Here is a 224841-nt window from a genome sequence, read left to right as displayed (position 1 = left end):
CAAAATTGTTTATGCCGAATCTTTGATGATAAGAAAAGACCTCGCTGCACAAGCAAATTGATACTCTCACGCTTTGAGGTCGTGTATGACAATTTCATACTTCTGAGACAATTACCAAAAATTGTTTGCTAAGGTGGTCTCGAAAGGAAGATTGGTAGGGCAACGTAGATCAGAAGGGTAAATGTGTGATTCAATATACATATCCCTGTTCATCTCTTTGAGGACAGTTTGCAAATCTTTTGATAATTATCTCAGAAGTGTGAAAATGTCATATATGACTTTTAGGGGTTACGTCCGAAGTACTTATTAGTGAAAGTCAAAACCTCAGGCATGTTTTTTTTCTCTGATCTCCTATTTAATATATACCCTTTAGAATTTCCAGATTCTAAGGACTGTAGGTTCTTTGGGGACTGTATTCTAAGGTCAGCTAATAGGAAGCAGATTGATGCCCTGGTCAGGCTATAGTCAGATTCGTTGGTAAAATCAAAACTGTACGACTACAGCGCCAATTATGGGTTCCATCCGTAATTTCTTGAATTGAACGATGTCCAACTTTCAAGTATAAAATTTGTGATGAGCAATCGGATTTATGATTTAAGGCATAATTCTTAGGAAATAAAAAAGATGGCAACCTTACTTTTCTGTCTGTCTGTTGTATGAATCTAGCAAGAGATGCAAAGGCAATATTAGTAGGCAATAGTTGGCAACAAATTAGTACCAATTAGTACCTTCTGAAACCAATCTCTAGTCATTTCAACATTTTGCTTCTGCATTACAAATTTGACATTTAAATCACCAAAAACACGTGTCATTCATGTATCATTCAGTCATTCAAGTGTGGCACGAGCATGAGGCCTCTGTCACGAACGTAAGCTAAATTTGAGGTAATAATAGGCAAAATATAGCGATAAATACAAGACAAAGAACAATAATGGTGTATAGGCAAAATGAATACGGATGAACAGGAAAAGAAATAGACTTTATGTCTATGGCCTATATATTTTTCTAAAATAGTATTTTGTTAGTGTTGCGGAACATCAGGTTAATAATGACTTGAAAAGAATTTGGATAAGATTCTGAACAAAACACCTTTTCGCAATACTGTTCAAAAGATGAGATTCTGATAAAATCTTCGTTTTTAAGCAATTTCTTTTAAAGGGGGTCTATCAGAAGCTCTGAAGTCCAGATTTTTCTTGGGATGACCTGAGGGGAAAGACCTATCGGAAGTGGCGAATTAATTAGAGGATGAATGGCATCACTGAACCTAAACCAAAAATTAATTCAGATTGCTCTTTCAAAAAGCCAAATTTTATATTCGCAACATTTTAGAAAAGCTTGCAAGATCTTATCTTAATTTAGTTTATTAGCTATCTTTAAAACAATTGTACACGGTCTACTTTTTGTATAGCTGTAGGGGGGGGAGAGTAGCAGGGAGCACAGCATGAAGATGCTGGTCGCTCCCAGTAGCAAATCTAGGGGTAAATCCCTTTGAATTGGTTGCAGTTTTTGTTTATATTTATACAAATATATTGACCAAAAAAAGAGTAATCAAATAGTAGCCTACAAAATCTAGGCAAATAAAAAACGAAAATCTATTCGTTAGATATTCTATTAATTCTTTTTTTTCTTCTATTTTCTTATTTTGACTTATTAAAAAAAAACTGAAGCCTCGGCCTCTTTTAAGAAAAATTTCCACCCCCCCCCCCAGTTTCTCTTGCCAGGGGTGGTTTTACGGGGAAAACAGAAGGGGCTCTTATCCCGGATGCACAGATTTTAGGGGGGGGCGGGAATTTCAAACAAATAATTTAACGTTTATAATCATTTAGTGATTTTTGGAATTTTATTAATGTTAAAATGAAGGAGAGGGCGCAGTTGGAAAATTGAATCCGAAATTTTCGTTTTTCTTATATCTTCATCCCCATTCCTTGAAAATAAAAGTAAGTAGACTGAATTTAGTTAATTTTCATTTTATTAAGAGTTAATTATGCAATACGAAGATGAAGGGGTTTTCGCAAACGTAAAAACTGGCTATCACATATTATTACCGATTGCAGTGTCGTTTGGTAGTAATGAGCGGTCGTTTCGGAAACTAAAATTAGCATTAGTGTACCTCAGATCGACTGTGGACCAGGAGTGACTAAATGATTTAGCGTTAATGATCGTAGAACGCGAAGAATTAGAAGCAATCTATTGGGACGAGGTAATTAATAATTTTGCAGAGGCTAATTATGTCATTATTTAGGAGCGACCAGAGATGGTCCTTCCACAGCTCAAAACAGGAACCTTCGTCAGATAGAAGTATCCCATCCCTGGATAGGACAGGTCCCAAAGGGGGAGTTTTATATTCTGTTAGTTCTCGGAGATGTTTGAACAGGCTACCCATATCTTTTTTGCAGCTAGTTCAATTTCATCAGCTTTCCTTGCAACGAACTGAGTTCGGTCCCTGTGAATGAGTCTGTTCCACACTCCATTAAGACTTCAGTAAGTGGCCATATCCCCAAGGAGTCTTTCCCTTCATCTTTGCTCTATGACCTGCAGTGTTTCATTAGTTAGCCACAATTTCTTTGGAAAACATCTCTTGCCAAGCACCAGTTGTGCTACTTCGCTCGTCTGCGATTTAAAATACCTCCAGGCACCTTCGCTGGTACAAAGGGTGCTAATGAGTTCGAAGTGATTCGACACCTCGATAATATACTTCAGAAGGGTATCTGGCTCCTTAAGTTTCCAAATATCTGCAGCGACTGGCCTTTTTTCTGTTCGTTGTGCTTGGAGGCAAAGCTGAACTTCCGCACACATAAGCCTGTGATCTGCGCTCCCGAGCTCTGCTGATCTATTAGCCCTGCAGTTTTTCAAAGATGATTTCCAGCGTTTGGAAATAATGAAATGGTCGATCATCTTCCTTGTGCAACCGTCATTACTATACCATGTGTACTGGTGGATAGTTTTGCATTGAAAGTATTTGCAATAACAAGGTCGTGAGAACGGTATGGTTCAAGTAGGCGAGGCCATTTTCATATAGTGGGTCGGGGGATACAGGACCAATTGTGCCAGGCAAAACACCTGTATCATCACGCACTTTGGCGTTGAAGTCAACGAGAAGAACAGTTATATCGTGGGAAGGCATATCGTGAGACATCTGGTCAAAGCTGAGTAGAACTCTTCCTTGGTTGTGTCGTCAGAATCGTTGGTTGGGGCATAGCATACGATGATGGTCATCTTACCATGCTTGTTTCCAAAGCGAGCCTTCATTAGTCTGTCTGTTACGGCTTCGTGCAAGAGTAATGCCTTTCTTGCAAGGCTTTTTAGCGCGAGACCAACGCCGTTCCTTCTCATGCTCCCTCCAGACCAGAGAAACAAGTGATTATTGCCGCTTCTGGTTAGACGGGTTTTTGTGAGACCGGTAATTGCCACTTTATTCTTGGAAAACTCTTCAGAAAGTAGGCTCTTTAATGTAGGTACGTTCAAAGTCAAAAAAATTCAGGTGCCTATTTGGAACCTCCTTTGGTTCAGAAGATTTAATTTGTCAGTCTTTCTGACGTCGTTAGCAGAATGTCCGTTGACGCGCGATGGTCGAGATCTTAAAAGGCAGTCCGGATCCGAGGCTGTTTTGTCACTATTATAATTTTCTAAATAGAAAAGTTAGTCAATAAATGTAAGTTTTATTAACAAATGAAAATTCGTTAAAATGTTGCCTGGAAATTTTTGGAAGACAGGAGGGGGGGGGGCCAATCAAGATTTTCCCCAGGGCGCAAGAGAAGCCAGAATTGTCACTGTATCTTGCCCAATCTTAATCCATTTTAAAGTTAATCATAAAGAGGATGCGATTATGAGTCTACAATGGGAAAGGGGGCTAAGAAGATATAACATTTACTCCTTTGCCTTAGATGTTTAATATGTTGGATTATAATATTCATGAAGGACATAATGCTGTTTTGGTAAAAAAGAAAAAAAATCATGCCTTTGCCCTTTACCCCCTATTCTACGTGGAAAAGGCTTGTCGGAGGGGGGGGGGGGTAAAGCACTCCCCTTGAGTATAATGTCACTTATCTAAAGATCTTATTTTTTATTTCACTGCACTTTTCGTATGTTTAAAATAATTATTTATACTTTGAACTTTTTTTTCTCCAGCCTATAAAGAATGCTAGATACAAACGTTTCAATTCTGTCAATAAAAGATTTTTTTCTTATAAGATTAGAGATGTATAAAGTTGATCAAATAAATATCTCCAGGAGGAATTTCATATCTGACTACCGCAGTGCAACTGAGTATTATCAGCTTTAGGGTTGCTTTTGTCATAGTTTTTTCTAAGCGTACTATCAATAAACCTACCAAAAGTATAGCAAATTAACAGTCCTTTTGGAATAAATGATGCTAAACAAAACAATACAAACAGGGAAGATTTTATTTTTACTGTTTCTGATATGAAAAACCAGCGAGCTCCAGTTAAGCGGTGTTTACTAAACACTAAAATACACATTAAAAATTTGAAAACTGAAAACAAAAATTTCCTAGCTGTTGTGTTTCACCTTCAGTCATAGCCAATCATTGTATAGGCTATAAACTCCACGAATCTGGTACACTTGGCAGAGGAACAGCTGAAATAGTCACTCCTTATACTATAAAAACAATCTTCGATAATGGGGCTCCAAATTAACTGAGTGTAACCAACAAAATAGATCTTTGACTACTGATTATCTTTTGGATAAGGATGGAGGGAGGCAAAGACAAAAATGTAAATTTTGCATAAAAAAAGACTGTTTCGCAATCATTTTCTTGAGGTTACAGTTGCCCAAGTAAAAGCAGCAAAACATTCAATTTACTTTTTATCGAGACTCAAGCGACAAATGCATTAAAAAAAATGAAAAGAAAAAGATTATGTAAAGTATATTTAATAGAAATTTGCAAATTAAGAATGAGTTTACCCCACTCGAACCTAGTAATGATCTGAATATGTAATATTAAGGATTGGCATTCAAATTTGTCAGTACCCCATTGAAACGTTCATTGTTGAATTTTTGATATAATTCTCGTTAGAATTTTTCAGGAGATTTCTTATTAATAACTTCTTTCCCAAAATATTTCGCTCAAAACATTATCGCCCATCCGAAGTGAGTTTCGCCTACTCGAAGTTAGTTAATGAACAGAATTTTGAAAATCAAGAATTATCATTCACAATAAAAAAAAACTTTTTTCCATACCCGATTGAAATGTTCATCGTTGAATTATTGAGATAATTCTCGTTATTTTCTCATGGGGTTTTCATTAACATTGTCTCCTCCAAAATATACCCCTTTCCCTCTGAATACTACTCTCGTATTTATCATAGGATCCAGACAAATACCACATAGTTAAGATTTGCACCCTTTTCACTTTAAATCGCTAGTTCAGCAGGGTACACCACTCGTACTGACTCTGCAATGGAACCAATAAAATCGCAGATCAACCACTTCGTGTGTAGTGTTTTCCTCCCACGGCAAAAAGAACCTCAAATTATTCAGTGAATTGTCAGTCCTAGAAGCTAGCCCTTCGCTCCAAAAGCCCCTTGGAGTGAAACCCCTCCAAAAGTACTGAAAGGACGTTACCGTATTCCTCTAGCTAAGCTATAATACATTTTCGACCCACCCACTGGTTGATATAACGAAGAAAAAGAAAATTATTAAGGTGGTGTTCAGATGTAGAACCTTGTCCTCAATTGAGTCTGGAATTTTCTTTCAGAGGGTGGTTCGATATACTGTTAGGAACAAGTTCTACCTTATTGAATTATTGACCAATCAGAACCATAAGAATTAGCGTCGAATTTTTGAAATATGACTTGTAGGAAGTTATGAAAATTTATAGTCATGAATCTAGATCTAAATTCACTTCTTTCTGTTTTAGATATAACTAGTACTTGCTTAGCTTTGCAAACAAGCCTGCTTCTTAAAAAGAAGCTGTCTACGAGATGTTAGATTCAGTGTTTTAGTTTTTGTAGTTCTGACTGACTATTATCATAAAGAGCTGGCATGCTCAAATTTATTGTTCAGTTCTTCCATAAATCTGCTATGAATACATTCTGTTCCTTTACTTGTTTATTGCATCGATTCATATTTCTTAAACTTTAAATTTTGAAGTATTTTAGTAAACTCAATCTTTGACGGAATTTAAAATTTGAAGAAGAGTCTGAACCCAGTTTGAAATTCAGTACCACGTCTGAATTGTGCCTAAGTAGTGTCAACTACAAGCCCTTAGAACTGAAGAATATAAGTATTTGGTAGCCTCTAAGTTGAGATTCCATGTTCATTCTATATCTAACAAATAACTTTTGTCGCAAAAGCACAATACTAATTTTGGCTAATGCAAGGAATACAAACAAACTGACCTGCGCAACCTATTCAGGCTGAAAACCCGACACGGTAAAATTAAGACGCCAAGTAACCATTTTCAGGCAAAAGTATTCACATTATTACATAAAGTGGCTTGGCAAAAACAACTGAGAGTATAATTATAAATCTGGATAATAGACCAAATTCTACTGATTGTTGAGCCTTTTTTTTAACTTTTTGCTTTTCAATGGGAGCCCCTTTAGTTTTGCAAATATTTTCAAATCCATCTACCTAGTATATTCATTGCAAAAAGGGGAAAAATTAATGCATTCGACTGAACCGCAAACGTTATGTTAGCATGATGAAGATTCTTTTTTAATCAGGCAATAGAAAATCATCCCATCCCCCTATGTAAAAATATAAGATGATATGCTGTCTGTCTTGTGTCCTGGTAACTAAGATTTAAATATTTCGTTTTATCCACATGATTGCAATAATGCTGTTTTTATTAGATACAAGGCAGTTTCCAATTCCAACCGATGATCATTTATGGTTGTCTGTTTATTTTTTTTTACACAATTCTTGGCTTACTGGTGCTCACTTAAACACAGTCCACACCTTTCAAAAGTTCTGGGATCCTTTGGGTAACATGTTTCTTGATATCGTTTTATTAAGCCTTTCGGTTAAGACTATGAGACAAATGTGAGACTACAAATTACAATGTGGTTTCGAATGGAAAAGCTGACGGACAGCAAATACGACAAGCATGACCAAAATCTAGATTCAAACCCAACTAGAATTGGAAAATTTCAATGTTCAATCCCTTATCTTTCAAAATTGTCTTTCCTAGCAATGACAATTTTTACATTTGTAATAAGTTGTCTAATTTTGTTTCTTTTAGCTTGCAAAATCTTTTTTTTTTTTTTTTTTTTTTTTTTTTTTTTTTTTTTTTTTTTTTAATAGTCGAAACTGATAGTAAAACTGACAATAGTCAAAACTGATTGGAGGGAACCCCCCCCCCACGCCCATCATTTCTCCAGATACATCAAATACAGATTTTGAGATAGCTATTTTGTTCAGTGTAGTTTAAAGGTCCGGTAAATTATATCTTTGAAAATTACACCCCTCCCCCCACACACCTATCAGAGCAAGGGTTGTAAAGTATGCCCCGGGGGTATATAAGGTTTTTATGGAAAGGGTGGTTGTATAAACTTCAGAGGAGGGCTCAATGAATTGAAAATCAGAAGTGTTAGTGCCTTTTTTAATAGTCGAAAGTGATTGGAGGGAAACCAGCCACCTCCTTCCCCCACGTCCATCACAGGCACATAATTGGAGCCGAAATTTAGTGATAGGGTTTGTTTTTTCAGTCATCGACCCACATTTTAAAAGATCTCAAAAATTTGATATTTTTTACAGCAAAACCTCTCACCAGCCAATTTTCAACGGATTTCTAAAATAGCTCAAATTTCTTTCCGTCTCGACTTTTTATGGCTAGGACTCGTTTATCAGAAAAGTTTGTAAAATTACAATTCAAAAAATTTCAAAGTTTCAGACGTTTTCGTCCTAGATCCCGTTCTGGTCCGACCACTGAGAACCTATCTTCTAAAGTTCTTACACCAGAAGAAACCCATGTCTTTTTTAAGGAATCAAAATTTTGCTTACCTCAAACACGAGTAAATTTCTCAGAGACAGTCTCCAGTGTGGAGGCGAATATATTTGGTTCAAGAGGCATTGTAAAACCCAGATTTACTTCAAGGGGAGGTTGTTAAGTATCTTCTTGACTTTACTCTGTATTCCTCTAACTAAAAAGATCGGGAAACACAAATTCAAAAATATTTAACAAAAGACACATTATCACCAGGGCTGACAAAGGGAACAAAATTGTTATCCTTGATAAAATTTCATATAACAACAAAGTCACGGATATTTTATCCGACACTCACAATTATAAATCTATAGATTCAGACCCCACCGACAAGTTCAGCCGTGAAGTACGAAAAGAGCTGGGAATTTTACAAACTGAAAGACTCATTACTCCACAAACGTAAAAAATATTTACAGGGCACTTCGTAATGAATGAATTGTCGTAGAAACTTCAAAAGGGGCTCGTTCGATTGAAAATTGCAAGTTCTAGTGCCCTTTTTAATAGTCGAAACTGATTGGAGGGCAACCTCCCCCCCTCCAACGCCCATCATTTCTCCAAATATATCAAATAAAAATTTTGAGATAGCCATTTTGTTCAAGTTCATCCATGAAGAACAAAAAGAGCTGGGAACTTTACAAACTGAAAGACTCATTACTCCACAACTGTTAAAAATATTTTATCGTAAAGGGTGCTCCACACTTAAATACTATGGCCTTCCGAAAATCCACAAAGATGGAGCTCCTCTGCACCCAATTGTGGCGTCTTATAGTTCTCCAGCTTCCAGACTGGGAAAATGGTTATCCACAAATTTTCGTCCTCTTATGTCAACGCAAACTTCTTACGTTAAAAATTCAGGTCACCTTGTTGAAAAATTAAAAGACCTTGAAATAAAAAAAAAAAAATTTTGGCCAGTTTAGATGCCATTTCTATCTATACTTCATGTGATATTAGAGAATGTTAATTTGCTCTTCAAAATAAACTAGAAGATAATATTGACCGGATGGACTGTAAAAGATTAGATATTGAAACTATTATGCGTCTTGTTCGCCTTTGCAATAGATCTTCCTTATATTTTCGGTACAATAATGAATTCTTTACCCAATTATGGATCTTCCAATGGGTACAAGCCTTTCATCTTTTTTGGCCACTTTTTATATGGAATTTATTGAAATATCCGCTTTGAATACTTTTCCTCTGAAACACCGTTTCTGGGGCCGGTTTGTCGATTATGTTATTTCTGTGTGGGATCATGGAGAATTAGCACTTAACAGTTTTTTGACTCATCTTAAGACTTTGGATTCTAACCTTCAGTTCACCTTAGAACTAGAATATAGTCATAAACTGCCTTTTCTGGACAACTTAATCTTCAATAAATCTCTCAGCCTTGATTTTTCGATTTGTAGAATACCTACACAATAATGATAGGTATTTGCATCTCTCTTTAAACCACCCTCCTTGTGTAAAAAGAAGAATAGTTATATCTTCGGTCGATCGTGTAATAAGAATATGCTCAAAAGCTTATATAGGCCCAGAACTGAATTATCTGAAGGACATTTTGTTTTGCAACGGATATCCCAAAAAGTTGCTGGAATCCATCATAGAAAAAAAGGCAGAAAAAGAAGGCATCAGCTCCCCAACCCCCAACAGATATCACCCCTTTGGTGATGACAAGAACGTCTTCGCTGTTTTACCCTATTTTCCTAAATTAAGCGACAAACTGCAGAGAATTCTAATAAAAACATGACCTAAATGTCACCTTTAAAAATTCTAATAAAATGAAGAGCTTTTTTTAACTGTGGCAAAGACAAAATCAGCCCCATTTTGGGCAGTGGTTTTCATAGGGTTCCCATAAAGAAAGAAAAACGAGCAAAAATGGGGTTTTTATAGGCCAAATGACGATACTGAAAAAACAAAGTGAATATTTCGAGAGGACAAACGCCTCTCTCTGTTGCTCGCTAGTATTCCGTCGATGGCAGTTCATGTTTTTTTGGATTTTGTGCAAATCGCGGATATTGGCGAATAACTCGCTTTTATGGTTGTTAGGTAGTTGGTTTTAATTCTTTTAATTTTTGGCTTTTATTGATACATCGTTTCGTTTCGCCCTGAGGAAGAGAGGCGTTTGTCCTCTCGAAATATTCGCTTTGTTTTTTCAGTATCGTTATTTGGCCTATAAAAACCCCATTTTTGCTCGTTTTTCTTTCTTTATGTGATGTCAGGCCAATGTGGTTTAAGAAATTATATAGGGTTCCCTGTTCTTGCGGTTGTTTCTATATTCGAGGAGCCCGCCAGGAGCTGGGGGAGAGGTTGTCGGAACACAGGTCCTTCATTGACAAAGCAATGGAGCTACACCAAAGGCCTGAGACCTTTTATTGCGCCTTGGCTCAACATGTCTATGACAATCTACACCATTTCATTTTATTGCACAACACACCCATTATTGTCCCCGTTAAAACTCCCATGCAAGTTTTGAGGGAGGCAATTGAGATAAAAAAAAAAGCACATTCACCGAAAGGTAGCTCTCAATAGAGACACGAAAAACCTATATTCTGATCATTTTTATATAAATCAACAAAATCATATTTTGCAACCTAACAGAATTTGTGATAATATCTTATCTGAAAAGTGACTGGCTTTTAATAAAATGCTCTGCATAAATTGAAAAATTGAATTCCCATTCAGTAGTATATTTTTATTCATTTACCCTTGTACCGTTACTTTGAAAGGGTCTTCATATTTTAGTTTTTGTGTTTATTTTAAGGTTTGGTCTTTTATATTATCTTTAGATTTTTATCAGTAATTTTTTTTTTACTTTTAGTATTGTGCACTGAGGACGGTCAAGCGGAGGTCTTAACAGAAATATTTGCACTGTAATCTATGCTTTTCACTGGCTTGTATTATCCATGTTTCTCTCTTCTTTACGGTTTTGTTTTCGTTTTGTTAATAAGAAACCTCAGCAATATATCGAGAACGACTGGGGATATTGAATTGAAACTTTCGGGGCTACTACTACTGCTACTTCTGCTCTTACAATTTAAATGAATCAAAAGAGTCTAAGTGTGTCCAGGTTGTCAAAGAGCATTGACAGATTTTTGTAGGAATGACATTAAGTATTATTTTTCAGGTCAACTTGAGGAGGTATAAAATCAAATTAAACAATACTATTTGTGTCAGGATTAAAAATTGCTGAAAAAGATTCTCCAATATACAAATAGCAACCCACACTACAGATTCTTAAAGGAAAAAAGAAACAAAAAAGATGAATTTTTATGTTTTTCAGTAAAATTCAGTACATTTTTTCATTTTTAAAATTATGCACTGAGATTATGTTTTTTTGATTTTTAACTTGAAAAAAAAACATAATCTCTCTGTTTCTTTCAAAACTGAACAAAATCTTGAACATTTTTTCAACTCGAAAAAGGATAAAACTGATTCTATACTGGCTACTAGGGGAACGATTGCATGAACACAAAATTTCAATAGATAAGTCCCTGAGATTTTAAAATAAAATGACAACTTCGATTCAGCTTTGGCCCTGCATATTTTCGAAAATCCTAGACATTTAGTTCTTTTTGAAGAGGCAACTTTAATGTGTGGCCTACCGCAATCTTTTAAAGAGGCAATTGAGATCAAAATATATAAACAGCGATTTGTCTATAAAATAGAGACACAGGAGATATTTGCTTAAGCCTAATTTTAATAAATTAATATTAAAAGACTCGATTAATATTTTCGACCGGTCTAATTTACGACAGCCTGCCCACATATCTAATAAAAATCGAAATTGCAGACAGGCAAAATCTATTGCAGGGCATAGAATACTTGTTCAATCAAATTGGTGAATTCTCTTTCATTGATTTCTGGCTGTTTTTTCTTCTTTTTTTTTATTCAATATATTTTCTCCTCTTGTCAACTTCACTTCGAAAGGTTAGATTTTTTTGTTTGTTTTTTTTTAGCACTGAAGACAACTTGGCGGAGATTTTCCTTATCGAAATATTTGCTTGTCCTTCGTCTTCATATTTTGCCACTCGCTGACAAAATCTTCGTTTTCTTGTCCTTCCTTCTCTTGGTTTCATACGTCAAGTTTTTCAAAGAAAAATAAAGAGCTCTATTAAACCAAAAATGAGCAGAAATAAAGTCAAATAATCTTCCAAGCGTAAAACTACCACTAATCACCATTAATAAATAAATGGAACTCAAAAATAACTGAAATCACAATAAATGACAGAGTCAAACTCAAAACGAGCAAAAATTAACATGAGTAGATCAAACGAACCCGATGGCTTCTCAAGACCAGAACATAATTTTCACTTCACTGAGAACAAAGTAAATTTTAAACTTTTCTCTTTTTTTCTATAATAAATAAAAAATTATTAAAACTTCAAGAAATAAATGTCAGTATATGTATAATGAACTGACAATCCACGGTAATTTTTTTTATAAAGAGCAAATTTTACTCTTGTCTTTAGAAGACATGGGGTTTGTCAGGCCTATTCACATTAGTTTTTGCTCGTTTTGAGTTTGATTCGGTCATTTATTTTAATTTCTGTCTTTTTTTTAGTTTCATTTATTTATTAATGGTAATGTTTGGTAATTTCACGTTTGGAAGATTATTTGATTTATTCTGCTCATTTTTGTCTTAATGGATCTCTTTACGTTTTTTGAGTTTTTTTGTGGAAAAAGCTTTTAAACTAATTATATAAATTAACTAGTCACTCAAAAAATGGGTAGATGTCTTCACAGGTCTTCCATATTACAAAGTTCAAGAGGTGTATAAAATCGTCAGTAATGACAAACCCACGTAACCAATCTGAAACAAAATCATTCAACTGAAAATATCCCCCTCCCAATAAAACAGCTAAACAGTTTTTTTTTAAATCAGCTAAATACATATACCACAAAAATCTTATTTCCGAAAACTAAAACGGAAAATTTACTAAAGCTTGCTAAAAGACTTAGGGGATCTTTTATTTGGCCTTCATAGCGAAATTCACCCAAAAGACGCGAATTGGATTACCAATTAGGTGCACCTGAACAGGATAGGGTTGACGAAACAAGTCTGCAAAATCACGCAATTTCATTTTGACTGTTATCCTTACAAAAAAATTTGTCCTAGACCTGGTCAACTTCTAAAAAAATAGGTAACAACAAAAATTGGTTAAATAATCCAAATGAAATATTTTTCCATAGTCTAGGGATTGATATCTATATTTTTAACCACCTTATTGAATTTTTGTTAACCCACCAGCGCTAGTTTAAGATTTCATCGTCTTCCTTTGAAGGCGGGGTTGGTTCTGTCGCACTAAAGAAAGTGTAATTTGGCTTTTCGGCCTCTTCGAAAAATCATTTTGTTAAGGAAATTCTATACACTGAAAACCATGGAAGTCTTGTCCGTTTTCTTTTCTTTTCACTTCTCTGATAAATTTTCAGAGCTTCATAATGGCTAATAAAATTGTGAAATTTAACCATGGACTTTTAAGGCACTTAGCAAAATCTGAAAAGGTTGGTTCTGCTATTTGTTTACATATATGATTATTAGATGTTGCAACTATCAATAAGTCAGTAGCCCGCAAGAATTCAGATTGTAAAATAGGCCTATGGGCTGTGCTGTCAATTGGGGAAGGTGGGGGTATACAACCCCATATATTTTGAAAAACCTAAGGTAAAATTCCACTTTAGCTACTTTTGGTGGTAAATTTTTTGTTATTCATATAATTGACTTAGCCTATGAATAAAGTAAGCATATCACTTGATGCCTTTTTTGGTAAAATTCTAGTTTAGCTACTTTTGACTATCCTGGAAAGGGGTTGGGTGGTAAAGTTCTACGAAATCATATTATTGAGTTAGGACAAAAGTGAATACACCATTAAATGCCCTTTTTTTATGCTGATTATGAATATAATAATCATTTCTATCAGAAATGAATTTCAGCCCCCCCCCTATATATGCCAATTCAGGTTTAGGTTAGGTTAGGTATAGCCTATATAGGGGGGGGGGGGCTGAAATTCATTTTGGTCAATATATACAAAATCATATTATTGAGTGAGGACTAAAGTGAATACACCATTTGATGCCTTTTTTATGCTGATTACGAATATAATAAGCATTTATATCGGAAATGAATTTCAGCCCCCCCCCCTATATATGCCAATTCGGGGTTAGGTTAGGTTAGGTATATATAGGGGGAGGGGCTGAAATTCATTTCCGATAGAAATGCTTATTATATTTGTAATCAGCATAAAAAAAGGCATCGAATGGTGTATTCACTTTAGTCCTAACTCAATAATATGATTTCGTATGTATTGACCTTCATTTCCGATAGAAATGCTTATTATATTTGTAATCAGCATAAAAAAAGGCATCAAATGGTGTATTCACTTTATTCCTAACTCAATAATATGATTTTGTAGAACTTTACCCATTGGGTTAGGAAAATAAAACTTTCATAGATGGGTTTACAGGCTAAAGTATGGGTCAATATTTACCAAATCATAGGCTATTATAGAGTTTCAAATAAAGTGAATACACCATTTGATGCCTTTTTTTATGCTGATTATGAATATAACAATCATTTCTATCGGAAATGAATTTTAGCCCCCCTTCTATATATGCCAATTCAGGGTATATATGTCTACATTAGGGGGGCGGGGCAAATTTTATTTCTGATGTAAATGGGAGGTAAGTTTAAACTTTACCCCCCCCCCCTAATGTAGAAATATATACCCTAAATTGGCATATATAGGGGGGGCTAAAATTCATTTCTGATAGAAATGATTGTTATATTTGTAATCAGCATAAAAAAAGGCATCGAATGGTGTATTCTCTTTATTCCTTACTCAATAATATGATTTGGTAAATATTGACCAAAGTATGTCCCAGGAAGGTATTTTGAAGTACTTATCTCAACTCCTCCCTCTAGAGGGTCCTGACCTTTAAAAATCTGTGTGTTATAAAAGTGAAACCTTGCAAAATAAATCTTCAAAATAGAAACCTTGCTTAGATTAAGTGCAACAAAATTGTTTTCAGGTTCACAGCTTTGCTCAGTCCAAATTTACAAGGTTTTAATGATATGCAAATACATTTCCCAAATTTTGAAAAAAAAACCTTGATATGGCTTAAATTCTACTCAAATAACAAGAATTGCACTGTCAGAACTAAAGCCAAAGAAAAAAAAACAGGTAACTGAAAATTAAAATAAATATTGTTTGGTCCAAATTTCAATAGGCTAGGTCAAGTAGGCAAATTTCAGGACCAACTAGAGAGAGAAGGAGTGGGGGTAGGTACTTCAAAATACCTTTCTGGGACATACGTTAGCCTGTAGACCCATCCCTGAAAGTTTCATTTGCCTAACCTAACTCCTTTCCAAGATAGCCAAAAGTAGCTAAAGTAGAATTTTACCCCTTTTTCAATGCTCTTTCCAAATATAATAGCCTAAACATTATTCTAGGAAATTAATGTTACCACCAGCCCTATAAATACCAATTCAAGGTATACGTTTGCAAATTAGGGGAGTGGGGGAGGTTTAAACTTACTGCTCATTTACATCAGAAATAAAATTTACCCCACCCCCCTAATGTGCAAATATATACTCTGAATTGGTATATATAGGGGTGGAGGTAAAATTTATTTCCAACAAAAATTATTATTATATTTGGGAGGAGCATAAAAAAAGGGATTGAGTGGTATGTTCACTTTATTTGTAAGTCAATATGAATAATTAAAAATTTACTGAAATATCAAGGTAACATTCCAGATTAGGTGCTTGTCAAAAGAAATGTTGGTAAATTTCTAGTGGGCCACAGAGTTTAGCTAAGATGAAAGTGAAAATGTCATTTGATGCCTTTTTTATGTTCTTTCATAATTCAATAATTGCTTCTGGGGCTTGCATCTTGAGCCCAAAAAGGGGCCCCTAAGGTATTTCATTTTATAAATTTTTTTCAGTTCATATTATAGACTAACAAATAAAGTGATCTTACCACTTGATGCCTTTTTTATGCTCTTTACAGATATAATGATCATTTTTGTTGCAAATGAATTTTACCCCCATCCCATATATACCAATTCAGGGTATATATGCACATTAAGGGGGGGATGGGCAGTTTAAACTTACCTCTTGTTTGCATAAAAAATAAACTTTACCCCTCCCGCCCCCTAATATACAAATTATTTATAGAATTGGTATATATAGGGGTGGGTTTAAAATTTATTTGCAACAAAAATGATTATTATATTTAGAAAGAGCATAAAAAAATGCATTGAGTGGTATGTTTACTTTATTTGTAAGTCAATAATATGAACTGTGAAATATTTACCTTTCATTTTTGTAACCACACAAAGGAGTTATCAACACTAGTTAAGTTATTGAAAAGGGGTTAAAAACATATCACTAGTTTATAAATAGCCATGTTGCTCAAGAGTAATATATTCCAAACATACTTATTTATAACAATTCAAACCTTATTTATGAGGCAACTTAAATACTAACCATTTTCCTACTGTTTCAAGTTTTTCAAATGTTGTTGACAAAAATAGCACTGAATTTTGTAATTTGAAACTTTGCTCTTGGCAATTCAGGGTATATATTTGTACATAAGGGGAATAGGGTGGGTAAATTTCATGGTAAATTTGCAATGGGCTTTATAAATAGCTAGGATGAAAGTGAAAACATCATTTGATGCTTTTTTGTGCTCTTTCATTATTCATGTATAATACCTTTGGTGCCTCTTTAAGGGCTCAATATACAATTAGCCCCAGGAAAGACCACTTTACTTTGGCATTCTGGAAAAATAGCAATGGTTTTTTGGGCCACCTCTATGTTACTACAGCATGATGCAATGCAAAGGCAGTAGCAAGAACTCTGCCTTCTTGGTTAAATTTTCACCAATAATTTGTCAGCATAAATTAAAAATGTGGTCTCTGTTTTGACAAGCAATTGAAAAGAAAAAATAATATCTGATATTTGTGTTTATTGAATAAATATCAAACAATAAAAGTTACATTTTTAGAATCAGAAGAAACTTGCCTTTCTGTAAATATGTGAATAAAACTGAAACACTAAAAGTATATATACATCAAAATACTATAATTGGTATTTCCAGAAAGAGGTCCTTGTAGGTAAGTCAATAAACTAATAATTTAAAGCGTTTGATCTTAAACACTTTTAATAGTAACCATATTGACATATAGCTTAGATTTTTAGTTTTTCTCTGATATAGACAATTCTTCCCAATTACTCTTTGGTAACAAGATGTGAGGGTTTTTGTTTTATGTAATTTTCCTCAATTGGATACTGGTTTTTTACCCTATGAAAGAGCATAAGAAAAGGCATCAAATGATGTTTTCACTTTTTTCTTAGCTAAATTATCTGACCCACTGGAAACTTACTGAAATGTCTTGATAAAATATAGTCTAAGTAATACCATTAGATCTCTTGTAGGCCTATTATGTTCTTTTCAAATATTATGTTCATGTTTCTGACAATTCACCCCACTTTCTCCCCCTGATGGTTCCTTAAATAGCCCTAATAATATATTTCTTTGTTATTGTAGCCTAGGCTAAGCCTATAATGGGTATATCTAGTTTTACTGATAAATTCAATTTTGGCTTAGTGACTACTCAAATTGTGTGTAAATACCATCAGGAGAGGGTTCATATTGTCAGAATTACAAATGTAATATTCAGAAAGAGTTTAAATTAGTCTATGGAATTTAATGGTGCTATTTTTATGTTATTAAGATTCTGGTAACATTCTTGATTAGGGTCTTCTTTGAAAGAAAACTGGGTAAACCTTTATATTAATAGAATATCCAGATAGTCAAGAAACAAATATAATTCTGTAATCAGAATTTCATCCTAAGTCCAAATATGGCATTCATTTCCATCACAAATCCTATCTAACTATACCTAAATACATAGCCCATATTATATATTTTCCATGTATACATTGATTCTTGGTTTGGTCACCAGTGATTCAATTTATGGGTGAACCAGTTTTGACAACATAAATGCTAACATAGATATAAGCTGTATCTAAAGTAAGAGAAAAAGTTATCATTTCTTAGGGACCATTAAGTCCTTAAAATTGAATTTGTAATGGAAACAAATGTTGTATTTGGATTCAGAAAAAAATCTGATTTCAGAGCTAAGTTTGTTTCCTGGCTATCTGAATATTCTGTTAATATAAAGGTTTACTAAAAACTCTTAATCACAACGAAGTTAGTACCACTAGATTCATTTGTTATGCTTTTTTTGAAAATCAGGGCATAAGTCTAGAATTAGGGCTGTTGAGAAGAAAATATGTTAAGAAAATAGTTCTTACTTCATAATGTGCAGAATAGTCCTAATTACAGTTAATAAATTATGGCCACAGCACTACTATATTTTGCCCCCAATCCTCCCTAAATGTGCAAATATAGAGCCCAGATTATATATTTCCCATGTGTTTTCTGATTCTTAATTTTCTCACAGTTACCTTAATTTGCACTTAAGAGCAAATTAAGATCCATTGTAATCTGTTACTTGCTCCATACTTGATCATGTGAATGATTAAACATCAAACACATCCCACTAGTACTTCTAGGGAGCACCATTCCATTCAACATCCAATAATTTTGTGAACACTTCATTATTGGGTACTGAGACTGTTTTATTTCACAGACTATTCTAGTGGTTACTGCATGGCAGAAGAAAAACTGTTTTCAGTGTTGAGTTTTGACAGATGGTTTGAACAGCTTCTTTGGATGTCCCCTCCTGTCAGTGCCAATATTTTGCGAAATTGGCAAATGAATTGGGGGAGTTTCTTGTGAAGTAACCCTGTGTCATAAGCATGTTAGCTCTTTGTCATTGGTAAACCAGTGTAGATAATTTCAGCTCCTTTAAATATTCATCATAAGGCTTGTCTCTCATCTTAGATACTGCCTTTGTGGCTCTTATTTGTGCTCCTTCCAGAAGCTGTACATCACCCCTGTATCCTGGTGATGCTATGCACATTCTAAAATCAAGTACTGGTCTGACAAGGGCCTTGTACAACCTCACAAAAAGACAGGGAGACCTACTGGATATAGTTTTCTTTAAGAGTGTTAGGACAGAGTTTGCATGAGACACAGTTTTTTTTGCAGTTTGAATAAAATTTACACTGGTTGTCAACAATGATTCCAAGGTCCCTTTCTTCATCCACACTTTGCAGCTCTTAAATGTTATTTGCAGCTGGATTGATCATTGTATACTTGAAACCTGGGTCGGACTTGCCAAAATGATAACACTACATTTGTCAAGATTAAAGCTCATTTGGCATGTTGTTGCCCATTTTTGAATATGGTCAAGATCTGCTTATAGTAACTCATGATTGACTACACCAAACAATTTTGAAATTTGAAGTTGATTCAGTTTATTGGTACATGGGTTGAAACAAGAGTGACCCATGGTTAAATGCACAGGAAATATATAATTTGGGCTCTAAATTTGCACACTAGGGAGTGGGATAAAGTATAGTGGAGCTGCAATCAAAATGTGTTGAATACAATTATTTTGTATATCATGAAGCAAGAGTTGTTTTTCTTGGAATGTTTCCTTGTCAGCAGCCTAATTCTAGATTAGAGCTGATAGATAGACCTCCTCCCCTTGATAGTCCCAGGTATAACCTATGATATATGTAAAACTAAAAGGAAAGGTGAAATCCTAGATGAGGGGCTTTTGTCTATCTTGGTAAGTAGCTGTTAGGTGAAGGAAACTAGGATAGATCCAGAACCTCAAAGATTGCCCCAGAAAGGTATTTATAAGTACATACCACCACCCCTTCTGAAGGTCACTAACATTTCATAATCTGTGGGTTTATAAATGTGAAACCTCAAGTAGTAGATCTTACGCTCAAATGAGGCACAAGCAAAGTGTCCTGAGCCTTGCACTTTTGCTCAAGATTTTTAAATCTATTACTTAAGTTAAGGGAAAAGAGGCTTTAGAGAGGCCATAACTTACACTCTGAGCCCATTACTGAAAGTTTTATATGCCAAACTCAAACAACTTCCCTAAGCCTAAGCCTCCTAATACCTAAGCCTCTTCTGTAGAAGTTTATGATATTTTAAAAAGTCTTTTTTTTTGCCATAACAAAAAAAAAGAAGATAATAATAATGAAGTTAAAGTAAATGCATAAGTGTTGACCTATGAAACATTGACATGTTTTCTATTTATTTTTTATTCACACTTTGTTTGGAATGAATCTCCCAAAAATTTAATGAGTGGCCTATTTTTTAGGAAATTGTAAATCATAGTGCTCCTCTGAGCATCTAAAGTCATCAAAGCTGACTAGGCCCCCCTTCCTTGACCTTTTTCCCCTGAACATCCTTATAGTCTCCAGTAACATCAGATCAAAATTTGTGATAGCTCTCACTAGGAATCGTCAAAAGGTCCAAAAAATGTCCTTCCAATGTGGATTTGACCCATGCCATCCTAGGGGCAATGGCTGCAAATTTGGCATTACTCTATTCATCAAAGATACATCTCAGGGCTGAGTTTACATACCATTTGATTCTACTATTGAATGTTTTTTCCAAATTTGATTATTACTGCTGTTGCAAGTGCATCACTGCCTCTTAATGTGGCTTGATTTTTCCCTTTGGCTTTTTTGGTGTTATGAGTCAACCATAGATTGATAGATAAATAGATAAACTTTTATTTTCACTAAAATTTTCATGGTACTGCCAAATTTCTTCAGTATAATCACATTGAAAACCAAATACATAGAAGACACTAATTAATCCTCCTGATTTTTGTTATACATTTTTACAAAACTAGGTATAAAACTTTTAGCCAACCTCTGATGGCCACAGAGTACTGGTTGAAGCTTCTCAACAGGCACTGCAACCCTGCACAGGAGTTGTTTTGTTGTGGATTGAGGGGAGGGGGAAGGGTTTTGTGGATTGGGTGGATCAGAGATTTTCTTCCAAAATCCATACAGTGTGTGCATTTTCAACTTTGTCAGCAGCTGTCCATACAACATTTCTGCCTGCTTTGATACTATCATTAGAGCTCTGCTGTCAGTCCAAAATGCCATACAGGAGTTGCATATTCCAGAATTGGGCTAATAAAAGATGTTAATATTTGGAGGGGGTGATCTGGAGGGGTGCCATGTTTCAACATAAGCTTGAGCATCTGCAGCGCAGCATTGCCCCTTTTACTAGACTATATGTGTTTGCTTCCCATTTTAAATCATGGGTAATAATAACTCCCAAGAGTTTAATCTTCCTGACTTTAAAAGAATCAGAGATAGTTGGTAGAAAATTTGGTCGGGAAGAATTTAAAAATGAAATAGTTTAAATTGAAATTTACTGTCATATTTGAACTGGAAGCTTTAGTATTCTTGCTATCAATTAAAATTTGAGCTTTGCTATATTCATTTGCTTCATAAATTTCTCCAGGGGTAAGGTCATCAACATATTTCCAGCAGTCTTCACAACCATTATCAATATCATGGATCATAACTAGAAAAAGAATAGGATCCATTGTTATTAAGTTTAGCCATTTACCAGGCTCATCAACATGCTTAAAAATAAAATGTAAAAAACTGACTAGATAATGAGATGTTGATGTATGCTTTCTGTTACTGTACTGATGAGGATCAATAAGACGTTCAACTTCAGCTTTTAGCCAATTTGCTACAAAAATTTTGTACATTTTGCTGAACAAGGGGGTCAAAGTGGTTGGCCTAACACCATCGAAATTAAGTTCAGTATCTTTTTTAGAGATTGGAGTAACATACCCTGTTTTCCATATCTGTGGGTAAACTGAAGAAGTTGAAATGCAACTAAAAATTTGTGTTAGTGGCTTAGTCAATTTGTCAGGAAATGCTTTTATAAGTTTAATTGGAATATCTATGGGAGCTATAGTAGTTCGTTTAAGTTTCTTTATTTTACTAAAAACTCAATCCTCAGAAATAGTAGGTAAAGGTATGTGGGGAATGGCAAAGGCATGGTGGGGAAAATCCCACCATTTGGAATTTTCTGATACTCTTGGTTTGTTTTTTTTACATCAAGAGGCAGCAAAGACTGGATTATTCTGACCATTTAACTGGTTAGCAACTGTTTCATCATTAGAATCCAAACAAAAAACAACACCACTAGAGAATTTTCACAAATTTGTTTTATTTATTTCCTTATACCACATGCTAGGCTTTGATTCAAAAAGGTTATAAATTTTTTTGTGGTAATACTCAGCTGCAGCTTTTTTTGTCATTTTACATACTTTGTTTTGGAGCATATTAGCATTTCCTATTTTCCCTTCTTCTTCTTCTATTTAACAGCAGGCGGGCTTTTAAGTAAAACTATTTAGCCCTTTTCCTTTTGCTTCACTCTGTGGGCTACAGAGCTACTGGCTTGATTGCCTCATATTTATTAGATATATTCAGATATCTTTCAGCAGATCTTTTGACTCTAGGAGTTCAAATATAAGATGATAGATGTCGATTTCTATGCTCTGTGTGCAGGTATAGTTGGCTAGGCTCTTGGCTGATAGTGGGATTTTGTGGTGTTTGAAGTATTTTAACAGTTTACAAAGCAAGGTATGTTGTGCAGACGTCAGCATATTACATTCAAATAGACAATGGTCAATTGTTTCATTATTCATATTACAATGCCTGCAAAGAGGGGACAGGGGAATTGAGCCACTTGAATTAGAAAGCTTATATGAGAATGCAAGGAAATTTAGTCCATTTGTTCCAGAACGAATTCTATGATAAATTTTAGAGAGATGCTTATTGGGAAAGGGGGAAAGGATAGGATTAATCTTATTAAAATTAATATCTGATAGCCTCCATCGGTAAATATCTCTAATTGGGATTGGTCTCCCACTTGGCTGGTCAATATTTATAGCATTTTTTGATATTTCATCAACCTGATGATTACCACTTATGCCAGAGTGGCTAGGAATGTACTGAAAGTAAGTTTTTATGCCATTTGAAGCAACATTATCAATAATACTGAGACAATGATAAGTGTCAATGTCCAATTTACATTGAGGAGCTGAGGCCAGTAACTCAAGGCTTGATAAAGAGTCGGAATAGATGATAATATTATTCGAATTTTCAATCAAAGGTTGCTTTTGCTTAAGGTGTTCTAATGCCATGATTATGGCATTTAACTCAGCAGACATTATAGATAAATTATTAAATAATCTCTCGCCCATTGCAATTTTCAGGTGAGGAAGGAAAACACCACTTGCAACCTTCTCATCCATTTTTGACCCATCAACAAATATTTGGAAGTGATTTTTATAGGTAATTGTATTAAGTTCTGCAAATTTTTTCTGGACAAAAGCAATGGGGGTTAAATCTTTATTCCATTTTGAAAATTCAGTATTTATTGTGGGAAATGACCAATTTCAAGGAGGGGATTGGGGGAAAGTAGGTGCAATAGACTTTGCTGGTACAGGGAACTTCTTTTGAATATTGGTATACTCATCTGCAATACCTCTATACATGGCTGGATTTCTTAACCAATTATGTAATGTGTGTGAGCTATTTTATTAAATTTTTGAAAGATGTTTTATCAAGAGAAGGCTACGTCTCTCCCTTATTGTTGTTAATCCACTCTCCATAAGCAGAAACTTGGTGCTTGTGGGTTTCCTAAGACCAAATATGAGACGTATTATATCATTTTGTGTTGTTTCAATTTTTTGCATCTGGGTCTTTGCACATGCACCATAGACAATGAGCCCATAGTCAATATGGGGTCTTATATGTGATTTATAAAACTGGAGTAAGGTTTTCTCCTTACAACCCCAGGGTGTGGAAAGAAGTCTTTTTAGAGTTAGTTTTGCATTAACATGGTTTCGCTTCCGGTGAAATTGGATTATTTTTGACTTGGTGGGTGCAATGGGTAAATCTGAATGTTGAGAGAATTTTTCAAACTGGAAAAGTGACTTTTGCAGATTTGACTGTGCTATCTGAAAGGTGTTGCCAGATGACCATAGCACCAGATCATCAGCATATTGTAGATTCGTGTGGGGTAGGTTGATGTCCCAGAGATATAGGGCAAAAAGGAGGCAACTGAGGACTGCTCCCTGAGGTAAGCCTTTGGATATTGTCTTTTGAGGTGAAGAGGCTGAACCAACAACAAACCATGAAACTTTGCACTTCTATGAAGGATTTAATAAAGGATACTAGCTTAGGAGGTACTCCAAGGTTTGCAAGTTTATTTAAAAGGATTTGGTGGTTCACATTGTCATAAGCTCCTTCAAAATCTAGGAAAGCTGCCACTAGGATATTATTTTTTGAGAAATATTCATTTATTGCATTTGTTAGCAAAATGAAAGCATCTGTTGAGGAGTGGTATTTCCTGAATCCAGTTTGAGTGTGTGGGATCATGTTATTTCTCTCAACAAACCAGAGGAGTCTGTGATAAATCATTTTCTCCATTATTTTCCCCATCAGAGGCGTAATCATTATGGACCTATAAGACTTAGGGTTATCTTTTGGTTTATATTTCTTTAGGATTGGTAGGAGGGATGAACATTTCCATATATTGGGGAACCTAGACGATGCCCAAGCGTAATTATAATAATTTAGCCGTTCTTGTTTTTATGATGGTGTGAGATTCTTTATCCATGTAGGGTGTATATTTTCATAGCTACTGCTAGTTTTGGACCTAATATGATGTATTGCATTATTCAATTCCTGGATTGAAAATAGATTAGTTATGTACTCGGATCCTGGGCGTGGTTGGTAACTAGGGTTCATAGGAATTGTGGACAGTTTGCTTTGATTATTGGATGTTAGCTTATTAACAAAAAGAGTTGCAAATAGGTTAGCCTTTTCAGTATCATTGTCATAATGGGTATTATTATGTATAAGCTCATAAAGGAGTGGGTTGGGAGATGTCTTTTTCCCACATATGTGGCTTATGACTTTATGTATAATTGGCTCATTCGTTTCTCTGGAGATATTATTTGCAAAATTATTACAGTATTTATATTTATCATATATTATATTAATTTTTAGATTATATTCTGCTTGTAATTTTTTTAAATATTTATTAGTTGTTGGTTTTTTTATGAATTCTGTCCTAGCTGCCTTTTTTATCCTTCATTTATTTAGGCACTCATTTGTCCACCATGCTTTATGAATTTGTTTAGGGAATGTTTTCTTAGGTGTTGTCCTGGGGATAGCATGATTAGCTGTATTGATTAGTAAAGATGTCAATGCTTCAGCATGTGTATCAACTGTTGTCTTAGAAATGCATGAACTTTGGGTGAAACTTGTAATTTCATCATTTAGCTTATTTTGGAAAATAGACCAATTTGCTTTAGTGTTGATATATTTGGATGTATGAGATAAAGTTTCAGCAGGTTCATTTAGGGAGCAAACTATAGCAAAGTGGTCTGTACATAGACTATCAATTTTATTTATGTAAATTTTGTTCAAAAAATTTAAAGACACAATTTGTAGGTCAATTGTGGAGAAATTGCCAGTTTTGGGGTTGAAATAAGTATTCAGGTTTGGAGGGGTAGCAACAACTAATTCATTATTATTTGAAGTCATATGCTCAATAAATTTACCAGCTTTATTTGCTGGTTTATTCCCCCACAAAAGGCTGTGGGCATTGAAATCTCCACAAATAATGATATTTTTTAACATATTAGAATTATTTATATAATTAAAGAAATCCTTGGCATCTGTAGTTTGGCCATTAGGGTTATAAAAGCTTATTATGTAGGTTTTTAAATTATTCAGCCAAACACTTATACCAATTACATCAACATCATTTTCAAAATCTGGAAATTTGATGCCACAAAATTTTATATTATTATTAACTAATAAAGCTACACCACCTCCTTTTCTCTCTGAAGATCTATCCTGTCTCAGGATAGTGTATCCCAGAGACTTAATTTGTTGATTTTGGGTTAAATGAGTTTCCTGGAGGCAAGCAATATTAATTGAATTATTATTCATAAATGATGTTAGTTCATTTAGCTTATTTTCTTTGAGTGATCTTACATTCCATTGGAGTATTGATAAATGTTGTGTTGTTGATTTATTCTTCATATGGATGTGTATCAATGTTCAGCTTTGTTAAGAGTAAAGCAAGATATTTTTTTGCTTGAATGAGCATATCATCTGGGATGTAATTTTTGCCAATTCTGCAATAATATTTGTTTTCTGTAGTTGATGTATGTTCATGGCCTGAACTGCATTACAGTTCAGAATGAATAAGCATATATTTGGGGATTGCATTTTTGGTAGTGCATCCTGTTTGTTGGTTAATGGATTGATTCCTGGTAGTGTTTCTGGTTTGTTTCTTCTTGGGAGGGAGGGCCAGGCTGGCCTCATCTCACCGGACAAGGAGGCTTGTTGGCTTGGTGATTGCTTCTGATAGGGCTTTGCGCTAGGGGGCTTAGAAGATGGTGTTTTATATGGGGTGCTTGATGCATTGGGGGCATTTGACTTGGGGGTGTTGGTTGGTTTCATTACAGGTTTTATTTGGTATTGTTGGGCAGCATTTGCTTCCATTGCTGCAAAGGGGTATGGGATTGCCTTCTCTGTTGATATTTGGAGTGTTAGAGCTCTTTTCTTGTATGCAGGGCATAATGATTTATTTGTAGATTCATGTGGGCCTTTGCAATTGATGCATGTAGGCTGAGTGTTGTTGCAAGTTGTCAGCTCTTTAGGATGGAAAGATTTACAATTACTACACTCTTGGAGAATTTCATTGCATTTGTTTGTTGTGTGTTGTGTGAATAGGCTTAGGTTTGTATTCCTTGTGTGGTTTGATTTGCCCAAATAGGAATAATTTTTCTGGGATATCAATTTTATCCTTCAGTGTGAATAAGAAGGATCTACTAGTTTTTAGGCCATTAGAGTTGGGTTTTCCAAGTTGGGTAACATCCTCAACTGGGATTGTGTTTCCAGCCCTATCTGAAAGGCCTTCTTTTAACTCCTGAGTAGATATCTCTGGGGGAACATTATAAACTACTATTTTTGTTGGTGATTGTTTTGGGTTCCAATTAGATGCAATAATTGGGGTATTCAGAAGGGATTTAAGGTTAATTATTGTATCTGCTGATTTCTGATCTTCTACAGCTATTAGCAGAGATCCATCACGGTTAATGTTAAGAGAGAACATTGATTTTAGCAGTTTAAAAATTGCAACTCTTATTGCAGTCATCATTTTTATTTCAAAGGGGGTAGTAGGAGTAATTTTAAGGTAAATTCCTAAGTTTTTGGAGGGAGGATCTTGGGCAGGGAGAGGGGAAATGCTTTTAATTGGGGAGATTTTTTTCCTTTTTTTGGAACTTCTAGAGAGGACCTCTTGAAACCCATTATCATCATTTATGGTTACATTAGCCCCTACACTTATCATTGTCCTATTCTCCGAATTGGAGCTATCATTTGAACTTTAAGAAAGTGTGCTTGACCAGCCAAGATGGGTATCTTTCACTATGGCACATTGACTGGAATTTGATTTGGGATCTGGGGGACATTTTTTTTTGGAGGACTTCTAAACATTGCCTATTGGAAAAAGCTTTAAACAGAGAAAAACAAAACTAAAGCAAGAAGGGAAAATGTAATGATATCAAACCGTCTGCACTATACTATGGGGAGGAGAACACCACAGTATAGCCCTGAGGATGAGTTGAGCAGGATTGGTTTGGTATAACTGCTGATTAGAAGCGATAATAATTCACAAGAAAATTTGTTTTAATTTTCTTATAGAGTTGCTGTTGTATATGCTTCTTTTCTTAGTTGCATTTTATACTGAGTCAAATTTTTAATTTCTTGGGTTATGTAAGGATGATCTGTGTTGCACCACTTGAAAGTTTTCTCAGGGAAGCATTCTTCATATTTATTTCTTAATTTATCTTGCAAAAATTTAGCTTTTTCAACAGAGAACTCTAAAATTGCTACCTCATCCCAGGACTCAGATGTAATCCAATTCCCAACTTTGGAGAGATCCCTGTCCAAAAGAGGTCAGTAGGAAACTTTCTCAATGACGTATTTTATTTTATACAAAGGCAGCAGAGCCCACTTTATGATGTATTGGTAGCTACCACCAAGGGGAGGTAGGTCTTGAGGTTCATTATAATGTTCTGACAAATTTGTGCAAATTATGTCAAGTTTAGTATTACCTCTAGCAGTCGGAAACTTTACTGTTTGCTTGAGTCCTTGACTTCTGAGGAAAATTTCAATTCTTAGATCGTTCTTATCACCAGTGACGCAAATTCCAACATTCGGATACTTAGAAGTAATAAAATCAACACACAAATCTAGCTTTTCAGCAAAGACCTTTTTTTGGAAAGATGCCATACTAGGTGAGCAATAAAACACTCCGATAACAATACCAGTTACAGATCTCGGAAGCTTTTTTGGTCAAATCGTAATCCAAATCATTTTGTCATCATCATCAATATGGGGAGTCTGCAGAAGCCACTTGCTAACTGCTCCCATACAAAACACGCTATATTGCCACCTTTCTTACCTAACAGATGATTCTGATGTCTTAGTTTAATAAATTGTTTGTAACCTTGTATTGTAAGATGTTCAGGACTTTGTTTATGTACTTCTGTGACTGTAATAATATCAGCTCCAGTTACTTGAACATAACCCTCAAGTTCCCCCATTTTACCAATGTTGAGACTTTCCACATTTAAAGTTAAAAAAGAAGGAAAATATAATGTGATTGAGAGACTTCTTTTTCAACAACTTTACATTTGTTTACTTTTGTCTGTTTAGTTGGGAGCGAAACTTCAGGTTCATCTAACTCAATAACTAGGTTATCCGATTCATCATGAATGGCTGCAAAACAGTGACTAAGCAGCAGAAAATATATTTGCGTTTGTTCTCACTATTTGAAGTTTTAGAAACTATGCATGGAGCTATTATGTGTTGATTATTCTGCCTACTATCTGAAAAATTCGAAAATGGTTATGCCAGGGCATTGTGGGAAGGGGTGGGGGAGAAGTGCATATGGGAGGGGGAGGTAAACTGAAAGGGGATACTAAATTAGGGGTATTCAGGGAGGGGGCTTCTAGGATTGAAAGCTTGGCAGAGATTTGAAACTACTGTCACTGACACTGGTAAGTGCGACCATCAGGGAGCGATAATGGTGTGCTTGTTGGTGCACGCCCTTCTATTTTCCAAAAGTCAGGAGTGACATGAGCAAAAACGCATTCTCTGTCAGTACAAGTTAAAACACTACACAAATCTATGTTGTCAAACTACAATCATTTTTTATGCAAAAGTTTGATCCAAAATTTAAGTATATATGTAAAAACCAACACTTTTTCTTCCATCTACAAAACCCTTGTTCAAAGAACCAGCAAAGCGTGTTGTATTTACGAGTGGCACTGTCTGTTTTACCATTGTACATTCTTACATCACTCTTCTCTGCAAGAGTCAGAATGGGTGCACTTGCACTAGCTGATGACGTATCACTAGGATTCATTTTGTCAAATAAGATCACACTGTTGTGGGTTACACTTGGGCTATGTTATGTTATGTTTTTGACTTCATTATCAGGGGGTGAATTTTGGTTAGCAACAGCAATATCATTGTCCTTTTTGTATTGACATGGTAACTTTGTCCCAGGAAGTTTGCAAAGGGTCACAAGGACAGGTTTTGATTGCCACCAAGATTTCTTGTTTCAACTGGGCTGTAAGAAAGTCTTTAACCTCCAAATGACCTGTCAACACTTTAATTTGACTGTTCTTCTCCTCAATTTCCAACAGAAACGTTGAACCTTGTCTGGATTTCTAGATTTTCTGCTTGGAATGCTGATAAACTGGCTTCCAGGGTCTTAATTTGCTCACTTAGACGGATTGTTTCAGATTCATAGTTAAGAATGTCTACACTTACTGCAAGTGGTTTTGTTGCTTTTGGTAGCTCGGAGTAGGTTTTAGGTCCTGTAGTAATTTGTGGTGAAGAGGTGCTGAATCTGCTTCCTCTTACAGGTCTCTTTGCACTAGGCTTTTGTGGGGGTTGAGATGCTTGCAATTTTGGAGTCATGGACGGAATTTGTGGTTACCAGCAGTCGGGACAATAATTTTTTGGTTTCGACATATCACAAGAGTGGGTGCAGAGCGAACTTATATCATAGACGAAAGAAAGGTTTGTAAAACGAGAAACAGTGAGTGGAAAAGTGAAAGGATCTTCAACCCAATTGGTGAAATTTTTATTTACGCTTATTTAACGGCAACTGTGGTCATGCAATTAGTATTTGTTATAAAATATAGTTCTATTGATCCAAAATTCCAAACAAACTTGATCCAACATTCAAAATATAAATTTAATTTCTGAAAATAGGTCTGTAGACCACAATACTTTTAATCTGTATCAAAAAGTCTTTAAATAATCTCTTCATTAACTCCAGTCACTGAATGAATTCAGGAGCATACAGGACTTCAAATTTAATAAATCCTATCTAATTAGATGTTTTCACCTTGAACTTAAAATAGCCAGCAAAATGGTAATCCACTCATAATAATAAATCCAAAATGAAAGTCCACAGTGAAATTAAACAGGTTGAGCAAGGTTATATCTGAAAAAAAAAACTAAGGTGTTAACACAACGAAGTCTGAATCAATACTGATGAGAAACAAGCACAAAAAATAATGGCAAATTAGCAAAATTACTGAACTAGTGTATAGAGTTGAAGACTAAAGCTGGCTGTAGTAGGGGACACTGGGATACAATTACAATAACAGTGATCATTATTATATTTGGAAAGAATGTTGAATAGAGAATCTAATAGTTTATTTGTTTGTTTTGTAGATTATTTCCATCTTATAAGTAACCTTAGCTGATATTAGTAGAAAATGTCAAGTCTAAATTGCACAATCTTGGTGACACAGTACAAAAACAAGCTAAATCCTAACATAATAAAAATCAAGAGGCCATGCTGATGGCAGATCCCATGCCAAAAACAAGATAGGTCTTGACTAGGTTCAGAAATCAGTCAATTCTTTGTCTGGGGAAAAAAGCCAAGCCTTGACTCAGTGCAAAATGTGCTAAATTTTGAGCTGTCAAAGATACAAAATTTTGGTGACTCAGAGAATTCTTGACATAATGCAAAAAAGAGATTAGTCTATTATTTGAGCAGAACTTAACTAATTTTTTACCTGGTGTAAACCAGGCTGCAATATCTGGGTTAAGTGGTGTAACACAAATTTACTCCAAACTCAGAATAAGCAGTGTCCTGACTTGGTGTAAAAATGAGCCAAGTCCTGACTTGGTACAATAACATGGAAAGTCCTTACTGAGCATAAAACAAACTATGTCCATGCTGCATGTGGCCCACTCCTACTACCAGCAATTTTTTAGCTGAAAGGTTGGCATATTGTTCCTTGTTTAAGTGAAAAACACGCTCTGATTTTCAATCTGTATGTTTAGAATCACAGAGTGGGACCACAGCCACCCCCTGCCCCTTCCTCTTACCAATACATTTTAGCAGATAGATAGACATTGCACCTTTTGAAGTGGAATGCTGCAAGAACTTTCAATCTGTGTGATTATAGAGCCAAAGTGGGTCAGTGATCCTGCAAACACTCCCTTTCACAGGAAATTTCTATTATAAAAAAGGACATATTCCACTTTCTTTGTACATGGAATTATGTTAAGATTTCCTATCTATATGAATGGAGGATTAAAGTTGGAATATGGTCTGTTTAACACTACCAATGTCTCAGCAGACATATAGGCATGGTGCTCTTTGTTTTAACCAAAATTGTGCAATAATTTTTAATCTGTGTAATAAAGAAGGGGAGGGGGGGGGGGTGGAAGTTGACTCTTGGCCTCTTTGTTCTAAACACATCCCTCTGTGTAGGTATTTAAATGTCTTTGCGTTAACATTGCTGGTCAGGAGGGATATGTCTCTTTCCAATGAACTTGAGCAGATTGTTGATTTTTACATATACATGGACCCTAATGGATCATTTTGTCTTTATCTTTTGTTCACTGACCCTCCTGGGTCAGCTGAATGATCTGGATTTTACAACAAACATGTGGTTGTTATAGCTCAAAGTTTGCCTTAACACGGATCAAGCATGGGTGGGTAATTTGACAATACAAAAAAGAGGGATAGGAATGGTTTTTGGAGTGTCCCTGCTGCCCAGCATTGGGAAGTCTCTCAAGGAAGGCTCTAAAAAGGTTACAGACGTACATAATCAGGTTATGTTGTATTATGAAAATCACATCATCTTAGAGTAATAGAGGATACCAATATCAAGAAAAATGAACACTGTTTCAACATCAACTGGAAGAAGGTCATTAGAGCCATAGAAAAAAAGCACCACTGACAAAAACAGCACAAGCTTATTTATACCATAATGTTGATGCAAGTTGATCAAAGTCACTGCTCTTTGGAGAGGGAGAAGGTAGAGGTATATGCTTTAAAATATCTTCCAAGGGTAGTGACTTTAGATCAAATTTAAGAAACTCTTGATATTAAAGTGAAACTTCGAAAAATTGATTCACTGCAAAAATGAGGCCCGAAGAAAATGTTTGAGCCTCATAATCTTGCTAAATCCTGACTAATAGTGTTTTAAGGAATTTAAAAAAACATGCATTGAACTTTAAAACTATTCTAATATGGCTTACAATCTTTCTCAGATCATTGGAACTATTTTCAAAGCCTAGCAGGCCCAAATAAAATAAGGAGAAAAAGCTCCAACAGATTTTTACTCTTAAAAAGGGCATTTGAACTTTGAATTTCTCATTTGGACATTACATTTCTGTTCCCAGGATATTGTAGATACTGTATTCTGATAACCTGGATGCACAATACCATAGTGCCTTTTGGTTTGACTCTACCCTTTCCTTCAAGAATAATTCAATGTCCACTCACCCCCTCTAAATACTCTGAAAGTTTCAATATAATACCCTAAGCTGTTCCTGAGATATTCTTATTATGTAATTTTGACAAACTGGCAATAAGTAGTGTGAGTTTTTGTGTAACTATACCTTGTATGAATTATATGTCTCATAGGAGCTTCCTAGGCAAAAATGTTATTGTTGTCTGAATTGGACACATAAACTGCTTAGCTCCCTCCCCCTCCTCCAGCACTAAGTTTGAATTTCCTTGCTTCTCTCTCCTTTTGACAACAATACTTGAAAGTTGCAACTCTGTCCTCGACCTATCCCCAAGAATTTGCAGACATGCTGTTTCAATGACCTAGATATGCATAGTGTCTTTTGATTTACCTCTGTCCCCCCTTTTAAATTAAAAACTTTTTTGGATGCAGTCTGTGCTATTTTATTGATCTCCTGATTCCCTGCCTTCAGCTGGAAGTACTGTGTATGGCTGAGAACAAATCTTCCAACACTCCTTGTTTTCCCCCAGGCACCCATTTGCAGCTGGGTCAACTCTGGCTGAGCTGACAAAGTCACACTATGACCTCACTCAAAACCAATTAGTCAGAAACACCAGGACTCAAACCCCTGCCATTACAGACGCATGATTGTAAGTCCAGAATGCCAATCACTTGGCTCCGCCCCCCCCCCCTCCAAGTCAAAACTTACCATTTAGTTGACTGCTCTTCTAATACTCTTCAAAGTTTCATTTTAATTCCTAATGTTGCTAATTTACATCATCAAGATGTTGCAGATATGGAATTTTGGTAACCTGGATACATATTGTGTCTTTTGACTAAGCTTAACATCCACTGAAAGTTTCAAGGTAATTGTGACTTTTGATTTATTTGGCTACATAACCATGAACAAATTATAAAAGTCTCATAGAGACTTGATGCAAAGTTGTTTCTTTTTTCTGGATTGCAGACATATCTTTTAGCCCTCTTCCCCTTCCCCCTAATGCTAAATTTGAGTTTCCATTCCCCACCCTTCCCCTTCCTTTGGTAAAAAGTACCTGAAAGTCTCATCTCCATTTTCCAAGATATGGCAGATATAGTATTTCATAGAGCTGGATATGTATAGTTTCTTTCAGTTTACCTCTGCCCCCTCTTAAGTCAAAACTGAAAGTCTACTCGACCCCCCTTCACCGTCTCCAATACTCCTTTAAATCTTTAGCTTGAACCCATTCTTAAGATGCAGTAATGTAACTAATTTGAAAAACCAGGTGCACATACATAGTATCTTTTGATTTACTTGAGTACGCATGTTTTTAGAGAGTATACTCTTAAGAAACACTGGGAATCTTGGCATATCAAATGAGCCATATGAGCTTGGTCGACAAGGAACAATACGAGTTTGGTCATCAGGAACAAAATTATTTATGCTATTTCTGGGCGCCCCACCCTCCCCCTCCATACCTTCAACAATGTGTATGATTGAATGGATTTTTTTCGATTCATAATTCATGAATTGGTTAATTAACCTGTGAGATTTAATTTGTGATTATGGGCCTGGGGTTAGGTGACTTTTTTTGTTTGCTCAAGTAAATGTAGTCTTAGCTTTTGATAGATTCCGATTTATGCACTAATTGTAAGAGGAGAGTGACACATATCACTATAGACATTCGCTTTTGCTTTCTATGTTAAAACGCCAGTGCTGGAAGTTTTGTTTAATATGTGAGTTTGTTTCTTACTTATTCATTTATTTATATATTTTTTTCCCTCTTCCTGTGTTTATTTGTTGTATTTTTTATGTGTGTTATTTAAAAAAAAATTTTTTGGTGTTTTTTGGTGTTTTTTTTTATTGAGAAAGGCTCCCGGACGTGGGGCCAAATATTAGGAACATTTTTCAATTAGAGTGTTTATGTGTTTTTATTTATTTCACTGCTTTATTAAATAGTTAAAACCCATTTTTTTCTTGCTTAATTTTTAGCTAAAAAATTAGTATACACCAGCTGTAATGTAAATAGCCCATATAAGTCTGGGAATCAGGAAATGAGTTGCATAAAAAAGCATCGGTGTTAAAGAGGAAATTGCTGTTGACCAGTGTTATCAAGGTGAAATAATTGTAGATTTTAAATATGATAAAAGTCATACAAGACATTTAATATTTACTATAATTTAAATTTAGTTTTTTTGCAACTTTTATGCAATTGCTGTTTTCCTATTTTAGCTTTCTACAAGATGGAAGTCATCAACACCATCTCTCAAAGAAGTTTTAGTGAATGTTCCACCAACACGAGTGACAATGCTTGATAATGGCATTCGAGTTGCCACTGAGGATAGTGGTGCAGCTACTGCCACAGTTGGCTTATGGATTGACACTGGGTCACGATATGAAACACCTGAAACGAATGGTGTAGCACATTTTCTTGAACACATGGCTTTCAAGGTGTGTATTTTTTTTTACATCTATGCCCCTTGGGTCGTCACCCAAACATAGGAGGAGCGTTGGATTACCTCTTAAAATAAATTACTGTATTTGTGCCCAACTTTAAATATGTCTATTATTTTGTATATCCTGTATTTATAAGAAAATAGTTACTACTTTATTTAGATGCATAATTATTTTACAAATAAATGGTGGTCGGGAACTTTAAAAAATGCCAGAAAGATGTTAGTTAGTTGACTCTCATATAAAATTGCATTTCCATAAAAATATATTATCAACATGTATATAAAAAAATACCATATTTAGGCTTAAAACAATCCTTTCAAATATGTCGCCCCATCAAAAACGCTGGATTGGGCCTCTCCCCTCCTAAATAAAAATACAGTAAAAATGTGGATAATAAGACATAAAATGAAGCACAGAAAAATTCTGACAACCTGCATGAATACAGCTTGCAAAATGGATCCAGTAAAGTGAGGCTAAATACAGATAGGAGGCTCCCACTATATCATTTTCAGCATATGGTTGGGAAATTTTTTATATTTTTCATTGAATTAAAGTTCTAATTAACCAATTTTTGGCTAAAATTTGTTGATAAAAAAATCTAAAGCAAAATTAGCCTACCATAACAAACCCAAAGAAGTAAATGAAGCAACAGGTCTATGAACATTAGAAAAAAAAGACGAAAGTAGACAGTCAAACAAATATCTTGTCCTATATAACAAAGAGAAAGAATTTTAAAAATAACATTGAAACAAAAAGGATTGAATTGAAATCAAAAGAGAATAAAAAAGAAATAAAACCAATACATACAATAACTAGTTCATGTAAAAACCACAGAAGTAGAATGTAAATAATGAGTGAGCCTCTCCTCTCAACAACAAAGAAGTAACTGAAAAAAGGTAATAAAAACAATTGAAGAAGAACCTACCATTCTGTTGAGAAACAGACTTTTATTGACAGCCAATGCAGTTATTTCTTTTGGTTTTATTTAATTTAAATAAAACCAATATTTAATATTAAATATTAATATTTAATGTGGTTTAAATAAAACCATATTTAATTTTTATTTAATTTAATTTCTTTAATTTAATCATTTGGTGGTTTGCATGACTGGGTTACAATTTTAACAGTAAGTTAATTTAAGTAGAAGAAAAGTATAATTTTTCATAAATTTGAATTAATATTCAAATTATCTGTATGTCTTTTTGTTGCTAAATCTGCAAAGATGTGTTTTCTATTTCTGTGGCTTCCCTAGCCCGTTTTTTCAAATTTGTATTGTTAGAAATAGCTTTCATTTCCTCCAATTCTATAAAACGGTCAGTGTGAAAGAAAAAAAAACTGTCAAAGCCTAAAAAAATTTTGTTAGAGGTTGTCTAAATCAAGATTTTTTCTCTGGAATTGCAGTGCTCAATAAATTGTTCCAAAAATTACTGGTAAATTTCACCAATGTAGAACTTACCACAAGAGCTAAGAATGCTGTACACTCCACTCCCTAGATTGCCACAAGCTTTGTCTTTCCCAGAATTTAAAAAGTTACTCACAGGTATGACCAATTTGAAACAGGTTTCAGTAATTTAAATTTTTTCAGCAAAACCTGGTACATAGGATACAGAGATATTGCTATTTGAAATTTCAGATTCTGGAAATTGAGGCTCTTCATTTTTTCATGCTTGCTTTGTCTACTTTATAATTTCATCTATGAATTTAATTGGATAGGAATTGTAGAATTAAATATCTTTCAAATAGCCAGTTCATAATCAAGATACTCTGGAGAGCAAATTCTAATAATTTGTTCAAAATTTTATATATCTTGGACATATTTCGCTTTTGAAAAAGAGAGCAACTCATAATTTGGCTAGAAATTATGTAAAAGTACGTAAAAAGAAAGTAAACCATATCTGAATCAGAAACAATTGTTTTGTTAACAATTATTCTAAAGACATTTATTTCATATTTAATGACATGGCAATTATTTCCTTAAAAAGAAGATTGTCAAGAGTGATATATTCTTGATTTCTACCTTTTAGACTTAATAGACATCAGTTAACTGGATTCCTTAATAGAAGGCTATATTTTTCGGGGGAAATGAAAAACATAATTTCTGAAACCACATTGGCCTGCCATAATATAAGGAAGAAACCATCAAAAATGTGTTTTTTTTTTATGCCAAACGAAAATACTGAAAAAAAAAAGACAAAAGAATATTCTGAAAGTACAACTGCCTTTCTTTTTCAGCGCGAATAAAAAATGTTTAGGAGAAATGCCAAAAAGGGGAAAGAAAAAACAAAACTAGCGCGGGAAGTTAATGTGAAAAAAACAAAGCAATAAAAACCAAAATTAAGAGTTGAATAAAATTCAATAAAAGTCAAAACTAGAAGAACTAAAAATCAAATAACTAACAACAAAAAGAGCACGATTCGCACAAAGTCCAAAAACTCTTGAACTGCCATTTAGTGGTACCTTCGAAATATCCGTTTTTCTTCAGTATTTTCGTTTGGCCTTAAAATACCCCATTTTTGATCGTTTCTTCTTTATAGAAATGAAAAAATTATAAAGAAATGAAAAATGATTCATAAAATAGTACTAACCAGAAGTGTACATGGCATATGGTGTAGATGAAGAAGGGTCCAGACCTGTAAATTGTTTCTAATTTTTCCTGGGGTAGGAATGGAGTAAAAGGCAAAAGAAGTCCATTTTAATAAAACTGTGGATTATGGGGAGAGGGGGGCTATTGCTTATAAATCATCCTAAAGTTTATTTGGTAAAAAAGAATTGATAGTTTTCTTAGCTAATTCAGTTTTAATGACATTGAGTTACTTTATTGAGTTTTATTTTTCTTTAATGGATTAATCCATCTATGCTGTTTTTGGCTATAAATCTATCTTGGCGACTTGTTTGTTTATTTGCCAAAAATAATGGACTACAAATTATAAAATATTGCTTTATTGATAGTAGTCAATTGGCCGCTGGGCTGGTTGCTGCTTCCGAATTTCTGAAATATTATTTGTATCTTTCATTCAGCCTAGTTTTATGGGTTTTTCTTTCAATAGACCTAGTCATGTATTTATGTAGTGGAATAACAAGGGATAAAACCTGAACCAAAAGTTAAAGTTTCTTGAGATCAGCTTTTTATGCTAGAAGGACAGTATTAACCTTCTGAATGTCCAATTGCTAATATTACTGTTGTAATTTTCTAGGGAACAAATAAAAGAACCCAAACTGGTTTAGAATTGGAAATTGAGAATATGGGAGCACATTTAAATGCTTACACTTCAAGAGAGCAAACTGTTTTTTATGCTAAATGTTTGTCAGGAGACGTCCCAAAGGCTCTTGAAATTTTGTCTGATATCACTCAAAACTCAAAATTAGGAGAAGCTGAAATCGAACGTGAACGAGGGGTCATCTTACGAGAAATGCAAGAAGTTGAAACCAACCTTCAAGAAGTTGTTTTTGATCATTTGCATGCTGTAGCTTTTCAAGGAACCCCCCTAGGATGGACTATTCTTGGACCAACTAAGAATATTCAGTAAGATTTTTAGAATTTTATTTTCCCTTTTTAATAAAAGTGGCTTTCATTTGCTTCTTTTTATGCTGCAATGAATGGTGTTGGGTCCTACTGTAACCCCTTTTTTTATTTGGACACCTTTTTTGGAGGTTCAGATGGATCATTGCCGCCTTCTAACTCGAACATTGTCTTGAAAAAATTATGTTCTGCTATTAAAAAAAAAATTAACAAGCAGCAGCCTTGAACCCCCTTCTAAAAACCAAAATGTCATGTCTGATCTTAAACCCTTATTAATGTTTGTTGGCATTCCCTTGGAAAAAAAAATATTTGGAACAATCTCTTGGAACACGCATTTTATATCTACAAAGGAGATAGGAGTCTTGGGGTCATATTCTTTTTATCAAGATCAATACTTTTGATCTATGGAATTGCATTTTCTCTCTGATTCAAAACATAAGCAGATTGGAACATGGATAATAACTAGATTTGTACAAGATTAGTTTGTGGCGTTATCTAGTTTCAAGTCCCCAGTTTTTGTTTTTAGTAGTCTCAATTGGTGAACCTAGTACAAAAATAGTGTGAAATCAACCAATAGGTATAGTAAAGTTCATGCCCTTATATGCTATAATGTAGCTATACCCAAACCCACCATTTCTAGGATACTAGATCGTTCACAGAAGATGATAAGGGGGTCAATCCTTCTCCCTTGATGTCGGCACAAAGGAACACATTAATTTTAAAAAATGCAAAACAAGCAAGCATGTCTTTTCAGGTTTTGAAAATCCCCCATCCCTCAATAAAACTTAGTCGTTAGTGACACCCGAGCTCACGATCTCCAATGATAGATCCTACACATTAGGTGGCACCCAAATCCATTTGACAATTATCTTGCTACTAAGGTTCTGAGAACTGGACACAGGCTGGATTAAACTAATCAGTTCAGTTTGGTTATTGGTCAGCTTTGGTTATAGTATATCACATTTACTATCTGTATATTCAACTTTCTTGTAAGGATCGTATTCAAATAACGTGATTTGTAATTTTTTTTTCCTTTTCGCTATCGTTGGACAAAACTTTTAATCGGCTTGGGCAGCTTAAAATATTCAAATTCAATTTCCAAATTCAATTTCCAAATTCAATAGAGGTTTAATTGAAAGCATTTGTGATAACACACTTACCTTAATTCCTTGTGCATTGGTGCACGTTTTGTTCTCAAAATGATAACTAACTCTAAGTCGATCCAGCCTCCTCTGTTTTCCAGCCTTCGCTTCGAGGAATCATTTAATAATAATAAGTTTAACACAACGCCTCTTCCTCAAGTCACTTCTAATCCAAATGTTAGAATAAATAAATCTTTTTAGTTAGAACTTCACAATTATTCCACTTGTTTAAATCTTATTTAACATATACTAGAACCATATACTGTAACATATACATAAATAACTGTAACATATACTAGAACCTGTCAACGGCAGTTCCCTGTCATAGTTTTACTAACAGTTTTTTTTTTTAGAGAAAATGTTGTTTTGAATATACTGTAATATAATACCGAAATCTGGGAAGATTGATTGCAGTGAAGGAAACTCAATTTTAGTATCATTTTTCTTTTAGATAAAAGAAACGTTCTCATGGTTTATTTTTAGTATTTAAATATACCCATTGCTTTGTCTTACATCAAGCCTCTGATGATAGTGAAAAACCCTTGCTTTGCTGTTTTGTTTTTAGTGTGAATTACTGTTTCGAAAACGGTAAAACGATACCGTTTCGAAAACCTGCAAAACGACTGATTTCTTTTTGTTAAGGTAAAACTTATCACATTACTTTGGGGACAAAATACTAACGAATTTAGAATACTGCTTAATTATGTCTGTCTATCTTCCTTTTCTTTAGTTCTTCGAAAATAGATGTTGAAGTTCATTTTCATAGAAGGCTATGACATATAAAAACTATAATAATAATAATAAGAACATGATATAAATACTCATATTGATTACTACGTATGTCGTAACTATAAACAGTTTGAATGGCCTCTACTCTAAGCCATACCTGTAAACACGAGTATGGGTTTCAGACCATCAGGTTTAAAATGACAGCCTAGTTAAACTTCGGTTTTTATGAAAAATATAGTCAGAATACGGATATGTCTGTGGGCTGGAGTCTCTTATCCCTCCTTCATCTATTGCTTTCATGCCTGACTAAAATTAAAGTTTTCATGTTTATATCCTGTAAAGCTCAGCTTAGGATAGCAATGGGAGGTTGTTAATTTAAACCTCCCGTTAATATTCAAATTGTTAGTTTAAACTTGTAGTATCACTTATGGAAGAAATCCAATGGTTTGGCTTATTTTAATTTTCAAAAAGCGGATTGTAGGATGGTGATATTCCATGAATGTATTATGTGAAATGTTGGCTGAAAAATCACAATATATAATAATAATATATATTGAAAACCCGTCGTATACAATAAATGTACAATGACAGAGTATACAAAAATGCGAAAAGAGGAAACAAAACGATAATATACTAAAGAAAAAAAAATAATAACAACAAAAGCAACAACTACTTAAATAGTATACAAAATATTACGAAAACTGGAAACAGAAATATAACATACTCAAAGATTACATCAGAAACAACAACTTCTTCGAAAATAGCAACAAAGAAAACAACTTTTGAAAGGAGAAAAAAAAATAAAAAAAAAATAAAAAAGGAAACAAGAGGGGAAATTAAACAAGTAAACTTTCCCACTTATGCTTTGGAATTGCTGGTTTTGTTTTTTACCGGCTAATAAGTGTTTCAACAGCTAGGTTTGGGTCCGCTAGGTTGTAGCGGCAATTCAGAAAACTATTTTTTGTCCAAGGTGGCAATTTTAGTAGGTACTTTGCAAAACGGAAAAATAAAGAGCGGATTTTAGACTTTTCACGGTTTGCCAATAAATTCCAGAAAGGGGTCACATATAATATATGTGGCAGAGCGGTAGCGTTGTAAATACTTGCCAGTAGTGGACGGTTAAATCTCAGAGTGGATTTAACGATCAAAGCATAGGAGCTGGATATTCGCCGTTCAAGATGTGAAATCAGGAGGGAACGGGTATGCTGTAATGAGGAACCTATTGGCAGCCCCAGATATACTATTTTATCAACTGGTTTTACTATGCAAACGACAAAAAGTCTTAGTCAAGACAACTTCAGAACTAGCATTATCAAATTTCTCAGTTTTCTGTTTTTCCAGGTCAATTAGTCGAAATGACTTAGTTAACTACATTAAAACCCACTACAAAGGAGCTCGAATGGTCCTGGCTGGTGCTGGAGGTGTTAAACATGAAGACCTGGTGAAATTGGCTGAAGAACACCTTGGAAAAATCGAAAATAAGTACGAGGGATCAGTTCCACAGGTGACGGCTTGTCGTTATACTGGTTCTGAAATCCGAGTTCGAGATGACGATATGCCATATGCCCATATTGCTATTGCTGTTGAGGGTAAGATTTTCGATTTCTGGTTCTAGTGTTGGGCAGATTGTGTACACCGTGTTTCTAATATAGTTGCCGGAAATTATTTTAACAGGGCTGTTCAAATTTTTTTTTTAATTTGAAGATGTCAAATATGAAAAATGAAGGATAATGAATGGCCAAAAACCGTGCAATTTATTCATCCGTCTGCGACCACACGGAAAGCAGGTCGTCCCTGATTGGAATGAGAAGAGGTCATAAGAAAGAATTTAAAGGAATTTGGAGCTTCATGGGACGGGGTAAAGAGGGAATCTTCGAACAGATTGGGAGATTGCTTTGGAGAAGGAGCGTACGCAGTTGTGTCTGAGGCGGCAAGAGCTGTAATGAGTTGTTAGTAGTAGTAGCAGTGGGAAAAAGAAAAAAAACTAACGTTTTGAAGGTGCATCAAAAGTACCGTTTAATTGGGAATCAGTGCACTTTTGTTGGCATACATTTTGATTGGAAAAAGTACAGAATCGCGAATGTTGTTTAGCTATACTCAGTTTGGGTATCAGAAGATTGTTCTCTAAGAACGAAAGAACTCGAATTCCAAAACTCAAGTCAGTCTGTGGTAGATTTTTCTAATCGGGTATCAGAAAACTATTTTCTGAAGACGTAAGTACTAATTGTTGCTAGAACTAAACCCCCTCTTGTGGCAAAGATTTTTGGGATTTCTACCAATGTTGATTAGTTGAGTTTTTGATTGTTTTTGTTGAGTTTTTGTTTATATGAGTTTTCATTGTTGATTGATGCTAGGACTAAACCTCACTTGTGGTAAAGATTTTGGGATCTATACCATTGTTGATTAGTTCAGTTTTTGATTGTTTTTGTTGAGTTTTTGTTTAGTGAGTTTTCATTGTTGATTGATGCTAGAACTAAACCTCACTTGTGGTAAAGATTTTTGGGATTTCTACCATTGTTGATTAGTTGAGGTTTTGATTGTTTTTGTTGGGTTTTTGTTTAGTTGAGTTTTCATTGTTGATTGATGCTAGAACTAAACCCCACTTGAGTAAAGATTTTTGGGATTTCTACCATTGTTAATTAGTTGAGGTTTTGATTGTTTTTGTTGAGTTTTTGATTAGTTAGTTTTCATTGTTGATTGATACTGTAACTAAACCCCACTTATGGTAAAGATTTTTGGGATTTCTACCATTATTGATCAGTTGAGTTTTTGATTGTTTTCTTTTCTTGTATATTTGTTCATTGTATAGTTTCAAAGATTCGATTTAGCAGGGCAAAATAGGTCGGTTGGGAGGGCAGTAAGATGAACTGTATGGGTCTTTGGTATGATCCCAGGTTTCATCAACCTCTTACAAATATGCATTGAATAATAGTTTGTTGTATGACGATACGGAGAGCTGCGTGCAAGTCAATGGAAGACGCAGTCTCACATTCTTGGTGAAGACTGGCGTCTGGTAAGGTTGCGCCGCCGCTTCCGAGCTGTTCAACTGCGTCATAGACCATGTTATGACCAGCACAACGAATCGCCTTCAGTTTGGTCTTCAGTTCGGAGATCGGCTACTCTCTGATGCTGACTTCGCCGACGACATGGCGCTAGTTGCGGACACCGTCGAAAAGGTCACCAAAGCTCTCCAGGTGCTCTCAGAAGAAGCCTCAAAAGTTTGACGGAAGATCAACTGGCAAAAAATCAAAGTTATGCTCGTTGAGCCCCCCACGTTCCATTCTACCGTAAAGGAAGTCAACATCGGAACCAACCGAGTAGATGTGGTTGAAGACTTCACTTACCTGGGATCTAATCTGTCGAGGGATGGCTTGATCACAAAAGAGCTTACATCTTGAATAGGCAGTGTCGGCACTTGTTGGGAGGCTGAGCAGCATCTGGCGAAAGCCAAACATAAGCCGCTTTACCAAAATGTGAATTTGCAATGCTTCAGTTAGTACAGTGCTGCTGTATGGAGCGGAGACGTGGCCAGCTGCATAATCTATCCTCGGCACCGTCGATGTCACACAGACGAAACATCTCCGAGGAATTGAGGGACTTCACTGGACTGTCTTCTTTAGCAACCAGACCCTCCTGTCACGTACGGCACAAACTTCTTTCTCGACGCAGCTCGCCCAGCGTACTGTTCGGTGGTACGGTCACCTCCTTTGCATATCACGCGACTCCCCAGTTTCGGTCGCATTTGACTTCGACCCCACAATACACGGATGGAAGTGACCCAGAGGAGGCCCCCCCACTAGTAGAACAGCTAAGGCTGCTAAATACCTCGCGCAGGCCAACATCTTTATAGCAGAAGCTATGAATCGGACAATCGTTCGGTGAACCTAGAGGTGCCAGGTCTATCCGTTCTCTATGTCAAAACCTCGGCAGGAGCCTTAAGTCAAGTCAAGTCAAGATAATTTTTGCATCAGTTAGAAATACAGTATATTTAAAAAAGACGGGAAAAGTATATGTCTATATCTAGAATTTCTCGAATATATGTAGTATTTCTAGCAAAAATTGTAAATGTCACCTGTGCTTTTTCCAAAGATGCAGAAAAGTATCGATTATTAGAAAATTACTTCGTGAAGACAAAACTACTGATGGGCTAACTGATGCCCATGGGCTAACTAAAGCCCATCTGTGGTATTTAATTGCAGGAACTTTTGCAGCCACTGATTGGTTGATTGCTTTGCTTGTCAGATTTTTTTTTTACTAAGTTTACTTTCAAACGTACAGTTAAGCAAGTTAAAATAGCCTGATATAAGAGCAGTACAATAAACTGCATGGGTCTTAGGTTAGACCTTGATTTCGTTGAACTTTCTACAAACTTGTTCTAATCTGTTTTTTCATTAAGGTTTTTTTCTCTCTAGAGATACAGCATTTCTAGAAAACCGATCGAGTAGTGTATATAAGAAAGACTATAAGAAACATGTAAGAATGGAAAAATAGGAAAATTCTGATGTAATCTTGTAACTCTCGTTCCAGGTGGTATCTTTACTCATATTTTCCAAAATATGTTGAGAAGAAATAACTATTTTCTTAAAATTCCCGAAGAAAAAAAGCGCCAAATTTTTTTAAAATTAAACATTACGCATAATAAGTTTTTCTTGGGATCAATTATTTGTCTGGGCTCTTTAATTTCTTTTGATAAACTTGTGTTAACGGTTTTTTACACGTTTTCTACTTTTATTATTTCTATTATTATTTTTCCTCCGATAGGTGCCGGCTGGACAAATCCTGATAACATACCTTTGATGGTGGCCAACACAATTATTGGAGCATGGGACAGATCTATGGGAGCAGGAAACAACATGGCCTCTAAATTGGCAGAGTATTCGGCCAAAATCGGCCTCTGTCATTCATTCCAGTCCTTCAACACATGCTACAAGGATACAGGACTCTGGGGGATTTACTTTGTTTGTGATAAGCTGAAATGTGAGGTATGTCTGCTCATTTTGTGTTTAAAAATCTGTTGTTGCAGCAACAACGTCTCTAAATTTGCAGAGTATTCTGCAAAAGTTTGTCTCTATTCATTCATTTTAGTTCCTGAACGCCAGCTTAACACACGTCACAACATGACCTCAAAATTGGACGTGTCTCCACTAAAGTTGGCCGCTGTCATTTTTTACAGTCCTTCAAAGCGTGTTCTACAGATGCACCAATATGCCCTCTAAATTTATAGCCTCCACAAAAAGCTGACTTCTGTTATTTATTCCAGTCCTGCTACGTATTTTAAACACATTTAACTTCCCCTGAATTATTCAATTAATTCAATTATTCTTCCAGTCCTTCCAGGCTTCAATTATTTTTTCCAGTCCTTCATCATATGTGACAGCTCGAGAAAAACACTATTTCAAACAATAGGCTATACGAAAAATGTGATTCAATACTGCTCTCTAGGGCTATAATGAAAGAAAAGTTGAGGTGGCTAGGGCACGTTTTGCGGATGAAGGATCGTAGATTGCCGGAGATTCTTCTTTTTGGCCAACCGTGTAGGGTTAAAGGGAAAGTGAGTGGTCGTTGCCTAAGGTGGTAAAACCCCATAATGACATATTTGGAGGTAACAGATCATTTGTTGGCTAGCGCAAAAAAGGTGGTTTTGAATAGATTGGGGTGGAGGAGGAGCGTGCGTAGCTGTGTTGGCCTCAGGTGGCTTGGTCCTGCGGTGAGTTGTTAGTAGCAGTAGTAGCAGCTTGATAGGTTTGAAGTGGGTCTTGAATTCTTCATTTTCTCGCGTTAAATGCTACGCATTCCGGCAGAAAAATTACAATAACAATTTGCATGCCAGGGGACTAAACACACATCTCGTTTAACACGCTCGTTTAGTAAGATTTTTCATGATAAGATAATTGTTGGTTTTGCCGTATGAAAAAAAACCAGCTAGATACGTCAAGACTTCGAAAAAAAGTGTTTATGGTCTTAATTTTGGATAAAAAAAAACTTTGTTCATATGAATGCCGTCACAACCGCCCAGACGTCCAATACCGAAATTAAAGCTGTTTTGTAAAAAAGATTAAAAATTGTCCTTTTCGCCAAGCGAAGCTCAGTCCCCTGGATTTCAAATTAAAGCCCAATTCTGAAACGTCATTGATGAGAATATTCCATCCAGAAACCCAGAATCCAGGATGTGTTCCAAATCCAGAAAAACTCAGGTTTGCTGACAGGTTGTATCAAACAAATTTTTCTTAATAACATGTCCTTTAAAGTGGAAACCTAAAATTGCTTCCAAAATAGATTCCGTTGTAAAAATAGAATCCTGTTCAAATATAGGATACAAAATAAATTCCCTTCTTAAAACATAAACTCTTCCAAAATAGAATCCTATCGAAAATCGTGACTTTCAACGCTAAGACAAAACTTTAGTGCGCCTTAAGACTAAGGTTGCGATTCAGGTGTAAAATATCATCATTGAGAAATGATTAGTTTCTAATTTTCCCCCCAAGCTCGGTTTGTTGAGAGTTTTCTCATCTAACAGCTAAGCTCTTCTTACAGCTAAAATTCTCTGTTAAAAAAAAAAAAATCTCAGTTGCAGTTACCTATACTCATTTAATACTTTTGATTTGATTCACTAGGCCAGCCAAAATCAAAACACATTGTCTGAATAAGTCCACATTAATAATGGAAAGAAAGAGGAATAGGGTTTGACCATGATTTGCAGATGAAGGATAATAGGCGCTCAAACTCTCTGCTTTTTGGTAACTCAACTTGGATGTAGCGACAGTAGGACGCCCTTCAAAGATGCGTTAAGATGCTATAGGAAAAGATATAGCGTAAGGGGTTATTTAGTGAAAGGGAGCATAGTGAATAATTGAAAATACGGTGCTGGACGGTGCTGGAGCCTATCCAGCTGTGTTAGCCTTGGGTGCTCTTTGTTTCTCGTGGCCTCTATGGCTTTTTAACTCTGCTATTGTTAGAGAGCTCCTGAATAGTTTTATATTTAACTATTGTTTCTCTATTTGGTACTTGTTAATTAAACAAGACACACCCAAGAAGTGAAGTTAGGTTAATCCTAATGAAATATAACCCTCATATAACCTTTACTTTATATAATAATGTAATTTTGGCTATATATTTGCACATTAGGAGGGGTGGGGTAAATTATTTTGACAGTGCCCTTAATGTACCCATAGCCCCCCCCCCCCCTTAATGTGCAAATATATAGCCCACATTATACAAGTCCAATGCATTCTATCACCCGTCACTTGTCTTTTTGGCTATGAAAATTGCTTTCCGGGAACTAACCTAAGTGGAATTTTTGAATATTTTTCGTTTAATTAACAAGTACCCTCTAATCCTTCTATTTACTGAAGTTTATGCTATGTCTGAATAATATACTGCAAAACGATTTGGATCATTCTCTTCAAGAATGCCCGGTACTTTATCTACAGCTTTCTGAAAGTAGAAACTAAACGACAATAACTCGAGTATAGATTAATATATACTCGAGTATATTATAATATATAATAATAAATACTATAATAATATTGATAAATACTTGGAAAGAAGAAAAAGCTTATGCGATTAAGTTATTTTGTCGCTAGATTAGCTATTTTTGCTTTGTATTTTGTCTTCGTAATTTGTTGGTGATTTCCCTGTTTTGTATATAGTTGTTTGTGTGTATGGCCCCAAGGCCTTTGGAATGGACTGATCTATATATATTGCTGTGCTAAGATGCATCTCAAGAGACCTAACCTTTAGTAATGAATGATTTTTGTGAATTCGTACATCTTATCCAACTATTGATACAAGTTCAGTCTATTACATCTTAAAGGTTCAAAAATCCTTGCTTACAATTTCAATTTCTTTCTTTTTTTTAAATGTGTCTTATTTTTAGCTAAAAATTTTCGAGCATTATTAGACGTGACATGGCCTCTCGTTGTTAACTTATCAGTATAACTGAGGTGACCCCCTCCAACTTTAACTGAAGGTTTTTTCCCTTGAAGGGTACTAAGGATTGTTGGTTAGAGCTCCTTAGACAATTACCCCCGTCGCTGTAGACTTTCTTTATATTTCAGCAACGAAGTTAATTTTTCATAACAAAGAGTAATAAATAATATTTAGAACTTTAGAATAGAATTTATATTTTGAACGATAATTTTATTTGATATTTGCGTACTTTTAAATAATAAAAAATTCCTCGCTATTGCAAACATTATGTCTTGTATATGTCTTCTTTTTTTTTCTGGTACCCCATTTTAGTTGCATTATTAAAAAAAAAAGTAGTACTTTTTTTTGTCAAACATGTGGTTCTAGAATAGTTCTATTTTTTATAGGACATGCTTTACAATTTACAAGGAGAATGGATGCGCCTCTGCACTTCCGTAACCGACTTTGAAGTTGAGCGTGCTAAGAACCTTTTGAAAACCTCTATGCTCTTGCAGCTAGACGGTACCACTCCAATTTGTGAAGATATTGGGCGACAAATGCTCTGCTATGGAAGAAGAATCCCAGTCCATGAGCTAGAAGCTAGGATCTCCGTAAGTATCTCTATATTGTCTGTTTTCCATTATAGAATCTTAGATGTTATAGATGTTGCGGCTGCCATCTGTGTCTTCAGGATCTCTTATAATTAGAAGAAGAAGGAAGTTTTCGTGCAGAAAAACAAGGGGGGGGGGGTAATTCCTTTATTATTTTAATTATTAAAATACTTGTTGTTTTCAAGAATTTTACAGGAATAGTTTTTTTTAATTTTTTAAAATAAGAAAATCTTATAGAAGTGCTTCGCGTAGCTGAATAATGTCGCATAATTAACTTAGTTTTGAAGCTTAATCTATCTTTAAGATGTTAAGGATACTGCTTTTGCTGATACAAATGCGCAAAGTCTGTTGATAAGATTGTGCAAAAATCTAGTGAAGCGTTGAGAAGGCTGGAAGTTTTTATGGACTTTATTTTACTCTGCATCAACGTGAATAAGACTTCTCATGACCTTGTGCAGAGTAGAAACACCTATTGATGCTAGTGGTCTGGTTATGCCTGCTCATCAGGTGATTTGCCTGTGATTCTTAGGGTTTTCATTGGTTCTAATCTGTCATGAAGGCATCATAGCGATGCTATTCCTTCCATAATCGCCTGAAGGAGCTGGGATGATACGAAGACTGCAGTAATTTTTGGCCAAAGCAAATTTTACAAATGATATACTATTAAATTATTCACTCATATGTCACTCACGGCTTTTTCATCTGGAAAAGCAATTTTTAGGTTAATTTCAAGAGAGTATAAATTCTGCCAAACAAAGCAGTAAGAATAAAATATTTATTTCAAAAAATTTCTGTCAAAGGCCCCGAAGGGCAGAAAACGGATTTTGTGGTCAATAAATGAAAACAAAAAAAAAAAAAAAACAGGACAAACAAAAAAGTTTTTTTTTCGTTTTTATGATTTTAATTTTAGCGTTCTTTTGCCGATTTATTTTCGTCGCCGTTGCATGAAAACTAAAAAACTGGCAAAAGAATGTCAAATTTAAAATTATCCAATCCGATCACTGGTCAATCCGATCACAGCTAAAATTATCCAATCCGATCACAGTTAAAATTATCTAATCCGATCACAGTTAAAATTATCCAATCCGATCACTAGTCAATCCGATCACAGTTAAAATTACCCAATCCGATCAAAAATCCTATCACTAGTCATTAAACTGAGAAAAGCATAAAATAAATATAAATATAAAAGTTAAAAGGGACATAAAAAAAAGAAGAAAGAGTACAAAGACAAAACATGAGCAGCGCCTTTACCAATTGATAAGAAGAGTAAAACTAGTAGGAAGTTTTATTTTTTCCGTAATGTTGGAGACAAAGTTTTTTTTTCATATCTGGATGTACAGATGTGAACGACAGACAAGGAAGTACAGCATTTGAAAAAAAGTGATGGTTACGTATGCTTGTTTTCAATCTTTGAGTTTGCTCAACGTTGGTGAACTTCATGATTATCAAGCGTCGGTTTTCATTTTTTCAGCGTACAAGTCATCTACCTCCAATTTTTTTTTACCTTGCTAATGGTGACATCCATGGTTGAGTGATAATCTGGTGGTTGAGAATAGGAGCAGTACAGGGTCTAGATTTGGGTTGTAGTTTTTAGAAGCTTCTGTGAGGAATTCGTTACCGATGAGCATTAGGGCGACTGAACATTTTTAAATTTTAAGGGAAAAGTAAAAGAGCATTTATTAAATGTTAGAAAATTTGATTTTTTTTTTTTTTTTTTGTTGGAAGGGGGGAAGAGGGCTATTCTGAATGCTGATTTTATGGTTGGATGTGATATATGAAACAAAGAAGAGAAAATATAATAAATGAAAAACAAAATAAAAAGGCAAAGAAAAACGAGGGTAGTGTCAGCCGGTGGAACAACCTGAAGAGAAAACAAGCAAATATTTCGACAAGTATCTTCTCCAAATCCTCAGTACCAAAAGAAGAAAGTCTCTCGTGTTCAAAAGGTTTTTTTTTTTTTTTTGTTTTTTTTTTTGTTTTTTTTTGTACTGAGGACGACTTAGCGGAGTTCCTTGTCGAAATATTTACTTATTTTCTCTTCAGGTTGTTCCACTGGCTGACACTACCCTCGTTTTTCTCTGCTTTTTTTTTTTTTTTTTTTTCATTTGTTATTTTTTATATTATTTGTTTCATAGGTCATGTATTGCCAGTGTCGTCTTAGAATGTATTTACGTCAAGCTTATAGATATGATAGGGGGTAGTAGGGAATTGGAATGATGAGGTGGGGGATAGGGGGGCTGTGGTATGGGTGTTTTAAGGAAAGGATATTGTTGAAAGAGTCTTGTTTGTTGTTTGACTGTTTTGTTCCTCTTTCTATTCTTTTTTTATGAATTATTATTGTATTACAGTTGAAAAAATTGGCTAATATTTTATGCTACTTAATTGCAGAAACGTCAGTTTTTCAAAAAAAAAAAAAATAATAAAGCGTTCATAAAAAGCCACAATTGTTTTTCCGTTTGTGAATAAAGAAACATAGCAATGATTCAGAGCATGAATCTCGTTTTTTTTTATATTTAGCGCTGAAGACGCTTTGTTTTATACTGGCGAAATATCCGTGTCGTTTTAATTTATCTTTTTCTTCTACTGGCCGTAGTTCCGTTTGTTTTTTTATTAATCTTGAGATATTTTTTATCTCTTTGTTTTTTTGTATTTTATTAATTAAAGTAATAACTTTTTTATGAGATAGTACATATTACACCATTGTCATGTAAGTCTGACCTTTACTAGTAACTTTATTCTCGACTTTACTCGTATTCTGCTTGCTTTTCTTGGGAAATGAGAAAAGACGGAACCTTGAAAACTTTTGCAAAATTGTGTACAGATGAAAACCTAAAACAAGCCATAATAAGAGGAGCAAATGAAAGAAGGGGCCTACCAGAAAATTAATAAAGTAAAAAATTACCCATCTTCGAGGGTTTTGTTATGATAATCCCCCATGAGATATTAATTTCAAGTGATACCAAAGAATGCTGAGAAAAGGAAATGCATTCGTAAGCCTTTGTTGGTTTCTGTTTTTTATGAATATAAAAAACTCCTTTAGCTAGAGTCAGAGAATATGGAACTCTATATTTTTTACTAAATACTTTTTGTTTGTTTGTTTCTTATTGGTTGATACCGTTGGACGTATTTCCTAGACGACACCTTGTTGGGCGAGTTTCACCTCAGATGAGGTGTTATGACCTGTGGTGTATCTAAAAACTGGGTCCTTAAGCAAGGATGAGCATACCCTGAAACAATAGCTAAGGCCAGTTCTCTATGTTTTATCCCTTCTTCAATGATCTAATCTTACCTTAAATCATCTCTTCATCTCTAGAGTGCAGCCATTTTCAGCCGGAAATAATCTTGGTTTATAATAATAATAAACTTTTTACTTTTTTTGTCTAACCAAATAATTACCTCTAACACATTATAGTAATATATCATACTTGGCATATTAGCTCACTGTGAATAGTATTTGTGTAGATGAATCCATTATAATAATAATCAAAGTTTATAATAGTGAATTTTAATTTAACTATTGTCTTTTTAGGCTGTCACAACTCAGCAAGTAAGAGATATATGCAACCAGTATATCTATGATAAATGTCCCGCTATTGCAGCTGTTGGCCCTGTGGAAAATCTGCCCGATTACAACAGAATCAGATCATCTATGTACTGGCTTCGATTCTAGACCCTAAAATTCACTTCAACAATTTATATTGTTTAGACCAGTACTAAGTTATAATACCTTATCGCTGGAATAAATAAAAATCCACGTTTTACTGCTATTTTTATTTCTCGGATATTTTACGATGGTTTATAAAGTGTCTCCTCCCCAACCAGATAGCTATGTGATTTGTATATTTGCTGAAAACTCCATTTAACCCTTTAGTGGGTGTTGGTAATGAATATGAGTCCTATAATAATTACAATTTTATGGCAGAAGTGGATTGTTTCGATTTGAGAAAAGAAAAACAAATCTATAAGCAGAATAATGTAAAACTGTTATTATAAAAGAAGAATTAAAAATGTGACTGATTTTTTTTATTCATAATGAAGTACCAAGGACGTTAAAATAAAATCATCCCCCCCTGGATTCATCTTGGTCTATTCATATGTGAAAACCGCGATTTCGTAATGTTTTTCTGCTGATCGTTTCAAAATTATGAAGTTTGTTGGGCATTACCACATTTTCGTCTGTGTTACCACGTTGAACCATGAAAATAAATAAAAATACTTCGCTTTTAGTCCCTAAAAACTCATGCATTAATAACTTATGGACTCCCAAAGACAACTACACCTTAAAGAGAAAGCTACACCCTCTTTAGCTATTTGGTGTCATATGTTTATAGCTTATCTTTTTGCTCATTTTTCGACCACGTTTCTGATTTTTAATTTGGCGCCCGCTGCGACCAAATACTGCATATAGAGGCATTTTTCATTAAAAATTAGGTTTCTGTCACTTCCTAATTTTTAAGATTCATATGGCTGTGTAAGTTTTCACTTACCCAGTTCAAATAATCAGATTTTGTTTACACTGTCCCTCTTTAAACCAAAAGTTTAGTTGAATGACGGTGTATCCATAAATGATTTTATAGCACCTGGCAAAGCCGAAAAATTATCCTCAGATCAGCTGGGGAGGGGAGAGTAGGATATTCTGATTGAGAAGAGCAAATTTTTTACAAAATAAATCCATAGTATATATACAGTAAAGATATACCAATAATAAAGAGTACAAAAGGACACAATGCTGGCAACCAGGACTGCAGAGAGATAGCAGAACTGCAGAGAGATACCAGAACTGCAAAGGTGGGCTGCACAATGTCTGTGTATGCAAAAAATTTTTTGGTACAAGAAAGTTTTATTCTGCCTGTAATTCAATCTTTTAGGAGGAATCTGAAAAATAAGTCAGACTTTTTCCACAGTCCAAAACTGTTCGTAATTTGTTTTTAATTTGCTCGTTTTGTCAGCATTGCATTTGATTTTTCAAAATACAACTGTTTAGAAAGGATTTGCTAATACAACCTTTTATAAGTTGCTCTCACGGTTTGAAACAGCAGCAACTCAAATAAAAGACCGTAAAAGCTATTGCGTAGAAGCTGTAAAAGTACGAAATAGAAATATCATGACCGTATCGAATTTGGCATAGATGTTTATATTGAAATTTATGTTTTAAATAATATATGGAAAACAAGGACAATAAATTGTGAGTGATGGAAAAAATTGTCATCAAAGATTTTCGGGTTTAGCTTAGTTTTTTATAGCCTTGGACAAATTAAATAAAAAGCAACAAAATCTTACATGTATTCCAAGTACTTAAACAGATCTACCGATTTTGATTTAGGAGGTGCATAAATATTTATCGACCTCTTTATATTTTTTAACCAGGATTCAAAATTCATTGTTGCAAGAAGTTACAGTTAACAGGGTTTGATTTTTGATGGTCTGCTGTTTCTCTCCGCTGTTTGGTTTTTCTTACCAGATTTTAGAAAGACATTTAGTTCATGCTAATTCTTTTTTGATTTTTATTTTATATATGTCAAGAGTAACACAGGTATAATAAAGAATAAAAGCTACTTTGTAAATTCTTAGATCTAGGCACGTAGGCAGGGTGGCTCCCTATTCCAACCAGGCCCAACCCTTCAAAATACATTAAAGGAGGGGGGAGGTTTGACTGAATCGTTTTGTTTCTAAAGTAAGTTGAGTTTTATTAACATAAATAGTTGCAATTAAGTTTCAGTTCTGGCGAACGGAGAGCAGAGCTCGATGTATTTAATTTAATAAACACATAACTAAACAGAAACACAAAGTAAAACGAATTTGTTCAGACAAGGCAAGGCGAATCAACAAAGCAAGCACTAAATGCCAAAAGAAAACAGTAGAAGCCATCCCAGCTTCAGAATAAATCAAACCAATATTAAGTCCTTACATCCCGACAAGGAATAACGTCCAAAATACATTTTGCATCCACGAAAAATCGGAATTATTTCAGGCAGATTGGATTGCGCTGCCTAAGTAAGGAACGATGTTGGTTAAATGTATTATTTTTTTTTCTCCATACCCGGACTTCGTATCGAAGGAGTTGTCGTAGAAACTTCGGAAAGGGCTCATTCGATTGGAAATGTGATTGGCTAGTACCCTATTTAATAGTAGAAAGTGATTGGAGGGCAACCAGTGTTGCCAGGTTTTTAGCATAACGTATAGCCCAAGCAGGAGCAATCAGTAGCCCAGAAATAGCGAACGCTATTATAACCCTATTATAACGCTGTTATGGGTAAAACGCGGAAGAAATACAATCGGTGTATCAGATAACTTACACATAAGTATAGGCCAAAAGCAAAAAAGAGGTCTATGAACAAAAAAAAATAACAACCCCTCCACGTATGCCGTCGTAAAATTGACAAGTGCTTCATTGAAAAAAAAAATATATAAAACTAATTAGACAAATTGTTCTTTACACGCTCGGTTTATTGCATGTATACCACGATCAAACAGATCGTGGTAATGAACTGTAAGTAAGGAGTGACCCGGCTCAATAGTAACCGAAACTCTAAAAAACGGAATTTTGATACCAATAGGTACATTAAAAGGTTTAGATTTTCATGCTAATTTCAAATATATAAGTTTTATCAAGTCTAGTCCTACCCATCAAAAGGTACGCGCCTGAGAAAATTTTCAGTATTTTCGAGAAAAGGGAGAAATAACCCCTAAAAGTCATAGAACCTTAATAAAAATCACACCGTCAGATTCAGCGTATCAGAGAACCCTACTATAGAAGTTTCAAGCTTCTATCTGCAAAAAAGTGGAATTTCCAAGGGAGGGGCTGCAGCTATGAACATTGCCCATTGCTTACGTAGAGTATTGGTTATTGGGAACTATACAGACGTTCTCAGGAGGGGGAGTGTCAGAGAAGGGCGCTACGGGGGAGGATCTTTCCATGGAGGATGTTTCCTTGGGGGAAGGGACATTTCTATGAAGGGGGCGCCAGATTTCCCAGCATTATTTCAAAAACGATCAGAAATTAAATAAAAAAACAAGTTTTTTCAGCTGAAAGTAAGGAGCAACATTAAAACTTAAAACGAACAGAAATTATTACAAATATAAGGGAGTTCGCCCCATAGTCAATACCTCACTCTTTACGCCAAAGTTTTTTTAGTACTTTGAAAAGAGTTATCTATTCTAATTAAACGGACTTTGTGATTCAGAGTTAGTGATTCGAATAAAATTCGAACTTTAGAATAAAGAGCGAGGTACTGACGAGGGGGCGAACTACCTAATATACGTAATAAAAACATACGAATATAGAAGTTCATTATCTAAGTTAATTCATAAGTTACGTCGGAACAAAATTTCGAGAAAGCCATTTAGCCAAAAAAAGTAAAATTAATATGCATTTTTTTTTATTATTCATGTACGGTGACCCAAAATCAAAGCTGCATTAATTCAAAAACATTCAGAAATTAAATAAAAAAAAGTTTTTTTTTAACTGAAAGTAAGGAGCGACATTATAACTTAAAAGGAACATAAATTATTCCATATATGAAATTACTAATGTTTACACCATTCTTTACACGTTCTGATGCTCACTATCTCACATTTGCAGATAATTCTCATTGCCGCTTATTCTTGAACCGCATACTCTCTTATTCTAGCTGTGGCATATCTTTCAGCCGCATATTTCTTTGATTTTTCCTTTTGTTTTTGAGTAGTTTTAATTCTTCCTGCAGTTTATCTTCGAACCATATGTTTCTTTGCTTCTTACTTTTGTTTTTGACTCATTGTAAGTGTTGCTGACGGAAGTATTCTGACTGTATATACTTGTACTTCATTCTCGTTTGTTATTACCTTTAAACATTTTTTATTTTCCTAGGACACCAACAGACCTTTGCACAGTTTTGTGTGCAGCTAAATATAAGCAAAATTACCTTTTCCTAGTTTCTGTCTGACTCTAAGAAACTCCTCTCCATGATTAGGTATCTCAAACTAACAAAATTCACCCTGTCAAACTAACAAAATTCACCCTGTCTGCTTGGCTAATTTCGTTGTGATTCCGAAACATTCAGAATGCGAACTTTCATTACATTTTTCGATAACTTTTCACTCTGATTTCTTACGTCTAGCATTCAGAAGCCGGAAGCAGATGTTCAGAAAAAAGGTGTCAGAGTATTATGCGTATATATTATGTTTATTGGGACGGCAGAGCAGATGTTCTGCATACTTTTATTTTCAAAGAATGTTGATGAAGATATGAGGTGGGGTACCAACTAATTAGAAGGGGATAGCAAAAGTCAAGACATATTATGTTGTGGGATAACCACAGTCAAGACACATTATGTTGTGGGATAACCACAGTCAAGACATATTTATGTTGTGGTTCAAATCTACAAAGAAGGTAAATGACCAAATAGGTAAAATTTTCAAACATGATTTTTTTTGGGTTTCAAGCAAATTCAATTTCTAGCCCAAAAGTAACGAGATTTAAAACATTATAGCCCAAAAACCCGCCTCGCGGGGTTTTAGTAACTTGTCCCGCGAAGCTGAAAATTTTATAGCCCAATTGGCGGGAAATAGCCCAACCTGGCAACACTGAGAGCAACTAGCCCTCTCCCCCCACCCCACGCCCAACATTCCCCCAAACACATCCAATCAAAATTTTAAGATAGCCATTTTGTTCAGTGTAGTTGATTTCCAGATAGAAAATATTTGAGGAGCACACTCCCCCACAACCCTCGAGGCAAGGGTTTTAAGTTATGCCCTGAGGGCATACAATAACGACGTTGGATCCATGTATTATTTTTTTTTTCCTTTAGAGCAGGGCACTTCGTATCGAAGAAGTTGTTATGAAAAAATCGAAAAGGGCTCATTCAGTTGGAAATTGGAGTGGCTTCTGGATGTTTTTGAGGAGGACACTCCCCCACAACCTTCAGGGCAAGGGTTGTAAGTTATACCCTGGGGGCATGTAAAGTTTAATAGAATGTATTGTCGTAGAAACTTCAAAAAAGGCTCATTCGATTGGAAATTCAAAGGGCTAGTGCCCTTTTTAATAGTCGAAAGTGATTATCCAATCAAAATTTTGAGATGGCCATTTTGTTCAGTGTAGTTGATATCCAGATAGAAAATATGTTTTTGAGGAGGACACTCCCTCACAACCCTCGGGGCAAGAGTTATAAGTTATGCCCTGGGGGCATATAAGGTTTTTATAGATCGCGTTGTCGTAGAAACTTCAAAAGGGCTTATTTAATTGGAGATTTAAAGGGCTAGTTCCCTTGATAATAGTCAAAAATTATTGAGGGCAACTAACACCCTTCCACGACCACCATTTCCCCAAACACATCCAATAAAAGTTTTGAGATTGCCAATTTGCCCCACGACGTTCAAAGTTCAGGAAATTATACCTTTGAGCAGGACACTCCCCCCACAGTCTTCAGGGAAAGGGTTATAACTTATGCTTTCGGGGGTAAATAAGGTTTTTATTGAAATCTTTTTCGTAGAAACTTGAAAAAGGGCTCATTCGATTTGAAATTCAAAGGGCTAGTACCCTTTTAATGGTCGAAAGTCATTTGAGGGCAACTAATCCTCCTCTCACGCCCACCTTTCCTTCAACAACACATCCAATCAAAATTTTTAGATAGCAATTTTATTCAACATAGTTGAAAGTTTTGGAAATTAGGTCTTTAAGGATGACAACCCCTCCCCCCACAGTCCTCAAGGCAAGGGTTGTAAGTTATGTCCAGGGGCTATATGAAGTTTTTATTGAAAGCGTTGTCGTAGAAACTTCAAAAGGGCTCATTCAATTTGAAATTGAAACGGCTTGTGCTGTTTTTAATAGTTGAAAGTGATTGGATAGCGACTAACCTCCCTCTCACGCCCACCATTTTCCCAAACACATGCAATCAAAATTTTGAGATATCTACTTTGTTCAACGCAGTTGAAAGTTTTGGAAATTAGGTCTTTTAGGATGATAACCCCTCCCCCCACAGCCCTCAGTGCAAGGGTTGTAAGTTTTGCCCTAGGGGCATATAAAGTTTTTATTGAAAGCGTTGTCGTAGAAACTTCAAAAGGGCTCATTCAATTGGAAATTCAAAGGGCTAGTGCCTTTTTTAATAGTTGAAAGTGATTGGATAGCGGCTAACACCCCTAAGTATAGTGGCTACCCTTTTTAATAGTCGAAAGTGATTTGAGGGCAACTAACCCCCCTCTCACGCCCATTTTATTCAACGTAATCGAAAGTTTTAATAGAAACTTTACGATTACGTAATCGTAATCGTAATAGAAACTTTAGAAGGGCTCATTCAATTAGAAATTGAAAGAGTTAGTGCCTTTTTTAATAGTTGAAAGTGATTGGATAGTGACTAACACCCCTCTCACGCCCACCATTCTCCCAAACACATCCAATCAAAATTTTGAGATATCAATTTTGTTCAACGTAGTTGAAAATTCTGGAAATTAGGTCTTTTAGGATGATAACCCCCTCAGAGCCCTTAGTGCAAGGGTTGTAAGTTATGCCCTGGGAGCATATAAGGTTTATTCATAAAGTTGTTGTATAAATCATAGGCAGCGCGTTCGCGCTGCCTAAGTAAAGAACGATGTTGGCACAACTTTAAAAAGGGCTCATTCGATTTGAAATTCAAAGGTCTAATACCCTTTTTAATAATCGAAAGTGATTTGAGGGCAACTAACCCCCCTCTCACGCCCACCTCTTCCCCAAACGCATCTAATCAAAATTTTTAGATAGCCATTTTATTCAACGTAGTTGAAAGTTTCGGACGTTGGGTCTTTAAGGATGACAACCCCTCCCCCCACAGCCCTCAGAGATAGGGTCGTAAGTTATCCCCTTGGGGGCATATAAAGTTTTTATCGAAAGCGTTGTCGTAGAAACTTCAAAAGAGGTCACTCTATTCGAAATTGAAAGGGCTAGTGCCGTTTTGAATAGTTGAAAGTGATTGGATAGCGACTAACCCCCCTCTCGCGTCCACCATTTTCCCAAACACATCCAATCAAATTTTGAGATATCCGATTTGTTCAACGTAGTTGAATGTTCTGGAAATTAGGTCTTTTAGAAGATAACCCCCTCAGAGCCCTCAGTGCAAGGGTTGTAAGTTATGCCTGGGGGCATATAAAGTTTGTATTGAAAGCGTCGTCGTAGAAACTTCAAAAGGGCTCATTCAATTGGAAATTGAAAGGGTTATTGCCTTTTTTAATAGTTGAAAGTGATTGGAGAGCGACTAACGCCCCTCTCACGCCCACTATTTTCCCAAACACATCCAATAAAATTTTGAGATATCCATTTTGTTCAGCGTAGTTGAAAGTTCTTAGAATTAGGTCTTTTAGGCTGATAACCCCATCAGTGCAAGGGTTGAAAGTTATGTCCTGGGGGCATATACAGTTTATATAGAAGGTTTTTATAGAAATTTAAAAAGGGCTCATTTGATTGGAGATTGAAATTGCCCTTTTTAATAGTCGAAAGTGAGTGGAGAGTAATTAATCCCCCTCTTACGCACACCATTTCCCCAAAAGCATTCAATCAAAGTTTAGAAATAGCCATTTTGTTCAACGTAGTTGAAAAGTCTGGAAATTATGTATTTAAGGATGACAAACCCCCCAGACCCCCAAGGGCAAAGGTTATAAGTTCTGCCCTGGGGGCATATAATGTTTTTTATAGATAGAGTTGTCGTAAAACTTCAAAAGGGGCTCATTCAATTGGAAATTGAGAGGGCGAGTTCCCTTTCTAATAGTCGAAAGTGATTTGAGGGTAAGTAACCCCCCTCTCACGCCCACAATTTCTCCAAACCCATCAAATCAAAATTTTCAGATAGCCATTTTGTTCAAAGTAGTAAATAGTTCTGAAAATTAGGTCTTTGGGAATAACACCCCCCCCCAGCACTCTGGGCAAGTATTGTTAGTTATGCCCTGGGGGCATATAAGATTTTTATTGAAAGTTTTGTAGTAGAAACTTCAAAAGGGCTCATTTTATTTGAAATTGAAATGGTTTGTGCCATATTTAATAGTTGAAAGTGATTGGAAAGTGACTACCGCCCCTCTCACGCCCACCATTTCCCCAAACACATCCAATCAAAATTTTGAGATAGCCATTTTGTTTACCGTAGTTGAAATTTCCGGCAATTTGGTCTTAGAGGATGACAACCACCCTAACAGACCTTAGGGTAAGGGTTATAATTTATGCCCTGGGGGCATATAAGGTGTTTATAGAAAGCGTTGTCGTTTCAAAAAGGGATCATTCGATTGGAAATCAAAAGGCCTAGTGCCCTTTTTAATAGTCAAAAGTGATTGGAAGGCTTGACATTTTTATAGTAAAGAGCTATGTGGGTATAATGTATTATTTTTTGCTGTTGTTGTTGTTTAGACCAGGGCACTTCGTATCGAAGGAGTTGTCGTGGGAACTTCGAAAAAGGCTCATTCAATTGAAAATAGAAAGGTCTGATGCCCTTTTTGATAGTCGAAAGTGATTGGAGGGCAACTAATTTGGCCATTTGCCCATTATTTTTAAAAACTAAATGTTGCCTTAAGATTAAATCAATGTGTTAATGCTAATTCCTGATAAGGCATCTCAGCAGTATCCCAAGAACGATTTAGGGTGTTATGTTCAAGCTTTCGGGGCTATTTCTGCTCTTAAAATTTAACCAAATCAAAATAGCGTAAGTGTATCCAAGCTATCAAAGAAAGTAAACAGACTTTTTGGCGAATGGTATCAAGTTTTCCGTTTCAGGTCAACTAGAGGTGGTATGAAACTAAATTAAACAGTACTATTTATGTCCAGATTTTTAAAAGGATGTATGATGTTAAAATTGCTGAAAATTTTTCTCTAGCATACAAATAACAGGCCAAACTATAAAGTCTTGAGAAACGAAAAGATTTAAAGTATTATTTTCTTTTACCCTGAAAAGACTATGTCAATACAAAACGAATAGAAATTAATTAAAAAAACTTATTCCTCAAAATAAGTTTTTCAAAGAAAAGTAAAGAACTCCATTAAACAAAAAATGAGCAAAATTAAAATCAAATAATCTACCAAGTGTGAAACTACCACAAATCAACATCGAACGAAATTTGCCCTTTACTAAAAAAATACAAATGAATGTGCATTGTCAGTTTAATATAAATATACTGATATTTAGTAATCAAAATGTTGATATTATTTGATTTATTAAAGTTATAAAAGTAAAAACATTTATATTTTTTTCAGTAAAGTGGAAATTTTGTTTTGGTCTTAGGAAAGCATAGGAGTTTTGCGCCCAACTTATGTAAATTTCTGCTCGTTTTGAATTTGACTCGGTTATTTATTGTAATTTCTGTTCGTTTTGGGCTTCATCTATTCATCGATTATGATTTGTGGTAGTTTCACGCTTGGTCGATTATTTGATTTTATTTTCGCTCATTTTTTGTTTAATGGAGTTCTTTAATTTTCTTTGAAAAACTTATTTTTTGGAAAAAGTTTTTTAAATTAATTTGCTATATAGAGGACATGGTACTTTAATGGAAATCTAGCCTTTTCTGATTTAATTAGAAGAAGATTTAAGCTTTTTAGAGCGAATATGGACAGAAAAAAGGGAACCCCAACAATAACCTTTTCATAGAAATATTTTTTTGGAGATAGAATATGATATTATCACCAAATGGCTATTAGTTGTTTGAGATTAAGAAAGAAAAACAGTGTTTGGGTTTCCGATAAATAAACCCCCCAGAGCCCCAAGGGCAAAGGTTGTAAGTTCTACCCTGGGGGCATATAATGTTTTTTATAGATAGAGTTGTCACAAAACTTCAAAAGGGGCTCATTCAATTGGAAATTGAGAGGGCTAGTGCCCTTTCTAATAGTTGAAAGTGATTGGAGGGTAACTAACCCCCCTCTCACGCCCACAATTCCTCCAAACACATCCAATCAAAATGTTCAGATAGCCATTTTGTTTAAAGTAGTAGAAAGTTCTGAAAATGAGGTCTTTGGGAATGACACCCCCCCCTCAGCACTCTGGGCAAGTATTGTTAGTTATGCCCTGGGGGCATATAAGATTTTTATTGAAAGTTTTGTAGTAGAAACTTCAAAAGGGCTCATTTGATTGGAAATTGAAAGGGATAGGGTCATTGTTATTTGTTGAAAGGGATTGAAAAGTGGCTAACACCCCTCTCACACCCACCATTTCCCCAAACACATCCAATCAAAAGTTTTAGATAGTCATTTTGTTTAACGTAGTTGAATGTTCTGGAAATTAGGTCTTAAAGGATGACAACCACCCCTACAGACTTTAGGGTAAGAGTTGTAATTTATGCCCTGGTTGCATATATAAGGTGTCTATAAGAAGTGTTACCATTTCCAGAAGGACTCATTCGATTGGAGATCGAGAGGCATAGTGCCGTTTTTAAAAGTCAACAGTGATTGTAGGGCTTGATATTTTTAAAGAGGGATGTGGGTATAATGCATTATTTTTGTTGTTGTTGTTGTTGTTTAGACCAGGGCACTTCGTATCGAAGGAGTTGTCGTGGGAACTTCGAAAAAGGCTCATTCGATTGAAAATAGAAAGGTCTGATGCCCTTTTTAATTGTCGAATGTGATTGGAGGGCAATATAGAGGACATGGTACTTTAATGAAAATCTAGCCGTTTCTGATTTAATTACAAGAAGAGTTAAGCTTTTTAGAGCGAATATGGACAGAAAAAAGGGAACCCCAACAATAACCTTGTCATAGAAATATTTTTTTGGAGATAGAATATGATATTATCACCAAATGGCTATTAGTTGTTTGAGATTAAGAAAGAAAAAGAGTGTTTGGGTTTCCGATAAATATTGATTTATTTTTCGGAGATGAATAAAGGATCCAATTATGAATCATAAGAAAAATAGTGTTTTAGTTTTCGACAGATTTCGAACCTTTCTTTGGTAAGGGATAAAGAATCCAAGCATAAATCATAGGACAACATTTAAGATAAGACTCAACGAGGGAACGATATAAGATTTCAGGAATAGAAAAGAAAACAAACGTTTTAGTCGATAAAGCCAGCCCGAATTATGAGCAAGTTCCAAACAGAGCTTATATGGCTTACAAATTTTAAGTGAATCAATTTGGAAAGCCTCCTTGGCAAATGTGAAACCGGCATAACACCTTTAGTAGTTGTACTAACAAATGAGGTTTCTTATACTTTTTTGCATGATTTAATAAAGTGACTCATTATTATGCCCTCAATGAATTGAAAAGTCTTATTCTTGCTTCTCTGCAGAAAATATAAAATCTTGTTTTGGTTAAGCGTCAGTAATATAAACCGGAAAAATGAGAGCAACGTGAGATGTTGCAGGAACTTTGTTTAAGAGGCACTGGCCAGAATGGTTAAGACCATGATTGTGAAGAATTTAGTATGTCAATATCCAGTGAATGATTTCTTTTGTTATTATAATAAGTTGCTAAAGGAGAAGGAGAAAGAAGTTTTTGGTCAAAGGTCCAGAACCATATCCTTGATCTGAATGATTATGGTACCCCACCTCCTGATCTATGCCACCCAGTCAGACACCTGGCTATCAGTATATTCAGGCTCAGAACAAGCCATGTTCGAACCAAGAGTGTTTTATTTAAATGGAAGTTAGTAGATTCTCCATTATGTCAAGTCTGCAGTGTAAAAGAGGATGTTAGGCATAATTTAATGTATTGTAAAAAGTATAAGAGACAGAGATTGCCACTGAAAAAAGCTTGCCTAAAGTATTTTATTGCATTCACGCTCAGAAGTATCCTAGGCTATGCACATGGCTAGGAAAAAATCTGTCGAAGTATTAAGCCGTTTTATTGTAGATACTAAGCTGCACTTAGTGCTGTAATATGTATTAATAATTGTATTTATTAATATCATTGCACAATATTTCAATATTGTGCATGTAAATTAGTGGTATGTATATTTATGAGTATGTGTATATATTGCAAGCCAAGCTCATCAGTTTAAATTGCCATATCAGCCAGTTGCGTTTGAATTGTAAATATGGAGGCTCAGATGTGACATCATTAGACGGAGTTGAATATAGCTTGCCATTAATTTAATAGTTTTTGCCTTGAGACTCTTCAAAACCCCTCTCTACCTGCAGTGAAAAAAGCGAGATGGCTATTTAATTATTTGACCCTTGGTCATGACACAGCAACAGCTGGACAGCTGAATTTTGACGTGGAACACCTTTCACCCCTAAAGGCTCTGATGAAATCGTGGAGACGTGCACATTGGGCAGCATGCCCAGGAGTTAAAAAAAAAAACCAAACGACCATGATTGTGGCTACTCGGTCTTTGTTTACTTAATTCATCCAACGGTAAAAATTCAATTATAAAATTTAGTCTGATTCTGCATTAACAGTAAAATCCCACAGTTTTATAACAAATATTATCCTAGGGGTTGGTCGGCACCAAAGATCTATGGTCTACCTAAGATTCATAAGACTGGAGCCCCCCTCCGTCCCATTGTGTCAAATTTTCCGTCACCTGTTTCAAAATTAGGAGAATGGCTGTCGGTAGCATTGCGTCCACTTTTGGGAACACAAAAATCATATTTAAAAAATTCGACTGATCTTACTAATAAATTGCAAAATTTCACACTGGAGGGTAGTTCAATTCTTTGCAGTTTTGATGTTGTGTCCATGTATTCAAATTATGATTTAAAAAGGTGCGAGGACATTTTAAAAAGTAAATTAGAAAAACACTTTGATTTAATACAAGATGTGACTTTAGCCAGGTTGGATATTGAAGTCATTATGAGACTAATTATTCTAGTAAATGAATTTTCTTTTTATTTTGGTTTTCGAGGGGAGTTTTATAAGCAAATTTTTGGGTTACCTATGGGGGCTTCTCTTTCTCCTTTATTGGCAAATCTATTCATAGATGCCATTGAAACCTCCGCTATAAACAGTTTTAGAATCTCACATTGCTTCTGTGGTAGGTTCATGGATGATGTGGTGTGCGTTTGGAAACATGGTTTGTAATCCTTAGACATATTTTGTAAGCATTTAAATAGTTTTGATAATTATATTAAATTTACAGTTGAGTTTGAGGACACTAATAAATTACCTTTTCTGGATATTTAATTAATTATAAGGGATCTTCATTTACTTTTGTCGATTTACAGAAAACCAACGCACAATGATAGGTATTTAAATTTTCATTCTTGCCACCCTATGTCGGTGAAAAGGGGGGTTGTAATTTCACTAGTGGATAGAGCCTTTAGTATTTGTTCCCAGGAATTTCTGGATTCGGAATTGTTATACTTGAGGGATATTTTGTTTTGTAATAGTTACCCAATTAAGTTCATTGACAAAATAATTGAAAATAGACGGTTTAAACATGATAGTAGGGTTATTGGGGTTTCTCAGTCTTTAGATTTAGATGCATCAAAAAGTTTCATATCATTAACATATGTACCTGGTTTGGGTGAGAAACTTTCACGGGTTTTACGTAAATTTGGTATTGATACATGTTTCCAATCGTTGAGGCCAATGGGTAGTTTTTTTAGTTCTGGTAAGGATTTAACTTGAGGAAATTTAGTAAGTGGGGTGTATAAAATTCCGTGTTCTTGTGGGAAGTTCTATATTGGTAGGACTCACCAACAATTTGTTGAAAGGTTTATTGAACACCGAAACTCAATAGAAAAAAACCTACAATTAAGCAAGCCTCCAGAAACTTTCGTTTCAGCTTTAGCAGAGTATATTTGGCTTCAACCAGATCATTTTGTTAAATTTGATGAAGCCTTAGCTATATCAAATGATAAGAGTTACACTCAATGGGCGAGGGAAGCCATAGAAATTAAAAAACATGTGTTTGCTAACCTTTCCATAAATAGGGACACAGGTAATTCAAATATTGACCCAATTTATGATAACCTTCTAAAGAGTGAATCAACAGTCAATAAGGGAGTTAAGATTATAATAATCACCAGGGGACTATTTTACCTGCTAGACCAAAACGATTTGCTTCATTATTAGCTAACAAAACGATTATTTCGCAACTGAATAATTAAAGTAATTTACAGTTTTTTTTTATTTTTCCTTCGTTAATCTGTTGTCCTCACTGAAGTAACTCTATATTAGCATCTTTTTCCTACGTGGATCAGTTTGCGCCAATTGTACAGTTTTGTTTGTTTTTTTTAGTGGTGGTTTTATTGGTTTTTAGTTTTATCTTGTTTTTTTTTATCCTGTTCTTCTTGTGTTTCTTTCGTGCTGAAGACGCTTTGTTTGGATACAGGCGAAATATCTGCGTTGTTTTGCATTTGTTGGTTTTTTTTCTCTCCACTGGCCATAGTCTCGTTTTTTTTTTTTTTTTTTTTTTTTTTTTTTTTTTTAAGATTTTTCTCTTTGTTGGTTTCAGTAAAATCTTTCAGAATTTTTCTGCTATTGTTTTTCATGCCTATATGGTTAATACTTCCTCAGATAAATTACAGTTATTTTTTTTACAAGTGTATGGCAACTAGGGGAGTGACCACTTCTTCAACTAGTATGAAATAGTGTTTTTGGCAGGATTTTACAACTTTCGAGCAGGATTTTTCGGAAAACAGGAATTCTGGCGGGATTTCTTTGGAACTATAGTTAAAACACGGTTGGAAACACTGGTTGGAATTCGCAAAAACTTAAATTTGAAAAACCTGTTTTAGAGATGGAACTCTATGAGCTCATTCCTTTTGTTTGTGAAAATGGATTTGAAGTAGAAATTAAAACTCTTTCTTCTATCAAGAGGCATTTTTTCAATGATGAAGATTCAAAGTTGCTACTTGTGTTTTTGTTTCTAGAGAAAATCCTTGATATTCAGTTGGTTGAAAGGAGCCTTACAGGTAGATCTAGAACTTATACTATGCTTGTTAAAAAAAAAAAACCTAAAAGTTATGGTAAAATTCTAAACAAGCTACTTTTTGATATCTTGGAAAAGGGTTAAATTAGGAAAATGAAACTTTCAGTAATGAATCCAGGGCCAAAACATTCTCTTCTCCAGGAAGATAGGCTAGCCTATTGTTAAATTATTATGTTAACCCTCTTCTGATTTATAAATCTTAGAAATTTGTAAGTAAAATTCTAGTTTAGCTACTTTTTGCTATCTTGGAAAGGGGTTAGGTTAGGAAATGAAACTTTTAGTAGCCTAATGAATCCAGGACCAAAAAATACTCTGGGATAGTATTCCCAAGATTCCATGTTAACCCTCTTCTGATTTCTAAGAGTTAGGAATTTATCTGCTTGACAGGCCTATACCTAGGGTAAAAGACCTCTTTTTGGGAAAGACCACTTTTCTTTGGCATTCTGGAAAAATAGCAATGGGTTTTTGGACAGCCCCTTTTTTACTACAGTATGACACAATGCAAATGCAGACCCAATTACTTTCACCCAGTTGGAGCAATTTGTCATCATAAATTCAATGTGTGGTCTCTGTTTTGACAAGCAATTGAAATAAAAAACATAAGTATTTATGATTTATAGATTAAATATTAAGAAATAAAAGTTAAATTTTTAGAATCAGAGGACAATCAGCTTTCTGTTAGTATATGAGTAAAACTGAATAACTAAAATGATCCATACATCAAAATAGTATAATTGCTATTTCCAAAATGAGGTCCTTCTAGGTAAGTCAATAAACTAATAATTTCAAGTATCTAATCTTTAATAATTTTAATAATAACCATATAGTTGTATAGCTTGGATTTTTAGCTATACATTGGCCTGTACAAATCTTCTCAATTCTTATTTGATAACAAGATGTGAAGTTTTGAGTTTTACATAATTTTGCTCAGTGGGATACTGATTTTTACCCTATTGAAATTTTAACGAAACAACATTTGGTACTTAAGTAATAAATGTACTCTTTTATATACTGCCAGGATAGATACCTGCCAGACTGGTTATTAAGACACCACTATTATGAATTGGAATGCAAAGAGTAGTTTTCATTGTGTTTACAATATTTAAACTGTTGTTTTTTGGGGTTTAGGGGGAGGGAGAAGGAACCTAGGTTAGGTTACATATTTAATCTATGGTATGCTTTACCCCCCCCCCCCCCTTAGAGTTAGAATTTTTACATGTTCAACCTTGTTGGAATTGTTTGCTTTTTAAAGTGTTGATATCAATGACTGTCAAGATGATTAATAAAAAAAGCTCTATTTTGTTGTCATAAAAACAAAGAAAATTGGACATCATAAACTCTTCAAACCAGATTTATTTCTCCTTTTTTATGTCTGTTAATGGGGGTTCCCTTTGCCCTGTCACTTTCTACATCTAACTGTTTACTCCCCTCCCCCCACAGAAAATACCAAACACCCACCCACCCACAGAAAGGGCTCTCCCTGGAAAATACCCTCTCACAAAAATTACAGTTTCAAAATTTGAAAATCCTATTTTAGTTGGGTTATTTTTTAGTTTAATTGAGAAGTGCAAAGGAAAGTAGAAAAGAGGAATTTATGTGTAAGTCTTGATCCCCTCCCCCTTTTTTCAAAAGCTTTCTTCTCATGGAAAATTTCCATATGTTTCCCAATGACATATACTATCTGTAAGCAATAGACAAATTACAAAACTTGAAAAGGAACTGAAACATCTGCAAAGTGGTTTTCTGATTGTTTTGTAGCTATGGAGTGAGGAAGATACCTCAAAGGGTGCATTTTGATGCCAAAACACCTCAGCTCTCATTGAACCTTCAGACAAATTAAGAATTAGCTCTAAGGGAGAGACAAGAGGAGGATTGCAGTAAAAATTGTTTGATAATCCACAGGCATTTCTAGTCTGTTTTTTATGAGCTGAAAGTGATTGGAGACTAACCAACTGCAAGGGTATTTTTTGGGGGGAGATTTTCCACAGGTATTTTCCAGGAGGAGGGAGGGTATTTTCTGCAGGGTAGTTTCCCCAGGGGATGTGTTTCATGGGGGGGGTGAATGTCAGCTCCCACTGTCTACATACTGTAATGTTTTTTACCACTTTGCTTCTTTTGTTGTTTTCATTTTGTGATATTTTCTATGCTCATAGCTGGTTATCATTTGATTTGAAAAAGGCTATTTACATGCATTGGTGGAGCTGACATAAAAGCTATTTTTTCTTTGGGTTTGAAAACTTTTGATTTGAATTTTTTTTTAGATGAATCAGACCTTTCCTGAACATTGAGTAATAAATATCTGTGTTGAAAATATTGGAACTTTGAGAATTTAGATAACAAAAGAGTCACTTTATGTTGTGCTTTCTTTAAATTAATTAAACAGATCCTTTCAAAAAACAACTTTTCAATGAAAAGTAAAGAGCCATATTAAACCGAAGACTAGCATAAATAAATTCATATAATAATTCAAACCCAATATGATCAGTATTAATAGCAGTAGTAGCAGAAACATGCCCCATAAGTGTCATCTTGTTATGCTAAGCCGTTCCAAAAAAAATTGCTGATGCACCTGTATCAGCAATCTGAATGTTATTGCAAGTTTCCCATTGTTAAAATTTAAGGTTTTTATAGAAGGGTTGGTTTTAAAAACTTTGAAGGTGGCTCATTCAATTGGAAATTGAAAGTTAAATTTTGAACAATCAAAGGTAATCAGAGGACAATCAGCCTCTCCCTCTTAACAAAGGTTTTCCCCCCAAATGCATCCAATCAAAATTAAAAAAAATATTTCATTCAAAATAATCTATAGGTCAAATAACCATGCCTCTGGGGTTAACAACCAAACCAGCAGCTCCTGGGGCAAGGTCTGTAAGCTAAACTAGTTGCTCATTGTTAACACATAAGGTTTTTATGGAAAAGATGTTTGTATGAACTTGGGGGGGGGGGCTCATTTGATTGGAAATCAAAAGTTCCAGTGCACTTTTTCAGAGCTAAAAGTGATTGGCACCCTCTTTTCCCCCAAAAATACATCCAATGTAAATTTGAAGATGGCCATTTTATTTAAAACATTTCAAAGGTTAAATAACAATGCCATAGTTAAATCACTACTGGTACAACAAATCAGCATCAATAAATAAATGAAACCCAAAATGAACTGAAATTACAATAAATAACCGAGTCAAACTCAAAATGAGCAGAAACTAACATAAGTTGGGCTCAAAACCCATATGCCTTCTCAAGGTCAGAACAAAATCTGCACTTTACTGAAAAAATATAAATGTTTTTACTTTCAAAACTTTAATAAATCAAATAATATTAACATTTTGATTACTAAATATCAGTATATGTTTATTAAACTGACAATGCACATTCATGTGTATTTTTTTCAGTAAAGTGCAAATTTTGGTATAACTTACAAACCTTGCCCTGAGGTCTGTATGGGAGTGTCCTCCTCAAAAACATAATTTATATCTGGAAATCAACAACGCTGAACAAAATGGCTATCCAAATATTTTGATTAGATGTGTTTGGGGAAAAGGTAGGCGAGAGAGGGGGGTTAGTTGCCCTCAAATCACTTTCGACTATTAAAAAGGGCACTAGACCTTCGAATTTCCAATCAAATGAACCCTTTTTCAAGTTTCTATGACAAAGATTTGGGTAAAAAACTTATATGCCCCCAGGGCATAACTTATAATCTTTGCCCCGAAGACTGTGGTGGGAGTGTCCAGCTCAAAGGTATAATTTCCAGAATTTTAAGCTGCCTGAAAAAGAATGGATGTCTCAAAATTTTGATTGGATGTGTTTTTTTTTGTTTTTTTTGTCTATTTAATATATATTAATACAACTAGTACAAACAAACCAAATAATTATGTTTCCCATCCTTGGATTGGATGTGTTTGGGGAAATGGTGGGCGTGGAAGGGGTGTTTGTTGCCTTCCAATTACTTTCGACTATTGAAAAGGGCACTAGCCATTTCAATTTTTAATCGAATGAGCCTTTTTTGAAGTTTCTACAACAACACTTTCTATAAAAACCTTATATGCCCCCAGGGCATGACTAACAATCCTTGCCCTGAGGGCTGTGAGGGGGTTGTCATCCTCAAAGACCTAATTTACAGAACTTAAAACTATGTTGAATAAAATAGCTATCTCAAAATTTTTAGTAGATGTATTAGGGGATATGGTTGGCGAGAGAGGGGGTTAGCTTCCCTCCAATAACTTTCGGCTATTGAAAATGGTACTAGCTCTTTGATTTTTCAATTGAAAGAGTACATTTTGAAGTTTCTATGACAACGCTTTCTATAAAAACCTTATATGCCCCCAGGGCATAACTACAACCCTTGCCCTGAAGGTTTGTGGGGGAGTGTCCTCCTTAAAAGGATAATTTCTATCTGGAAATCAACTATGCTGAACAAAATGGCTATCTCAAAATTTTGATTAGATGTGGTTCGGGAAATGGTGGACGTGGAAGGGGTGTTAGTTACCTTCCAATCACTTTTGACTATTAAAAAGGGCAGAAGCCACTCCAATTTCCAATTTAATGTGTCCTTTTCGAAGTTTCTACGACAACTTCTTTGATACGAAGTGCTCTGCTCTAAAGGAAAGAAATAATAAATATTACATTGTGCCAACATTGTTCTTATATGCCCTCAGGGCATAACCTAAAACCCTTGCCCCGAGGGTTGTGGGGGAGTGTCATCTTCAAAAACATATTTTCTATTTGGAAATCAACTACGCTTAACAAAATGGCTATCCCAAAATTTTGATTGGATGTGTTTGGGGAAATGATGGGCGTGGGGCGAGGGGGGGGGGATAGTTGCCCTCCAATCATTTTTGAAGATTAAAAAGGGCATTAGCCACTCCAATTTCCAATCGAATTAGTCCTTTTCGAAGTTTCTACGACAACTCCTTCGATACGAAGTGCCCGGGTATGAAAAAAAAAATACATTGTGCCAACATAGGCAGAGCTATTGTGCTGCCTATGATATTTGATTATTGAAGAAAGTCCGATTTCTAACACTGATTGTCTACTAAGCTTCAAACTTTTGGTTTTCATTTTTAATGTTTTTGAATTGTTGGTATCCCTTGTTAAAATATATAAAAATATTTTTGCAATTGCCAGTTTTTTGCTGTTTAAGCAATTTAATGTCTTCATACTGTAGTATTTTCAAAGACATTTGATTATTGAAGCAAGTTCGATTTCTAACACTGATTGTCTACTAAGCTTCAAACTTTTGGTTTTCATTTTTAATGTTTTTGAATATTTGGTATCCCTTGTTAAAATATATAAAAATATTTTTGCAATTGCCAGTTTTTTGCTGTTTAAGCAATTTAATGTCTTTTCAAACTGCAGTTTTTTCAAAGACATTTGATTATTGAAGCAAGTTCGATTTCTAACACTGATTGTCTACTAAGCTTCAAACTTTTCTTTTTTAAGGTTTTGGAACTGTTGTAATCCCTTGTTAAAAATATATTTGCATATGCATTGAAATATTTAAATCTATGCTTTTTGAGTAAAATATTTGAATATGCTATTTTTCCCGAGCTAGACAATGGACGTTTTGGAGATAACGAGCTTGGATTCCAAAAAGGTGTTGGTTGCCCAGAAGCACATAGATTACTAGCAAAGGTGCTAATAGATTCGGACAGTAAAAAGTCAGCTCTTTATGTGTGCACCGTCGATTTATCGAAAGCGTTCGATAGTATTAATCACATGCAATCTCTTGACGCTCTATTGCACAGCGGCGTAAGTGTGAGTATCGTCAAAATTATAAAATTTTGGTACGCAAATTCGACAGTATCTGCCAGATGGAGAGACACAGTTTCAGAACCAATTAAAGTCAAAGAGGCGTGAGGCAAGGCAGTGTTCTTAGTCCTGCCATTTTCAAACATGCAATTTGTAAGATTCCGAACCATATCTCTTCATCTCTTCTACTTCACGGTACAGACTTATCTCATATAGCTTACGCCAATGATGTTCTTCTTCTCAACAGATCGAAGACAAACTTACAAGATAACTTAAATAGACTGCAAAACGGATTTCAGTCAATCGGATTTTTTATTAACATTGAAAAGTGCGAGTTTCTAGCTTTTAACACAGCTAAGAAAGATAGTGTTTCCCTTGTAAATAATTCTGTCCGTGCTGTGCCAGAGTTGAAATACCTCGGGTTAATGATTTCTGAATCGCCCCTCAAAACCAGGAAACCCATTGTGAAGCACACAACCACCGCCATTAAACGTGCTTATGGAATTGTTGTTCCAAATCGGGGACGATACTCCAGGAAATCACTTGCTTTTACTTATCATTTAGTGTGCCAACCTCACATTATTTACCTCGCCGGTGCAGCTCTTCTACTTGCCAAGAGTGACATAGGTAAAATTAATAAGTGCTATTTTAGATACGCAAAGTTTCTGTTGTTTATTCATAAGCGGCACCGAAATTCCCGTCTTGAAAAATTTGGAATTAAGAATTCAGTTAAAGGATGGTCAAGAATCTCTGAGAACTCTGTAATAAAAGTGATACTGAATAGATGACGTTTTTTCTCCAATAATAACTAAAGTGTTTCTTTTTTATTGGTGTATTTAGTTTTTTCCTTTTATTTTTCCTTGCTCCACTATAATCTTTTGTAGATGGTGGGTAAAGAAATCGCTATTATTATTATTATTAAAAATATTTTTGCAATTGACAGTTTTTTGCTCTTTAAGCAATTTAATGTGAATTGCTTATCTATCAACAAGTGAAATGACTTAATTTTTATACCATCCTAAAGGGGGCTTATGCCAGATTTGTCTCTCACTCACTTGGACTATTTGTCTTGGCTTTTACAAAAATGACGTCACTGACATCAATCTTTTTTTCAAAAATTAAGGCCCTTAACGAATTTTCTCAAACTTCTGGCCTGTCCAGGTCGTTTTTTTAGGCCAGAATGTCCCGTATACCAATTCCCCCCCCCCCAAAAAAAAATATGGAGCCGTTTTCAAGAAAAAATAAAAACATGGTAATATATATTACATTTTTTTATTGATCCTTTAACTTTTGCCTCGGCTTGTCTTTTGTCATTATGAAAGACATATCTCCGAGCCTTTGTTTCTTTCAATTGTTCAAGTGGTGGGACAAAAACTTCTTTTTCTTCCAACAATTTATCTTGACCAGGTTTTTGATTTTCAAAAGTATGGAAGGCATTGACGACCATCTTTGTTTCTTTTAATTAGTCAGGTGGGGGGACAGAAACTTCTTCTTTTGCCTTGTCTTTTCTTTTGTCATTATGAAAGATGTATCACCGAATCTTTTGATTTCTTTTAATTGTTTAGGTGGTGTGACAAAAACTAATTTTCTTCCAACGATTTATCCAGTCCATATTTTTGATTAGTAGGTGTTGATGACCTTATCCATGTCAAAATCCAAAACCCAATGATTTTCACTATCATTTTCAATTTGTTTAGTTGGTTGCACCTTGGCTTATATTTCGTCATTATGAAATACGTATCGCGGAACCTTTTTTTTTTTTTTTACAAAGGTATGGGGCACGCGGCAGGCTTCTATATATATATTCTCACCGTCGCTTGTCTTCTAAACTCAGACCATTTGAGTCTTTTCTTGATGTCATGACGTCCAAATGGACCTTAAATTAGAAGTGGTGCCTTTGTAAAATTACATTTTTTTATTGGACCTTTACCTCTTGCAGCGGCTTGTCTTTTCTCATTATGAATGACATATTGCCGAACTTTTGTTTCTTTTGATTGTTCAGATGGTGGGACAAAAACTTTTTCTTCTTCCACCGATTTATCGAGTCCAGGTTTTTGATCTTAAATGGTATAGAAGGCATTAGTAGAGGAGGGGGGGGGGTCGACTTCCAACCGGGAATGACATCACAGCCACAAGCTCATTGAATACTGCCAGTACAAAATTACACGCCTCTTTCTAGACCAATCAGGGAGTTAGATTACTGCCGGGTGTGACACAACTAATATAAGAAAGGAAACAGAGTGAGACCTTGTGACTTGACCTAGCTTTACTTCTCGACTGTGTTCTGTATAATACGCAAGTACCATTTAACCAGTGTTGTCAATATAAAATATGCTTTAGCATTCTAGTATACTAAAAAGTTGATAATAATAAAGATGTAGATTCCAAAAAAACAATTTTAATAAAGAAATTCAGAACAATCCTTAGAAATCCTTAGAAATCAACTAGTTAATTTCTTAGACCACACTGCTTCTCCATTTACGAAAAATTAAGCAAGAAAAACGGGTTTTAATTTTTATAAAGCTGTGAATACAATAAAATATACACTTAATTAAACAAAAATACTCCGAATATTTCGGCCCCACGTCCGGGAGCCTTTCTCAACGGAAAAAAAAGAAAAGAAAAAAAATGAAACAAAATATGTTCTTTTTAAAACGTGGTAAATTTTATGTGGGAAGAACCCAACAGATTTTAGAAAATAGGCTACAGCAACACAAAAATGCCATAGATTGCTCTCTAAAACATAATAAAACACCGGAAACGTTTTAGTCAGCTGTTGCAGAACATGTTTATAATTTTCCTCATCACAGTATTTTATTTGATCAAACAAAAATAGTAGATACGTTTGTAGGACTTTTACAGAGCTTCAGGGAAATTATAGAAATAAAAAGATAATATATGGGGGTATTAGTATCAATAGAGATGAAGGGGAATTTAGGATCAATTCAATTTATTATAGTTTAATTAAAAAGCTGGTAAGATATTCAACCATTACTGATTTTAATACTAGTTCTGAAACGAAAGATGACCTTGCGAACCAAGGTCAGAATGGGTTAAATGCTGGGAAAAGTAAATGAGCTGCAGCTAAGCTTGCAAGCAAACGCATCCATTCAATTTAGAATTCAAACATTGGTTTATGAACTTGTGAGATTTAGTTAGGGGTTCTGGGCCGGGGGTTAGCTGACCTTTATTGTTTTGGTTTAAGTATAAATATATTCTTCATTTTCTGATAGATTTCCATTTATATGCTGTGAGGAGGCGTGTTTGAATCAATATAGACATTCGATTTTGTTTATACGCCAGTGAATGGAAGTGTTTATTTAATATGTGAGTTTTGTTTCCTATTTATTTATATTTTTTCTTTTGTTGTTTTTTTGTGTGTTTTTTTGTTTATTTTGATGTAAGTTAAGGTTTTTAAAAAGAACATTTTTTGTTTCATTTTTCTCTTTTCTTTTTTTTCCGTTGAGAAAGGCTCCCGGACGTGGGGCCGAAATAATCGGAGTATTTTTGTTTAATTAAGTGTTTATTTTATTGTATTCACTGCTTTATAAAAATTAAAACCCGTTTTTCTTGCTTAATTTTTCGTAAATCAACTAGTTAGACGATTATGGGTATGAACTATCAAGGATCGTAAGCACCAATGACCCTTACCATCAAGGATCTCAACCTCCAAGTGACACCTCTCCCCAGCCACCAAGGGATCCCCTCCCTCCAAATTTTTTTGAGGACACTCCCCAATTTTCAATATAGAGGCTCCATTAAGAGTCATAAATATGTAAGAAAAAAGTTATCAGAACGTCATATCAGACCTGGTCTTTCGGGACTTAGACAAGCGAATGCTTTGAACATTAAATTCTGACACTTTTTTGCTTAACACTATGAAATATATAATTCAGAATGATGTCTTTTAAAAGTCCCCCATGGCCTAAAATGTTTCCTCATTATGACTTTTCTATTTACTAACCTTAGTTTATTAACCTTTGTTTTAGATTCTTTAATTCGGTTATAATTTTATTCGCAAACTTATAATAATTTTATTCTCAAAATGACATGAAATATGATTGCGGCAGTACCAATCATACGCTATGCTTCCTCATAGACACGACGCGGTTTTCCCTGTGGTACTCTATGGCCGATTATAGACACAACACGACTGTACCAATTGAGAACTGAAATTACATGAAACAAAAACATTGCAGATTATAACATGGATCAAAATGTTGAATTCGAAATATATTTGTATTGTGATTGTCCTATTTGTAATGACCACTATATTGACATCGGTAATGGACATAAGAGTAATGGGGACAATTTTAATATCGTGGGAAATGCAATAATAGTGGAGAGCCCATAAAATATGGGAAAAACAATCTCTGAGGGAATAATGAGAAAAAGAACAAGCTCATCAGTTACTGTAGTGGAAAAAGGTGACCAAGACAAAATACAGACATTGGACATCCTCTCCATTACAAGGAAGATCAGGAGAACAAGGGAGCTCTCACAAAAGGAGTTTTGATATAGCAGAAAAGAAAGATAAAAAGAAGAGACAAAAACAAAATGGGTATATCTAAAAAGAGAACTATCAAGAAAGAACTCGATGAATTATGTTATGACGTAGATTAAGAATGTTTAAAGTCGTCCAACAATGTAGAGACTTTATAATGATGTATGAAACATATTTTTATATTAATATTCAAAATGTCTCTACTTCATTAAAAATATACTATACATTACTTTGTTATATTTCCATTATTTTTACGGTAACACCACAAACGCTTAGAATATTTATTAAAAAGTTGAAGATGTATAATATTAACAAACATGTAATGTTTTACAAGCTAAGTTACGTAACAATTTGTATGTTTGATTTGCATGCAATAGACACCGAGAATTTAATGACTCCTTCCCACACTGAATTCTATGGGTTTTACGACTCCTCCACACAATGAATTCAGATGGTTTTAGGACTCTTCCTGCTAGTCATACGTCTTTCTAATCTTGAGCAAAGATATAAAAGTTTGATGAAGTACTTCTCTACTCACATATTACATTAATAGCTTCCAGAATGATAGGACTATATGACACAGAATTTCTTGGTTTGAAAAAATTATCTTGTGGCGTTATATTTGAATCTGCATTTTCATTATTGTCTATGGAACTCGAAGAAATTGACTGTTATCATTGGGTACTCAACTGTAATATGTTTGAGTATGATAAAAGCTTATGGAGTACTACATTACGCCGTATGAATAGACTGGGATTTTACGATAGAGTGATTATACCACATAATAAAAGTGGTCAAGAACTGAGAAATGTTCAGGAAGAATTCAGTGAAATTTGCAGCTTTTTCGGGGTTGAAGCACTATATGTAAAGGGTAATGTGCCTACAGATAAAATTTTAATTTGAAACTGTGACCCTAGGATTCTACTGTTGAATTTAGAAGAATTTAAGTGTCCTAAATTTGAAGGGGCTTATCCCCTTCCTGGAAGAGGAGGTTAGGTTGTTCGCTCAGTGGTTACCTAGGGACATACCTGATCGTGATAAGTGCATAAGACACTGTAAAAAGTATTCTATATCATGGGATCCTCGTTTGTGGGTGTTTAACAGTGAACTTTAAGTATTATTTTTATGTAAATGTGTTTTTTTTCACGAAATCTTTTTAAATATGTTTAAGCAAAAACTATCTTTAAGCTTAACCCGTCTTTATTCTTTAAAATAGTTTTTTTTATTCAAGAAATTATGAAAAAAATTGAAGACCAATAACAAACTCTTTTTTGAAATTACCCCTTCGAAACACGACACGGAAGTTTCATCCAGGAAATTATGAGAGAATCGTAACTAAGCAATAAGCCCTTTGTTGTATTCACCACTTGAATACACCGTACCAAAATTTCATTCAAGAAATTATGAAAACAATTGTAAGTAACTAACAAACTCTTTCCTGAAATTGCCTCTTGGATATACAATACAGAAATTTCTTTCAAGAAATTATAAGAAAATTGTAAGTAAGTAACCAAGTCTTTCTTGAATTCACCTCATGGATACACAATACAGACATTTCATTCGAGAAATTAGGAAAAAATTGTAAGTAAGTAACAAACTATTTCTTGAATTCACCTCTTTGATACACAATACAGAAATTTCATTCAAGAAACTATGAAAAAATTGTAAGTAACTAACCCTTTCTTGAATTCACCTCTTGGATACACATTACAGAAATATCATTCGAGAAATTATGAAAAATTATAAGTAAGTAACAAACTCTTTCTTGACTTTGCCTCTTGAACACACAATACAGACATTTCATTCGAGAAATTATGAAAAAATTGTAAGTAAGTAACAAACTCTCTCTTGTATTCACCTCATATATGCACAACACGGAAATGTCATTCATGAAATTATGAAAAAAATTGTAAGTAACAAACTTTCTTGAATTCACCACTTGGATACACAATACCGAAAAATCATTTTTTTTCTGAATCTTAAAATGACATGAAATATGCTTGCGGCTGTACCAATCGTAATTTAGGCTTGCTCGTAGATACGATGCGGCATTCCCAGTGGTAATCTATGGCACATTATCGACACTACCTAGTTTATTGCCTGTTTATAGGTCATTAATCATTGTACAGTGGAAGGGTAAACACATAAGTCGCATCTTTAAAAAAGTAAAGATGGAGCATTTTAAAAAAGTGTGTTCACATGATAATTTTATTGTAGCATTGAATGCTGACAGGGAGAAGTATTTGAACTATGAAACAATCACTAGTGGTAGCACTATTGGAAATGTATGCGTGCATTGTCATGACAGTGAGGAATTAAATTTCTTTGGAATACCAAAAAATTCAACTCTTATGATGGTGAATATGCGAGATTGAGATCTCCTGAGATGATTGCACTGAAAGAGAATGCCAGCATAAAAATAATAGTTTATGAAGAGGGAGATCTTATTGCTATTGCTTGTGGTAACATGTTACCCAGTGTTAAACCCAATCGCCGGCTTTCGGGTATTAGCATTCAACACATGGTGAAAAGAAGACAGGTATACTCCTCAACTAATGTCATAAGCCATATCTTGTCTACGTGCAGGAGCTGTTACCTGTTTAAAAATAATGTGGTAATAGACAGTGAAATTGCTGGAAAAATAAAAAGTGCATTGGCAGAAAATATCACTAAGGAATACAAAGATGAATTCGATGAAAAACAAAGTGCCAACAAACGTTATTACTACTACTATTGATCATATAGTCAATGAACCTAATAATAGCAAAGAAAAATTGTATATTGAACATTTAGGTGACACCCCAGTAAAAATAGTATATGACACAAAATGGAATAATGATTATTGTACTGATTACGAACTAAGAGAAGACAATAGCTACAGCATCAAGAGAGAACAGGCTCATAGCGGATATATATTGGAAAATGAGATAGGTTAAAAGAACTTTTACCAAAGTCTGAGAGAGAGATGAGCTAAATTTTTTAACTCGAAAATCTCCACCGACAAGCAAATACCCCGTCCAGACGCACATACAGAGTTTTCTGTTTTAAGTAACAGGAACATCCACTTTTAAAATACACCTGATTTTATTAATAGTATTTGATTTTTAATAGTCATAAAAAAATCTTTCTTGAATTCACCTCTTGGATACACAATACAGAAATTTCATTCAAAAAATTATGAAAAAATTGTAAGTAACAAACTTTCTTGAATTCACCTCTTGAATACACAATACAGAAATTTCATTCAAGAAATTATGAAAAAATTGTAAGTAACAAACTCTTTCTTGAATTCACCTCTTGAATACACAATACGGAAATTTCATTCAAGAAATTATGAAAAAATTGTTAGAACATCAAACGCTAGAACGTCAAACGTTTAGAATATCTATTAAAGAGTTGGAGGTGTAAGAAAAGGAATTTTCAGAAATATAGATACTACTAGTACTACTAACAGGCTCATAGCGGACATATTAGAAAATGAGATAGGTTAAAAGAACTTTTACCAAGGTTTGAGAGAGAGAGAGAGAGAGAGAGAGAGAGAGAGAGAGAGAGAGAGAGAGAGAGAGAGAGATGAGATGAGATGAATTTTTTAACTCTAAAATCTCCACCGACAAGCAAACACCCCATTCAGACGCACAGACAGAGAGAGTTTTCAGTTTTCAGAAACAGGAAGATCCGCGTTTAAAATACACCTGATTTTACTAATAGTATTTGATTTTTAATAGTCATAAAAAACTCTTTCTTGAATTCACCTCTTGGATACACAATACAGAAATTTCATTCAAAAAATTATGAACAAATTGTAAGTAACAAACTCTTTCTTAGAAAACAGATGAGGTGAATTTTTTAACTCGAAAATCTCCACCGACAAACAAACACCCCGTCCAGACGCACAGACAGAGAGAGTTTTCAGTTTTCAGAAACAGGAAGATCCGCGTTTAAAATACATCTGGTTTTATTAATAGTATTTGATTTTTAATAAATTGATAACAAACTCTTTCTTGAATTCACCTCTTGGATACACAATACAGAAATTTCATTCAAGAAATTATGAAAAAATTGTAAGTAACAAACTCTTTCTTGAATTCACCTCTTGATTACACCATACCGAAACTTCATTCAAGAAATTATGAAAACATTGTAAGTAACTAACAAACTCTTTCCTGAACTTGCCTCTTGAATATACAATACAAAAATTTCATTCAAAAAATTATGAAAAAATTGTAAATAACTAACAAACTCTTTCTTGAATTCGCCTCTTGGATACACAATACAGACATTTCATTCAAGAAATTATGAAAAAATTGTAGTAAGTAACAAACTCTTTCTTGAATTGACCTCTTGGATTCACAATACAGAAATTTCATTCAATAAATTATGAAAAAATTGTAAATAACTAACAAACTCTCTTTAATTCGCCTCTTGGATACACAATGCAGAAATTTCATTCAAGAATTTATGAAAAATTGTAAGTAAGTAACAACTCTTTCTGGAATTCGCCTCTTGGATACACAATACAGAAACTTCATTCAAGAAATTATGAGAAAATTGTAAGTAAGTAACAAACTCTGTCTTGAATTCACCTCTTGGATACACAACACGGAAATTTCATTCATGAAATTATGAAAAGTTGTAAGTAAGTAACAAACCCTTTCTTCAGCTCACCACTTGGATACACATTACCGAAATTTCATTCGAGAAATTATGAAAAACTGTAAGTAAGTATCAAACTCTTTTTTGACTTTGCCTTTTGTATTTACAATACAGAAATTTCAATCAAGAAACTATGAAACAAATGCAAGTAATTAACAAATCTTGAATTCACCTCATGGATACACAATACAGAAATTTCATTCTAAAAATTATGAAAAAGTTGTAAGTAAGTATCAAACTCTATCTTGAATTCGCCTCTTGGACACACTATACAGACATTTCATTCAAGAAATTATAAAAAAATTGTAAGTAAGTAACAAATCTTGAATTCACCTTTAGGATTCACAATACAGAAATTTTGTTCAAGAAATTATGAAAAAATTGTAAGTAACTAACAAACTGTTTCTTGAATTCGTCTATTGGATACACAATACAGAAATTTCATTCAAGAAATAACGAAAAATTGCAAGTAAGTAACAAACTCTTTCTTGAATTCGCCTCTTGGGCACACAACACGGAAATTTCATCCAGGAAATAATGAGAAAATTGTAAGTAAGTAGCCACCTCCTTCTTGAATTCACCTCTTGGATACATAATACAGAGATTTCATTCAAGAAATAACGAAAAGATTGTAAGTAAGTAACCAGCTGTTTCTCTAATTCACCTCTTGGATACATAATACAGAAATTTCATTCAAGAAATTACTTGGACTATCTGTCTTGGCTTTTCTCTGTCTACAATTAGCCATGTCTTGATGCAACCTATGCAACCCACTGCAAAATCCTTGATAACTTCAACAAAATCAATATCAATCAATTCAACAAACTCTAAAAATTGTAAGTAACAAACTCTTTCTTGAATTCACCTCTTGGATACACAATACAGAAATTTCTTCTCCAACATGCTGAATCAGAAAGTGTAATTTTCATGTAGATTCTTTGACCTTTTAGGGTTAATTTAAACTAGGCTACGTGTACATGTTACTTACAGTAAGAGTTTGTTAGTTACTTTCAATTTTTCCATAATTTCTTGAATGAAATTTCGGTATTGTGTATTCAAGAGGTGAATTCAAAAGAGTTTGTTACTTACAATTTTTTCATAATTTCTTGAATGAAATTTCGGTATTGTGTATTCAAGAGGTGAATTCAAGAAAAAGTTTGTTACTTACAATTTTTTCATTATTTCTTGAATGAAATTTCTTTATTGTTTATCCAAGAGGTGAATTCAAGAAAGAGTTTGTTATGACTGTTAAAAATCAAATACTATTAATAAAATCAGGTGTATTTTAAACGTGGATGTTCCTGTTTCTGAAAACTGAAAACTCTGTCTGTGTGTCTGGACGGGGTATTTGCTTGTCGGTGGAGATTTTCGAGTTAAAAAATTTAGCTCATCTCTCTCTCAGACTTTGGTGAAAGTTCTTTTAACCTATCTCATTTTCTAATATATCCGCTATGAGCCTGTTATTAGTAGTAGTATCTATATTTCTGAAAATTCCTTTTCTTACATCTCCAACTTTTTAATAGATATTCTAAACGTTTGACCTTCTAGCATACCCAAAAAAAATAATGGGAATATGTCAAAGTAATGCCTAAAATATTTTTATTGATATAATGACATGTAGAATATTAACATTAAAAATATCTTGCATATATTATTATACATTATTCATGTCATTGAGAAACTTTGGACTTTTAAATATGTTCCATGGAATACCTCAGTATGTTCTCTCTTGATAGTTTAGCTATCGTCTTTTTGCTATTCGTTATATATAGAATAATCCTTATTTTATTGTTTGTCCTGAATTATTGTTACTGGGTTGTTATCTAAATGATCAAAGTACATGTCGGCTTTTGTATTTTTAGTCTCATTGGGTGCTATTATTAGGTTATATGATCAATAGTAGTACTAATAACGTTTGTTGGCACTTTGTTTTTCATCGATTCATCTTTATATTCCTTAGTGATATTTTCTGCCAATGCCCTGTTAATTTTTCCAGCAATTTCACTGTCTATTACCACATTATTTTACACAGGTAACAGTTCCTGCACATAGACAAGATATGGTTTATGATATCAGTAGAAGAGTATGTCGGTCTTCTTTTGATCTTTCGTTGAATTATTATACCCGAAAGCTGACGATGGGGTGTAATACTGAGTAACATGTTACCACAAGCACTAGCAATAAGATGCCCCTCTTCATCAACTATTATTTTTATGTTCGCATTCTCTTTGAGTGTAATCATCTCCGGAGATCTCAGTCTCGCATATCCACCATCATAAGAGTTGATTTTTTTTGGCACTCCAAAGAAATTTAATTCCTTACTGTCATGACAATGCACGCATACATTTCCAATAGTGCTGCCACTTGTTCTTGTTTCATAGCTGAAATACTTCTCCCAGTCAGCTACCATTCTAAAATAGCACTAACATGTGAATACACTTTCTTAAAGTGCTTCATCTTCACTTTTTTAAAGATACGACTTATGTGTTTATCCTTCCACTGTACAATGATTAATGACCTATAAACATGCAATAAACTAGGTAGTGTCGATAACCTGCAATAGAGTACCACTGGGAAAGCTGGTACAGCCGAGAACGATTGGTACAGCCACAAGCATATTTCTTGTTATTTTAAGGTTCATAAAAAAGTGAAATTTTTTTATTCTGCATCCAAGTGGTGAATTCAAGAAAGTTTGTTGCTTACTTACAATTTTTTTCATAATTTCATGAATGAAATTTCCGTGTGGTGCATACAAGAGGTGAATATAAGAAAGAGTTTGTTACTTACTTACAATTTTTTCATAATTTCTCGAATGAAATGTCTTTATTGTGTGTCCAAGAAGTGAATTCAAGAAAGAGTTTGTTACTTACTTACAATTTTTCATAATTTCTCGAATGAAATTTCTGTATTGTGTATCCAAGAGGCAAATTCAGGAAAGAGTTGGTTAGTTACTTAATATTTTTCATAATTTCTTGAATGAAATTTCGGTATTGTGTATCCAAGTGGTTAATTCGAGAAAGAGTTTGTTCTCTTACTTACATTTTTTTTCATAATTTCATGAATGAAATTTCCGTGTTGTGCATACAAGAGGTGTATACAAGAAAGAGTTTGTTACTTACTTACAAGTTTTTCATAATTTCTCGAATGAAATTTCTGTATTGTGTATCCAAGAGGTGAATTCAATAAAGAGTTAGTCACTTACAATTTTTTCATAGTTTCTTTATTAAAATTTCTGTATTGTGTATCCAAGAGGTGAATTCAAGAAAGAGTTAGTTACTTACAATTTTTTCATAATTTCTTGAATAAAATTTCTGTATTGTGTATCCAAGGGGTGAATTCAAGAATGAGTTTGATACTTACTTACAATTTTTTCATGATTTCTCGGATGAAATGTCTGTATTGCGTGTCCATGAGGTGAATTCAAGAAAGAGTTTGTTACTTACATACAATTTTTCATGATTTTTTGAATGAAATTCCTGTATTGTATATCCAAGAGACAAATTGAGGAAAGAATTTGTTATTTACTTAATATTTTTCATAATTTCTTAAATGAAATTTTGGTATTGTGTATCCAAGTGGTGAATACAAGAAAGAGTTTGTTACTTACTTACAATTTCTTCACAATTTCCTGGATGAAATTTCCGTGTTGTGTGTCCAAAAGGTGAATTCAAAAAGGAGTTTGTTACTTACTTACAAATGCTTTCATAATTTCTTGAATGAATAGAATTATTCTATAGAATAAAGACGGGTTAAGCTTAAAGATATTTATTGCTTAAACATATTACAAAAGATTTCTTGAAAAAAAAACATTTCATAAAAGTTATACTTAAAATTCACTGTTAAACATCCACAAACGAGGCTCCCATGATATAGAATAATTTTTACCGTGTCTTATGCACTTATCACGATCAGGTATGTCCCTAGGTAACCACTGCGCAAAGAACCTAACCTCCTCTTCAGGACGGTGATAAGCCCCTTCAAATTTAGGACACTTAAATTCTTCTAAATTGAGTAGTGGAATCCTAGGGTCACAGTTTCGAATTAAAACTTTATCTGTAGTTACGTTACCCTTTACGTATAGTGCTTCAACCCCGAAAAAGCTACAAATTTCACTGACTTCTTTCTGAACATTTCTCAGATCTTGACCACTTTTTTTTATGTGATGTAATCACTCTGTCGTAGAATCTCAGTCTGTTCATACGGCGTAATGTAGTACTCCATAAGCTTTATCATACTCAAACATATTATAGTTCACTATCCAATGATAACAGCCAATTTCTTCGAGTTCCATAGACAATATTAAAAATGCACATTCAAATATAACACCAAATGATGAGTTTTTCAAACCAATAAATTCTGTATCATAGAGTACTATCATTCTGGAAGCTATTAATGTAATATTTGAGCAGAGAAGTACTTCATCAAACTTTTATATCTTTGCTCAAGGTTAGACAGAATTATGACTAGGGGGAGAAGTCCTAAAACCATCTGAATTCAGTGTTTGGAGGAGTAATTAAACTCATAGAATTCATTGTGGGGAGGAGTCATAAAACTCTCGGTGTCAATTGCATGCAAATCAAACATAGAAATTGTCACGTAACTTGGCTTGTAAAATATTACATGTTTGTTAATATCATACATCTCCAACTTTTTAATTGATATTCTAAGCGTTTGTTGTGCTAGCTTGCTCTATAAATAATGGAAATATAACAAAGTAATGTATAGTATATTCTTAATTAAGTAATGCCATGTAGAATATTAATATTAAAATATGTTTCATACATTATTATACATTATTTACATTGTTGAACAACTTTAGACATTCTGAATCTGCATCATAAAATAATTCATAGTGTTCTCTCTTGATAGTGCCCTCTTTAGAGATATCCATCTTGTCTTTGTTTCTTCGTTATATTTTTCTTTTCTGCTTTATCCACCCCCCTTTTGTGAGAACTTTCTTCCTCTCCTGATCTTCCTTGTAATGAAGAGAATGTCCAATCTTTGTATTGTTTCTTGTGATACTGGTCACTCTCTTCCACTGCAGAAACTGATGAGCTTACCCTTTTTCTCACCATTTCATCAAAGATTCTTCTTCTCATTTCACGCAGATTGTCCTCTTCTGTTTCATTTTCCATGATTTCTAAATTTGCTGCCTTACTCTCATACGAATTACTGAACTCATGATAGCGGCCATTACAAATAGCACACTCGCAATAAAAAGATATTTCTAACTCTACACTTTGATCCATGTTATAATCTGCTATGTTGTTTTTTTATGTAACTTTAGTTCTCAAATGGTACCATCGTGTGGCGACGATAATCAGCCATAGAATACCACAGGGAAAACCACGTTTTGTCTAAGAGGAAGCATAGCGTATTATTGGTGCAACCACAAGCATATTTCATGTCATTTTGATAAAAAGGTTGGAGGGAGGGGGTAACCTAAAAAGCAATGTTACTTTTCCAAGGATTGCTAAAGCCAATTCAATAACCCATTAGTACCCATACTCAGTTCAAACATCACATTAACCCATTCGAACAACAAATTTTATTTTCACTGTCCTCTGTGTTTAAACAGTAAACAATAAGTCAGTGTGGGAGGAACTTACTCCAAATCAACCCCCGAATCTTACTATGAAGTGGTAGGCTACTAGAAAATTTATATTAAACTGAAATCATCGACAAAGCAAAAAAAAACAAGACAAAAATCAAAGTGTTGCCCCGCAACCAAATTACCCTATTTGTGTGGGAGGGTCTTTATTAAGGACAAAAACAAAATCAAAACATAAAAAACAAAAACTTGAATCTAAGGAAATCCAAACTCTTGAAAAAGGTCCAAAATTCTCTTTTCCATCAAAACAAGTTCCTGTGGCACATATAGTTTCCTCCTTAGAATGTTCTTTGCATAAACACTACACATCCATTTTTAACCCAGATGAAGTGAGGTCTTGTTTTATTGATACACTTTCCGACAGCCAAAAAAGGTTACCTCTCATACTAATTTGACGCCAGAAATTTCGCACGACATTAAAATTCGTCTAATCTTCGCAAAGGCCATTCAATCATAATAACAAAAGCTGGCGAGGGAAATTCAATTGTAGTCATGAACACATTTTATTATGATAATGCAATTTGTTCACATCGAAAACACAATATACGTATATTATCTGGGTACATAGCCATACTGAGAAGTTTGCGAATAAAACTATAACAAAAATAAAGAATCGAGAAAATCTTAGTTAATTTGGCTCTCAGTTGTATAATAAATTTCTTACCCGAGGTAGCTTTTGCCCAAAGTTTTACGGTTTACCGAAACTACATAAGCAAGGTATTCCCTTAAGGCCAATTGTAGCATGTACGAAAGCCCCGTGCTTCCAATATTGGAAAGTGGTTATGTACAACCTTCAAACCTTTGCTTTATTCCCAAAAATCGTACATATGTAATTCGGTAGATTTAGTGGAAAAACTTAAAATGCAAGCATTTCAGAAAATACAATAGGACCATCCCCCACCCCCCTAAAAATATTACTTATCATAAGTCGCCTATACTGTTTAATATTTCCACCAGCTAATTTGAAAAAATGTCCTTCTGAACTTGTCTGAAATTCGCACATTACTTAGGGACAAAGAACAATTCGACGTTTCGTAAACGACTTTCAAACTGTAACTATCTGCTTTTAAATTAGTCGATCAGAAAATGTTTCGAAGTGTTTTAATTTTTAAGTGGTAGTAATTTATTTTTTAATATTGTTTTTATTGCTGGATGTTTGCATGAATAGCTGAAGTGCCTAAGGTTAGTAAATAGAAAAGTCATAATGAGGAAACATTTTAGGCCATGGGGGACTTTTAAAAGATATCATTCTAAATGATATATTTCATAATGCTAAGCATAAAAGTGTCAGAATTGAATGTTCAAAGCATTCGCTTGTCTAAGTCCAGAAAGATGAGGTCTGATATGACGTTTTGATAAGTTTTTTCTTACATATTTATAACTCTTAATGGAGCCTCTATTGAAAATTGAGGGGTGTCCTAAAAAAATTGGAGGGAGGGGAACCCTTGGTGTTTTGGGAGAGGGGTTCCTTGGAGGTTGAGGTCCTTGATGGTTAGGGTCATTGGTGCTTACGATCCTTGATGGTTCATCCTCATAATCGTCTCACTAGTTGATTTCTAAGGATTGTACTGAATTTCTTTATTAAAATTCTTTTCTTGGCATCTACATCTTTATTAGTATCGCCTTTTTAGTATACTAGAATGCTAAAGCATATTTTATATTGACAACACTGCTTAAATGGTACTTGTGTATTATACAGAACACAGTCGAGAAGTAAATCTAGGTCAAGTCACAAGGTATCACTCTGTTTCCTTCCTTATATTAGTTGCATCACTCCCGGCAGTAATCTAGCTCCCTGATTGGTCTAGAAAGAGGCTTGTAATCTTGTACTGGCAGTATACAATGAGCGTGTGGCTGTGATGTCACTCCCGGTTGGAAGCCGACCCCCCCTCTACTCTTCGGGAAAGAATTCGTTCGAATGAGCATTATCACGATATTCTAGGACCACTGGATCCATACGATCACCTCTGGGGGGAAAACAAATAAACATGCATCCATGATCTTTCCTCTGGCAAAAAATACATTTTTGCAGACAGGAGCTTGAAACCTTCTCTTCAGGGTTTTCTATTACGCTGAGTATTATGGTTGGATTCACCACATGACTCTGCGACTTTTAGGGGGTGTATCCCCCTTTTTTTGAAAATAAGCTAATCCTTCTCAGGTTCCAAACTTTTGATTGGCTAGACTAAATTTGAAGAAATCTATATATTTAAAATCATCATCAAAGATATGGTGGATGTATCGAGTGTTGAATGTGGAGGAAATTCTTTTTTCATTAATGATGTAGTAAGCTAACTTGTATTAGGTGTTTAAGACTGCTAATGTGTACCCTTCTCACGGCATCCTCATTCTTATCTACAGGATTGCACTCAACACAGTAAATCTCACAATTGAAAATTTATGAGAAATATATTCATTAATGGTAGCTGTTTTAGGGATGGAGCAGTTTACATCAAGGAGGCACACTTGTGCCTCTATAAAGAGGCGACCCACCACAATGTTAAGCGATTTCCGGTCCTAGCGGTCGCAGAGAGACAGCGGTGATCGTATTTTGTAGCCCAAGCTCCAACTAAGAAACGTGCAAAATTTCACCCCCCCTCCGACTTTATCTTCATGGGTAAAAGTGAGCCGGAAGTTTCGACCCTCCGACCACAGCCCCCCTTTAACGTTGTCCGATTGGGCTGAAATTTAGAGGTTAAGCTTTTCTAGGGCCCGGGAGCTTACCCTCGAAATTTTAGCTCAATCCGATTACTCCTTCCTGAGGAGGGCTGTGCCCTCCTCAACGCCTCGCTCTTTATGCTAAAGTTTGACTTTCTCAGAACTCTTTTTTTTAAACAATAAAAACTTTAGCATAAAGAGCGAGACGTTGAGGAGGGTAAAGCCCCTTTCATATGCGGAAGCGGGAATTTGGGGAGTGGCAGCCCCCCCACAGTACCGCCTAATACCTGTACTTTTTAAGGGTCGAACTTGCGTCTCAGCCGCTTTAACTCTTTAGAAAACGTAGTTTTTTTCAAATAATAGATTAATACATTGTAGTAACTTCAGCTCACAACTCGTAAGAAACTAAAAATTCAGCTGTGTAGAAACTTGCCAATACCAGATATGCCACCCAGGGATAACTTAGTATATACCATACTGGATTGCATATTGATTTTTACCAAGACTGGGCATGGATTTATTCTTTTTTTTTTATTGCTTTGATTTGTACCATTTATCCCACTTTGTTAGACAGCTGAATAATATTTGCACCACAAATTCCAATAGGCATTTAAATTCATTTGAGTAAACGTATCTAATAACTCTCTAAAATGGTATAGAATCCCTTGATAAAGAGGGGCTAGGGCTGAAAAAATTAATATGGTATCTACCAAGGCCGTATCCAGGGAGGGGGGTTACCCGGTTTGACCCCCCCCCCCCCGGAATTTTTGACCGAGTCGAAAATTAGTTGAAAATTAGTAAAACCTTAGTAAAAATTAGTGAAATTAGTCGAAAACCGAGTCGAAAATTAGTAACCCCCCCCCTCCGGACAAAGATCCTGGATCCGATCTTGGTATCTACCCATGAGTAGAAAGGCCTTATTGACTCCGACCCCTCACCCCTGCTGCCACCTACAACTTTTTTTTTACATAATTTATGTCTGTTTTTATGGTTTTTGTCAGTGAAAATGAAAGAACAGGAATCTTCTCACTTTGATGGATGTTTTTTTGGATGTTCTCACTTTGATGGATGTTTCTTGGATGTTCTCACTTTGATGGATGTTTCTTGGATGTTCTCACTTTGATGGATGTTTTCTGGATGTTATCACTTTGATGGATGTTTTATGGATCTTCTGACTTTGATGGATGTTTTCTGGATTTTCACACATTGATGGATGTTTTCTGGATGTTCACACATTGATGTATGTTTCATGGATGTTCTCACTTTGATGGATGTTTCTTGGATGTTCTCACTTTGATGGATGTTTCTTGGATGTTCTCACTTTTGATGGATGTTTTCTTGGATGTTCTTACTTTGATGGATGTTTCTTGGATGGTCTCACTTTGATGGATGTTTTCTGGATGTTCACACTTTGATGGATGTTTTCTTGGATGTTCTCACTTTGATGGATGTTTCTTGGATGTTCTCACTTTGATGGATGTTTTCTTGGATGTTCTCACTTTGATGGATGTTTTCTGGATGTTCTTACTTTGATGGATGTTTCTTGGATGTTCTCACTTTGATGGATGCTTCTTGGATGTTCTCACTTTTGATGGATGTTTTCTTGGATGTTATTACTTTGATGGATGTTTAATGGATGTTATCACTTTGATGGATGTTTTCTTGGATGTTCTCACTTTGATGGATGTTTGTTGGATTTTCTCACTTTGATGGATGTTTCTTGGATGTTCTCACTTTGATGAATGTTTTCTTGGATTTTCTCACTTTGATGGATGTTTTCTGGATGTTCTTACTTTGATGGATGCTTCTTGGATGTTCTCACTTTGATGGATGTTTCTTTGATGTTCTTACTTTGATGGATGTTTCTTGGATGTTCTCACTTTGATGGATGTTTCATGGATGTTCTCACTTTGATGGATGTTTCTTGGATGTTCTCACTTTGATGGATGTTTCATGGATGTTCTCACTTTGATTGATGTTTCTTGGATGTTCTCACTTTGATGGATATTTCATGGATGTTCTCACTTTGATGGATGTTTCTTGGATGTTTTCACTTTGATGGATGTTTCTTGGATGTTCTCATTTTGATGGATGTTTTCTTGGATGTTCTCACTTTGATGGATGTTTCTTGGATGTTCTCACTTTTGATGGATGTTTCTTGGATGTTCTTACTTTTATGGATGTTTTCTTGGATGTTCTCACTTTTATGGATGTTTCTTGGATGTTCTCACTTTGATGGATGTTTTCTTGGATGTTCTCACTTTGATGGATGTTTCTTGGATGGTTATGAGTAACACAGGACACATGACACATGAGACATGACACATGACACGTGTCATGACAATATTTGTTGCTTAGAGTTGCTTAGTCAAACAGTGCTCACCTAAGTAATTTGTATATCTAATATAAAAAAACATAAAAAGTATATGCTACTATTATGTAATAACTGTGAGATAGATTTATATCTAAATATTCAAGCATATCACAAAGCCTACTAGGTGTCTTACCTTAGCTTACATAAGGTAGGCTATCATTGGAAGTCATCAGGTCTGTAAAACTACCAATAGGGTAGCCTATATATTGATACTTTCTTTTAGAATCATTAATGTTTACCTTTAAACTGCTTCATGGTTAAAAGATCCTGGTATGCCAAAAATCCTAGTAACATCAAAGCCAGGCCTAGTCTATCCAAGCTCTTTTCAAGAAGCATTCCTTAAAAGTATTTTTCAAAGAAAAGAGCTTTGCTGAACTTGGTTCTGATTTCTGTTTTGCTCGAATATACAAGGAAACAACTCTTTCTAAGGCCATATGCTGATTTATTTATTTCTTGGTCATTTTCTGCTCTTTAACAGCACACGTTCTTTATTTTTGAAATTGGCCACGAACTTTCCTATTGGAATACATTATGTAAACTGGCGATCTTTCTCCTTAAAAAAAGAATTATCGGTTTTTCATACTAATTTAAGACGTATATGGCTGTGTAAGTTTGCACTTGGCCAATTTAATGAATTAGAATTTAGTTAAGAGTTTAGTTTTTAGCTTAGAGTCTTAGCTTAGAGTTTTTGTTGAAGTTCTAGTTTAGTTAAGAGTTTAGAGTTTTACCTTAGAGTCTTAGCTTTGAGTTTAGTTAGAGTTCTAGTTTAGTTTAGCTATAGTTAAGAGTTTTGAGTTTTAGCTTTGAGTCTTAGCTTAGAGCTTTAGTTAGAGTTTTATTTTAGTTTAGTTTTAGTTAAGAGTTTAGAGTTTTTTAGCTTAGAGTCTTAGCTTAGAGTTTTAGTTAAAAGTTCTAGTTTAGTTTAGTTATAGTTAAGGGTTTAGAGTTTTAGCTTAAAGTCTTAGCTTAGAGTTTTTATCAGAGTTCTAGTTTAATTTTTTTTTATTTAATAAATTAGTGTTTTATCTTAAAGTCTTAGCTTAGAGTTTTTGTTATAGGTGAAGTTTAGTTTAGTTATATTTAAGAAGTTAGAGTCTATCTTAGAGTCACAGCTTAGAGTTTTAGTTAAAGTTATAGTTTAGTTAATTTGTAGTTAATAGTTTAGAGTTATAGCTTAGAGTCATAGCTTAGAATTTATGTTAGAGTTATAGTTTAGTTTAGTTTTAGTTAAGAGTTTGGTGTTTTACCTTGGAGTCTTAGATTAAAGTTTTTGTTATACTTCTAGTTTAGTTTAGTTTTAGTTAAGAGTTTATTGTTTTAGCATAGAGTCAGCTGAGAGTTTTAGTTAGAGTTCTAGTTTAGTTTTAGTTAAGAGTTTAGAATTTTAGCTTAGAGTCTTAGCTTATAGTTTTTGTTAGAGTTATAGTTTAGTTTATTTTTAGTTAAGAGTTTAGAGTTTTTTGCGTAGTCTTAGATTAGAGTTTTTTTGTTGAATTTCTACTTTTGTTTAGTTAATAGTTTATAGTTTTAGATTAGAGTCTTAGCTGGGAGTTTTTGTTAGAGTTGTAGTTTAGTTTAGTAATAGTTAAGAGTTTAGAGTTTTAGCATAGAGTCAGCTTAGAGTTTTAGTTAGAGTTCTAGTTTAGTTTTAGTTAAGAGTTTAGAATTTTAGCTTAGAGTCTTAGCTTAGAGTTTTAGCTTAGTTTAGTTTTAGTTAAGAGTTTAGAGGTTTTAGCGTAGTCTTAGCTTTGAGTTTTTTTGTTGAAGTCCGAGTTTAGTTTAGTTAATAGTTTAGAGTTTTAGCTTAGAGTCTCAGCTTAAAGTTTTAGTTAGAGTTGAAGTTTAGTTTAGTAATAGTTAAGAGTTTAGAGTTTTACCTTAGAGTCTTAGCTTAGAGTTTTTGTTAGAGTTCTAGTTTAGTTTAGATATAGTTAAGCTTTTGGAGTTTTACCTTCGAGACTTAGCTTAGAGTTTTAGTTTAGTTTAGTTTTAGTTAAGAGTTTAGAGTTTTTTTTAGCTTAGAGTCTTAGCTTAGAGTTTTTGTTAGAGTTCTAGTTTAGTTTAGTTTTAGTTAAGAGCTTTATCTTAGAGTCATAGCTTAGTTTTTGTTCAAAATCTAGTTTAGTTTAGTTTAGAGTTTAGAGTTCCAACATAGAGTTTTAGCTTAGAGTTTTTTGTTATAGTTCTTCTTTAGTTTAGTTTTAGTTAAGAGTTTAGAGTTTTTAGCTTAGATTCTTAGCTTAGAGTTTTTGTGAAGTTGAAGTTTAGTTTATTCACAGTTAAGAATTTAGATTTTTTAGCTTAGAGTCTTAGCTTAGTTTTAATTAGAGTTCTAGTTTAGTTTAGTTATAGTTAAGAGATTTGAGTTTTATGTTTTAGTCTTGGCTTAGAGTTTTTGTTTAAATTCTAGTTTAGTTCATTTAAGAGTTTATAGTTCTACCTTAGATTCTTAGATTAGGGTTTTTGTTAAACTTATAGTTTATCTTAGTTTTAGTTAAGAGTTTAGTGTTTTAGGATAGAGTCTTAGCTTATAGATTTCGTCAGAGTTCTATTTTAGTTTTAGTTAATATTTTGTAGTTGTAACTTAGAACCATAGCGTAGATTTTAAGTTAGAGTTATAGTTTAGTTTAGTTTTAGTTAATAGTTTATAATTTTTTATTAGAGTATTAGACTATTGTGTTTTTTAGAGTACTAGTTTTACATTAGAGTTTATAGTTCTAGATTGGAGCCTTAGATTAGAGTTTTTGTTAGACTTTTATTTTAGTTTAGTTTTAGTTAAGAGTTTAGTGTTTTTAGCTTAGAGTCTTAGCTTAGTTTTATTTAGAGTTCTAGTTAAAAACTCTAAATTCTTAACTATAACTAAACTAAACTTCAACTCTAACTAAAACTCTAAAACTCTAGAGTTTTTGTTAGAGTTCTAGTTTAGTTTAGTTTTAGTTAAGAGTTTAGTGTTTTTAGCTTAGAGTCTTAGTTTAGTTTTATTTAGAGTTCTAGTTAAAACTCTAAAATCTTAACTATAACTAAACTAAACTTCAACTCTAACTAAAACTCTAAGCTAAGACTCTAAGCTAAAACTCTAAACTTTTAACTAAAACTAAACTAAACAAAAACTCTAACAAAAACTCTAAGCTAGGACTCTAAGCTAAAACTATAAACTCTTAACTAAAGCTAAACTAAACTAGAGCTTCAACAAAAACTCTAAGCTATAACTATAATCTAAAAACTCTAAACTCTTAACTAAAACTAAACTAAACTAGAACCCTAACAAAAACTATAAGCTAAGACTCTAAGCTAAAACTCTAAACTCTTAACTAAAACTAAACTAAACTAGAACTCCAACTAAAACTCTAAGATAAGACTCTAAGCTAAAACACAAAACTCTTAACTATAGCTAAACTAAACTAGAACTCTAACATAATCTTTAATCTATCAAAATGGGCTAAAACTCTATGCTCCTAACAAAAACTAAACTAAACTAGAACTCTGACTAAAAACAGTAAGTTAATTATCTAATGAAAAACTCCAAAACCTAAACTAAGGGTAACAAAAGCAAAAACTCCGTAAGGTAACAATCGGGTAAAACACCAAACACTAAACTAAAACTAAACCAAACTAGAAATCTAAGCTAAGTCTCTAAGGTAAAACTCCAAACTCTTAACTTTATCTAAACTAAACTAGAACTCTAACAAAAACTCTAAGCTAAGATTCTAAGCTAAAACTCTAAACTCTTAACTATTACTAAATTAAACGTCAACTCTAACTAAAACTCTAAGCTAAGACTCTAAGCTATTAACTAAACTAAACTAGAACTTCAACAAAAACTCTAAGCTAAGACTCTAAGCTAAAAAACTCTAAACTCTTAACTAAAACTAAAATAAACTAGAACTCTAACAAAAAATCTAAGCTAAGACTCTAAGCTAAAACTCTAAACTCATAAAAAAAACTAAACTAAACAAGAACTCTAACAAAAACTCTAAGCTAATACTCTAATCTAAAACAATAAACTCTTAAATAAAAGTAAACTAAACTAGAACTCTAACTCAAACTCAAAGGTAAAAAATCAAATTCTTAAATAAAACTAAACTAAACGAGAACTGTAACTAAAACTCTAAGCTAATACTCTAAGGTAAAACTCTAAACTCTTAACTATGACTAAACTAAACTAGAACTCTAACAAACACTCTAAGCTAAGACTCAGCTAAAAATCTAAACTCTTAACTAAAACTTAACCAAACTAGAACTATAACAAAAAACTAAGCTATGACTCTAAGCTAAAAATCTAAATTCATAACTGTAACTAAACTAAACTTTAACTCTAACTAAAACTCTAAGCTAAGACTCTATGGTAAAACTCTAAACTCTTAACTAAAACTAAATTAAACTAGAACTCTAAATAAAACTAAGCTAAGACTCTAAGCTAAAAACTCTAAACTCTTAACTAAAACTAAACCAAACTAGAACTATAATTTAAACTCTAAGTCTAAGCTAAAACTCTAAACTAAAACTAAACTAAACTAGAACTTCAACAAAAACTCTAAACTAAGACTAAGCTAAAAACACTAAACTCTTAACTAAAACTAAACTAAACTAGATTTCTAACAAAAACTCTAAGCTGAGACTCTGAGCTAAAATTCTAAACTCTTAAGTAAAACTAAACTACACTAAAATTCTAAGCTAAGTCTCTAAGATAAAACTCTAAACTCTTAACTAAAACTAAACTAAACTAGAACTCTAACAAAAACTCTAAGCTAAGACTCTAAGCTAAAACTTTAAACTCTTAACTAAAACTAAACTGAACTAAAACTCTAAGCTAAGTCTCGAAGGTAAAACTCCAAACGCTATTAACTAAACTATTTAACTCCAAACTATTAACTAAACTAAACTAGAACTTCAAAAAAACTCTAAGCTAAGACTCTAAGCTAAAAGCTCTAAACTCTTAACTAAAACTAAAATAAACTAGAACTCTAACAAAAACTCTAAGCTAAGACTCTAAGCTAAAATTCTAAACTCTTAACTAAAACTAAACTAGAACTCTAACTAAAACTCCAATCTAAGACTCTAAGGTAAAACACCAAACTCATAACTAAAATTAAACTAAACTATAACTCTAACTGAAACTCAAAGGTAAAACATCAAACTCTTAACTATAACTAAACTAGAATTCTAACAAAAAACTCTAAGATAAGACTCTAAGGTAAAACTCTAAACTCTTAACTAAAACTAAACTAAACTAGATGTCTAACAAAAACTCTAAGCTAAGACTCAGCTAAAACTCGAAACTCTTAACTAAAACTTAACCAAACTATAACTTTAAGTAAAACTCTAAGCTATGACTCTAAGCTAAAACTCTAAATTCTTAACTGTAACTAAACTAAACTTCAGCTGTAACTGAACGTTTAAGCTATGACTTTATGTTAAAACTATAAACTCTTAACTAAAACTAAACTAAACTAGAACTCTAAATAAAAATAAACTATGACTCTAAGCTAAAAACTCTAAACTCTTAACTAAAACTAAACTAGAACTCTAATTAAAACTCTAAGTCTAATCTAAAACTCTAAACTAAAGCTAATATAAACTAAAACTTCAACAAAAGCTCTAAGCTAAGACTATAATCTAAAAACACTAAACTCTTAACTAAAACTAAACTAAACTGTAACTATAAAAAAAATTCTAAGCTAAGACTCTAAGATAAAACTCTAAACTCTTAAGTAAAACTAGAAATCTAACAAAAACTATAAGGTAAGAATAGATGATAAAACATTAAACTCTTAAATAAAACTAAACTAAACTAGAACTATAAAAAAAACTCTAAGCTAAGACTCTAAGGTAAAACACCAAACTCTTAACTAAAACTAAACTAAACTAGAACTCAAACAAAAACTCTAATCTAAGACTCTAAGCTAAAACACTAAACTCTTAACTAAACTATAACTTCAACAAAAACTCTAAGCTAAGAATATAAGATAAAACTTCTAAACTCTTAACTAAAAATAAACTAAAATAAAACTCTACGTAAAACTCTAAGCTAAAAACTCTAAATTCTTAACTATTAATAAACTAAACTTCAACTTCACAAAAACTCTAAGCTAAGACTCTAAGGTAGAAACTCTAAACTCTTAACTAAAACTAAACTAGAACTATAACAAAAAACTCTAAGCTAAGACTCTAAGGTATAACGTTAAACTCTTAACTAAACTAAACTATATTTTCAAAAAAAACTATGCTATGAATATAATATAAAACTATTAACTAAAACTAAACTAAACTAGAACTCTAACAAAAACTCTAAGCTAAGAATCTAAGCTAAAAAAAACTCCAAACTCTTAACTAAAACTAAACTAAACTAGAACTCTAACTAAAACTCTAAGCTAAGACTCTATGGTAAAACTCTAAACTTTTAACTATTACTAAACTAAACTTCAACTCTAACAAAAACTCTATGCTAAGATTCTAAGCTAAAACTACAAACTCTCAACTAAACTAAGATAGAACTTCAACAAAAAAAACTCTAAGCTAGGACTACGCTAAAAACTCTAAACTCTTAACTAAAACTAAACTAAACTAGAACTCTAAGCTAATACTCTAAGCTAAAATTATAAACTCTTAACTAAAAATAAACTAGAACTATAAATAAAACTCTAAGCTGACTCTATGCTAAAACACTAAACTCTTAACTATTACTAAACTAAACTAGAACTCTAACAAAAACTCTAAGCTAAGACTCTAAGCTAAAACTCTAAACTATTAACTAAACTAAACTAGAACTTCAACAAAAAAAACTCTAAGCTAAGACTACGCTAAAAACTCTAAACTCTTAACTAAAACTAAAATAAACTATAACTCTAACAAAAACTTTAAGCTAAGACTCTAAGCTAAAATTCTAAACTCTTAACTAAAACTAAACTAGAACTCTAACTAAAACTATAAGCTGACTCTATGCTAAAACACTAAACTCTTAACTAAAACTAAACTAAACTAGAACTCTAACAAAAACTCTAAGCTAAGACTCTATGGTAAAACTCTAAACTCTTAACTAAAACTAAACTAAACTAGAAATCTAACCTATGACTCTAAGTTAAAACTCTAAACTATTAACTTAACTTAACTAAACTATAACTTTAACTGAAACTCTAAGCTAAGACTCTAAGCTAAACTCTAAATTCTTAACTATGACTAAAGTAAACTACAAATATACCAAATACTATACGATAAGACCGTAAGCTAAAACTCTAAATTATTAACTAAAACTACACGAAACTAGAACTCTGATAAAATATCAAAACTAAGACTCTACGCTAAAACTCTAAATTCTTAACTATTACCAAACGAAACTAGAACTCTGATAAAAACTCTAAGCTAAGACTATAAGCTAAAAGTATAAACTAATAAATATAACTAAACTAAATTATAACTCTTAACTAAAACTTTAATCTAAGACTATAATCTAAAAAACTATAAACAATTAACTAAAACTAAACTAAAAATCTAACAAAAGCTAAAAGATAAAACTCTAAACCAAAACTCTAAACTCTTAACTATAGCTAAACTAAACTATAACTCTAACTTAACTCTAAGCTAAGACTCTAAGGTAAAACTCTAAACTCTTAACTAAAACTAAACTATAACTTCAACAAAAACTATAAGCTAAGACTCTAAGCTAAAAACTAAACTCTTAAATAAATTCTAATTCATTAAATTGGCCAAGTGCAAACTTACACAGCCATATACGTCTTAAATTAGTATAAAAAACCGGTAATTCTTTTTTTTAAGGAGAAAGATCGCCAGTTTACATAATGTATTCCAATAGGAAAGTTCGAGGCCAATTTCAAAAATAAAGAACGTGTGCTGTTAAAGAGCAGAAAATGACCAAAAATAAATAAATCAGCATATAGCCTTAGAAAGAGTTGTTTCCTTGTATATTCGAGCAAAACAGAAATAAGAACCAAGTTCAGCAAAGCTCTTTTCTTTGAAAAATACTTTTAAGGAATGCTTCTTGAAAAGAGCTTTGCTAGACTAGGCCTAGCCTTGATGTTACTAGGATTTTTGGCCTTCCAGGATCTTTTAACCATGAAACAGTTTAAAGGTAAACATTAATGATTCTAAAAGAAAGTATCAATATATAGGCTACCCTATTGGTAGTTTTGCAGACCTGATGACTTCCATTGATAGCCTACCTTATGTAAGCTAAGGTAAGACACCTAGTAGGCTGTGTGATTTCCTTGAATATTTAGATATAAATCTATCTCATAGTAATTACATAATAGTAGCATATACCTTTTATGCTTCTTTTATATTAGATATACAAATTACTTAGGTGAGCATTGTTTGACTAAGCAACTCTAAGCAACAAATATTGTCATGACACGTGTCATGTGTCATGTCTCATGTGTCATGTATCATGTCTCATTTGTCATGTGTCATGTGTTACTCATAACCATCCAAGAAACATCCATCAAAGTGAGAACATCCAAGAAAACATCCATCAAAGTGAGAACATCCAAGAAACATCCATCAAAGTGAGAACATCCAAGAAAACATCCATCAAAGTAAGAACATAAAAGAAACATCCATAAAAAGTGATGACAACCAAGAAACATACAAAAGAGTGAGAACATCCAATAAAAAAACAAACAAAGTTATAACATCCAATAAACAACCATCAAAGTGAAAACATCCAATAAACAGCCAACAAAGTGAGAACATCCATTAAAAATCCATCAAAGTGAGAACATCAAAGAAAAATCCATCAAAGTGAGAAAATCCATTAAACATCCATCAAAGTGAGAACATCCAAGAAACATCCATCAAAGTGATAACATCCATGAAACATCCATAAAACTGAGAACATCCAAGAAAACATCCATCAAAGTTAGAACATCAAACAAACATCCATCAAAGTGAGAACATCCAACAAACATCCATCAAAGTTAGAACATCCAGAAAACATCCATCAAAGTGATAACATCCAAGAAAACATCCATCAAAGTGAGAACATCCAAGAAACATCCATCAAAGTGAGAACATCCTCGAAACATCCATCAAAGTGAGAACATCCAAGAAAACATCCATCAAAGTGAGAACATCCATGAAACATCCATCAAAGTAAGAACATCCAAGAAAACATCCATCAAAAGTGAGAACATCCAAGAATCATCCATCAAAGTGAGAACATCCAAGAAACATCCATCAAAGTAAGAACATCCAGAAAACATCCATCAAAGTGATAACATCCAAGAAAACATCCATCAAAGTGAGAACATCCAAGAAACATCCATCAAAGTTAGAACATCCAAGAAAACATCCATCAAAGTGTGAACATCCAGAAAACATCCATCAAAGTGAGACCATCCAAGAAACATCCATCAAAGTAAGAACATCCAAGAAAACATCCATCAAAAGTGAAAACATCCATCACAGTTAGAACATCCACTAACTACCAAACAAAGTGTGAACATTCAAAAAATACCACTCAAATGTTGAAGATTCAGTAAATATCATTAAAAGTGATAACATTCAGATAATACACATCACCGTCAGAAGATCCATACCACATAATTCAAATAGAGAAATTAAAAAAAATATACATCAAAGTGAGAACAACCAAGAAACATCCATCAAAGTGAGAACATCCAAGAAACATCCATCAAAGTGAGAACATCCAAAAAAACATCCATAAAAGTGAGAAAATTCCTGTTTTTTCATTCTCACTGACAAAAACCATAAAAACAGACATAAATTATGTAAAAAAAAGTTGTAGGTGGCAGCAGGGGCGAGGGGTCGGAGTCAATAAGGCCTTTCTACTCATGGGTAGATACCAAGATCGGATCCAGGATCTTTGTTCGGAGGGGGGGGTTACTAATTTTCGACTCGGTTTTTGACTAATTTTACTAATTTTTACTAAGGTTTTACTAATTTTCAACTAATTTTCGACTCGGTCAAAAATTCCGGGGGGGGTCAAACCGGGTAACCCCCCTCCCTGGATACGGCCTTGGTAGATACCATATTAATTTTTTCAGCCCTAGCCCCTCTTTATCAAGGGATTCTATACCATTTTAGAGTGTTATTAGATACGTTTACTCAAATGAATTTAAATGCCTATTGGAATTTGTGGTGCAAATATTATTCAGCTGTCTAACAAAGTGGGATAAATGGTACAAATCAAATAAATAAAAAAAAAAAGAATAAATCCATGCCCAGTCCTGGTAAAAATCAATATGCAATCCAGTATGGTTTATACTAAGTTATCCCTGGGTGGCATATCTGGTATTGGCAAGTTTCTACACAGCTGAATTTTTAGTTTCTTACGAGTTGTGAGCTGAAGTTACTACAATGTATTAATCTATTATTTGAAAAAAAACTACGTTTTCTAAAGAGTTAAAGAGACTGAGTCACAAGTTCGAACCTTAAAACGTTGAGGGATTAGAAGGAGCAGTTGGGGGGGCTGCCGCCCCCCAAACCCCCGCTTCCGTATATGAAAGGGACTGTGCCCTCCTCAACGCCTCACTCTTTACGTTAAAGTTTTTATTGTTTAAAAAAAGAGTTCTGAGAAAGTCAAACTTTAGCATAAAGAGCGAGGCGTTGAGGAGGGCACAGCCCTCCTGAAATTTCGAGGATAAGCTCCCGGGCCCTAGGAAAGCTTAACCTCTAAATTTCAGCCCAATCGGACAACGTTAAAGGGGGGCTGTGGTCAAAGGGTCGAAACTTCCGGCCCACTTTTACCCATGAAGATAAAGTCGGAGGGGGGGGGTGAAATTTTGCACGTGTCATAATTGGAGCTTGGGCTACAAATTGCAATCACCGCTGTCTCTTTGCGATCGCTAGGACCGGAAATCGCTTAACATTGTGGTGGGTTGCCTCTTTATAGAGGCACAAGTGTGCCTCCTTGATGTAAACTGCTCCATCCCTAAAACAGCTACCATTAATGAATATATTTCTCATAAATTTTCAATTGTGAGATTTACTGTGTTGAGTGCAATCCTGTAGATAAAAACAGACATAAATTATGTAAAAAAAAGTTGTAGGTGGCAGCAGGGGTGAGGGGTCGGAGTCAATAAGGCCTTTCTACTCATGGGTAGATACCAAGATCGGATCCAGGATCTTTGTTCGGAGGGGGGGGTTACTAATTTTCGACTCGGTTTTCGACTAATTTTACTAATTTTTACTAAGGTTTTACTAATTTTTTTTAAGGTTTTACTCCCATGATTCTCTAGAAACTCCTCCATTGAACAGCACTACAAAACTGCAGAAGCTTTTCCTTTCACATCATATTTCTGCTTGCAGATGCTGTTGGTATATTGGAAGATTGTGGAGTCACTCGCGGATACAACCCTAGAAAGATACTTATGGTGGGTATTTCAGATATTGCTTAAACATTATTTTGACTTTACCTCTTAGTGGACTTGGTAGTTTTGTCCGCCATGTGCCAACAGTAGGGTTTTGCGAGGCTACACTAAAACTTGCCTATTTAGTTGACAGTGGCACACCAATAGAAAGAGTTTAATATAATCAGAGTACCTATCCTCCCCTATGACATCCACTCGACATACGCCATTGTTCTACACCAACAAATTACTCTGCATCAAATTACTTCGTGCCCACCGTATGCCAACAGTAGAGGATCTTACAATGTATTTGGGTAATTGGGCTAAAAGAATAAATATATAAGTAAATTTTCCTACTGCATTCTTGTATTCGAAATTCATAAATGTAATCATATTTTTTCTCTATCACTTGTATTCCTGTATTTCAGATCTTCTCGAGCATGGGTATTGAATTCCTTTTAAATAACTACGATCTGTTTTCTATGGAATAGCATCCCCACAGGCCAAAAACGATGCTCTAAGCAAACGCGTAGATTTCACAAATCTTTCTGTCTTATCTCATAATTGACTAAATGCATCCCATAGACATGTTAATTTGAAATAGACTAGAGAGAGCATGTTTCTTGGCTCATATATTTTGTTTGGTAAGCAAACAAATATGTTTTCTTTGCTTGCATATGAACAACATATGTATGTATGTATGTATAAGTTTAGTGCCCATCATAAATGTAAAATACAACACTGATGAAGCATAAAGAACGACAAGGGAAAGAAACAAATAAATTCTGACAGATACAACAAAACCAAAACAAAGAAGAACTGACAGGAAAAAAATAAAAACAACAAATACAAATAAGGGCAATTATATGTAAGGACAAACACATTATCAACGAAGTACAATTTCAGAGGTGCTTTCTCCAATAATTTACCTCCGATATCTCTCATTTCTTTTCTGCACCGCGGACACTGGACTAGTAACTCCATACACCGATGATAGTGAGCTGTTGTTAGTCCAGAGAGGCAACCGTAGGAGATATTTCGCATACTTGTGGAAACACTTCCGTATATCCTTAATATCTGAAGGAGTAAGAAGAGACCAAAGTAGTACGAGGGCAAGTAGATGTGGAACAGGAAATGTATTATAAACGCTAGCTAAGATACGGCTGTTAAATTTAAACTTTAACGCAATTAGTAAACCATACACATTCCTAGATTTTCTGACAAAAAAAAAACTTTCTAAAGTTGACGCGTGACGCGGAGATTTGACTCAATCGGTACACCAAGATACGTCACTGTATCTTGTGCTTTAATAACATGTTCACCTAACTGAACATTTTTCGGGCAATCTGAACGGTGATTGAACACTAGGAACTCAGTCTTACTCTCATTAAGTCGAAGACCAATACGTTTGTACTCCCTACCGAGAATTTGGAAATTTTTCCTCAATTCAAAGGCTGTTCTACTAATATTAAAGAAGTCATCAGCATAGTTAGCTAGCGAAACATCAGTACCTTTAAATGTACATGTGGTTAGAATGTTCTGTTGTGGCACAATGATAGTAATATTAAACATGGGCGGAGAAGTAACAGCGTCCTGTCTAAAGTCCTTTTTTACTGGAATTGAAGGAGTGAGTTCCACTGTACCAAGTGAGCTGGTGACCTTAACTCTGGCATTTAGCTTTTTATACATATCACGTATCGATTTGATGACAGAAATGTTAACTCCACGCTTATGAGCAGTCAATAAGATATGCGGATGTATACCCGTATCGAATGCAGTAGATAAGTCTAACCCAGCAGAATATAATACCTTATTATTTTCAAGAGCATGTAGAAGTAAACTAGCAATCAAATCGTGAGCATAGTCGCGGCCTACTCCTTTCTTGAAGCCAAATTGGTTATCCTGTGTATTATAACACTTATCAGATATCTCGTCAATAATTAGTAATCCAAAAACTTTGTACAAAACCGGTGACACCCTAATTGGCCTAAAAGAAGAACATTGGTCCGAAGGTTTTCCTCTTTTTAATACCTGGGTTATTACTCCAGTACTGAACCAATCAGGAACTATACCACAACAGAATATCATCTGAAAGAGTAAGGTCAGATGCTCAATCAGGAGAGGGGACCCACATCTTAGATGCTTTGCACAGAGGCCATCAACACCACGAAAAGTTTTCTTTTTTAGCTTAGAAATGCATTCAGTACCAATCAGGAGAGGGGACCAACATCTTAAATGCTTTGCACAGAGGTCATCAACACCACGAAAAGTTTTCTTTCGTAGCTTAGAAATGAACTCAGTAGCCGCAGATCGAGTAACAATAAAACTGATCTCATCAATATTGTTTGGCCTAAGCAACCATCAAGCTCCCTGTCGTATTGATTTGACAATGATGGATCAGGCTTGGAAAATTTATTTTTAAAGTAACCTTTCCATACTAAATTAGGTTCACTTGTGGCTTTACTTGATAGTTCAGCTACTTATTTAGCCTGATGTTGCCTAAGTACTTTCACAAAATGTCGCTAAGCTTTTAGACGAATTTCATTTACCAAACCTTGCTGTGGCATACCACACTCCTTCAAGACACGAAGCCAGAATTTCGATTTAGCACAAGAATCAACCAGGTGAGGGCTACCTGACCAACCATGCTTCTCAGTTCCAAGACGTACTCTTCGTATGGGTAAACTAGCACGCTCGGCAGAGCTTATAGCGTAAACGATCTCTTCACAGTAAATATTCAGCAAGGTTTGCTTCTCTAGAAAAGTTAATAGTTCTTTTTGGGAAAGTAGATGAATCGGCACTTTGATCTGTTTCAAAATGAAATAAAAACAACTAGTCTTTTTCAACTGAAAGTAAGGAGGAACATTAAAACGAACAGAAATTATTACGTATATGAGGGGTTAGCCCCCTAATCAATACCTCGCTCTTTACGCTAAAGCCTAAATTTTGTTCGAATCAAAAATCCCTGAGTCACAAAGGCCGTTATAGCTCTTTTGAAACCACTAATTTCTTAGAGACACCTCCATTAATATTCCATGATGTAACGCGTAGATAACAGCTCATTTTGGGGGATTCATAAGTTTCTGTGCGACAAGACATTTGTAGCTGTAACAAGGCTGGTCAGCCTGGTTGCCCAGTGCACACTGCATTTCATTTTGACAGGGGGTTTCCAGCTTGTTCGAATGCCCTGTCTCCGCACAGCGTGAACAGCGAGTAAGAGCTTTACAGTGTTGGGAGATATGTCCGTAAGCTTGGCAGTTGTAGCAGTGAAGAGGGAGAGGAAGAAATTTCTCGATGCGGTTCGCTCATACTCGATTATCACTGACGAGGAAATGGCTGCTAATAAGTCTTCTCGACGAGAAAATCGCAGCTGGTAGGATCTAGTTTTGCCGATACGGGAGACTTCGGTATAGTTAGCTATCAAGTTCTGCAACTGACCGTCAGTAACACTGTCAGGAACGAAACGGGCAATTCCCTAATGCACTGGTACTTTTAGCTCTAGTCTTAGCGGTTGGTCCTTTGATTTGATAGCATCAGCTACAATAGTAGCTTCATTTTTATCACTTACTAGTAGAGGGGACCCTAAAGCCCCCATTGCTCACCCCTGCTGCCACCTACAACTTTTTTTTGCACCCCATATAAGGGCATAGCCCCCCTAGGGAGAACACGTGGTTAATGGGGTCAATGACCTCTTTTTCCAAGGTCGATTTATTTGATGTTTATATGTGTAATAACTCCGGGACGAAGGTTGCACATGGGTATTGAGTTCTAACGGGAGCAGTGTTATTGATCTAGGAATCGAAGGGGAAGTGAATGTACGAGAAATTGAGTTTGTAATCGAGGAGAAGTGAAGGTCCGAGAACTTGATTGCATAATCGAGGGGGAAATGAATTTCTGAGAAATTGATTGCGTAATCGAGGGGGAAGTGGTTAGGGCTAACGAATCGGGGTCAGTATAGAGTCAGCAGTCAGAGTGAAAGGATTGAAAAATGAATAAATTTGAGAAAGAGAGAATTAGATCAAATCTAGTGTTTATAGAAAAACATTTGATTTTGGATGATGATTTTCTCGACTTATCTCTTAAACGCAGGATAATCTCTTGTCGGGGAACACTCGACAATATAATGAGGAGTGATTCTCCTCCATTGGACTATTGTATGAAGCTTTTAAAATGTGACTCAAATGCTTATACCTAATTTATTGATGTATTAATTGAAACAAAGAAGAATCGTATTGTGTGCATACTTTGAAAACAGTGCCAATCGATTCAATGTATATGGCTCCCCCCCATCAACTGGTAGAAGTACTGTTACATAGCTACTCCTGTCCCCCCCCATTTCCATCTCGTTGAATTTATCAAGCGAAGAGGATCAGTTTCGTTTTAGCTGTGAGTGAGTTGACATCGGAAACCGAAAAATGTTATATATATGTCCATTGTGCATGTACACTCTTGGCAGTTGGACTCAATGTGAGAATTTTACAATTATTGATGACTATAGTTAAAAGTGTAAATTATGTAATCCTTGTAAATTACATAGAGGCTATGCAGTACAAATTAAAGGATGTAATTCAAGTCTTGAGGAGGTGTGTGACTCTCATCCTAGAGGGCACCTGTGCTCCAATTGTCACTATGATAAATGTGATCAGTGGGAGAATACTTACCCCGCCATGATTGGAAAGAACCCCAAACGGGATTTTAGTTTATTTCTACGAGATTGGTATCATCGTGGATTTAAATTATTCTGGGAAGAGGAATCTGGCTACAATTCAACTGTTGGGGTAACAAGACAATTTGGTTTCTACGTCATCGTTGTGATGACACCACCTACTATGACTATAAACCAAGTGATTTTTATTTGGCAGTGACGGAATGTGATTCACCTCTTGAAAACACTGTATGTGATATTGCTTCAAATAGACAGATTGAAACTCGTGAATTTCATAATATGAATGCAAATAGTATCATTGACTATACAAAGAGATATGACAAGAGTGAAGTTACATTGTACTGTAGAAAATGTGACCCTGATTTTGTAGTCAATCAAGATCAATATACAGTGAATCCAAATGATTTACCAGCATTTGTGGTTCACGATAGTTGTCTATACATCGAAGATGAAGAAATCTAAAGTGAAGATTTAAAGACATTGTTGTATATATATACATTTTATCAATAAACAAATTCACATACATTTTTTAAGCACTTTACTCTTAGGGCACTGAAATCAATACTGTATAGGTCTGAGAGGATATTTTCCACTAGAAAGTCATTCAGACGGGGATTGTCACCATAAATGTGGAGAAACTGCTTGTAAGTATAGCCACGGCATCGGAACACAAAATATAGTAGTGCATGGAAGCCACAGCTCTTAGTTGTTAGATCCTGCACCCTCTTTCGATTTTGAATAATAGTTTACATAGGCTCTCAGTTTTTCCACGGCCAAAGCAACAGAACTCATAACCTGTTGTTTACGTACATGAAGTATTGCCGAGGTGAGGGAGAGACTTACATCAGGATTGCCAGCAAGTTCTTTTCTCAATATGAAATTAGAGGGTGCAAGCGTTAGTTTTATATCCACTTTAACATTGGGCGGCAGCCATTGGGGTATATTAAATATTTCATGATATATTTTTCCGACTAGATGTAATTCACTAGTTGTAGCATTTTTAAGTACATCTGTACTATCAGTATTAGTAATATATTCATATCCATTGGAGGCGCCTCTCAATTCCTTGTATGACTTGGGTGTCATCAGCATGAATTGCATATAGTTTGTATAATTTGAGAGATTGTTGCTTGTGTTCACCAGCATGCCATTAATGTAGACACTAATTTGAAGAAATAAATTATGTAGTATACAATTTTCATAGGATATCCCTTCACTCCGAATTGGCGTTGTATTATCGGATTTCCGGACTTTCATTTGCAAATCTATAAATGTTGAAGACAAGTCCATAATGTAGTCTTTATTGGAATAAATTTGAAAGTGGATATTATCGGAGAGGGGTTGTTGTGGATAAAATTGTTCATAGTATCCATGCTTGACACTCACATCAACATTTTCGGCATTGAATAGATTCAACGAGGCGGTGATTGAAGGTTGAGAATCCTTATGCGGTAGGTAGGACATTTTAGGAGAAGAAATCTAGTTTCGATCTGACAATTTTCGTCCTGTGACTTCTGGTTACACTAAGTGTCGGATTTTTCCTTCTTTTCTTTGACAAGAGGGATGTCTTACGTTTCCGTCCTGAGTAGAGACTGATGAGGGGTGCATTGTTTCTTGGCATTTTTAAACCTTTACCATTCTGTTTTAATTTCTCGCCAAGGGTTCGCGCACTGGACCTAAAATTTTCCGAAGCACTTTTTTTAAAATCCTTGCCAGAGCCCCAATCGTATAGTGTAGAGGATGCAAAATCTGTCGCAGCCGGTACAAGATATTTTCTAGCCAATGGTAGTAAAGAGCGAAACAGCTTAGCAAACCAACTGCCCAGACCATAGCCAGACATTGACGAGTGACCTTTATAATAGTCCTTTCCATTGCCCTGTTGTCTGGGACCAAGAGTATTAACATAGCAGTCAATATCAGGACAAGTGAATACCAGTTTTTTATTAGACATCTTGCTGTTGAAAGATGGGTCGAAAATGGCATGTAATCACAGCCAACCCTTTTGAAATTGCTATTGGATCGCCCAATTTGGTTCTTAGCGTTAACTGACAGAGTTCCAAATAGGAAGTGTTTACGGGGATATACTGAAGATGCTTTATAGTGTAGTCATGAATATGTTCTTGATTGGTTTTTTGTTCAAGAACTCGTAGGAGGGGAACATTTGAATTACCGACCCGAGACGTTTCCACAAATGAAGCGTAGAGAAATATACAGGTGTCTGTGGAGAAGGCAGGCGGGTAGTCAGCGAAAATAAAATAAGTGTTTCCGGCACTTTTACCATTGATTATATTGAGCTTAAAGCCAAGAACGTCCTTTAGATTATCATTGAGAATAACCTTTTCACTGGCAATAGGTGAACTAATGTAGATCTTGCCCTCCTCCTTTGAATAGTTGAAATGAAAAGCTTCCTTTTTACGAGCGGAAATTCTTTTATTAATAGAACGACATAAATCATTCATACAGGTGAGTTCCTCGTAGGGTAATTCAATATATGGATAATCCATCCAATTGATTTTTTTAATTTGTTCTTGATCACCTGTTGGTGGCGGCCAATCATATGGTCTAATTCTTATTTCATATTTACAATCCTTTCTCAGGATGTCATATGTATTTTTGAGAATACAGTCAACAAGGGCCACTTCATAATTTCCGTCAAATTTGATGGTGGTGGAGAGTTTTTTCCGAAAATAATTCGTTTTTTTCAGATCATTGTAGGGAGGATCAGAGACATTGGAAATGAATGTCATATAGAAATCTTTGGGCATTGTCAATATCTTCAGCACTGACCCAAGAATCAAAATCTGAGTTGTATCCTAGCCAGCGAACAAGCAACTGTTTCTTACCATGGCGTGTACGACTCTTTAATATCTTTTCAATTTGATAAATTTCACCAGTGTTTCTAACTTTTTGCAGTTCATATTCATAAAAACCGCCGAGAATCTCATCATCTTTGGTGTCTCGCAGTCGATAAGTTATGGGTATGGTGTCCAGGATTTTGGACACTTTAAAAAGTTCAGTGCTCCATAAATAATTCCCCTTTTCAAAAATATTGGTGGTTCTATTAATTCGAACAGTATCACCAACATTGAATTTCTTCTTCTTTTTCTCTTTGTCACCCTGGGAGTATTGATTTAGAAAAGCATCAAATGTATTTTCACTGTAATGAACATCCCGAGGGCTAGAGTTGGAAAGGGATCGATGTGGTCGTTGATTATAAATCAAAAAGATTTTATCAAAATAGTGAATAAAAGCAAATGTATTTTTAAGTGTACAATATCTTGAAATTAATATAAGAATCTTTCTTACCAATCGTTAGGCCAATGCAGCCTTTATAGGGCTGTGACTATGATAAAGTGTTGTATTATATTTCAAAAGAACCTTTTCCATGTGGGGATTAACAAATTCACTACAACTATCCGATTCAATTTTTCTATAGGAATCCTGTTCTAGAATACTTTCAATGGCCCGAGCAACTTCAACACCTCTCTTTGACCGCAGTGGAATGGCATATGCATAGCGACTAAAGACACTGATTGCCACCAGAATATATTTGTATGGCGCATTGTGACGCCGTTGAACTGCGTCTAGAGTTAAAAGATCCATTTGCATTATATGCAGAGGGAAAAAGGCTTTAGTTTGTCGATATTGTTTACTGCGAAGCCTGTGATTTCGACGTAGTGTGTAACTCGGTTCATTTTCTAGATACTCTTTTGCTTTTTTCAATGTGGTGGTGCCGGAGACAGCTTTAGAAAGTGTTTTAGGAGAACTTAAATTTCCCACCTTGCCAAAATTTTCATAGACACCTTTCAGAACTTCATCCATTTTGAGCGTAAACACGTAGTGTAATGTCCACTCCCCTTTTGCACACTGGCGGGCGAATCAATTCGTCTTCGCTTTTGACTAGCAGCCACAGGTGTTGTAAAATCAGTGGTGCTGCTAGTATCTTCTTCTTCTTCTTCTTTTTTAAATGATGTTATTGGATGTTCGTTTAATTTCTTTAGAATTTTCTTATTGCCAATAAGACTTTTGGGAAAGTTTGATACATACAGAAAGGTGTATAGATTATCTTCAAAGGATAAGAGTCCTTTACGATTCGTCACCATATCACAAATTGAATCAACTAGATTATTACTTTTTCCATGAATTATAATTCGTTTCCCTGTGCTCTCGACTTGAACTTGATCATCAGTTTCCAACAATAGATATGATAATACTCTTTTACTCTGTTCTCGATAGGACAGAGGCAATAGGTTTCCAATTTTCAATACAATTGAATTCAATTCCTTCTCCTTTGATGCTGTTGCAGAATCTTGAGGAGATGTCTCTTGTTTAGAACGATCAGTGAAGGGCCTCTCAAAATAAGTCTTATGTTTGTCCACACGTCACAATGCATCTCGAAGTAAAAGCAGTTTTTTGTCATCTGCAATATTCTTATTGTTAATAAATTTGCTTAGATTGTCTACAAAATGTTCGATGGGGGAGAGGACAAGTTCAAATGGTGTCAATTTATATGGTTTAGCCATTCTCTAGAGAAAACTGTTTACAAGTCCTGCAATTATTTGTATTAAAAGTGTGAAAAGGCTACCGCCCGCTAGAAGGAGCCGAGTTCTTTTAAAATTGTTTACCTTTTTTTTAAAAGCCAACGCCCGTACACTGGAACGATGTTGCGTTGTCTGTTGTCTAACACCTTCTGGCAGTTGAACATTGCCCTCAGTTAAATTTAAACAAAGTTCAGATATTAGATTAATGAAATCATTGTCAACCCCATGTTTGAGTATAGCCTTCCTAAGCCATGGTTTTGAAGTGCTTAAAACGGAAAACAGATGCCGTTGTTCGTGTAGTTTCTTCAGTGTCATAATGGCGACTAATAGTCTTTTCTACTGTTCTCCGGAAGATATACTGTAATTTCATTGTTGAAAATGTCGGTGACTACACGTAGATCCTCGGGGGTGATCTTATTAATAACAAGAAAAAGTTACCGGTAGGGCTGGATAGGTGCGTTTTGTTCCGAGGCAACCATAATGGGTGGGGCACGGGTTTTTTTCGGATTTGGTATATTTAGGCCGTCGATCGACTCCCCCACGACTCGATAGATAATATGGACAGTGCAATTTAAGGCAAGGGTTCGCATACATTTGCTCTGATGAAACAGATTGTGTAGAACTAGAGTAACGGAAATGTGTTCATGATGGGAGCGAACGGTGAACAGTTGTAGCATTTCCTGTGAGAACTGTTCAACGGATTCAGCCAAATCATCAATGATTAGCCACGAGTTCGGTTCAATACAATTGAAAACATCAAGTCCTCGTATGAATTGTATTGGTATGGCTGTAGCACTAGCTTTTATTTTATCATAGGACTCCTGCCAAATACTATAGCAATAGTAGATTTTTTTCGGTTTTTCCAAAAACATTTTATCGCAATTTTGAATTATTTTAGTTAAGAGTGTTGTTTTCCCTGACATTGAGGGACCACACAGAAACGATCTGAAGGGTGTTTTAAATTGATATATGCTGTTGCTGACAACAGTCGGACTATAACTAACTGTAAGTCATATGTGGTCAATGAATAAATAGTAATTTTCCCCATGGATCTATCTATTCAAGAACAACAAAAAACAATATTTCATGGCAGCATTTATTTCGACACTGCATGAAAATATTTGCAGTCAACATGAACAACGATAAAAATAACAACACAAGAACAAAATTTCATGGTCAACATGAAAACTCTATTTGTTCAACATGAACTGCAACGATAACACTTTTTGTACAACACTTATTGTCTTTAAACACTTTTTGTACAACACCTATGTCCATCTACAGCACTTTTCTGTACAACACCTTTTGTCCATCTACAGCACTTTTGTACAACACTTTTCTATACAACACTTTTCTATACAATAAAATACACTTGGAACTAGCACAGTTGAACATGATGAATTTAAAGGTGGGATCCCCCCCCCCAGGGCCGCGGGGCCGAAGGCTGGCCGGCCGCGGGCGGGACCCTCCCCCCTGGGTGGCCGCGGGAAGGGACCCCCCCCTCCCCCCGGGAGCCGCGGGGGTGAAAAAGAATAGTTGTCGTCACTGCTATGGGTTAGTTGAGGTTGGGCGGTTAGTTAATTTATGAAAGGTTGAGTGGTGGTGGTTAGTTTAATTTATCCAGACCAAGTTGATTGCGATAGTCAATGCATTCAACTCGGTCTGAAATACGTTAGTGGCCGTGGGGTAGGACACTCACACCATTCTCGAGCACATAGACCTTGTTGGATATACATGACATTGCATTCTTCTCCACTCTCACAGTATAATTTCTATACTGTAGAGAGCGAATTGTAAGCACTTGTGCTCTTGGCACTAGGTTACTTTCTACACAGTCTCTGTACACACTCATGTTGAAATTGCTTTTTACAAAGTGTGTAGGCACCCCTTTACACGCCTTCTTTTCTTCCCCACTATGAGTTTCCACGCAATAAACTTTGGGGCCCGGGAACACCCCCCGGGATATCAAATCACTCCCCGTCTCTGATTTTAATTTTAATACTTGATTGGGGGCTTGACGTTTCACCAGCTCGGGGTAGAGGGATGGATTCCAGTTGGTGAAATCCATCCGCGAGCTGATGTGTTCCCCCTTTTGCAAATCACCCAATAAATCCAATTCAGGCCCATTTACCTTTAACAGCAGAGAGTCTGTATCACCATAGTAAACTTGAACCTCCCCCTCCCGTGACCATTGCACCTTGCACACATTGTAAAAGAACGACAACATGAGCTTTTTTGAAATTTCTAGTACTGAACTGCCACCTGCAATATTCTTGTTCAGTACTACATTTCGCTTTTTCCTGTGTAGAAGAACCATGCCGGCCTCTATGCTCGTGAATGATGTAAAATTGGGGTCGGCAATAATTCGTGCACACTCTAGAGGGTCAGTCACGACGTCACAGCGAGATCTATTCCGTACGCTTTCACACATTTTGCCAAACGCTGAATTTAGAATGAGCTTATACATTTCCTTCTCCACCTTTGAATTTGCCTTAGAGCGTTTATCGACAAAAGTGTCGATAAACGATTTCAAGTAGGGTTTCTGATTGAACTGCAGGACACTATGTATTTTGGTGATCTTGAAACCATTGCTAACCATCCAATGCAAAATCACATAGTGAACAACGATAGTCTCCTTAGGGTCCAAATCAACAATCAGTTTCTGTTTACAGGGGGTCCAATGCATCCCCATTTCCTCAACCAATGATAGATTCTAGGGGCTCAACGAGTCCCTGCTCACCGGTCGATTGATACAGGGAAAAACAAAATCTTTGACTGAGTCGTGAAGCGCCATCGGAATATCACCATCAACTTCAAAGAACCATCCTTGTGGCCCGTTGTCCTCGACGGTGGTAATATCGGTGAAATCGCAAGGATTCTTCAAGCCATTTATAATTGCCACATGTCAAAGAGTGGGTGGACCTTGTCAAGGGGTATTATGAGTTCGTGTCAAAGAACACTGCATTTGACTTTACACCAGTGTTTTTTCCGCTAAGATCGGTTGACAAGACGCGGTCCCCGTGAAAAACATACCCTCCCCGCATTGAACGCTCTACAAAAAGGTGTTGGTCTACATCCGTGATTAGGCCTATTTCCTTCCTGCTAATTTTTAAAATTAAATCCATTACTAAATGTGGTGTAGAAAAATAATATCCTATATCTAGTCCAAACTCTGAATAGATCTGGTCTGTATTCTTACAGACTATATCCAACAGAGTTAGAACGTCACTAGCCAAGTACAGTCTACAATAATCCCACCCATTTTTACAATCCCCCTTAGCCCACACCTTCTTGGCAAACTCGTACTCCTCAAGTTTGCATTCACTGTTAGTCATCGAATTGTGAAAAGCTTCAATTGGAGGTAGTTTCTCCTCGCTTAAGCGAGCGCCAGAACAGTAATAATCGTATGCATATACACCTTTGCAGGTTAATATGTCATACATTTCACTGTCTGGAAAGTGCTGTTTAAGCAAAGGAAAGCTATCAAAATTGTCGCTTTTCTGCACTTGAATTAGTTGACTAAGGGATTTGGGGAAAAAACTAAAAGAATCTAAAAACCTAATTTTATTCCAGCACGTACGCTCATTATACACTACCTGCCATTTCAGTTCGAGAAGCAACAACTTCTCGGCTGATTTGGGACTGATGTTGTAGGTAAATGAATTATTCACCCATGGACTATCTACTCCCCCTCCCTCCCTCTGCATACGTGCCAGTGCCGGTAAAATAAATTTTAAGTCATAATTAGAGTTATGAATAAAAACAGGAATACAAAACTGTTTGCTAACGTTTAAATTACACGATTGATGCGCTATCCCCCTAAAATTACTACCCCCCGATGATATTTCCTGCCACAGATGGTCGTGGTCTCTGACTTTCCCCCGCCCCCCGCGGGTGCTGGTAGTCCCCTTATCCTCCTCGACACACTCCCCCGTACAGACCCAACATATTTTTTGATTTTTAATCGCGAGACGATCCTCTGCAGACAGCACTATTGGATAATGCGTATTTCTCAAACGAGAAATAGCACCATTAGCCGTACCGATCAGTTTAGTCAGCGCCTTGTCCATGCACTCCCCCTCATCCAATGTTTCAACTACTTCTAACACTTACATGATGTTTGAATTGTCTCGGTGTGCATGGGCGTAGGAGACCGCACTAGGCAGATCTTCTTTGACTCGATTTGCAAATTTTGTATCGTTCATTTCCACCAACTGATCCTCACAATCCATAGATATTTTGTTGCATTGGAGGAGAGTGTTTTTGAAAATTTTGAAACGTAGAATTGACCTATCCCCTGAAACCGTTTCCACTGTCTGATAGCCATGGCGTCTACAATGCCTCATATGATTTTGTAACTTTAGTTCAGTCCAAAATCTGGAGAGGCATGTTGGACAGTAGAAACGAGTCCCCCTTTTCTTACCCTCCCTCAGAACTCTACTAATGTCAGTGATAGGGTTAAAATGACCGATTGTGTTCGGTTGACTAGGTGGTGTGTAAAGCAACCAAACCCAGTGTTTAACCAAATCAACTGACGGACCCCTTACGGGGAAGACCACCCCCTTCTTTTTAAAACGAGCCCCATCTTCAAATTCTGTTTCGTATTGTACCACAGTAACGCCAATCTTTAAATGGGCATTAGCCCTTTCAAAATTGTCAATAGATTTTAGCGTTACTGGGTATTTCCCCTCTAAGCAAGAAAAATCTACAACTGGAAAAACGGAGCTGTCCGTCGCATGTATACCAGAGATGTCTAAATTCGTCTTAGTTGCGTCATGAACTAGATGCTCGTATGATGAGATGAGGAAAGAATACTTGAAACACTTTTGACCTGTTTCAAAACAAATCTTCTGGACCCCATGACAACCTACTAGATCAGGATTATAATTTAAAACTGTATCCCTTTCATACCCAGCCCCCCCTCTTAAAATAAAATCTTTCTTAAATTTTCAAATATTTACACCTAAATTTTCAATAAATAAAACTACTGAGCCACTCCCATTTTCGTTATAGTTCTCGAGATGCGTTATAATTTGTCCTACCCACTCACTAAAAACACCCTCAAAATTTTCTAAATTTGTATAAATTATACGCATCTCGGAATGTATAAAATGATAGTAAACCTCGCTTTTCCCCTCATTCAAATAAAAAACCTTTAAAACAATGGAAACCTTAATTGAATCCCTACCCCCCCCACACGTGAATTTGTTTGTCCACTAGTGCACGAATTTTTTCTACATAGGCATGCACAATTTCTACAGGGTCATAAACAAAATTACCACACAAAAGAGAATTAAAAGGGTCCCCAAACATTGCAGTGAAAACAACTATATTATTTAAAATTGTGTTGGACAGCTGAAAGTCTGGGAGAGTTGTACCCCCCTCCCCCTCTTGTATATTACCCCCTCCCCCAAGTTGTTCAATAATAGGGCTATGGGAAGCCGCTTCAGTCGATTGAAGTGGGGAAATGTTCATGTAATCTGAGTGGGAAGAGTTTCCTCTCAATCCACCTACAAACTCATTCACAAGCTGCATTGTATTTGGACTCAGCAATGCTAAGTCTGAATCTGACTTATCTACATCACCCAGCTCAACTGTGCTATTATCTACATTTATAAAATCATCTAGAAACTCATCAATATTATCAAATGATTGATGTAAATCATCCCATAGTGAATTGTTGGGGAGCTCCACGTGTGCCTCCTCTCCTTCTCCAACTGACGAGCAGGGGGGAGATGGAGAGTATGGAACCAGGACAACCTGTAAATAAAAAAATAGCTTATTTTCAGAGTGTTCAAATCAGCCCTACTGTTTTTAAAATTTGGATTATTATTGCTTAATAAAATTTGGATAATTCAACTGAAAGTTCCAACTTAAGATATGAAATAGAAGGTAACAAGTTGTTCGTTTATTTTCAAAGTGTTCAAAATTTTTTTTTTTTGGCGCTCCCCCCCACCCCCCCCCCAAACCTTACCCCACACCGCTTCCCGGACCACCCGTGGCGCGTTTCGGAGCCCCAGCCCCCCCCTGTGGCGCGTCTCGGGGCCCGCATCGCTTCCCGCGCTGCTTCTCGAGCCCGTGGCGCGTCCCAGACCCGGGGCCCATCCCCCAACGCATCCCGGACTCGTGGCGCACACCTGTGACGCTTTCCCTGACCCGTGACGCTTTTCGGAGCCACAACGCATCCCTGTGGCGCTTCTGGGGCCCCGTATCGCTTCCCGCGCTGCTTTTCGGGCCCGTGGCGCATCCCTGTGGCACTTCCCTGACCCGTGGCGCATCCCCCCCCCCCGGCGCTTCCCTAACCTTGCCCTCACAGCACTCCCCGGACCCATCGGCTCCGCGGCTCCCGGCCGTTTAAAAAATGTCCCAAAAAAAATATTTTCTTAGACTGCATAAGTCCAAGTTTCTCTCTAATACCGTTCTATAAGTTCGGTGAACTCTTAATTAGCTCGCAATTATTGTAATCCACAGCGCGAGTGTTCCAGGATTGAACCGTTAAGTCGGTTTCCCCTTCGCTAAAATCTTTGTCACGATTGAAATAGTCAGTGTAAATTAGAAAGTCAATATGTGACAGATTGGATAATCTCTCTCTCAAATTACGTGAAAAAGAGCAGTCGGTGTTTCGAAGGTATCTAAAATATATGTGATAGTACCAGAGAACATAGTAAAGATTAGAAAAAATTGGGGATTTTGAGTTTCAAATGCAGCGATTATTAATAGAAATTACCTAAAAATATTCGCTTATGAGATAGCGGCGATGAGATAGGGGGGAATGCATAGAAAATAGCAAAGATTAGAAAAGAGTGGTTTCTCTGCAAAAAATTACATTTAGATATATCCCGCTGAGATAAGTTTATATTGGGATTGAAAAGGACTGAAAAATGAATAAATAGATAGTTTGAAGAAAAAATGCTTACATTTGCATATCCCGTCTGGGCTTGGGTGCCCGAAGGACCAGATAGTGCATGCTGGAGGGTCACTTCCTGACCTTGTGTAGGTGGGGCATCCCCAGAAGGCCCAGGCAACGCATGAATAAGGGCGGACGACTCGGCGTCACTATGTTCGTGCGCCGCTGGGTCAGCTCTGGAAGGTCCAGGTCGTTCATGGTGGAGGGCGTCGAGACTGGGGACAGTAATTTCAAGTACAGCTGGGACAGGGCATGGTCCAGGCGGCTGCACTTGGCCATGCAGTGTGGAGCTGTAGGGTTTCGACCGACGAGTATATAGTATAACTGAGGCTCGATTAAGAGTGGCTTGTGTAGGTGGCTGCACTTGGGCAGGCAGTGTGGAGCTGGGGGGCTTTGGCCAGCGATCATATTGCATGGCAGGGGGCGCATTATTGGCCCTCGTTTTCTTAGCAGGAGGGGGCACGCATTCTTCGCTATTTGCGTAAGACATAGGTCTCATCAAAGCAGTGTCCGCAAATTCTTCATAATTTGCCTTAAAGAAGAGAAGAAAAATCAAATCAAAATAATTTCTCCCTTTTTAAAGAAAGAAAATTATTAACCATAATTTTGTTTAGAAAAGTATCTTTTCAGTAAAGCAAAAAGTAAAAATTTCGCGAGAAATATAGTTGGCTTAGAAATCAAACATTTTTATTAGACAATCAGTAGTCTATAGCCATAGGATAGAAATCAATGTTCATATTTTTACCATTTAAATATTCCAGCCTATAGGCTATAAATTAGATCGTTAACCCATCGACCTGTAGGCCTATATTTTGCGATAATAGGTAAAAATGTATAAATAATATTAGCTTCATGCAACTCTCAAAGACTTTTCTAGCCCTGCACTGTTTGTTTTCATTTTATATTGATGGCGGTAGAATTGAAGGTATTGCCCTCCCCCTTCACATAAGACACTTTACAACGAAGCTGTTAGAAGTGATGTATTGCCCCCTTTCACATAATGTTCTAAATATAATGTTAAACTTGATTTGAAAATAATCTCTTTCTCTCCTTCCATATAGGTTACGAAACTACAATCTAATTATTCCCACAAAGTGTTTTAATTTTGACGGAGAAACCCTTTGACTTGACCGCGTTTGTAAACCGGAAAAAGGGTGACTGCTAATTTTAACTACGCACTGGAGTCTTGTGTCAAAACAGAACGGCATTTTCACTAAAAATTGACGGAAGTCAATGGTCACTTTAGCTGGAAATATAGAAGGAAGGAATTTATTGAAATGGTATGTCTTTTTGCGAGAATTTGGTTGTAAAACATTGGTGGAGGGAGGGGGGGATTTAGCTGGAAATATATTGGGAAGGAATTTATCGAAATGGTATTTCTTTTTGCGAGAATTTAGTTGTAAAACAATGGTGGAGGGAGGGGGGGATTTAGCTGGAAATATAGAGGGAAGGATAATTATTTCATTTTGCGATATTTTGGTTGTAAAACAATGGGGGCGGGAGTGGGGATGGAGCTGGAAATATATAGGGAAGGACTTTATCGAATTGCTATTTCTTTTTGCGAGAAGTTTGTATTGTAAAACAATGGTGGAGGGAGGGGGATTTAGCTGGAAATATAGAGGGAAGGAATTTATCGAAATGCTATTTCTTTTTGCGAGAATTTGGGATTGTAAAACAATGGTGGAGGGAGGGGGATTTAGCTGGAAATATAGAGGGAAGGATAATTATTTCTTTTTGCGAGAATTTGGGATTGTAAAACAATGGTGGAGGGAGGGGGATTTAGCTGGAAATATAGAGGGAAGGATAATTATTTCTTTTTGCGAGAATTTGGGATTGTAAAACAATGGTGGAGGGAGGGGGGATTTAGCTGGAAATATAGAGGGAAGGATGTCCATTGAAATGATATTTCTTTTCGCGATAATTGGGGATTGGAAAACAATGGGAGCGGGAGGGGGGATGTAGATGGAAATATATAGGGCAGGCTGTCCATGGAAATGATATTTCTTTATGCGAGAATTTGGGATTGTAAAACAATGGTAGAGGGAGGGGGGATTTAGCTGGAAATATAGAGGGAAGGAATTGATTGAACTGCTATTTCTTTTTGCGAGAATTTGGGATTGTAAAACAATGGTGGAGGGAGGGGGATTTAGCTGGAAATATAGAGGGAAGGATGTCCATGGAAAATTCGTTTGAAAATAAAAAATGTACTTACATGGTAAATTGAAGTTGCCAAGGCTTCAAGTTCATCAAATTTATCCATTGTTGTTTACACAGCGTCAAAATACTTTCTGATAATTGAATCACATTGCATGTCCGTTATATACGAAATCTCAAGGGTGAATTGTTATGTAACGGGGAAAATCATATGTAAGCAGGTCTCTGATTGGCTGAGAAGGAGGATGTATCCGACTCGCTGATTGGCTGAGAAGGAAACACGTGATCTAACTGTTTCCGGGAAAGTCATAATATTTGGCTTGAAGAACAACATCAAATACTATTTCTGGATCATAACATTCACGAAGGATTACGCAATCAATTTCTCGGAAATTCACTTCCCCTTCGAGTCCTAGATCAATAACATTGTTCCCGTTAGAATTCAATGCGCATGTGCAACCTTTGCCCCGGAGTTATTACACATAGAAACATCAAATAAATCGACCTTGGAAAAAGAGGTCATTGACCCCATTAACCACGTGTTCTCCCTAGGGAGGCTATGCCCTTATATGGGGTGCAAAAAAAGTTATAGGTGGCAGCAGGGGTGAGCAATGGGGGCTTTAGGGTCCCCTCTACTCTTACTACGAGGCGCCAAGTATCTTTTCCCGGTCTAAGCTAAATTATCGCCGACTCCGAGTCACCACACAAGTTACCAATAAAAGTTTTGCCGTCCTTGGGGTCGTTTAGCTTTTTAGGTGGATTCTTTAACATAATGACAAAAGAGGGTTTGGAAGACTGTGTGGGGGCTTGAGACAAAGAAGGCAACGGGATGCACTTCGACGGGACGTAATTATCGAATTTGACACATAGTTCGTTAACTTTACGATTAAGCGTAGCACTTGATTCCCCTGCGGTAAGTTTTACTTCGTCAGGCTCGTAAAGCACGAAACGTGGTAGTGGTATTTGCTTTTCATCACACTTTTCAAGAGTTTTAAGCATGTCCAGACAATGTCGAGAATACATTTCGGCTGGTCATTTCTGCTTTTTCTTCCAAGCCACCTGGAACAGTTTCCAAGATTTTTGAAGAGATAGAGAGAGAGAGAGGGAAAATTCATTTTTATTAAATATCAATATTCACAAAAAAACATATCAAACAGACCTACCACGTGAAAATCTATACAGATTTGTTTGTGGCAGGACTCTCTATTTTACTCACTCATATATATATATTGAAAAAAAACTTACTCACATATATAATGGAAAAAAATAATAATAATAATGCAATCATATAAATAAATAAGAAATAAACCTCATGGGAACCGCAAACCAATCCTTACACAAGACAAAAGATAGAATACAGCCCCCCCCCTCAGCCATCCCTATTCATTAAGAAATTCTTTAACCTATTTTTAAAAGAGGACACACTCTCAGCCATCCTAGTGTTTTCCGGAAGACTGTTCCATACCGCAACATCCACATGCCTAAATACAAAACTAAACCTAGCAGCGTGTTGTCTCTCATGTACTAGGTCCGAGGATCCTAGTATCATAGGAATGGTATGCAGAACTCAATGACAAAGCATTAACAAAATAATTATGTACTAAATTCTTTAAACACTGATGCACACAAATACCTCTCTGATATTTCCTTAATTGCTCGACATTTAAAATCTTAAAATGGTGACAACATTTCATAGTACTTTCACAGCTTTCAAAATCACCGAGCAGCCGCAGTGCTTTACTCTGCACAATTTGTATCCGTTTAAAATTTACAACAAAATTACTAGCCCACACAAAACAACCGTATACAATGTAAGGATGAATAAGTGAATTATATAAAATATAAAAACGGAAACAGGAAAAACATGTTTAAATCTACGGATCAGGCCTAAGCCCCGCGCAACTTTCACCGATATAATTTCACTATGTTTTTCCAATTTAAATTACAATAAATCTAAAAACCAAGATACCTTGTATCAAATATCTGCTTAATCTCTGTACCATTAAAATTAACCAAACCGAAAACATTATCAATAACTCCAGTACGACTAAAAATCATGTAATTAGTTTTACTCACATTCACTGCTAAGCAACTAAGACTAGTAAAAATATGCAGGTCAAGTAGCACTTTATTTGCTTTTGGAAAAAGATCACTCAAAACCTTTCCAGCAATCGTTATAGCTGTGTCATCCGCAAAGGATGTTATGGCGGCACCAGGAATGTAGAACCGTAATGAGTCGACGTAGATTAAATATAAAAGCGGACCTAACACAGAACCTTGGTGTTCTTCACATAGTACGGGAAGAGGTGGACTTACAACATCCCCCCCGACTAGACGCATTGATCTACCATACAGATACGAACGAAAACACTCAATTAAATTTCCCTTAATGCTTAAATGTGACATCCTATCTAACAACAGCTCAAAATTAACAGTATCAAAAGCTTTCTTAAAATCAATAAAAATAATTAAAAGAGTAGAGCCGCTCTCGAATACATTGTTTAAAACATCAAGAAGGTGGTGCACTGCATGACTAGTAGAATGATATTTTCGGAATCCAAATTGCGTGTCACATAAAAACCCAAGAGGATTAAGGTAGGAATATAGTTTCTTATGAACAACCTTTTCAAATATTTTTGAGAATAGTGGCAGAATCGATATAGGTCTCCAGTTTGAAATTTCTCTTTTGTCAACACCTTTATGTAAAGGTATAATGTTTGCTTGTTTTAAAGCATCTGGGAACTGACCTTTTTCCATAGATAGGTTCACCAAGTACAGAAGACAAGGCAAAAGGTAAGCGGCAACAGCCTTAAATGCCTTAAGGCTAAGACTGTCAATTCAAACTGAATACGACTTTATTGTTTTCAGTGCGTCCTCGAGATCAGACTGAGTGCACTCTACGAATTTCATGGAACGACCTTCCCCACGGTCATCAATAAACAGCTCATTTTTATACCCATTGTCGGCAACATCATTTTTAACATCAATTCCAACATTTGAAAAATATTTACAAAACTCATCACTAACACCTTTCTTAACTTTAACTTGTTTTTCACTGACTACAAGTTCATCCACCGGGTCTATAGAGTTATTACCACGTATTGCCTCATTTATCACTTGCCAAGTTCCCTTAACATTACCGTTTTTATCACGAAACTTCTCTGAAATTGATGACCTTCTGAGGGAATTCACATTGTTTCAAATTTTTCTAGATTCTTCAATGTTTCGTTGCATTGGAGAATAAAGGTACAACCGATAAGGTCTGTTCCTTTCACTAGTTTTCATCAAAATTTTATTTGTCACCTACAGATTCCTTGGGATATTTTTCTTTTTATGAACAACCTTCACAGGGCAACACTTATCATAAATAGGTGACAATATTTTTAAAAAAGTGTCAAACGCCGCCGATGCGTTTTCATTTTCATTCCTAACTTCCTCCCAAGAAACTATACTTATCTCTTCTTGAAACTGTTTTAAGATTTTCCGGCTTAAGATCCCTAACTGTTGTTTTCTCCATCTTAAAAACCTTTTTTCCAGTGTCCCGAATTACGCACGCCAAAGGAAGATGGTCAGAACCTGGACATATGATCACGCCGCAATAACTTTTTGGTATAAGGTTCGTCGATAAATAAATATTATCAATAAGGGTAGCCGACTGACTAGTAGAACTAGTTATGTTTTTAAGGCATTTTCTAAGCCTTAGAAATAGGGGAGAACAAAAATGGGAAATACAAAATACCTCCCTGGGGTATCATTTAAGTAATCTTGATACAAGATTCGTCGTTTAATTTAGCCAAAAAAAATGTATAATTTATCATATTAACCTAACTCCCTGTGAAAGTGCTATGAAAGCCTTCAGAAATCTGACTTCGTCAAAATAGGTTTCAAGGTTCTTTTTTTCTTTTTTTCATTCGTTTTCAACATACCTAGATTTTAAAACGGTCAGGAAGATAAATTTTCCGTCGGTGTTTCAATAAAATGTGGGAGAAATGAATTGAAGAATGTGAAAATTCTAAAAGATTAGCAAAAAACACCAAAACTTAGATTAAATTAAAGATACATATAAAAGAACATTAAATAAAATTATATGACCTTTGTTTTTATTGATCTTACGGACTCAAATATTGCCCAGTGAAGAATGACATGCGCGTTAACGCTGAGAATATGCACCTTGGTGTCTATCCAACACTTTTCTAATATCTTCTAATAGTTCAAAACTAAAACAGTCTATACCTATTACCTATAGTCTACAGTTTTTAGTTAACATTCACCATCAAGACAGAATTTGGGAGAGGGGTAGGTTTGAAACGTCTTTCCCCAATATCTTGGTTAAGCGCTGTGTACCTTGAGGAGCCAGCCCCCCCCCCATAATAAAAATAGTACCCTTTTTCCGTATAGAACAAATAACCACAATGCATTGTTTGGTGAAATCCAGTACTAGTAGGCATTCCGTCTCTTATTTTGATATGTGACAAATTTAAACTCAGTAGGCTATATCAATTACTTTTATTCCTTAGTTACTGGTGCATTATACGGGCACTTCTAAAAAGTCAAGTTAGGTTAATGCTAATGAAATAGAATAAAATAGGACGAGTATATAATAGTTTAAAAACAAGTTGGTGCGCTGGATTTAAGATTCTTTGTCCGAGAGGGATAGGGTTCGAATCCTAGTGTATCCAACTATTTGGTTTCGGACGGGTGTCAGTGGTGTGACTCTGTAAGCTCAATCAGAGTTGATCCAGCTCTAAATGGGTACCTGGAGAAATCTGGGGAATGTAAACAGGAAAAGTGTGCGAAAGCACAGGATGGTTGGCCCTCAACCCCCCCCCCCCCCCATTGCACTTCCTGGCTGAAGGGCCAAGAAAAGGAGATCAGCACCGCTGGTAGGGACTGTAAAGTCCAATGCCGTATATATTTGTTTCTTTATAAAACAAATTTGGGCTATATATTTGCACATTAGGGGGGAGGGGGTAAAGCATACCATATATTAAATACCTATCCTAACCTAGGTACCTTCCCCCCCTAAACTCCAAAAAACAACAGTTTAAATATCGTAAACGCAATAAAAACTACTCTTTGCATTCCATTTCTACATAGCGGTCTCTTGAAAATAATCAATAGAACAGATTCGAGTATCGATAACGTACATTAGTTGTATGAAAAACACTGTGTTCTCATAATTAATAAGATTTTTTTTTATCTGAGCATGAAGCTTTAAAGCGCACAGAAACAGTCATAAAGTTTTAGGCCCAAGACACACTTGGTGTTTTTTTTTACCTTTTAAACCAGTAGAACCCGTCGGTAGAAATTTCCTTACTGTACATGAATTCAAATTGTGTTAAAAAATATTTAGTTAAGGACAAATAAATTGGATTAGTTCTCTTTTTTATTTATGGTAAATTGGCTTTGATTTGTTTAGGGTCGAAGACAGGGGGTAATTTAGGCCCAACCCCCTGATGCTTCAAAATTCCTTGAATTTCTGGGCACTTCCTAATCATATTATCCAGGATTATTTTTTATACAATTGCCCTCTCCCATCCCAGATAAAAAAACACTCTCTCATCAGCAGTAAAAAACGCAAACTGTTTAAGAATATATTTAGTTCCATAGGCCACCGTCTCAGCGTAGGCGTTTAAATAAACGCCTACGGTGCATTCCTGCCGTCGGCGTCTGTTTTGCCAAGCGCTTTTTTTACCGACCGATCTGTAAGCCGCAATATTATTTTGTACACCTCTAAGAAACCCTCGGTAAAAAAAAAAGCGCTCGGCAAAGGGGCTTAGAGACTTACCTTCAAACAAACCCATTACGATCAAAAACTGCTAAGATTAGGTTTTACCATTAAATTGTCAGAACCATGATCTCTGCTACTACAATTAAATATACCATTTTTCAGCGGGCATATCCTATAAGCCAAAACACTGAAAATTTTACTGCGTCTGCTTGAACTTCTTAAATTATAGTGCTGCCATTTTTATTACTTGGTTTGTTTATTCAGGACAGTAATAATATTGTAATTCATAGGTTTTAAGTCATAAACATAAAATAATCACACTAGAACTGGCTGCAAGACATACACGTAAATTAAATTATTAACTTCACATTTACTAGAGGAAGTCGATTAATCAAACCATACCCAGAAATACCAAAAGAATAAAATTAGTCGTTTATCTTTTCTAATGATGGAAAATTCTTCTTCATCTGTATCTTTCATTTTTTTGTCCGTCGTTTTTTGTTCATTTTTTATGGATAGAATCTGCTCATCTCCTTTCTTAAAAATAGTCCTTGAATCGATGAAGACTTACGGCATATACTCGGTAAGTAACACATGAAACACCCCCTCATCAGGAGAGTCACATATACGACAAGTACACCTCTGGCACCTTCACTTTTCGTGTCCAATGATATTTCTCAAATATTTATAGGCATTGGTCTCATACCTTTCACAAGAAGTGCATATAAACAGAGAATCTTAAATTAAAAAAGGAAATCCGCAAGATTAGGTGCTTCGCTTAACTAATTTTTTTATATTGAAACGGGCTGGTGAGACAAGTGACCCTTCAAAGGTTTATTGATTTACAATCTACACAAAAACAGGACCATTTCTTTCGTTCGAGAGATAAGGTAAACCCAGTTCATCCAAAATACGTTCGAGTATCTGTAGTCAGGGTGTTGTCCCACGCGTGTGGAGTATTTCTCTCTAGCCCTGTATTTCGAACCGTTTATCTTTATTTGTAAAATTTTTAGCCAGTGACTTAACGTTTGCAGCACTTTCATGTAACCTTTAACGTTTGCAGCACCTTACTTGCATATAAAGAAAATGGTCCTTTGTACCTTTTATGATTATAGAAGGAGTTTTCGTGTAAAGACGATTTTTTTTAAAGAAGAAGGGTCTATGGTCGTTATTTGTGCCACTGCTAGTAAATATGACAATGTACTGTCTGTATTAAAAGAACTGTAGTAGCTCTCTGCAGCATCTTCTCCAAAATTAATAACAATGCCTCTGAGTGATTAATGTAGCTGTCACTAATCAAAAGTGTAAAAACTGAAAGGATCTAGCACAACTAGGAAAAAACACTAGCACAACACCTGTTGAAAGAGGAGCTTATTTAATTGTAGGAACAGAGGCGGAAGGTATGACAACTTACATTGGAAAATCTAAACAGAACAGAGTTTAACAGCCGGGGATCAATGTCAGCAGTCTCCTGAAGCCTCATGTACTTTATATGTGTTTGAAATCGGCCCTTAAGTAAAGTATCCTTTAAAGAATGAAGCTTTATATATAGTTATGTTTAATGGGGATTCCAGTTACTACATCGAGTTCCTACACAGCAATGCCTTATTATTGTATCTAGGGAAAAAAGGGGGGTCAGTGTTCTTTCTCAATGCTCAAGGGTTATGTCAATCAAATCTTGTTTTTTTTTCTTTCTTGGAGGAGTGAGGAAGGTCAAAAGGGAGGACATGAATTCTTGAAGAATGAACTTCAAGGAAGAGAGTACAGTTTGAAGCTTTGAACGGATTGGGGTAGAGGATTAGTGAGTAGCTGTGTTGGATACAGATAGCTTGGTGCTGTGATGAGTTGTTACTGGTAGTAATAGGTACTGTATCTGATTTTACTGTACTGCTTAGCTTACTGTTGTACTCTTCTAGTTTCTCTAGCTTTGCGCTGCAGTCTCCAAATTTAAAATGTTCTTTTTTTGCTACAGGAAAGTCCATCTGAAAGTGAGGAGGATGAATATGTAAAATTTTGGAAAACACTTTATCGTGCTGTTAAACCCGTGGAATGTCCTTTGAAGCTCGACCTTTGTCATTCAATGTATCTCAGCCTTGCAGGGAAAGATCAGGTATAGTGAAACTTTTATCTTTAATTGAAAAAGTTTGTGATAATCATTTATTTTAAAAAACTGTCGTACCCAAAACAGAGGGACCATTTGTAAAATATTTTATGACTTAAACACTTTTTGTTCTTTAAACTGGCTTATATTTTCAGAGAGGATAACGAATCACATGAAATTTAATCTCTCTCTCTCCTTCTATAAAAAAGGCATGAATCTTCCGGAATAAATTTGTTTTTTGTTTAAAAGGGCTCCATTTAGGGAAAAAATTTGGCCACTTGTCGAACGTTGTTTTTCGAAGAACCAGTATTTTTTCTTTCTGCATCGGGGTTCGCTTGAGGCTCTGGAATTAAGGATTTAATCATCAAGACAATCGAGAAAAAAGGTTTTTGACCCTTTCTCGGGTATCTGTGCCCGTAACATTTTTTACACGTTGATTTCACCTCGCTTGGCTGAACAACGTACGGTTGTGAGCTTCAAACTGATCAGGGGAAAGTGATTTTTGGTCTATTTCCAGGCAACTTCAGCAGCTTGATTTTGGAAGCCTATAATTTAATAGTCGGTTCTGTCTGAGCTAATCCACTTCAGTTGTGAATTATTCTAAATGAATTATTATTGGGGGTCTACCTTTTCTTTTTTGAATTTACATGAAAAAAAAACTTGATTTCTTGAATGCGAGTGTCCAAGTTCATTGGAAAGTAGGGGTCACCTCTTTTCGACTTAATAACCCAAGTTACAAATTTCGAGGATATCCAAGTACATTTTTAGAAGAAGTTCTTTAAGTTCTCCTATTGAATACAACCTGTCATAGAGTACTGCCATTGAAACTCATCTTCTTCCTTTAAAGTTTTAGGCTATTTTGTGGCTATAAAAGACTCTTAAAGTCTTGGTCTCGACTCCCGGTTTATTTGTTAAATTTTTCCTGCGCTTCTACGCAACAACTCCTCTTTTATTTTTGTTTCTTTCCCATGTTTTAGAAATCGTTTAATCATTTGACATAACCGAGCTGCTTGCATTGTATATTTAAATATTCGTCATTGATGCCAATTAAGACAGGTTGAAACACTGACCTTTATATATTTTAAAGATTATTTTACCCGCATTTAGGACTCGCCTTTTGAAGCTAAATATTGAAATCTTCAGAAGCTTCTAATTTCAAACTGATAGTGATAAACTGTAGTAAAAACAGAAGCCTCTTTATTGGAGTAAAATAAAACAAAAATAAATCATCAAGCTAAATCGTTCGTAGCAGAACCTTTAACAAGGCTATGTCAGGCCCTTGTAGCCTCTGCGTACGGTTTTCTCAAGCCAATCGAAATAAAATATTCAAGGAAAAGATTTTTTTTAAAAGCCCCGTAAAAAGTAAAGAAAGAAATAGTACTTAATCTCCCCAATAAACAGAAACCCATACTTATCCCCTAATAGGTCAGTTGTCGTCGAGTGAACTGAAAATAATTAACGTGGAAGAGATAATCCGATGTCTTGCTAATCTGTTTCCCTTAACTTTCTGGTAATAGAAACACGTGTCCACTGATTGAAAAATTTATGTTTGTCTTCTCAAGGGAAAATAAGATTTGCATCAATCTAATTCAATAATTCAGTAGAATGGGTATGCCTGCCGTTGTCATATAAGAAAGGGGTGTACAGCTGAAAGTGTAGAAGAGTTTTTTTTTATTTGAAAAGCCGTTGGGCTTGGTGAGTGAAACTTTCGGAGAGAGGAGGCCCCTTTTAATGAACAGCCTCTCATTTACATTTTACGGTCTATTTAAACAGAGTCAATACGGTGCCAAGGTGTGACTTTTTTTTAGAAAACCTTCGAGTAACATGCTATTCTTGTTTTATACATTAGGGTGGATGCTCCAATTAAAAATCTGTAAATATTTGAATTTGAGAAATATAATTTTTTCCCTTTAATATTTGAGCCCTGATATGTATCCGAATCTGAAAGTTCGCCTAGTTATCCATTCATCGTCCAATGCGAATGGGCCTCAAGTGTAATGCATACCTTCTACCCATGCATTTCCTTCTGAAATTTGTACTGGGGTTAAGGTACCCATTAAGTGGATCTCTCTTCCCTATCCCTGTTCAGCAGCGGAACTATTGATGCACAATCCGCTGATCCCTCATCTTTCATCATTGCCGGTCGTGATTTTTCGCTAGTCTTTTTTGCAGACGATATTCTGAACTCAAGTTGCAACATCTATAAACGAGGTTTTTGCATTGTTAAAATCCGTGTATGCGAGGCTTGGATTTGAACTAAATACCAAAAATCCTCTTGGGCTTTTTTAGATAGATAAAATTCCTCTCGGGATCAGCAAGATCAAGCCAGTTGATTTCCTAACATACATTGGTCTTCCCAGAGGCTCCTCAATAAAGCATATACGACAACTTTATACAGAAAACTTTTTTTTTATTAGCTTGTCAGTTTACTTGAAATGAGTTTCAAACTTTCTTGAAATAGAATTTAGATTACTGCTGGCTTTTCAGAATTGTTTCTGAAACATTGGTGTCCTTTTTTACAAAATGGTAAAATAAGTTATAATGCTAACATATTTCGGGAAAACAAAAAGGAAACAAATAAAGTTGGCAGAATTTTTTTTTGTATTTCCATATGCACTAGCAGAACATGGAGTCTTTCAAAGTTTTAAGCGACTGAGGGATCTTACAGCTCTTAAACTTTAGTGTGAGATAGCCAACAAAATGGGAAAATAGTACACGTTTTGTTGAAGTCACACAGTTGTTAAATACATTTATTTACTTACTTGTACTTGTTATTACGTTGCAAGCTCTTGCATCATCGTGGCGTTCGAGATCCGGAACTATATTAGGTTCTAGGAAGGTCTATGTGTAGTTGATCGGTCGACCATAGATAACCACTATCGGTTCCAGTGTCTTCCATATTTCCTGAACCCACGAAGCGGCTCCAGGTCGGGCTTGATGGCTGATAGGTGGGTTTTCTTTTGACCACAGGCTCACTTTCTCCACGACGGCAACAGGAAGCATTTCAGGCATTGCTTCGATCTCATGTCTTCAGGGTGTCGTAATACGTGGGCGAACGACTGAAGGCGTCTATATTTGATGACATGCGTGTAGGTCTATTACTTACATGGAAGGGCTTCTCGTGACTCATCTATATCAATTGCTTTTAGGATCCAGTCTATTACAAAGTTAAACAAAGTCAGGGACAGTAAGGACTATATAAAAAAGTAAGGACATGCTTCCATCAGCGTTAACTTGAGCCTTTGTACCTGTATTGTACGCCTGGATTAGGTGGATCAGCTTATTAGGTACGCCGTCTTCCATCATGGTGGCCTATATGGTGTCGCGTATCACTGAGCAGTAATGAAGTAAATGAGCACCTGGATAGTCTGTTGCTGATGTCTGAATATATGCTCTAGACTCTGTCTTAAGCTGAATATCTGGTTAGGGTGGCCAATCCCAGACCTCAAGCGTCCCTGGTTAGTTCTCCCATCACGAGCATTATGGATCCTGTTTAGCAATATAGTGGCAAATATTCCCTAAGGCCTCTTTGTCTGTAGATTCATTGTTTTTTTTTTTTTTTTTTTTTTTTTTTTTTTTGTCGCATTGGACGGCAGTTCATCGTCATTGAGATCGGCTAAGGCAGACAAATAGTTTGTTAGGGCCAAGGTAAAAGATCTGAGAACATCATAAAACGCAAGCTTTAAGATGTCAATTCGGAAGGAATGCTTCGACAGGGTTGTAACCTTGTGGCGGGGTTTTATGGTAGTTTTAAGGATATAGTTGTCGGAGCCGTATAGCCCCTGTTCGCACCCCTGGAAACGCGTGAGTCTGAAACCATTGATATCCAACGTTCTGATATCAGGAGGTAGTATAGCTGGACTTTCGCTCGTCCATCTCTTGAAATCCATGTGATAGTATGGATTGATTTGTGTCGGAAGTTAATGTTTGCTAATATAATGGCATTCTGCGTTGCAAAATCAAGCAGCGCTGCTCCACTAGGGCTTTGTTCACCATACCCACAGGCTCAAATAGAGACATTGGAGCTATCCAACTTCTGACTAATTCAGGCGTTGAAGTCTATGATAAGAACATCTTTCCGGGGTATTCTCTGTTTGACGATCTGTAACGGAGCGTAAAAACCCGCTTCGACTTCCTCTGGCACTTCCCTTGTTTGGGCGTAGAATGACACAACAGTGACAGCTAACTGGCCTCTAAACCTGGCACGAACAATATGCTCAGATATGGGGTCATAATCAATGATTTATTCAGCCGCTTTGAGTGATAGGACGAATTCGACATTCGCAACGGCAGAGCCGTCTGTAGAACCACAATTATACAGTGAAGACTTTTTGCCATCAAAGGGTTTCAACCTGCAGAGTCCCTCGGCAGTTTAGTCGTGTTTCAGAGACACACAGATATTTACAAATATCCAAATCATATGTGTAAACCTCTTCAGCAGCGTAAGCTTGCGTTAATGGACATTTTATTGAACAAAAATTCCAGCATTCGATATTTAAGACTTATCTTCGCGGTAAGATGTTGGCTTGCTCATTTTGTGAATAGTTCGCCATCAAGCTCTACGCATCGCTTGCTGGGAATACCGTAACTGAACTTGCAATAGTAATATTTGATGTCACCATGACAGTTGAACGTTTCGTAGAAATTTAGCTGACCGCAGGGACCCTAATCCTATGACACCCTCTACGTGTTTTGGCCTAGCAGATTCTAGGCTATTATGGTGCCCTCTAGACCTGTGGTTTTCAAACAATTTTGAGCCATGCTCTACTTAGACATTTCTAAAATCCTCATGCCCCCCTTGTGATTCTTAAATTTTGTTATTGAAATTTTACTTGTATTCAGCTGAAGGAAGCTTAAAAGACCGCAGTGGGGCCAATTAGGAGGGGGGGTGGAGACAAGGGACACGCCCCATAGATTGGGGAAAAGACCTTGTTACTTCTATTTAACAATGCTTTTGTATTTTGGCTATGTGCTATATTGAACTAGCGAGACACAATGACCGGTCGCTTGTATTGTTCACCCCTGTGATTTTGTTTTTTTCAGAGCCATGAAATAGCACTGTTACTTTTCTTAATGTTACTTAATGTTAGTGTTACTTTTCAATGACTTTGTTTTGAAATATTACCTCTGTCCTCATCCTGGAGAATCCTAAATATACCGATAACAGACAAGTTTGTTTTGAAATGTGTAAAACTATTCCTCTCTGCTGTTTTGCCCGCTGTCATAATCTCTAACTAGAGTCCAGTCAAAAACTAGGCGTCAGCTCGTCAGTTTTTTTGTTGTTGTCGTGAATCCCTAATCAAACAATGAGTAAAAAGTGACAGCAAACTTTGGACTTTTTCGTGGTATAAATTCGAAAGAAAAATAAAGAAACTTCTGTGCAAGAATCTGGCAATAATCTCATGAGTAGAAAGGGGGGTACCAGTCGTGACACTCACCCCTGCTGCCACCTACAACTTTTTTTAACACCTAATATGGGCATAGAGTCATTAGGGAGAACACGTGGTTAATGGGGTCAATGACCTCTTTTTTCCAAGGTCGATGTTGTTGTTGTTGTTGTTTCGGCCATGTGCATAGAGTCATTAGGGAGAACACGTGGTTAATGGGGTCAATGACCTCTTTTTTCCAAGGTTGTTGTTGTTGTTTTGGCCATGTGTATAGAGTCATTAGGGAGAACACGTGGTTAATTAAAGCGATTGGGAATTTGGAACACCTGTGCTGTCAGTCATTAATCAAATTGTTTCCGGGCAAAGTTTAATAATGTCTGACAGGTACTGTCAATCATTAATCAAATTGTTTCCAGGTGAAGTTTAATAATGTCTGACAGGTGATGTCAAGATTGATTGATATGTCACGAAATGGGAATTAATTTGTTGTTTCTAAGGGGAATTATTAATTCAAGAAAGGGGAATTAATTTATTGTTTCTAAGGGGAATTATTGATTCACGAAAGGGGAATTAATTTGATGTTTCTAAGGGGAAGGTGGGGAAGAGATATATTGATTGCGTAATCGAAGGGAGAGAATTCCCGAGAAATTGATTACATAATCGGTAGAACCCTATAAGGAGCTCGTGACGGGAATCCATTTATGGGCATAGAATGACGTAATCAACTATGACAAATGGATTACTGAGAAATTGATTACATAATAGGTAGAACCCTATCAGAAGGTCATGACGGGAATCCATTTATGGGCATAGAATGACGTAATCAAATTGGACAAATGGATTTCTGAGAAATTGATTACATAATCGGTAGAACCATATCAGAAGATCATGGCAGAAATTCATTTATGAGCATAGAATGACGTAATCGACTAAGACAATTGGATTTCTGAGAAATTGATTACATAATCGGTAGAACCCTATCAGGAGGTCCTGACGGGAATACATTTATGGGCATAGAATGACGTAATCAACTAGGACAAATGGATTCCTTAGAAATTGATTACATAATAGGTACAACCCTATCAGAAGATCATGACGGGAATCCATTTATGGGCATAGAATCACGTAATCAACTAAGACAAATGGATTTCTGAGAAATTGATTACATAATCGGTACAACACTATCAGAAGATCATGACGGGAATTCATTTATGGACATAGAATGACGTAATCGACTAAGACAAGCAAGTTACTTTCTTAATGTCCCTCCTAAACCCATTTTCAAACTTGAAGTACTTATCTTGTTCACTCACAACTATACTTTACAGCTTTTTCGATACCTCAACACCAAGAAATACTTTTCAAAGACCTTTTCAGAGCAAGTTACTTTCTTAATGTCCCTCCTAAACCCATTTTGCAACTTGAAGTACTTATCTTTTTCACCCACAACTATACTTTACAGCTTTTTGGGTGGCCCAACACCAAGAAATACTTTTCAAAGACCATTTCAGAGCAAGTTACTTTCTTAATGTTCCTTCTAAACCCATTTTGCATCTTGAAGTACTTATCTTTTTCACCCACAAGTATACTTTACAGCTTTTGGATACCTCAACACCAAGAAATACTTTTCAAAGACCATTTCAGAGCAAGTTACTTTCTTAATGTCCCTCCTAAACCCATTTTCCAACTTGAAGTACTTATCTTTTTCACCCGCAACTATACTTTACAGCTTTTTGGATACCTCAACACCAAGAAATACCTTTCAAAGACCGTTTCAGAGCAAGTTACTTTCTTAATGTCCCTCCTAAACCCATTTTGCAACTTGAAGTACTTATCTTTTTCACCCACAACTATACTTTACAGCTTTTTGTGTTTCCCAACACAAAGAAATACTTTTCAAAGACCATTTCATAGCAAGTTAGTTTCTTAATGTTCCTCCTAAACCAATTTTGCAACTGGAAGTACTTATCTTTTTCACCCACAACTATACTTTACAGCTTTTGAATACCACAACACCAAGAAATTCCTTTCAAAGACCATTTCAGAGCAAGTTCCTTTCTCAATGTCCCTCCTAAACCCATTTTTCAACATGAAGTACTTATCTTTTTCACCCACAACTATACTTTGCAGCTTTTTGAGTGTCCCAACACCAAGAAATACTTTTCAAAGACCATTTCAGAGCAAGTTACTTTCTTAATGTTCCTTTTAAACCTATTTTTCAACTTGAAGTACTTATTTTTTCACCCACAACTATACTTTACAGCTTTTTGGATACCTCAACACCAAGAAATACTTTTCAAAGACCATTTAAAAGAAAGTTACTTTCTTAATGTCCATCCTAAACCCATTTTGCAACTTGAAGTACTTATCTCTTTCACCCACAACTGTACTTTACAGCTTTTGGATACCTCAACACCAAGAAATACTTTTCAAAGACCATTTCAGAGCAAGTTACTTTCTTAATGTCCCTCCTAACCCCATTTTCCAACTTGAAGTAATTATCTTTTTCATACACAAATATACTTTACATCTTCTTGGATACCTCAACACCAAGAAATACTTTTCAAAGACCTTTTCAGAGCAATTTACTTTCTTAATGTCACTCCTAAACCCATTTTCCAACTTGAAGTACTTATCTTTTTCACTCACAACTATACTTTACAGATTTTTGGATACCTCAACACCAAGAAATACCTTTCAAAGACCATTTCAGAGCAAGTTACTTTCTTAATGTTCCTCCTAGACCCATTTTCCAACTTGAAGTACTTATCTTTTTCACCCACAACTTTACTTTACAGCTTTTTGGATACCTCAACACCAAGAAATACCTTTCAAAGACCATTTCAGAGCAAGTTACTTTCTGAATGTCCCTCTTAAACCCATTTTCCAACTTGAAGTACTTATGTTTTTCACCCACAACTATACTTTACAGCTTTTTGGATACCTCAACACCAAGAAATACCTTTCAAAATCCATTTCAGAGCAAGTTACTTTCTTAATGTCCCTCCTAAACCCATTTTCCAACTTGAAGTACTTATCTTTTTCACCCACAACTATACTTTACAGCTTTTTGAGTGTCCCAACACAAAGAAATACTTTTCAAAGACCATTTCAGAGCAAGTTACTTTCTTAATGTCCCTCCTAAACCCATTTTCCAACTTGAAGTTCTTCTCTTTTTCACACACAACTATACTTCACAACTTTTTGGATACCTCAACACCAATAAATACCTTTCAAAGACCATTTCAGAGCAAGTTACTTTCTTAATGTCCCTCCTAAACCCATTTTCCAACTTGAAGTACTTATCTCTTTCACCCACAACTAGACTTTACAGCTTTTTGAGTGTCACAACAACAAAAAATATCTTTCAAAGATCATTTCAGAGCAAGTTAATTTCTTAATGTTACTTCTAATCCCATTTTCCAACTTGAAGTAATTATCTTTTTCACTCAAAACTATACTTTACAGCATTTTGAGTGTCACAACACCAAGAAATACATTTCGAAGACCATTTCAGAGCAAGTTACTTTCTTAATTTTCCTTCTAAACCCATTTTCCGACTTGAAGTACTTATCTTTTTCACCCACAACTATACTTTACAGCTTTTTGGATACCTCAACACCAATAAATACTTTTCAAAGACCATTTCAGAGCAAGTTACATTCTTAATGTCCCTCCTAAACCAATTTTCCAACTTGAAGTACATATCTTTTTCACTCAAAACTATACTTTACAGCTTTTTGAGAGTGTCCCAACACCAAAAAATACCTTTCAATTACCATTTCAGAGCACGTTACTTTCTTAATGTCCCTCCTAACCTCATTCATCAACTTGATTGAATTATATTTTTCACCCAAAAAAATCATTTAGATATTTACGGAGAACAACTAACCAATAAACACTTTTAAATGACCATTTCTGAGATCGATCCTGAATTATTGTAAATAATCAACCATTATTCCAACTTGAATTCCTTATCTTTTTCACCCACAACTATACTTTACAGCTTTTTGAGTGTCCCAACACCAAGAAATACTTTTCAAAGACCATTTCAGAACAAGTTGTTTTCTTAATATGCTTCTTAAACCAATTTTACAAATTCTAAATTTTTCAATAGTAGATAGAAAAAGCTATATCATAGCTGTGAATATTTTCTCGGAAGATAAGCAGTTCTATTTCAATTTTAAATTTTCTCAATGAAGTGAAGAAAAGTTCAAGTTCTCTTCTGAATTTTCTCAATGAAAAAGAAATTAGTTTCTATTCAATTCTATTTTTCCAAATAATATAAAAATTTTCCACTTTAGTTCAGATTTTTCTCAAAGTGATGAAAAATTTAAAATACTGTTCCAAATTTTTTCAACGAAGTGAAGAAAAGTTCAAGTTTTCTTCTAAACAGTACCAAAGAACACACTTCAATTCTAATTTCTCCAGAAAAAACAAAACTCTTCCACTTCTGTTCTTTATTTCAAAAGACATGAAGAAATTTAAAGTTCAAGTCTAATTTTTCGGTGGAAGATAGAAAAAGTAATCCCCAACCCGAAGGAACCCCCCGGTCCTCAAAGGCTCAAGGACCCCCGGTCCCCACAATGCCCACCAAAGGACACTGACCCCAAAGGCCCCCACAGGCCCCCCGACAAACCCAAAAGACCAACAAACAAAAATTTCTCTTAGAAATAATATTTTTCATCACTGATAAAACTTTTCCGTTCGAACTAGCAAGTTTTCTACCTAAGATACCAAATATTTTCATAGAAGTAACATTTGTTGATTGTGATAACAACTTTTCTGTCAGAAGTAGCATGTTTTGCTTAACACTAACAAACCCACTCATCAAAGTAATGATATTTTACTTTAATACTAACATACTTTTACTGAACACACGTAAATTTCTCTTAGAAATAATATTTTTCGTCAATGATAACACTTTTTCTTTTCGAACTAGCAATTTTTCTATAAAATATACCAATTTGTTTCTTTGAAGTGACATTTTTGATTGTGATAACAACTTTTCTGTCAGAATTAGCAAGTTTTGCTTAACACAAACAAACCTCATCAAAGTAATGATATTTTACGTTAATACTAACATACTTTTACTGAACAAACAACAATTTTTCTTAGAAATAATATTTTTCATCAATGATAACACTTTTTTGTTCGAACTAGCAAGTTTTCTACCAAAGATACCAAATATTTTCATAGTAGTAAAATTTTTTGATTGTGATAACAACTTTTCTGTCAGAAGTAGCAAGTTTTGCTTAACACTAACAAACATTCTCATCAAAGTAATGATATTTTACCTTAATACTAACATACTTTTACTGAACACACAGAAATATCGCTTAGAAATAATATTTTTCGTCAGTGATAACACTTTTTCTGTTCGAACTAACATGTTTTCTACCAAAGATACCAAATTTTTTCGTAGACGTACCATTTTTTTTATTATGATAACAACTTTTCTGTCAGAAGTAACAAGTTTTGCTTAACACTAACAAACATTCTCATCAAAGTAATGATATTTTACCCTTAATACTAACATACTTTTACTGAACAGACACAAATTTTTCTTAGAAATAATATTTTTCCCAAAGATACCAAATTTTTTCGTAGACGTACCATTTTTTTATTATGATAACAACTTTTCTGTCAGAAGTAGCAAGTTTTGCATAACACTAACAAACATTCTCATCAAAGTAATGATATTTTACTCTTAATACTAACATACTTTTACTGAACACACAAATTTCTCTTAGAAATAATATTTTTCGTCAGTGATAACACTTTTTCTGTTCGAACTAGCAAGTTTTCTAGTAAAGATACCAAATTTTTTCTTAGAAGTAACATTTTTTGATTGTGATAACAACTTTTCTGTCAGAAGTAGCAAGTTTTGCTTAACACTAACAAACCTTCTCATCAAAGTTATGGTATTTTACCTTAATACTAACATACTTTTACTGAACAAACAAAAATTTTTTTTTTAACACAACCTCTAGGCAGGCATGCCTTTCCAAAAACTAACCTGACAAGTATGTGTCCAATAAGAGAGTCAGTCATTCATACTCCTGCCATTTACCCGTGCCCCAGCCATTTAAACATTTGCCTCTCAATTACTTGGACTATCTGTCTTGGCTTTTCTCTGTCTACAATTACCCAGCCCAGTCTTGTTGGCACCGATTTCCCAAAAACTTGATAAATTCAATTCAAAATCAACGGACTCGGTATGATTAGGTTAGGTTAGATTAAGTTAGGTTAAGTTAGGTTAGGCTAGGTTAGCCTACGTACGCGCGTGTACGTAGGCTAACCTAGCCTAACCTAACTTAACCTAACCTAACTTAATCTAACCTAACCTAACCTAATCATACACCTAACTTTTTGCCTGTCTTTCACCTAACCTAGGCTAACCTAAGTGAAGCATACGTGGGCTAACCTAACTTAACCTAACCTAATCTAACCTAACTTAATCTAGCCTAACCTAACCTAACCTAACCATACTCACCAGAAAAGGTTAGGTTAACTTATCATGAGTGCTCATGATAAGTTAACCTAACATAACCTACCTTAAACATGTAGAAATGTTTCTATTTATTTATTAATATTTATTTATATCTAACCTAACCTATTGTTTTGGAGTTTAGATGAACGAGTTTGAACGATTGTCTTTAATAATAGAACGAGTCCCTCATTTTGTAATTAAAAAATTTGAGGGGTAAATCCATAATACAAAGGAGCTAAAATTTAATTTAAAATTAGAATAGAACTTTAAATTTTTCATCTCTGAGAAAAAAACAGAACTGAAGTGGAACCTTTCTATTTTCTTAGAAGAATTAGAAAAGAACTTTGAATGTTTTATGTCTTTGAGAAATTATGAACTGAAGTGGGAGTTTTTTTCATTTTCATTCACATAACCTCTTCTAAATTAACCTTAAAAAAATGAAATAAAGCTATGTCAACTGTGCATATTTTATTCAACATATCCGAGAAAGCGCTGGAGGGGGGCATTCCTGTCGACTTTTGGAGGGTTTCCCCATTTTTCGATAATCATGGCGATTTTCTCAAGCTCTTTTCTCAAGGTCATAGCTTTTGACTGACAACACTAACATCAAAACTTAAACGGTCAGAAATAGTGGCTGTTTCCAAAGATTTAGAATAAGAAAAAAATTGTCAGGTGTGGGACTCGAACCCACGACCCCATATGGGGACCAGATCTTAAGTCTAGCGCCTTAACCACTCGGCCAACCTGACTTGTAAACAATTCTTGATCATATTCATATTGTAATTCAGTTTCAATGGTAAAGTTCGGAATTGAGCTAACTTTTTTCTCTTCTTTCAGAAAATTAAGAACCTCGTCTAAATTAACCTTAAAAAAATAAAATAAAGCTGAGTCGACTTTGCATATTTTATTAAACATATCCGACAAATCGCTAGAGGGGTGCATTCCTGTCAACTTTTGGAGGATGTTTCCCCATTTTTCGATAATCAGGCAATTTTCTCAAGCTCTTTTCTCAAGGTCATAGCTTTTGACTGGCAACACTAACATCAAAACTTAAACGGTCAGAAATAGAGGCTGTTTCCAAAGAATTAGAATAAGAAAAAAATTGTCAGGTGTGGGACTCGAACCCACGACCCCATATGGGGACCAGATCCTAAGTCTAGCGCCTTAACCACTCGGCCAACCTGACTTGTAAACAGTTCTTGATCATATTAATGTTGTAATTCAGTTTCATTGGTAAAGTTCAGAATTAAGCTAACTTTTTTTCTCTTCTTTAAGGAAATTCAGAAGAGAATTTGAACATTCTGCACTTTTCTAGTTTTTTTTATTTAATCTATTAAAGGCCCTAACAATTTAGGTTCTGAATAAATCCTTTTACAGAAGTTATTTAGTGGATCACAAGACATGATGAAAGAAAAAAGTACATAAGAAAAAAATTGTCTAGTGTGGGGTTCGAACCCACGACCCCGTATGGGGACCAGATCTTGAGTCTAGCGCCTTAACCACTCGGCCAACCTGACTTGTAAACAATTCCTGATCATATTCCTATTGTAATTCAGTTTCATTCTGTGTGTGTCATCTCTTTGTGTGTGTTGTCCCTGTGTGTTTGTCGTCTCTCTCTGTGTGTGTGTGCGCATGTAACCTCGTCTAATGTGAATTTCAACCATTCAGGCTGGTGGACTAAGACCCCAATTCTGAGCTAGTGAATTTCCACCATTCAGGCTGGTGGACTAAGACCCTAATTCTGAGCTAGTGTCAACCTTCAATCACCGCCTCATTGAATCTATTCAATGCTGAAAATGTTGATGTGAGTATCAAGAATGGATACTATGAACAATTTTATGCTCAACAACCCCTCCGATAATATCCACTTTCAAATTTATTCCAATGAATACTACTTTATGGACATGTCTTCAACATTTATAGATTTACAAATGAAAGTCCGGAAATCCGATAATACAATGCCAATTCGAGCTGATGGAATATCCTATGAAAATTGTATATTACATAATTTAGAAAAATTTGTGTGTGTTCAGTAAAAGTATGTTAGTATTAAAGTAAAATATCGTTACTTTGATGAGAATGTTTGTTAGTGTTATGCAAAACTTGCTACTTCTGACAGAAAAGTTATCACAATCAAAAAATGTTACTTCTATGAAAAAATTTGGTATCTGCTTGAAAACTTGGTAGTTCGAACAGAAAAAGTGTTATCATTGATGAAAAATATTAATTCTAAGAGAAATTTTTGTTTGTTCAGTAAAAGTATGTTAGTATTAGGGTAAAATGTTGTTACTTTGATGAGAAGGTTTGTTAGTGTTAAGCAAAACTTGCTACTTCCGACAGAAAAGTTGTTAACACAATCAAAAAATTTTACTTCTATGAAAAAATTTGGAATCTTTGGTAGAAAACTTGCTAGTTCGAACAGAAAAAGTTTGATCACTGATGAAAAACACTATTTCTAAGGGACATTTGTGTCTGTTCAGTTAAAGTATATTAGTAATAAGGATGAAATATTATTACTTTGATGAGAATGTTTGTTAGTGTTAAGCAAAACTTGCTACTTCTGACAGAAAAGTTGTTATCATAATAAAAAAATGGTACGTCTACGAAAAAATTTGGTATCTTTGGGAAAAATATTATTTCTAAGAAAAATTTGTGTCTGTTCAGTAAAAGTATGTTAGTATTAAGGGTAAAATATCATTACTTTGATGAGAATGTTTGTTAGTGTTAAGCAAAACTTGCTACTTCTGAAAGAAAAGTTGTTATCATAATAAAAAAATGGTACGTCTACGAAAAAATTTGGGTATCTTTGGTAGAAAACATGTTAGTTCGAACAGAAAAAGTGTTATCACTGACGAAAAATATTATTTCAAAGAGAAATTTCTGTGTGTTCAGTAAAATTATGTTAGTATTAAGGTAAAATATCATTACTTTGATGAGAATGTTTGTTAGTGTTAAGCAAAACTTGCTACTTCTGACAGAAAAGTTGTTATCACAATCAAAAAATGTTACTTCTATGAAAATATTTGGTATCTTTGGTAGAAAACCTGCTAGTTCGAACAGAAAAGTGTTATCATTGATGAAAAATATTATCTCTAAGAGAAATTGGTGTTTGTTCAGTAAAAGTATGTTAGTATTAAGGTAAAATATCATAACTTTGATGAGGTTTGTTAGTGTTAAGCAAAACTTGCTACTTCTGACAGAAAAGTTGTTATCACAATCAAAAATGTTACTTCTAAGAAAAAATTTGGTATCTTTGGTAGAAAACTTGCTAGTTCAAACAGAAAAAATTTTATCATTGATGAAAAATATTATTTCTAAGAGAAATTTGCGTGTGTTCAGTAAAAGTATGTTAGTATTAAAGTAAAATATCATTACTTTGATGAGTGGGTTTGTTATTGTTAAGCAAAACTTGCTACTTCTGACAGAAAAGTTGTTATCACAATCAACAAATGTTACTTCTATGAAAATATTTGGTATCTTTGGTAGAAAACTTGCTAGTTCGAACGGAAAAGTGTTATCAGTGATGAAAAATATTATTTCTAGGAGAAATTTTTGTTTATTGGTCTTTTGGGTGTGTCGGGGGGCCTTTGGGTTCGGTGTCCTTTGGTGGGCATTGTGGGGACCGGGGGGCCTGGGGCCTTTGGGGGCCGAGGGGTTCCTTCGGGTTGGGGATTACTTTTTCTATCTTCCACCGAAAAATTAGAATTGAACTTTAAATTTCTTTGTCTTTTCAAATAAAGAACTGAAGTGGAAGATTTTTGTTTTCTCTGGAGAAATTAGAATTGAAGTGTGTTCTTTGGTAAAGTTCAGAAGAGAACTAGAACTTTTCTTCACTTCGTTGAGAAAATTTGGAACAGTATTTTAAATTTTTCATCCCTTTGAGAAAAATCTGAACTAAAGTGGAAAATTTTTATATTATTGGGAAAAATAGAATTGAATAAAAACTAATTTCTTTTTCATTGAGAAAATTGAAATAGAACTGCTTATCTTCCGAGAAAATATTCACAGCTATGATATAGATTTTTCTATCTACTATTGAAAAATTTAGAATTTGTAAAATTGGTTTAAGAAGCATATTAAGAAAAGAACTTGTTCTGAAATAGTCTTTGAAAAGTATTTCTTAGTGTTGGGACACTCAAAAAGCGTTAATGTTTAGTTGATGAATAAAAATATATTTAGTAATTTTTTTTTTATATGGGGTGTAGGTTGATTAATTTTGTATCTTGATTTGAATTTGTCTTTGAAAATTTTTTATTTGTGTTAAGTTATCGAAAAAGCTATAAAATAGAATTGTGGTTGAAAAAGTTAAGTACTTCAAGTTGGAAAATGGGCTTCGGAGTGATAGTTAGACAGCATCTTGCTCTGATATGTTCTATGAAAAGTATTTTTTTGTGTGGATGTATACCTACAGCTGTAAAGTATCGTTGTGGGTGAAAAACATGAGTACTTCAATTTTGAAATTTTGTTTACGAGAAAGAGTAAGAAAGGAACTTGCTCTTAAATGTTAATCGAAATGTATTTCTTGGTGCTGGGAAACTCAAAAAGCTGTAAAGTATAGTTGTGATGAAAAATATAAGTACTTAAAGTTGGAACATGGGTTTAGAAGGGACATTAAGAAAGTAACTTGCTCTGAAATGGTCTTTGAAAGGTATTTCTTGGTGTTGGGAAACTCAAAAAGATGTAAAGTATAGTTGTGGGTGAAAAAGATAAGAATTTAAAACTTGATTTTTGGTATATGATGGTCTATAATTATGTTTCGTTCTCCTTAACGTGCTTTGAATGGATTCTCTATGCTTTGATGTTACGATAAGGCAGTAATATAGGTAATAGTGAGAAAAAGTTATGATCTTCAAGCTGGAAAATTGTCGTAAGAGAGTCCTTGATTATGTACCTTTATCTTAAATGGTCTTTGAAAAGTATTTCTTGGTGTTGAGACACTCAAAAAGCTGTAAAGTATAGTTGTGAGTGAAAAAGATAAGTACTTCAAGTTGGAAAATGGGTTTAGGAGGAACATTAAGAAAGTAACTTGCTCTGAAATGATCTTTGAAAAATATTTCTTGGTGTTGGGACACTCAAAAAGCTGTAAAGTATAGTTGTGGGTGAAATAGATAAGTACTTCAAGTTGGAAAATGGGTTTAGGAGGGACATTAATAAAGTAACTTGCTCTGAAATGGTCTTTGAAATGTATTTCTTGGTGTTGCGTTATACAAAAAGTTATGAAGTATAGTTGTGTGTGAAAGAAATAAGTAATTCAAGTTGGAAAATGGGTTTAAGAGGGACATTCAGAAAGTAACTTGCTCTGAAATGATCTTTAAAAAGTATTTCTTTGTGTTGGGACACTCAAAAAGCTGTAAAGTGTAGTTGTGGGTGAAAGAGATAAGTACTTCAAGTTTGAAATTGGGTTTATGAGGTACACTAATAATGCAATTTGATTTAACACGGTTTTTGTAAAGTATACCTTTCTGTTGAGTAACCCAAATAATTGTAAAGTATGCTTGTGAGTGAAAAAGAGAAGTACTTCAAGTTGGAAAATGGGTTTAAGAGGTACATTAAGACAGTAAATTGATCTGAAATGGGCTTTGAAAAGTATTTCTTGGTGTTGAGGTATCCAAAAAGCTGTAAAGTATAGTTGTGGGTGAAAAGATAAGTACTTCAAGTTGCAAAATGGGTTTAGGAGGAACATTAAGAAAGTAACTTGCTCTGAAACGGTCTTTGAAAGGTATTTCTTGGTGTTGATGTATCCAAAAAGCTGTAAAGTATAGTTGTGAGTGAAAAAGATAAGTACTTCAAGTTGCAAAATGGGTTTAGGAGTGACATTAAGAAAGTAAATTGCTCTGAAACGGTCTTTGAAAAGTATTTCTTGGTGTTGAGGTAACCAAGAAGCTGTAAAGTATAGTTGTGTGGGAAAAAGATAAGTACTTCAAGTTGGAAAATGGGTTTAGGAGGGACATTAAGAAAGTAACTTGCTCTGAAATCGTCTTTGAAAAGTATTTCTTGGTGTTGAGGTATCCAAAAGCTGTAAAGTACAGTTGTGGGTGAAAAAGATAAGTACTTCAAGTTTCAAAATGGGTTTAGGAGGGACATTAAGAATGTAACTTTTTCTTACAGGTTCGATCACGGTTATTTGTTGGTATTGAGTTATTCTAAATGCTGCAATGTATATGTTTGGGTTAAAAAGATAAGTACTTCAACTTGTAAAAGGGTTACGATTGGGTATTCTGAAAGTAAGTATCTATTTCCATGTATTTGAAAAGTATTTCTTGGTGTTGTGACAATCAAAAAGCTGTAAAGTATAGTTGTGGGTGAAAAAGATAAGTACTTCAGGTTGCAAAATGGGTTTAGGAGGGACATTAAGAAAGTAACTTGCTCTGAAATAGTCTTTAAAATCTATTTCTAGGTGTTGAGGTAACCGAAATGATTTAAAGTATAGTTGTAGTTGAAAAAGATAAGTACTTCAAGTTCGAAAAAGGGTTTAGGAGGAACATTAAGAAAGTAACTTGCTCTGAAATGGTCTTTGAAATGTATTTCTTGGTGTTGAGGTATCCAAAAGCTGTAAAGTATAGTTGTAGGTGTAAAAGATAAGTACTTCAAGTTGCAAAATGGGTTTAGGAGGAATATTAAGAAAGTAACTTGCTCTGAAATGGTCTTTGAAAAGTATTTCTTGGTGTTGGGATACCCAAAAAGCTGTAAAGTATAGTTGTGGGTGAAAAAGATAAGTACTTCAAGTTGCAAAATGGGTTTAGGAGGAACATTAAGAAAGTAACTTGCTCTGAAACGGTGTTTGAAAAGTATGTCTTGGTGTTGAGGTATCCAAAAAGCTGTAAAGTATAGTTGTGAGTGAAAAAGATAAGTACTTCAAGTTGGAAAATGGGTTTAGGAGGGACATTAAGAAAGTATCTTGCTTGTCTTAGTCGATTACGTCATTCTATGCCCAAAAATGAATTCCCGTCATGACCTTCTGATAGGGTTCTACCGATTATGTAATCAATTTCTAAGAAATCCATTTGTCCTAGTTGATTACGTCATTCTATGCCCATAAATGGATTCCCGTCAGGACCTCCTGATAGAGTTCTACCGATTATGTAATCAATTTCTCAGAAATCCAATTGTCTTAGTCGATTACGTCATTCTATGCCCATAAATGAATTCCCGTCATGATCTTCTGATAGGGTTCTACCGATTATGTAATCAATTTCTCAGAAATCCATTTGTCCAATTTGATTACGTCATTCTATGCCCATAAATGGATTCCCGTCATGACCTTCTGATAGGGTTCTACCGATTATGTAATCAATTTCTCAGAAATCCATTTGTCATAGTTGATTACGTCATTCTATGCCCATAAATGGATTCCCGTCACGAGCTCCTTATAGGGTTCTACCGATTATGTAATCAATTTCTCGGGAATTCTCTCCCTTCGATTACGCAATCAATATATCTCTTCCCCACCTTCCCCTTAGAAACATCAAATTAATTCCCATTTCGTGAATCAATAATTCCCCTTAGAAACAACAAATTAATTCCCCTTTCTTGAATTAATAATTCCCCTTAGAAACAACAAATTAATTCCCATTTCGTGACTTATCAATCAATCTTGACATCACCTGTCAGACATTATTAAACTTCACCTGGAAACAATTTGATTAATGATTGACAGTACCTGTCAGACATTATTAAACTTTGCTGGGAAACAATTTGATTAATGACTGACAGCACAGGTGTTCCAAATTCCCAATCGCTTTAATTAACCACGTGTTCTCCCTCATGACTCTATACACATGGCCAAAACAACAACAACAACCTTGGAAAAAAGAGGTCATTGACCCCATTAACCACGTGTTCTCCCTAATGACTCTATGCACATGGCCAAAACAACAACAACAACACCATTGAACTTGGAAAAAAGAGGTCATTGACCCCATTAACCACGTGTTCTCCCTAATGACTCTATGCCCAAATTAGGTGTTAAAAAAAGTTGTAGGTGGCAGCAGGGGTGAGTGTCACGACTGGTACCCCCCTTTCTACTCTCATGCTCAAAGTGCCAGGCTACTGGACATGATTTCCCCTACCTGTGACAATCTTTGAGAAAGTGGAAAAGTAAATGATCCTAATCAACATGAAAGATTGGTCTGTATTCCCAAACCCGTTGCAGGTTCCAGTAGCAGTAGAGACTCTCTCCCAGGTATCTCTACGACGTGCCCCAACCAACCAGCTCAACCGATTGTTGAGAGATATCCGGCTTCCACTTCTAACGGAAGGAAAACCAGTGCGTATTACTTTAAGACTTACGAATGGATTGAATACTCATAAAATTTAGATTCTGTGTTTGTTTTTTTTTTAATAATAATTTAGAAACTAGTTTAACAAATTCTGTTCTAAAATGTAACCAATTTTCCTTCCGAATTTCCTCTGCGATTCATCTGCTGGATTATGAACAACAATCCATCATATTTTTTTTGGCTTGCTGCCATTTATCTAGTGGGGCTCTAAGGGCTGGGGACACTGCTGGAAAAAGAGATTTCATCGAGACAGAATTTTGTAACTGGACACAGTTCTGGTCTATTGAAGCAACATGATGGTAGTAAAAGACACATGAATTGTGTGTCAGAATGGGTGTAATATAAGAAAATTAATACTGATACTTCGAGATGTGTAGCGAGTGGTTTAAGCCGGTCCAGATCTCAAGAGGTTCAAGAAAATAGAGATCATGTGAAGTACATTTTTCACGCTTTTTGCTTTCTTGGCCGCCAGCGTCTTCCTTCGATGGGTTCTGACAAGTCAGAAACATCTGCAAACCGGGGTAATTTCGTCGAACTGATGGAGGAAATATCTAAAGGCGGCGAAAAGCTGAAGACCAAGTTATAGCGCCGATTTGGTCAGTCTTGTATTGATCAATACTAAAATGATGCAGTTACACTGAGAGGAAATGCCTTGTGGCAAGACATTATTTCAGAAGTCAAATAAGCTAATTACTTCGCTATTCTTGTTGACGAGACAAAAGATGTTTCTAGAAAAGAACCATTAGCGATCCTACCCAGGTACACATCAAATGGAAAAGTAGTGGAGCGACTAATCGGCTGCTATCACATGCAAATGTTAGACGCCGACAGCCTATCCACCTTGATTTGTGAAACTATAGAAAAGTGTTTTGTAGATTTGATGTTGTGTGTTGCCCAATGTTATGACGGCGCATTTGTTATGAGTGGGGAATCTAAGAGAGTTTAACCAAAGCTTAAGGAGAAGGTGCTTCATGCAGTTTTTTTTTTTTTTTTTTTTTACACTATCACGCCCAAAAATTACACTTGGTTATGACTGATTGCCTTAAAAACATAAGCGAAATTTTGAAATTTTTCTCGGTGGTTTAAGGACTTCACGTATTTATGTCATACAGCAACACTTGACATGAACTATTTGTAGAATCCCAGTGTATTAGCGGACAAAAAGTCTTGGAGCTTGAGAGGACCGTTCAAACTCGCTATTTTTATGCATGCTGCTCCATTTCCAAGGTGAAGGTCAGATTTGATTGTATTGCTGCTGTTAGCTGCAGTTTCTGATAGTTTTGACGGTGCGGTAGAGTGTGAAGCAAAACAACTACTGTAAAAAATCAACTCGGTCTCTTTGGTCTCAACTTTGGAAAAAGTGTGTGTCATTGTAAATTGCTTTTGGAACAACTTCAAACAGAAATTTTTCTGATTTATAAGGCACTTGCACTGATTTCTAGGACACACGAGACACTCAAAAAGCTGAGAAATAATAACAAATAAAAACTTGAGCAAAAACATAACCGAATTCTTGGCTTTACACAATATCCAGGAATCAAAGTCTTCAAAATCCAACACCAGTGCTCGAAACAAGAGAAATCACGCCATTAGTAGAGAGGGGTCAGGAGGTACAAACAGGGCTCCTTATATGGGCATAGAATACTGACAGGGCTCCTAATATGGGCATAGAGTCATTAGGGAGAATACGTGGCTAATGGGGTCAATGACCTCTTTTTCCAAGGTCGATTTATTTGATGTTTCTATGTGTAATAACTCCGTGGCGAAGGTTGCACATGCGCATTGAATTCTAACGGGAACAATGTTATTGATCTAGGACTCGAGGGGGAAGTGAATTTCTGAGAAATTGATTGTGTAATCGAAGGGGAAGTGGATTTCCGAGAAATTGATTGTGTAATCGATTGGGAATTTTATTGATCCGATAACGGGAAACAGGATCACGTGTATCCTAATGAATCAGGGTCAGTCTAGAGTCACCAGTCAGAGTGAAAGGATTAAAAAATGAATAAATTTGAGAAAGAGAGAATTAGATCAAATCTAGTGTTTATTGAAAAACATTTGATTTTGGATGATGTTTTTCTTGAGTTATCTCTTAAACGCAGGATATTCTCTTGTCAGGGAACACTTGACAATATAATGAGGAGTGATTCTCCCCCATTGGACTATTGTATGAAACTTTTAAAATGTGATTCAAATGCTTATACTCAATTTATTGATATATTAATTGGAACAAGACAGAATCATATTGTGGATATACTTTTGAAAACATTGCCAATGGATTCAATGTAGATGGCTCCCTCATCATTCGAAAGAGGTAACGTCACAGAGCTACTTCTCTCTCCCCCATTTCCCTCTCATTAAATTTATCGAACGAAGAGTATCAGTTTCGTTTTATCTGTGAGTTAGTTGAAATTGGAAACCGAAAAATGTTCTATATATGTCCATTGTGTATGTACACTCTTTGTAGTTATAATAAATGTTAGAATTGCAAAAGTATTGATGGCTATAGTGAAAAGTGTAAATTATGTAATCCTTGTAAATTACAAAGAGACTATGCAGTACAAATTAAAGGATGTAATTCATTTCTTGAGGAGGTGTGTGACTCGCATCCTAGAGGGCACCTATGCTCCAATTATCACTATGATAAATGTGATCAGTGGGAGAATACTTACCCCGCTATGATTGGGAAGAACCCTAACCTTATTTTTAGTTTATTTCTACGCGATTGGTCTCGTCGTGAATTTAAATTATTCTGGGATGAGGACTCTGGTATACGATTCAACTGCTGGGGTAACAAGACACTCTGGTTTATAAGTCATCGTTGTGACGTCACCACCTGCTATGACTATAAACCAAGTGATTTTTATTTGGCAGTTACCGAATGTGATTCACCATTTGAAAACACTGTATGTGATATTGCTTCAAATAGACAGATTGAAACTCTTGAATTTCATAATATGAATGCAAATAGTATCATTGACTATACAAAGAGATATGACAAGAGTGAAGTTACATTGTACTGTAGAAAATGTGACCCTGACTTTTTAGTCAATCAAGATGAATATATAGTGAATACAAATGATTTACCAGCATTAGTTTTTCGCGATAGTTGCCTATACATCAAAGATGAAGTAATCTAAAATGTATATTTAAAGACATTTTTGTATATATATGCATTTTATTAATAAACAAATTCACATAATTTTTTTAAGCAATTTACTCTTAGGGCACTAAAATCAATACTATATAGGTCTGAGAGGATATTTTCCACTAGAAAGTCGTTCAGATGGGGATTGTCAACATAACTGTGGAGAAACTGCTTGTAAGTATATCCACGACATCGGAACACAAAATATAGTAGTGCATGGAAGCCACAGCTCTTAGTCCTTAGATCCTGCACCCTCTTCCGATTTTGAATAATAGTTTTCCCACTGCTCTCAATATAGTTGCTGATGTGAGGTGTGTAGAATGTATAGGGTATACGAAGAGGATCAAAAAATTCAATCGTCTTCATTGTTTGAAAGATGCACAGCCAATGACCCGTCAGCACAGTCGACGGACTGCTATTAACAATAATCAAGGTATTGTTGACACTTTGAATTTTTCCAAGATAGTCCGAGGGTAGACAATTGGATTTGTACTGGGACATGTAGGGGTCCATATTAAATACACTGATTATCCACTGATTATGACTGGTGTTCATGGCGCCAAGTCTAGTAGAACACTGCCGTCGGGAGTGATTTCCCAATAGGTTTCATATTGGTTTAGTGAGATTAGGGCAAAACTCACTGACAATGGGTTGGCAAATATACACTCTAAACGCATACTCATATCCTGCGTATCCGACAAATCCAGTACAATGATACCATGTGTTTTAGTAAACATATCTTCGGTTATACCATTTTCAAATAGTTGCGAATCATGATCTAGGGTTTGCATTGTCAACTCGTACAATGTTCTATAGGATTTATCAAAAGATAGAGTGTAGAGTGGAATGCCGTTTACTTTGCACACAAGAGATGAAAGTCGAAACATCTCGAATTTATGTGGAAATTCAGTCCAGGATCCCAGTGCACTAGTGCTCTTCACCCATGCTGACGAAAATGCTGAAGGAAGTTTACCAGCTAAAAGGGTTGAATTGGTGAAACTGCGTCGCCCCATAGCGCTATGTCGCTGAGTGGTGATTGTGTAGGTGCCAGGAAGTTTAAGATAGGTAACAATATCTGTCAGTTTTCAACAGACAAAGCAATAGAACTCATGACCTGCTGTTTGCGTACATGTAGTATCGCTGAGGTGAGGGAGAGACTTACATCAGGATTACCAGCAAGTTCTTTTCTCAATATGAAATTAGAGGGTGCAAGCGTCAATTTTAGATCCACTTTAACATTGGGCGGCAGCCATTGGGGGATATTAAATATTTTCTGATATATTTTTCCAACTAGATGTAATTCCCTAGTTGTAGCATTTTTAAATGCATCTGTACTATCAGTATTAGTAATATATTCATATCCATTGGAGGCGCCTCTCAATTCCTTGTATGACTTGGGCGTCATCAGCATGAATTGCATATAGATTGCATAGTTTGAGAGATTGTTGCTTGTGCTCACCAGCGTGCCATTAATGTATACATTAATTTGACGAAATAAATTGTGTAGAATACAATTTTCATAGGATATCCCATCGGCCTGAATTGGCATTGAATTATCGGATTTCCGGACTTTAATTTGTAAATCTATAAATATGGAAGATAAGTCTATGAAGTAGTATTCATTGTAATAAAATTGCTAGTGAATACTATCGGAGAGGGTTTGTAGGGGATAGTATTGTTCTTAATATCCATGCTTACATTTACCTCGACATTTCCAGCAGTGAGTAGATTCAACGAGGCAGTAATTGAGGTCCGGAAATCATTTAATAGTAGGTAGGGCATCTTAGGAGAAGAAATCTATTTTCTATTAAACAATTTTTGTTGTGGGACTTTAGTTTACAGCATGTGTCGACCTTTTCCTTCTTTTCTTTGACAAAAGGGATGTCGTACGTTTCCGACCTGAGTGGAGTCTGATGAGTGATGTATTGTTTCTTGACCTTTTTAAACCATTACCATTCTGTTTTAATTTCTCGCCAAGGGTTCACGCACTAGACCTAAGATTTTCCGAAGCACTTCGTTAAAAATCCTTGCCAGAGCCCCAATCGTATAGTGTAGAGGATGCAAAATCTGTCGCAGCCGGTACAAGATATTTTCTAGCCAGTGGTAGTGAAGAGCGAAACAGCTTAGCAAACCAACTGCCAAGACCGTAGCCAGACATTGTAGTACGCCCCTTGTAGTAGTCCATTCCATTGCCCTTTTGTCTCGGGCCAAGAGTATTAACATAGCAGTCAATATCATGACAAGTGAAGACCACTTTTTTATTAGACATCTTGCTGTTGAACGATGGGTCGAAAATGGCATGTAATCACAGCCAAACCTCTTGAAATTGCTCTGGGATCACCCAATTCGGTTCTTAGTGTTAACTGACAGAGTTCCAAATAGGAAGTGTTTACGGGAATGTACTGAAGATGCTTTATATTGTAGTGATGAATATGTTCCTGATTGGTTTTTCGTTCAAGAACTCGTAGGAGGGGAACATTTGAATTACCAACCCGAGATGTTTCCACAAATGAGGCGTAGAGAAATATACAAGTGTCTGTGGAGAAGGCAGGCGGGTAGTCAGCACAAATGAAATTAGTGTGTCCGGCACTTTTACCATTGATTATATTGAGCTTAAAGCCAAGAACATCCTTTAGATTATCGTTGAGAATAACCTTTTCACTGGCAATAGGTGAACTAATGTAGATCTTGCCCTCCTCCTTTGAATAGTTGAAATGAAAAGCTCCTTTTTTACGAGCGGGAATTCTTTTATTGATAGTACGACATAAATCATTCATACAGGTGAGTTCCTCGTAGGGTAATTCAATATATGGATACTCCATCCAATTGATTTTTTGAATTTGTTCTTGATCACCTGGTGGCGGCGGCCAATCATAGGGTCTAATTTTTATTTCATATTTACGATCCTTTCTCAGGATTTCATAGGTATTTTTGAGAATACAGTCGACAAGAGCAACTTCATAGTTTCCCTAGTCGAATTTGATGGCGGGGGAGAGTTTCGTCCAAAAATCACTTGTTCTATTCAGATCATTGTAGAGAGGATCAGAAACATTGGACATGAAAGTCACATAGAAATCATTGGGCATTGTTAATATCTTCAGCACTGACCCAAGAATAAAAATCCGAGTTGTATCCTAGCCAGAGAACAAGCAACTGTCTCTTACCAGGGTATGTACTACTATTTAATCTCTTTTCAAATTTAAACCGTTCGCAAGAGTGTATAACTTTTCACAGTTCATCGTCATAAGAACCAACCTGACTCTAATCATACTTGGTTTCTAATCGTCGCGAATTTAAGGGTATAGTTTTCAGAATTTTTGACAGTTTGAAAAGTTCAATGCTCCATAAATAATTCATTTTTTAAAAAATATTTGTGGTTCTATTAATTAGAACAGTATCACCAACATTGAATTTCTTCTTCTTTTTCTCTTTTTCACCCTTGGAGTATTGCTTTAGAAAAGCATCAAATGTATTTTCACTATAGTGAACATCCGTTGGTGTAGAGTTGGACAGAGATCGATGGGGTCGTTGATTATAAATCAACATGATTTTATCTTAATCATGAATAAAAGCCGGTGTATTTTTCAATGTGCAATATCTTGAAATTAATAGACGAATCGTTCTTATTAATCGTTCAGCCAATGCAGCCTTTATCGGACTGTGACTATGATAAAGTGTTGTATTATATTTCAAAAGAACGTTTTGCACATGGGGATTAACAAATTCGCTGCCACGATCCGATTGAATTTTCCTATATGAATCCTGTTCTAGAATACTTTCAATGGCCCGAGCAACTTCAACACCTCTCTTTGATCGTAGTGGAGTGTCATAAGCATAGCGACGAAAGATACTGATTGCCACTAGAATATATTTGTAGCGGGCATTGTGACGCTGTTGTAGCGTGTCCAAAGTTAAAAGATCCATTTCTATTATAGGCAGAGGGAAAAAGGCTTTAGTTTGTCGATATCGGTTACTGCGAAGCCTGTGATTATGATGTAGTGTGTAACTCGGCTCATTTTCTAGATACTCTTTTACATTTTTCAGTGTGGTGGGGCCGGAGACAGCTTTGGAAAGTGTTTGGGGAGAACTTAAACTTCCCGCTTCGCCAATATTTTCATAGACACCTTTCAAAACTTCATCCATTTTGAGCGTAAACACGTAGTGTAATGTCCACTCCCCTTTTGCACACTGGTGGGCGAATCAATTCGTCCTCGCTTTTGACTAGCAGCCACAGGTGTTGTAAAATAATTGCTGATGCTGATATTATCTTCAAATATTGAATCTTCTTCTTTTTTAAATCGTGTTGTAGGTGGACTATATTCTCTTAGTTTCTTTAGAATTTGCTTATTGCCAATAAGACTTTTGTGGAAGTTTGATACATACAGAAAGGTGTATAGATTATCATCAAACGATAAGAGTCCTTTACGATTCGTCACCATATCACAAATTAAATCAACTAGATTATAACTTTTTCCCTGAATTATAAATCGTTTCCCTGTGCTATCGACTTGCACCTGAACACTAGTTCCAAACATGATATATGATAATACTCTTTTACTCTGTCCTCGATAGGTCAGTGGCAATAGACTTCCAATTTTCAATACAATGGAATTCAATTCCTTTTCCACTGGTGGCACTGCTACTGCAACAGACTTTCGAAGAGATATTTCCTGTTTAAGAAGATCAGCGGCGAGTCTTTCACGATAAGGTTTATGTTTGTCCACACGTCGCAATACATCTTGAAGTAAAAGCAGTTTTTTGTCATCGGCAATATTCTCATCGTTAATAAATATGCTTAGATTGTCTTCAAAATGTTCGATGGGTGAGAGGAGAAGTTCAAATGGTGTCAATTTATATGGTTTTGCCATTCTCTAGAGAAAACTGTTTACAAGTCCTGCAATTATTGGCAGTAAAAGTGTGAAAAAGCTACCGCCCGCCTGAAGGAGTCGTGTTGTTTTTAATATTTTTTCCCTTTTTTTTAAAAGCCCAGGCGCGGAAACTGGTACGATGTTGGGTTTTGTGTTGTATAACACCATCTTGCAGTTGAACATTGCCCTCAGTTAAATTTAAACAAAGTTCAGATATTAGATTAATGAAATCATTGTCAACCCCATGTTTGAGTATAGCCTTCCTAAGCAATGGTTTTGAAGTGCTTAAAACGGAAAACAGATGCCGTTGTTTGTGTGGTTTCTTCAGCGTCATAATGGCGACTAATAGTCTTTTATACTGTTCACCGGTAGATATACTGTAATTTCAGTGTTGAAAATGTCGGTGACTACACGTAGATCCTCGGGCGTGCTCTGATTAAGATCCAGCAAAATGTAACCGTAGGGCTTGCTTGTCGCGTGTGTGTACGCTTAAAATAGAAATTTCGGGGCGCGGGGGTATATCTGCTTATTGCGTGTTTTGAGCGAGCTAGATACACGAACAACTCGATAGATAATATAGACGGTGCAATTCAAAGCAAGGGTTCGCATACATTTGCTCTGATGAAACAGATTGGGTAAAACTAGGGTTATGGAAATATGTTCATGATGAGATCGGACAGTGAACAATTGCAGCATTTCCTGTGAGAACTGTTCAATGGATTCAGTTAAATCATCAATAATCAGCCAAGAGTTCGATTCAATACTATTGAAAACATCAAGTCCTCGTATGAATTGTATTGGTGAGGTTGTGGCAATAGCTTTTATTTTATCATAGGACTCTTGCCTGATACTAGATCAATAGCAGATTTTTTTTTATTTCTCCAAAAACTTTTTATTACAATTTTGAATTATTTTCTCTGAGAGCCTTGTTTTCCCCGAACGTGACGTCCCGTAAAGACCCAATCTGAAGGGTCCTTTAAATACAAAATTGTTGCTGGGGACAACAGTCGGACTATGACTAACTGTAAACCTTATGTGTCCCATGAGTAGGTAGTAATTCTCCAATAGATCTATCTATTCAAGAACAAAAACAATATTTCATGGCAACATTTATTACAGCAATATGAACACTTATTCAACGTGAACAACGATAAAAATAATAACACTTGTTCAACGTGACAAAATTTCATGGTGGTCAAAATGAAAACTCTATTTGTTCCACAAGAACAATTGACAAAATTTCACGGTCAAAATGAAAACTCTATTTGTTCAATATGAACTGCAACGATAACACTTTATAAATAAACACTTTTTGTCTTTAAACACTTTTCTGTACAATACTTTATGTACAATAAAAAACACTGTTTGTACAACAGTTTTCTGTGCATCACTTTTTGTCAACTTAAACACTTTTCTATACCTAACACTTTCTGTACAACAGAAAATACACACACACACTTGGAAATTGCTAGTAGCACAGTTGAACATTATGAATTTAAAGGTGGGTTCCCCCCTCCCCCCGGGGACCGAAGGCCGGCCGGCCGCGGGCGGGACCCCCCGATAAATGTGAATAATCTCACTCAGTTCCTTCTCTTGAAACTTTGTGATATTCAATTGTGAAAAATAGGGGATTTTGAGTTTCAAATGGTGAGCATTAATTGAAATTACCCATGAAAAATATTCGCTTATGAGATAGCGGCGAAGAAATAGGGGTGAATGCAGATAAAATAGTAAATATTAGAAAAAACAGCATTTTGAGTTTCAAATGCAGTGATTATTAATAGAAATTACCTAAAAATATTCGCTTATGAGATATCGAAGCGATAGCAAAGATTAGAAAAGAGTGGTTTCTTTGTAAAAAATTACATTTAGATATCTCCAAGGGAGGGGGAACAGAGATAAGTTTATATTGGGATTGAAAAGGACTGATAAAAGAATAACTAGAATGGTAGGAAAAAATGCATACATTTTTATATCCCGGCTGCACTTGGGTGCCAGATGGCCCAGGTAGTGCGTGTGGGTGGGTGGACGGGGCGACATTACTATGTTCTTGCGCGACTGGGCCGGCTATTTCACGATCTTGCGTAGCTTCGGCATTATAAGAAGCCGCCCTCTCTCTCTTTAACTTAAACCCAGGCTGCATTGGGGCTGGCACTGATGGGGCTTTCTCGTCATCTCTGGCTTTCTTGGAAGGAGGGGGCACGCATTCTTCATAATTGGCCTTAAAAAGAAGAGAAAAAATTAGTTTCAAAATAATATGCCCCTTTTTATAGAAAGAAAGTTAGTATCATCATCCATATAATTTTTTCTAGAAATGCATTTATCACTAAGAAGCCCCCTCCCCCTAAACCCAAAAGCACAGCAATAGGTAAAATTTGCAAGAAATGCCCCTATTTTTACCATGCTGAGAAAATTTTTTAAATGTTTCCCGTCGATAGGTCTTTAAAATAGAAAAAATATTGTTAGCCTAGCAGCTTATAGGCCTAAATTACAATCTTTGATGTAAATGTACACATAATAAAGCTATCTTTTTTTCTTAGAAACCCTCGGTTCTCTTACTGCCCAAACGCGAAGAAACAGTTTTGTTTTTCATTTTAAAATGATGGTCCCCTCCCCCTTTCGCCAATGTCCTAAATATATTGTTAGATCTTAATTTGAAAATAACGAGATTTCATCGGTTCTCCAAAAAGAGATTATATATGCCTGCGCTTAATAAATTGCAAGTGTCTGCATGAAACTGCTTTAATTTGACAGGAGAAAAACACCCCTTTTTGATCTAAGAAACCTTTTACGAGAAGTGCGTTAATAAGGTTGACAGCTAATTTTAGCCACGCACTGGAGTCTTGTGTCAAAACAGAACGGCATTTTCACTAAAAATTGACAGAAGTCAGCGGTCACTTTAGCTGGAAATATAGAAGGAAGGATTATTATTTCTTTTTGCGAGAATTTGATTGTAAAACAATGGTGGGAGGGGGGGATTTAGCTGGAAATATTGAAGGAAGGAATTTATCAAAAAATTATTTCTTTTTGCGAGAATTGGGGGTGGAAACACACGGGGGGCGGGCGGCGGATATTGTTAGACCCTAATTCGAAAATAACTTGTTTCTCTACTTCCACACAGGTTGTGTAGGTCTTAGCTTAATTATTGCATCATTGTGTTTTAATTTGACGGAAGAATAGTTCCGTTGACCACGTTTGTAAGCCGGAAAGGGTGATAGCTAATTATATGCCTCACATTGGAGTCTTGTGTCAAAACCAGAGCAAGCTAATAACAACAGTGACGAAAGTCAGTATACACTTTAAATCACAATAGAGAAAGGCTATAATTTAACGAATAGAGAATTATTTCTTTTTGCGAGAATTTGGGATTGTAAAACAAAGGGGGATGGGGTTAGGTTTTGAGGGTAAAAGAATATATTTTATGTTTTCCATTGATTATAATGATGTTTGTATGGTTTGGGGAGGGGGGGATTTGGGGTAAAGGAATATATTTACGTTTTAGCTGAATATACTGGAGGATGTCCAAGGAAAATTCGTTTGAAAATAAAAAATATATTTACATTGCAAATTGAAGTTGACATGGCTTCTAATTCATCAAATTTATCCATTGTTGTTTACACAGCGTCAAAATACTTTCTGATAATTTAATCACATTGCATGCCCGTTATATACGAAATCTCAAGGGCGAATTGTTATGTAACGGGGAAATCATATGTAACAAGCCCTCTGATTGGCTGAGAAGGAGGATGTATCCGACTCACTGATTGGCTGAGAAGGAAACACGTGATCTAACTGTTTCCGGGGAACTCATAACATTGGCGAGAGCAACAACAACAAATACTATTTCTGGACACCATGACATTCGCCTCGTGCATGTACATGACCAAAACAACAACAAATACTATTTCTGGATCATAAAATTCGCTGAGAGCGTGCACTTACAACAACAACAACAAATAAATCGACCTTGACATTCATTGAGAGCGTGCACTTACAACAACAACAACATCGACCTTGGAAAAAGAGGTCATTGACCCCATTAACCACGTGTTCTCCCTAATGACTCTATGCCCTTATTTGGAGTCCCGTCAGTATTCTATGCCCATATAAGGAGTCCCGTTCGGAGTCGGACCCCCTCCTCTACTGCCATTTCCGCTGGTCTCAAAGACTTTCAAATTCAATAACCAGTAAACGCAACATCAGTCAGCCATTTCAATCAAACTCCAGTGAATTTCTGTACTTCGAGGTGATAGACAGGCTTACGAGCCAGATGGACCGACGTTTCATGCAAAATATACCTCTACTCGACACTTTGTCAGTCTTCTACCCTTCAAGTGCTTATTTTCTCGAATTTTCAAAAATTGAATGGGTAATGTGTCATTATCAGGTGATGCTCGATGTTGATGACTATGCCTAGAATCCCAGCTTTCTCTTGCAAAGTCGCAGCTTTCGAAGTGTGACACTTTTAAAATGTATCTACTCCGACCTATTAAAATTTTATCCGACCTCCCAGTGGCCTATTCTGTAGTGCTAAAACTGATGACGCTACTTTACCTCTAACCACTACCAGTAATGAAGAATTCTTCTTGGCATTAGGGTATTTGAAGGATTATCTGCGATCGATAATGGGAAATGACAGACTCAGTAATCGCATGATCATGACCGTTGAAAAAGAGGAGACGCTGGATTTGGACAGATTCGTCGACGATTAATCGAAACACCGAAGTTGCCGCTACCCCCTGTTTTAACTATGTTTGCTCATTCTTGTTCTGTTGTTCTTATCTTCATTAAAAAATGGAAAAAAAATCCTCGCCCCCGCCCCTACATTTTCATGAATTGACGCCACTGAACGGCCACAAACTTGATTTTTTTTTTGGGGGGGGGGGCTACCACTGGGCATATTTTAAACTAATGAAAAACATTGACTGAATACAACACCTTTGTACAGTGTATAACGTCATTGCAATACTGTCATATGTCTTTTCTGCTCTTTAAATGCATTTGAATTTGACGTCATTCATAGGAAAATATTCTCTTCAAAATTTAGGCTCTAAAGTATAGTCAGCTGAAGGGTGCATGTCCTCCCCATGACCTAACAAAATATCACCGTGCCTGAACGTAGGGGAATACACCCTACGTTTCAAATCACAGGTCTAGACCTTTCGGTCTAGTTGATCGAAGGTTAAAGGATGCTAGAAAAACATAGCTCAATCTGAGAGTTGGTATGTTTTTTGTCATCTACCTTTTTTTTATGTTAGGCTCATACGTTGTAGCAACCATTCGAATGCAGTTGTCCAAATGTTTGTCAGCCGACAGTCTCCTGTACTTGTTTTTAACGAACATCAAAATAAGTTAAAACAGTAAGGTCTTATTTCTCTAATATGTGGACTGTTCAAATAATTAACTTAATTTCTATAGCTGGATTTTTGGGTACGGTCTGGAACCTTTATACTTAAATACCTGCTTTAAAACTGGTATGTTTATTTTTAATTAATATTCACCATAAATAAAATGTAATTCTTTTTAATTTCAGGCTCAAATTTTTTCAAACACACCGTTGTTATCGTCTGGTGTAATTAGAGACATAGAAAAAAGGCAATGCTACAGAAGAGAAACGATTGAAAAGGAAATTCGCGAATATGTTCCAGAAGAATTAACCAGTGATGAAAGAGTAGGAGAAGAAACCGGACCCAGTTTTTTGGATATCCATTCTAACTTAGCAACCCTGGTTCCCGTATTAAAAGCCAATCATGTTCCGGAAGTCGAATTGAAGCCTGAAGTAAATTTCACTGGTTTTAATGGAATAGTTGATAAATTGCACGAGGTAATATTTTTAGCAAGATATCGTCATACCTGCATGAAAGGATAAGATTTTTTGCAAGATATCATCGTACCTGCATTAGGGGAAGTCCTATAAAGAAATTTTTGAAACATTCGTCTCAGAAAAATTTACTCCTAAAGACGTAATCTTTTTCTTCTTTTTTTTGTTCCAAATTACAGAAAAAATTTCTTCTGATACCCCTATCCCAAGGACATTTGAGATGGGTTCCCTCAGTACCCTTCAGAACCGTCATTTTTAGGCAGGGAAGGGGTAAGCAAACCAAAATTTTCTCCCCGGAGAGAATGATTAGGTTAGAAGAAACATTTTTGCCCAAAATCTGTTTTTAGAATCTTTCAGAATTTTGCATTTATTTTACTCTTCTTGAAAAGTGGGGACGAGATAAGACTAAAGTAAAAAAAAATAAAAAATTGGTGTGTTAGGTATGCATCTGATATTTTGAACGGATCATTCAAACTAAAAAAACGGAGGGCTTTTAGCTGTGAATTGGAATTCAGGAATGGAAAAACGAATAATAACAGTAATAGTATCACCTAGTGGCGCTCTGCGCTGTATTATATATTTAAATATTCGAACTTTTTTTTTTTAATAGTTATTCAGTTATTTAAGATTTTTATCAATCGCAGGAAACTTTTTCCACACAAACTACAAAGATAGTTCCCGAATAATCAACGTTTAGACCAGATTAGGTTCAAACCCTTCAGGTTCTGACATCAGATTCAGATCCTAAATTCTGAATTGTGGATTTTCAATTCGTCTCTTTTTCAGAGAAACGACCAACGATAGAAACTATACAACATCAGCTATGATGTTGAATTAAATGATACAGTTAATTATTCAAAAACACTCTTATGTGCAAAGAACAAATATTAGAATTCCCGAAAAAAAGTGCAATAGCCCTTTCCTAAGGATTTTCGTAAAAAAAAATTTCAGAGAGGGGGGGGGGGTTCGGTAAACGCACAGAAATGTGAAAATAAACAATAAAATTCATAATATTATAATAAATCTTGATATGAACGGGAAGAGACAGTGGATAAGGACTGTGGAGCCAAGAGTCATTCAAAATTTTGAAAATGCCTCGATTTTGGGATAGTAGATATTATATACTGATTAATTTAATATTATCTTTGGCAGAAATTGTATATATAAACCATAAAATGTTAAATATATTACTCTAGAAAAATTGATCTTGTTCAGTCCATCGGCGATTCCTACAATTATTCATTGGAAACCACTTATATTAATATAGTTTCGTAGTTTTTGTTTTCAGAAGTATTTTCAATCCCAGTACGCTAATCAGATTTGTCAGTACTTTACCTGAATTAATTATTTGTGGTTTAGTGCCTAAATGGTTTCAAATATTTCAAAATCGCTTATATATTTTCATTCAACACACAACAATTTTTTCCAGATTTGTTTCATTCAATGCCACTTTTTTTATACATACAACAGTTTTTTTCATTCAACACCAACAATTGTTCCAGGGTACAACTATTCTGTCCTAGGGTGTATTCATTAGATTCACGTGTGCTTGGGCGCTGGGTAGGAAAAATTTTGCTGATTTTTAAATATTTTAGACATAAGGATAACTTGTTGATTTTTTTTGGGGGGGGTAGGGGGGTGGGAGACAGTTTTGCACTGATGGTGTAAAGTACCTTGTTGTTGTTGTTTTTTTCAGTATAGTCACTGTAATTTAAGATTTGAACTGTGGTCAAGAACTGAAATTTTTCATTCAAAAATTTTAATTCTACCTAAAACATTGTGCAGGAACTCTACGTCTCTTTGGCTATGATATACAGTTTATCATGGGACGGGGATCATTTAAAAATAGACAATACAGGCATTTTTGTAATGCTTGGATTTTTTTTTTAGAAGTGAAGGTGGGGGGGGTGGGGTTTAAAAGCTAAACCTGGGCAAGACTGGTTTTATTTCTGTTTGGTCCTTTAAGTATATTTCTGCTGTTTTTCATCTGATAATAGTTGTAATGACACCGCTTCACTGCTCCGCACTAAACTGTAGCCTATATTTGAATACTAATTTTTTTTCAATGTGTTTTAACAGAGGATATTTAAGATTGCCGTCAATTGTAGGTGTCTTTAGGATAGAAACTGCAGCGATGTATTTCAGATACTAAAAGTTCAGGCCAGACGATATTATGAACCCTTCAAATTCTGATGTCAGATTCTGATTCGTCATTTGTGGCTTTTATAGAGAAGTTTCCAAACGGACAAATTTATTCCAGCTCAGGTGCAAAGCTGAATTAATGGTGCAGTCAAATATCAAGTGTCAAAAATTCTCTCGCGTGTGAAAAGACCAAATATTATATAAGATAAAGTAAGACATAATTTTTGATGAGATGGCAAGACTCAAAGTTTTAACTGGACAAAATTCAAACCTTTCAGATCCTGATATCAAATTCAGATCCAAAATTCTGATTTGTGGCTTTTTTGAAGAAATTTATAAATGGATAAAATTATGTCATCTCAGCTACAATGGGGAAATGGGTGAAAAAAAAACAACATAATAATAGATAAAATCGGAAGGCACGACCCTTGAAATGCTTATAAATCAGAGGCTGGTAACAGGGATCTTCTTCTTCTTCTTCTTGGAATGGAAAGTGCTCGTCATTGCATTAAATGCGTACAAAAACTCTTGACAGTTGAGAAATCATTTCGTGATGGATGATGTGCACAACGCATCCAACCCACTTGAAATTTGATTATTTTTTTTTAATCTTTGATAGTTTCTTTTTAATCAGTGTCAGGGATTTTAATTTCTCCCAAGCAGTAGAGTTTTGTTTCGGTAAACCCCCAAAGGGTTAGATCAAATCACTAATTTTAAGGCACAGCTAATTATTGATTAAATGGCGTTTTTAATTAATAGTAAGTGTCTGAAGGTATATTTTAATCAGTAATGGCAAATTTAATTAATGAAGAGAGTGAAAAGCGCTCTATACAAAAACGGAGATGGGATATCTTAAGTGATTTCAAAGCCAAAGCTAGCTATACTGGGGGACTTGAACATCATTTGATTGTTACTAATTGTAACTGTTTCATTAGTTAAGATAATTAAGGCTATTCATAGCCCACAATTAAGCCGTGCCAGGATTACAAGCGAATTTCAAGGTCCTTCAAAGGTGAATTTGTCTTTTAAAACCAAGATTATACTAGCCAAAATCATCCCATTACAATGCGGGTTTACTTATCTGTAAATCAGCTAATTTTGCCCAAAGCAAGAGGTGCGATTTTAGCGTTATCCGCTAAGAGTTGCTATCTATTGACTGTTTCTGTTGTCTGAAACATGGGAATCGCTGTGCACATAGATCACAGGTCTGAACTCTTGAGGAAGAAGTGCATCAGATCATATTTTCAGGAGTAGGGGGGTTGAAAACGTGAAAAATTGCATTTTTAGTGGGCAATTGATTGACATTTTTGATAAGAGGGGTTTCTTGGACGAATTTTTGGTGGAAAAAGAAAAAATATTCTTTTTCAGTCATACGTATATTTCTGATAATGGGGACATGATTCAGCTTGTTCATTAACCAGCTGTCAACCCTGATGCTATTGTTATCCCCAGTTGATCTTTAAAAATAGATTTAAAACTTCATTATAATGTTAAATTCAACTAAATTGACACTGAAACCGAAATGTTAGATACAATGTCAATGAGCTTCTACTGTTGCAGCGACTGAGGAAATCCATTTATTTCCTCCCATTTATTTTCTCTAAATTCTTTTTTTCTTCAGTATCATTTAAAGTTCTTTTACCCGCCCTATTAATGATTTCATTGTATTACTGCGTATATCCTAGGTTTGTGTAATATCAGTATTTCCAAGGTGTACAAAGATTCCTTGATTCTGGTGGAGATCCATAGAAGGGGTATCGGATAAAATCATGCCACCAGTTCATTAGCAATGGGAATTCTGCAGAGGGAGTAAAGAGTGAAAATGTGAAGGGAATGGAAAAGAAGATCTGAAGTTGTGTTGACCTCATGTGGCTTAATGCTGCGATGGGTTTTCAGCGGCAGTAGTAGTATTTACTAAGTATTATTCTACAATTAATAATCTTCAGTGCGTATAGATTTTCATTCAACTTGCTATGTTTTGGCATTCAGTTACACCATATCTTCTACATTTGTCTGGGTATTCTTATCTTGTCCATTTTATGCCCCAGACAGGGGTCTTTTCAAGTTGTTCTTTTGACACTTCATGCCATTGATATCTTGTTGAGATGTGTGTATTTTTGTCTTTCTATTATTTTTGTCTGAATTTAAAATTTGAAACACATAACCTAGTCCTTCCCCAACAGCTGCTCCTAGGAACGCCACCAACTTATTGTTGCTTTCATTTTTCAGGGGGTTAAATCTTATATAGATGGCACTAATCACTTATTACTTTTGAACGAAGCTTCAAGTGGACATCGATGATCAGAAAATGAAAAATGAAGAAAAGTCAAAATTCCAGATAAGAAGAGAAAAGTTTGATGTTTGAGTGGTAAAAAAAAACTATTACGAATAAAGTGAATTTTTAGGGAAGGGGGCAAATTCGTCAAAGCTACATAGTGAAAGATACATTACATGAAAATCATAGAAGATTATGAGATCAAAAAATTTCACTCTGATGAAATGCTTGAGGCCTGACCATAAATTTATTTCATGGGGGAAAATAAAATACTTTCAAGTAGGACTAAGTTTGAAAAAAAAAACTGTTTCTTATAAAATGTGTCATATTCTTTCAGGGTGTTACAATATTATTTGTATATTATGGGTCCTCTAGAATGGATGAGAGGGGGATGAAGCCGTCCTCTGGTCTCTCCAATGGGTGTCCTTCTATATTCCTGTAGTGAATAAATAAACTTTGCAGAATCAAAGTGTTTTATATAAATTGACATAGGCAATTCAATAAGCGTGCAGTGAAGTTTCTAGTAAAACTAAACTTTATGTTTCATTCCTCTAAACCTAAGAACGCTGATTATTTCCAACAGGGTTATTTCTCCTTTACTTACCTGCAGAAATGGTAGGAAACCCAAAAAAACAGAAATTAAAATAAACAAACATAGCAAACCTAGAGATAACCATGGGTGTAGGGAGGGGGGTGGTGGCAGCTGCCCCCCCCCCTAGACCTTCAAATTTACATTAGATATGGCTGAAAAAGCAGATGGTTGGAAAAGCAGTGATAAAAGGCCCTCCATCACACTATCGACTGCCCACCCCCTAGACAATATGCTTCCTACGCCCATGGAGATAACAGGTTCTAATATAGATGTATAAATAAATCTTAACAGAAACAACACTTAAATTGAATACTCAAGTCAAACTTAAAAAGAACAAAAATTGCTACAAGCACTAGTTTCGCTACAGCCCTTTTCCCCCTTACCTAAACGTGAAAGTCTAAAGCATGTTGCCTGATTTGCGCTTTACTGAAAATAAAATATATTACAAATACTTTTTTTTATACTTACAACATCGAAAAGTAAAAATAGAAATTGCAGTGAAATAAAATATTGAATTGCTGAGTTTCCTGGGATTAATATCATTATATATTAAATATTCGGTTTATTTTCATTAGTTCTTTTTAATCATCTTGATTATTTCTGTGATTCTCTATTTATTCGTCGTCGATGTTTTGAAAAACAAAAGCATAGAATTCAAGATACATATAGTTTTCAATAAACGCAAATGACGTAACAGGCTTTATACTTTTCCGGTTAAGCAGGCGGAAAAGGGTAGTAGCCAAACTAGAATTTAGTAATTTTTGTTCTTTTGCAGTTTAACTTAAATATTCAGTTTTATTTTTACCCATTTTAAGATTTATTTATTTATCTGTAATATCATCAGTATTGGAGTAGAGTAGAGTAGAATATTTTTATTTATAACACGTACATAAATAAATGTTACAAAACAGCGCACATGCCTGGTGGCATACTTTAGCGCTGAAAATATTGCCAACGAAAATACACAGCCATTTTCTAACTAAATTTTACAACAACGAAAAAGAAAATCCTAATGAACAAAATGCTTAGCATGTCATAAGATATTTCTTCACCAGTCTTAGAAAATGTCGCTTGTTGCTACATTCTCGAACTGATGCAGGAATTGAGTTCCAGACTTTTGGGCCAATGTGACGGATGCTGAATACCGCTCTCGATGTCGGGCGAATTTCGCACGAAAAGTCTGAACGATGCGTAGTATGATAATTATGAAATTGAGAATTAGTTGAGAAAATGCCGGAGAAATTTACAGGTAAATTACTATATTGATAATCATGACAAATACTAGAGATAGAAATTAAATGAAATTGGTCCAAAGAGAAAATTCCTGAAGTCCCATATAGGTGTCTAACTGAAGTTCTGCAATCAATATTAAAAAGAATCCTCATTGCTTTATTCTGAAGTATTTGAAGAGATTTGAAAACAGACGGAAAGGTAGATGCCCAAACCGAAATGCAATAGAGAAAATATGGGTGGACAAAAGAATAATAAATAGATTTTAGAATAGCTTTAGTAAAAAATTGACAAAGACGAGTTAGCATGCAAATATTTCGGTAATTTTTTAACGACAGTGTTTTTACATAATTATGAAACGACAAATTTTCATCCAAAATAATCCCAAGATATTTGAACTGATCCACCCGTCTTAATTCAAGACCATTCAAAAAAAGAGAGAAGGTATCTGACACTACTGATCTAGTTCGCGAAAATAACATATACTGGCATTTTTTTCATTAAGAGCTTGTAAATTCCTTGAATACCAATCAGATACAGTTAGTAACGTGCTTCCAAGGTTCTGGAAAAGAACTGATAGGTCCCGGTGAGAAGCAAAAATTACTACATCATCAGCAAACATTATAATTTTACAAAGAGGCAAAACTTCTGGCAAATCATTTATAAAAAGAATAAATAGAATAGGCCCAAGAACAGAGCCCTGAGGCACTCCGTAATTAATTGGAAAAGTTTCGGAACGGAGATCACGAGGTTTATCAACACAATCTAGTCGTCTCCCAGAAAGGTAAGATGAAAAAAAATTAACAGCTTGTGTTGAAAACCCATATGACTTTAGTTTAAAAAGAAGCAACGAATGATTTACGGTGTCAAACGCCTTTGCGACATCAAGAAAAATCGCCAACGCGTGTTGACCATCACCTAGTGAATCATTAACATTTAGTAAAAGCTCATGAATTGCCAGTTCAGTTGACTTTCTTCTTATAAAACCATATTGAGACGTGTGTAAAATCTTACTATCAAATAAATATTTTTGTAATTGACTATTTGCAAGTTTTTGCCAAAATTTTGCTGAAAATCGAAAGTAGAGAAATGCCTCTATAATCTGAAGGGTCAGTTGAACTCCCAGCTTTAGGTAATGCTATAACATTTGCTTTTTTTAAAAGTTCAGGAAAAACCCCATGCATAAGTGATAAATTAAAAATATGTGCCAGCAAAGGTGAAATGCTTGGCGCTATTTGCTTTACGGTTTGAGCCGAAAATCCAAATTCGTCCTTAGAAAAACTCCGTTTAAGCTTCAGAATAACTTTTTCAATCTCACGAGGCTTAATCTCAGAAAAAGAAAACGAATTTTCCGCATGTTGCTCATTAACTGGAACAGAAGGGGAATTCAGTTGCATATTCATAGTCAATGCAAGTCTAGAACCAATATTACTGAAAAAATCTACAAAAGCATTTAAAATTTCATTGGGCTCTGTAACATTTTCCCCATTTAAAACAAGGCAATTAACACTAGTATTCTTACGACTATGAGGACGTATCTTTTCATTTATCAATTGCCTTTTTTTTCTAATATCCTATTAATACTCAAAAAATTTCTCTTTATAATTTTTTATCTTCTATTTTCTGATAATTGAATTTAGATTTTACCTATAAACTCTGATTTCTAAAAACGACTCAGGTGTCTGTAATTTTAAATAATTCTTAAATTTTCTATTTTTATGTTTCAGCCGTCCCTGAGACATTGCTGATGCGCCTTTTTGATAAACAGCATGCACATAGTTTTTTTTTAAATTTTGTTCAACGTCCCCCTCAACATTCTATGACAGTAATCACAAGTAGATGTAGTACCAGTTAAAAGCAGTTGAAGTGACAGTCGGAAGTAGTTGCAGTCGCCACCAGTCTCATTTGCAGCCACAATAGACGTAGTAGTAGTGGCCCTGAAAGTTTCAAGTTAATATCCTTACCCGTTCCTAAGATATTGCAGACAGGACTTTGATGAAGATAGTGTCTTTTGATTTAGCTCATCAAACGCCTCACCATTCCCTGAATTTTTACCTCGATACCCTTTGTCTTTTCAGACACATCCAGGATCAAACATTCTCCTTCTTTCCCAATGATAAATCCTGCATGTTAAGAATGGACAAATTGAATAATTTACAATTCTTGCCCCAGGGACTGTTAGGGCATGGGATACCTGGAGGCTTAGCTATTAGGCCTTATAGCTATTTTGAATAAAAAGGCTATTAAAATTTCTATCAGTGTAAAGAGGGGAACCTGAAAGGGTAAGGGAAGGGACGTAGCTGGTTAGATAAGATAAGATATTTATTTCAAAAAATGGCTATCACAAGCCCCGAAGGGCCGTATTCGCATTTCGGGGTCATATAATAAAAAAAGACACAACTAGCACAACAACTAAAAAACTGGCTAAACAATGCCAAAAACAACAACATACGAAAGGCAAAGCCATTCATTAGTCTAACAAAAATTGTCAAATGTAAGAAGGTTAAAAAGGCAAAAATTAAAAAAAAAAAAAAAAAAAAATTGAGATAAAAATAATGTTAAAAAGGTTTAAAAAATAAAACTAGTGGTTTATTTGATCAGTAATGAAGGGGACAAAGGTTTTTTCATATCTGGAGGTTAAACAACGGATGGGGGACAAGATAGGGATGGGTTCAGAAACAGCACGTGGCAAGCGGTTTCTGGATTGGGAGTGTCTTTTGGGAGAAATTCAGTCCATTTACGTGTTTGGTCTTTCATTTTTCGAGAAACAGTTATATAACGGTCATATTCTGTACCAAAAAGTATACAGCTGGGTCTTTTTTAAAAGGAGTTAATACTGTAGCGCAGTTTCTTCAGATATTATTTATGTGGACATTTTCCAAAAAGGTTTGACATTGTTGTACTAATTATGGGAAGTGACAGGATGCCAAACTGGACAAACATATTCAAGATGCGGGCGGACAAAGGAAGTATAAATCCTTGAAGAATGGGATGGGGGGATGTTAAATTTATTCAAGAGCTTAAGGAGAGACATGGACGCATTAGCTCTACGGACAATATCTTTCACGTGGATATCCCACTTTAAATTAGAGGAAATTGTAACCCCAAGTAATTTAAAGGAAGACAAAGAAATATCTGGGAGTATAGGGTCAAGGAAGGCGGGAATCGATTTCAAGAAATTTATCGTAATTATATTTGATTTAGTGGAATTTACTTTCATATTTAGGTTCTTAGCTTCATCAAAAATGTGGGAAAGAATTTCAAGAGGGTTACTTTTTATATTCCTGCGACATGCTTCGAGGATTGTCAAGTCATCCACGTGTATCCACCGAAGGGGGAAGCCTTCACTAATATCGTTAATCATGACGAAAAATAAAAATGATTCAAATAAGTTTCCTTGAGGACTTCCATACTCTCTAGGGAGGGGGTTCGAGACCATGTTTTTGTATTTTACAGATTAGGATCTATTTGAAGAAATGATATAACAATATTTAATTACAAAGGATAAAGTTTAAAGTTAACCAGTAGCGATCGAATTAGGGTTGTGCGGTCAACCAGGTCAAAAGCTTTTTGAAGATCAACCACTACATGGTTCAGCCATCCATTGGGTTTATCAAGGGAACTTACGATGGTATGCATTAAGTGCACAAGGTAATGTGTGGTGGAAGTTTTCTTTAAGTTACCAAACTGCCGGGTGTCAATACGCGGACAAATTTTATCCTTAAGCCAGTCACAAAGGAAACCTTCATAAAGTTTGGAAAAAACAGAAGTGAGCGTAATGGGGCGAATGTTGGCGAAAGTCAGACTGGCGAATTTTTAGGGACACGTGTTATAAAACCTTGTTTCCAGCAACTTGGGAATTTACCAAATTTTGTGATGTGGTTGAAAATATTTGATAAAGGCTCAGCAATTTTGTCCGAAAAGGCTTTAATTAAGTCAACTGAGATGTCCAAGGGACAAATACTTGATTTTCTAAGCTTAAGAATTTTATTTATAACATCAGAGGGAGAAATAAAGGGGAAGGAAGTATTGGAAGGAATAGTTAAACTTGAGCCAGTGAAAGGGGGAGACTTTGCACGATGGAAGCAAGGTACAAGTTCAGATCGTTGGCAGTCTTATTAGGGGGTTCGGGGAGATGAAAATCAATTTCGGAAGGACTTTTTCCGCATATTTCTTTAATTTTTCTGTACCATTGCTTGGGATTGTTAGAATATAGATCTTTGACTTTATTATTATAGTAATTAGAAGCTGCTTTTCTTAATTTTTTCTTTAGGAACTTCCTTAGACTATTAGCCTCAGTAATGCGACCTGCTTTGAAAAAATTGATTTTTTTTCTTATAAGTTTTTTAAAAGACTCAGTAACGTAAGGCTTATCTGTAGAACACGTTTTAAATTTTTTTAGTGGACCAATTTTCAGTAGTAATCCAGGAGCCAAAATTGAAAAGTCCTGAGTCAGTGAGAGGTCTATAAGCGGTTTCAGTTATAGAAAACGACTGTTTAACTTTAGCCAGCGGAGATAGGAAAAGGCTAAAGTGGTAACCACCCCCTAGAGGGGGTAGAGTGGAGACGGGTTTGTAAAACTTTGAAAGATTAGTGCAAATTAAATCAAGAGTAGTATTGCCTTTTGTAGTAGGGACATTAACGACCTGTTTTAAATTAAAAGCGTTACATGTAGAATCAAGTTTTAAATCATTTGCGTCAACCATCAGGCAAATTCCTGCATTTGGGTATTTTGATAGTACAAAGTCAGCACTTGCATGTAATTTTTCGATAAAATTTATTTTGTCAGCGGATCTCTGATTAGGGGAGTAATAAAAACAACAAAGGACAATTAAATTAAAAGGACGCGGCAAGACTTTAGGTCGAACACATACCCACATAACTTCATCAAAGGGATTAAGACACGGAATTGGGATTTCACTTGGATATAAATCATTAAGGATAAAGAACAGAATTCCGCCACCTTTCTTACCCAGAGGGTGGTTTCCTGGTCTGAGTTTAATAAATTGAGAAAAATTTTTAATCTTTAACATGTGCAAATTTTGATCTTGAACTTAAGTAATAGCGATTACATCTAATCTATATATTTTAGAAAGGGTGTCTAATTCATTAAGCTTTTCAAAGTTAATGCTTTCAGCGTTGCTCAACAAAAGTTTGGGGAATCGGAAGCGACTTGTGAAGGTACCGTTTTTACACTTTACTTTTTTTATATCACAGATGCGGTCAGGGGTTCTAGTGGAATTCTTGACGGGGGCTAAACTTGGATAGTGAGAACAAGGGACAGGGGGATCAAATCTGCATGGAGGTGTTAAAAGAGGATCATTCTGCCTGCTTACTTTTAAACCAGTCATACTGGTAGGGTAGCCAGGGGGGATAAAGTGCAAGGGAAGGGAGAAGGGTTTCATGGTGACCTGGGAATAAGTCAAGTTGGGCGTGTTCTTTAAATGGGGGGGTCGGGGGGCAAGATGAAGCTGAGGGAGGGAAGTACGGTGGAGGGTCTCTGAGAGGGGAGGGGTTGGGTTTGTTTCGGCAAATAACGGGTGGAGTCCAGAACCGGCTGGTAACTTTTTGGACGTACGGAGTCCAAAGGAAGTGAATTTTTGCGAGGAATATGTGTGAGGGAGGTTTTGGGGAGGGTTTAAATCGAGTAACGTAGGTGTGGGGATTGGACTGACTTGGCACGCGTAATAACTTGGGGAAGAGAATTGTTTCTAGGGATGGCTTCTTATTGTATAGTGCTCTGTATCGGGTATGCAGGGGGGTAAGACTGAAAGTCGAATGAACGGTTGCTATCCGTTGATTTTTTAACTTCCCTCTCAACATGCTTTTGAAGTTTCAACTTAATACCCTTGGACATTCCTTAGATTGCCCCCTTTTGACGGTCCTCCTGCATATGATGTGTTTTAATTTTGTTTGACACCCTCTCAACATTTTCTAAAAGCTTTACCTCAATGCCCTTAGCCCTTTTGGAGACTCAGGATCAAACATGTCCCCTTTTCCCAATAATAAACCTACGTTATATATAAGCAATGGGCAACTTATATACCGTACAACTCTTGTCCCATGAGTTGTGGGGGTTTTGTCATCCTTGGAGGCATAGTTATTTGACTTTTCGACTATTTTGAACAAGATGGCTATTCCAAAAATTCTGATCAGATGTCCTTGGGGGGATAGCACCTAAAATGGGCCTGGGAAGGGACTTGTTGTCCTCCAACCACTTTTAGACACCCCTCTTAACATGCTCAGAAAGTTTTAACATAATAACCTCAGCTGTTCTCGAAATGTTGCAGATACACCTTTTTGATTAACTGGATGCAAATAGTGTTTTTCCATTTAAACATTCCCCCTTCCCCTAACGATAAATTCTGTATTTAAAAAAGGGTAAATTACACAATTTACAGTCTATGGGGGGGGGGTATTGCATCACTGGAAGCTTAGTTACTAGACTTTTTGATTATTTTGAAGAAAATTTGTTTTTTTCGTAATTTTGATAGTGTTGAGAGGAGGGGACATATGAAAAGGGCAAGGCGGCTGATTGCCCTCCGATATTTCTCCAAAATCCCCCTCAACATCACCTGTAATTTTCAACTTAATACCATCAGTCGCTCCTAAGTTATTGATGATGCGCCCTTCTGACAACCAGCAAACACACAGTGTGTTTCATTGTGTTCAGTATCCCTCTCCAAAGCTGTGGGGGGGGGGGGCTATTTCATCCCCATAGGCATAGTTATTTAAGTCTTAGATTATGTTGAACGAGATGTATATTTCAAAATTTTGATTGAACCTTTTTGGAGGGAGTGAAACTAAAAAGGGCATGGGAGGAGTCTGGCAGTTCTCCAACATCCCCCTTAACATGTCCTGAAAGTTCTAACTTAATACCCTTAGCCGTTCTTAAAATATTGCAGATCCTCCTTTTGGATAAACTGGATGCACATAGTACCTTTTTATTTAGTATAACATATCCCTCAACATTCTCCAATGTTTCACCTTAATCTTGTCGGTATACAGCCAGAATCAAACATTTACCCTTTTCCTAATGATAAAACCTGTACGTAAACAATGGGCAAATTGTGTAATTTAGAATACCTGCCCCAGAGCTGTGGGGGCATGGCCTCCCTTGAGGTCTTTTTTCAGGGTTTTAGAGCTCCTTAGCGTAAATTCATGCTTCACTTGTAAATATAAACTTAACCTATTTTGACTTTAGATTTAAGTACCTAACCATAAACTTAGAGTCTGACTTTAAAACTTAACGTATTTTGACTTACCGCAGCTAAAATACCATAGGTTTTTATGTTTGTCTGTACTTTTATGCCTACTTACCTTTAATACAGGGTAAGTAATGCTTACATACTATATACATATTTTATTACATACTTTATGTTTACAGTCACGGATCAAGGGAGCTGGGGCGCAATGACGTGCTGGCGATTGTTATATTTTGAAAGTGTTGGGTGGTGAATTGAATGGTATGTTTATCTTTCAGCTACCGAATTAATTGAGCGTTCGATAAACCAACCGCCTAAACCTTAAAGAGCTTGATTTCACTCAAATCTTAAACACTGAAAAATGATTCAAACATCAGGTCTCACCTTAAGTTTAGGCCATTTTAGTATTAGTTGGAAACGGCGAGCGAAGCGAGAAGCAAATTTTGAGTTTTTAATCAGCGCTAGTTCAAACTTAATCATAGGCGAGTGGTTGAGTTGAGTCAAATAGGAGTTGAGTTAAAGGGGGGTTTATCTAGTTAGAATTATTATTAATGTTAAGGGAGGCAGGGAAGATGTTAAAAGTAGAATGGCATAGATATAAACGGTATCAAAAATTAGTCGCATACGACTTATTGAGGACATCCAAATTCTAATAGCTATCTTATGATGGCAAATTTACTTATTTGGAAATTAATCTAGGAAGTAACGTATTAGCCAAAAACTTTTCTTTTCTAAACTTGTCACTTATTTTGCTTTATTTCTTTCAACATGGCTTGAAATTATACTTTAAACCATTTTTCGGTTGGCGTTTTGACTGGCTGGGAGATATGTTTATCAGTATTTCTGAGCTAGCCCTGATGAAGATATCAAACATACAACACATTCTGAACAACAAATAGTAACCTTCTAAAAAGTGTTTTTGTTTCTTAAAAGTGTTTCTGCATCAGCTGTTACTGAGTTTCTATATTATTTTTATAGTGACATTAAATAATAAAATGCAACATTACTAACAATCTAATTAACTAATTCTTTTAGGCATTTTTCATTTCTTCCAACTCAGTTCCCCTGGAGCATATTTCTATGACAATACCCTTCCGAGCTTTTTTACCTTAGGAGGTAGAAATCAAAATATTAGTATAAAAACTAAATAAATTTTTCCAACGCCGTTTATAAAGGCTGGAGGATGGCTTTCCTCTGAGGGAATTTGTCATCAGGGTAAAAAAAAAAACAGGAAGTGTATAGATTAGAGTCAAGTTATATTGGACAATTTGAAATACAAGGTACTTTTACTCGTTAAAGTACCTTCTTTCCTTAATTTACTTTTCAAAAAAATATTGGAGAATTATAAATAAATTATAATTTCTAGCAATTTGTATTGCTGGGACTTGAAAGTTATTATGTCACCAAGCTTCTCTAGATCCGTAGCTTTTGCAATTTCGGGAAGGGGCTATGTGTGACTTCAGCAGCTTCAGGAGATGAACTTTTGCATCTTGAGAATATGTCAGAGTACAATAGAAACTTTGAGAAGTTAACCACAATTTACTTAAGAAGGCAGAAGCAAATTAATCCATAGAACCCAAAAACATGTATGAAGATGAGTGTCAAGATCCCTTTTGCTTAGGATGAATGAAACAGCCAGGGGTAATTCTTAATGAACAAAAGAAATTCGATCAGGAATCTAAGGTGCGAAATTAGAATTTTTCAAAGATTTCATTTTAATATTTGAATTAAACAGAGGAAAGTTTTAATCAATTTGGAACAAGTACTTTGATTGATTTGTACATGCAATTTACTAAATATCTGATCTGAATCCAGGCAAGCATGTAGGATTTTTTTTTCTCTGGGGGTGGGGAATAATACAGTGGATTTCTGGGGAGGGGGCCAATAGTAAAAATATGGACGATTTGAATAAGTGGTGCCCCGAAATGCCAGAATTCTTAGAATTTGGGGAGAGGTAGGCGTGTAAAAATTTTGATGAATTATTTTTTCCTACTTCTAATTTCATTGAGTGCTTTCTGTGTCATAACTAAAAATAAAATTCACTAATCTTTCTGTTTTATAGTTAAATCTTGCAATTTAACTTTGCGGGCCCTTAATCCGTAACAATTCTTTTTTTCCGTCAAATTCTATAGTGTATCTTGTAAATTTGCTATTTCGTTTAATTGCCAACCAGGGCTAAAGTCTACTCATCCTTTTTGCAAATACAACCCTTATTCACTCACACTAGCAAATACTGAATTTATGTTTCCCATGAAAAAGAAAAATGTTACATAAAAAGTGTTGACGTGTCTGCACAGAGTAAGGAGGGAAAGGTTATATGAATCCACGGGGCGTAAGGGTGGGAGATCAGTGGAAATTTATGAGACATTTTACGTCACAAGTTTTTTTTTTTTTTTTATTCAAAGCACGACCAAAACCTCTTTAGACCAGGCTTTTTATGATCACTTTTTCTTCTTAATAGAAAATTTAGTGATATTGCATGTAGAGATAAAAAATACGGACTACTCTTAAGGGGTCCGTGAACCATACGGTGAAGCTGAAATGTGCTACTAAGGACATAATGTCATATTGATATAGTTAGTAACTGCTGGCCTAAGCCATACATTTATATATCAAACGTGATCTACGGCAACAAAAGAAAAAAAGGGAAGTAGAAATCAAGAAAATGAACAAAATTCATATTTAGAGTTAGGATCCTTTTGTTTGAGTCCTATCCCCTTCTTAAAAACGAAAAAAGTGGTTTCAGAGAAATTAGATTAAGAGTCGGATCTGCTAAAAAAAAATTATTGGAGTAAATTTAGACCTTAGTAAGCGGTCAGGACTCCCCACGTAATGGCTTTGAAGAATTCTTTACACTCTTAATGATACTAAATAACACGTTTGGTGTCTCAAAACTCATTTTTGGACGCAAATATCTTAATTTTTTTGAAATAATTGGACCCGTTGAAAACATCTGTTGACCGTCTGAACAGTGTTATAACATCAATGTAAACATTTATTTATTTCAAAAATACTTAATTTACAAGCAAAATTACATAGATATGGAATTTACAACTTTTGATGTATTTTGCATGGCCCAAGTCTGTTGCGTAGATTTTTATTCTCTTCCTGAAGGGCAACAAGGGTTGCATGGAGCTTTGTCAGCACAGTCCTTGGATCATGCTCCTCTCTCTCAGTCAATTGATCCTGTAAAACTTTCACTTTTTCTCTCATTTCTAATATTCGCTCAATCAAAGTTTCTCTAGGCAACTGAAGAGCTCGCGATTCTCTTTCATTTTGATAAACATTCTGAAAATCCTGATCAAAAAATTCTTGATCCCTTACAGAACTAGAAACGGAATAATCACGTGGCAACTCGTTCATTTTATTAAAATCTATAAACAGGTCACAATCATCATGCTCATCCATGATGAATTGGGTGAAATTGCGAGGAGCTTTGGGAACATCTTTGGGTCTGAGTGATGGCATATCAGCTTCATAGTCGTAATCTTCGATATTGTCTTCCGAAAAGGTGCCTTCTGTTTCTTCACATAAAAATTCGCTTTCGGTTGTATCACAAATTTCCTCAACTACCTCCTCCTCATCTTTTGTCTCACTTTTAAGGTCAGTTTGACCAATATTAGTGTCTAAACCATTTTTAGAATCCATCAGTGTGGTAGCTGAGCTATCCTCTGTTACCGAGGAGCTCACGAGTGGCTGTTCATTTTCTCTGCCAGGAGTGTTTTCATCTATACTTTCTTGTGGCATTTTATCATCCTTTTCCTCCACAATTTCTTGTTTTTCACTAGTATCCATATCTTCTTACCTAAAAAAGTCATTAAGATTTAGATTCCTGCTACTAAACCCTAAATAAATTCTTTCTAGATGGAAATTGTACATCTTGATGATAAAATCTAGTTAAACGCTAACCTTCGCAACCAAAAGAGAAGACAAAAAGTAAAGAAAAGGAAGGAAGAAAAAATAGACAATGAAAAGACGAGAAAACAGTAAACGCAAAAATAATAGGGGGAATTCACATGATTAGTACCAACAAGGCATCTTCTTGGCCTTTTTTTTCTTATGCGGCTGTTCTATTTTGGGATTTCAGTCAGTCCTGTAAATTTCATATTTGATTAGCAAAATAATAAGGGGAATGCAGGCAGCAATGAGGCGAATAAGGTTCGGTTTAGGCATCAGGTTACATCCACAACGCCATGCGGTATCCTTTCAAAAATAACCAATTTAATCAGGTTAATAAAAATGTAAGAAGATCGACAAAAGTGGATTCAGAGGGAAGAGCAAAATGAAAAGTGCAGACCCAGAGGTGAGCAACCCAAACTATGCAAATACCTTATATAAAACAAAGGCTGCATTAGACACATTTTAGTAGAAAGGGGAGTAGAGAGTAGAATAGAGTAGAATATTTTTATTTATAACACGTACATAAATAAATGTCACAAAACAGCGCACATGCCTGGTGGCATACTTTAGCGCTGAAAATATTGCCAACGAAAATACACAGCCATTTTCTAACTAAATTTTACAACAACGAAAAAGAAAATCCTAATGAAAAAAATGCTTAGCATGTCATAAGATATTTCTTCACCAGTCTTAGAAAATGTCGCTTGTTGCTACATTCTCGAACTGATGCAGGAATTGAGTTCCAGATTTTTGGGCCAATGTGACGGATGCTGAATCCCGCTCTCGATGTCGGGCGAATTTCGCACGAAAAGTCTGAACGATGCGTAGTATGATAATTATGAAATTGAGAATTAGTTGAGAAAATGCCGGAGAAATTTACAGGTAAATTACTATATTGATAATCATGACAAATAATAGAGATAGAAATTAAATGAAGTTGGTACAAAGAGAAAATTCCTGAAGTCCCATATAGGTGTCTAACTGAAGTTCTGCAATCAACATTAAAAAGAATCCTCATTGCTTTATTCTGAAGTATTTGAAGAGATTTGAAAACAGACGGAAAGGTAGATGCCCAAACCGAAATGCAATAGAGAAAATATGGGTGGACGAAATAATAATAAATAGATTTTATAATAGCTTTAGGAAAAAAGTGACAACGACGAGTTAGCATGCCAATATTTCGGGAAATTTTTAACGACAGTGTTTTTACATAATTATGAAACGACAAATTTTCATCTAAAATAATCCCAAGATATTTGAACTGATCCACCCGTCTTAATTCAAAACCATTCAAAAAAAGAGAGAAGGTATCTGACACTACTGATCCAGTTCGCGAAAATAACATATACTGTAATTTTTTTTAATTAAGAGCTAGTAAATTCCTTGAATACCAATCAGATACAGTTAGTAACGTACTTCCAAGGTTCTGGAAAAGAACTGATAGGTCCCGGTGAGAAGCAAAAATTACTACATCATCAGCAAACATTATAATTTTACAAAGAGGCAAAACTTCTGGCAAATCATTTAAAAAAAGAATAAATAGAATAGGCCCAAGAACAGAGCCCTGAGGCACTCCGTAATTAACTGGAAAAGTTTCGGAACGGAGATCACGAGATTTATCAACGCAATCTAGTCGTCTCCCAGAAAGGTAAGATAAAAAAAATTTAACAGCTTGTGTTGAAAACCCATAAGACTTTAGTTTAAAAAGAAGCAACGAATGATTTACGGTGTCAAACGCCTTTGCGACATCAAGAAAAATCGCCAACGCGTGTTGACCATCATCTAGTGAATCATTAATATTTAGTAAAAGCTCACGAATTGCCAGTTCAGTTGACTTTCATTTTATAAAACCATATTGAGACGTGTGTAAAATTTTACTATCAAATGAATATTTTTGTAATTGACTATTTGCAAGTTTTCCCAAAATTTTGATGAAAATCAAAGGTAGAAAAATGCCTCTAAAATCTGAAAGGTCAGTTGAACTCCCAGCTTTAGGTAATGCTATAACATTTGCTTTTTTTAAAAGCTCAGGAAAAACCCCATGCATAAGTGATAAATTAAAAATATGTGCCAGCAAAGGTGAAATGCTTGACGCTATTTGCTTTACGGTTTGAGCCGAAAATCCAAAATCGTCCTTAGAAAAACTCCGTTTAAGCTTCAGAATAACTTTTTCAATCTCATGAGGCTTAATCTCAGAAAAAGAAAACGAATTTTCCGCATATTGATCATTAACTGGAACAGAAGGGGAATTCAGTTGCATATTCATAGTCAATTCAAGTCTAGAACCAATATTACTGAAATAATCTCCAAAAGCATTTAAAATTTCATTGGGCTCTGTAACATTTTCTCCATTTAAAACAAGGCAATTAACACTAGTATTCTTACGACTATGAGGACGTATCTTTTCATTTATAAATTGCAATTTTTTTCTCATATCCGATTTATACTCAAAAATTTTCTCTTTATAATATTTTCTCTTCTCATGTCTGATAATTGATTTTAACTTATTCCTATAAACTCTGATTTATTCAAACGACTCAGGTGTCTGTAATTTTAAATAATTCTTAAATTTTCTATTTTTATGTTTTAACGATGCCAAAATACCTTCAGTAATCCATGGGTCAAATTTCTGCGCAAACTTTCCATGCGAAACTCGTGTTGAAGAAGCCCGATCCCGCAGTCGCATCATTTGATCAATAAAATCTGAAAACGTAGCATTTGCGTCATCTGAGCCATAAACCAAACTTCAATCATGGTCACCAATTAACTGACGTAGAACTTTACAATCAATCCATGTATATCGCTTTTTTGAATTATCAATTGTTGAATCTCGATGTTGTTTATTGCTATTCTTTAAATTTAAAATAACACTCACCGGAAAATGATCTGACATATCAGACAAAATTACTGACGATTTTTCAGCATCAAATAAAACAGGAGAAAAAAATATATTATCTAATAATGTAGCTGTGTTAGCTGTAACTCTTGTCCGCAGAGAAATACTTGGAAGAAAATTAGAACACAACATCATAGTTAAAAACTCCTTATTATTTCCAACATCGAGATTCAAAAGATCAAAATTAAAATCACCCGAAATAATAACGGGTTTTTTCAACGCTTCCAGATTTTTCAACAGCGGTTCAAAAACTTCAAAAAATATTTTTGGGTTACCCGACGGAGATCGATAAAGAGACCCGAAAATAAATGGATTACAGCCCAAAGGTACAACTTCAACAAAAATAATCTCACATAACCCTTCATCAAATACAGACAAATCACTGAGAATACTAAAAGACCAGTCATCGCGAATATACAGCATCTGACCTCCTCTCGCATTCTGACACCTTGTACGAGAAATACACTTCATCCCGGGCAGATCTAACATTGTAAGGGGTTTATTAGCAGACAGAAAAGTTTCGCAAACTCCAACAATGTCTATAGGACTAGATGCAAGCAAAAGCTTCAGTTCATTGAATGCACTTTGTATCCCCTGGGCATTTACATGTAACGATCTGATCGGAAAATCACAACTTTTTGTTTTATCCGATAGAAACTCGCCTGAAGAATAATCACATTCAGGTAGATTATTTACATAAGGCATATCTTTATCACTTCCGGTAGCTGAATTTAGAATAACATCTAATTTCAAACGAGAATCAAGAAAACACTGAAAACGATCCATAAAACAAAAAAAGAAAAGAAAAATTTACAGCTTCATAGTTTAAGCGACAGGCTCATACGACACATTGCGAGTCTGAACTACGTTAGAAATTTTTTTTCATGGAAGGATATTCAAACCGCACTTGGCATAAACAACACCTCATAAAGTTCATACATTTTCAATTCGACTTTATTGCGTGCAAGCTTGTAGATTTCTCTCCTTTCCCTGGTTAGAACCTCATTTATATAGATTCGGGAACCTTTCAAATTCTTGCGTTTGCGCAGGATCTCAACTGCAGATGCCTCAGTAAAAAATGCAAGTTCAATCGGAGTTTTTATTTCCGAGGCACCTCCCAAACGCCTTGCACCCTTGACAACGGATTTATCAAGATTAAGTCCCATTTCACTGTTAAGTCGAGCTAATACTTTCTCAACAAGGTGAGGCAAATCACGCGCGGGAGAGTCTATCCCAGATACAATGACCTTAGTCAGAAGAGAAGACTGGTTTATATCATCCAGCTTAGTTTCAAGCTTTTGGAGCTTTGCGCAATTTTGGACAATTCTTGCCCGCAAATCGCCAAGTGATTTCTCAAGCAGTTCAAATTTACCCCTGAATTGCAGATCGATCGCCTCATAGACAGCTTGCGTAACAGTATCAAGAAAATCTGACTTAATCTGTGTCACCGGAGAACTCCCTAATCTACTGCACTGTTCTTCCACTCTCCTACGAATTTCATCCTGTATGCCGTCACGAAGGTTAACAATTTCTGACTGCATCAAGTTAACCGACTCAGATAAATCCCCGTCTAAACCTTCCGAGTCCTCCGTACACAGCCTTATCGCTCTCTGAACATTTTTTCTTCCATCTCTCAGCGCTTCTTCATATTTCTCCGCGTAAGCCCATATATTCTCGGACGTTACTATTTTAATTTCGTCAGTTCCGTAACAGCAAACTTCATAATTACTTCCATCACCTTTGACAGGTATCACCTGCGTAATTTTGCAAGGCCACAGCTTTTAATATTTAAATTGAGCAAACGCCCGGTTTCCCACTTGCATAGCTTCAGCAAATGACAAAATGAAAAAAAGAGCAAAATCTCTCTCTCAAAACGTCCGCAAACCTTCTGTGCATGAATGCCTAGCAGCGACTGATGGCAGTGGGCGGGATCAAAAAAAGGTAGAGCTGAAAACAGCCAATGGAAAATTTACCAAGTATCCAAGTTAAAATATCCAAAAAAGTATGATACAATTCTCTTGTGTTAACTAGTCAATGACTGAATCTATACTGAATCTATACTGGGAGGGGGACATTGCACGCTGTTGGAATCAGTTACACCAAAATTCTTAATATCTATATTTAACAAGCTCGAAGTGTGGCCCTTGGTCCTGTGTCCCCTTACCCCCTTCCCCAAATTTGCAAAAATAAGATTTGGATTACTTCCAACACGTGGCCACTCCAACACGTGGCGATTCTTTAAGGAATGGTCCTAAATGATTAAATTTTGATCACTACAAATAATTAAAATCAAAGTAGAACTTTCCACAATCCTAACACAATAAATATATATTTTGCAAATAGTGTTTGATTTTCATAAAAACCTGTAGTTCAGATTTTATGAACTTTCTTATTACAAATCTGAGACTAATATTGTAATATTGATATAAAAAACAAGAAGTAGTATTCCGAAACTAAAACAAAACACAAATAATATTTTATTCATAGAACAGACAATCCTCAAAACTTGACAGAGTTCAATTGACAATTCGTTTATGGCATTTCAGACAAGCAACATTATCATAACAGAAGCAATATTATTGAGCAGCATTGCGCTTCTTCCTGATAGTCACTAGATTTTTTGGTATTGTCATCTCAAAGAAAACACTGTGCCTCTTCGTTGCCGGATGATGTGCTGAAGGCAGGACACTCCCCCTCACAGTCTTCAGGGCAAGGGTTATAAGTTATGCCCTGGAGGCATATAAGGTTTTTTATTGAAAGCTGTGTGTAGAAACTTGAAAAAGGGCTCATTCGATTGGAAATTGAAAGGGCTAGTGACCTATGTAAAAGTCGAAAGTGATTGGAGGGCAACTAACCCCCCTCTCACGCCCACCTTTTCCTCAAACACATCCAATCAAAATTTTGAGATAGCCATTTTTTTAAAGGTAGTTGAAAGTTGTGGAAATTATGTCATCCCTTTAAGGATGACAACCCCCCCCCCACAGACCTCAGGGCAAGGGTTGATAAGTTATGCCATGGGGGCATATAAGTTTTTTTTTAAAGAAAGTGATGTTTTAGAAACATCAAAAAGGGCTCATTCGATTGGAAATTGAAAGGGCTAGTGCCCTTTTTAATAGTCAAAAGTGATTGGAAGGTAACTAGCCCCACTCTCACGCCAACCATTTCCCCAAACACATCCAATCAAAATTTTCAGATAACCATTTTGTTCAACGTACTTGAAAGTTTTGGAAATTAGGTCTTTAAGGATGACAACCCACCCCCCCCCCCTCAGGGCAAGGATTGTAAATTATGCCCTGGGGGCATATAAGGTTGTTATAGAAAGCGTTGTCATATAAACTTCAAAAAGGGTTCATTTGATTGGAAATTGAAATGGCTAGTGCCCTACGTAATAGTTGAAATTGATTGGAGGGTAACTAACCCCCTCTTACGTCCACAATTTCCCCAAACACATACAATCAAAATTTTGAGATAACCATTTTTTTCAACATAGTTGAAAGTCCTGGATATTATGTCTTTGGGGATGACAACCCCCCCCACAGTCCTCAGGGTAAGGGTTGTCGGTTATGCGATGGGGGCATATAAGGTTTTTATATGAAGCAATGTTTTAGAAATCAAAATTTTTAGATAGCCATTTTGTTCAACGGAGTTGAAAGTTTTAGAAGTTAGGTCTTTAAGGATGACAACCCCTCCCCCAGGGACCTCAGGGCAAGGATTGTAAGTTATTCCCTGGGGGCATATAAGGTTCTTATAGAAAGTTCTGTCATAGAAACTTCAAAAAAGGCTCATTTGATTGGAAATTGAAAGGGCTAGTGCCCTTTTTAAAGTAAAAAGTGATTGAAGGGAAACTAACCCCCCTCTCATGCCCACCATTTCCCCATACACATCCAATCAAAATTTTGAGATATCCATTTTATTCAACGTAGTTGAAAGATCTGGAAATTAGGTCTTTGAGGATGATAACCCCCTCAAAGTCCTCAGGGCAAGGGTTCTAAGTTGTGCCCTGGGGGCATGTAAAGTCTTTAAGAAAGATTTGTCATAGAGACTTTAAAAAGGGCTCATTTGATTGGAAATTGAAAGGGCTAGTGTCCTTTTTAATAGTCAAAAGTGAATGGAGAGCAACTAACCCCCCTCTGACGCCCACCATTTCCCCAAACACATCCAATCAAAGTTTTGAGATAGCCATTTTGTTCAATGCAGTTGAAAATTCAGGAAATTATGTATTTGAGGATGACAAACCCCCAAGAAGCCCCAGAGCAAAGGTTGTAAGTTATACCCTGGGGACATATAAGGTTTTTATAGATAGCGTTATTGTAGATACTTCAAAATGGGCTCATTCAATTGGAAATTGAGAGGGCTAGTGCCCTTTTTAATAGTCAAAAGTTACTGGAGGGTAATTAACACTCCTCTCACGTCCACCATTTCCCAAAAAAGATCCAATCAAAATGTTCAGATAGCAATTTTGTTCAACATAGTCAAAGGTTCTAGAAATTAGGTCTGTGAGGATGACACTCCTCCCAGAGCCCTCAGGGCTTATTTCTAAGCTATGCCATGGGGCATATAAGGTTTTTATTGAAACCTTTGTTGTAGAAACTTCAAAAAGGGCTCATTTGATTGGAAATTGAAATGGCTAGTCCCCTTTTTAATAGTCAAAAGTAATTGGAAGGAAACCAACACCCCTTCCAAGCCCACCATTTACTTAAACACATCCAATCAAAATTTTGAGATAGCCATTTTGTTCAGCGCAGTTGAAAATTCTGGAAATTATGTCTTTGAGCAGGACACTCCCCCCCCCCAGTCTTCAGGGCAAGGGTTATAACTTATGCCCTGGGGACATATAAGGTTTTTATTGAAAGCTTTGTTGTAGAAACTTAAAAAAGGGCTCATTCGATTGGAAATTCAAAGGGCTAGTGCCCTTTTTAATAGCCAAAAGTGATTGGAGGGCAACTCACCCCCCTCTCACGCCCACCCTTTCCCCAATCAAAATTTTTAGATATCCATTTTGTTCAATATAGTTGAAAGTTTTGGAAATTAGGTCTTTGAGGATGACACCCCCCCCACACTCCTCGGGGAAAGGGTTGCAAGTTATGCCCTGGGGACATATAAGGTTTTTATAGAAAGCGTTGTTGTAGAAACTTCAAAAAGGGCTCATTGAAATTGGAAATTGAAATTGCTAGTGCCCTTTTTAATAGTTGAAAATGATTGGAGGGCAATTAAACACCTCTTACAGTCACCATTCCCCCAAACACATACAATCAAAATTTTGAGATAGCCGTTTTTTTTCAATGTAGTTGAAAGTTCTGGAAATTATGTCTTTAAGGATGACGACCCCCCCCCCCACAGCCCTCAGGGCAGTAGTTGTAAGTTATGCCCTGGGGGCATATAATGTTTTTATAAAAAACAATGTTGTAGAAACTTCAAAACGGGCTCATTCAACTGGAAATTGGAAGGGCTAGTGCCCTTTTTAATAGTCAAAAGTGATTGAAAGGCAACTAACTCCCCTCTCGCAAACACGTTGTATGGGGGTATGATCCATTGTATGGGTCTCTTGACTGGTAACAAAGCTACTGCATTGAACAGATACATCAGTACTGGGACATTTTGAGCCAATCTTATTACCCTGGTTTAAGTACTTTTCAGAGGTAAAAAGAAAGAATTGTCCTGAGGCCTTCTGCAGGGTAAGAACTATGTCCACTTCAATTGCAGTGGAGGCCACATGCATGTGGTGTAAGCATTGATGACAATCAAATGACAGGCTGTCTTTTGTTGTTCTGCCACATATGAGACAACTCAGGTCAGAACCTGAGCAGTCTTTTCTTTCCACCATTATATTTTCTACAGCAGCCATAAGTCTTGGTGCTATGCCAGGAACAGCTGGTGATTTCGTCAACTCGTTTTGACTTGGGAAAATAGTAGTCGTTTTAAATTGATCACGGTTTTTCTCATTGTTATTTGGCTGTTTTTGAACTGTTATTTTTAGACTTCAATTTTGTTAGGATACATTTTTTTGGAGAATCTTTTTGCACACAATTTACACACATAAAGTCTTCTTCAAGTCATTTGAGTACACAGTTTTTCCACAGCTAAAGTGAGACCATTTATTGCATTTAATACGCTGCATGCCACCTGTTTTGCTGGTTATTCTTTTTGATCTGATGCTGCAATGTTCTGGATCCATAATAGATACTTATGCTATGCACAAAGAGTTCAGTTGAGTTCAAAGAGTTCAATCCTCTAACTTAACTAAATCTCTTAGTCTGAGCCTCTGTAGTTAATAAATCACTAAATCCCAAGGGAATTTATATTAAGTAACAAAAATGTCAATAGCAGGTAAATAAAATAATCAGCTTATAAATGTCTCTTAGAGAAATCACACAAGTTGAAACCTTACTTTATTAAAAGGTTAATACCCAAACATATGGTGTTCACACATAGAACTCTGAAACAAAAGTTTAGTTTCCATTTATTTTTTAGTTTGGTTTCCATTAATGTTAGTATTTAAGGGTGTTTGAGGTCACTCATCTTACTTTATAAAATTGGTAAATTTCCATAAAAACCCAGCAAATCTCCAATCACAAAATATTGATGTGATGCTATTGCCCAAAGCACATATTTCTCAAGAGTACTTAAATATTTTGTGCAATTCTAATAACCAGAGGGAGCATTGCCTGTGCTTTTTTCCCTTCCCTTTCTTCTGCCTGAAATCAAGCCAGTGTTGCATACAGTTTAAAGAAATCGCTAATTGTCAGAAACCAAAAGACTCATTTTGGAATTGCCAATCCGTTAGTGCTGCTTGACGACATTGCTAAGGATCTGGCGTTTAATACTCCAAAAATATGTACGCCAGTGATCCTCTTAGTTATTTTTTCCCTGCTTTGTAATCAGTGGACATAGTCATGTTATTTATGTTGTGTTTTCGTTTGTATTTCCTTGCTGGTTACATTATAGAAGAGTATAAGGATAAGAGAGAAAAACTGAGAAGATCAGCAGCATCTTGAGAATTTTATAAAAATTTCTAGTGTTTATTTATCTCAAGTTACCGGAAGGAAACTCAACCAATTGTGCACCAAACCACTCTCTGGACTGCACTGTGGTGTTTCTTTTTTGTGGGTGGTAAAGACCTCCCTTCAGAAGAGTGAAATGGTCTGGTATTGGAATTTCTTTTCTTTGGCATTAAAGCTTGTTCAAATAGTCAATGCTAGGAAGACCCCCCAAAGTCCCTCTGGATCCTACCCCAAATATTCCCATAAAAGTTCCACATTCACCCCCTCTTGGCTGGTAAAGTCTCTCTCAAAGCTCACATGATGGGTCAATCTCAATGGATAAGACAATGGTGGAGGTGGTGTCTTATGTCACTATCCATGATGAAAACAAAAATGACTTTCAAGAGGTCCTTTCAAGGAGCTCCAAAAAAGGGAAAAAATCTCCCCAATCAAAAACAACTCCCCTCTCCTTGCACCAACTCCACCTTCACCAAACCTTGGAACTTGCCTAAAAATATCTCCTGAAACCCCCTTTGAGATAAATAAAATAACTCTAATAAGAGTGGCAATTTTCAAATTGTTAAAACCAATTTATTCATTAAACATCAAATGTGATGGATCTTTGCTTAAATCTTTCTTTACAACATCCTCTCACTCCATATGGGGATGATCTGCTTTTTGTTTGTCTCTAGGCAGTTGGGCTGACAAGGACAATCTTTGGCAATCTGTGATCCTTCATCCACAGCAAATCTCCTAGCCATCTCATGCTTTCTCTCATTACAACCCTAGAAAGTGGGATTGAACCATATTTTTTTGTACAGCTTACTATTTGAGATACAGTCAGTCAGTTGGATAACCAAATCAAACTTTAGGCAATTTTTCTGAAAACATCTAGCAACTCCTTTCTGTTTTTTGAAGTGCCGAAGCTTTCGAACCATACTTGACCACTGCAATCACTGCAGCTTCCAATTTTCTAATCTTGGTTCACAGACTTATCTTCCAATTCTTCCAAATTTTTCAACTGTAAAAGAACACCCTGAGTCTTGGCTATTCTACTTTTAACATCTTTAACTGCACCCACCATCTTTACTAATAATGCTACCTAAAAAGTGAAGCTGTCCACTTGATTGATGTTCTTATTACCAGCATCACCTCAACTTCACTTATTTCTAGTCTTAGCAACTTATTCTTCTTGATATTAATTTTCAAATCTATTCTTGCTTCACCTTCACTTATTCCCAGTTTTAGCAATTTAGTCTTCTTAACATTAATTTTCAAACTTATATTTGCACCCTGAACTTGCAAAACCTCTAAAAATTCATCCATTTTGCTAACATTTTCATCTAGGCTACTTTAATCACCAGCATAATCTTAAGTATAGGGGACTTTTACTTCCCCATTTGATTCTATGCTCTCTTAATACCTTTGCTGTGCTCCTGAGGACCATCAAAACGAACCATACAAATGGGGATAAAAAATAACCCTTCTTAACTCCTGATTTCATACAAAACCAGCTACTAACCTCTTTTCCTACCTTAACAGCAGCAATGTTATTCTTGTACATAGCACTAATCATCTGAATGTATTTATTGGTATACCTTGAAAAGATTTGTGCCAGTTATTTTAGTTTTATTGGCCAGACTAGGACAAAATTGGTTCAAAAGTTACTAGATAGTTGCTTAAAATTTTCTTCTAGAAATACATCAGCACAGTAGCTATAATTAGGGCCCTGAAAGCATTTGTTAATTTTGCTTAGAGGATACAAATAAGACACAAAAAAACTTACCATTTAGTTTTCTGTTATGTGCTCTTTCTAGTATAATTGTTACTGTAGTCACTTTTGCACCCTAACCCCCCTCCTAATAGGGCCAGATACAGTGATAGGCTTTATGAAAAAGTTTTTTTTTTCAAATTGATTGTATTTGATGTTATGAGTGGCAAACCTACAAAATCAGCAGTTTTTTATAGCCTAGGGCTAAATCTGGACATGTTATGGGTGACTGATGTGTCATTGCAGCAGTAGTGATTCTTATATTGGGAAAGATTTAAAAAATGACAATGTCCACTGGACTTTTTTGTGCAAAATCTGGGACTGAATTTGGTTGGACTTAGAGGCGGTGATTAATTGAAACCTAAGCCTAATAGGCTTGGCCACTTGTGGTCTAAAAGTGGAATACCATGTCATAAATATTGGCATATGACATCCCCTCTCTTCTATATAAGAAGCTTCTCCTGAATAATTATGTGTAGGTAAGATGACTCTCTGGACTTGAGTTGGCTTCTAGGCAGTGGTGGCAAGTCACAAAAATGTAGAGGGCAAAATGTATTTTGAAGCCTAGAGAGGGGATAATTTTTTGTTGTTTTCATTTTTCAGTAAAAATTCCAAAAAAAGGTATTTTTCAAATGAAAATACCAAAACCATTTTTCAATGAAAATACAAAAAAGTGAAAAGGGTCATTGTTCTAGGGGGTGGGGGGGGGCTTTTCATATATTGATTTAATTCTAACAGGCAGGATTTTAATTTTAAAATTGGATGCTAACATTTCTAAGAGAGCCCAATTTGGGCTGAAGACCTGGTCATGAAAGTTCAACATATATAGAAAAAACGACTTGGTATGTTTTTATGTCTGGGATAACCCACTAGCTAAAAGGCAAAATACAACTTAATGCATGTTTTAATACACTTCCTAAATATACTAGTTATCATTGTAAATTTTATTTTGAGCCCTAAAAAGGGTTTCATGGTTCCTTGTGTTTTTGGGCAATCTGCCTTAGCAGAAAAGTGACATACCATTCAATATTCTTTCTAAATATCAATCACTGCTGTTAAAATTGTACCCCAGCACCTTTCCCCTTCCATAATAGTTAAAATATAGCTCCAAGCTATTTACAACTGTTTGTTGATCTTGTGCATTCACATTTTTTTTTGTGTTTATTATCTCACAAATAGTTGTTTCTTAATGACAAATAGAGCCAACTTGAAAAAAGCCAAATACAGCACTGAATAGGAAATTAAACAGTATTTTTTTTTATATCTGATATCTTACTTCCAATAGCAAAAAAAATTGCACACAATAAGAAACAAGGTTCCACTTTAAGGGCTCAAGATGGAAATTGCAATAGTAGCAATTATTATATTTTATAATCAATATTCCTTTTCATTTCTTCATCTAAACCCAATACATAATACCTTAGTTAAAAAAGGGTCATAACTTCAAATACTTTAAACAATGACATTCTGAATAATCAGCTACAAATAAGTATGAGCCTTATACATAAAGGTCAAAATGAAATTAAATATGGAAAGAGTCTCTTGCTAGGTTAGCAAATAAAAATATCCCTGCAATGTATCATGTGCAAAAAGGTTTATTGACCAATATTTAATTATACTTCCCTTGGCCGGAAAGACAGCATGGTTATCTTGATTTTATTTTATCTTTTCACTATTTAAAGGTGATGAGTAGTTGTCATTTGGATATTGTTCTGTGTTTTTTCCTTTTATTTGTATGTTCTATTTAATTTAGTTAAATTTTTCTAACAATTCTTTTTGTTGATAGTGGTTTCAAGACATGAAATAAAAATTCTCAAACCTTTCTTATTATTAAAATTTGTGTTTTTTTTACCATCTTGAATTAAATATCATACCTGTTTTCCTATATTTTAATTTGTTTTATTTGTAAATGGAAAGGACAATGGTCTAAGAAATTACCTAGTGCCAGATAGAGCCCTAAATAATATATTCATCCATTTTTTTTCATTGCAGTTTTTTTTATTAACAGGCATTGTATTCTTATTGCAGTCAACAGTATCAAATTATTGTGAAATAGTCAGAACAGTTGGATAAATAAAGTTTTTAATAGTAATTTAAAAAACATAGACAAAAAATGGAAGGAAACATGAAAATTTTATTAGTGCAAAATTTCTGCCCATCATAAATTAAGAATTACACTATTCACATTGTGGTAGGCCCTACTTTCCTGTAGTTTTGTATAGCCCACAGTCAGGGGTTATATATGGCCCTATTAGGAGGAGGAGGGTGGATTTGTTTGTGGTAGAAACCATTTGGCTGGATTTGAAAAGTGTTGTGCACTACCTTTTTGTTATTATAGTGTTTCCTTCAGAAGACAGATTAGAAAAGATTGGGTACTATCCCATTATCTGGGCCTCTCTAAAAAGTCAAGTTTGGCTAATGCTAATGAAAGAGATTGCTATCATTGCCTGCTCTATAACAGTTAATACATCAAAAACCAGTTTTATCATTGCCTAGTCTATAGTGATTAACCCAAGTGGGCTGGATAATGGGATAGTACCAAAGATTGTTATCCTTTTTAGTGTTTAGGAGAATCAACTATCCTGGAAGGAAGAAAAAGTGGAGGTAAGGATATTAAAATTTTCTCTTAGACCCTAATTTAGGCTATACTGTAGATATTTCCTGAGAGTAGTGCCAGGGTATCTTAACTGTTTATGGATAACCCTTCACAGTTTAGATTATAAAGTTTAAAAGCTCAAAAATTGAAATAGGGTTGTACCTCTAGTATGGGGATAATGCTTAATCTCAGACACATGATCATATAGATTTAATTTTAGTAAATTTAAATAGTTGAGTTTAGCTCACAGTTGGGACTAGGCTTGTTGAAATTGACTGGTTATAAGCTTGGGAAACTTTGTTTTCAAGATTTGAACTTTGACAAAAGTTGCCCTTATACTTAGTTTATATAAATAGGCTACTATTCTTGGTAAATTTGGGGCAGTTTATATTACTGAGATACAAATAAGGTGAACTTATCACTCAATGCTATTTATGCTCTTTCCAAATATAATACTTTTTTCTCTTATTTTTGGCTATTCAAAAGGGTTAAAAATGACAATTCTTACTTCATTTTATGCAGAATAGTTGTAGTTAATATATTTTAACTATAGCTTGGTTATACTTTACCCCTCCCTTGCCCCTCATGTGCAAATATATAGCCTGAATCATGTATTTCTTATGTGTTTTCTGGTTCTCAATTTTGTCAAAGTTGATTCAATTTATAGGTAAACCAATTCAAACCAGAGTGATCCTAACAGCAGTATATAAGTGGTATCTAAAATAGCCTAGGCTAAGAGAAAAATGGGTAATTTTTTGGCAAATCATATTATTGACTTACAACTAAAGTGAATATACCACTTGATGCCCTTTTTATGCTCTTTCCAAATATAATAATCATTTTTGTCATAAATTAATTTTACTCCCACCCCTATATACCAATTCAGGGTATATATTTGCACATTAGGAGGGTGGGGGGTAAAGTTTAAACTTACCTCCTATTTACATCAGAAATCAAATTTGCCCCCTCCCCCCTAATGTGCAAATATATACCCTGAATTGGTATATATAGCAGAGGGGGTAAATCAAACAAATTCATTTCTGACAAAAATGATTATTATATTTGGAAAGAGCATAAAAAAGGCATCAAATATCATGTTTACTTTATTTGTAAGTCAATAATATGATTTGCAAAAAAAAATTACCAAAAAAATGTAACATCTTTGAGGGTCTATAAAGGGCTTGACATTGAATTTCCAGCTAAAGCAATTATTATATTCAGAAAGATAATAAAAAAGCATTAAGTGGTATGTTCACCTTGTTTATAGGTCAATAAAAAAGATTGCCCCAAATTTACCTAATTCTTTTTCATCACAATAGGCCTACATGTCTTAGATTGGCCTAGGCTATTTGTGTCTAAGATTCAGTTTGTCTGTGATTTGAAAACTTTGTTCTAACTTTATCATCTTTCCCCAAGATTAGGTTCCAAGATTGAATATCAGTGCATTTAAAATATTATTAGGCTATTGTAGGCATATAGCCTATGATTAAAATATTCAACCTATTCACATTCTTATTAAGAAAATCTGAAAAAATTCAATGGTGAAACTACACATTTCCTTGGTGATATAATGGGCATTTACCAGTGAATTCATTATTGAATTGGTGATTAGCTTTCTGACTAGGCTACTGGGTATTTCTCTAAAATCTAGCACAGACCAAGACTGACATCTGTATTTATCCTAAATTAGCTATTCAGCAGAAAAAGATCTCTGAGAAACATAATTCCCACAGGTTCGAGGAAAATGGTTGGCTATATTTCGACTATTTTGATAGCCTCAGTAGCCTAGGCCTCTGTCTACCTTTGATCCTCGTTTCCTCAATTTGAATTCTGCTGCTATAATGTTGACGATTCAGGGCTCGGCACACATAGCTGATTTCGGGAACTGATTTAAGCAAGGGTATATTCCACGTCAAGTGATTATAATTAATGATGTTAAGAGGCGGGGCTTAGTGACAGTTTTTGGTGATTAATCATCATTAATTACGATTAATTTACGATAATCATTAAATACGATGAATTGCATGCCTAAAGCTTTTAAGCCCTAGTACATTCCTTGTCTAGAACGTAATTAATGATGATTAATTACCGAAAAACCGTCACTAAGCCCCGCCTCTTAGCATCATTAATTAGAATCACTCGTCGTGGAATATACCCTTGCTGAAATCGGCTCCCGAAATCAGCTACGTGTGCGTAGCCCTTAAATGCTACCATTTCAATGAACAGCCTAAAATGAATGAAACCACTTTTACGTAGTCCCAAAACTCACGTCAAAAGGGATTCTGGCGGCGGCATGAACAGTTCGTATCATGGGCAGAACACCACCAACACTCCAAACATTGTTTTCAGTTTTGTGGCTTAAAGGCCTGTACTGGAGAATATTTGGTAAATTACCTAGATGGTGCTCACAGTATATTGCTTTTAATCCAAGAAAGAATCTTTGTAGAGAAAAGTCTGGAAAAATCTATTTCGGTTATTCAAACTTATTAATTAAAAAAAATCTTAAAAGAAAATTTCAAGTAAAAGTTAAAGTGTCATGTTAAAGCCTGAGACAAACAGAAACTGAGCTCTACAAAAAACGTAAAACAAACAGTAATTCCTATCATGAATAAATAAAAGTCGAAACGGAGAGAAATTAAAATAAATAATCATGTCGAACATAAAAATAAAAGGTACTACAATTGACAAATAAGCAGATTTTAAAACAAGAAGAATTTAAACTGAATAATCCAGTCAGAATTAAAACGAACAGAATTTACCATAGACAAGAGTAGGGCTGCCACCCATAAACCTCTTAAAGGCCATACTGTCATTTGTGCTTCACTGCAAACAAAAAAATATATTTCGTTTATTAAAACTAATTTACGCTCGTCTTAAGGATCTTTACTTTTACTTAGAAGACTTTACTTTTTACTCTTTTCAGAATTTTTTTTTATTGTGTTCTATTCGTTTCCGATTGCTAAAATTTACTTGTTTAAATATTAAGATATACTGCTAAGAGGAATTGCCTGCCCACGAAATATCAAAGGGCAAAATAAGTATTCCTTGACTAAACAAGTTACGTTTATAATGAAAGTAAATGTTTATGTTTCCTTATTCTTCACATTGTAACGATCGGAAAAAAGAAAAAAGGGAGTTTTTGTTTGAAATTCTGAATCATTTTTGCTTGACAAAAAAAAAAGAAATGAAGATTGAGAGTTTCACTTTAGACTTTAGCTCCTCTAATGCATACTGAGACACAGAGGGCGTCGGTGAGCAGCCTCCAATCTTCTCACAACTGAGCCCCAGCGTAGATGTCCTGCAACTCTGGAATGAAACTTGTCTGGAAGGCTATTTTGTCCCGTTCGTACGTCCTACGGAGTGTGTTCTCTCGTCTTTCTTGGTGACAGGTGCCTTCCGGTTGCCAGAAGAGGCAAAAATTTCAAGGCCAACTGAAATACAGAACAAAAAAAAGAAACTATTTTGAGAGGACAGTCACCTTCTATCATCTGCGCCATAAAAGAAATTGGAAGGAAATACAAAAAAATGTGAACGAAATAACTTGGATACAGACACACTAACATATATGTGCTTTTTTCGTTCAGTATTTTCGTTGGTCCTAAAAAACATTTCGATCTTCACGAGCCCGTCTTTTTCATTAGAAAACCCATGTTTAAACAATTCTGAAATTGAATCATTTAAAGTTATTGCCTTAAGGCTGAAGCATATTTGTTGAACCTTTCCCCTATCTTGGACAAAAATTTTACCTCAAAATCTTGATTAAATATCTTTGAAGGTTAAGGGAGGCTGGGTAGCAAAAAATGGCTAGGAGGCTGGTTGAACTCTGATCACTATTAAGAGTGGACTAAAGCCCCCTCCACATTATCTCTAGTCACTCCTTCTATATGAAATAGTTCTTGAAAATAAAATATATTGCATTGAAGCCTTGTAGCTCATTATTATAGACAATGCGAGAGTTTTGCCTACAATAAGAACAAAAAAGTGCCAAATTATAATCAAATAATAGTTTCTTCTAAAGCTTTGAGATCTTATAATTACTTTGAATAAATTATGTCTGTTAAATATATGTGGTGTCAACATAGGTCGCTTTGGCGTAATCGTCAGCCCAGTGCTGCTGAATACCTCCTCTGCTATCCCTCCGGTAGTTGGCATTGATAGTGCCTTTAGTGCCAAAGCTTCTCTCCACGATATCTTAGAAAAAAACATTTCTCTGAAAATTTAAATAGGGATTAGCAGCTTCTGCAAAGTCAGAAGTCTGGAATATATTTTGTTTGTGGTGCCTTTGTTGAAGATGTTGGAATGAATCAATTGATATGTCAAGAGTAAGAATAACTGCATTGCTCCAGCATTCAGATTCTTCAGACAGCATCTTTTTATAGCTGAAAACATACTCTATAGACATCCTGTAGAAAATGTTTGTCCATTTTCCTGTTTTGGGGTATCAAACGCAATTTTACATTTCACCCGAAAGCCACAAGGTTCTTCTTTTTGTCTTCAATGCATAAATATAGTAAGTGAGTTTTATCCAGTAAAGTTCAAAATTCCAAACTCCCATGGAAAATCATTCTGGTATAAAGAAGCTATGTGGTACTAAGAAAAAATCATTCGACTTGGTAGCCGTTGCCGTTATATTTCTGTGGTACCCCACCTGTTTTTGACATTACTTGGGACTCTCCTTCTGCTGAGGAGGACCATGAATAATAAAAATATCATTCTTATAATAAATATATATAGTTAATAATAATAATGCTTATGTCGTTTGAGTTAAAAGTTGAGAAATATTAATACAAAACGTAGAATTCCAAGATGTTAGACCATTTTCAGTGAAAACTTTAGCATTAAAACAATTTATTTTTGTTCGGTAACTGTAACTTTAGACGTTTATTTCAAATTTCCAAACATGAGGCTGTCCTTGGCTTTTTTAGGAAAAATTGCTCCTGGTAATATCTACATAGGGTAAGAGATACTTTAGCGTATAAGGTATAGCATAGAAAGGTAGCTGCAACTAATTGCATGATTTTTTTTGTGCTCTTTTTAAATACATCATGATCATTGTTCTGACATTGCACCTGTCTCTCCACTGATGGTTCCAGATAGGCCTATAGCTCTAGGAATAAGTTCTACCAAATCATATTATTGAGTTAGAAATAAAGTGAATACACCATTCGATGCCTTTTTTATGCTGATAACGAATATAATAATCATTTCTATCAGAAATGAATTTCAGCCCCCCCCCCTATATATACCTAACCTAACCCTGAATTGGCATATATAGGAGGGGGGGGGGCTGAAATTCATTTCCAATAGAAATGATTATTATATTCGTAATCAGCATAAAAAAAGGCATCAAATGGTGTATTCACTTTATTCCTGACTCAATAATATGATTTTGTAGAACTTTACCCCTCAATCTAAATATAACATCCATTTGCATCACAAATGAACTTTACTCCCATATTAGCCATTTGGTGAATTCAGGAATGGTAGGCCTAATTATTATTTTTCTGAGTCTTAGGCTAATAGTAAAATGCTATTAAGAAAACCAATTTGCAGAAAGGCTCTTTTTAAAAGAGCCTGAAACCCCTCTAAAATGACATCACAGCAAAACTGACATAATTTTTAAATGGGTTTCTAGCTCTTTTTATTTTTTTTTGTGAATTTGCATACAGAATAACATTTTACTTTTAAGACTAAGGTAAATAGTGATTACCATTACTGAATCAGCTATAAATAGAACTTTTTTCACACTAGCTAATTGTTATGTTTTAGAATCATGCAGGCTAAAAGAGACATAATTTGCACTTTGGTTTACTTTAAAAGGAACATAATTTGCACTTTACTGAAAAAATATAAATGTTTTTACTTTCATGACTTTAATAAATCAAATAATATTAACATTTTGATTACTAAATATCAGTATATGTATATTAAACTGACAATTCACATTTATTTGTATTTTTTTCAGCAAAGTGCAAATTATGTTCTGGCTTTGGGAAGGCATAGGGGTTTTGAGCCCTACTCATGCTATTTTTGCTTGTTTTGAGTTTGAATTGGTTATTTGTTATAGGCCTAATTCCTGTTTGTTTTGGGTTTCATTTATTTATCAGTGCTGATTTGTGGTAGTTTCACGCTTGGTAGATTATTTTATTTAATTTTTGCTCATTTTTGGTTTAATGGATTTCTTTACTTTTCTTTGAAAAACTTATTTTGTGGAAAATTTTTTTTAATAAATTTCTGTTTGTTTTATATTGACACAGTCTTTTCAGGGAAAAAGAAAATAATACTTTAAGTCTTTTCTTTTTTTAAGACTTTATAGTTTGGCCTGCTATTTGTATGCTGGAGAAAAATGTTAAGCAATTTATAACAACATGCACCCTTTCAAAAATCTGGACATAAATAGTAGTGTTTAATTTAGTTTCATACCTCCTCTAGTTGACATGAAATAGAAAACTTGATACCATTTGCAAAAAAAAATCTGTTTACTTTCTTTGATAGCTTGGATATGCTTACCCTATTTTGATTTGGTTAAATTTTAAGAGCAGAAGTAGCCCCAAAAGTTTGAACATAATACCCTCAGTCATTCTAGGGATATTGCTGAGATGTCTTATTGGGATTTACCATTAACACAGTGCATTTTGATTTAATTTTAAGGCAACATTTAGTTTTTAAACATAATGGGCAAATGGGAGGGTGGGCATGGGAGGGGGACTAAATGCCCTCCAATCACTTTTGACTATTAAAAAGGACATTATACCTTTCTATTTACAATCAAATCAGCCTTTTTCGAAGTTCCTATGACAGCTCCTTTGATAAAAAATTCCCTGGTCTAAAAAAAAAAAAAAAAAAAAAAAATAGATTGTACCCACATTAATCTTTACTACAAAAATGTCAAGCCTTCCAATCACTTTTGACAATTAAAAAGGGCACTAGCCTTTTCAATTTCAAATCAAATGAGCCCTTTATGAGTTTCTACAATAATGCTTTCTATAAACACCTTATATGCCCTTGGGGCATAACTGACAACCCTTGCCCTGAGGGCTGTGAGGGGGCTGTCATCCCCAAAGACATAATTTCCAGAACTTTCAACTATGTTGAACAAAACAGCCATCTCAAAATTTTTATTGGATGTGTTTGGGGAAATGGTGGGTGTGAGAGGAGGGTTAGTTGCCCTCCAATCACTTTTGACTATTAAAAAGAGCACTAGCTCTTTCAATTTCTAATCAATTGAGCCCTTTTGAAGTTTCTACGACAAAACCTTCTATAAAAGCCTTATATGCCCTCAAGGCACAACTTACAACCTTTGCCCTGAGGGTTGTGGGGGAGGGGAGGGTTATCATCCTCAAAGACCTAATTTCCAGAACTTCCAACTATGTTGAACAAAATGAATGTCTCAAAATTTTGATTGGATGCATTTGGGAAAATGGTGGGCATGAGAGGGGGGTTAGTTGCTCTTCAATCACTTTTGACTATTAAAAAGGGCTTTACCCCTATTTCAAATCAAATGAACCCTTTTTGAAGTTTCTAAAACAATTCTTTCTATAAAAACCTCATATGCCTCCAGGGCATAACTTACCATTGCCGTGAGGGCTGTGGTGGGGGTGGGGTTGTCATCCACCAAGACATAATTTCCGGAATTTTCAACTATGTTTAAAAAAATGGCTATCTGAAAATTTTGAGTGTATGTGTTTGGGGAAATGGTGGGTGTGAGAGGGAGACTAGTTGCCCTCCAATTATTTTCGACTATTAAAAAGGGCACTAGCCATTTTAATCTCCAATTGAATAAGTCCTTTTTGAAGTTTCTACAACAACGCTTTCTGTAAAAACCTTATATGTCCCCAGGGCATAACTTACAGCCCTTGCCCTGAGGGCTGTGGGGGGGAGGGGGTTGTCATCCTTAAAGACCTAATTTCTGAAACTTTCAACTATGTTGAACAAAATGGCTATTTAAAAATTTTGATTGGATTTGTTTGGGGAAAATGTGGGCCTGATAGGGGGGTTAGTTGCCCTCCAATCACTTTTGACTATGAAAAAGGGCACTAGTGCTTTGAATTTCCAATCAAATGCACCCTATTTCAAGGTTCTACAACAAAGCTTTCAATAAAAACCATATATGCCCCCAGAGCATAACTCTTCACCCTAGCCCTGGGGGCTCTGAGGGGGAGCAGTTGTCATCCTTAAAAAACCTACATTCCAAAACTTACAACTACGTTGAACGAAATGGCTATCCCAAAATTTTGATTGTATGCTTTTGGGTAAAAGGTGGGCATGGGAGGGGGGTTAGTTGCCCTCCAATCACTTTTGACTATTAAAAAGGGCACTAGCCCTTTGAATTTCCAATCGAATGAGCCCTTTTTAAAGTTTCTACAACAAATCTTTCAATGAAAATCTTATATGGCCCCAGGGCATAACTTATAATCCTTGCCCTGAAGACTGTGGGCGGAGTGTCCTGCTAAAAGATATAATTTCCAGAACTTTCAACTACATTGAACAAAATGGCTATCTCAAAATTTTGATTGGATATGTTTGGGGTGGGCATGGAAGAGTGGTAGTTGCCTTCCAATCACTTTCGACTATTAAAAAGGGCACTAGTCATTTCAATTTCCAATTGAATGAGCCGTTTTTGAAGTTTCTACAACAACACTTTCTATAAAAACCTTATACGCCCCCAGGGCATAACTTACAACCCTTGCCCTGAGGAATGTGAGGGGGGGGGGGTTGTCATCCTCAAAGACCTAATTTCCAGAACTTCCAACTACGTTGAACAAATCGAATGATACCAATCAATTCCATTTGATTTCCAATCGAATGAGCCATTTTTCAAGTTTATACAACAAAGCTTTCAACGAAAATCTTATATGCCCCCATGGCATTACTTATAGTCTTTGCCCTGAAGCCCTGACTGTGGGTGGAGTGTCCTGCTAAAAGATATAATTTCCAGAACTTTCAACTACATTGAACAAAATGGCTATCTCAAAATTTTTATTGGATATGTTTGGGGAAATGGTGGGCGTTGAAGGGGTGGTAGCTGCCTTCCAATTACTTGGAATAAACTCTTAAAAAGGGCACTAGTCCTTTCAATTTCCAATTGGATGAACTGATTTTGAAGTTTCTACGACAACACTTTCTATAAAAACCTTATACGCCCCCAGGGCATAACTTACAACCCTTGCCCTGAGGAATGTGAGGGGGGGGAGGTTGTCATCCTCAAAGACCTAATTTCCAGAACTTCCAACTACGTTGAACAAAATGGCTATCTCGAAAATTTTATTTGATGTGTTTGGGGAAAAGGTGGGCATGAGAGGGGGTGTTAGTTGCCCTCCAATCACTTTTGACTATTAAAAAGAGCACTAGCCCTTTGTATTTCCAATCGAATGAGCCTTTTTTGAAGTTTCTACAACAATACTTTCTGTAAAAAACCTTATATGCCCCCTGGGCATAACTTATAACCTTTGCCCTGGGGGCTGTGGGGGAGTGTTTGATCTATTTTGACTATTATAAAGGGCACAAGCCACTCCAATTTCCAATTGAATGAGCCCTTTCCAAAGTTTCTAGGACAACTTCTTCAATACAAACTGCCCTGGTCTAAAGGAAAAAAATAATAAATAATTGATTGTGCCAACATTATTCTTATACGCCTTCAGGGCATAACTTAAAACCCTTGCCATAAGGGCTGTGAGGGAGTGTCCTCCTCTGAAACATAATTTCTATCTGGAAATCAACTATGCTAAAGAATAGGCTTTCACAAGATTTTGATTAGACTTGTTTGAGGAAATGTCGGGCATGGAAGGGGTGTTAGTTGCCTTCCAATCACTTTCGACTATTAAAAAGGGCACTAGCCGTTCTGATTTCCAATCAAATGAGCCCTTTTCCAAGTTTCAATGACAACTCCTTTGATACAAAGTGCCCTGGTATGGAAGAAAAAAAAATAAGTAATACATTGTGCCAACATTGTTCTTTACTTAGGCAGTGCTATTGTGCTGCCTCTGATATTCAGAATGTTTCTGTTAATCAGGTTATCTTGTTTCATTCCAGGGGGGGGGGTTACTCAAAGTTTTTTTCTTTTTTTTTGGGGGGGGGGGGTTAAAAAAAAACATAAGAAATTTGTTTATATCCATTTTTGTTACATTTTTACAAGTCAGACAAAAATTTCGGAGGGGATTCAAACCCCCTAACTTCCCCGCCCTGGGTACTGCCTTGACTGTTATCCACTTTTTAAAATCATTTTTAGTAAAATTTTGGTTAATGCTCTACTCAGTCACAGATGAAGATAGATTCTTTTGACCAGGAACACAAAATGGAATTTTTCAAATTTATAGCCTATTATACAATAGGCTATATTTGAAGATGGAGAAACCCTAAAGAAATAGGCAAGCTTGCAGAATAGCTACTCTCTAGAAGCAGACATACTAGAACAAAAAGATAATTATTTTTAGATTGCTAATTTATTGCTCTTTTCAATGATTAAACATGCCTTTATGCCAATTCATCCTTAGTCCCTTCCCCCTTATGCAGCTCTAGGCTATATGCAAAACTCACATAAACTAAAAATGATTTTGTTAGATACCTATTTTTGTACTCCTGGGCTGTAAAAATATTGTTTGAAATTATTTGAAAATGTGGTAAGAATGGAAGGAATCATGATAATCTGACTAATAGAAATATGCTGCATAATATGAATTAAGAATTTTATTTTTTTGTGGTTTCTTTTGGTTTTCTATACATCCTAGGACTATATCTGGGACCAACAGGGGGGTGGTTGAATTGCCAGAGAAGCAACCATAATATTTGGAAAGAGTATAAAACAAGAAATCAAACAGCATGACTTGTATTTCATTAACATGCTTTCTTTCCTAATTCTTGAGTGTTCAAGTTATTTAGTATTCAATAGAAAAAAAATCACAAAAATACAAAATGAATCACCCATAGTGGGGTGAACTCATGTGTGAGTCATACACTCAACTATAAAAATAAGTAAATCCGTCTCTAATTCCCAGAATAAAAATATTTCCCTTTAACTCTCCACATGGTAGCAAAACAAAACACCCAATAAATTCAAGACAATAACCAAATAAAAATAAATAAAATGAGGAGCCCCCACCCCAGAATTCAAGTTATATTAATAATTACTGATTAGATGTTTTTAAGCAAGTTTTTTTTATTAACTATGGATTTATTTCAATTTACAAAATATTTCATCAGGTCAAGAGCAAGAAAACTGGTTAGCAAAGAAGACATGATGCACTACAAGGTGCAATGAAATAGAAAAATATATTATAAGGCTGTATCTCGGACCATTAGGAGGGGGGAGGTCCTATATATGGAAAACAATCATGATGTTTTGAAAGAGCAACAGTTCCATGCAAAGTGGCAGTGTTTAGAGCTTTCAACTCATCCTCAACAAGAGTAAGACAACTTTTACAAGTCCATTTCATGCAGGTATTTAGAGTTGTCACAACGTTGCTCTAGCCGCAATACACATCTATTAGTTTTTGAAGGACTATCTCTTGCATGTTTTTCAGGCCTTGTGGCATTGTCATTGCTAGTAGATTTTGAAGAGGCTTTAGGCATTATTAGCATGGAAATACAGACAGCATGGCTTCCAGGCACACTTGTATATCAAGCTTGTGATAGTTTGCTGGGATATGATTGCCTGACCACAATTCAAAAAGATAGTTCAGAACAAATTTAACAACAGCGTGCTTTGCTATAATATAATAAAAATTGCCAGAATAACCAAACTAAACTGATTACTGTGCTCTGTTTATATCAGCTGAATCTGTTTTTATGTTGCCCAAAGTATAAAGAAAATGATTAATTTTAGCATAAGAACATATTATAAGCATAAGAAAATTGCATAGTTTCAGAAAATGTGCTAAGCACCTGAAAAGGGGTGCAATATTAATGAAATTGTTTTGCAAGATTTAACATGATTATGGACACTAAAGCAGCTATCAACAAAAATGCTAATTTTGTGTATTTGCTAAGAAGGATGGTCATCCTTGTATGTTTAGTTTTCACCCAGAGCAATTGTATCCAACCTATCCGACTGGAAGTTTAAAGATCTAATTCCTTTTTAGGGTAACAAAAGACATCACACTATTTCGAAGTACCGGTTTTTGGCATTTTATCCTGCAAAGCTACAAGTTTGGCCCAATTATGGCAAGAATAGTATCAAGCAATAATTCTGACTATTAGGAGGTTATTTGTGTAGCCTCTTAGGCATAGAGGCCATACAGGCCCACAGTATAGCATTTGTCCTTAAACCTAATTGTAGCCCATAAGAAATTAACTATTATTATAGTCCATTTGTCTAATAAAACTAATGGCTATAATTAAGCACCAGCTATTATAGTGGTGTCAGCTGATTTGGGATGGGAATACCTAAGACCTTAAAACTACATTTTTAGACTCATGTTTTTAAATTTTACATGAGATTTGCTTCATGTGAATATGGATCTTATGAATGAAATAGGATGATGTATTATGAATTCTGAGAGGGTGCTAGGATGACCCAATACTGGTGCTGTGGGATATGAACATGCCATTAATGCAGCTGACAGGGGGATAAAAGTTACCCTCATATTGGAGAGGCAGTAGTTTTTACTGAAAACATCATTTTAATAAACACTTCCATTATTGTAAAAAAAGCTAAGGTAAAGTGTAAGGAGCGGGTATGTGATTAGTTTGAGTAGCATTCCAGATGATTAGTGTTAGTTTTAAGTTTTAGTGATCTTCCTTTACTTGGATTTGGAAAAGTGAGTTTTTTTAAACTTGACTTTAAAGAGCATCTTTATCCCATCCCCCCCACGAAAGTTGGAACATGCGCTGATGTTTTAACCAAAGTCAAGACTCACACTAGCTCAACCATTGCAGTCACCTCCCATAACAATTAATGCCCTTGAACTGTAATTACACTAGCACTGTATATTTTTACATAGCCTTCCAAAATAATTGAAGATATTACATCCTACAATTCAGGGCTGTCATCATCAAAATATTTTGCTGTTACTCTTTATAAAATGTTTTGTTTTATTGGGGAAATGCTTTCATAGGCATCTGTCTTTTACACCTTCATTAATTTTAGGTTCAAATTCTGAAATGTCAAGACCTGCCTAACTTGAATCTACTTACAATAATGCAGAAGATATCAAATAAGGAGTGTTAGGCTTAGACCAGGCTGATGTATAAAAATCCTAAGGAAGCTGCTGTTGGGAATGAACAAACTAAGAATACCTATATGCTTAATTACATAATTATCTTATATAAACATCCAACTTTAAATACTGAATAATAGTTTCCTGCTAATTATCTTGTTACAATTATTTTTTACTTGAAGCAGTACTATAATACTCTATAAGATTTGTAATTTTTGCAAAATACAATCATAACTTCTTATCTCTATAATTGTAGTACATATTTCATGTAAACAATTTAAATATATTTGAATAATTATTTCCTCCAATTGTTTGGGCACTTCTTTACAGCTCCCTTGCTACTTGGTATTTTGGGTTGATGCCTGAGCTTACATAAGACTTATTTGTTTTTAGGAAGCATAGAGTTTATCCTAAAGTCCATGACCACACAGTCCAGAACATTCGAAAGCTGTTACAAAGAGAAGACAGAAACATGCTACTTTTAAGAAATGCATATTATAGCTGGGTAAGTAAATTATTTTGTGCTATTACTAGAAATTTAAGCTTGAAGACGGGAAAACTTTCACTTGACACTGTATGACCAGGATTTGCCCATTTTAAATGTTTCCAACAAAAAAATCAGTTACAAAATATTAATTATTATTCTGGGTAATTTAACACTAATTTTTCTGTAGCTTGAGCAAATACAATATCCTAGATTTGTATGGCTATTGCACTGAAATGTTTGTCCAGCTCTTTTAGTGGGACATAAAATTTAAATTAAGTTGCACCATCTCACCTCCAGTACACAGGTGGAGGAGGGAGGAAGAAGTCCCTACAAGCACAGCCATAAAACCAACATATTACAATCCCAGCTCTGATGGGGACACATAAAAAAGTTGAGTGTCATAAATTTTCAAATTTGTGACTAAAATGCACAGCCCTAAGCCTTTCTTTTAATTATAAATAGCTACTCTTTTCAGCTATGTAATATTTCATTTCTATCTAGTTATGGTTTTTAAAAGAAATCCTTATGAATTGTCCAAAAAAGTTGATATTTAAATCTCTGGCCTCATCATTAAAATCTGTCCTAGTTTTTCCTAGTCTGTCCTAGTCTCCATTTCTGTCCTAGTTTTTTTTTTTTGAGCATTATTGGCAGGGTTATTATTCAGGATTTCATAGTTACTGCCTCTTTGGTCCCAGTTAAGATGTAATCTATGGTGCAGCTCCTCTCCCTGTCTTACCTTTCTGTGAAAATGTATTACCATTGCTGCATGACTCATCCAGCTACTTTTTGACTTCTAATTTCGTTGTGATTATATGATAATAATTGCTCAGAGTCCAAATGGTTGAAGATATATTTTTTCGGATTTAATGTACATTTGAAACTGCTTCAAGTATTTGATTTCGATATTGTGTAGGTATAAACAGATGACATGAAAAAGATGGCAAAGATGACTATGATTTTCGGTATTTAAACGGATGACGAAGACTATGATGACTATGAAAATATGATGACATATTTTTGGAGCAAGAAGCTATTGCAAGTGTTTTGTGTACCAATTGCCTCTCTAAACATTGAGCTGGGAATTTGTTGTTTAGAGTAAACGCAAATAAACAAGCTCCTCCTCTGACAAGCTACAGTGAAAAACGTAACATTTCCTCATATTGCCCTTGTCTTAGAATCTTTGTTCTTCTAGCATTGGAACGAAATGTCAAACCTTAGCGTTAAGAGTTATGAATTAAGTGGGTTGGAGACCCTCCCCTCCCCAAACGTAGGTAATTTATGTTTTGTTTGGGTTTTAATGTTGCTCTTCAAAGACTTATGCCTCGAGAAAATAGTCTAGGTGTTTTTCACTTTTTATCATTGGAATAACTATTTTGAGTTGCAGCCTCACATCATATTCTGCCACATTGGGTTCTGGGTGAAAAAGGCGAGGAGGAGCCCTTGTTACTCCCCAATGCAAAGGGAGCTAGCTAGTCATGGTAATTTCCACATGAAAGAGCCCCATTCCAATATTCTACTGCTTGATTCTATGGCTTTATTCAATATTCCATTGAATAAAGCCATTTTGATTCAAGCAGTCCTTTTGATCAAATTTGTGGGGGATATAGGAAGGAGTTGGGCACAGAGTTTTTCTGTCAAGCAGGAATACAACGGCTTGCAATTTCTGTTTGAATGAAACCCTCCCAAAATTCTACAACTATTACATTGATAGGACCCCCTATGAAACAATGTATATGTGCTCCCAAGACATGAACTAGGACTGGTATAAAGAGCAGGTTGTTAATAGGAAGGGGGACAACTCCCCTCGTAAACAGGCCAATTTCTGTTGATTTGAGAGTTTTAATGTTACTCTTTACTTTAATGTGGTGTTACTTGTTTTTATATTAATTTAGGCCAGTGCTCCCTGGAAGTCTAGGGTTAGGCAGAAGATTCATAGACGTTAAGGAAAAGAAGTAAAATGCAATAAAATATATGGTAGAGGAAAACAATTGGACCAAAGTTATATTTGTTGGACAAAAGGGTAGAAAAGTGGAGTTTATTATACTTATTTACTATGGTCAATCCTTTGAAAATAGCATCCTTTGGCTATAAAATCAATGAAGGTTGAAGAGTTGAAATAGGGAGTACAAATAGGAGAGTGAAACGTATTTTGAGCTTCTTGCTCTAAAAATATGTTGAAAAAAGCACTAATATATTACAAAAACAATTGACGAATCATTTATTTTTTTCATGTCATCTATTTAAATATTTAAGTCAAGTATTTGAAGCAGTTCCAAATGTACATTAAATAAAAAAAAAGTATCTACAACCATTTAGATTCGGATCAATTATTATCATTTAACCAAAACGAAATCAGAAGTCAAAAACATAGCTGGACAAGTTATGCAGCAATGGTAATAAATTTTCGCAGAAAAGCAAGACAGGAAGAGCAGCTGCACTATAGATTGTATCTCAACTGGGACCAAAGATGGAGTGACCCCAAAAGCCTGACTAATACCCTCCATAAAGGAGGATATTTTCCTCTTTTATGGGATTGCGCAAATTTACTAGTGCTAATAACTACAATGGCTTTCAGGGACTAATTCAAAATATTACTGTATGCTGAAGTTCTCTTTATGTGAAGTGGTTATTCCTTCTGTATATAACGCTCAAATTAGTATAATTTTTCGTTTGCACAAAAAAGAAGTTACTTTGAGATCGCCAAACTGTTTGGATAAAAATGAGGTACAATTTGGATTTCACGAAGGTACAACATTCTCAGGTTTCTAATGCAGTTCATTGGTAAACGTTCGCTTTTGAAACTATTCATTTGAAATTGATTCTCCTAGATATTTCTGAAAAAAAAAACATAATATTCAACTGCATATAATAAGCCTATATTCCAGATTCTATATTCCATGCATATTTTTATTCTACCAGAGGGAAGCGAGCTGTCAGACAACTGATATATTTTTATTCGAGAAAAATTAATGGTTGTCAATGATTTATTTATAAATCCTACTATGCAAAAAGACTTTTTCATAACTTTGGGCAATTACCCTTGGGGCTGGACGGGTCCTGCTGCCTTCAGAGATATATTCTCCATGTTCAGTATAGCTTGATGCAATCGATGGGGGTTGATTTATCAATGACAGCCAATGAAATTTTTTTTTAAGAAAATGGTTCTTATTCGAGTCTGTGGTCAACTGCTCACAGACTTAGACTTCGCAGACGACGTAGTACGTCTAGAAGAGGCGAAACAACGTTTGCAGCTGTCACTTGACACCATATCAGACAAGGCTGAGAAAGCGGAACTAATAGTAAACGTTGGTAAGTTGAAGAGTATGGCCACATCCAACTCATCTTTGATCATTAAATGCAACAGAAAGCAATCGAACAAGTCCAGGAGTTCAAATATCTTGGAAGTTGGGTTGAATATGATGGCGGAATAGTCAAAGAGATATAAAGGAAAATTGGACAAGCAACATGGGCATTTAAGAAACTGAAAATAGTATGCCGATGCAAAAACTAAACTTTGCGCCTAAAGCTCCGTCTGTTGAATAGCAACGTCATGTCCATTCTCCTTTATCCCAGTGGATGCTGGAAGCTGAATATCCAGCTGGAAAAACGTATCCTAGCATTTGGAAATGTCTGCCTCAGAAGAATTTTTAACATTTCGTGGCAGGAGAGGGTCACGAACGCAGTGGTCTGCAGACGAACAGGTAAACCGCCAGTCACTGATCTGAAGCAGAGAATATGGACTTATCTTGCTCATGTTCTTCGAATGTCAGGAGACCATCTTCCGAATGCTATCCATGAGTGGCAACCCGAGAGTGGGCGAAAAAGAGGACGACCGAAATACATCGTCTGACGACAGTACGACCGAGACCTGCGGAGTACCGAGCTGTCATTACAACCACAGTGGAAGGACGTGACGGCTGCTGCTCCGATCCGAGACGTCTGGTGATGCTTTGTTGATGCCCTATGTGCCACACTTGGCCATGGAGGAACTAAGGTCTAAGGTAAGGTCAGTGACGGGAGTCATTTTCAATCGATCGCAATAAGCTAAATAGAAAGGGGATTATTTCTATACTTCAAGGTTTTTGATGGAAATAGTCATCTGGAGATTCGGATGTGTTGCCATATTTGGCAGGAATGTGCCCCCAGTGAAAATGGTGTGGGAAGGGCTAATTCAACCCAATTTATGGACTATCCCAACCCAACACTGGAAAAAGCAGAGCGTAAGAAAAATACAACAAAATGGAAATATACACTTTTACAAAAACAGAATAGTAAGCCGAAGTGATCTCAAAAAAGCTTGGCTCTTAAAAAGAGTATTTTAACTTGCCATTTTGTTTCGACATGGTCCCCCCTTCTCCCTGTAAAAAAAAAAAAATGTATATGCTACTAATTTTTGATGGGTTCCTTTAAATCAATATTCATACTAAAACACTATTACGACTGTGAAATGGTTTTTCAGCCCAAGAAGCTTGGCTTGTTGTGGGCGACAAGATACAATAATCAATCTTCGAAAGAACGATAATCAGTGCGCTAAATCATGCAGTCCATACAAATTAAAGAAAAATGTGCATTTGTACTAGAATACAGCATTAAACACTTAAAACAATCGGTAGTAATAATAATAACAGTGATAATCAGAAAAAAGAAAGTAGCGAAAACAGAAAAGACCAAGTTAACGTTAGAACATAAAAAAAAGATTAAGTGTTCAAAAGTTAGGAAGATTCCTGAAAAAAAGTTCTAAATGAAGAGGAGAGAGATATGTTAGTTGGGATAAAGTTATAAAGAAAATACGACTGAGAAATGGGGACTTTTTGGTGGCCATTGATGAACGTTTAGATTTGATAAACTTCCGTGACGAATAACGTAGCAACAATGAGTACTTGTGTGATGAGGACAAGGTAAACAAAGACTGGATTCATGGTGGTAGAGTTCTCTGGTATGCTGAATCATCTAAGTTTGGGTATCCTTTGGGATTATGTGCTCAATAGATGATAGGCCTGCGTTTATGTAGCAAAAGGATAAAACCTAGGAAGACAAAACGTTGCTTTTACTGCTCTGATCTGAGAAGACTTAAGAAATTTTTGGTGTTTCCCACACAGAGCAACAATATAACAGATATGGAAACACAAAAGCATTATATCAGGTGAAAGATAAGAATTCGTGCAGTTCAGCCTAGCTGACTGCCAAATGACAAGGGAGCAAATATGTGTTTTACGGGTTTTAAATATTAAGAACCAATCAGGATTTACAATAAAGAACTTCACATCTGTGGGCTTAGGTATGATTTCGATTCCATATAATGGAAAGATAGTAGGAATAGGCTCGTACATGCGGTATGGTCGTCTATCACCTTACGTTTTGGCTGTTTAGTATCACGCCATTGTTTTTACACCACACATTAATTTTGTTGATTAATTGGTGGGCTTTGAAGGTGATTTAGGACAGATCATTTCCAGTGACGTAGAAATTACTGTCATCAGCGAAAATGACTGGATTCACGACTGGGGGAAGCCTATCAAGAAGGTCATTCATATAGATAAATCAAGATGGGGTCAAGTGCCGATCCTTAAGGAACACCTTTTTATATTGTAGATGATAAAGAAGAAAAACTTTCAACTGATGCATTCTGGGACCTTTCTAGCAGGTAATAATTGAGGCAACCGTGAGGTACTCCATGCACGTCGAAAGATGAAAGCTTTTTAAGTACACCCATATGATTAGTCAAAAGCCTTAGAGAAATCTAAGGTGGTACCTAGGACGCGCAGACCTTTGCCTAGGTTAATGTACACAAACTCGAGTGCATCAATGAGATCTTGTGAGTTTAGAGAGAAGGCTGGAAACTATACTGTTGACGTGAGGGAAAAGGACTACCAAAAGCGGACTTAGCACTAAGAACAAAAGAAGCAAGTCTTCTATAGACAAACTTTTGGTGGATTTTCGACACCTTAGGAAGCAGAGAAATTGACCTGCAATTTGAGACCAATGAGGTTTTTTTGTGTGTTGGGATAACTTTGGCTACCTTGAAATTTTCAGGGAAATACCTAATGTAAGAGGTAAGTTGATCAGATGCACTATGGGCTCTGAAATCAAAGTTAGTAAATTTTTTGAAAAGGATTGCATTTAAATTGGAGGGGCCCGAAGCCCGACTATCAGGCAAATTAGATATAATAATAGCAAATTCATTTAAGTCACAAGGGACGAGAAATAATTACTTTCTTAGGGAGCATTATTTAATGCTTTACCGCATGAGGCAGCTGAAGAAGTCAAGGTTGTGAAATACTTCTTAAAAGAGTTTGCTTCCCACTCCCTTTCTATGCAACTTCTGTCTGGATTCCGATAATGTGGGGGTGAGGAAAACTTGCCTCTCCTGCGAGAGATTGCTTAATTAACAACGGTTCATACTTTAGTAAATTTTCTTTACAATTTTGGATTTTTTCAAAATATTGTTTCTTTGCAGATGTCAATGAACTAGTCAAATCGTTTTTACGTTGCTTATATCCACCCAAGTTATCCATATTGCGGCTTCGACAGGCCAAATTGAATAGACGCGACTTTTGATAGCGTGAAATACTGCTCTGTTAGCGTTTTTAGGCGACTGGTAAACGCATTAGCTGATACATCTATATCATCACTGCTAAGTAATGATGACCAATCATATATCTTCAAGTTAGATAAGATGCTTGAAATATGTTTATTAATGGAAGTCCGGAAACGTGGCTAACTTTGTTCTCCTTTGACGACTTTATAGCAGGAGTACAACAGATAGAAAAATTGATGAACGGTCAGATAGATCTGAAAAAAAAATAACAGGCCCGAAGAAAACTTAAGGTTAAAATTATAAGAGAGAAAAATATTATCAATTAGAGTGACAGACCCCTTTGTTGGATCTATTCTAGTAAGACAGAATATAGTTCGACGAAGGCCAGAAGAAGAAATAACATAAAAAAGAGCCATCCACAACATCAGATCGCTTTTAAGCAGGTTGCAGTTTAATATCACCGAGGAGACAAGCTCGTTTTTTAGTAAAAATCACCTGTTCATATCAGTACATAAAAAAATTACAAAAAATTCAATGGAAAATGGGGTGGCTCATAAAAAAGGCAAACTGTGTCACACTTTGAAGAACTATCCTCAATGTCTATCGTCAGCGCTGATCAGGGCTGAAGATGTATTCAAGGCCGAATCTTATAGTAACTGCCAGCGTGCCAACGTAAAGTGAAATGGCACCGAAGCATTTAGTAACCTTCTTGGGTACATGGTATGCTGTTGATCTTTCCAGTTCTTATACTGGCAGTAATTCACTTCCTGAGATTCACATTTCAGTTAGAACAATGAAGTCAACTGGAAAATTATTGCTAGCCCATAGTTAAAACATTAAGGACTCCCATTTTGTCTTTAATTCCACGTACATTTATGAAGAAAGCATTAAAAATACTGTAAGCGGCTAGAGATGGCAAAACAGTCTCGTAAAAGTTAGAAGATGTGAAGTAATTACAGCACGAAATGCCTGTTGATGCTAAGATTGGATCATCAGTATGCTCAGTACTAATATAGTTACGTTTAATACCAGTATGATTGAAAACAACAGAGTTACTAAGAGAAAGCTTTTTAAGAAAAGCAAAATATGTATTTTTCATCACTAAATAACATTGTTAATAGTAAAATTGGTAGATTTGATAACTGAGTCACTATATTCGTGGCTAGGCCCAGAAACATAGGGTGTCAACATTACTGGTGTCCTCAACTCTTTTTATCTTCCCTGTACTGACTTTTAGGGTAATACGATCTGCCCACGTCACCACATCATCAGCGTAGTCAAGGTTCATGTGAAAGGTTCTGTCCTATCTGAACTCCTAGCTGAGAAGATAGGGCATTCTCAAGCACCCAATCAATACAGTAGTTGAACAAAGTAGGAGACAGGACGTAGCCCTGTTTTAGTCCGAACTCAGCAAGAAATTCTTTGATCTCTTCTCCGTAAACTCGAACTCTGCTCATTGACCCCTCATAGTATGCCTTAAGTAGTTAAACAAATTTCAGGGGCATTTCGTCATTTTCTAAAATTCTCCAAAATTTTTACCGAGTGATCAAGTGAAAGGGGGCAATGAAGTCCAGAAATATCAAGTTATACCTTTGCCCGGACGGACAGTGCAGTCTCTACCCGGACGGAAGCTGACTTAGTTTTCACGGGTTCTTTGCTCTCGTGCCCCCTTGAAGCGGTTAAGGAGAAAAATCCCAAATATATTTACTGCAATATTAATTAGACTTATTCTCCCGTATATTTTGCACTCAGTTTTGTCAGCTTTTTTTATAGAATGGGAGAATAACCGATGCCTTCCAATCCTTTGGGATAGTTTTGGTCTTCTATACTTCTTCAAGGATACCATGGAGCTGTTCTGTAGTAATCTCGGGGCATTGTTTGTATAGTTATGGGGGGAGAAAATTTTAACCTGTTTCTTTGTAGTTCTTCAGGGCCTTAATTGCTTTGAGAATTTCCGTTCTTGTTTGGGTAACCAGCTCGAAATTGTAAGGTTCCTTTTTGAACACTAGAGGGGAACTAACAGGAGTTAATGATGGGGATGGGTTAAGTAGGATTGGAAGTGATCTTTCCATCTGGTCCAACGCTCCTTCTCACAGCTAATAACTTTTCCTGATCTATATTTGACAAAATCGGACACTGCAGCTTTCTTGCCAGTCGATTCCTTGAGGATTTGGTAGAGCTTGCGGGTGTCATGTGCGCGTGCTGCTTTCTCTAATGACAAAGCAGTTTCTTCCCACAAATCGTGGCGGTTTAGACGAGCAGAGGGCTTGACTCGTCTTCTCAACTCTTTCGTAATATCTTTAGGGCGGCTAATCTTTTTCCTTTGCCCTCCAATTAATGACACGGTTCTGGTGGTAGTCTAATACCGTCGCTTTACTGAATTACTTCAGATTTGTTTGATGTGGGGGGAGACTAGATCTGATAAAGCAGCATTTTCAGGCTTGTCTAGACTTCGCATTTATATATATTTGAAGAGCAAAAATTCAAGCATTTGCCCCCCGGGGGTGGTCGTATCGTTTTTAGTATCTATGGCGCATGCAAAATTACACAAACTGACTACTCATAACAGCTAAAGAAAAAGTTATGGGACAACAAACAGTAAAAATGACATTGAATTGCAAACGAAAATGTTGTACAGCGAAATATATATGAAGAAATAATAAAAGCGATAGTTGATAATATACGTAAAAAATAAACCGAGAGTTTTTTTATGAAGGGAGCCTTAGGTTTTGCCCAAACTAAAAATAGCGCATTGATTACTACCGGAAAATGTTAAACTTTATTCATGCCAATTAGTTTTTAGAGGGTAAACTTTGGCCTAACCAAAGTGCTTGTCCTGTGCCACGAGTGAAATAAAAAGTTTGTTCTCAGCCAAAAATAAAAAAAGAAAAACGAATAGAAATACTTACAGCCCAATCGATAGCAGCTAAATTACATTGGTATTCTGTTTCATAGGAAACTATTTGTAGTGTATTGTAATTCAAGTGTTAAGCAGTTTTCGTTGGCTCTTTCAACTCGTGGTTGCTACATTAGTTAGATTTTTTTTTTTTGGGGGGGGGGGGAGGAGGGGAACTGGATGTTTCGTTTGCTATTATAAGTTTTCATTTAGTTGTTTTTTGGTTCTTATTTATAAATTCATTATCCCCTCAACTGATACTCTCTTGATTTCATTTATGGTTTTATTTTCTTTCGACCCAGCTGGGATTCTCAATACCCTAAATTTTCTTTAGTTATTTATTAGCCCTTTATATAAATTTATTCACCCTTTCAACTGACAATTACTACATTACAATCAGGGATTAGTTTTCTGTGGGACTGGCCTATGGCTTTCTCCTTTATTGAATAAAATAAATATAAATAAGTTTTGTGGAGTTTTTTGGCTGGTAATTTATACTAATTCAATTTTAATTATTTTAGGATAAAAGTGAAGAATACGAGAACAAATGGGCTGAAATGGAAGCTTCTCGACCTGTAGATGAATTAAAAGAGATTAAAAGGAGACATATGAAACCAAGTGTGACAATGTCAGATTTGCTTGATAAAATGAGATCTACTGATAGATGGGACTAGAATAATGCTGTAATAGGTCTTCTTAGATTTTATTTATATTCGTCAAATACAATTTTCACTTCATAGAAAATGTTTTTCTCCTTTTAAAGCATAAATTAGAACGGTCGGAAAATTTTCAATTTTTTAGGTCATTCATTACCGTCATAAATATACAATATTATATTGTAAATAAATATACAGATTGGGCTGAATTTGAATAAATGACTAACGGAGTCAGAAAATGTTAGAGTTGTATTTCAAATTATCATAGCAGAATCTAAAAATGCTTCAAAATCAACACAAGGTAGTAATAACTTTTTTAAGCCAAAAATATACCCAGTTGCTATTTACAGTTTACCATTGAAATTATGATTTACTAACATCTTTACAGTGAATTTATCTTAAATGTGCAAAGGATTATATGGATAAAGTAAGGTTTATATACAACACAATAAAGTTGCAAAAACGCTAGGAGGAAAGATGTGGCAGTGAAGAAGCAAAATAAATGTGAGATATCATGTAAGTTTCATAGGCACCAAACTGCTAAGACTCATAGCACGAAAGTACGTGTGAGTCCAGGGATGCAAAACCTTTGAGGAGGGGTGGTAAAAAGACAAAGAAAAGGCAAATGTTGCAAAAGATTAAAATATGGGGATTGCGAATGTGGTTGGTGGTTATCCTGCTGTCTAGGTCCATGGTACAAAAAGCTTAAGATTCTCATGTTTTGTTTGATGGTTGAAGGCTGATAAGCTACGAAAAATTGTGATTTTTGGGAATCAAGATGGCCCCAAAGGAAATGCAGTGTTTTTGAATGGGATGAGAGGAAATATAGAAAAACTTGAGAATTTTGGAAGGAGTATAGTGAGAAGAGGTATAGTGAGAATTTTGGAAGGAGTATAGTGAGAAGAGGTTTGTGAGAATTTTGGAATTAAAATTCCGAATGGGAGGATCTTTCCACGGAGGAAGTTTTCATGGGGGAAGGGACATCGTTATGAAGGGGGCGCCGGATTTCCCAGTATTATTTAAAAAAACGGTCAGGAATTTAAAAAAAAAACAACAGGTTTTATTTAGGTTTTTGTTTTTAGGTCAATTTTTGGATCTTTTTTAATTTTAGTGGAACAAAAATGTATCGTGAGCAGAACAGAACGCTGAATGGTGAAATTTACGCGCACACGCATATCCTGTATTTAAATGTATTTAGATTATTGGCATGTATAAAAACGTTCTGACACATATTTTGATGTGAGATACATCAAGTAATTGCATTTTATATGTCTCTATTTTCAATTTGGTCATATAAGAGAAATGCAGAATGTTTTAGAATGGGATGAGAAGAGGTATAGAAAAACTTTTATCAGTAGTGAGGATTTTGGAAGGAGTAAATTCTGAAACCGAGGATAGTGGAAGAGAAACTATGTAAGAGAACTGTGTGCAGTTAGGTTTGGGGTTTTAAAGTGTAGGGAGAACATGTTCAGCTGTGTTGGACAACTTGGTGCTAAGGTGAGTTTTTAGTTGTAGTGTTCATTCGTCTAAAAAACAAATGAAAACGAAACAGCATAACTCGTTCAGAGTTCGGAGTTTATTCACCAATAAATACAAAATGGAAATATAATATCCTTATTCCCCTCAAAAGGATCCATGGCCAGGGATATATGGAGGATACAAAAAATACACAATATACGCAACAACCAAAAAAAAAAGAAAAAGAGAACGATAGCCAAATAATATGCAATATTAAAAAGGGAGCAGAAAAGACAATCATACACCTTAAAATAAATACTCAGGGGACATCAACTCCTCACAAAAAAAAAAATAAAATAACAAAAATAAATAAAAAAAGAAATGCTATTCAGATTGATTCTTAACTAAGGGGTCCTTAAGAATCCTTTTAAAAGTCCCAAACGAAAGACATCTCTGTACTGAAGAAGGTAGGGGATTCCAAAAAAAAGTATAAAAGCATTATTGGTTGAAACAAAAAGTCATATATGGCAGTGAACAATAAAATATAATTTCATTCTAATATATCAATTTCCCATTTTGCCTTGAGTCCAAATCCGTATTGTTTTTGTCACATAAGATTACTTTTTAAAAAGCATTTTGAAAAAAAGGTAAAGTATTGTTGGATTGTTATTAGCTCCATTAAATGTTCACTTTCAACTAATATTTTAGTACGTATTCGTACATCTTCGAGTCATTGTTAGGCTCTAGCAATATAAAGTATATTAGATGGAAAATTCGAAACAAATACTAAATTTGTTCCACATTTCTGTGGCTCTATGGAATGATATATGTGAAGTGTCTCGTAATGAAATACAAAACGTAGATTTTGCTGCGTATTTGTTATACTTCATCTGTTTCTCGTGATTTAGATATACAAAATTTATAGAACCTTATTAAAATCTTATAGTTACATCAATATTAGTTACTAGGCTTTCTTGTGATCGCATTAATAATTTTTTTCCCAGGTTTAATGAATACATGTAAAAGTTAGAAATAAGATCATTTTAAAGATTAATTAAAAATAGCTATTGTAGTCCCGGCTGTGCCGATTTCGTATTTCGGAGTAAAAAGAAGATTAAAACAAAAAATTTGTTTAATTACATTAATACAAGCGAAACTGGCAAATAAATTTCCGCCATTTTATCAAAATTGTCAGAAAATTAAAAAACACGTATATACATTTACAGGCCATGAAACGTCAGAAAAATTTAACAAATAAAGCTATTAAATTGTTTTATCTGCTTGCCGTATTTTACTGTAAAATTTTAATATTTATTTCTTATTTGTATTTTACATGTACCGTATATGACAAATTGTAAAGCTCCGAAAATTGGCAACCATTTGTACCAATCAAAATAGCCTAGATATAACAAACATGGTAACTCTTACTTCTAGCATGCGTTAAACGTCATAACAAATGTCATAGCCAAGAAGGCGTCGGGATACCTGACCCTCTTTTTTAACATTTTGAGCACTTCATATAAATTTATACAGTGCAATCATTCTCTGTCTCAACCATTAGACAAAGCCGGACCGAGATGCAAGTTCCGGAGAACATTTAAACAAGTAGAAACATAGCGACATTCGATTTTTTCACGGTTAGACAAGTCAGATTTCTCTTGAACGCAAAATTTGGCTTCACCTTTGTAACACTTACTTTTAAAGAATCTAATTTTAAATTAATTTATTCCAATACATATATACAAATCGATAATTAGTAGTGTAATGTTAGTATTAGATGTTTTTGGAAATTACAAGTTGGTTTCAAAGTGTCGAGTTGGTTTCATAGGCATTTTGAGAAAGTTGCTGCCAAAATACTTGTTGCAGGGTAATATACACTGGACCGCTGATGGCAGATGAAATGGGAGGAGCTCTTTGTACGCGCCGATGGGCATCTATATTACATACTTCTTGTCTGTGCTACGGTGTTAAGGAGAATTTCCATCTATGTTAAGATTAGTGTTTTACTAAATAGATTCTACTGGACCTTCGCTCTGGGATGCCAAATGGACACTTTTAGTGGCTTTTGGACACTTTTTCACTCTGAGGGACACCGGGACACTATTGGGTCAAAAAAGGAAGCTTTTTAAAAAAAAGGACACTTTTTGGTCATTTTTCCAAAACAAAAACCAAATGTCTTTATTTTCTTCATTTTTTTTTTTATAAATACGACTGATTTTAATTTTTATTTTACTTTTAAGCTTTGGTAATGTCTTGGGGATTTTTCTTAGATGTTTTTGCTCCCTGCGCGAAAACTATTTATCAACCGAATAGGAATAGGATTTAAATTCTTAACCAATGTGGTATGCTAGAACTATCGAATCCATCTTTTTCTTCTATCTTACGGTTGACGTTTATCATCAAGTCGGTGAACTTCAGGGACCCACCTACTGCTGGTGGCAAAGTCACCAAGGCCGCTGAGAAGGCTAGAAAGAAGAAGTGAATGGCCATTCCCTTCTGGCGCGTTCCGCGTAAATCCCTGTGGCGTGTAGCCGTGTGCACATGGCTATTATTATACTGCTGTCATAGAAAGAAAGAAGTTTCGCAGAAAAGCTGTGTTGTGGCTCAATTTTATTTATAGCCGCTAGCGAATGGTTCTATTTTATATTCTATACTTTCAGCCGTGATTTTTTGTCAAACGCTGGTCGCCAGTTTCTATTGAGTATAACTCAAGTGAATTTATTTCAATCGGCCTTGTCTTCTCACTTTTTTAGTTCTCGAAAACATCGTTTTTGCTCAGGGCTACTTCTAAATGTTCAGAAAACGGCAAGATAGAGGGGCTGTTAAACAATTTTAACCAATTGACCAACCAGCTGGATGAGTGGTTAAGGTGATCGACGTCTTTTGTTTAACTTTAAAATCATGTCGGTCAAAATAAACATTTCGTTGCTACAGCCGTTCGGACCTTGTCGCACCCAAAGATCCTTAATAGCTACCAAAGATCAAAGACTGGCATCTTTTTCGCATAACTTATGAAAATGCCGAAGTGAAAATGAATCTGTATGATTGGTTCTTCCCTTTTCGACTAAGATAGGTAGCGATAGAGGTATCAATAATCGATATAACATTTTGCTCTTTTGACATTCTCATGACGATTTTTTTCTGCCGTCTCTTCACATTGAAATAGCACTAAACATTATTTATAGGTAGTGTTAATGTCAAAGCTGGAAATACCTGCAGAACTCA

General features: G+C 35.4%; 4 protein-coding genes and 1 non-coding gene across 11 annotated transcripts; 3 read left to right on the top strand and 2 right to left on the bottom strand.

Annotated features, from left to right (window-relative positions):
* Nucleotides 1–13337: 13337 nt before the first annotated feature.
* UQCR-C1 (Ubiquinol-cytochrome c reductase core protein 1) lies at nucleotides 13338–52851 on the top strand. Its single transcript, XM_089100760.1, has 7 exons — nucleotides 13338–13447; nucleotides 34947–35165; nucleotides 38366–38694; nucleotides 41904–42151; nucleotides 45324–45544; nucleotides 48878–49081; nucleotides 52614–52851. Exons 1-7 carry the CDS (start codon nucleotides 13385–13387, stop codon nucleotides 52752–52754), a joined length of 1425 nt encoding a protein of 474 aa, XP_088956886.1. The 5' UTR covers nucleotides 13338–13384; the 3' UTR covers nucleotides 52755–52851.
* Nucleotides 52852–67674: 14823 nt separating this feature from the next.
* LOC148944040 (uncharacterized) lies at nucleotides 67675–169717 on the top strand. 2 transcript variants are annotated; one of them, XM_089100289.1, is made up of 6 exons: nucleotides 67675–67861; nucleotides 104704–104768; nucleotides 130716–130853; nucleotides 150877–150990; nucleotides 164553–164843; nucleotides 169212–169717. In XM_089100289.1, the coding sequence occupies exons 1-6, from the start codon at nucleotides 67687–67689 to the stop codon at nucleotides 169281–169283; spliced, it is 855 nt and encodes a 284-aa protein (XP_088956415.1). In that variant the 5' UTR covers nucleotides 67675–67686; the 3' UTR covers nucleotides 169284–169717. The 2 variants fall into 2 exon arrangements, with proteins under 2 accessions (XP_088956415.1, XP_088956417.1); XM_089100291.1 differs by lacking the exon at nucleotides 150877–150990.
* TRNAL-UAG (transfer RNA leucine (anticodon UAG)) lies at nucleotides 143828–143910 on the bottom strand. Its single transcript has one exon. It is a non-coding gene; the product is annotated as a tRNA-Leu (tRNA).
* Nucleotides 169718–181266: 11549 nt separating the features above from the next.
* Nucleotides 181267–199854, bottom strand: LOC148944039 (uncharacterized). Of its 6 annotated transcripts, none has more exons than XM_089100119.1 (2): nucleotides 199632–199854; nucleotides 181267–182089 (listed from the first exon to the last, which is right to left on the bottom strand). In XM_089100119.1, the coding sequence occupies exon 2, from the start codon at nucleotides 182077–182079 to the stop codon at nucleotides 181333–181335; it is 747 nt and encodes a 248-aa protein (XP_088956245.1). In that variant the 5' UTR covers nucleotides 182080–182089; nucleotides 199632–199854; the 3' UTR covers nucleotides 181267–181332. The 6 variants fall into 6 exon arrangements, with proteins under 6 accessions (XP_088956245.1, XP_088956247.1, XP_088956248.1 ...); XM_089100121.1 differs by having other exon boundaries at nucleotides 199660–199854; XM_089100122.1 differs by lacking the exon at nucleotides 199632–199854 and adding an exon at nucleotides 198229–198255.
* A 1356-nt stretch (nucleotides 199855–201210) lies between these two features.
* LOC148944038 (uncharacterized) lies at nucleotides 201211–220240 on the top strand. Its single transcript, XM_089100437.1, has 3 exons — nucleotides 201211–201383; nucleotides 209975–210086; nucleotides 220024–220240. Exons 1-3 carry the CDS (start codon nucleotides 201328–201330, stop codon nucleotides 220174–220176), a joined length of 321 nt encoding a protein of 106 aa, XP_088956563.1. The 5' UTR covers nucleotides 201211–201327; the 3' UTR covers nucleotides 220177–220240.
* Nucleotides 220241–224841: the final 4601 nt, after the last annotated feature.

This window comes from Artemia sp. Qi Xiang Cuo, chromosome 14 (assembly GCF_049724085.1).
Source record: "Artemia sp. Qi Xiang Cuo chromosome 14, ASM4972408v1, whole genome shotgun sequence".
In the NCBI taxonomy this organism is placed as follows: domain Eukaryota; kingdom Metazoa; phylum Arthropoda; class Branchiopoda; order Anostraca; family Artemiidae; genus Artemia; species Artemia sp. Qi Xiang Cuo.
Note: the sequence above shows the minus strand (reverse complement) of the source record. Positions and strands in the feature narration are given on the sequence as shown.

Bases quoted from the DNA above. Each gene is read 5' to 3' on its own strand.
- LOC148944040 (XM_089100289.1), top strand. From the start codon at position 67,687: ATGGAACTCTATGAGCTCATTCCTTTTGTTTGTGAAAATGGATTTGAA. The intron at 130,854-150,876 runs GTATAGTGAAAC...AACCCGTTGCAG, and splicing joins GCCTTGCAGGGAAAGATCAG to GTTCCAGTAGCAGTAGAGAC. The intron at 164,844-169,211 runs GTAATATTTTTA...TTCATTTTTCAG, and splicing joins TAGTTGATAAATTGCACGAG to GGGGTTAAATCTTATATAGA.
- LOC148944039 (XM_089100119.1), bottom strand. From the start codon at position 182,079: ATGGATACTAGTGAAAAACAAGAAATTGTGGAGGAAAAGGATGATAAA.
- UQCR-C1 (XM_089100760.1), top strand. From the start codon at position 13,385: ATGGCTAATAAAATTGTGAAATTTAACCATGGACTTTTAAGGCACTTA. The intron at 42,152-45,323 runs GTAAGATTTTCG...TTCCTCCGATAG, and splicing joins TATTGCTATTGCTGTTGAGG to GTGCCGGCTGGACAAATCCT. The intron at 45,545-48,877 runs GTATGTCTGCTC...TATTTTTTATAG, and splicing joins GTGATAAGCTGAAATGTGAG to GACATGCTTTACAATTTACA.
- LOC148944038 (XM_089100437.1), top strand. From the start codon at position 201,328: ATGAGGCTGTCCTTGGCTTTTTTAGGAAAAATTGCTCCTGGTAATATC. The intron at 201,384-209,974 runs GTAAGAGATACT...ATTTGTTTTTAG, and splicing joins CCTGGTAATATCTACATAGG to GAAGCATAGAGTTTATCCTA. The intron at 210,087-220,023 runs GTAAGTAAATTA...TAATTATTTTAG, and splicing joins GAAATGCATATTATAGCTGG to GATAAAAGTGAAGAATACGA.